Source organism: Balaenoptera borealis, assembly GCF_965194805.1.
Source record: "Balaenoptera borealis genome assembly, chromosome: 16".
NCBI classification, from domain to species: domain Eukaryota; kingdom Metazoa; phylum Chordata; class Mammalia; order Artiodactyla; family Balaenopteridae; genus Balaenoptera; species Balaenoptera borealis.
The window spans coordinates 61,905,567-62,193,924 of record NC_138872.1 but is presented as its reverse complement, the minus strand read 5'-3'; the positions used below and the strand labels follow the sequence as shown (position 1 = coordinate 62,193,924).

The following is a 288,358-nucleotide window of genomic DNA, read 5'->3' as shown; positions in this document are numbered from 1 at the left end:
ATAAATTTGGGGCTGCCCACCGTCGTTCAGTCACTCAACACGCACTCTTTCAGCAGCACATTTTTATTAAAACAAAACAAAACAAAACTGTGTCCATTGACCCCATTAACCTCACTCTAGGGAACCTCTCCTATAGAAACGAAGAGGTGGATGCAGGGGGGGGTCAGTGCAGCATGGCTGGCTGAGTGAAGCGCTGGAAACACCCTGAATAGCCATCGGTGGAGGGGGGAGGGGCAATAGCTTGCAACATCACCAACGAGAAATATTAGGAAGCTGCTAAAAAGAGCAGGATTGATTTCTATCGTACTGGCTGGGGAAAATATGAATGGAATTAGCTCATAGCTGCACAAATGAAAGAAATAAACCACACATAGGCAAATGGATGACTCTGCAAAGAAAGATTTGGAAGGAAAAATGCCCACTGTTACCTCCTCTAGGGACACGTGGGGTGTATGGAAGGGGCTTGTACGGTTAGACTAAAGGCACAGAAGGAGATCTGCCTTTTTCTTTGTTCACCTCTGCGGGTTGGGTTGTTTTAAGGAACATATATTGCCTCTGTAGCTTGGAAGGAAAATCCAATAAAACATATTTTTATAATTGTACCAAACTAGGTTCTCTGCTAGCAGCAGTAGTGGCTGCATTTACCTGGTGGGTTCTCTGCACCTGGGGCTGCACTCGGCACTCAGAGACCGTAATGAACACAATGGGGTGGGTGCATTTATCACCTTGATCTTTCGGATGAAGAAACTGAGGCTCAGGGAGGTCGAGTGACTTGCCCAAGGGGGCACAGCTGGCAAATATCAGAGTTGGTGCCTGGGGACAGAAGAGGGTCTTACGTCACATTATCCAGGTACCATGTTTGAGGGGCCACAGTGGGTTAGGAGGAACGAACAGAGTTGCCTATCTAGGGGTTGGGCGGGAGCACCTATATCTGCTGCAGAAAATGGTTCTGGATATCTGTGGTGTGAAGGGGGCTGGGTCGCATGTGAGAACCATGCCAACTTGCTCACCTCCAGATGGGGCAAAGTTAGAACCTAATTATGTCAAGAGTGGTTGGAAACATCTAGTTATAGTTAGAAACCATATGGGGAAATAAGGTATTTTGTCACTACTGTAAACAGTGACAACCAGCCCTCAACGAGTGACTGGAGAGATCTGGTGTATAAATACCCCAGTTCCCTCGCCTCTCAGATGGATCCATGCTAGGGCATATGTTCAACATCATCTCCCCCAGGTTCCTCAGTGGGAATGAGCACTGGCTACCCACAGAAGTAACGTGCTTTGTGACACACCCCCACTGTCTTCCTTTCCTGTCTCCCTTCCCCCTCCCTACTTAGGCTACCTCAGATCCCCTTGTACACAGATTACTTCTACTGCTCTAATCCTTGTCTCGGCATCTGCTTCTGGGAAGCTCAAGCTAACATCGGATACTTCTTTTCATGCCCAATGCAATCTCTAAGTCCTATCAAGTCTTTTTGCAGAACACATCTCAAATCTCTTCTTCAACTCCACAGCCACCGCCCCAGACAACATGTCTTCCTGGACAACTGCAGGGACATCTTTGTGAATGTCCCCCCTTCCATGACCTCCCTTCAGTCTGTCATCCACACAGTAGAGGTATCTATTGAAATCTAAATAAAATCATGTTCCTCTTCGGTCAAAACTTCCTATTGCTGTCCCATCACACTTAGAGAAAATTTCCAGTTGTTTCTCATAACTTCTGCTTTAGACTGAATGTTTGTGTCCCCTGAAAATTCATATGTTGAAACCAAATCCTCAGTGTGATGGTATTTGGAGGTGGGCCTTTGGGGAGGTGATTAGGCCATGAGGGTGAGCCCCCACCAGTGGGATTAGTGCCCTTATAAAAGCGACCCACAGAGTTCCTTTCCCTTTCTGCCATGTGAGGATACAGTAAAAACATGGCCATCTATGAACTAGAAGCAGGTCCTCAGCAGACACCAATTGGCCAGCACCTTGACCTTGGACTCCCAGCCTCCAGAACTGTGAGAAATAAATGTAATTGTTTATAAAGCACCCAGTCTGTGGTATTTTGGTTCTAGCAGCCCAAAGGGACTAAGACAGCCTCCAAGGCCGCATGATCTGGCCTGACCCACACTTCCTTCTTTGTCTTCAGCCACTCTCCTCCTCACCCACTCTGCTCCCACCTTAGTAGAAATTCCAGTTCTCCATCCTTCCTCAGGACCTTTGCTCATGCAGTTGCTTCAACTTGGATTATTTTTCCTGTAACTCTTTGCCTGTCTCTCTGCCATTCTGGTGGATTCAGCTTAAACATCACCTTCGTGGAGAAATCTTTCCTGATCACCGGATCTAAAGTTACTTCATTCCATTATTTTCTCTCCTCAAGGCCTCTTGGTTTCTTTCACATTTTTCACAACTTGTCATGGCTTGGTTACTGGTTTACTTTTGTCTGTCTTCTTCCCTAAATTTCGAGCTTCCTGAGATCAGAGATCTGTTGCTTGCTGCCACATACCCAGCACCTAGTATAGTGCCTGTCACCTGGTAGGTATGCAGCACTTGGTTGCTGTATAAGTGAAACACGTAAGTCAATGTCCCAGGAACCTACACCTTCCTTCACATGGATGACCCAGCAGGGTCTTTATTGGAGTGTGTGTTCCCCGAGGTCCCCACAGTCAGGGGTTACATCCTCTTCAGCTCTGTGGTCACAGTCTCTGCCTCTGAGAGGCCCAGATTCTAGAAATGGGAGACCTGGGTTAGAACTTTGGCTTCGCCTCTTACAACATGTCTTATTAGTTAGCCTTGGCTACGTGACAAACACCCCCCAAAACATAATGCATTAAAAACAACAATTTATTACTTTTCATGATTCTGTGATTAGCTTAGTGCCTCATCTGTCGGTTTTGACTGGGTTCCCTCAGCTGGAGAGTCAGCCAAGCTGGAAGGTCCAGATGGCCTCCCTCGCATGTGTGGCAGCTGGTGCTGGCTGTTGGCTGGGTGGCCTCAGTTGACCTCTCATCTTCCAGTGGGTGAGACCTGCTTCCTTTTGTGGAGGTTTCGGGTCAGCAAAGACAGAAGCTGCCAGGCTTCTTGAGGCCTGAGCTTGGGGCTCAAACAACACTATTTCTGGCACATTCTATTAGTCAAAGCAAGTCATGAGGCTAGCCTGGATTTAGGGGATTGGAGAAATAGAATCTGCCTCTTGGTGGGAGGAGCAACAGGGAATTTCTGGCCATATTTGATCTTCCATAGTAGGCTGTAAAGCCTTAGGCAAGTGACTTAACCTCTCTGGGCCTTACTTTCCCCCCTCTGTGAACTGGGTCTATTGGCATCTATTTTATAGAATTATTTGTGAGAATGAAACATGATGCACGCAAAGTGCTTAGCACACAGCCTCTCTCATTGAAAGTGCCCATTGAGTAGAAACTGTTATTATTGCTGTTAATGTTATTACAGTGTTTATAGTGGGAACTTAGCAAATGATGGATGGATGGATGGGTGGGTGGATGGGTGGGTGGATAGATGGATGGATGGGTGGATAGATGGATGGACAGATGGATGGTGGATAGATGGGTGGGTAGATGGACGGACGAATGGATGGAAGGATGGATGGATATGGGGGGGGGAGGTGGATGGATAGGTGGATGAACAGACAAATGGCTTTTGGTATTCAAACAGTACGTAACCCTGATGACTTATCTGGAGCTGAGAAGTCATCTCATTTCATGAAGTTCAGAATAAACAGCAGCTCTTTGCTGTTGAGTTCAAACACTGATTTCCAGAGAGACCTGCCCTCTTGCTCAGTTTACTTTTTTGTCATTTGTATTTGGGAAGAGGGGAAGATCAGGCAGTCCTACAGCAGGCTTCGTGCACACTCTCTCTTTCTGTCTCTCACACACACACACACCCACCTCCTCGGCCTTGGTTAAATGTAACCAAACACTAACACTTGTGACAAACACAGCCAAGCTTCCCACTGGACTGCTGTGCAACAAACCACATGTAGTTGCAGCCCAGGGGGGTTTGTTGACATACATTCCCCCAGGCGCTGGCCGGTGTGGGTGAGGCTGGGACGGGTGGCGGTGAGGGGCTCCCCAGCTGGCTGTCCCAGAGCAGAGCCTGCCTCCTTCTAGATCCTGCTTCAGGGACCTGGCACATGCCCCTGGAGCCAGAGCCTGTCCCCAGGGCTGCCACGGGCAAGGGTGCAGAAAATCTTCCTGGAAAAGATGGTCTTTAAGAACATTTTGCCTCTGGGATTGGCCAGGTGAATTGTGAGGGGGACCTGCTAGTGACATTTTTTCCTACACCAGCCCGACGCCGGGTGTGGGAGAGGTGGGAGGTGGGTGGGCAGGGAAGTGCGTGAACTTCCTCGGGCTGCCATGACGGATCACCACAAACCTGGTGGTACAAGACAACAGAAATTTACCCCCTCACAGAGGCGAGAAGTCTGAAATCAGGGTGTCAGGAGGGCCGTGCCCCCTCCAAGGGCTTTAGGGAAGAATCCTCCCTTGCCTCTTCCGGCTTCTGGTGGCTTCCCATAACCCTTGGTGTCTCTGGCTTGTGGCAGCATCCCTCCAGTCTCTGCCTCCAGCTTCACATGGCTTCTCCCTGTGTGTCCTCTCCTCTTCTAAGGATGTCAGTCACTGGGTTTAGGGCCCACCCTAATCTAGTATGACCTCATCTTGATGACATCTGCCAAGACCCTATTTCCAAACAAGGCCACATTCTGAGGTTCTGGGTGGACGTGAACTGGGGGGAGCGCCATGCAAGCCAGTACAGGAGGTAAGGCAGAGGCAGACAGGTAGGGATCGGGGAGGGTCAGGATGCAGGTAGCAAGGCTTCCACAGTGGAAACCGGAAGGCTGTGAGCAGAGCAGCACCGCCTTTAGACTCGGGCAAGTCTGGCCCTGTGACTTGGAGGGGCCCACCCTGGTCCTTCTCCAGCCAGGCCCCTTCCCACAAGGCAAGGAGCCATGGAGCCAAGGAGATGCGCCCACATGGTCCCCACGACTCCCCGCTTCTGGGCCAAGTCCTAGGTGTCCAGAACTCTGGAACTCCCTCCCTCAGCAGCACTGAACCATTTCCAAAGGCTGCTCAGGTGTCTCCCCTAGCTCTGCCCTGCTGAGGGCAGGCTGGCTTCCAGTGTGTGCACCCCTAAACCTAAGGGGGGGCTCAGGGGCAGGCATTTGTGGGGCTTAGGACAGAACTTGGACTTTTAGCCTGGGGTGTGTTCACAGGCCCCTCAAGGCAGAGTGGAGAGTGTGGGGAGAGAAGCGGGCGGTCTGTGGAACTCCAAGGAGTCTGGGAGAGTTCTGAGTTCAGATCTGGCCTTCCGGGTCGTGGTGAAGGTGTGTTCCTTAAAGAGGGAGGCTAGAACATATTTTACTTACACGGTTTCTTAGCTTAATATCTAACTTTAAATCTGTAGACATATAGTATACATGGGCTCTTGCTCTGGGCCCTGCACACATTACAGACTGTGAGTTGAGATGGAGGCGTCTGGGAGCCTCTGGACTCAGACTCCAAGAATTACCTTTGGTTCATCACTCCCTGAGTTATGTCGTGTGTGTGTGTGTGTGTGTAACATTTTGTTGGTCTCCCTTACTAGCATATAAGCTTCATGAAAACAGGGACCTTTTTCTTCTCATCTGTAAAGTGGGATTAATAATAGTCACTGTGGGACTTCCCTGGTGGCCCACTAGTTAAGAATCTGCCTGCCAGTGCAGGGGACACGGGTTTGATCCCTGGTCCGGGAAGATCCCACATGCCGCGGAGCAACTAAGCCTGTGCGCCACAACTACTGAGCCCACGTGCCACAACTACTGAAGCCTGCGCGCCTAGAGCCCGTGCTCCACCACAAGAGAAGCCACCACAGTGAGAAGCCCGCGCACCGCAACGAAGAGTAGCCCCCGCTCGCTGCAACTAGAGAAAGCCCGCGCGCAGCAACGAAGACCCAACGCGGCCAAACATAATAATAGTAATAGTCACTCCTTCATAGAGTTACCAGAGGAGCAAGAGAGCGTGTGGATGTGAAGCCCGGAGAGCAGGGCCCGGCCCTCAGCGAGCGCCCTGTGAGCTTTGCTCAGGCTGCTGTTGGTTGTCTCTGGAGCCCCAGCACAGGGGAGGGTGCCCGGGAGGTGCTTTGCAATGGTTTGTGGAATAAGTGACGGAGCGGCTGAGGATGCAGGGGACTGTGTCCTCCCCAGCTCTCGGCCTTGCTGACTTTGTGCCTGAAAGCCAGGTTGGACCAAGGGGTTGCATGATTCTCAAAACGTCCCCAGCGGCAAATGTGTGCCATCAGATCAATAAACGCAGGCTCTCCCGGCAACGCTTTATGACCAGATTGGCATTTTGAGCCAGTTCCTCTGGATGCCAAGGGGAGCCATATTGGAGGAGGGGGCACGAGTGTACGTAGGAGTGTATATAGGTGAACCATGTGGGAGGCGGCTCGAAGAGGCCGAGGTGTTGAGAAATGAGGACAGCTTGGCTAGGGGTGCAGAGGTGAACGGGGAAAGGAGTAAGCTGCTTCCTTCCAGGGCTGCCGAGCAGGTCGATGGACAGGACTTAGTGAGGCTTGGGTGAGGCTGGGAGGGGTCAGGGATGACACCTGGTTTCCGGTTAGCCTCACCAGACTGAAGGAGGTGCAATCCCTGAGGTGGGGGGCCCTGGGGGAAATCAGACTTGAGGGGAGGCTCTTAAATTCAGCTTTGGACAAGTTGAATTTGATAAGCCACCAAGACATCCATTAGACCGGGTTTGAATCCCTGAGCACATACTGGCCGTATTGTCTGCACCAGGCTCCCTCACTCCTCTGAGCCTTGGTTTTCCTATCTGCAAAACAGAATACCACACCAGGTGATTATAAGGACCCTCTGTGGGAATACATGCAAATTGCCCAACCCAGAGCCAGGCACCATGAGGAGCAAAGTATGTGTCAGTATTATTCACTCTGTCAGTTAGAAGCAACAGACACACAAGGCAAATTGGCTTAAACAGACAAATAATTTATTGTTCCTTTAACTAAAATCCAAGAAATAGATCTGAGATCCCCAGAGCTGCATGCAGAACTCAAGCATTGTCACAGGGGCTCCTTATCTCCCTCAGGCACCTTCCACGTGTGTTCACAGTGGTCACAAGCTCAGCAAATCCAGTGGCAAGAGCAGGGGCTCTTTTCCTATAGTTCTGGCAAAACAAAAAGGCACAAGGACGATTCTGATTGGCCCAACTTGGTTATGTGCCCATCCTAGAGCCAATCACTGTGGCCAGGCTTGGGTCACATGATTTCCCCTGTGGCACGGCTCCCCTGTTGGTGAAAGATAAAGCTGTGCAAGGAAAACCAGCAGACGTCCATCATGTTCTCTGTCTGTCCGGTGGGAGTTTCAGGATGGGAGGAGATGTGTGTGTAAAGTTTCTAGCACAATAGCCAAGACATGGCGGCAACTTAAATGTCCACTGACAGATGAATGGAGAAAGAAAGTGTGGTACATGCAATGGCATATTCAGCCTTAAAAAGAAGGAAATTCTGAACTATGTGAACACATGGATGGACCTTGAGGACATTAGGTTAAGTGAAATAAGCCAGACACAGGACAAACACTCCATGATACCACTTATATGAGAAATCTAAAATAGTCGAACTCAGAGAACCAGAGAATAGAATGGGGATTTCCAGGGGGTGGGAGGAGGGGGAAATGGGGAGATATTGGTCAAGGGGTACAAAGCTTCAGGTCTGCAAGATGACTAAGTTCTGGAGATCTAATGTACAGCACGATAATGATAGTTAACAGCACTGTATTGTACACTTAAAATTTCACCAAGAGGGTAGATCTTATGTTAAATGTTCCCATCACAAGAAAAAAGAATAGTAAAGAAGGTGGGAGGAAATTTTTGGACGTGATGGATATATTTATGGCATAGATTGTGATGGTAGTTTCACAGGTATATACTTATTTTTTATTTTTATTTTTAATTGAACTCTAGTTGATTGACAATGTTGTGTTCATTGCTGCTGTACAGCAAAGTGATTCAGTTATACATATGTATACATTCTTTTTTAAATATTCTTTTCCATTATGGTTTATCACAGGATATTGAATATAGTCCCCTGTGCTATACAGCAGGACCTTGTTGTTTATCCATTCTACATGTAGTAGTTTGCATCTGCTAATCCCAAACTCCCAATCCTTCCCTCCCACACCCCCCTCTCCCTTGGCAACCACAAGTCTGTTCTCTGTGTCTCACGGGTGTATACTTATCTCCAAACTCAACAAGTTGTATACATTAAATATAGATAGCTTTTTGTATGTCAATCATACCTCAGTAAAGTGGTTTAAAAAATAAAAATAAAGTTTCTGGCGCAAAGTAGGAGCTCAGTTCACGGTGGCTGCTTGCATCAGGATTCTGGAGGTGAAACACCAGAATGGCCCTCCACGGCGCCCTTACCGTCTACATGTTTTAAAGTCCTTTACAAATGCAGCCTCTCCACAACAACCCACATCCAATGGCACCTACTTTTCCTCAAACCCCTTCAGCCTTTCACCAAGCTTAAGAGATGGCACGGGAGAGGTCAGCCAGGGGAGGATTGAGGCATGTCCCAGCCCATGGCAGGGCACCATGCTGTCATCTTTGGTCAACCATGGACAGGCCATGGGCATTTCTGTCGCTGACCCCAACCTGGAGACCCAGGGACTCCCTATTCCTCCAGGACCAGTGGGAAATTCCAGGGCCTCTGGCATCCCCCCAACAGCCTGCACTCCAGAGAGAGGCAGACAAGATCAAGAGAACGGGTTCTGCACAGTTAGACAAAGACTTTGATGGTTCATAACATCAGGCAGAAAATTCCAATACCCCAGGGCAAGCTACAATGTGGATGTTCCTTTCAGCAACCTGCTTCTGATTGGAACTGCCCGGAGCCTCCTTGCCAATCAGCATGGGCGCTGAAAAATTGGAATTTTATAGCTTAGCAACGAGAAATCTGGAGGAACTCTGGAATTAATTTAAGGACACGGGGAGGAAAAAAAAAAAAACGAAGAAGGAAATTAGTAGCCAAATAATCAGACTGCCTGATTTTATTTACCTTTGTGGCCAAGGCAAGTCATGAACATTTTTGGCATTAATTACAAGCAGAGAGGGAACCAGCCAGCCATCTTGTCTCAAACTCTGCGATAATGTTTTGTTTTTGTTTTGCTTTCCTGCACTGGTGCTGGGGTGGGGATGTGAACAGAGCCAAGAAAGAACAGACAAAACAGGTACAATAATTAAAGAAAAACCACACCCAGTCTTGTCTGCCATAGCTCCCTCCAAGAGCCTCTTGGCCAGTCTTTCTCTGGAATCATCTTCTATCATGTGACATCATGGATACCAGCCTGTCTGAAATGGGAACTGAAGGTCACGGCAGCTATAGAGGGTTTCTGCAATTTCAGATGGAGGCCCAGTCAGAGGTGATGATAGTGTTGGTTGGTCCATTCGATCCCTGTTTATTGAGCGTCATTCATGGGTCACCGTTGAGTCACGGGCTGTAAAACAGAAGTGAATATCACAGACTGGTCCCTGCCCCCGTGGGTGGAGAGTCTAGCTGGGGCGGGGGGGGGCCTAGATATTAATAATCAGTTAATTATATAAGGCATGAAACCCCAGTACTTCTGTGGGGACTTGGTGCTGGTTCTCATGTCCTAGAAAACATCCATTTAGATGCCTCGCTGTGAGACAGCGTGATCAACTCATCCCAGTTGGCCCAGGACTTTCCTGATTTAAGCACCTAAAGTTCCCAGTCCTGGGAAACCCCAGGATGACTGGTCACCCCACCCTGGGATAGGATGAACTGGGGAAATAAGCCTCCCTTACCACGTGGGGCTTCCCTGTACCTTCTCCTCAAGCAGCCTGGACACAGGTTAAGCAGCCAGTTCAGCTTGTGGCTTGGAACAAGTTACTTGGCTTCTCTGGGCCACTGCTTCCTCACTTGCAAAATGGGGTTTGACCTGGAGAGCTTTTGGCCTCCTGGTAGTTCTGGTTTCCCAGCCCTGCTGCTGCATTTCAGAGCTTAATCGATGCGGAGGGCCGAGCAAAGAAGACAGGGCCATGCACCCACAGTGCAGCCGTGGGCAAGTTATCTCACCTCTAATGCCTAGTTTCCTCCTCCATAAAATCGTAGTGATAATAGTACTTACTTCATGGAAATATGAGCACTCAGTTAAGTGAAAATATTCTATAGGTCTGGCATAGCGGATAGTCAGTAGTTGGAAAGTGTGGATATCCTGGTTAATGAAAAGTATGATTTAGAGTTATGATATTTTCGTAAGTAGTGACTGCCAGTTTTCAAAAAAAATTTTTTTAAACATGTATTTTATCACAGTACATACTCTGAAGATTGCCTTTTACCTCCGGGTGTCTAGTTCCATAAGGTGGAGACTAGGTCCTTTTTGCCACTGTTCCCCCCATAATAAAGACTTGTTGAGATCGTTGAGGTCACATCATGCCCATTTTACAGGTGAGAAAATTGAGACTCAGGGAGGTTAAAGGTCCTGCCATTAAGTGGAGAAATCAAAAATTGAACTTGGATCTGATTCAGGGTCCTGTCTCTCCACTAATTGGTCTCTACTTCCTCAGGGGGTGCGTAGGGAGAGCACAAGTGACGGCAAAGGGGTGCAAGGAGGCAGATCTGGTGCAGGTGGGTGGGACTGTGAAGATCTGACTAGGAATTCTCCAAAGGGAGCAGCTATGGTGGGCCGAGCACAACGCCAGCAGCCTGGCCAGATCCTCATGTGGACAGGAACCTTTTGGATGCTGCTTTCTCACCTCAGTGGTTGCCATGGAGACAGAAGAGGGTGTGCACACATGCATGCGCTGAGATGTATCTCAAACCTGCTACCCAGGCTTGCCCAGAGATGCCAGCAGTGGTGGGCAGGTCAAACCAATACACAAGTACACACAGGAGTAGAGTACATGTTACCATAAACCCCAGCTATCCATCACCCGGCTTCAATAATCACCAACTCTCAGCCAACCTTGTTCCATCTATACCCCCTTCCCCTCCTCCCTCATCCCAGATACTCAGATACTAAGCAAATTCCAGACATCAACCATTTCTTCTGCAAATATTTTCGTTTATGACTCCAAAAAAAAAAAAAAGGATTTTTTTTTTTTACCACCATCACACCTACTAAAACTAACAGTAATGCTTTAATATCAGCAAATATCCAGTGTTCAGAATTTTCTGGTTGTCTCATAACTGTTTTCTTTACAGTTAAAATCAGGATTCATATAAGGTTCATACATTGTGACTGGTTGATACGCCTCTTACGCCTTTCTTAATCTGCGGGTTCTCCCTCCCTCCCTGTTTCTTCTCTTGCAATTTATTTGTTGAGGAAACTGGGTTGGTTGTTCTGTAGAGTGTTCTGGTCTGGATTTTGCTTATTGCATCCCCGTGCTGGTGTTATACGTGTTCCTCTCCCCACTCTGTTTCTTGTAAATCAGTAGTTAGATCTAGAAGTTCACTTAGATTCGTGTTTGGTTTTTTGTGTTTGTATGACTACTTCCTAGTGGCTGTTTTGTATTTCTATTTGAAGGCACATAACGTGTGGTTGTCTCTCTTCATGATGTTAGTAGCCATTGATGATCACTGTCTAGATCCATTAGAGGTTGAAAATGGTGGCTTACTAATTCTATCCTTCTGTCTTTGTTAGCTGGAATATGTCTATAAACTTCCCCTGATCAGCCATTTGGTTACTGTAAAGTATGGCTCATACCAGAAAGGATAAATGCTTGACTCTTTCCCCTGTATTTGACAGTTTTCAAAATAAGAAGTTCATCCCAGGGAGTTCCCTGGTGGCCTAGTGGTTAGGATTCCGGGCTTTCATTGCCATGGCCCGGGTTCAATCCCTGGTCTGGGAACTGAGATCCTGCAAGCCATGCAGTGTGGCCAAAAGGAAAGAAAAAAAAAAAAGTTGGTCCCAACATCCTCCAAAGATGACAAATGAGTTTATGTTTTTCTGTTTTTCTAAGTATCATTGTGAACTTACAGATTTGGACATACATAACACATTTCCATCCACTGCAGTTATTATTCTTATGGATGCTCAAAATGTCCCGTCTTTGGCCAGTGGGAGCCTCTTCATGTTGTCTTCCTGCCTCCTTTTTGATATGTCCCCATAATAGCTTCTGAGCTACTTGGATGATAAGGTGTTCCAGGCTCATTTTGCATATTTCCTGCCCCAGACCTCGAATCAGCCCTATCTCCACAGAACCTGCAGAGAGCACTTCTAGTTGGAAGTGGTGTTTAGAGACCACAACGTGGGTGCTGGGAGTGCTCACTGTTAGTGAATTGCCCATTATTTCTAACCTTTCCAGTGGACGGGGGTAGGAAACACGTGCTTTATTTTGTAAGGCAAAATACTGATGCTTCCCATTCAAACTGGGGACTCCAGGTTTTTCACTTCATCTCTGTGATCTTACATCCGCATCTCCTTTCTTCCACGACAGTGTGATAAAGCCTGTTTCTAAAAGCAGAGCTCCCCATTGCGTCTCCCACCAAGCAGGAAGCATATGAGAAAGCACTTAAGTCTTTCCCTCAGAAGGGAACCTGAGGTCTCTGATGAGGAGGCTTAGAAGTGGCTGTGAGAGAAGCCCATGTCAGGATCCACAAGGGACCACATTCTCATGGCAGACGAACCAGCTCCTTCCACCATCCTGTGTGTGGATCCTCTCATCTAACTGCTCTTAATCCTGGCTGCACACTTGAGTCACATGGGGAATTATAAAAACCCCTCTCAATCACAATTAAGTCAGAATCTCTGGGCCTGGGACCCTAACATCACTATTGTTTTTTAAGGCAGTCCAGGTAATTTTAATGTGCAGCCAGGGTTTAGAATCACTACTCTAGATCTTGCTTCTCAGCCAAAGGAAGAGAAGGAAATGAGGGGTATGGCAGATGCCGCCTTCAAAGCCCATTAGCTTGGGATTGAAATCTAGCACTGCCACTTTCTACCTGTGAAATATCTGGAATGGCACTGAGCAGTAGAACCTTCTGCAGTCATCAAAATGGTCTATATCTGCACCGTCCAATGTGCTAGCCACTAGCCCCATATGGTTATTAGTGCAACCTAGGAAGTGAATTTTTAGATTTTAAAAATTTTAACTAACTTACACAGAAATAGTCACAAGTGGCTAGTAGCTACCATCTTGGACAGCGCCACTCTGCAGAATTACTTAACATCTAGGAGCCTCATCTCTGTAAAATAAGGACAAATAAGAGTGACTTCCTTGGGCTGTTGTCAGGATTAGAGATAATGTATATTAAGTGCCTGGTGCACATAAGACATTCAATAAAATGCTGCTTATTTTCCTTATTAACATCAGCCTGTCACTCCTTAAAGAAAAAAAACAAAAAGCTTGCCTGGAATATGAGTGCTCAAAGGCACCCCACCACAGAGACTAAAAATTCTGAGCTGTTCCAGAGAAACTCTCAGAAAATACTCCTTAATTGTAGAAGTTCAATTACAGCAGGAGGTTATCAGTTGCAAGGGCTGTATTTCATTACAGATCTAGCCACAGCTCAATAAATTAAGCAATCACTCAAAATAACATGTTGCTTTAATCCCCTCTTGGAACAAATTCAAGTTGCTTGGTTTTATATTAGCACAGCTCTTGAAAGGCAACTCACATTGGCCTCATTTCTGTTTTCTCAATTCATCAGCCCCTCTCTGGATAAGTCTTTGCGTCTGCTGACTAGCAGGATGGAGGATTCCAAGCCGAGCAGACCTCCTTTTATCAAAACTGGAGTGTTTGCCATCCTCTGGCCTCGACACGTTCCATGTTTCATTCGCTGAAATTACTGGCAAGTTTATCTGCAGCAAAGACAGAAAGAGACCAAGAGGCAAGAGCCCAGCTCTGAAACACCTCTCACCAGCCCAGTTCGAATGTGCAAAGCAAACGGTGGCGACTTTTCCACCCTCATCTTCTCTCTAGTGGTTTATCCTCTCACAGTAGAATTTCATTTCCCCTAGAAGCTTGGCACTGGAGGTGTCAGCCCGGGAACATATTTGTTTGTGTAAATTAAAAGGAGAATATGTTTTGACCATATTTAAGTTCTGACCACACTAAAGAAATAAATACTGAGTTGCACAATGCATCCGCTGCAGGGTTCTGGCCCACCTCCCCAAACTCTGCCTTTGTTTATAAAACCCAGACGAGAACTGTGAATGGCTTAGCACCTCCGAAAGCCACAGGGACAACCTTGGAGGCCGTGTCCACCCTCGCCCAGGTCCACATGGAAAGTCCACTTACCTGAGTTTGAGATTTGCTTCCTCCTGACATGCTGCATCCTTGCCAAGGTGGGCGAGGGTGTTGCAAACAGACACCCTCACTTGTGCATTGTTGATGGGCGTGTGAATGATGCCACCTTGGTGAAGGGCACTGGGCAATAGCTGTAGAAATTTAAAAATGCACATATCCTCTGACCTAGAAATTCCACTTCTAGGAATGTATCTGATGAGGATACTGGGACACATGCCAGAGAGTATATATGTTACAACGGCAAAATCCTGGAGTTAACTGAAATGCTGGCCAGTGGGGGACAGGTTAAGTATGGTGCATTGCTAGAAGTCATTAGAAAGATTGTGGTGGGTCAGAGGGCTGTCATGTCTTCAGGATATATTATAACGCCCACCCCCTCCAATTCTCTTAATGTTAGGAGCCAAAAAAGTATATGCTCTCGAATATGGTTAGAAAATTTATGAAGATTATGTGGACTGCATACAGTGGTTACATTTAAAAAGTGAAACTGGGGGCTTCCCTGGTGGCACGGTGGTTGAGAATCTGCCTGCCAATGCAGGGGACGTGGGTTCGAGCCCTGGTCTGGGAAGATCCCACATGCTGCAGAGCAACTAGGCCTGTGAGCCACAACTACTGAGCCTGCACGTCTGGAGCCTGTGCTCCGCAACAAGAGAGGCCGCGATAGTGAGAGGCCTGCGCACCGCGATGAAGAGTGGCCCCCACTTGCCGCAACTAGAGAAAGCCCTCGCACAGAAACGAAGATCCAACACAGCTATAAATATAATAAATAAATAAATTAATTAATTAAAAAGTGAAACTGGAGTTAGAGAAAAAATGCAAAGGGGCTCCTTTATTTCCCCTATTTTCTCTGACCAGGGCAATGTAATACAACAATAATACTCTTTTTCATTACATATCTGTCAGGCCAGTGGAGTGGTGGTGGGAATCTTTGCTTTTCTGGTCTTTATGCCAATCATACAGTGGACTGAATGGTGACCCCCAGAGAGAGAAAAGCTATGTCCACTTCTCTCCCAGAACCTTCACAGGTTACCTTATATGGAAAAAGATGTGATTAAGTTAAGGGTCTTGAGAGGTGGAGTTTACCCTGGATTATTCGGATGGGCACTAAATGCAGTTACATGCATCCTTGTATGAGAGAAGCAGAGACAGACAGAGAGAACATAGGAAGATGAAAACAGAGATTAGAGTGATGCAGCCAGAAGTCAAGGAACACTGGAGCCACCAGAAGCTGGAAGAGGCAAGGCATAGATTTTCCCCTGGAGCACCTGGGAGGAGTGTAGCCCTGCCAGAGTTTGGACTTCTAGCCTCCAGAACTTTGAAATAATAGATTTCTATTGTTTTAAGCCACTCGGTTTGTAGTAATTTGTTATGGCTGCCCTAGGAACCTGATACATCACCTGACACCTGTAAAACACAGGAAGTGCATAGGGAGAAACAAATTTGGCAAGACTGTGGTTTTTGGTTCATTCATTCCACAGATATTTATTGAGCATCCACTAGGTGCTGAGGATACAGCAGGGAACAAATCAAAGATGGTTGCCCACCTGGAGCTGACATTTCAGTGAGAGAGAGAGGGAGAGAGAGAGGGAGAGAGAGAGGAGATAAAATAAATAGAACATGGAGAAAGACTGATGGTGGTGGAAGGGAACAAGAAAGAGAACAAGAAAGCATGGAAGAGGGGCAGGGGTCAAGAAGGGGACTGGGAGAATGCAGTTCCCAGGTGACATTGAAGTAGAGGCCTGAAGGGGTTGGGACCACGAGCTGTGTGTCCACCTGAGGGAAGAGTATCTGGCGGAGGAAACAAGTAAAGAACTTGACCCTCTGAGTGATCCATCTGTTGACCAGACTCAGTAGGAAAGAGTGACCTTTTCTCCCCTCCTCCTCCTTTCCCTCCCTCCCGCATTTGCTGCCCACCTGCTGTGTGCCAGCTGCTGGGGGTGCAAAGATGAGTGAGACGCGGGTCCCCAAGCTCAAGGTCATGGGGGGTAACAGTCATAAGTAAATCATTGCAAATATAATGTGGTGGGCATTGGAGCAGAGGCCAGGGCAAGCTGCAGGCTCCATCCTTGGTGGAGAGCAGGGTGGGGAGGGGAGGTGGGTGTATGTTGGGAATGAGGTCGGGGAGAAGCAAGCAAGCAGGAAGAGGGCAGGACTTGAAGTCCAAGAATAAGTGTTTAGCTCTGATTCAGTGGTAAATTAATTGGAGCGGGGGAGCATGGAGATGTGTCTGGGGAATCTCTCATTCCCAAGTACAGCAGGCAAACCTAGGGGAGAATGAGCTCTGAGGATAACCTACCCCTTTTAGATTCACACAATCCATGAAGAGGGAAAAACAGTTCCCAAGTCCTGAATTGGGATGCTTTGGACCATACAGAAACCAGAGTTGATATGACTGAGGAAGATGGGAGATTCATTACTCAGGTAGCTATGATGAAGAACAAAAGAGGCTGAGTTGCTCTTGGATCCAGGGACAGAACGCAGCGCCAGTCTCTCTCTCTGCCCCATACCCCCATCCCAATCCTCATTTCTCCCTTTCTCCATACTGGCCTCAGTCTTTGTGGTCACAGATAGCTCTGGATGCTGGAGACGGGGTGGGAAATGCAGCCTTCTCACCAGCTCTAGTCAGGGTAATCCTGGATTGGCCCTGCTTGTGTCACATGACCACACCTGGACCAATCACTGCAGCCCAGCTCAGAAGTGGGCTGCTGTGATTGGTCGTATTTGAGTTACGTGTCTGTGCCTGGACCAATTACTATAGCTGAGGCTTGGGTGCTGTAAGCGGCCATCTTTGGCCATATTCCCACTGGGCATCGTGTCTGTTAACAGAAGTGGGGGGAGGAAATGCTGGCAGTTAAAAAAACAAAAATAAAACCCTGAGCCGTCTACCTCCTCCGGAGCCTTCTCCTGGTTGTGCTGCTTCCACATTCACTCTGCTGAGAATTGCCAAAATCCTGAGTTGGGCTTTGCTTTAAGATCCACTGTCTATAAACCCCAAAGCTGCCAGCCGAATTTACTCAGACCTGTTGTGGGTTTTTTTGCCGTTGTTGTTATATTATTTTAATCCAATGTAAAATGTTTTCTTCCTCTTTGGTTTATGATTGCCTCTCCTGCCCCTAAGGGTAGGAACTGTGTCTGTCTTGTTGACTACTATATTGCTCATGCCCGGTATTCAGTCTCTTATGTATAAGTCCACAAATAATTGGACGAATGAATGAATGTTCACTCATTCATTGAACATGCCACAGAGAACAGGAGGCGCTGCAAGGTCCTTATCTGCTCTCTTCAGTGAGTCCCTCTCTTCCACTCTCTCCCTCCTTCTCAGTCGTGTTGCGTTCCCCTTCGTGGCAAGGTTCCGTTAGTGTAAGTGCATCCTTGCAGTGTCATCCCAACACAAACTGCAGGCTCTGAATCTCTAGGTGAATTCTTGGGTTGAAAGTCTAGATAAGCACGAGAAATAAGTTTCATTTGCTTGGTGGAGGCTATCCTTTGAGAAGGATAATGGAGCTCTGTCTGAGCTGGGAGGGATTGGGTGCCATGATGGTTGCCAGTGTCTGCCATGGCCACCTGCCTCTAATGGGCATCCCTGGTCCTGCTGCTGCTCTGGATTGTTAGCTCACCAGCAGACCTCTGTCCTGCAGCCCTGTCATTTGCCGTGATATCACGGTACACTCAAAGAGTGCAGGACAAAATGGTGTGGCCAAATAAAACAACCGCAGGTTCTTAGGGAAGAAGGCTTAAGACAAATGGCTATTTTTAAAAAGTACTTATAACCTACATGTCAGCTGGGGTCATCTTATTTTTGGAGATTCCAATGGAACGGACTTAAACGCTGTCCCACATGCCATGAGAGACCCAACTCTCCAGAGATTGGGGGTGAGGGATGCTTGTGTCTCTCCTAGGCACCCAAAGCTCGAAATTCCTGCAGCCAATGAATCAGTTCTCAGTTCTGCTTGGGCGCCCTTTTGCTGGCCTCACGGGCACATGACTTGTGCTGTTGTACAGGGTCTACGTTAAGTTTGACGTTCTACTGTTGTTATCTTGAACTTCTTAGTAATTTCTGAACAAAGGGCTCCACATTTTCATTTTGCAAATCCTGTAGCTAGACTTGCTTCACTCAGGAGCGTTCCTTTCCCACCCCACGCTGGCTCACTCTAGACTATGCTGCAATTCCTCCACTGTCCCCAAATTCCATCCACACGAGGATATGGGTATAGGAGACTTGGCCTGAAGGTTTGGGATGAAAGGAAATGTTGACCTCTCAGCCAAGTTAATGGCATAAAGTGCAGTGTATGAACTGGCTTCGAACTACTCAGTGGGAAACAACGGTGGAGGAGGGAAGGCAGGTGAAACAAGACTGGCAAAAGGTTGATTGTTGTTGAACCTGGATGATGGGTACAGGGTGCTTTCTCATTTTCAGTATGGTAGGAAACTTCCATAATACAAAGTTGAAAAAGGCACTATATGATGTGCCTCCGGCAGGTCCTCAAAATGTTAAAATGGAGTTGCCATATGACCCAGCAATTCTACTCTAGATATATTACTCCAAAGAAATGAAAACATACGTCCACACAAAAACACATGAATATTCATAGCTGAATTATGCATAACTGCCAAATGTCTATCAACTGACAACTGGATAAATAAAATATGGATGTTATTTGTCATAAAAAGGAATGAAGTTCTGATATGGGCTACAGCATGGATGAAACTTTTAAAAAAATTTTTTAAAAATTTATTTATTTTTGGCTGCGTTGGGTCTTTGTTGCTGAGCGTGGGCTTTCTCTAGTTGTGGCGAGCGGGGGCTACTCTTCCTCGCGGTGCCTTCTCTTGTTGCGGAGTACAGGCTCTAGGCGCGTGAGTTTCAGTAGTTGTGATGCGCAGGCTCAGTAGTTGTGGCTCGCTGGCTCGAGAGTGCAAGCTCAGTAGCTGTGGTGACAGGCTTAGTTGCTCCGCGGCACGTGGGATCTTCCCGGACCAGGGCTCGAACCCATGTCCCCTGCATTGTCAGGCAGATTCTTAACCACTGTGCCCAGGGAAGCCCAGCATGGATGAAGCTTGAGGACACAAATGCTGAGTGAAAGAAGCCAGTAACAAAGGATCACATACTGTATGATTCCATTGGTAGGAAATATGCACAACAGGCAAATCTACAGAGACAGAAAGTAGATTAGTGATTGTTTAGGGGTGGGGACTGGGGGAGGGACTGGAAGATTGGGGTGGGGGGGTGACTGTTAAAGGGTATGGGGGTTTCTTTCTGAGGGGATAGAAATGTTTTAAAATTGATTGTGATGATGGTCGCACAACTCTGTGAATATACTCAAAGCCATTGAGTTGTGGACTTGAAATGGGTGAATTACATGGTAAATGAATTATATCTCAATAAAACTGTTGGGGGAAAAAGTCATGTCCTCCCTCCGACCCCCTTCTCCTGCCAGGAATCCTTAGGCTCCAGCCTCCTGCCTTTGGGAAATCTCTCTCTCCTCCACCCTCTCTCTGCACATGTGTGCGTGCGCGCGCACACACACACACACACACACACACACACACACTTTCCATCTCCCCTTCTCGTTACCTTCTTCTGCCTTAAGACACTTTTCACTCTATTGCCATTCCCACCAACTACAGAGAAGTGCCTTCCCCAAAGAGAAGTTCCTTCCACAGCCAAAGTGCCCCATAGAGGTATTTTCCTAAACACTTTGCTCTTTAAAAGTTACTCACTTCCCTTTCGGTCCTTGCACGCAGGGGAGCAAGGTCGTGAGGAAAGGAGCACGATGTGTGCTGCCTCTACTTCTTCCGCCTTCGGTTTCTGCACCTTTCACAGGGCTTCCAACAGCGCTATGTTGGGACAAAGCATCCAGAGGTTCACAACCTCTGTGGTCTGTAGGAGCCACTGTGAGGAGGGTCCAGGGAAGAATTTACCATTTTCAGTGGAAAACAAGTGGTGGTCACTAGCTATGGTGACTTTGTACTTTGGGTCTGGATTTGCTGCACCTTTCTATATAGTAAGACACCAACTGCTTAAAAAATAATCCATGAGACAGATACGAAGAGGAGCATTTTAAGTGTGCAGTCTCTTTGAAAAAATGATCAAACTCTTGAACTCAGCATCCTAGATATGTTTGTAAATAAACTTATGGCATAAAAAAGTTACTCACTTGACAGCTATTAAAATTACGATTTTAAAGTCCCCGTGGTGACCTATCATGGCAGTCACTAACAAGTCCTAATAGTTGTAAATTCCAAGAGCTTCATAATCCCAAGGAAAGCGGGGCCAACTCAACTTCTCCCAAGCCCCACTGGTCTCTGTTCTGAAACGTAACTCAGTCACCTCACAGGTGGGGAGAGAGGGTGAGGAAGTTGGTTGCCAGGGCCAGGTTCTTGCAGGTTTTGGGGTCTGGAACAGGGTGGGCAAACTACAGCCTGTGGGCCAAAATCAGCCCACTTCCTGATTTTGTAAATAAAGTTTTATTGGAACACACAGCCACATCCATTCATTTACTTAATGTCTCTGGTTGGCTTCTTGTTACAACAGCAGAGTGGAGTAGCTGTGACAGGGACTGTATGGTCTGCAAAGTCTAAAAATATTTAGTATCTGGCCCTTTCCAGAAAAGGTTTGCTGACCCCTGACATGGAAGATCCAGGCTTGAACTCCAGCTCATCACATGCTGGGTGTGTGACCTTGGACAAGTCAGTTCCTCTCTTTAAGCTTGTTTCCTCATCAGAAAACCAGAGGCAGTAACAGTGCCTCCCTTATATGTTGCTTGTGCAATGAAAATGACTTCATACCTGTAAAGTGCTTACTTCGTATAAAACACTCAATATATGTTGGTGGTTACGATGTTATTTAGAAAATGAGGGCAGTAACTCCTACTTCGTATGGTAGTTAATGTGAAGCGATGGAGATCAAGCCTGTGAAAACAGTTGGCCAAAAACACATTTATTATTGTTATAAATATCTTAAAGGCTTTTGAGAGGATTCTTTGCTTCTTAGTAAAGCTAAGTAACTTTTTTGGGGGAGCAAATTTGGAACTGTGAGAGTGTAGAAAAACTCTAATTTCAGAGGAAAAGAGGACCCTTAACCCCCAAATCCAAACTCTCTCATTTAGCAGTCCAGGAAACTGTACCCCCTGATCCTCAGCTGGGACTTGAACCTGCCCAGAACTCAAGTACTCTTTTGCCTGAGCTCGGCATCTTCCCCAATAACAGGTGCTCAGGAATCCAGGCCTGCATGTCTTTAAACACTTGTGTTGCCTCTGAGGTCCCCACCAGAACCTGTTTAAACAGTAATCTGCTACGAGGTACTGGCATGCAGGTTTGCGGCCTGGGTTTGCAGCCAGGGGAGGGAAGAGACCTTTGTCTCCACACCCTTCAGGGGATTGTCCAGAAGCCAGCTGAGGATAGCCACCATTGATGACCTGCTTTCCTGGACGGTGTTATTTAAATCCGGTTTAGTTCGGGAGATACGGCAGCCTCCCATTCATTTGCTTTGTTTCACAGTGATTAACTGAGCAGCTAATACATGCCAGGCCCTAGGGATACAGCAATGAATGATTCACCCCCTGCCCTTGGCAACTGCCCCCCTTCCTTCTGACGGGGGCAACTGACAATCAAATAGGCATCTGGGCAATTTGGCCCCATAATAAGTCCTGTATTCTCCCCAGGATTTCAGTCCCACACTAAATACTGTACCAATGAATTGGAAAACCACTCTGGGCCAGCTGTATGATAGATGGATGGTAGGAGTTAAGAGTGCCAGCTCTGGAGTAAGTCAGATCTGGGCAGGACTGGCTCTGTAATTTGTTAAATGAAAACGTGGGCACCTTGTTCGAAAATTATTCAAAATTTCAGGATGACAACAGCAGAGCACGGAGCTATGCAGGGCGCACACTGTGAGGCTGGCCCTGCCCCTGGGGTCAAACTGCTTTCCAGCTGGGTACCACTGGACACATCTCTTCACCTGTCTGAGCCTCCATTTCCCCATGTGAACAAAGAGATGCTAAGGCCAATGTGAGGCCTGGTTGTGGCTAGTAAGTGAGATGAGGCAGGTACAGCGCTGAGCAGAGAGGGCAGGCTCAGCAATATCACTGCTGTTCTCAGCCTGCAGTGACGGCTGCATTTCATCCTATGAGAAGAGCGCGCATTTATGATTCTCAGATAACAGCTAAGACTTAGACAGCAGATGGTTGATGCCAGACACTGTCTTAAGTTCTTTACGGATGTTCATTTCATCCTCATTACAACCCTATCATGTAGAGATGGGGAAATTGAGGCCCAAAAAGGAGAGGGAACTTGCCTGTGATCTCACACCAGTCAGTGGAAAAATCCAGATTCAAACATGGGACATCTGGTCCCTGCGTCTGTGTTCTCAACCGACTACGTGTCCCAGGAGTCGACACATCCCTGACACGCACACTTGCATACACACGCATGTACACACGTACCTTCTCTGAGATGCTACCACGAAGCGTACAGTGTGGAATTGTCCCCATAAGACGGGATTCTTTCTCTCTCTTTTTAAAAAAATTAATTAATTAATTTATTTTTCGGCTGTGTTGGGTCTTTGTTGCGGCACGTGGGCTTTCTCTAGTTGCGGTGAGTGGGGGCTACTCTTCGTTGCGGTGCGCGGGCTTCTCTTTGTGGTGGCTTCTCTCGTTGCGGAGCACAGGCTCTAGGTGCACAGGCTTCAGTAGTTGTGGCGCATGGGCTTAGTAGTTGTGGCTCACAGGCTTAGTTGCTCCGCGGCATGTGGGATCTTCCCAGACCAGGGATTGAACCCCTGTCCCCTGCATTGGCAGGTGGATTCTTACCACTGTGCCACCAGGGAAGTCCCTTTTTCTCTCTTTACTTGCTTTTTTGTCTGTCCCCTGCGACTCAACTTGGAGCCCCATGAGGGCAGGCACGGTCTTGCTTCCTGCTGTACCTCTGGCACCTGACACTGTGCTGAGCACACAGTAGGCCCTCAATAGACATGTGCCAGTGAAGGCAGGTGGGAAGCAGGCATCCAGCCAGAGCGCTCTGATCCAGAATCAACAGACGCAGTTCCTAGAACCTCAAGACTGCGGCCTTAAGAACTTGTTTGGGGGCGATCTCGTGGCTAGAGGAACCATTTCATCCCCTCCTGGCTTTTCTCACTTGGGGTCCTCTCAGTGTGCAAGGCAAGGGGGTGAGAGGCATTTAAGGGGTGCCCTAGGGCCCAGCCCCCATCCTGGCAGGCTGCAGGGCGAGGGCATGGGTTGTGCTCTGGCAGCTGGGCCACAGCTGTCTGCCAGCCTCTCGGTGCCTGCCCCAGCTGGCCAGCTGGGCCCTGATGCCACCCCCCACCCCATGACACAGCAGAAAGTGAAACCAGAGCCCGCCCCTGCTGGCTGGGACCCAGTGCTTGCTGTTTCCCCATCCCAGGGGGTGGGTGGGGAGCTGATGCCCAGGCCTGGCAGCAGGTGGCCTGTCCAAGGAATACCCCTCCAGGCCAAGGGTGCCGCTGTGCCCCCTGCCCATCCCAGGGCCTCCGGTGCCCACTGCCTTCTGAGCCGTGCCCTGTTTGTGAACCATCATAGCTGCTCAGTTGAGTCCCATTAACCCCTGATCTTCACACTGCTCTGAGACAGGGGGTTAATTATTCTCCCCATTTCACTGAGAAAACTGAGGCTCAGAGAGGTGCCTCGGCCAGGAAGGAGGGTGCTGGGGCAGCAGGATCTTAAAATAAAAGACAAATCAGAGCTATGGGTGGGCATAGGGGCAGAGATCCAAGGGGTCTCAGTGGTGTTGGCGAGCAGGGCAGGAGTTGGGGTGGGGGGGAGAAGACACATGACCCCCAGGCTGTCACAGGTCGAGCTCCCTGCAGATTGGAATTGGCAACCTACCCCTCCCCACACCAACTCCATGGGTGCAGAAAATCCCTAAGACAAACAAGAATTCTTAAGAGATGGACTATGGGGAATTCCCTGGCTATCCAGTGGTTAGGACTCCGCGTCTCACTGCCGAGGGCTGGGTTCAGTCCCTGGTCGGGGAACTAAGATCCCAAAAGCCATGCCACGCGGCCAAAAAAATAAAAATAAAGAGGTAGACTTTGAAACTTTAGAAAGTATCATCTTGAGTTCTGCCCCATCCTCAGGCCACCCGTACTCTACTTAATATTTTTCTTTCAAGCAACTCACCCTCTTTATCTTACATAAATTGATGTAAAAAAGAGCCCTTCTACCCCTACCCTAAACTGAAAGCCAACTGCTTGCCATAAGTAGAAATCTGCTGTACAAAGAAATACCGGTTAGAATAATTTACGTCTCTAGCCAGGTACCACTTAAAATCATGTGCATATCAGACTTGGGAAACTTCTATTCCAAAACACAGGTTTCCTACGTGAGGAAATGGAGGCCCAGAGAGGTTGAGTCACTTGCCTGGGGGTGACACTGCGAAAGAGTCACAGGGCTGGGGCTGCCTGATTCCATGATTCTAGAGACCTGTGCTTACTGCTGGGCTGTAGTCTCTGCTCCCGTCCGAGCTGTCTTAGCATACGAAGTGTGTAATAGTAAGTATCAGCACTAACACCTTCCATGTTTCATGCTTTGGCATCCCCACTTTCAAAGCACCTTCTGAGCTTGTCTATCACTTGAACTCATGATAACGCTCTAGGTACAGGTGAGAACCCTTTCAAAACAGAGCATGGGGTGTTGCCCCTCCCTTGCCAGAGAAGGAAACCGAGGCAGAGAGTGGGGAAGTGGTCTGACTCAGGGAGCTGGTGAGCCAATCAGGACTGTCCAGAGCCCCTGCCAAGGTGAGGATCCCAGAGGCCCTGCTGGAAGGCCCAGGCTGAATGTGAATCGCCTCGTCAAACAGGTAACACTTGTTTCTTCCCCACTTTCCCCACCTCCCCCACCATGAACCCCCAGAGCAAACGCTGACAGCAGCCTCAGCTGCCCTGTTTCCCAAGCCTGATCTCCAACATTCGGCCCCTGGAGGGCAAAAAGCATGTTTCGGAACTGGTGTCTGCGGATGGCATCTTTTTATTTTTCATGGTGATCACCAGTTCTGAGCACGGTTGAGGGGAGCTCTACCAGGGACCAGAAGGGAAGGTTTGGGGGAACATCTTTGTCTCTTCTTTTAGTTGCTGGAGAAACTCAGCTGCCATGGCTGGCCCAGGGACCCCCGAGGAATACTGCAAGAGCAATAAGGATTTTTAGGGGCATTATGATAGCGGAATGGAAACACATCTGCCCCCAAAAGTCCCTCATTTTCCCTGCGGTAATGAACCAGCTGGGCAGGAAGTGGTGGCTCTCGGAACTCCAAGAGCCAAAACTAAAAGGGAAAAAATGTACAAAGTTAGAGCAAACTTTAAACAAGCCGACGCTTTCCTGGTGCACAGGCGGTGGCTCCACCCAGGCTCCCGAAAGGCTGATAATTGGCTAAATGTGTCTCCACACAGTGGCTTCAATATAGATGCGCCTCCTCTGTGCCCAGAAAACCAGGATCTGGAATCCCAGAGCAGGTGATGAGGATTAGTCCCTAAGGCCAGGTGACTCTCAAGGGCCAGTGCCATCTCCCCAAGACCCCGAATGATTATTCCAAACCCTTGTTAATAACCCAAGTGAATCACAGATCCTTCAATCCCTCCTTCCTCTGGAATGTGGGAAAGTTATCAACTTGGAAACCCAGATGAAAATATCTGGAAAGCAAGCAGCTGTTTCCAGGGCTGTATGAACAAGTGAAGGGCGAGAGCTTGGGTCGGGGAGCCTGGCGGTTATCATTGACGGGGCCAAAGCGGGAAAATCACAGCTAAGGTCCAGGGTGCCGACTCTCAGGTCCAGCCACTAACGACTGAGGATTAAGGAGTCAAGGGCAGGGGCTCCCCCGGGTGTGTGGCCTTCAAGGTCTCTGCAGACAAGACCCTCCCCCAAGCCAGCCAGCACCCTCCCGCCCGCCTTGAAAGGGTTAACACCTCCACCAATGCTGACACCCGAGGAGAAGGCTGCTCACTCAGCAAGCTGGCATATCACACTGGGCCATCGCGGAAGAGAGGGGCTGAAAACAGCCTCTGTGAGTTCTGTGAATGGAAGCGGCCTTATCGCCATCAGAGTGAAAAACGGGGCAAAAAGCCTTCCCAACACAGAACCCGCGACCTGGGCGCTCGCTGGCTCCTCGGCACCTGTCGCGTGGCCCCGAAGCTCTGGCAGGGACTCCGGGCATCTGTGGCAGTGAGCACCCGGCCACCTCGGCCAGACCTGCGAGGGAGCGATTCTACACTTGCCATGTGACAGCCGGCAACCGGGCCTAGATCTCGCCTTTCAAGCAGCACCTAAAATATTCTCTGGGTGAACCTGAGGCTAAATATGGCCTGGCCTACGAGTCCCTGGTCTGGACCTTTTAATGCCACTCGAAGATACAATCAGGAACCCATGGGGCCTTTTGGTGGCCTGGAGTCCAGTTACTGAGGCCAAACGGGAGGCCCGTGGGCTTGGCTGACTCTGGGCTGGGTGCAACTTCCCCCAGAGGATGCGTCCCGGTGCCAAGGCTGAGCAGGCTTCTTTCCTGCATGTTTTATTCCGGAATGCCCACACGGTTCTCTCTCTCTGCCGGCCCCCAGGGTGGCCTAGATGTAGGTCCCCTCATCCACCTCCCTGGCCTTCCCTCCAGGCCCTCTGATGGCCTGCCAAAGCCTTCTCCCCACTTCCAGGCTGCAGCCTTCCCCCCTGGCCCGGGTTTTCCTTGCACCCTGATTGAAAGAAGAGGGCTCAGCTCCCCAGGTGGACGGGAGGCCGCTGGCTGGAGAAGGCAGGCGAAAACACACACACACACACACACACACACACACACACACACACACCTGCAGGGGGTAGATTGCACGGTAGCTTAGATGTGTCCCTGCTCTGTGGCTGGCCCCGTGCCACACCCCCTCGCCCCACCCCAAATGGCAGGATAGCAGCCCTGTTGCTGGAGGGCGGAGAGAGCTTCAGCCCGGGCTGCAAAATCACAGCTCTGCTCTGGAACCTGCTAGCCTGGTCTTAGCAAAGTTGGGTTCTGCCCTCACCGGAGGCCACGTGGTAACCGGGACAGTCAAGAGTCTCTGGGGAGGCTGCTCTCAGGAGCCTAACAATCCCCCCGCCCCCCCACCCCCCACCCCCCCGCTCCCTGCTTTTAGCCAAGAAATGCTGTGGGCCCCGAGGTCCCCAGGAGGAAAGACCCCACCCCCCCAACCCCAGCACCTGTCTGGGGCTTGTTTGGGCTCTGGTGGTGGCTCCAAGGCCACGTTCAGGCCTGGGCTGGCAGCGGTCCAGGCTGTTTTGGGCAGAGATGCCAACAGACCCGGGCACTGATCTCACGCATGATTCCAACAAGAGAGCCTGGTTTTCTGCACGTCTCTCAGAAAACTTTCACACCACACTGCACAGCTACCTTAAGGCTCCTTTCCCCGCCTGGGCCAAATCCTCCAGCAAAGGCTAAATTTGCCTCCCTCTTTCCAGTCCCTTTTGACAATGGCTTTCTTGGGACACCAACATCAGTTTTCATTTTCTAGGTGTGTTTCCCTTTCATGCTAGTGGTGCAGCCTTTCCGGAGACACTGAGAAGGAGTTTGCTTTGTGGTTCCTTCAACTTGAATGTTTTATATAAGGAAGATGATGTAAAATCGGAGACTTGAAAGCTTTGTAAATATCTGCACACGCCCCCCCCCCCCCCCCGTACAATGGAGGACGCTGGGAAAGCAGCCTCTGAGAACTGGGTGCTTTGGAAAGAGACCCCGAGGAGGTGTGGGGGGCTTGGGGTGACAGGGACCCCGAAGTCCCCTCCTTCCAAACTCTAACATGTACCCTTTTGCCTGAAAAGCCTGCATGGCTACTAGGCCTAAAGTCTGTGATCGTTTTATATCACGTTCGCGTCGGTGTTTTTCTTCAGCGTTTACTTTCACCTGTTCCAAATATAAGAAGCAAAAAGGACTTTACATTTTCCCAAGTTTGGGATGCTGGGCAAGAAAGAAAATGGATTATTTTGTTTGGGTATGCCCTTTCTGGCAAGTGGTTCTAAGGACCAAGTTTGCCTTCACTTTCATCAGACCCATTTCTATCCTCATGCCTAAAATAGCCGTATTTACAATATCACAATTACAAGGGGCTGAGTTGCTCTACTATAAGGTAGCTGTAAGTTTATCTGGCAAGAATCGTCTTTCTGCTCTTAATATAAGTGGGTGGGAGGCTGGGAAGCAAGAAATAGAGGGAGTGCTCCCTTAGGGACTTTTCCAACTTTCATTGGTTTGGGTCAGAAACGCATGTTTTATTTTTAAGTAGGAGTTTCATTGCAGCCTCTCTTCTAAATATTTTACCCCCCCAGCTATTCCATATTCTTTCTGTTGAAACATTTTTTTCCCTGTGAGAGTCGGCTATGGCTTGTGTACTACTAAGACCGACATTCAAAGTTGCTTTTTTTTTTTCTTTAGAAATCCATCCACACTTCCTTGGAGGGAAAAGTAGCAACTGCTTCGTGAAATTTCACACAGAGAGGCAAAAGGAGAAAAGCCAAAATGTATTCAGCAGTTCCACAGCTGAGCTTTTTTTTTTTCTTATTGGTTAGGGTCTGGGTGGGGGGGAGGTGGGGGAGAGCAGTGGTCAGAATATGAAAAGAAGCTGTGATTCTTTGCTGAATTAGTGACCACTTCTCACTGCGAAGTACTGACTTACAATCTCTTCACCATACTACTTTGCCTGTTTTCCAGACTCAGGGGCAGGGGGAGTTTGCTAAATGTATTCATAATTACATGCACCCTTGCGGAGGGCCGAGTGTAAGCAGGGGCTGTGCTGTTTCGAATGCCTGAATTAAAGCAGCCCCCGGTTCACATTCAGCACTAAATTCTGATTTTCCACACTTGACAATTCAGTAATTTTAACATGCTGCTTCATCGCCACGATTATAGCTCAGTATCTTGGTGCGACATTTGGTGTTCCGGTCTCGTTAATTCACGTAAAACACCCTATTTGTAGAAGTATCATTAGAGGCTAATTTGGTGAGATGTCCTTATTTAGCAAAGCAAATAGGACCTGACAGTCAGCTCTCTGGCGCTACGATGGGGGTGACGATTCAGCAATTCACAACGTGACAATTTCCCAACACCCAGCCACGCTGGGATTGTGGACTCCTGAAAATTGTGCTGTTTCATCGTGTCCCATAACAAAGGGAAAGAACTCTGAAAAGTAAAGACCTGTTTTTTGCCAAGGCCCCAGGAACGTGAATGTCACCAGTGTGTCTATGTGCCATGTCTATTCAACACGAATCTTCTATCAGGGACTTGGTGTTCCAGAGTTTTTCAGGTACAGCTCACTTTTCTCTATGCCCTGCCGTGAACACTTGATTGACATCCAGGTTTGCAAATAAATAAACTTAAGGTATGTGGATGTCTATATAGGTTACAACTGGAGGGTAGGGGTGTGTGTGTGTGTGTGTGTAAATTAACAGAACTTAATAAGGTTAATGGGAGGGACATATGTACCCCCGCCACCCTTGCTTTAGAGAATTCCCTGACGACAGATTATCCAGCGTTTCTTATAAAATGACTAAGATCAGCGTAGCAAAGAATTGCAAAGAAATACTGCGATTCCACGTGGGAGCAAGCACGCAAATCTAATGTAACTGCAATTCACGATGTCAGTGATGTTTGGTTTTTGAGGGTGTCAAATGGTTTGACACGACCCATATGTCACTCATTCCCTTAAAATCCTGTTTAAAACATCTCATTAAACCACTGGGGGGGAAAAAAAAGTACTTTTGCCTTCTCATACCTTCTTGGCCTCCCAAAGAAAGGCCCTTGAAAACAGCAGGTTCAACAGACTGAGAACACATACACACACATATATAAGAATATCCCCCAGACGGCTTTTCAGTTTTACCAAAAGAAGCAAACCTCCCCCCTTTCCTCCGACCGACCTTCGGAGTGCAGCTAGCTCTCTGCCCCCTCCCTCCAGGGACTGCTGGGGCCTGAATCCCTCGCCGTTTATAATGACCCCAAAAGCGGGACTTTGTGGGCCAGTTGGATAAAACATAAACTCATCTCGCCCTCAAAACCCCGATTCTGGGACCACAGCCTCCAAAACCTCCTTTCTCCAGAAGGGTGTCCCCCTTCTCAGCTCACAGCACTGGGGCAGGCTGCCTTTGAGGCAGGATTTTGGAGAATCCTGGATAATTAAAGGAATCATTACTGGGTTTTCCTGCAGGAATGATGGGATGACAGTTCATCTCATCCAAAAGCCAGGGTTGCATGGTGGGGACGGAGGGCGTATTTGCCTGCCCCATGGGGGTATCTTTTCCCTCCCTTACCCCCAGACCCATAGCTGGGCCTGACATCGTCCCAGGGAAGACGCTGAGCGTCCAAAATGGCCCTTAGGGGAGCGCAAAAGGAGTGCCTGGGGGGACTCCTGCAGTGCCCCACCCCCACCGCTTCCCAAATCCAGCTAAAGTTTAGTTATTTGTGCACTTAATTGTCTTATTAAAGTCAAATTTGCAGCTTGCCCAGACTGGAGGAAGTGATTTCCATCTTAATAGCTCAATTAGCCTCTGGGTTCTGGAAAGGCCACCCCGATACACACACCTTTTCTCCCCATTTTAAACCCCCTCCCTTTTTCACAACTTCTCCTAAAAATAAATTATAAATATGGATGTGTCCTCAGAGGATCTGAGCGGCACATTCCAACGCTCCCCACGGTGGGGCTTGGAAGCAGGAGAAACCAGAAACGCCACTCCCCCCCCAGCCCCAAATCAAAAATGCCTTTTCCTTTTTTTCTCCTAACTTTTGCCAGAGCAACTTGGTGTGGTCTCGGGCCCTGACACCCCGATCCGCACCCCGGAACCTAGATTTTTTTTTTTTTTTTTTTTACTGCTGTCCAGCGAAAGCTACAGCCAACGTGCTATGGCCGCCTACTCCTCGGAGAGAGGGGGCAGCCAACTTTACTTCGGGGAGGTGGTAACTCTCTGGGGACTGTGCTCCCGGCTGTTCCGGACGTCCCCAGGGCCCGGCCCCCGGAGGCTGGCGCTGGCCCCCCTGCCCGTGCCAGCGCGGCCCCGGGCGCACGTGGAGTGACGACGAGGTGCGGCGGGCGCGGACGCGCGAGCAGGGCGGCCTGCTCTCCGCGCGGCACTGATATCGGGGTCACGCAGCGAGTCAGTTTCCCGAAACGGCTTTCCGGGGTGGGGGCGGGGTGGTAGGCTTTCAACCGGCCTCGTTAATTTCCAAGCCCCGGCATTAGGGAGGTGGGGGGCTGCCTCGCCCCCATCCCACCTCCACGCCTAACACGCCCCTCTCGGGAGCCAGGGAGGGGTGAGGGGGGGAAGGAGCCCAGCCCCGCTGCCTCGGGGGGCGGCAGCGGCGGCGGCTTCCCTCCCAGGCAAGCGTCTAGCGCCGGGTCCCGGGAGAGCCGCACGTTTCCCCCCCGCCGCCACCTCCCTCCCGGCTCGTGTCGCCACCCACCCCCCAGGCAGCCACCCCGCACCCCCTTCTGTCCCGGGGGCCTGGGCACCCACCTGCCGCAGCCCCCTGGCCCGGGGGAGGGGTGCCGTGCAGGAAAAAGGGGGAGACTCACCGCCGCTGCCTCCTCCGGGGGTGCAGGAGGCCCCCCGGGGCTGCGCCTTCCAGGGCTCCCGGGAGGCGTGCTCGGGGTGGGGGGCGCCCCGCGGGCCCTGCAGCCTCCTCCTCGATTGGAGCCCAGCCTCAAATCCTTCACCGTGGGTGGGGGGGTACTTCCAGAAAAAAATCCCCCCCTTACCCAGATCAGATCCAAGTGATGGGCAGGGGGCGTATAAAAGCCTTTTCTGCCGAGAGCGCGGAGCCGACGGGGCTGCACCCGGCCTCCACGGTCCGCTGCCGCCACAAAGCCGCGCCCCCGCTCCCCCCAACCCCGGCCCGGCCCCCACCCTCCCCCGCTCCCCACCCCCCCACGCCCTATGGCCGGCCCGGGGCGGGGGCTGGGCCGGCCCGGGGTTGGCCGCGCTGGGGAGGCGGCAGCGGCGGCTCAAGCGGCGGGGCGGCTCCTCCCCGGCCGGGGAGAGAGGGTGAGAGCCTGGAAGCCGAGCGCGCCCGCCTGCCCGGGGCGGGGGCTGCGGCGGGGCCAGGCGGGGCGGGGGGGGCTTCCTAGAAACCCTCGCCAAATATAGTCAGCGGATAGGGGCATTCCTAGAAATGCGGCGGCGACGTCAGCCTCGACCTATGGGGGCAGAGCCTGGGGTTCTCCAAACTCGGGGGGGGCGGCGGGGACGGGGAAGAGGGGAGATTCCCCACTTCCAATACCCCGGTGGCCCGGAGGAGGGAGCCTAGGCTGGGCCTCCCTCCTGGGGGGCGGACAGGATTCCTCCACATGCGCTCCAGGGATCCCTCAGCCGGGGGTGTCTGAATGGGGACGCATCTACTTAAGATTCCGACTCGCCCCCAGATCCGTCCCCCCCACTTTCGGAACACTCAGTGACAGTGCCAGCCGGCGCTTTTAGCCCTTCCTCCGATTTTTCTCACTCCTCCCTACCCCCTATGAACAAACAGTAGAAGTTGGAGCTGCACCAAGTCTGGCTTCCACACCTGGCCGCTCACCCCTTGGCGGCCCCTAACCTCCTCTGGGATGACTGGAGTCCCTCAGAAGCCCCGGGTCTGAAATTGGATGGACATGCTCTGTTCCCAAGAACTCCCCAAAATACCAACCCACCTTCAGGCCAAAACATAAAGTTGTGCTTCCCCTTCCCCATTCCAAAGTCCTTCTGTTGCTGCTTTCATGGCCCCAGGCTCTGGGAGATAGGCTGGAAATTGGGGGGTGGGGCATGAGGGTACCCTCTCCACCTGGCAAAGATCTGGCCTCTTGTGCTGACACCCGTTCCCCCCATAAGCTCCTCCCCCTCCATAAAGTACATGAGGTTCCAACAGTAAGGGGGAACCCCCTACAGCCCGCCCCCTTCCTGAAATCTGCCCCCCCCACCCCGCATCCCTTTCCCAGAACCCCACATCATCCCACAAGTGTCCCCTCTTGCCCAAAGAGGATCCACATAACTGAGACATGACTTGTCCCCTTCGACTGCCCAGGCTCTTTTCAAGTAAACGTGACTGGAATGAGCCTCCCAGGATCATAAAAAATGTATTTGCTGTCCTCTGTTGGCCGACGGGTGTCACACTCAGAAAACACATCACCCAACCCAGTGGGTGCTCCTGATGCCATCAGGGGGGGTCCCGGGGGCCCCAGTCAGAGGAAGTGAGCCACACAGCCCCCTCCTCTCCTCCTGCCTCAGCTGCAGTCCTACCCTGCCCCCACCTCCTGTGGGGGGAGGGGGAGGTCCTGGCTTGCAGCCACTGCCCTGGACTTTGACCCACTGGCCTTGTGGCTCATGTCCCTTCTCTCTCGTTGGATCCCCATTCCAGAAGTCTGGAGGGCTGTTCTCACGGGGAGGCAAGGAAGTCTGCTGTGGGGCCCTCTGGGCTCACTCTGGGCTGGGGGACCCCCAGGGGATGGTTTCTCCAATAGCAGCTTGGAGGGGCGGTGAGAAAAAGGGGGGCTAGGTCAGACCCCTCTTAAGGCAGAGGACTGATCACTGATAATCATCAATCCCCATTTCCTCCTGAGGACCTACTATGTGCCGAGCACATGGAATATACTGTCTTACCAAACTCACTGCATTACCTTACGGCAGTCAGACAAGAAGACTGAGGCTCAGAGGTCAGTTGTTCATTGAACTAATGCTTGCTTGCCCTCTGCTGATGCTGGGGCCACAGTGGCAAACAGAACAGGCGCTGCCCTCTGGAACTCATCATCTCAGGGAGAGACCCACGTCAGCAAGGGATTACCATGCTGCCCTCGTGGTCCAGGGCATGAGTGCTGGAGCCCAGCTGCCTGGGGTCAGGGCACCATGAGATACTGAGGCTGGGCCGGGACGTCCCTCCTGGGCCTCCCTACTGTCCCACTCAGTGCTGCCTCCATCAAGGCTGCGTTGTCCTCTGGGTCAGTCCCCTCTTGTGGGGTAGAGCCAGAGAGAGAGGCTTTGCGCCCCCTCCCACTTCTTGCCCCCTGCCAGGACTGGCTGCAAGTCCCTGCGCCTGGTTTAGCCTCTCTGGGTCTCAGTTTCCTCATCTGTAAAACAGGAGTTATAATACCCGCCTTATAGGATTTGTAGGGGGATTAAATGAGACAAAGTCCATGTAGGAGAATTTGGCGATCAAAAAATTTGTTTCTCTTGTAAATATTTTCTTTTTATTTTATGTTTAGAAGCTGCAGTTTTAAGTATATTGACAGAACATACATAACAAAAGCTTCCTAAGAAGTGGGAAAAAAATATTGCTGGAAAAATTGGCCTCATTAACATATTTAGACATTTACTTAATACATACTCCATTGGAAATTAGTGATATGACTTTTATTTATTTTTAAAATTTTTATTGGCATACGGTTGCTTTAATTGATAAGACTTTTATCCAAACACTAACATTTCCAAATCAGTCTAAGTAGGGGGGCGTTTCAGTTCTTTACCATCTATACCCAAAGTAGAAAATCCCTCAGTTTCTGAATGCAATCCTGACAAACATCAGAAATGGTCACTCTGAGATCCTGCTGACATACTGTTCTGTACCTTCGTCTAAAGATGTTTCTGTTGAGTAAGTGTCCCCATGCTTCTTTTTTCTCTTTGCTCTGATCTTCCTGCAGCTTCAGAGTTATATTTCAGATTTCTTCTCTTTTTGCTCTCATTTTTGTGGGAGGAAACCAGTTTGCCAAATTCATATGTAGTTCAAAATTGAGAACTGGATTTCTCTTAGAATCTTAACATTTGATCGAGAAGGGCCTCTGAGTACATTCACCAGACGGTTGGTTGTGCTCTGTGTTACTACCTGGAGGAGGGGATGTCTGCGCTGAGACTGGAAAGAGGAAAAAAACTGGGCCAGCAAGAGCGGTGGAGTCCAGGCCACAGGTGTAGCATGTGCAAAGCCGGCCCTTCTGGGGAGCTGAAGTAGCTCCCTGGAGCCACAGTAGCCTGGTTCAAGGTCCTGTAGGACGCCCCCACCCACTTCTGTGCGCTGAGCCCCAGGATTCTGGAAGCTCACCTTATCACCCCCAGTTCAGACCCTAAGAGCTGGATGCAGAAGGCAGGCCCATGGGCAAGGTCCCACCAAAGGCAGCGAGGGCCCTGCCTTTTTACCTTGCACTTTAAAAGATGCCCCCGATCCCTTTGAGGCCTGCCCTTGCCCATTCTGGCTCAGCTTCCCATGACTCAAGCTAGTGGCAGGCCTGAAATCCAGTTAAGTACCGGAAGCGCTGCCAGACTCCGGAAAACAACCCGCTCTTCGGCCGGAAGCCCCAGAGGCCCACTCTGGCCTTCTCCCAGGAAGGAGCCCCACCCGCACCCAGGTTTCTGGCCCAGGGAGGATGCCAAGGCCTAGGCCAGAAGTGCAGGGAGGCCACACCAGGAAGAGGGAGCCTCCCAGAAAGGCCTGGACTCCTGGCTCGCAGGCCCAGAGAGACAGAGAGAGAGAGCGCAGGCTTCACCCTGCCTCTCTGTAGGTTTTCCTCAGGGCGTACAGGAGGGAGACCAGAGGAGGATGCCAGCGCCCGGTCACTGCCATCTCCCAAGACTCCTGGAATATCAAAAATGAAAAACTTCCCAAGCAAGCATATAAAAATTATTGTGCAATGGGTTTTAAACATTTGCATCGAACAGATGTGGACTTAAAAAACAGGTACACACAAACAGGAATGCAATCATAGCAATGTAGTTATGCTAGATATGGGACAGAATCAGGATTTACGGAAAATAATTTCTTACGGGCGTCCACCGAGGTTCGTGGGACATGAGTCTGAAGTGGCGCGATGGTTGTGTTCCTCCCTCAACCCCATCAGGATGTGGCTGTGACCACCCTGGTGATATCTGCTGGAGATAATGTTCAGAATCTAGCCTAAAAAATCTTCCTGAACACCAGGACTTAGGCCCAGTGGTCCTTACAAGTTAGGTCCAAAGCTCCCTGAAAGCCAGAGGTCGCCCCACCCTCATCCTACCCTGGCCTCGGACCCTCGACAGCATGCTGAGTGGCAGGAGCAACTCCAGGGCCTTTCACCTGGCCCTGCCCACCTGCCGCAGTGGTACCTGTGCCCCATAGAGAACAACAGGAACTGGGAGCAAAAAGGATGAAAGGGAAAGCAGTTTCCATGGCCCTGCCCCTCAGGCTCTGTGATGTCAGGTGGAGACAGCCCCTGGCCTGCCTGGGTTTTCTTAAGGCCACCCAGAGCCACAGGTCCCTGTGGGCCTGGACCCTCGTGTTTTTTTACGAAACGGAAAAACACAGGGGCAACCTACTCGCTCAGGACCTGTAGCCTTGCTACCCTGCCTTGTCTGGCACATGGTTGGGCAAATTAAAGATTTTTTAGAAAATGAATAAGAAGGAAGGAAAAGTACTGGAAGAGAGGGGGTGAGCCTGGGATGTCATTTCCCAGGAGGCGAAGAACTCCAGGCACTGAGTAGACAGAAAGACAAACTGCCATTGGTGAGACCAAGGGGTCTGTGGTTCCTGGTGGGCTGGGAACAAGGTCCTCACCTGCTAAGGGGGTCATGACCCCGGAATCCTGAGTCCTCCTGAATCTGTTTCCTCATTGACAACAATGGGGATGTTAAAAGCATTAAATTTCATGATTTGCATGAAGTGCTTGTCTGGGTCTGGCACATAGCAAGTGCTCAATAAATTGTAGGGATTATCATTAGCTATTCATTGGGGGTCTTGAACCGGCCGTGCCTGGATTGTAGGAATAGATTTACAAGTGCGAGGGCTTCTCCTTTAAGATGTGGTTGGTGTCCCTAGCACCAGTTTCATCCTCACCCCTCAGCCCAGGGAAACCAAAGCGGAAGCAGCACCAGGGCCTGGGTGGGTGGGCCAGCTCAGCTGAGCTGGACCTGGTCACCCAGAAAGAGTGTCACCCAGAGTTGGCTTCTTGGAATTTCAACAGGGTGGCCAAATTGTGTCACGAAACTAGTAGAATGCTCCACATCCAGCCCAGGTGGAAATGAAAGAGTTGATCAACATCTCCATCAGCATAGAATTCTTCTCTGGAACCCACATGACTGTGGACCCATCACCACCTCTCAGACCAATACCAACTTTAAAATAAATGCTGTTGGATTTGGAGTTTTTTTTGATGAGAGGTTGCAACTGGCAATCCACAGGCTGAGCAGGGCCCACAGATGTGTTTCATTTGGCCTACAGAGCCTTTAAAATAATAAAAATAAATTTGATTTGGTGGCCAACATTTTTAAATCAGGAAATTTCATATTTAAATAATCCAGATTTCTGGTATTTCTTAAAAAAATCAGGTGATCAAAAGATCTGGCAGGGGGCAGAGTCAAGATGGTGGCACGGGAAGATGAGGAGTTCACATCTCCCCACAACTAGGGTGCCTGCCGGCTACTGGTGGGGGACCTCGATGCCCAAGGAGATGGGAGGAACCCCCAAGCGAGTCGCCGGGGGTCAGGCCAAAGCTCCTGCGGTGGGAGCTCTGAGTGCGAACCACTGGACTAACAGAGAACCTCAGACCCCAGGGAATACTCATCAGAGTGAGGTCTCCCAGAGGTCCTCATTTCAGCACCAAGACCCAGCTCTACCCAACAGCCTACAAACTCCAGTGTTGGAAGCCTCAGGCCAAACAACCAGTAAGACAGAAACACAATCCCACCCATCAAAAAAAAAAAAAGATTTGGCAGCCATGGGCCTGTCTTCCTGCAGAGCAACAGTTGGTTGGAGCAGAATAGTGGATAACAGGATATATTAGTCAGTGAAGGCTAGCTGCTGTAATGAACATCCCCAAGCTTTCAGTGGCTTACCACAATACAAGTTCATTTCTTGCTCATATTGTTACCAAGTCTAAGCTCGTACTGCTCACTGACAGGCCAGTAAATCGAAAGACGAGTCGTTGGGGCAAGAAATAGCGACTTCATTTGGAAAGCCGGCACAGCAAGAAGATGGCGGATTCATGTCCCAAAGAACCATCTTGCCTGAGTTAGGGTTCAGGCTTCTTTTATAGTAAAAGGGGAGGGAGTAAAGTCAAACATTTCCTGGTTCCAGTCAGCCTCTGGAGGGGATATGTTAATTTCTTCCTTCCCGTAGTCATTCACAGGTGGGCCTGGTCAGGATGTTTCATGTGAGCTAAACAAAGGTATTTTAGCTTAATGCTCGTTACCTGAGATGCAGGGTTCCCAGAGATGGGCCATTATGTATAATTTAAGCTTATAGACAACACCCCTTTAGTGATTAACTTGTAATAGAATACAAAGTTTCTTCCTTATTACAATATCACAGTCCAAGAAGTGGGGGGTGGGGGTGTCCACACATTATTTAGGGAAACAGATGTCATCCACTTCATGGCTCTGACATCTTCGAGGGATTCATTCTTTCTACACTGAGCTGGAGGATGGTGAAGGAGGTGGTGGGAAAGCAGACCAGCTTTTAACTGTATCAGCTGGGAAGTGTCCCACATTGGTGAGAACCAGTCATGAGGCCCAACAGGGACCCAAGGGGGCTGTGAAATGTGGTGCCTAGCTCAGGGCCCAGGAGGAAGAGGAGAACACAGAAGCTTATAAGCAGCAGCATCTCTGTTTCAAGTGGCTGCCCTACATGCTTTCTCCACTTGGTCATGGAAGTTCTGTTCTTCCCATTGTTCTTCCTCACCTCTCCCCAGCTCAGCCATTTGGCTCAGGGGAAACTTTCTGTCATTGGTTGGAGAATGGTCATGTGATACAATCCCAACCAATGAGACAAGATGGATTTGGATATGATGCCTGGAACAGCAGCAGCCATTTGGGGACCAGTCTTGTGGTGAAACCAACACAGTGATGGCAGAAAAGAGAGATGGAAGGAACCCGTGTCTCTGGTGGCCTGATGGAGCTGCTCAAACAACTAATCCAGAAACCTACCCTACTTCTAGACTTCCTGAGAAATGCATAATAAATTATCTTATTGTTTAAGCCAGTTTGAGCCAGGGAATTCCTGTTCCTTGTAGAATAAAGTATTCAAACTAAGATCGCTGCCTGGCTAGATTCACTAAGGTCACCTGCCTGGCCATGTATGTATTTGAGTTTTGGCCTCTTGACCTAAAATGCTTTCTTTTTCCAATCAGAGCTGAGGTCAATCAGCCAGCTGATCTTCACGGCCTTAAGCATCTACCACTTAAGGATGCAACATGCAATTATCAGTGCTTCGTGGGACAACGTGGGCCCATCCAGGGTCTTTGTCTCCACCCGCACCTCAGGGATGCAGCAATCCATGCGTGACACCGACCACAAGATGAGCAGCTATGGATTTGAGCCCGGGCTCCATCACTTCTTAGCTGGGTGAACTTAGACAAGCCAGTGAACCTCTCTGAGCTTCAGTTTCTGATTGCTGAAAGCATTGCTGGACGATTCGATGACTTGACATGTAAAGGCTCTTCTCCCAGGCTCAGCACCCAGAGGGTTCACAGTAGATGTTGGCTGGTGGTGTGGTCACTGCCCGGCTGCTGAGATCCACTGAATGATCAGATGGTTTGCTCCAACTATTGGCTCACTGGGGAGACGTAGCCCTAAAGTACAAGGCCCATATTGTAGAGCAAGGTTGATTTTAGATCCTCCGCGGAGGAGGCATTAGATAGCTCTGAATAACCTAGTAGAAATGTATTCCCCTTTCACTTTTCTTACACGCTTTCTGATCTTGTGAAGGAGAAAATCTCAGTTGGGTGCTGCTCCATGTTTAACACCTTCCTAACACTTACTAAGCCCCCTGGAAGGGGGCCCAGGCTTCTGGCTCAGAACATTTCATCGTAGCAGTATCGCTATGCAATGTACAAAGATCATTTTGTTTTCGTTGCATTTTAAAGTAATTATCCATTTATGGCAGATGGTGCTCTTTTTCCATTTGAGGAAGTGAGATAACATTTTTCTTTTGAGATAAAATTGTCCAGGTTATCCAGGTGAGTTAAGTTAAATAAAAATATTAGTGGAATACAATGCAGGAGGTACAAGGTATGGCGGAAATCAAGAAGGTGAAAGGCTGTGAAAGACTCGAGCTTGGGGGCTTATCAGGGAAAACCATGGGGGCTGGGGGTCCAGCAGGAGCAGGGCATTTCCGGGTGGTCAGAGGCTGGTGGTCATTCCTAACAGGAGTGACGAGAGCTGTGGCAGCCTGTGCCCAGGCCTCTTAAGAGAGTCCCTGAGATGACATTCTAACTGAATTCCTTTGGAAGGGAGGAAGGAGGGAAAGTAGGGAGACCCAGCATCCTGGTTTGCCCAGGACTGGGGGGTTTCCCGGGTCACTGGACTTTCAGTGATAAAACAGTAACAGTCCCAGGCGAATGGGGATGGTGGGTCCCCCTGGCTGTCCTGGACTGGGGATTTGGGAGGAGCAGAGAGTTGCTGGTTCAGGTCAATGAGAGTGGTCATCCTTGTGAAAAGAAAGAAAGTAGTATTTCTTCAATACCCACAGCCTCTCCCCAAAGACTCAGAAGAATTCTACCTTAGCCTTGGGAGCAAGGTTTCCTGGTATGTCCATCAGGATAATAGGTGAGGGGACGGGTCAAAAGGAACCTAGACAGGTTGGAGATACACTGGGAAGAGACAGAGTCTGAGGAAGAGAATAGATGGTGTGTGTGACAAGTGTGGAGCTGGTCAGACGGAAGGGAGTCAGCCCGGCTGGGTTGATGTAGAGTCTGGGGAGAGGCCAGAGGCAGCTTCCTACTGGGATGGGCGGGCTGTGGAGAAAGGCGGGGGTCTTTTCAAAGCCATCGAGCTGTGTTATTAGTGGAGCGCTCCCCACCCCCACCCCTCTGATGCCTTCCGGCAGCCCACAGTGAAGGTTGAAATGGCTGGTCATGGACTTCCCTGGTGGTCCAGTGGTTAGGACTCCGCGCTTCCACTGCTGGGGACAAGGGTTCCATTCCTGGTCGGGGAACTAAGATGCTGCATGCTGCCTAGTGCGGCCAAAACAGCTGGTCAGTTCCTTTCCGATACTGGACGGGTATTGCCTCTAAATGTCACATTCTGCAAAAATCAGAGTAAATCTGACCCAGGGAGGGCTGGTTCCAGGGGAGTCCTCGGAAGCTGCCCAGGGATGAACCACTCCTGCGTCTGCCCACGCTTCTCCAGCCCGGTACCCAACGCCAATAATTCCTCCGGGGCCTGGGGTGAGTACCTCCTCTCTCTTTCCCTCAATTACCCCATCTGTAAAGTGGAAGCAGTATTTCCCTCATCATCTCTGTGCCAGGCTCTGAGCTAGGTGGTGAGATGTGGGTTAGACCACACTTGACCCACTTTTATTTTGGTTTGTTTTTGTTTTTAATTATGAGCTATTTCAGGTCAACCGGAAAGGATGGGAAATAAGTTAACAAACACCCGTGTGCCTACCACCCAGCTGAATTAATACATAAATCACATCCAGATTCAACTAAGACCCTCGTGTGCCCTTTCTCTGTCTCAGCCCATCTTCTGACATCCCCACGGATGACACTGTCCTGAGTCTAGACTTCATCACTCTCGGGCATGTTTCTATGCTTTTACTACCTATGTAACCAGAAACAATAAACAGGGTATTGTTTGCGTAACGTTAATTCTGTATAAATGGTATCATGTTGTATCATCTTTCTATGCTTGCCTTTTTTGGCTCCTCTTTTTGTGAGTTTTATCTGCCTCGCGCAATGGAGTTACAGTTTATGCATTTGAACTGCTGAACTTGATTCTACCCTGTGGACCCACCATGGTTTATTCTTCCACTCCCCTTGATGGACACTTAGCTCTTCCCAGCAATGTTTTTCCGAGCAGCCTGGTGGATACAATGAGAATTTCCACACGGTTTACATCTCAGAGTAGGATTCCTGGGTCTCGTCTACATGGGACTTTTATTTATTTATTTATTGTCTGCATTGGGTCCTTGTTGCTGTGCGCAGGCTTTCTCTAGCTGCGGAGAGCAGGGGCCACTCTTCGTTGCGGTGCGAGGGCTTCTCATTGCAGTGACCTCTCCCCGTGTGGAGCCAGGCTCTAGATGCGCAGGCTTCAATAGTTGTGGCGCGCAGGCTTCAATAGTTGTGGCACGCGGGCTTCAGTAGTTGTGGCTCATGGGCTCTAGAACTCAGGCTCAGTAGTTGTGGCGCACGGGCCCAGCTGCTCCACGGCATGTGGGATCCTCCCGGACCAGGGCTCGAACCCGTGTCCCCTGCATTGGCAGGCGGACTCCCAACCACTGCGCCACCAGGGAAGCCCCTACATGGGATTTTTTGTGGTGGTCTTTCACCTGGCATGTCCTCTCAAGTTTTCCTCTGTCCCCACTAGTCCCTGTTTTCTTGTACCCAAGCAGCTTCAATGTTCACATGATCTGTCTGGCTCCTGTGAGCATTTGGGCTTTCAGCTTCTGGGCTCTTGGGAGATACATGGGCATGTGAGCAAGTAACTGTAACATCTTGTGATAGGTGCTATCAAAATGATACACCCAAGGTGCTGGTGGTACACAGAGGAAATAGCAACTAACTTCAACTAAGAGGTTGAGGAATGATTCAAAATCATAGTTAAGTTAGTAACAGTTAGGCAAGGTTTTGAGGCATGAGTAGGAGTTTTCCAAGATGGGGGTGGAGGAAGGGCATTGTAGGCCAAGGGAACAGCATATGCACAGGCACAAATCAAGCTGACTTGAAGGAATAACAAAGGCTGGTGTGGCAAGAGCAAGGGGGAGAACGGTAGGAGGGACGCTTGGGGCCCAGAATGGAGTTGGGATTTATCCTGATGGTGGTGGTGGGCCTCTCGTGAAGGACCAAAAGATGCGAGTGACATGTTCACTGCTGTGTTTGACAGAGGTCAGGTGACAGTGGGGGGAGATGGAAGAGGAATGAGGCTGAAAGCAAGGGGGACCAATTAGGGTCTACTGCAATAGTCCAGACCCCAGACATTAAAGGAGAAATGGGACAGGGAGGCAACACAGAGGAGGTGACAGTTTGGAGAGAGGTTTGGGCAGTGACCAATGACATGAGCAGATGGGGAGGAGGGGTGAGTCGCAGGTTGGGGTAGGCAGAATAATGGTCTTCCAAATATTGTCCACACCCGAATCCCTGGAACCTATGTATTATGTTTCATGGCAGAAGGGATTTTGCAGATGTAGTTAAGGTTTTTTGACTTAAATAGAGTGATGAGTCTGTATTATCCAGGTGGGCCCAATCTAAATCCACGAGCTCTAAAAGCAGAGAACTTTCTTTGGCTCACATGAGAACGATGCAGAAAGGGAAGTCAGAGAGGTTTGAAATATGAGAAGGATTTGGCCCAGGTGTAGGGACCCCATGTGCATTGACTGCAGAGAGGTCTGTAGAGCCAAGGAAACAGAGGACTCCATTCTACAAGTGCAAGAAAACTGAATTTGGCCAACAACCTGGATAAACCTGATAGTAGCCCATCCGGTCAACACCTTGATTTTGTGAAACCCCCAAGCAGAGTAACCAGCCAAGCTAACGTGAGCTCTGACCTACAGAAACTGTGCTCTTTTAAGCCGTTAAGGCTGTGGGAACTTGGCACAGCAGGAGGAGAAAACGAACACAAAGATGACTCCCAGGTTTCTTGCTGGGCTACTGTGTAGATGTCACCGTGAACTGCGTGGGGACTCCGACGATCAGATTTTGGTGTTCTCTATCGGACTCTTCCTGCATAATAGTATTACCACTAACTTAGCAGCTTACGACAACATACGTGCATAATCTCCCAGTTTTTGGGGTCAGAGTCCAGGCACGGCTTAGCTGGGTCCTCTGCAAGGCTGCAATTAAGGTGTTGGCCAGGGCTGAGTTCTCAATGCCCAGCCAGTGTCCTTGTTGGTTCAGTATTACAAAATACTACAAACTGGGAGGCTTAAACAACAAAGATTTATTTCTCACAATTCTGGAGTCTGGGGACTCCAAGGTCAAGGTGTTGGCAAATTTGGTATCTAGTGAGGGCTCTCGTCCCAGCTTGCAGACAGCTGCCTTCTCGCTGAGTCCTCACACAGCCCAGAGAGAGCTTCTGATAAGGGGTTAATTATTCCATGAGGGTCCCACCCTCATGACCTAATCTACCCCTAATCACCTCCCAAAGGCCTCACCTCCAAATTCCAATCACATTGGGGATTAGGGCTTCAATACATGAATTTGGGGGCGATGCAAACATTCAGTCCACAGCACCCAGGGACGGACTTGGCTTTCACATTCTTGTGGCTGTTGACTGAATTTAGTTCCTTGCAGCCTGTTGGACTGAGGGCTTTAGTTTTTTCCTGGTTTTGGCTAGATGATGCCCTCTGTTCCTTGTCACATGGGCCTCCCTAACACCACCACTTGTTTTATCACATCAGCAAGAAGAGAGTGTCTGCTAGCAAGATGGGTATTGCCATCTTATGTGACCATCAGAGATGTGACATCATGCCACCTCTACTGTATTCTGTTGGTTGGAAACAGGTCACAGCCCCACTCACACTTAAGAGGAAGGGATTACACAAGGGCATGAATCCTAGAAGGCAAGGGTAATGAGTTCCTTAGAGTCCATTCACCAACACTTCTCAAAGGGACATATGGGCTTTCTTATCAGGGCCTATTTCAAGAATTATTACAGATTTTTTCATCCAGTGGGGCCTCAGGTTCAGGGGTTCTTTTTGACCCCTCCGTAAGTAAAAATCAGCTCAGCTCACCTGAGTTAGAAGGGCAGGGCAGGGGCAGAAGGGAACACAGTCTCAGGAAATCTGCGTCACGCGCCAGCCTGGTGATTTGCTAAGCAAAACTCAAGTCGATGTGACATAAACAACGTCTGTTGCTTCCAGGGGCCTGCCACAATATTTTCTTTTAAGTGCTACTCACGCCTGAAATACGCTTCTGGTTTTGAAATGTGGTTCTCAGCTCATGCTCGGCTACAAACCACTCTCTCCTTTATGAAGCGTCCCATTTTTTATTCTTTAATGTAGGTTTACTAAGCGCATGATGTCAGCCCAGATGGGAGACGTGCCAGGGCAGTGGAGGGGAGGCTCCCCTTGGAGAGGGTCGGAGTGGAGGGCAAGAGCGAGCCTTTCCACTGGACGCTCGGCATCTCATGGATGTGGTGCCAGCTCTGTGTTAACACCTGTGCTGTCCAGAGTCCGCCATCTCTTTCCTCTTTACATTTTCTCTTTTTTCTGTTGTTAATAGTGAATCCAAAGGAACACAGTTTTTCTTTCCAATGCCACAATATTAGGAGAAAAGATTAGGAATTTTTCCTGCAATTCCTCTCCACCTCTTGCCCCACCTGGAGGTATTCATTGTCAGTAGCATGGCGTGGAGCGTTGTGCCTGGGGTATGGGCGTCCTTCACCCTCCAAAAAACAATATACACACCACTACGTGTATTGATAAATATGCTTATTTATTTATTGCATCTTATATATGTTTTAAAAAAGTTTTGTTGAAGTATAGTTAATTTACAATGTTGTGTTAACTTCAAGTGTACAGAAAAGTGATTCAGATATATATATGTGTATATATTCATACACATATATATATTCTTTTTCAGATTCTTTTCCATTATGGTTTATTACAAGATATCGAGTATAGTTCCCTGTGCTATACTGTAGGTCCTTGCTGTTTACCTATTTTATATACAGTAGTTATGCTTATTTATTTTTACAAAAACAGGACATCAGTTAGAGTGAGTTATACAAGATGAATGAGTACAACATAGTAAATCAATTATACTTCAATACAAAATAAATTTAAAAAATAAAAAGATAAAAAGATTAATAAGTTCTAGAGATGTCTTGTACAACATAGTGCCTATAGGTAATGGTACTGTACGGTATACTTACAAATTTGTTAAGAGGGTAGATCTCAGGTTAAATGTTCTTATCACATACACAAAAAAGCAAAGGGATGCGGGAAACTTGAAGGTGATGGATATATCTGTTACCTTGAATGTGGGGATGTATCCCAGGTGTATGCATATGTCCAAATTCATCAAGTTGGATATATATGTGCCATTTTTTGTTAATCAGTTATACCTCAATAAAGCTGTAAGACAAAATCCAAAAAACAGGATGTCAGCTTTTCTCAATTAGCTGTATCTCATTATCACCCCTTCAGATCAATAAATCAATCATTCCTTTCTCTTTTTTTTGATAATTTAATTAATTTATTTATTTGGCTTCGTTGGGTCTTTGTTGCTGTGCGCGGGCTTCCTCTAGTTGCGGTGAGCGGTGGCTACTCTTCATTGCGGTGCGCGGGCTTCTCATAGTGGCGGCTTCTCTTGTTGCAGAGCACAGACTCTAGGCGCTTGGGCTTCAGTAGTTGTGACGTGTGGGCTCAGTAGTTGTGGCTCACTGGCTCTAGAGCGCAGGCTCAGTAGTTGTGGTGCACGGGCTTAGTTGCTCCGCGGCACGTGGTATCTTCCCGGACCAGGGCTCGAACCCGTGTTCCCTGCATGGGCAGGCAGATTCTTAACCACTGCGCCACCAGGGAAGTCCCGATCATTTCTTTCAATGGCTGTCCATGATGGCATGAGGGATGGCTCTCCATTTACTGAACCATCCTGGCTGGTGGATGTTTACAATATTGTCATCAGACGAACTCCATGAGAGTGGAAGCCAGTGAATGTGTGTCACTCCAATTTTATGGAGAAACCAAGGCGCAAAGAGGTTATGTGGCCAGGCCATGTCTCCCACTGGTTCTCGTAGATGTGGGGCAGAGAAGTCATTCTAGTGCTGCTCTTGCTTCATGCTGCCACATGGTGTCACAGTTGAAGCTTTCTCCTGCGCAGCCTCTGTTGACAAACAGCCTTTCTTTGCTAACACTAGGATTGTAGCTCGCTCTTTGACTTCAAAAGTCCTGTTAGGGGCTTCCTGGTGGCGCAGTGGTTAAGAATCTGCCTGCCAATGCAGGGCACACAGGTTCGAGCCCTGGTCTGGGAAGATCCCACATGCCGCGGAGCAACTAAACCCACATGTTGCGGAGCAACTAAACCTGCGTGCCGCAACTACTGAAGCCAGTGCACCTAGAGCCCGTGCTCCACAACAAGATGAAGCCACAACAGTAAGAAGCCCACGCACTGCAACGAAGAGTAGCCCCCGCTCACCGCAACTAGAGAACCTGCGTGCAGCAATGAACACCCAACGCAGCCAAAAAAAAAAAAAAGTCCTATTAAACCTTTTTCTGCCACTGACTATCAAGATCTGTCCTACAGTTCTCTCTAACTTTGGATAGCAGGAAGGTGGGTTGGAAGAGTTTAATTTCTTCTTTCCCAGAAAGCCCTGGTCTCCTTATGCAAATCCACCTTCTCCCCAATGGTCAAGTTTGCACAGTGAGGTCTCAGAGGGTCCCTCTAGGCTCAGTGACACCCACCTCTCTTTCCTCCTAACCCCAGCATCAGGGGCCTTCTCTTCTCTTTACGTTTCTAAGGGAGACTAGGGTGTGATTATAGAACAAAGACCTCTGACTTCAAGGTGACTTTCAGACATGAAATTCATACAGAAGTTACAGAGATGCAAACACGGCTTTATATATTCATGAACACAAGCAGTTTAAATCAACACAAAACGTCTTACTTATTCAGACACACAATCAGCTTTACCCATTTAAGTGTAAACAGGACCTGAATTCAGCATTTTGCTCACTAGTTTCTGATCCTGCAGCCCGTGCCATGTTGGTCCTACAGCTCCGTGGCATCCCCAGATTTCAACCAGCAGTGATGGTTTTGAGATTCAAGTGTAATCTTCCAGGCTTAAAAACAAAAAACAAATAAAACAGCAATACATGAATATATACCCTTAGATATTTTATGCAATTTTTTTTGTGTGTGTAAATGGAAACCTACAGCACCTTATATAAATTTTCTAAAGTCCATTCTTCACCTGGGGCAGAGAGAGGAGCACCCTGTGTAGGGTGGGGTGGGATGTGGGCAGCGGTGGGGGTGGATGAGAATGGGCTCTTTCTTGGGATGGTGTCCCAGAGGAATGTTGCTTCATTTTCTGGAGGGAAGGACAGGAAAATCTGTGTGGACAGCTAACCAGCTCCACAGATACTGGCCCACCTGTCGGGGGCAGTGTGGTCTTTTTATTTTTATGGGGAGGACTATTTGGGGATTTTTTTTTTTTTTAAATTATTGGTTTTTTTAAAAAATTTTTATTTATTTATATTTATTTTTGGTGGTGTTGGGTGTTCGTTTCTGTGTGAGGGCTTTCTCTAGTTGTGGCAAGCGGGGGCCACTTTTCATCGCAGTGCGCGGGCCTCTCACTGTCGCGGCCTCTCTTGTTGCAGAGCACAAGCTCCGGACGCGCAGGCTCAGTAGTTGTGGCTCACGGGCCTAGTTGCTCCCGGCATGTGGGATCTTCCCAGACCAGGGCTCGAACCCGTGTCCCCCTACATTGGCAGGCAGATTCTCAACCGCTGCGCCACCAGGGAAGCCCTGGGGATATTTTTTAATAGGGAGGAACATAAGTGTACTTCTGTGTCACTTAAAAAAGAAACCATAAAACACTCCAGTGGAGAGCAGAGAACACTCAAGCATTTATATGACTTAATTCTGGATCGTTATAATTTGCCTGTGTTCTAATAGGTTCTCTTTGCCTTTGTGGGTTTTGGAGGTGATTCTGGGGGGAAAAAATTACACACGTAATACAATCATCTGGTAGAAAATCCAAACAATGTGAAAGTTCACAGGGTAAGAAGTGAAGGAATACTTTCAACAGCTACCCCATCCTACCTCCCTCCAGAGAGGCAACAACTGTTATTGTTAGCAACCCCAAGTTCATGTGACAGATGTACAGTGAGGCCAAACAAACAGAAACGTCAGGGTCTAGAGCAGAGAAAGGTTTATCACAGGGCCATGCAAGGAGACAGGTGGCTCGTGTCCCCCAAACCCCCAAACTCCCTGAAGGGTTTCAGCAAAGCGTTTTTAAAGGCCAAGTGAGGGAAAGGGGCCGCAGGGTACGGGACCAGCTCCTGTACGGGTCTGTGGTTGGTTGATGGTGAGGTAACAGGGCAGTGGCACAGGAGTTAACTTTATTAGTCCTTAGGCTCCAGGAGGCCTGGGGGCTACGTGCTCATGGTCATCAAGTAGTTAATATCTTCCATTTGGTGGGGGGTTTTCACATCTGTGAAACACTTTCACATCAAACACTTATCTAGGTACTTCAGAGAGGAGCTAAAGCAGAGGATGTGGGGGAAGGCTGCCCCGGGAAGGCCCCATAGGGTCCTGCTCCGTTACATTATTTTTGTGTGCATCCTTCTTCCCCCCCTCCCCCCACACTCAGAGAGGTGTGGGCGGCATCAGCATCACTAAAACACCAATTAGAAATGCAGATTTTCCGGCTCCACCTCAGACGCACAGTCAGACCTCAATTTTAACATGATCCTCAGGCTGAAGTGTGAGAAGCACTGGTGCTCACTGTTTTTATACGCATTAACTCACATGTTTGTGTACATGCATACACACGTGCTCCTGGGTTTAGAATGTGGCTTTAGGATATAGCTCTCTTTAGCGGAATGGTTCTCAGTGGGTGGTCCCGGAACTAACACCGTCAGCATCACCTGGGAGCTTGTTAGAAATGCAAATGTCAAGCCCCACCGCTAACTAACAGAATGCAGACGCTCTGCGGGGGATGGGGCCCAGCGCTCGGCATTTTAACTACGCCTCCAGGAGATGCTGATGAACTGCTCACAAGTGTGAGCGCTCTGCTGCAGAGGAGGACCTTTACCCCCCGCCGCTCCGATCCCCTTCGCATCCATCTCCCTCTCTCTCTGAGTGAACCCACCCTTGTTCACCGAGGTTGCCTCAGACTCCAGCTCCACTAGGCACACACCGAGAGTTCCATTAATGCTTTCTTCCAGTAGGAATCTCGCGCTGATACAGGTTTCCCCAATTTAGGTCAAGCTGGTTTCCAGATTATACAATATGCCAGCTCCTGGAGGTTGAGGTAATTGCATAACATCTTTAAATGCATTCGAGCAGCCCCGTGGTGATGCAAAGAAAACAGGTGCCATACGACGGTAGCTCCGTTTACTGAAGCCGCCTCTACAGCCAGTCTCTCGGCAGCTGCTTTACAAACGCCAGCGCTAACCAGAGATCCATTTTACTGGGGGGCAAACGGAGGCTCCGAGAGAGAGAGAGAGGAGAGAGCTTTAGATTTTCATGTCGGACCAGCTCCAAGTCTGGGCAGGATTTCCTCTCTAACGCAGTGCCTACAATGGATTTCCTTTTAAAAATAGCAAGCCAGACACCAGCTGACTCTGGGTGTGGGCTCAGTGTCAGGCAACGGCAGTTCTCTCATTAGTGTGGAAACAATTGGACTTTAATGTTCAGAAAAATGCTTAGTGGCTCTTGAACCAAGGGCCATCCGCTGTAAGTTTTTCTGCGCTAAAATCATTGCTCGGGCCACGGTTTTCACGTGACCTCCGGGGCCTTGGAGTTTAAGGCCCCCGCCCACTCGGAGCCCTCCTCCATCCCGCACAGGACGAGGCGTCCGGGGACTGCAGGGGGTACTGTCTGCAGGGAGCCAAACGCCCCGCGGGTCAAGTTGGCGGCACAGCAGTGCAGAGGCCGGACCACCCGGACTTTGACCTGCGCGGGCCGGAGACAGCCTGAATTTAAACTGAGTGAAAACAGTTGGCTCCGTCGGCACCCAGGGGCGAAGATCTATTGATCAATACGGGATCCAGGAAGGGTAGAACGTCGATAATTACTCTCGAAAAGTGGTCCCACCCCTAAAAAGTCGCCCCTTGGAGGGAAAGGAGAACACTAGGCACGGACGGGGTTCGAACCCGTGATCTTCGGTTTACGAGACCGACGCCTTACCACTTGGCCACCGCGCCTGCGTTACAATGGCGGCTCGGCGAGCCTCTATTCTGGCGCCACTCCCGTGCGCTCGCCCCACGGGCACGAGCGCGGGCCCCAGCGCACCCGCCCGGCCCCGCCCCTTCACAGCGGCCGGCGGGGCGGGGCTCAAGCGTGCGCGCGCCGGCCGCTCGACGCGGACTCAGGGAAGCAGAGTGGGCAGGGAGGTTCGTCCGCCCCTGCGTGTCCGAGTGCGGCTGGGGACCTCGTCTCCGGAGTCCCCAGAGTCCCCACAGGCTCGGCGGGAGGAACTCGTTTGGAGCTCGGGAGCGCTCAGGACGCTCGCAGGCATTTCAGAGCCTGGGGTTCGAATCCCAGCTCCACCAGAGAGACTCCGCGACTTTGGACAACCGGTCTCGGGGCCTCAGTTTCCCCTCTAGGGTGAGGCACCCAGGAGGCGGAGGAAAAGGTTGCGGTTCCTTTACTAGCCCGACCCCTCGGGCGGTCCACGGCTGCCCTGCATGGAGCTGACGCTCAACGAGGGTTGTTGAATGAATGTGTAAGTTTTCTGAAATAAAAAGCCCCAAAGCTCCTCTTCCCCCAGATTGCCACGGTTGAGCCCTGGGTGTGTGCCTGGCCCCGGGACCAGCAGTATCACTTGGGAGCTGGTTAGAAATGCAACTTCTCCGGCTCACCCCAGGCCTGCCCAATTAGACCTGCTGGGGGAGCCGGGCAATCTGGGCTTTAACAGGCTCTCCTCCAGGTGATGCCGCTGCGTGGGAAAGGCTGAGCCCCAATGCTCTAGACAATTGATACGCATATTCACATTTATGCATTCAAACGTGCCCTTTTATTTTTATTCAAATGGACTGACTTTAAAGTGCACTTTGATTCTCCATTAATTAATGTATGGATGTGCTAACTAATACAGTGGCTTGTAGTACTAAGTGATAGCATATATTATTTTAAAAATGAACAGTTTCTCTTATACATTAATGTGATGTGTACTATTACAATAATGCATCGTAAATTATATATACTGCATTATATACTATAATATAATGCATGGATGGGATACCTTATTCTCTTTAATAGCTGCACGGTTTCCCATCCAGTGGCTCTATCACAGTTGATTTAATCAATTTCTGGGAGTAAGGCCTTGGGTTGTCTGCAGCTTTTTAGCTGCACAAAACATTCTGCTACATGCACCTTTGCCGCCTGGTACCAGTGATGCTCGCAGAGTATAAGGAGACATAAATTAAGAATGTCCACAGCCCACTGTGCAAGTGTATAGGCAAATGGGAAACCTATACATGCCAGGAAGTTGTGTTCACCAAGTTGCTTTAAATGTCACGGTTTGGGCAGGTGACTGGAAAAGGCCCTGACATTTACCCTCAGACAGGAACTCTGAGATACTGCTCCCGGAGTGCTTGAGATCTATGTGCAAATCTCACTGCAGCTCTTTAATTTAAAAAAAAAAAAAAAAAATTGAACATTTTCAGAATTAAAATGTATTACTGAGCATTGCCTTTGAATGGTTGATGATAAAATTGGTTCCATTGTCCCGCTCCATTTTTTGGTGTTCACTGAGTTGTTGGAATTATTGTGCAGAAGTGATAGGGCTTATAAAAAGTGAAAAGAGATTAGCAAATGAGAGAACATCACATGTAAGCTGAGCCCAGAACTAACTGGCAGGTGGAATGGAAATGAGATTCAAAGCTTTTTTCAGCTTTGTCTTCTGAGGGGAGGGAGGGGATTGAATGATAGAGGTGCATCTGTATCTTGATGGGCAGGCGGGATGCCTGAGGTACGCAGGGTCTGGGGTGTCCTGAGGGAGGCTGGCCCTGTGACCTTCTGTGAGCCCTAAAGTAGAGAACACAGGTCTGATCCTACTTATCTCACAGGTGTAAGGAGCCCTGAGAAGCCACAAATCTTGGACACCTGGATGGAGGATCTGTCTTTCCTGGCCCCAGCATCTTAGAGAGGTATCTGCACAGGTAGGTCTTCAAAAAGTATTGTAGAGGAAATAAACATGCGATTCCTTTCAGTGTGGTCCTCCTTGTGGTTCTGGAGAACCTCCTTGGCCAGTGCCCTCCAGCTACGGTGTCAGCAGAGTCCTGGCGCTGAACTTCCTAGATAAGCCCTTCCCCGAGATTTTTAATCTGGTGCCCACTGCACTCAAGACTAAGAAATCTGTGAATTCACCAAAAGTGTATGTAAAATGTGTGTGTATGTGTGTGTTTCTGGGAAAGGGATGTCACAGTTTTTATCAGGTTTTCAGAAAGGCTTGCTGAGGGTCCTAGAAACCTTCAAGCCTTTTTACTCCCTCACTCCTCTGAAATGATTCACCCGAACCCCACTGAAATGCAGTGGGTCTAAAAGTGATTAACCACAGTTGAGGTTGCTTGAAAAAATGAAGGTGTCTTGGAGGCACTGTCTCCTTCCAGGCAGGACTCCTGCGGCCACCGGCTCCTCTGTCGGGGCCGCCCTCAACACCCTCACCCCTGCCTGCGGCCTGCCACCCCGCCTCCCCGCCCCTCCCCAGCAAGGGCTGCATCCATTTTAGCAGCACTTCACAGTGTGTGAAGGGCTTTCACCTGCGTTAGCTCCATGGAGCCTTGGTTGTGGCCTAGCACGCTCGGCACTTGAACCTGCCCATCTTGGGAAGATGCAGATGGACCCTGCGGCGGGGCTGAGGTTCTGCCTTTCTCACAACCTCCCAGGCTGTGCTGGTGTTGCTGGTCCGGGCCCTCGCTTTGAGAACCACTGCTTTAAAGTGTTGTTGCAGAAATTAATTTTCTTGCAGAGGAGGGAAGAAAAACCCCTCAGGCTTGGATATTTAGGTCGCCTGAGGTGACGACAGCAGGCTTTTCTCTGATAACCTAAATCAAGACTTTGCCTGAAGAAGGCTCACTTAGCTACTCACAGCATCCCTGCGACGGCACTGTCGGTGACGGACAGTTTAGAACCCAGGGCCAGAGCCAGAGGCCACAGCCCCCTGTCATTGCTTTATCTCATAAATTCAGGGTTTTAGAGCAGGCTTGATGGGGCCAGGCAGGTTATATGAACCTGTGAATTGAATGCGTGGAGGACACATGGAATAAGGGGCCGAGGACCAGGTGATGTGGTGCCATTGTACATTCCCGCCAGAAATACATGCGTTCCAGTTGGGTCACATCTTTCAATTCCTGTCTTTTATTTTTTTATTATTATTATTTTTATTGAAGTATAGTTGGTTTACAATGTTGTGTTAGTTTCAGATGTATAGCAAACTGATTAATTTTATATATATATATCTCTTTTTCAGATCCTCTTGCATTATAGGTTATTACAAGATACTGAATATAGTTCCCTGTGCTATACAATAGGTCCTTGTTGGTTATCTGTTTTATATATAGTAGTGTGTATCTGTTAACCCCAAAATCCTAGTTTACCCCTTCCCACCCCTTTCCCCTTTGATAACCATAAGTTTGTTTTCTATTTTCTGTTTTGTAAATAAGCTCATTTGTGTCATTTTTTTTAGAGTCCACATAAAAATGATATATAATATTTGTCTTTGTCTTACTTTGCTTAGTATGATAATCTCTGGGTCCATTTGTCTTTTTTATTTTAGCTACTCTAGTGGGTATGTGGTGGTACCTCATTTTAATTTGCATTTCCCTGATGACTAATGATGTTAAGCACTTTTTCATGCGCTCATTGGCCATTTGTTACATCGTCTTTTTTATTTATCTCTTTATTTTTGGCTGCATCGGGTCTTAGTTGCGACACGCAAGATCTTTCATTGTGGGATGTGGGCTCTCTAGTTGATGTGCGCGGGTCAGTAGTTGCAGTGCATGGGCTTAGTTGCCCTGCGGCGTGTGGGAATCTTAGTTCCCCGACCAGGGATCGAACCTGCGTCCCCTGCATTGAAAGGCAGATTCTTAACCACTGGACCACCAGGGAAGTCCCTGTTACATCTTTTGTGAAATGTCTGCTCAAATCTTTTGCCCATTTTTATAGCATGTTTGCCTTCCTATTTTTTTTTAAACCCAATCCTTTTTTTTTTTTTTAAATAAATTTATTTGTTTTATTTTTGGCTGTGTTGGGTCTTTGTTGCTGCCCGTGGGCTTTCTCTAATTGCGGCGAGCGGGGGCTACTCTTCATTGCCGTGCATAGGCTTCTCATTGCGGTGGCTTCTCTTGTTGTGGAGCATGGGCTCTAGGCGCGCGGGCTTCAACAGTTGTGGCACGCGGGCTCAGTAGTTGTGGCTCACGGGCTTAGTTGCTCCACGGCATGTGGCATCTTCCTGGAGTAGGGCTTGAACCCATGTCCCCTGCATTGGCAGGTGGATTATTGACCACTGCACCACCAGGGAAGCCCACCTTCCTATTTTTGAATCATCAGAGTTCGTTGTATGTTCTGGACACAAGTCTTTTTTCAGATATACGCATTGTTAGTATTTTCTTCTACTTGGTGGCTTGCCTTTGCATGTTCTCAGTGGGGTCTCTCAAAGTGCAGAAGTTTTTAATTTTGATGAAGTCCAATTTATCAATGTTTTTCTTTTAAGCTTTTTTGTGTCCTAAGAAAGCTTTGTCTACCTAGGTCACAAAGGTTTTCTCCAAGAATTTTTATCATTTTAACTTTTATGTTTAGGTCTAGGATCCATTTTGAGTTAATTTTTGTGTATGGTGTGAGGTTGGGCTTGATGTCCATTTTTTCCCATATCCAGCACCACTTGTTGAAATGATTATCCTCTCTCCATTCACCTGCCGTGGTACCTTTGTTAAAATTCACTTGACCGTGTACGTGTGTTCTGTTCCTGTGGTTTGTGTTCCATTGATCTGTATATCTATCTGTATGCCAATTACCACACCATCTTTGATTGTATTTTATGGAGAGTACTGAAATCACGTATTATAAATCCTCCACATTTGTTCTTCTTTTACAAAACTGTTTTGCCTATTCTAGTCCTTTGTTTCCGTATGACTTTCTGTATACTTTTTAGAATCAGCTCATCAGTTTCTACAAAATGCCTGCTCGGATTTTGATTGCGATTGTAGTGAAGCTATAATTGAATTTGGGGGAAATTAATGTCTTAACACTATTGAGTCCCCCCATCTATGAATATTTCAGTTGTTTGTTGCTGGTGCCTATAAGTCTTGGATTCTAAATTCATTTTGTTGGCATTTCATCATGTGAGATTTCTGTGATTTTCAGTGGAAGAGCAGCTAGAAAGTTCGTGGTACCTGTGTTTACCTTCTTTTGGCACTCCATCCAAGCAGGAATCCCTGCCACATAGAGGCAGTGTCTAGGCCCCTGCAGAACATAGCAAGGTGAGGACTGAAGCAGGATGTGTTGCCTGTGTAACCTCTGAAAAACTGAAGGTCTCCCAGCTTGGAAAGAGAGGCAGTAGTTTTTTCAACTCCCTTTCACAAATAATGCCAACCAGACAGAAAATGGTACAAAGATGAATTCTGCAGAAAAATTACAGCTGTATAGAATGCCCTGATATCACCTCATCAAGTCAATCTTAGAGCCTCTAACCCTGGAAAAATAAGTTTAAATTGGTTCATTCCAGAACCAGAATAAGATCAAGTTGGCAGCTGCGAACAATAAAAAGTTTTGTTCATTCTCTCCCCCCCCCCCTTTTTTTTTTTTCTTTCAGATACACTCTGAAAAGGTCAACCAGATTATCTGAGGCACAAACATTAGTGTGCAGAGTTGGTGACGGTTTTATGGATATAAAAAGCAGTCGACAGTAACAGGATAAATCGCTATTTCTCTTATTATTTGTCCTGCATTAGGTGGAGGACTCCCACCCTCTCAGCTCTCAATTCCCTCCTCTCTCTCCTCCTCCTTTTCGAGGTGACCACTCTTAGGAGTTTTTTTTGGATTTTCCCACATCTTTTTCTGTTGATATGTGTTTATACATAGGAAATGTAGTGTTTTGGGGGGGATGTTCTCCCCAACAAATGGTACATATTGTGCATATTTTGTAAACATGTCTTCTTTTTGATTTTAACTCTACAAAGCATCAGAGGTCTAACCATGTCATTCCCTATGGCTTTAGCTCATTCCTTTTAACTGCTGTGTTCTAGTCTGCTTGGGGGACTGTAGCACAGTTTTAATAAATCCCCTATTGCTGGCCACCTAGGTTGTTTCCAACTTTTCTTCATTACAAGCAGAGCTGCTCTTGCATCTTTGCACGTGGCTCCCAGTGCACCCATGTGGAAGGTTCTTTAGCATAGATGTCAGGGTCATTGCTTTCCTAAGATAACTTTCTGCCGTACTGTAGCAGCCTTAAGCAAACAGTGCTGCAAGCATCTGCTTGCCGGTGAGTGAGCCGGCCATCAGTGCTACTGGGCTACGGGAGTTGCATTTGCTCTTGCTTGAGGCTCTCATTTTCAACTTTGTGCGGAGTTGGTTTGGATGAGGTAGAAACAATCAGCCACACACTTTGTGTGATGTCTTGGCCGAGGTCCACCCAATGTGGTGGAGACGTGTTATGGGTGTGAGTGTGTTGGTATCAAACAGAACAAATTCCTTTGGTTTCCAGTATTATGAGCTTGTAAGTAACATTATGTGAATGTCCCAAATGGGTTCCTTCACATATGTTGCCACTTTGTATAAAGTAGTACCAGCATCTCACATGAATGATACATGGTGTGTGTTTATTAGTACCGCAAAGAATCATTTATTTTCCTTTAGGTTTATTCATAGTATATGATATTTCAAAAACTCAAACCTTTACTCATTAACCAGGAAGTCATTCTGATAGACAGACATACAGAGAGATAGATAGGATGGATGTTGACCTTTTCCTAGGCCTTGTATTTTAAGATCATTGTTACATAAGTGACACTTGATCTAATGGGTTTCAAAATTTTTTTTTAGCCGTTGCAAAGTTTTGGAGAATTTATGCTTGTTATTGGGGTATCTTCCAATATACACCCCTCCCCCCGCCTTTTAAAGCTAGGAGTTGAAGCAGTATATACATGGTTAAAGATGAAATATATGTTATGAAGTTAAAAGTAACTATTTAAAGATGTCATCTCCCGTCATCAGATGCCAATTATCCTATCCCCAGCTCTTGACGTAGGAGGTGATTATTCCCAGGGATGTTCTTGGCAACTTGAAAAGATAAATGGGTGGAAGGAAATGAGAGCAAATGTGATGATAAATTTACTTACAGAGCAGAACCTACCTTCTGCATTTTCCCCTCGTGGTTTCACTTTAGTGCTGTAAAACTGTACCTATACACGTAAAACTTAGGTAGAAGAATGTTGAACGTGAAAGACGACCTTTTCGCTTTTTCCTTGTTCCATTATGGACAAGTTAGAATTGCTTTTCTGGAAACATGAGTAAGATTTTATTGGAAACATTTTGCTGTTCTTCTCTCTCCTTTCATGGTTCTTAAAAAGCTGTCACTGTGTTTTCTTGTGATGCTTTCTGTCTCTGTAACTGCTCGCTGGACCAACTAGAGGCCCTGGAAGTGTGAACGGTTCCTCTGGCGTTTACCTCTGTTTGTTTGCCAGTTGTCACGGTATATTAGTGAGTGCTATTTAATCCCATGCTAGCTCTAAAAATAACACGATGGGAAATATTTAGAGAAAGTTTAAACACTACATCCAGATCTCAGCTTTATCTCAAATAAAAGCCACTAGTTCCATTCAGGTAAAAACACCTGTAGAAATCCAGGGTGGCTTTTTTCTTTTGAATTGGGGTTTTGGTTTTTGGTTTTTGGTTGTTTTTTCCTGTCATTTTGTAATCCGTCTCCCCCACCCTCCAACAACCATTCTGCTTTCTGTCACTATCTGTTAGTTTGCATATCCTAGAATTTTATATAAATGGACTCGAAACAGTGTGTATTCTTTTTCTTTTTTTAAAAAAATTGGGGACTTCCGTGGCAGTGCAGTGGTTGAGACGCCATGCTTCCAATGCAGGGGGGCACAGTTTGGATACCTAGTCGGAGAACTAAGATCCTACGTGCCGCGTGGTGCAGCCAAAACAATATATATGTAAAATTGAAGTATAGTTAATTTACAGTGTTGTGTTAATTACTGCTGTACAGCAAAGTGATTCAGTTTTATATATATATATATACACACACACATACATTCTTTTTAAAAAAATATTCTTTTCCATTGTGGTTTATCATAGGATATTGAATATAGTTCTCTGTGCTATATAGTAGGAACTTGTTGTTTTATGTATTCTTTTCCTGGCTTCTTTCATTCAGTGTAATTATTTCAAGACCCATCCATGTTGTACATTATTGTGAACCAAGAGTTCGTTCCTTGTTACTTATGAGTGGTATGGACATTTGAGTTGTTTGCAGTTTGGGGCTATTACAAATAAAGCTATTATGAACGTTTGTGTACCAACCTTTGAAAGGACATTAAAAAGCTTTCCTTCCTTTTGGGTGAATACATAGGAGTGGAATGCCTGGATCAGATGTTTATATTTTTAGGAAACTGACTGTTTTCCAGAGTGGTTGTGCCATTTTGCATCCCCGCTGGCAGTGTAGGAGAGTTCCAGTTCCTCCACAGCCTCATCAACACGTGGTATGGTTAGTCTTTTTAATTTAATTTAGCCATTCTAACAGGTGGGCAGTGCTATTTCATTGTTTTAGTTTGCATTTCTCTAATGACTAATGAAGTTGAGCATTTTTTCATGTGTTTATCTACTATTCATCTGTCTTCTTTGGAGAAGTGTTCATATGCCTTATGCATTTTTTATTGGGTTGTTTTTTGTTCTGTTTTTTTGGCCGTGACACGCGGCTTGTGGACTCTTAGTTCCCTGACCAGGGATCGAACCCATGCCCCCTGCAGTAGAAGTGCAGAGTCTTTTTTTTTTTAAATAAATTTATTTATGTATTTATTTTTGGCTGCGTTGGTCTTCGTTGCTGCATGTGGGCTTTCTCTAGTTGCAGCAAGTGGGGGCTACTCTTCGTTGTGGTGTGTGGGCTTCTCATTGTGGTGGCTTCTCTCTTTGTGGAGCACGGGCTCTAGGTGCGCGGGCTCAGTAGTTGTGGCACGCCGGCTCAGTAGTTGTGGCGCACAGGCTTAGTTGCTCCGCAGCATGTGGGATCTTCCTGGACGAGTGCTCCAACCCGTGTCCCCTGCATTGGTAGGCGGATTCTTAACCACTGCGCCACCAGGGAAGTCCCAAGGAAGTGCAGAGTCTTAACCACTGGACCGCCAGGGAAGCCCCCTCATTATTGAATTTTGAAAGTTCTTGATATATTCTGGATACAAATCCTTTATCAGATATATGATTTCCAAATATTTTCTCCCCTGTGTGGCTCTTTTCCTTCTCTTAACAGTGTTCTTTTAAGAACAGAAGTTTTAAATTTTTATAAAATCTGACATCTTTGGCTATAATTATGGATTTGTCTGTCCCTCCCTGAATTTCTGTTTATCTATTTGTTCTCCTTTGCATCATTCTTTTCTTGTTATATCTAAAAAAACTTTGCCTAACTCAAAGTAACAATGGTTTTTTCCTATGTTTTCCTCTAGAAGTTTTATAATTTGAGTTTTTACATTTAGGTCGATGACCCATTTATGGTTAAATTTGTATATATTGTGGGTTATGAATGGAAGTTCACTTTTTTGTATATAGATATCAAATTGTCCCAGTGTCTTTTGTTGAAAAGACCATCCTTTCTCCACTGAATTGCCTTTGCACCTTTGTTGAAAATAAATTGTCCACATATGTGTGGGTCTATTTCTGGGCTCTATTTTGTTCCATTGATCTATTTGTCTATTTTTACACCAGTTCCACACTATCTTAATTAATGCAGGTTTATAATAAGTCTTGAAATCAGGTAGTGTTAGTATTCCAACTTTGTCCTTCCTTTTGACTATTCTAGTTCCTTTATATTTCTATGTGAATTTTGGAATCTGGTAACAATTTATACAAGCAGCCTATTGGGATTGCATTAAATCTTTAGGTCAATTTGGAGAGAACTGGCGTATTGACACAACCGAGTCCTCCAGTCCCTGGACGTGATATATCTCTTGATTTATTTAGGTCTTCTTTAATTTCTCTCAGCAGTGTTTTTGTCATTCCCAGTGTACACACCTTTCACATATTTTGTCAGATTTATTTTTCATATTTTGGAGTATATTATAAATGATATTATTTTAAAATTTCAAGTCCTGATTGTTCATTACTGGTAGATGGAAATGCACTTGAATTTTTTATATTGGCCTGCTATTCTGCCACCTTGTTAAACTCACTTATTAGTAGTCTTTTGGTAGATTCCTTCAAATTTCTATATAGGCAATCGTGTAATCTGTGAATAGTGACAGTTTTACTTCTTCCTTTCCAATCTGAATCCTTTTTATTTATTTTTCTTGCCTTATTGTCTAGAACTTCCAGTATAATGTTGAGTAGAAGTGGTGAGAGAGGACATTCATAGTTTATTTCTGATCTTAAGGAGAAAGCATTCAGTCTTTCAATATTAGGCATGGTGTTCCCTGTGGGTTTGTCATAGATGGCCTTTATCAGGTTAGGAAGTTCCCTTTTATTCCTAATTGGTGAGGGATTTTTTTAAAAAGTCAGGAATGAATGTCAGCTTTTTTCAAATGCTTCTTCTGTGTCTATTAAGATGATCATGGTTTTACATTTTTTTAGTTTGTTAATATGGTAAATTACACTGATTGATTATTCAAACATTAAACCATCCTTACATTCCTTGGACAAACTCCACTTGGTTAGGATATATTATCCTTTTTATATATTGTTGGATTCAGTTTTCTAAAATTTGTTTAGAAATGTTCTATGTTCCTGAAGGATACTGGTCAGTAATTTACTTTTCTAGTAATGTCTTTGTCTGGCTTTGGTGTCAGGGTAATACTGGCATCATAGAATAAGTTGGGAGGTATTGCCTCCTTTTCAGTTTTCTAGAAGAGTTTGCATATAACTGGTATTGTTTATTCCTTAAATGATTGGTAGAATTCACCAGGAAAGCCATCTGGGCCTGTGGTTTCCCTTATGAAAAGGTTTTCCACTATTAATTTAACTTTTTTTTAATAGATATAGGGTTAATCAGGTTATTTATTTCTTAAGTGAACTTCATGGTTTGACTTTCAAGGAATTGTTTCATCTAAGTCATTGAATTTATTGACATAAAGTTTTTCATAATATTGCCTTATTATCCATTTCATATTTGTAGAATCTGTAGTGATGTCACCTCTCTCATTCCTGATATTGGTAATTTGTGTCCTCTTGCTTTGTTTTCCTGATTTGTCTGGTGGAGGTTTATCAATTTTACTGATCTCCAGGGACCAGTTTCTAGTTCTGTTGATTTTTCTGTATTGCTTTTCTCTTTATTTCATTGACTTCTGCTCTGGCCTTTATTATTTACTTTCTTCTATTTTAGGTTTAATTTGCTTTTCTTTTTCTAGTTTTTTTTTTTTTTTTTTTTTTAGGGCCATTGAGGCCATTGATTTGAGAACTTTTTTTTTTTTTCTAATAAAGGCATTTAGTGCTATAAAAGTTCTCTTCAGATACCGCTTTAGCAGGTTATCACACCACTTGATATATTGTGTTTTTATTTTCATTCAGCTCAAAATACTTATTTTCTCCTTTGGCTTATTTTTTTTGTCCCACAGGTTACACAAAAGTGTGTTATTTTCTAAATATTTGGAGATTTTCAAAAGGATCTTCCTTTTATTAATTCCTACTTTAACTTCACTGTGGTGGGGAACATGTGCTGTTGAAAAGAATGTGTATTCTGTTGTTGGGTGAAGTGTTGTATAAATGTCAATAAGGTCAAGTTGGCTGCCAGTATCATTTTTTTTTGTTTTTTTAAAAAATCCTTACTGATTTTCTGTTGACTTGTTCAATCAGTTACTGAGAGAGGGTATTGACATCTTTGGCTATAATTATGGATTTGTCTGTCCCTCCCTGAATTTCTGTAAGTTTTTTGTTTCATGTAGTTTGAATTTGTTGTTAGGTGCATAAACTTTTAGCATTCTTTTGACTTCTTAATGAATTTATCATTATGAAATGACCTTCTTTAGTAATATTCTTTGTCCTGAAATCTCTGAAATTTTGTCTTATATAAATATAGCCATTCCAATAATTGATTAGTATTAGCATGGTATACCTTTTTCTATGTGCTTCCTTTTAACCTATATCTGTGTTTTTATATTTAAGGCCTGTTTCTCATAGGCAGTATAGAGTTGAGTTTTGCTTTTATAGCCATTCTGAAAATCTCTGCCTTTTAATTAAATTATTTAGACCATTTACATTTAATGAGACAGTTGATATGAGTAAGTTTAAATTTATCATCTTGCTACTTGTTTTCTATTTGTCCCATCTGTTTTTCCTTCCCTTTTCTCTCTTTTTATACAGCTTTGATTCTGTTAGTTTTTATAGTTCCATTTATCACCTTGTTTGATTTATTAGCTCTCACTCTGTTTTTTGGTTTTTGTTTTTAATTTAGTGTTTGCTGTAGGATTCATAATATATATCTTTAACTTATCACTGTCTACCATTAAGTGATATTATACCACTTAACATGTAACGCAAACATTTTACAATAATATGCTCCCATTCTCTCTACCTGACCTTTATGTTTTTGTTTTCATATATTTTACTTTTACATATGTTATAAAGCCCATACAACATTTGTTGTTAATTTTGTTTAAATAGTTAACCTTTAGGAGATTTAAATACTAAAAAAAACTGTCATATACTTATTACATAGTTACCGTTTCTGGTGTTCTTCATTTCTTTGTGTATATCCAGACTTCCATCTGGCACTGTTTTCCTTCTGCCTGAAGTCTTCCTTTAACATTTCTTCTTAGAAGAATCTGAAGACAGTGAATTGTTGCAGCTTTTGTATGTCTGAGAAAGTCTTGCCTTCATTTTTTTTTTTATAAATTTATTTTTTATTTTTATTTATTTTTGGCTGTGTTGGGTCCTCGTTGCTGCGTGTGGGCTTTCTCTAGTTGCGGCGAGTGGGGGCTAGTCTTCGTTGTGGTGCACAGGCTTCTCATTGCGGTGGCTTCTCTTTGTTGCGGAGCACGGGCTCTAGGCACGCGGACTCAGTAGTTGTGGCACGTGGCTCTAGAGCGTAGGCTCAGTAGTTGTGGCGCACGGGCTTAGTTGCTCCATGGCATGTGGGATCTTCCCGGACCAGGGCTCAAACCCGTGTCCCCCGTATTGGCAGGCGGATTCTTAATCCCTGTGCCACTAAGAAAGCCCCTGCCTTCGTTTTTGAAAGATACTTTTGCATGTTATAGAACTCTAGGTTGACAGATTTCTTTCAGAATTTTAAAGATGGTACTCCACTACCCTGTATCATTTCCAACAAATCTGCCATCATCCTTATCTTTTCTCCATTATTCATAATGTGTCTTTTCCCTGTCTGCTTTTTAAAAACATATTTAATGGTGATAAAATACACATAACATAAATTTTACCATTGTAACCATTTTTAAGTGTACAATTCAGTGGCATTAAGAAATTCACATTGTGTAACCATCATCATTATTCATCTCCAGAACTATTTGCATCTTGCAAAACTGCAACTCTGTACTCACTAAACAGTAACTCTCTATTTTCCCCTACAGCAATCCCTGGTAACGACCATTCTACTGTCTCTGTGTGTATTTGATTACTCTAGGTATCTCATATGAGTGGAAGCATACAGTATTTTAAAAATACTTTTTAAAATTGAGGTATAGTTGATGTACAACATTATACAAGTTTCAAATGTACAACATAGTGATTCACAATTTTTAAAGGTTATACTCCATTTATAGTTATTATAAGATATTATATTCCCTGTGTCTTATCATATATCCTTATAGTTTATTTATTTTATACATAATAGTTTGTACCTCTGGTTCTCCTACCCATGTCTTGCCCCTTCCCTCTTCACTCTCCCCACTGGTAACCACTAGTTTGTTCTCTGTATCTGTGAGTCTGTTTCCTTTTTGTTATATATACTAGTTTGTTTTATTTTTCATATTCCATATGTAAATGATATCATACAGTATTTGTCTTTGTCTGACTTATTTCACTTAGTGCCTCCACGTCCATCCATGTTGTTACAAATGGCAAAATAGCATTCTTTTGTATGGCTAAGTAGTATTCCATTGTATACATACACCACATCTTTTTTTAAAATTAATTAATTAATTAATTTATGGCTGCGTTGGGTCTTTGTTGCTGCGCGTGGGCTTTCTCTAGTTGTGGTGAGCGGGGGCTATCTTCGTTGCAGTGTGTGGGCTTCTCATTGTGGTGGCTTCTCGTTGCAGAGCATGGGCTCTAGGAGTGTGGGCTTCAGTAGTTGTGGTACTTGGGCTCAGTAGCTGTGGCTCACAGGCTCTAGAGCATAGGCTCAGTAGTTGTGGCGCACGGGCTTAGTTGCTCTGTGGCATGTTTTTGGATATATACCCAGTAGTGGAATTGCTGGATCATATGGTAGTTCTGTTTTTAGTTTTTTGAGAAACTGCTATACGGTTTTACACAGTGGCTGCACCAATTTACATTCCCACCAACAGTACACAAGGGTTCCCTTTTCTCCACATCCTCGCCAACATTTATTATTTGTGGTCTTTTTAATGATAACCTTTCTGACAGGTGTGAAGTGATATCTCACTGTGGTTTTAATTTGCATTTCTCTGATGATTAACGATGTTGAGCATCTTTACCTGTGCCTGGGCCATCTGTATGTCTTCCTTGGAAAAATGTCTATTCAGGTCTTCTGCCCATTTTTTAATTGGGTTGTTTGTTTTTTTGATATTGAGTTGTATGAGCTGTTTATATATTACAGATATTAACCCCTTATTGGTCATAGCATTAGCAAATATTTTCTCCTATTCAATAGGTTGTCTTTTTATTTTGTCAATGGTTTTTTTTGCTGTGCAAAAGCTTTTAAGTCTCCTTAGGTCCCATTTGTTTATTTTTATTTCCTTTGCTTTAGGAGACAGATCCAAAAAAATATTGGTTTGATTTATGTTGAAGAGTTTTCTGCCTATGTTTTCTTCTAGGATTTTTATAGTTTCTGATCTTACATTTAGTTCTTTAATACATTTCAAATTTATTTTTGTATATGGTGTGAGGAAATGTTCTAATTTCATTCTTTTATGTGTAGCTGTCCAGTTTTCCCAGCACCACTTATTGAAGGGAATGTCTTTTCTCTATTGTATATTCTTGTCTCCCTTGTCATAGATTAATTGACCATAAGTGTGTGGGTTTATTTCTGGGCTCTCTATTCTATTCCATTGATCTATGTGTCTGTGATTGTGCCAGGACCATACTGTTTTGATTATTGTAGTTTTGTAGTATAGACTGAAGTCAGAGAGCATGATTCCTCCAGCTCTGTTCCTTTTTCTCAAGATTGTTTTGGCTATTTTGGGACTTCTGTTTCCATAAAAATGCCCTTGGTATTTTGATAGGGAATCTGTCAATTGCCTTGGGTAGTATGGTCATTTTAACAATCCTGATTTTTCCAATCCATGAACATAGTATGTCTTTTTTAAAAAACTACTTTTATTTTATTTTATTTTACTTATTTATTTGGTTGTGTTGGGTCTTAGTTGCAGCTCACGGGCTCCTTAGTTGTGGCATGCATGTGGGATCTAGTTCCCAGACCAGGGATTAAACTCGGGCCCCCTGCATTGGGAGCACAGAGTCTTAACCACTGCACCACCATGGAAGTCCCCATGGCATATCTTTTGATCTGTTTGTCATCTTCAGTTTCTTTCCTCAGTGTCTTATAATTCTCTGAGTTGAGGTCTTTTACCTCCTTAGGTAGGTTTATTCCTAGGTATTTTATTCTTTTTGATGCAATGGTAAGTGGGATTGTTTTCTTAATTTCTCTTTCTGATAGCTCATCGTTAGTATATAGAAGTGCAACAGATTTCTGTATATTAATTTTGTATCCTGCAACTTCATCAGATTCATTGATGAGTTCTAGTAGTTTTCTGGTGGTGTCTTTAGGATTTTCTATGTATAGTATCATATCATCTACAAACTTTGACAGTTTTACTTCTTTCCAATTTGGATTCGTTTTATTTCTTTTTCATCTGTGATTGCTGTGGCTAGGACTTCCAATACTATGTTGAATAAAAGTAGTGAGAGTGGGTATCCTTGTCTTGTTCCTGATCTTAGAGGAAATGCTTTCAACTTTTCATCACTGAGTATGATGTTAGCTGTGGGCTTGTCATATATCACCTCTATTATGTTGAGGTATGCGTCCTCTATGCCCACTTTCTGGAGAGATTTTATCATAAATGGATGTTGAATTTTGTCAGAAGCTTTTTCTGCATCTATTGAGATGATCATGTGATTTTTATTCTTCAATTTGTTATTGCGGTGTATCATATTGATTGATTTGTGGATATTGAAAAATCCTTGGCATCCCTGGGGTAAATCCCACTTGATCATAGTATATGATCCTTTTAATGTATTGCTGGATTTGGTTTGCTAACATTTTGTTGAGGATTTTGCATGTATGTTCATCAGTGATATTGGCCTTTAATTTTCTTTCTTTCTTTTTTTTATATCTTTGTCTGGTTTGGGTGTCAGGTTGATGCTGGCCTCATAGAATGAGTTTGGAAGTGTTCCTCTGCAGTATTTGGAGTAGTTTGAGAAGGATAGGTGTTAACTCTTCTTTAAATGTTTGGTAGCATTCACCTGGGAAGCCATCTGGTCCTGGACTTTTATTTGTTGGGAGTTTTAAAATTACTGATTCAATTTCATTACTGGTAATTGGTTTGTTCATCTTTTCTATTTCTTCCTCATTCAGTGTTGAGAGATTGTACATTTCCAGGAATCTGTCCATTTCTTCTAGGCTGTCCATTTTATTGGCATATAGTTGTTCATAGTAGTCTCTTATAATCTTTTGTATTTCTGTGATGTTGGTTGTAACTTCTCGTTTTTCATTTCTGATTTTATTGATTTGGGCCCTCTCTGTTTCTTGATGAGTCTGGCTAAAGGTTTATCAATTTTGTTTATCTTTTCAAAGAATCAATTCTTAGTTTCATTGATCTTTTCTATTGTTTCTTTAGTCTCTATGTATTTCTGCTCTGATCTTTATGATTTCTGTCCTTCTACTAACTTTGGGCTTTGTTCTTCTTTTTCTAGTTCCTTTAGGTGTAAGGTTAGGATGTGTATTTGATATTTTTCTTGTTTCCTGCGGTAAGCTTGTATCCCTTTGAACTTCCCTTTTAGAACTGCTTTTGCTGCATACCATAGATTTCGGATTGTTATGTTTTCGTTTTCATTTGTCTCCAGGTATTTTTAAATTTCCTGTTTGATTTCTTCAGTGATCCATTGGTTGTTTAGTAGCATATTGTTTAGCCTCCACGTGTTAGGGTTCTTTGCAGTTTTTTCTTGTAGTTGATTTCTAGTCTCATAGCATTGTGGTCGGAAAAGATGCTTAATATGATTTAAATTTTCTTAAATTTACCAAGGCTTGTTTTGTGTCCTAGCGTGTGATCTATCCTGGAGAATGTTTCATGTGCACTTGAAAAGAATGTGTTGGAATTATACAGTATGTATATTTTTGTGACTGACTTATTTCACTTAGCATAAGGTCCTCAATGTTCATCCATGTACAATGTGCTGGAATTTCCTTTTTAGTAGGGGCGAATAATATTCCATTGTATGTATATACCACATTTTGTTTATCCATTCATCAGTGGACACTTGGGTTGCTGCCACCTTTTGGCTATTGTGAATAATTCTGCTATGCACAGGAGTATATAAATATCTCTTCAAGACACTGCTTTCAATCCTTTTGGGTATATACCTGGAGTGGAATTGCTGGATCACATGGTAATTCTATGTTTAATTTTTTTTGAGGAACTGCCATATTGTTTTCCATAGCAGCTGTACCATTTTACACTCCCACCAATGATTGCACAAGGATCCCAATTTCTCCAAATCTTCACCAATACCTGTTATTTTGTTTTTTGAAAGAGTATCCATCCTAGTGGGTGTAAGATGATATCACATTTGATTTTGATTTGCATTTCCCTAATCATTAATGATGTTGAGCATCTTTTCATGTGCTTATTGACCATTAGTTTACCTTCTTTGGAGAAATGTCTGTTTAAGTTGTTTGTCCATCTTTAAATTGGGTTGTTTTTGTCTTTTGTTGTTGAGTTGCAGGAATTCTTGATATATTCTGTCAATGTTTGCTTTATATATTTAGGGTCTGGTGTTTGCATATGTTTGTAATTATATTCTTGGTGAATTGACCCTTTTATCATTATATAATATCCTTCTTTATCTCTTATAATAGTTTTTTAAATTTAAAGTCTATTTTGTCTGATATTAGCATAGCTACTCCTGTTCTCCTGTGGTTACTATTTGCACAGAATAACTTTTTCCATCCTTTTGCTTTAAATCTATGCAGGTTCTTAGCTCTAAAGTGAGTCTCTCATAGACAGCATCTAGTTGGATTCTCTTTTTTAATTCGTTCTGCCAATCTGTGTCTTTTAATTGGGGGAATTTAATCCTTTTACATTTAATTACTGACAGGGAATTGCCATTTTATTTGCTTTCTGTATGTCTTATAGCTTTTTTGTCCCTTCCTTCCATACTGCCTTCCTTTGTGTTTAGATGAATTTTTTTAGTAGTGACATGTTTCAATTCCCTTCTCATTTCCTTTTTCTTTTTTTTTAAATAAATAAATAAATTTATTTATTAAAAAAAATATGGGACAATAAGGAAAGTAGATTACCAACTTAATCTAATCTTTCAGATTGCTTCTATTTTTTTTTTGAATTTATTTTTTTATACAGCAGGTTCTTATTAGTTATTCATTTTATACATATTAGTGTATATATGTCAATCCCATTCTCGCAGTTCATCACACCACCACCACCCCCCCGCCACTTTCCCCCCTTGGTGTCTATACGTTTGTTCTCTGCATCTGTGTCTCAATTTCTGCCCTGCAAACCGGTTCATCTGTACCATTTTTCTAGGTTCCACATATATGTGTTAATATATGATATTTGTTTTTCTCTTTCTGACTTATTTCACTCTGTATGACAGTCTCTAGATCCATCCACGTCTCTACAAATTACCCAATTTCGTTCCTTTTTATGGCAGAGTAATATTCCATTGTATATATGTACCATATCTTCTTCATCCATTTATCTGTCGATGGGCATTTAAGTTGCTTCCATGTCCTGGCTATTGTAAATAGTGCTGCAGTGAACATTGGGGTGCATGTGTCTTTTTGAATTATGGTTTTTTCTGGGTATATGCCCAGTAGTGGGATTGCTGGGTCATATGGTAATTCTATTATTAGTTTTTTGAGGAACCTCCATACTGTTCTCCATAGTGGCTGTATCAATTTACATTCCCACCAACAGTGCAAGAGGGTTCCCTTTTCTCCACACCCTCTCCAGCATTTGTTGTTTGTAGATTTTCTGATGATGTCCCTTCTAACTGTTGTGAGGTGATACCTCATTGTAGTTTTGATTTGCATTTCTCTAATAATTAGTTATGTTGAGCAGCTTTTCATGTGCTTCTTGGCCATCTGTATGTCTTCTTTAGGGAAACGTCTCTTTAGGTCTTCTGCCCATTTTTGGATTGGGTTGTTTGTTTTTTAATATTGAGCTGCATGAGCTGTTTATATATTTTGGACATTAATCCTTTGTCTGTTGATTCGTTTGCAAATATTTTCTCCCATCCTGAGGGTTGTCTTTTCATTTTGTTTGTAGTTTCCTTTGCTGTACAAAAACTTTTAAGTTTCATTAGGTCCCATTTGTTTAATTTTGTTTTTATTTCCATTACTCTAGGAGGTGGATTTTAAAAGATCTTGCTGTGATTTATGTCAGAGAATGTTCTTCCTGTGTTTTCCTCTAAGAGTTTTATGGTGTCCGGTCTTACATTTAGGTTTCTAATCCATTTTGAGTTTATTTTTGTATATAGTGTCAGGGAGTGTTCTAATTTCATTCTTTTACATGTAGTTGTCCAGTTTTCCCAGCACCACTTATTGAAGAGACTGTCTTTTCTCCATTGTATATCCTTGCCTCCTTTGTCATAGATTAGTTGACCATAGGTGCGTGGGTTTATATCTGGGCTTTCTATCCTGTTCCATTGATCTGTATTTCTGTTTTTGTGCTAGTACCATATTGTCTTGATTACTCTAGCTTTGTAGTATAGTCTGAAGTCCGGGAGCTTGATTCCTTGAGCTCCGTTTTTTTCCCTCAAGATTGCTTTGGCTACTCGTGGTCTTTTGTGTCTCCATACAAATTTTAAGATTTTTTTGTTCTAGTTTTGTAAAAAATGCCATTGGTAATTTGATAGGGATTGCACTGAATCTGTAGATTGCTTTGGGTAGTATATTTATTTTCACAGTATTGATTCTTCCAATCCAAGAACATGGTATATCTCTCCATCTGTTTGTATCATTTAAAAAAAATTTTTATTTAGTTTTGGCTGCGTTGGTTCTTTGTTGCTGCACGCGGGCTTTCTCTAGTTGTGGCGAGTGGGGGCTACTCTTCGTTGCAGTGCACGGGCTTCTCATTGCGGTGGCTTCTCTTGTTGCAGAGCATGGGCTCTAGGCGTGCGGGCTTCAGTAGTTGTGGCACACGGGCTCAGTAGTTGTGGCTCGCAGGCTCTAGAGTGCAGGCTCAGTAGTTGTGGCGCACGGGCTTAGTTGCTCTGCGGCACATGGGATCTTCCTGGACCAGGGCTCGAACCCGTGTCCCCTGCACTGCCAGGCAGATTCTTAACCACTGTGCCACCAGGGAAGCCCCTTGTATCATCTTTAATTTCTTTCATCAGTGTCTTATAGTTTTCTGCATACAGGTCTTTTTTCTCTCTAGGTAGGTTTATTCCTAGGTATTTTATTCTTTTTGTTGCAATGGTAAATGGGAGTGTTTCCTTAATTTATCTTTCAGGTTTTTCATCATTAGTGTATAGGAATACAGGAGATTTCTGTGCATTAATTTTGTATCCTGCAGCTTTACCAAATTCATTGATTAGTTCCTAGTAGTTTTCTGGTGGCATCTTTAGGATTCTCTACGTATAGTATCATGTCATCTGCAAACAGTGTCAGCTTTACTTCTTTCCCGATTTGTATTCCTTTTATTTCTTTTTCTTCTCTGATTGCCGTGGCTAGGACTTCCAAAACTATGTTGAATAATAGTGTTGAGAGTGGACATCCTTGTCTTGTTCCTGATCTTAGAGGAAATGCTTTTAATTTTTCACCATTGAGAATGATGTTTGCTGTGGGTTTGTTGTATATGGTGTCTATTATGTTGAGGTAGGTTCCCTCTATGCCCACTTTCTGGAGAGTTTTTTTTATCATAAATGGGTGTTGAATTTTGTCAGAAGCTTTTTCTGCCTCTATTGAGATGATCATATGGTTTTTATTCTTCAATTTGTTAATATGGTGTATCACATTGATTGATTTGCTTATACTGAAGAATCCTTGCATCCCTGGTATAAATCCCACTTGATCATGGTGTATGATCCTTTCAATGTGTTGTTGGATTCTGTTTGCTAGTATATTGTTGAGGATTTTTGCATCTGTATTCATCAGTGATATTGGTCTGTAATTTTCTTTTCTTGTAGTATCTTTGTCTGGTTTTGGTATCAGGGTGATGGTGGCCTCATAGAATGAGTTTGGGAATGTTCCTTCCTCTTCAATTTTTTGGAAGAGTTTGAGAAAGATGGGTGTTAGCTCTCCTGTAAATGTTTGATAGAATTCACCTGTGGAGCCATCTGGTCCTGGACTTTTGTTTGTTGGAAGATTTTTAATCACAGTTTCAATTCCATTACTTGTGATTGGTCTGTTCATATTTTCTGTTTCTTCCTGGTTCAGTCTTGGAAGGTTACACCTTTCTAAGAATTTGTCCATTTCTTCCAGGTTGTCCATTTTATTGGCATAGAGTTGCTTCTAGTAGTCTCTTAGGATGCTTTGTATTTCTGTGGTGTCTGTTGTAACTTCTCCTTTTTCATGTCTGATTTTAATGATTTGAGTCCTCTCCCTCTTTTTCTTGATGAGTCTGGCTAATGGTTTATCAATTTTGTTTATCTTCTCAAAGAATCAGCTTTTAGTTTTATTGATCTTTGCTATTGTTTTCTTTGTTTCTATTTCATTTATTTCTGCTCTGATCTTTATGATTTCTTTCCTTCTACTAACTTTGGGTTTTGTTTGTTCTTGTTTCTCTAGTTCTTTTAGGTGTAAGGTTAGATTGTTTATTTGAGATGTTTGTTGTTTCTTGAGGTAGGATTGTATTGGTATAAATTTCCCTCTTAGAACTGCTTTTGCTGCATCCCATAGGTTTTGGATCATCGTGTTTTCATTGTCATTTGTCTCTAGGTATTTTTTGATTTCCTCTTTGATTTCTTCAGTGATCTCTTGGTTATTTAGTAACGTATTGTTTAGCGTCCATGTGTTTGTGTTTTTTACGTTTTTTTCCCTGTAATTTATATCTAATCTCATAGTGTTGTGGTCAGAAAAGATGCTTGATATGATTTCAATTTTCTTAAATTTACTGGGGCTTGATTTGTGACCCAAGATGTGATCTATCCTGGAGAATGTTCTGTGCGCACTTGAGAAGAAAGTGTAATCTGCTGTTTTTGGATGGAATGTCCTGTAAATATCAATTAAATCTATCTGGTCTATTGTGCCATTTAAAGCTTGTGTTTCCTTATTAACTTTCTGTTTGGATGATCTGTTCATTGGTGTAAGTGAGGTGTTAAAGTCCCCCACTATTATTGTGTTACTGTCAATTTCCTCTTTTATAGCTGTTAGCAGTTGCCTTACGTATTGAGGTGCTCCTATGTTGGGTGCATATATATTTATAATTGTTATATCTTCTTCTTGGATTGATCCCTGGATCATTATGTAGTGTCCTTCCTTGTCTCTTGTAACATTCTTTTTTTAAAGTCTATTTTATCTGATATGAGTATTGCTATTCCAGCTTTCTTTTGATTTCCATTTGCATGGAATTCTTTTTCCATCCCCTCACTTTCAGTCTGTATGTGTCCCTAGGTCTGAAATGGGTCTCTTGTAGGCAGCATATATATGGATTTTGTTTTTGTATCCATTCAGCGAGCCTGTTTCTTTTGGTTGGAGCATTTAATGCATTCACGTTTAAGGGAATTATCGATATGTATGTTCCTATTACCAGTTTGTTAAGTGTTTTGGGTTTGTTTTTGTAGGTCCTTTTCTTCTCTTGTGTTTCCCACTTAAAGAAGTTCCTTTAGCATTTGTTGTAGAGCTGGTTTGGTGGTGCTGAATTCTCTTAGCTTTTGCTTGTCTGTAAAGCTTTTGATTTCTCCATCGAATCTGAATGAGATCCTTGCCAGGTAGAGTAATCTTGGTTGTAGGTTGTTCCCTTTCATCACTTTAAAATGTCATGCCACTCCCTTCTGGCTTGTAGAGTTTCTGCTGAGAAATCAGCTGTTAACCTTATGGGAGTTCCCTAGTATGTCATTTGTCGTTTTTCCCTTGCTGCTTTCAATAATTTTTCTTTGTCTTTAATTTTTGCCAGTTTGATTACTATGTGTCTCGGTGTGTTTCTCCTTGGGTTTATCCTGTATGGGATTCTGCGCTTCCTGGACTTGGGTGGCTATTTCCTTTCCCATGTTAGGGAAGTTTTCGACTCTAATCTCTTCAAATATTTTCTCTGGTCCTTTCTCTCTCTCTTCTCCTTCTGGGACCCCTATAATGCAAATGTTGTTGCGTTTAATGTTGTCCCAGAGGTCTCTTAGGCTGTCTTCATTTCTTTTCATTCTCTTTTCTTTATTCTATTCCGCAGCAGTAAATTTCACCATTCTGTCTTCCAGGTCACTTATCCGTTCTTCTGCCTCAGTTACTCTGCTATTGATTCCTTCTAGTATATTTTTCATTTCACTTATTGTATTGTTCATCTCTGTTTGTTTGTTCTTTAATTCTTCTAGGTCTTTGTTAAACATTTCTTGCATCTTCTCGATCTTTGACTCCATTCTATTTCCGAGGTCCTGGATCATCTTCACTATCATTATTCTGAATTTTTTTCCTGGAAGGTTGCCTGTCTCCACTTCATTTAGTTGTTTTTCTGGGGTTTTATCTTGTTCCTTCATCTGGTACATAGCCCTCTGCCTTTTCATCTTGTCTCTCTTTCTGTGAATGTGATTTTTGTTCCACAGGCTGCAGGATTGTAGTTCTTCTTGCTTCTGCTGTCTGCCCTCTGGTGGATTAGGCTATCTTAAGAGGCTTGTACAAGTTTCCTGATGGGAGGCGCTGATGGTGGGTAGAGCTGGCTGTTGCTCTGGTGGGCAGAGCTCAGTAAAACTTTAATACATTTGTCTGCTGATGGGTGGGGCTGGGTTCCCTCCCTGTTGGTTGTTTGGCCTGAGGCGACCCAACACTGGAGCCTACCTGGGCTCGTTGGTGGGGCTAATGGCAGACTCTGGGAGGGCTCAGACCAAGGAGTACTTCCCAGAACTTCTGCTGCCTGTGTCCTTGTCCTCACAATGAGACACAGCCACCCCCGCCTCTGCAGGAGACCCTCCAACACTAGCTGGTAGGTCTGGTTCAGTCTCCTATGGGGTCACTGCTCCTTCCCCTGGGTCCCGACGCGCACACTACTTTGTGTGTGCCCTCCAAGAGTGGAGTCTCTGTTTCCCCCAGTCCTGTCGAAGTCCTGTAATCAAATCCCGCTAGCCTTCAAAGTCTGATTGTCTAGGAGTTCCTCCTCCTGTTGCCGGACCCCCAGGTTGGGAAGCCTGACGTGGGGCTCAGAACCTTCACTCCAGTGGGTGGACTTCTGTGGTATAAATGTTCTCCAGTTTGTGAGTCACCCACCCAGCAGTTATGGGATTTGATTTTATTGTGATTGCGCCCCTCCTACCATCTCATTGTGCCTTCTCCTTTGTCTTTGGATGTGGGGTATCTTTTCTGGTGAGTTCCAGTGTCTTCCTGTCGATGATTGTTCAGCAGTTAGTTGTGATTCTTGTGCTCTCGCAAGAGGGAGTGAGAGCACATCCTTCTCCTACTCCATCTTGAACCAATCTCCTCCCTTCTCATTTTCTTTTGTGTATATTCTCCATGTGTTTTGTTTGTAGTGGTTACATTTAACATCCTAAAGTTATAACAATCTATTTAAACTGATAACTGTTTAACTTTGCTCACATACAAAAATTCTACTTCTTTACAGCTCCTCTACACCCACCTTTGTTATTGATGTCACAAATTACGTCATTACATGTTATGTACCCACTAATGTAGATTTAGAATTATTTTTATGCTTTTCTCTTTTAAATCCTATGAAAGAATTAAAAGTGGAGTTAAGATCCAAAGTGACAATAATACAGGTTTTTACTTGTCCATATATTTACCTTTACCAGAGAACCTTATTTTTCATAGGACTTTGAGTTACTGTCTAGCATCCTTTCATTTCAACTTGAAGGAGTCCCTTTAGCATTTCTTGCAGGGCAGGTCTAGTGGTGATAACTCCTTTAGCTTTTATCTGGGAATGTATTAATTTCTTCCTCACTTTTGAAGGACACTTTGTTGTATATAGAATTTTTGGTTGACAGTTTTTTTCATTCAGCACTTTTTCATTTTTCCCCCCCAGCTTTATTGAGGTATAATCAACTGTATATATGTAAGGTATATTTTGATATACCTACACACTGTGAAAGGGTAACCATAGACAAGCTAATTATCACATCTATTACCTCACATAGTTACCAATTTTTTTTTGGTGTGTGATCAAAATACGATCTACTCTCTTAGCAAATTTCAATACAGTACAGTACAGTATTGTTAGCTGTTTTCACCATACTGTACATTAGGTCCCCAGAGGTTATTCATGTTATAACTGGAAGTTTGTTCCATTTGACCAATATCTCACCATTCCTTCCCCTACCCCTGCCCCTGATAGTCACCACTCTACTCTCTGTTTCTGCGAGTTTGGCCTTTTTAGAGTCCACATATAAGTGAGATCATGTACAGTATTTGTCTTTTCCTGTTTGACTTATTTCACTTAGTATAATGCTCTTGGGTTTTATCCATGTTGTCACAGATGGCAGGATTTCCTTCTTTTATAAGAGTGAATAATATTCTTGCATGTGTGTGTATCACATTTTCTTTATCGACTCATCTGTTGATGGACACTTAGGTTGTTTCTGTATCTTGGCTATTGTAAATAATGCTGCAATGAACATGGAAGTGAAGATATCTCTTTGAGATACTGATTTCATTTCCTCTGGATATGTACCCAGAAGTGGGATGGCCAGACCATATGGTAGTTCTATTTTTAATTTTTTGAGGAACCTCCATACTATTTTCCATAAAGGCTGTACTAATTTACATTTCCACCAACAGTACACAGTGGTTCCCTTTTCTCCAGATCCTCATCAACACTTGTTATCTCTTGTCTTTTTGATAAGAGCTATCCTAACAGGTGTGAGTTAATATCCCATTGTGGTTTTCATTTGCATTTCCCTGATGATTAGTGATGTTGAGCAGCTTTTCATATACCCATTGGCCATTTGTACAGGTATACCTTAAAGGTATTGCAGGTTCAGTTGCAGACCACTGCAAAGTAAGTAAAGCGAGTCACGTGAATGTTTTGGTTTCCCAGTGCATATAAAAGTTATGTTTACACTATACTGTAGTCTATTAAGTGTACAATAGCATTATGTACACTTAAAAACAATGTACATACCTTAAAAATACTTATTGCTAAAAATGCTAACCATTATCTCAACCTTCAGTGAGCTGTAGTAGTAAAGTCAAAGATTGCTGATCACAGAACACTGTAACAAATACAATAATAATGAAAAAGTTTGAAGTACTTTGAGAACTACCAAAATGTGACATACAGACATGAAATGAGCAAATGCTGTTGGAAAAATGGTACCCATAGATTTGCTTGACATAGGGTTGCCACAGATATTCAATTTGTAAAAAATGCAGTATCTGTGAAGTGCAACAAAGCAAAGCACAGTAAAACAAAGTATGCCTGTATGTCTTCTTTGGAAAAAATGTCTATTCATATCCTTTGCCCATTTTTAGATGGGTTATTTGTTTTTGGTTTTGCTATTGAGTTGTATGATTTGCATATTAACCCCTTATCAGATATATGGTTTGGAAATATTTTCTATTCTGTAGGTTGCCTCTTCATTTTTTTGATTGTTTCCTTTGCTGTGCAGAAGCTTTTTAGTTTGATTGAGTTCCACTTGTTTATTTTTGCTTTTGTTTCCTGTGCTTTTGGTATATCTAAAAAGTCATTGCCAAGACCCATGTCAAGGAGCTTTTCCTCTGTTTTCTTCTTGGCGTTTTATGGTTTCAGGACTTACATTTAAGGCTTTAATCCATTTTGAGTTAATTTTTGTGTGTGGTGCCAGATGAGGTGAGGGTCCAATTTCATTCTTTTGCATGTGGATATTGAGTTTTTCCAGTAACATTTATTGAAGACACTGTCTTTCCCCCCACTGTATATTCTTGGCTCTTTTGTCATAGATTAGTTGACCATATATGCGTGGGTTTATTTCTGGGCTTTCTGTTGTGTTCCATTGATCTGTGTGTCTGTGTTTTGTTGTTGTTGTTTTTTGGCTGTGTTGCACAGCTTGTGGGATCTCGGTTCCCTGACCGGGGATTGAACCAGGGCTGTGGCAGTGAAAGCCCATAATTCTAACCACTAGGCCACCAGGAACTCCCCTATGTATCTGTTTCTATGCCAATACCATACTGTTTGGATTACTATAGCTTTGGAGTATGGTTTGAAAACAGGAAATGTGATGTGCCTCCAGATTTGTTCTTCTCTCTCAAAATTGCTTTGGCTATTTGGAGGTCTTTTGTGGTTCCATACAAATTTGAGGATCATTTGTTCTATTTCCATGAAAAATGCCATTGGAATTTTGATCGGTATTGTACCTGTAGATTGCTTTGGGTAGTATGGACATTTTAACAATATTAATTCTTCAAGTCCGTGAGCACGAAATATCTTTCCATTTATTTGTGTCTTCAGTTTCTTTCATCAGTGTCTTATAGTTTTCAGTATGCATGTCTCTCACCTCCTTGGTTAAATTTATTTATTTTAAAAACTTTATTTATTTTTGGCTGCGTTGGGTCTTCGTTGCTGCGCATGGGCTTTCTCTAGTTGTGGCGAGCGTGGGCTACTCTTTGTTGCTGTGCGCGGGCTTCTCATTGTGGTGGCTTCTCTTGTTGCGGAGCATGGGCTTTAGGCACGTGGGCTTCAGTAGTTGCAGCGTGCAGGCTCAGTAGTTGTGGCTCACGGGCTTAGTTGCTCTGCGGCATGTGGGATCTTCCCGGACCAGGGATCAAACCTGTGTCCCCTGCATTGGCAGGTGTATTCTTAACCATTGTACCACCAGGGAAGTCCTCCTTGGTTAAATTTATTGCGAAGTATTAGGCTGGCCAGAAAGTTCGTTCAGGGTTTTCCGTAACACCTTATGGAACGAACTTTTTGGCCAACCCATTATTTTATTGTTTTTCATGAAATTCTAAACAGAATTATTTTCTTAATTCTCTTTCTCATAGTTCATTATTGGTGTATAGAAATGCAACATATTTTTGTATACTAATTTTATATCCTGCAACTTTACTGAATTTATTAGTTCTAACACTTTCTGGTGGACTCTTTAGGGTATTCTCTATATAATAACATGTCATCTGCAAATAGTGACAATTGTACTTCTTCCTTTCCAATTTAGATTACTTTTATTTCTTTTTCTTGCCTAATTTCTCTGGCTAGGACTTCCAATGCTATGTTGAATAAGTGGTAAGAGTGGGCATCCTTATCTTGTTCCTCATCTTAAAGGAAAAGCTTTCAGCTTTTCTTTCTTCTGGAGTCAATTTTTGGTAGTTTGTGTCTGTCTAGGAATTTGTGTATTTTATCTAAGTTAACTAATTTATTGGCATGCAGTTGTTCAATGTATTCCTGTGTAATTTTCTTTTTAAGGTTATCTTTTTTTTTTTTTTTGGCCACACCGTATGGCATGCAGGATCCTTGTTCCCTGACCAGGGTTTGAACCTGCGCCCCCTAGAGTGGAAGCACAGAGTCTTAACCAGTGGACTGCCAGGGAAGTCTTTTTTTTTTTTTCTTTTTTTCCAAATAGGAACTATTTCCAACTCACAGAAAAGAATAGGGAGAATAAAGAATCAACTGCCAGTAAACAAGTGTTAATATTTTGCTAGATGGCTATAGAATTACTAAAGAAATAAAATATAGAAAAAATAAATAAAATATTCAATATTAATTGAAGCCTACTTTACATTCTCTGCAATCTAGTTCCTTTTCTTTCCACAAGTATCTTGAATCTTGGTATTGACATGAGTCCTTACCACCCATATTTTTGTATTTTATATAAAAAAGTGAACAGCATTGTTGATTTAAAATGTTACTTGAATTATGTAGGCTTCATTCTGCACTTTTCTTTCCCTCAGCATTTTATTTTGAGATTGATTTACATTGGCACATTAGATTTAGTTCATTTGTGTAAATTGCTATGTTTAAATATTTGCAAAATGAAAGGCATACAGGTCGTTTTCAGTGTTTGCTTTGTAAACTATGCTTTTGTGTTAATTCTTGCACGTGATTGCTTGTGGGCATGTTTCTCAAGGATGAGTATCAAAAAAGTTGAGTTGCAGAGTTTGTATCTCCAACTTTACTAGATATTGTAAAATTGCTCTATGACTGCTGGGTTTTTGGGTGTGCTCAAGTGGCTCCAGGTACCCAGCCCAGGTAGGCAGTTTTGTGAGTCATTGTGTGTGGCCCCACCTGTGGGTTTCACTTAAGATGCCCCAGTCTTGTAACCCACGTTCTGGTTGGAGTTAACCTAGTACAAGCCGTACTGTGGATGCTGTTAGCTATCCATGTGAGTAGCTACTTTGTAAAATGTGTGAGATTGAGGAGACTTGAGCGACGCCCAGTTGGGGTGAACCTCATGATTGACATGAACTAAGTCTGCTATGATCAATTGGTTTAGTCATGTATCTGAACAAAGACGTTGGAGTGAATGTACCGAGTCTACAGAAATAATCTGGGTTCTGGGATGTCAGAAGCTTGGTCTCAAATCCACACTCTGCTTTCTTTGTAATTTCGGGCAAGACATTAACGTTCTCTGTCCTTAGTTGCCACATCTATTAAATGGGGATAGGAAGAGTTCCTTGCTCGTAGACTTATTAAACGAGGGTTTTATTCATAAAGTGTTTGGCACAGGGCCTGGGATTTAGCAGCATTTACTACATTTGCTGCTGTTTCTATTAACCTGTCTCCACTTGCATTCCTGCGCCTTGGCGCTGTGTACCAGGGACGTGGGGAGAAGGGTGAGTACACACTTTGGTTACCACCCACAGGGCCATGTCAGCAGCTTCCTCCTGGAATGATCTGTCACACGGTCATATCCACGAGGGGCAGTCAGACAGTTGATTAGTGGCCTCGTTTTTTGTCTAAGTATACATTGTGGGTTTAGTTTTAATAACTTGTCATAAAAATTAGCAGAAGAGATAGCCAGGATGTCCAAATAGGGTTTCTTTCTGAAAGTTAATATCCATCAGAAAGGGAAGCTAAGCTATTTGAGGGGCAAAGGAATGGTCGTTGGGTGACTTGGGAAATCTTCAAGAGGGTTATGTGGCACATAAAATTGTTGGTGACATGTAGTTTACATCTGTCCTGAAGCTGGTCTTTCCTAGGTATCATTCATTTCCAGCCATCACGAACTGTGTGGGTGTGTCTGTGTTTACAAGTGCTTTTGTAGTCCTGTCGATTCTAGAGCAAGTGTGCTGCAGAGGATTACAAAGGTGCTAAATGATGACTGTGTCCACTATCTAAAAGGCTTTCGAAGGCCTGTATTACCCAAAGAAAACAGAATCATCTCCAGAAGAGTCTTAAGCCCTTTGAGGTCTGGGATCCTTAAATGCTCCGCTGTCAACCCTTCCAGACTTTGTTTCCCAGCACTTCTTGGCCAGATTCTGTCCTTCAGCCCAACTCCGGCATCTAGCCCTCGGCCTGGCACAGAGCAGGGCCTCAGCCAAAATCTCTTCTTTACTCTGACCTCACTCAAGTGGTTTTCTCTGTTTGGAATGTCCTTTACACGTCCTAACACATCTCTTCCAGCACCTTCCCTAAAGCTCCCAGTTCTGTCCCTTGCTCATTCCTGGGACTGCCTGGGGCACTTTCTGTTCCCTCGGACATGATTTTCTCTCCCTGAGGGAAGGATCTTGGCTGGTAACATGTGATGTTACAAATGTCTTAGTCTGTTGGAAGCATCATCTACTTACTGGTCTGTTGAGGCTGCTCCCTTGGTCCCTAAAGGTAGCGGGTAATGCACATTTTGTTGTAGTTAGGTAACCAGTGATCTTTCTTTTCTCCCTCTCTGAGGGTGATACGATACCCACTTTCATAGTCAGATATTGATATGAAAGTTTTGGCTGTTAGTCAGGTTTACCCATTACCATTTTATGTCATCAAAACTCTATTTTAACCATGGGCTTCTGGGTTGAAAATCAAATGCCGTCTTACTAAAATAAACTGAATTCTAAAGACCATTTCTTTTGGTCTATAAAAGCACCTCATATAAATAGTTGCTTCTGAAATGTGGCTGAACTGAAGGATTACCCAGGTCTTTTGGGAATCTTGTTGGTGGCTCATTTATTACTGTCGAAGCGTGAGCCAGTTTTCCCCAGGCATGTGTGTACACACCCACCCCCGGGGGACCACGGCCTTCGCCACGTCTCTCATTCGGGGTTTCCTTATGATTGTGGGAGAATGCACACGGTTTTGGTGTCAAATCTCATCATGGTCAAGTTCAGCTAGTTACCTGTTTCTATTTTGTATCCCACGATCCTGGACCTGGGGAAGGGGATGTGTGCACTGGATGTGTGATTCACAAAACCTGCCTCAGCACGCCCGCTTGTTGTGTCTGGTGACTGCTGTAAGGCTTGCTCTGAAGGCAGTGTCTCCTCCCTGCCCGCCCCCCTCAGCTCTCCTGACCCATAGCATGTGGTCTTTCCTCTGCATAGCAAGAATCATAGTACATCAAAATGTTTTTATTTGAGACACAAAAATGCAAAATTGCTGAGATATCAAACATTTCCCGATCAGCTACAATACGGCCACTATGTACAAAAGATCTGATGATAAATGTGCACACATATAAAAATACAGTATGCATTACCTATGTACAGTACATGTGCAAAATGTATGGCATTCAAACATGATATGGAATTGATTTCAGGGGTGCAAACAGCAAATACAAAGGCATCATGGTTTTTCTTTTAAAAAACAACATAAAGGCAATACATGAATGGACCCCCGATTGCCATAATTTTTTGTTTATTAAACTAGTGCTTTGATAAGCAGGGCTCTGCAGATTGGTATCTTTCTCCTTTTTTTCATAAAGTGAGATGCTAAGACATAATGTGACAATGAAAATAAGAAGAGAAACACCTATCACATCGCATTTCTATTGCAAGCAAGAGAAGAAAACTAATTTGTAGAAAGGAAAAACTCTATTACTGCTAAATACGTTATTATTCTTAACCCAACAAAACAAATCTATACTATTTTACATGAAAACAATAGAGAAATATCTACATCTTTGTGAAAATTATAACCTTAAATGGATAATACCTTTTTGGGACTGATTTTTGAGATCTCATTAGTCTCAAATTTTAAATAAAAAGTGCCTCCTTTTGGCAAATACTTGGCAATGCCTTTGGTTCCACTGAAGCAAGTTTGCATTACTATTAGTTATTCGAGGTTAAGTGCTTTTGGTAGCAACTAAACCCTTTCCTAAATGCTTCCTCCTCCTCCTCCTAAGTCAGCAAGTTTCCTTACAGCATAATGTGGAGAGGTAATCGTTATGAGTCTCGGTGATTCTATGAACTTGGTTAAAGCTTTGTCTTAGTAGTTGGCACAAAGCTCTGTTGAACACGACAGCTATGTTGAGATCGCCAATGACATGTTTTATTTGATTCCAGACCAGCACCTTGCAGATCCGAGATTGCCATCCTCTTGTCACAGAATCGTGACATTTTCCAATGATTCACAGAGCAACGTGTTTGCATGGAGGGGAAGAGCTCTTTTGTAAACATGTGCAGCTTTTTGAATTACAGGCCTCAAATCAGAGATCTCAGGTAGAAACCCTTTGCAGTGACGCACTTCCTCAAATACTGCAAGAAAGGGTGAACGGGGACAAACACAGACCTGCTTATCGCCACGCAGTCACTTCACACGTAAAAACGTAGCTCAGAAACATCGCCGAATGAGCAAGTTATCAAAGGTTTGAACCAGGAAGAAGAATGACTACGTATTAATTGTTATTTTCCAGTTTTGACTGAAACCACTTAAAAGATGCGCTGAAATGCAGTTAGGATGCTCTCCAAATACACATTTCTGCACTTGTGAGCTGTGTTCCTTGATAACCCTGACCTTCCAGTTAGTGTTCTTTGAGAGTGTGGGCTAATTTTGTGGCCTCCAGGCAGGGGACACTTTGCCTGGTGTCCTGCTCCGGTGCCAGTGGTCGGGACTGATGTGGTGGTGACGGATGGCGACAGGCAGAGGGCTACTTGCGAACCTGCTGTGGAGCCCCGGGTGGCTCTGCTGCTGGACACTGACAGCTAGTCTCTTGGAAGTTCTTGGAACAGCCCCTGGCTGCCGCCCTCCACCTGGCTCATGGCAGGAGCCACCAGACGGGCCCCAGAAACAGCGTGAGGGTGTGGCGCAAACCCGGCCAAAGGCTGTTTGCGGACAGTAAAGGGACGGTCCCGGCACTGTTGTGGCTGGTTTCAGCTTGGGAATTCCGAAAGGACTCTGGAGAAAGCTGTGTGGCCTGGAATGATCTGGGGTAGAGGAAGCCTGAGTCAGCTCTGGTGACAAAATGGGTGACACTCCTGATCCTCCATCACTCGGGGTCCCCCGACTGCACAGCTTGTGACGGCGCCCTCTACGGGCGGCAGCTTAGGGGGCAACACCGCACTGCCTTTGCCACGATTCTGAAACGGCACTTCCATGGATCACACAACCGTGCAGTTTGTAAAAAGCAAATTTTAAGTAAGATCTCTTTAGTGCCATAAAAATATTCATACAAAACGAACACAAATAGTGTCTGAGCAAGAAGTTCCATGAATTCAGACTACATCTATGTACAAATATGTGGCAGATACTATACAGTAGATTGCACATTTCAGGAAAAACACTAGAACGTGAAGCACTCACACTGTCCTAAGAGGTTTCCTAGTACATGCTTTGCTGAAATGTACAAGATGACCACATATGCCTGAAGCTTCGGTGTAACTTTCTATTCATCCCACCCTTAATGACAAGACCTGATACCTTTATACACTAGCAGGGTAAGCTTGATACTACTGGGTTTCAGGAATATTTAGGAAATAAGACTGGATATGAGATAATGTTTCTAGGAGTTGGTTTTCTGCTTGGCAGTATGCTATTCTACAGGATGGTGTACAACAGCACCACTTCTAAACCACACACATGAACACTTGAAAATCCAACCAGCGCTTCTGCCCTCTGTTTAAAGGGCTGTGAAGCTCACCTCAAACCCAAAACCGTTCCTCTCTGGTAAACACACGCCTTTCCCATTACGCTTACCGTCACGTTCACTGAGTTAGGGCAGAGGGGCTGTGATCACAGAATGTCACCTTGGTCACGTTGCACGCTGCGCATGGTCTGTGTCCTCACGCTAACCTGGGACATTAGCTGAGACCCTGGTGAGCAGCAGTGGTGTCACAGAGGCCCAGCTGGCTGCTCAAGCCAGGACGGGAGGGCCGGGTGGAATGCTGCGAGTGGTTGGCTGGTAGGGTCAGTACTAGAGGCCCCTGGCCTGCCTTTAAAGGAAATGCTGGTACGTGAAGGTCTGAACACACATGTGAAGTGGGCACTTCAGCAATTTGTAGTCGAGAGAGCAGGCTCATGAGATGGCATTCTTTGCAATGCAGGGTGTATTTTTGGAGAGCAACCTTCCTGTGGCATGTTTCAAATCTATTTTAAAAAAGCAATAAGGGGAGCTGAGGGCTAGAGAACAATCTATGTACACAACTCGGGATGATGGAAACAGAAAGTTACTCAACAAGAGCCAGCACCACTAGCTGTTCAGATGCCTCCTGCTGACTCACTGATATTTGGTGCTAATTTAATAAGCCATTTAAATCTGAATGAAGACGATGCTTAGAGTCTAAGTGTGGACCATATAAGCCCCAGACAAAAACCCAGACTTCCCCTAAGAAAAGAACCTTCCCGGGTCAGTAGCCCTGCCCCTGGCCACAGGCCCTCTGAAAGGAACTGACTCGAGATGCACGTCGTGCCCAGGACGTTAAGTGTCCCACTGGGCTTGGTCAGATGGCGGCGCTCTGCTTAACGGTTCCTGGCTCCTACATGTTGGAATACCAATTGCTAAACACTCGAAGTACCTACTGCAGACCACACTGTGCGTGACTGCCTCTGCTTGAATCATCCAGAAGCACTTTCCAGTTGGGAGGGCTTTCAACTGAGGGCTCGAGGGCTGTGGGCAACTGAATACTGGGAAAATGGACTTTTCTTACATGTAGTAAAATTTACAAACTGAAATAAAAATATACAGTAAGATCAGTTCTTAGGCAAAACACAAACCCAGAAATGATTCACAGACTCTTTCCAAGTAGTGGGTCAGGTTCTCACAGTGACTTGCAAGAGGCAATTTTCACCATTTAACAACCCAGAGAAAAAACCTGACCACACGTAGGGTTTACACAGGTGAGGGGGAGAGCACAGTGATGTTATTTAATAAAAACCTCCGCACTTTGGGGTAGATTTCAGGTGGGGTTTTTTCAGGTATTTATATTTTATCATATACTTACTTAAATGACTAGCTTGATTGAAATAATCTTGGAAATCCTGTGATAGTTGGCATTGTAGAAAATTATGAAACTACTCAACAAATACAACTTTTTTCTATATAAAAAACTACTAATAAAACCTCCAGTTTTTCAATCTTCAGCTTGATGATATAGTGAGAGCTCAGGTATGACATCCAGTTACAAGCCTGTAAAACAGTAACCAGGGATAAGCGACAGAGAAGAGGACGGCCAGGGCTGGGTCCACTGGCCAACCTGGCGACACTGTCTCACCTGTAACCGTTGTAGGAATGTCCTAGGTTGATGACAGACTTCTCCCTTGCCTTCTCTTCGCAACTTACCAGCTCAGAAAGGTATTTTATGCTAAAGCCTTTTCTTGGTTCTTTGAGATGGGTCTGGTTACCTGAAAGTTAGTCAGCAATTCTTTAAATACGGAAATACATGTGGCTCAAGTACTCCAGAAATATTCGAGTTATTACAAGAAGTAGGACCACTGGGTACCTAATGCCTTACTCCAGTGTAGGCTGTACACATCACAATGTCAGAGCACACATACAGATGTCTAAGATACACATTAAAATCAACCTAATCAACCCAGAGGGCTGCGAGTAGAATTTTCAGTGTTATCAGTACACCTGACTTCTTACAGTGGATTGTTTATGACAGTATTTTGTAGACACTGTCTGGTTATGGTGGAAGATCTTCCATTTCAATTTAAATTTGGAGATCTAAAGTAAGATTCCCCAAAATCACAAAATAAACTATAACACACAAAAAAATTACATTGGTTTCTGAATGGAACCAACAAGTCTTCAGCGGGAAGCTGTCACTGAACTGGCTGGTGCTGACCACTGCCCTTGACCCCTGCTGCCTCTTGGGCTGGGCTCAGGCCATTTCTAGGAAATACCCTGTGCAGTGGTCTCTCACCTCCCTTCTTTTTGAGTGGAGCCGTTTGCCTTTTATTTAGGGTCTCAAAGTGACCACAGAGGTTTAAATGTAGCTGATGACCAGAGGCCCTGGTATCACCGCCCTGCACACATTACTCTGCTTCATGTTTTTATCTAAAGGTACCTTTCATTCTTTACTGAAGTCTGGAGAAATACATAAGTCTTCTTGGAGTAGTGTTTTTTCAGAAGGCTCTGTGCTATATTAAATCGTAGACATTCACTGCTGGATGCAATGAAATGTTTTCAAACTTGGTTTCCAGCCTCTGACCATCCCTCCATTCTTCCTGTGACAACATATTATAATTGCAATGATGCAACTATGGATCTGTCTCTAAAAACTGACCTTCTCCAATCATCTTCATCTTCTTGACCCTCATGGAATCTGGGATGAGAAATCTGTGCCGTTAGTCCCATGGCAGTGGCAGGTCCTGTGGGTCTAGGAAGTCGGCAGAGAACATGCTCGGAGCAGTGGCGCTGAGAGGAGTGAGTCCCGAGGACGTGCCGGGCATGGTAATGTCTAACCACTCCATGTTGTCCAGGTTCGAGTCAGAAAGGTCAAGGGACAGGCAGGGAGTACTCGCGGCAAACTGGGCCTCGGAAGTTTCCATGGGTGAGTGTGAGTGGTCCAGCACGCCTGAGTGACTCAGCAGGTCGTTCTGGAGATCCTCTATCAGGGAGAAGGGCTCCCTGTCCTCGCTGCTGCTTTGCAGTGGAGCAATTTCACTGGCTGAAGGCAAAGTTCCATCCAAGAAAGCTTCTAGTTGGTTTTCTAAGCTGGCGGATAAACTGCTCATAGGTTCTAAGGATATGGGTGGTGCCATTTGGACTTGGGGTGGTGGCCGGGACACCACTGTGCTGACTGGCATTGTGGTGATGCTGGCTGTCACTGGTCTCATTTTGGAAATAGGAGAAGGTTCTTCTTTTATAGGGAGGGAAATCTCTGCAAAATAATTGAAGTAATTAATAATGATTTAGTACTATTTAAACATTTTTTATTAATTACCAGGGCAATTATTTTGTATTTTTGTGATGACTTATACACAGTCCACCTTAGAGTTAGGAAGAGGATGCTGTTGGTCAGGTACAGTCCTGGGTAACCTTTAGGATGATGGATATTTTAGTTAAATAGATAAAACATTTAAGCTGATAACATTCTGATATACTTTCAATTCTTTTTAGTAAGAGTAAGCATTAAAAGCAGTCTCTACCGCCAGGTGGGAATCGATGGTTTTAGATTATTTGATCCTTGGGTTCTTATTCTCAGTCATTCCAGGCTGAAGACAGGTTCCTGTCTTACCCTCTACCTTGAATCTGCTGTTACAGTGGCACACCACCCTTACAGTGAATGTCAAAGTGGATACCCTGAGTTTGTGCAGGCATGAAGTACATCCTTAATATTATGAAAGCTCTAATTATATTCTTTTTTTTAATCATTATAGTTGAACTGTGTGCTGAATTTAGCCATTTACATTCTATATAAAGTCCTTAAAAGATACCATGTTCTCTTATGTCATTTCTGAGTTAAAGCTAACACATCTTTTCCAAGATGAGGTGGATTACCTTATTTTTCTTTTCTTTGTCTCATTTTCTGAGTTCATATAAAATCTTGAGGATTTGGTAAATGTCTTAATAAGCATTAATTACGTGTTATTCCTTGCCAGATCAAGTAGCAAATTAATGGACCATCTGCTATAGATACCAGTGTTCACTGAGCTACATATATTTGAATAAAGTATCTTTTTCACTTTCTTATGAGTATCTGACTGGTTTCATTTATATGCAGATACACTAGGAAACACGTATTTAATAATCGCTCTCACAATTCAGTGACTAGGATACATAAATAGGGGAGAGAAAGAGCCTGCAATCTGATTGCTGTACGTGAGCTGCAGGCTGTGCACGGCCTGTGTTTTAGGACAGTTACGCTGCTCTTCGTTATCTGCTGTCATCTCTTCTCTAGAATTGTTTTGAAAGCTGAAAGTGCAGTGTAAATAATTAGTTTTACAATCAACTATTTAAATTTCTGTTCTCATTATTACTGGTATTAGTATACAATAAGATAAAATAATATACTCATTGGATACTTTGCCATAAAAAAATCATCCCTTTTAGAAAATAACTCAATTGTTATTTTGTTACTATGACTTTGTCATATTTTAATTTCCAAGTTTAGGCTGTAAACATTATTCTTTTTAATCATTTCACAAAGTATTTTCACCAGATTTGGCAAAAAGCATTTTATTATTTTTTTAACCTTAAATTCAGGCCATGGTATATCTATTTCTTTAATTTCCATAGTTTAGATATACATCATGAGTTTAAATTATTTGCAAGGCCAACATAGTTCTTAGCGAGAAAATGCTCTTTGCACATGTAGATCTATAGTCAAATATGAAGAATTTTCTATGTTTGTCAAACATTACGACAAAATCATTAACCTCAAAATCAAATAGAACCTGCTATGAATGGAGAAATTTTGATCACTTTAAAAACCTGAATAAAACTCTTTCACCAAGGTAATTTGAGAATACTTTAAAAATATTCCAAAATAGCATTTGAAGTTTTGAAATACTGATTTTACACTTATTTTTGAAGATATGTAAGCTGAGGCAGAGAGATCCTTGATTTTTTTTTTTGTGGTTAATGTCCCTTATCCCTTTTTAAGATGACAAATTGTATAAATCTAAGATTTTCAATCATATGTAGAAAGTGCTTGCCTTTGAATTTTAATAAAGTTACTAGAGCCCAAGCTAGGTAACTAGGTTTTATGAAATTAATGCACAATGAATTTTTATCCCATCACAACAACATTTACGTGGAGCAAGTTTTGAAGTTTTTCAATGTGGACTTTAAATCTGGTTCTCCTGTGCTATCTGGCTCTCCTGTGCTATTTTGAGGTAGTCTATCTTTTTCAACATCTATTTCTAAATCTATTAAATTATTGTGTTATAGTGAAACAATGGCTTTTCCTTCATTTTAATCGCCTAAACTTAACAGATTTAAAAGAGTAAACTGAGGTAGAATTAGAAGAATATGTTTCTCACTACTCAGATACGCTGTGAGCTCTAGAGGAAAACTTTCATGAACTTGTGATAAGACCCCTACGGGGTCTGATGTGACTTTGACCCACCTCCGCTTTTAATGAGGATGTCAAAGAGGTCGTCCATCTGCTGACTGTGTGCATTGGAAATCTACAACAAAGGAGAACATACGTTAGCTTTCTTTCGTACAAACCTGGAAGCATTAGACAGCTGGGAGCACTACGGACCTTATGAGACCATCTAGCCTAATCTCTCATTTGATAATTTTGAAAACACTGAGGTCACCTGAGACATTACGCCATTTTCCCAATGTGTCACAGCTGGTAAGTTGACAGAGTGAGAATGGGGTGAAAAAATTGTAAAAATCTAAGATTTTTTTTTACCCAGCTCAGCCGACTTATACACTTATTTTCTATCACTGGTTGCATTTTGAGAGGCCTCTGACACTTTCTTTTAAAAATGTCTTTATTCATTTGCATTTATGTAAAAATACAAGGTATGTATAAAGGTGCTCATACTATATTTTTTCAGCTTTATTGAGAGTTACCTGACGTACAAAAAACTACACTTACATAAAGTATACAATTTGATAAGTTTTGACATATGTATACATCGACAAAACTATCAACACAATCAAGATAATGAACATATCCATTTCCCCTAAAGTTTCCTCATGCTCTTTTACAATGCTCCTTTCATCCCCAGGCAACCCAGTGATCTGCTTTCCTTGATTACAGATGAATTTACGTTTTCTAGAGTTTTATATAAATGGAGTCATACAGTATGTACTTTCTTTAGCAGGGGGAGGGTAGAGGAGGCTTCTTGCATTCAACGTAATAAATTTGAGATTTAACCATGTTGTAGAGTACAGCTGAAGGATAGTTCATTCCTTTTTATTGCTGAGAAGTATTCCATTGTATGGAAATATCAGTTTGTTTGGATTGTTGGCATTTTTTGGCTATTACAAATAAAGTTGCTGTGAACATTTGTGTACAAGTCTTTGTATAGACACACGCTTTCTTTTCTCTTGGGTAAATATTCAGGAGTGGGATGCCAGAATCATAGGGCAGGCATATGTTCAACTTTCTAAGAGATGGCTGTTTTCCAAAGTGATCATATTGTTTTATATTTCCGCAGCAATGGATATTTCCAGTTGTTCTCCATTCTCGTCAACACTTGGTATGGTCAGTCATTTTAATTTTAGACATCTAACAGGTGAGTAGTGGTATTGCATTGTGGTTTTAATGTGCATTTCCCTAACGACTAATGATGTTGAGCATCTTTTCATGTGCTTACTTGTCATCTGTGTATCTTCTTTGGTAAAATGTCTGTTCTAATCTTCTGCTTACTCCAGAAATTCTCATGCATACTGTTTGCATGGTATATCTTTTTCCAATCACTTACTTTCAACCTGTGTCTTTGTATTTAAAGTATGCCTCTTGTAGATGCATATATTAGTTACCTATTGCTGTATTACAAATTAGTCCAGAAAAACTTAGTGGCTTAAAACACTAAACAGATTTTCTCTCACAGTTTCTGAGGGTCAGGAATTTAGGAATGGTTTAGATGGGTAGTTCTGGCGTGGGGTCTTAAAGGATGTGGTAGTCAAGATGCTGGCTGGGCTATAGCCATCTCAAGGCTGGAGAACGTCCTTGTAAAGGTGACTCACTTCATGACTGACAAGGTGGTGGTGGTTGATGGGAGGCCTCAGTTCCTCTTCACACGGGCCTCTGCAGAGAGAGCGCTGCTGGACGGTCCACACAGCATGGTCCCCACAGCCAGCAGTCCAAGAGAGCGCAAGCGGGGTGGCTTTTATGACCTAGTTTCAGAAGCCACACACCATCTCTTCTGCCAATTCTATATGTTAGAAGCAAGTCACTAAGTCCAGCCCAGGGAGGGATGTCAAAGAATTTGCAGATGTATCTTAAAAGCACCTCACAGCATACAGTTGGGTCTATTTTTTTATCCATTCTGATAATTTCTGCATTTTAATTGTATTGTTTACTTCACTAGTATGTCTTGTATAATCACTGATATGGTTAAGTCTGGATTTACCATTTTATTATTTGTTTCTATTTGTCCTGTGTTTTGTTCCTCCTTTCTTGGCCTTTAAAAAGATTGATTTTTTTTTTTTTGGAATTCTAACTTAATTTTTCTATTTTTAAAAAGTGATACTTATTTAGTTATTACTGTAGGTATACAATATACACCCTAAATTTTTCATAGGCTACTTAAGGTACCATTCCATATAAAATATAAAACCCCGGTAAACATAAAGATCCATTTATTTCCTCCATCCTTTTATTAGTTATTTTAAGTATTATAGCTATAAATTTTATAAGCCCCTCAAGACAGTGTCATTTCTTATAATGCAGGTTTTCTAGTAATGAATTCTTAATTTTTCCTTACCTGAAATTCTCTCTAGTTCACGTTCATTTTTAAAGGATATTTTTACTTGATATAGAATTGTGGGTTGACAGTGGCCCCAGCCCCAGCCCCCCACAAGAACTTTAAAGATGTTGTTCCATTCTTTTCATGCTTCCATAGTTTCTGATGGAAAGTCAGCCATAAATCAAATACAGTTGACCCTTGAACAACATGAGGGTTAGGGACACTGCCCACCACCCTCGAGCAGTTGAAAATCCATGTATAACTTAATTTTTTTTAATTTATTTTTTAAAATTTATTTTTGGCTGCATTGGGTCTTCGTTGCTGTGCGTGGGCTTTCTCTAGTTGTGGCGAGCGGGGGCTACTCTTTGTTGCGGTGCGCGGGCTTCTCACTGCGGTGGCTTCTCTTTGCGGAGCGTGGGTTCTAGGTGCGCGGGCTTCAGCAGTTGTGGTACATGGGCTTCAGTAGTTGCAGCACACAGGCTCTAGAGCGCAGGCTCAGTAGTTGTGGTGCACAGGCTTAGTTGCTCCGTGGCATGTGGGATCTTCCCGGACCAGGGCTCAAACCTGTGTCCCCTGCATTGGCAGGAGGGAGGATTCTTAACCACTGTGCCACCAGGGAAGCCCCATGTGTAACTTTATAGTTGGCCCTCCATATCCATGGTTGGTTCCAGCCAACCATGGATTGTATAGTACTGTACTATGTATTTATTGAAACAAATCAGTGTATAATGGACCTGTGCAGTTTAAACCCGTGTTGCTCAAGGGTCAAAGGTGGTTGTTAAAGGGTCAGCAGTAGTTGTTACCCTGTGTGTATTGTACTGCTTTGCTGTTGATGCTTTCAAGATTTGGTCTTTAAATTTGGCTTCCAGCAATTTGACTGGGATATGATGAGGCCTTCTGTTTATCCCATTTGGTGTTCATTGAGCATCTCAAAGCTGTAAACTTGTCTTTCATCATATTTGTAAAAAATTTGACCAATATTTCTTAAAATATTTTACCTGCCTCATTCCTTTCTCTCCTCTCCTGGGACTCCTATCATACCCATGTTAGACTGTTTGATGTTAAATAACAGGTCTCTGAGGCTCTGTTCACCTTTTTTAACACATTATTGACCGGAGATGTATTAATACGTCTTTTGTTACCTGAACATTATTGACTAGAGACGTATTAATACATTTTTAGAGAGTGATACAATTAATATCACTGTGTGAAGTTGTTAGAGCTTAAAATTGATCAAGGGTTCATTATACAGCTTATGATTGTCCTTATCATTCACATTTCCTCAGTTAGGTTTTTGTTCCAACCTTGTGTCTATTATAAACGTAAATTTTCAAAAATGATGCATCGCGAAATTTTGAGTGAAGAATTTTTCAGTGAATTTTATGCAGATACTTTCTCTGATTGTCTGAGCGACATATATACTAGTGTCTCAGAAGTTCTGATAGTATTTCAGAATATAGTTCTGATTCAGATGATGTGACTATTAGACCAACAAAAAGACAAAAAACCTTAGTGATTGATACTGATATGGAAAGTGAAAATGAAACTCATGGTGCTGGAGAATGCTCCTTTGCTTCTACAGAAGAGTGGATTGAAGACAACATTTCATGAAAATTAGACTTTACAGGTGTGTCAGGTGTAAATACTGAATGTAATAACCCACAAAGTGTTAGTGAAATAACAGAATTAATTTTTGGCTGGCCAAAATAAAAATTGCCAGCCATAGGCATTAATTTCTGCAAAAATCCCATGGTCAATAATGAGTTAAAATCTTTTTTTTTTCCTCTGTTATTCAGATTGGATAAATTCTATTGATTTTTCTTCAAGTTCGCTTTTTTACCTCTGCCATCTCCATTCTGCTAAGATCATCTATAATTTTTTTCATTTCAGACACTGTAATTTTCAGTTTTAGAATTTCCATTCATTAAAAAAAAGCATTTCTATATCTGCTTACATTCTTTATCTTTTCCTTCATTACAGGTATATTTTCTTTTACATTATTGAGGATAGTTATAATAGTTTTAAAATCTTTGTGTGCGAATTCTAACATTCAAATCAGCTGGGGGTTGGTCTTAGCTGACTGCCTTTTTCCCTTGAGAAAGGGTCACATTTTCCTGATTCTTTGTATATTGCCGAGTTATGAATGGCTGTCATGGATATCAAATTGTAGAGACTGTATTGTCATTTTTCTCAGATGAATGGTTTCTTTTGTTTTAGTAGGCGGTTAACTTGGGTTGGACTTGAACCTCAAAATGTTTCTTGGGCAGAAGTTCCAATCTCAGGTCAGATCTTTTGTCTTTAGCTGATCTCCTATGACTCTACTCCATACCTATGTGGCTTAGGGGTCAGCCAGAGATGTGGGCAGACAGAATCTGGGCATCTCCTCTCTCAGTTGAGAGCAACCCAGAAGGGAAAGAACCAGTCCTCTGGTTTCCCAAGGCATAAAGGCTGCAGTTTTTCTACCAGTAACCTCACCACTTAGCTTGACCCCAGAGTAAAAGCAGCAAAAAGAGGGAACTCATGCCATCTAACTCCCTTCCTCTCAATGCAGACCCCTCATCAGAATATGACTCTTTCTAGTCACTCTTTTCTTAATTCGCCTGTGAAGCCATCTGGTCCTGGGCTTTTGTTTGTTGGAAGATTTTTTATTTATTTATGGCTGTATTGGGTCTTCGTTTCTGTGCGAGGGCTTTCTCTAGTTGTGGCAAGCGGGGGCCACTCTTCATCGCAGTGCGCGGGCCTCTCACTATCGTGGCCTCTCGTTGCGGAGCACAGGCTCCAGATGCGCAAGCTCAGTAGTTGTGGCTCACGGGCCCAGCTGCTCCGCGGCATGTGGGATCTTCCCAGACCAGGGATCGAACCCGTGTCCCCTGGGTTGGCAGGCGGATTCTCAACCACTGTGCCACCAGGGAAGCCCTCTAGTCACTCTTCAGTGACTTCATAGAATTGCTTTTTGTGTTATGACCAGGCTTTATAGCTGTTATCTGTGGGAAGACTGAACTGGTAGGGCCTTACTTATTAGCCAATAGTGGAATTGGAAGTCCGAGTAAATGTATTTTAAAAACCTCAGAATCCCTGGACTTTGATGCTCAGCTAGCTCCTCATCTGAACAGAACTTGACTCCCTCAGTCTATATGCATGAACCAGAGACAGACAAAGGGCCCAGATTCCCATCAATCATCAGCTCTCTTAGGTTTAAGGTGAGAGGATGATTCTTTGTTGTCGTCACACTGGTGAAGTAAATGGTACAGAGTAACCTATATGTGAGAGCCAGATTTGGAAGGATTTTCTTGAATATATGTTCCTTCTGGACGGACCAAGGAGAGCACAGCCTAGGCCAGCACCATTTGTTTCAATTCTTTTTGCAAATATCTAAACCTAGTTCTGAAATGTGGCTTTTCCTCACATATAGGGGCCCCGGCTGAGTCTGGAACTGAAGGAACATTTTACAATCAATCAATCAGTCACCTTCCTTCGGCAGTAAGTGGACGCGAAGAAGCACGTGGACACTGTCTGCTTCCTCGAGGAGGCTGTCTGCCCGGGCTCCCTGCGTGCCCCGTGTGAGTGTGCCAGGCCGGGCGCTCCGGCCGCCAGGGAGCAGCGTCTGCAGCTGCGCGCTGGGGCGACCACGTGGTCAAGGTGGCCACGGCACGGCTGCCGCTTGCGCAGGAAGTGCTGAGTCCTTGGCCCCGCACACCCCCCTGCATGAGGAGGCCCCAGGGAGTTGCATGGGGACTGTGGGAGCGAGGGAAGCAGCACGACTCTGCCGGTGCGCCTGTTGTGGCTGTGCGAGCAGGTCTGCCTCTGATCAGCACACCTCTCCCTCCACTGTCTGTCTGTCAGCACCCATGCGGTGGCGTCACGTTCACCCCCTGCATCCTCTTGTGAGGCCGGGGTTCTTTCTTGAAAGTGAGTTGAGTTTTAAGCTTTAAATAGGCAGCGAGCCCAGGAGGAGCATTCAGGGTAAGGTCTGACGAGGCTGTCGTTTCTCGGCGCCCACCGGAGGCCGGATGCTTTCACAAGCAGGAGCTCTACCTCGTTCCATCTCTGGAATAGGTGCGGCTCCTCCTATTTCATCAAAGCAACAAGGCAGGCTCAGAGGAGAGGGACGCACGGTTACCAGGCGGGAATCAGTACATGGCGGGGCCGGGAGGGCCTCAGTGTGTCCCTTCCGAAGTGCATCTGCTCAAAACACGAGCAGAGTGGCTTGCGCGAGGCTGCCTGCTGGAGCAGAGGCTGCTGGGCAGTCTGGAAGGCCATCGGGCAGGAGAGGGTCAGTTTGATGCTGGCCTGACAAATGGTGGCTTTAGAAAAGGGACCTGTATAAAATACGTGCCCTGGTCACACATACACACATCTATCCCTAACACAACCCGCCTCTGGCCCCCAGGAGAAGTTAAAGACAAACCAAACCAACACTGAAATTCTGAGTAAATAGGAACTGCAGGTTATACGGCTGCTGAAAACCGCTGGGAGTCTCCAAAGTGAATGATATTTTGATTTTAAATAGCATTTAAAAGGCAAGCAAGGCTCCTAGTCATGAAACTTGTCTCTCTCTTGAGGCAAGTCCATCTTAGACCAGGGCTTCAAGCTGAAGAGGACCCACCACATCAGAGCTGCGGCCTCCTTACCTCTGGAAGGGAAGACTGGGCACTGCGCGTCTGCTTGATGGCTTCCTCATAGCGGGGAGGGTCTTTCGTCTTGGGGACCGGGCTCCCAAACAGAGAGTGCTGGACCGCAAACTGCTGGGGCGGAGGGGGCGAGCCGGGCTGCGGCAGACAGAGGAGGAGAGTCAGCCCGGTGGCAGGCTGGCCTCCCGGGGATCCTGGGCGGTGAGGCTGAGGTGCCGGCGGGCCGGGCCACCCTCACTGTGCTGATGGCTAAGCTGCCCCGGAACAAGTACCATCCCGGGACTTTCGGCTGTTGTTTCCCCCCGTTAATGCTGACACTCGGCCGTCCAGGACCGAAGCCTGGGGCTCTGGGATGAACCTGCACCCTGTATGTGCTGGCACAGCTGCCCCGTGGGCTGGTTACCTTGTTGGGAGGGTTGGGGCCGTTCTGCAGGGACGGAAGTGGCGTGCTTCTGGGTTGAAGGATGCTGTTGTTTGTCTTGTTGATAAAGGGCTGCTGCACTGCTGGAGCGGGTGGTCTCTGATACGGAACAACTGTATTGGATACTGAATTTGTGAAAACCTGTAATGAATAAATATTTGCCCATCAATTTGTTCTTCTGCTCTTCCTAATAAAGAAAACCACATTTTAGAACAGGGGTTCGGGACTTCCCCGGTGGTGCAGTGGTTAAGAATCTGCCTGCCAATACAGGGGACACAGGTTCGAGCCCTGGTCCGGGAAGATCCTACATGCCGCGGAGCAACTAATTTAAGCCTGTGAGCCACAACTACTGAAGCCTGCACTCTAGAGCCCGTGAGCCACAACTACTGAAGCCTGCACTCTAGAGCCCAACTACTGAGCCCAAGTGCAGCCAAAAAAAAAAAAAAAAAAAAATAGAACAGGGGTTGGCAAATCTTTTCTGTGAAAGCCACGGAGCGTATAGTTTAGGGGTTGGGCGCTGTGCAGCACGTGCTGTAACTGCTTGCCCCTGCCCTGTGGCCCCGACACAGCCTGGATGAGAGTGAGCGTGGGTGGCTCAAGACAGCTCCACCTACAGACACGAGCGGGGCTGGGTGTGGCCCACAGGCCACGATTCCCCAGCGTCAGCGGTCTCTGTCTTGGACAGCAGCGGGGGCAGTGCGCTGTGGGAAAGCTCAGTATGATTCTCCTCATCTGCTCTCATGGCTCTTTAGCTCATAGCTGCCAAGCCCACCTCTCTCTTTCAGCCTTGCTCCCAAGTGCCAAAGCCACACTTATAACATTTACAAACATACATTTGGGACATCTCAAATTTAATATGTTCCAAATTAAACTTTCCCCTTTCTTCCCACTGCCCCCCAGCCTCGGGACCTGTGGTCTGCTGTCCTGATCCGGGTCCTCACTATCCGTCACTGGAAAACTGCCACTGCTGTCTACCTGCGCCTACCTGCCTGTCAACCCTCTGCCATGATGACAGTACACACACACACACACACACACACACACACACACACACACACACACACACACACACACACACACACACAGCTGCAATCGAGGCCCTCCTACACTCACTCACTGGCTCTTCTTTTTTTGGGGTAAAATCCTCATCTTTGGCTGGCATGTCAACCTTCTCACTACCTGGCCCCTTTTCCATCCTAACTGAAAGGCCACACGTGCTGTGGCCACACTCAATTTTCCACTGTTCTGAAAATTTCTCCAAATCCTTGCAAGGCCTCATTTAAAATCCGCCCCCTTCTGAGAAGCTGTTTTCTGCTTTGTCAGGCAGAGGTGAGAACTTCTTCCTGTGGAATTACGAAGTGTGTTGTTTAGCTCCCATCAAGAGCCAAAGGTTTTAGGGCCTGTTGCAAATGTATGGCCATAATGTTGATTTTGCAACTGTATTTCACAGAACTGGTTTGCTCATAAAAATTTTAATATACTTTATACTACTAGTATTCTGAAAGAGAAAAACTTAACCTATATATTTTTATTATAAATGTGTATAAGTATTCCTTAAGCATGAAAATATATGTGTATGTGTGTGTGTGTGTGTGTGTGTATCCCTCCAAACAGTACAACTTCTCTGGGTGATGAGTTCTATAACTATATTCTTCTTATTTATCCATCTATATATTGTTTTTCTCTCTCCTCCCTCAAAGAAAACTGTCTTACCATTTGAATATTCACTAAGTTTCTTACTGAACTGTTATTTTGGGGCCACCTCTAACTCCGTGCTCACTGTGCTCCTCAGAGGAGATTCCAAGACATGTGTGTTAACATGACTGTCGCTGTCCCAAGAGGTCATTTCCGTCTGTTCCTCAAGTTGTCTTAGCCCAGAGAGTTCACGCCAGCCTGGGGCATATCTACAGGTACACCTAGTTATCGAGGTTCTTTTACACTGAAGATTAAAACTCTGGGATTAATCATTCTCAAGGTTTAAAATAGTAAGACCTACTTTTGAGGCCTTAAGATTTTTCTGGCGAGGAGATGGGCACATAGCTCCACCTACTGGATAAGAGGGAGTCTGGATGACTTTTGGGGCTCTTCAGCAGAACTCTTAGTAGAAGTCCTGTAGAGGACACTGAGCCCTAGATCAGCACCATCATTTTAAAGATGGGGAAAATGACACTCAGACGGTACATGAATCCTGCATAAGGCATAACACAGAGGAAGTGGTGAGCCAGAATGACAGCCAGACCTAGGCCGCCGGGCTCTTAATCCCTGAGAAGGCAAACTCTTAAAAATATATAAAGATCTCACTCAAGATAAACATTTTAACAAGTGTCTTTTTCACCTTCAAATACCTTTTCCCAGGGCACTTTTTTTTCCCCCACAAAATGATTACTTTGAAAAGAAAATTTAAAACCTAGAAAATTCTATATATGAGGATTGAAAAAATAGTTTTGAAACTTTTCTTGGAAAAGGGGCTTAACTGTTAAGATGAGCCATCTTTTAGTAATAAAGAACTCTTTCTGCAGCCAAATGGCATCTGACCCAAAGCTCGCCCGGTGGGAGATGGATCACAGAAAAACAAACAGGAGCTTCCCACGGAGGAGGCTCCTATAAAGACGCTTGTTGAATGTTCAGCGGACGACAGTATAAAAATCAGCAACAGTTTGTCACTTATTAGCATTCACCAACCTTTCTGACTTGCTGAGGTTGACTGAGCACATGTGGCGTGAAAGTGTCTTGTTTCTGAGGTGCAGTCTGGGCCAGGCCTGAGGACAAGGTGGCAGCTGCTCTCTGAGGCTGAGTCTGGATGCCTGTTTGTGGTGGAGTCTAGGAGGGAAAAAAAAAAAAAATTCAAATGAATTGTCAAAATCAAGGGTAGAATGAAGAGGTTAGATGTGGAATAACTGGTCACTTGGGGATCACATCTGAAAAAAAAATAAGATAAAATGTTCATAGATACATACTTCAATTCACTGGCATATAAATTTGAACCTTCGTTTGAAACCAGAGAATTAAACACCAGACCAGTTATTTCCATGCTCTTACTGTTTCGTAAGTGGCTAAGATTTTCATTTGAAAATTTGGGGAAAATAGAAGACTGAAGTCAAAAGAACCTACAGCAGCTCTACACATAATAAATAGGTCAGGTGTTACAATAATAATTTTAATAGCAGTAAGGAAATTTGTGAGGCCTGACTGTGCAAATTCCTGCTTTTAAGCTGCAGTATGTGCTCCCTATGGGAGAGCCAGCCACGGGCTGGGTGCTCACAGGCCCAGAATAAAACGCAATTCCTGTCCCTCGAACATCAACTCTAATGGAAGAGCTGGACAGGAAAACAAATGTTTAGGAAAGCTGTATCACAGAGCAGACTTTCAGTTTCAGACACTCTAAAGATGAAACAGGGGAGTTAGGACTTCAGAACATGCCAAGGGCCCTTGGGTCATGCCTCCTAACCCCAGGGGTATAAGACTGCTCCCCTCTGGGTGGTCAAGGTACAGGAGCAGGACTCCAAATGGTTTCTGTGTACTGTGGCCCACATTTTGTTTAAAAAAACCTTCCAAAATCGAGTTGCACAGAAACGGCTGCAGGCAATGTTGGCATAAAAGTAAACTTCATGCTCACCAGTGTTTCATCGTTTCTCAATACCAGCCTCACTCCTGAATCTGTGGTCGCATTCTCCTTAGTTTAGGCATCTTCACCTCAGTGGTGGCTTTTAAGAACTACATTTAGGAGGCAGACCACAGGAGTGGGCGTGAGAGCAAGAGCTCTGCAGTCAGAGGCCTCGGCTTGAATGCCACCTCTGACCTTGGACAACTTATTAAACCTCTGAAGGCCTCGGTTTCCTTTCTAGATGGGGGCTTTCTCACTTGGGTCTTCTGGGAGAAGGGAGGATTAAATGAAGCATGCCATCTAAAGTATCTGATGCTGTGCCTAGAACACAAAAAGCACTCAGGACAGTGGCTGTCATCATTATGAGAATGCCATTGGTATTTTAAAACGTCTACACATAATAATACTGTGCTAAGGCTGAAAGGCAGCAGAAAGGGAAAAGCACCCCTTGTTTGTTTTTACTATATAAAAACAGTGCTAGCTGTTTGCGTTTGCGAATAACCCCCCAACACGTGCACACGTTTCCTGCAACCGTGAAGCCAGACTTGGCTGCACTCATGAAGCAGCTCAGGTCTGAAATCTCCATAAGCAATTTCTGGCCCATGCAAACTGTAAGGCAAAGGAGTTAGAAGACACACTTCACACCTGGAGTCTGAGGCTGCCTACTGGGAGCTGCACTGAGGTGACACCGGAGCCCTGGATGGACACGGGGAGCAGCAGCTGCGTGGTCAGTAAAGCCTGTGGCTGGGCCACCCCGGCGGGTGGCTGGCCCTGGGAACTCACGTAAAACTGCGGGACGAGGCTGGGCGGCTCGGCCGGGGCCACGGGGACCTCTTGCTTGATCACTATGGCCTTTTTGGCAACGAGGGTCTGGCTGGCCACGAGGCTGGGGCCGTCGGGGACCAGGGCCTCGTCCTTGGCGGCGGGAGCGGTGCCGCCCCGAGCCTGGTCTGACTTGGCGACCGGAGGGGCCGGGGTGCTGGGCGGGGGCTCCAGTGGCCGCTGCGGCTGCTGCTGCTGCTGCCCTCGTTTCTCCACCTCCAGCTGCATCTTCAGAACTTCCACGAGCTTCTGCTCTTGCTCCAGCTTCCGCTTCAGCTCCTCGATCTGCTTCTCCTTCTCCTGGAGCTTGCGGTCCTTCTCGGCCGCGTCGAGCTCCAGGGTGGACAGCGTGCTGCTGGCGGGGCTGAGGCTGTCCTCGGCGCTCGTGGCTCGCAGAGGCGACGAGCACAGGAACTGCGTCGGGGACATCATGGTCATGATCTCGGTGAACGTGTCCGCCACGCTCGCGTCCTCGGCGCCGAGACTGGACTGTTCAGAGGGAGCGGGCGAGATGGGCAGCGGGGAGGCAGCACTGTCCACGTGGGCTGTGTGGCCGGTTCCAGCGGATGGCAGCTCTCCCTTGAAAGTGGACCCTGAGCTGGTCACAGAGTTCTGCAGTGTTGTCACTGGCAGGGCCAGGGTAACTTCTGGGTTACTGGGGACGATGGCAGATGTCGACAGGGCCACGATGCCACCAGTAGCAGCACCACCGCTGTTCATTTCCTGGTAGGGTTTCAGGCGTTCAATGAGGTCCAGTTTGGTGCCTGACACTGGAAGACCCCGTAACTTCAGTTCTGTCTTCAGCTCCGACACCTGAAGTACAAACAAATAAGATCTCTTTTTTCATATTATGACCTTCTCACAAATCTTCAGTGCACTTTTGAGATGGAAAAGGTGACTCCATCTGTCAGACATCTCCGTATTACTACATATATGAAAGTGGGACAGTTCCTTTTTCTTTTTTTTTTTAACGCACAGAAACACACAGAGCTGTAGGCCTAAAGGACTTGAAAGGCCAGTGATAAAGCAAGGGTTATTAGAGGGTAATTCCTTTACTATATCAAAAGATTTATTACCAGACATGGTGATGCTAACAGTTACATTTATTGGGTAATTACCATGTGCCAGACACTGCCAGAAGTGCTTTATTCTTTCAGTTAATCTTCACATGAGGTGCAGGTATTATTATTCCCGTTTTACAGATGGGGAGAGGGTGCATCACTGGTGCAAGCTACCGCAGATAACAGCAGGCTGAGCGGGGGCAGAACCCAGGAAGGATGGCCCTGGAGATCATGTTCTCAACTGTTACATTTTCCTGCTTCTCCCAAACTTGGCAACGAATAGGGAAGAAAAAGATCTGCTTCTGGAGTTAGGAGTGGTGTGGTGCTTGCACACGGCATTTGCTCAATAGATGGAGATTTATTCCTGGTCATTTTAAAGGAAACTTAATGGACGTAAAAAGAAAGCACCTCTATAAAGGTTATCCTATTGGTGGTAAAGTTGAATATCTATTAGGAACTACCTACACCTGCTAGGCAAATCTGGCAAATCATTTACATTTTTGTGGTACTTATGGGTGAATAAACCCCACTTGCAATGATCACCTTTAAGTCATCCAAGCTAGAAGGCAGAGGCCCTGGCTTTCTCATAGGAGCAGATGTATTCTGTCTTGGTGTGTTAGATGTAGTGTTGTTCAAAGCTGGATTCCCACTGTTGTATTCTTGTCATTGAGTGGCCTTCAAAAGAAAAAGAAAGTTAGAGTTTCCAATAAAATAATTTCTGGGGTTGACATTGCTCCTGCTAACAATCTGTTAACTTACGAAGAGAAAAACACCTGGTCATGGATTGGCAGACTCAATATGGTAAAGACGTCAGTCAAATTAGACCCCAGTCAAACTCCCTGCAGGTTTTGTGTGTTGTTTGCTTGCTTGGTAGAAATTTAGAAGGTGATTCAAAGCTTTATATGGAAATGCAAAGGACCAAGAACGGCCATGACATCGTTGAAGTAAAAAAGCAAAGCTGGAAGCATCATACCACCAGATATCAAAATTTATGGTGATGCTGATGCAAGGACAGGACAATAGACAAATGGGAGAGATTAGAGAATCCAGAAACAGACCTCCCCAAGTACAAGGACCCTCAAGTCATCACAAAGGCGACACTGCAGTGTGGTGGAGAAAGGGTGGTTCTTCCCATAAATGGTACTAGGCTAAATTGGATATTCACACAGAGCAGAACAGGGCTTCTGATCAACCCCTACCCTCACACCATCCCAAAACCTAAATGTGAATTGGAAAACAAACTTTGAGAAGAAAACTTGGGATAATAGCTTCATAGCCTTTGATAAGCAAAGATTTCTTAGACAGGACACAAAAAGTACTCACTAAAAAAGATATCTTTCAGAGGGTGAAAAGTCAAGCCCCAGGAGAAGATTTTGTAATACGTATTTCTGACAAAAAACTCATCTAGAATACACACAGAAGTCTTGCAAATTAGTAAGAAAAAGAAAAGCCCAATGGGAAATTGGGAAAATCGTGAACAAGCATATCACAAGAAAGTATATCCAAATGGTCGATAAATATGTGAACAAGTGCTTAACCTCATTAGGTATGAATTACAGAATAGACAACAATAAAAATTAAGTGCCGCTGTCTGCATCAGGAAAGATACATCTCACAAACTCCATGTTGAGCAGAACTAATCTATGGGACAGAAGTCAGGATAGTCACTGAGGGGGGATGCAAGGTAACGGTAATGGAAATGACAGTGCTCCATTTCTTGATTTAGGTGGTTACAGGAGTGTGCTTACTTTGGCATCAATTTTCACTTATGATTTATGGACTTCTCTACCATGTACATTTTTAAAAGCTTATTTAAAAAATATTGGTGAATCTCTTGCACTAATTTCCCGAAACTCCTTTCCACGTCAAAGCCAGGTCCTCCCAACTCCTTCCGACTGTAATACTCCTGGCAACAATGGCATTTCCTTTTCTGGCTGGTTGATATTCATTAAAGAAAGGTGCACATGGTGGTTGATACTGTACAGCCAATTCCAGTGCAGCCTCAGGCTTTACTGTCAATATAAGCTTTGGTACTGAAGCCAAAGAGACCTGGAATTCCATGTTCTGAAATAGGGATCTAGGTCATGGTGCCTATGGGGCAAGGTCCACGGCTGGATGAGCTTTCTCAAATGGGTTTTAGGAAGCCTGTGTTTGAAGCCAGTTCTGGCCTTGTCAACAGCTAATTCTTGACATACATTTGAGTCTTTTTAAACCTGCCTGCATTTTGCTGAAATTAAATACTTGAAGTATTCGAAATGAAGTTTCTTGAAGTTTGGAGGAAATGACAAATATTTGAAAATGTATCACTATTCTTTCTAAAAATTCAACTTTTAAATCTTATTTTAGAATTACAAAAGCACTTTATTTTAATCATTCTCAGCCTTATATTCACTATTGTCCCCCCAAGGAGCCTTTTTAGACATTTTTTCCCTAATCACTCACCTATGAAATTTTAATACCATATATGTCCTGCATTTTTGTCCACGTACTATGTATGTGACAAAAATTGTCACACAAAAAATTTATTTTATTAAATAAAAAGTGTAAAATTCCCCCCAAGGAACTTTTGCTCCTTTGCGAATGATACGCTCTCCTTGAGAATGCATGATTTAAATTAATTATTCTGTTCATGCTGTCTTTTTGGTTGAGATTCTACAATACTCTACTTGTTACTATGATTAACCGTACAGTGTTGAATTCAGCTTTTAAAATAACTGAAATAAGTTGGTCTATTTTTTTCCCCAAATCAACCAGAGGGAGAAAAGGGGGATGGATGCCTGATGAATGTGGTCACTGTGTAGCTGAGGATCCTGAGGTCCAGGGACCCTCCAGGACCCTTCCTTTCCGTCAGCGTGTGGCCACTCCGGGACTAGAGCCCCATGTCTTCAGGCTCTTGCTTCTTCCAAGATACCAAAGGGCTGTGTTATCAGTAAAATTCCACCACTGCTGGCACTAGAGAACTGCCACATTCAGTTTCTTGTGTGGAATTTTGGTAAAAAGAAACAATGTGTCAGAAAATAACACCTCCATTTTTAGGACCTGGAAATTAAACAAAACTGGAGTCCCATCTTTGGCTGGTGCAATAAGACAAAAATGAGGGCTCCTTCTTCCTCCTAGTTCTTGGAGCTTTTTGGATGATGCCTTCCTGGGTCAGGAGGCTTGGTTACTTCAGTGGCAGGAATGTCTGAGGAGGAGAGGGGGACTGAAGCCTTCACGGAAAGACAAAGGACTTCAGAGTTCAGGTACCTCACACCTCAGATGTTTTCTTCCCATCGACAAAGCTGGCCGCACGCAGACAATTTCTTGCATTACAGAAAAGACTATTTCATGGACAGACACCACCTTTCATGGGATTTTCAGTTAAGTTTCCTCATCTGGGAACGGGGTCAGTAATAATATCATCTCCTCCGAGAGTCCCTGTGAGGAGGAGGATGCCGAGCACACGGTCAGGCACCGAGAGTGGCACCGACGTGTGAGCCATCGCCGCCGTTATCCTCACTGGTGCCCAGCGGTGGGGATGGTGGGGGCCGCCTCCCTGGGTCCTGGACGAAGCTGTAAAGCAGCGGTGGTTTGTCTTTGATACTCGTCCAGTTCTCTGGCCTTCCCTGGGTCCCTTCCAATGTCAACAGCTCTCTCAGGCCTGCTTGCTCTTAAAATAATAACATGCTACAAAAATTCTTTCTTCCTTCATCTCTGTGCCCTGATGTTTTCGATTTAAGTACTTCACAGGAAGGTCTGAATGACTAATAGGTCTAATCTTCCTCAAGATATTTGTATCTTAAAAGAAAAAAGTGAATTGATAATTATTAGCATATGAGGAGATATTTCTTAAAGAGAAGCTTTTTTAGTAAGTCTTAATCCTTTTCTACTTCTAGAAAATAGGGGCTCTCCATGGGGGAGTGCTCAGCCTACGTGTAGAAAACAGAAGTAAAGCTTCTACAGATCATGTAATCATAAACTGAGTGCATGGATCACAGAGTATCACTTTTCCCTGTCATGAGACTTTGGATCTTTAGTTTCTAGAGTTCCTTTTCTCGAGTTGACTGTAAATATTCCTTTTTCCTGAAAAGTGAATGAAATGAAGGACAAGTGTCCTTGCATTTTTATCTGTTTCCCAGAAAAGTGTACTGAGGATTTGTATCTAGAGATTTCCTCTAGTACATAATTAAAATTAGCTGTGCATGCCCTGCTATGAATTCAGTCTCAGAAGTCGTCAGAACTTACTCCCTTCTGTCCCTCCTGACTGGGGCTCAAACTTTGGAAACACGTTCCTTCTTCACAGTTATTGCTCACCAAGACCTTTTACTGTCTTTTGAAACATCTGTCACCTGTTCCTGCCTTCCCATCATCAGTGCCCTTTCAACTTCTTGCATCTACTTTATCGCAGAGTTTCTAACTGGTTTTCCTATGTCCAGGCTCCCCTCCAATACTGGTGTCAAACTGTTCTTTCATGCATTTTGATTTTACCATGTCACTGTGGCCCTCTGAAACATCCACTGTATCAGGATTAAAGTCGTCCCAACTTCATGTTCTTCTAGACATTGGCTCTACTCAAATCTGTCTTCCACTTTTCTTAAAAACTAACCACATTCTTTATTCAGGCCTTGTTTCCTCACCATGTAATAAACAGGCATTGTTTGCTCTAACTTCCTCTGTACTTGCACTCAGATCACTCCTCTTTGCTTGGAAGGCTCCTTCCCAAGTTTCAGGCCCTTTCCCATGTAAAGCTTTCCCTGACCACTGCAGCCTGCAGCTTTTGTGCTCATCCATCCTTTTTTTTTTTTAACTGTTTATACCAGGTTTACACTTTTTATGCTTTTCTCATAGCATCTCATACTATTCAGGTACAGAACAGGCAGATCTTTCCTGGATGAATAATTGTGAAAAATCATTTCTAACTTGAAAAGTTCAGAACCTGTTCTGGAGGACAAAAAATGGACTGGAAGGGAGGCTATTCTCACTGTGCTGACTTCAGACAGACACGGTGTGAGCTTTGATGGTAATAAAATGAAAAGAATCATGGAGCACCAGTAAATCACAGCATCCAACCTTTAGCACCTAATGGCCCCTCGTGACAACCACGCCCACCCCGCTTCACGGAGCCGCCCCGAGCCCAGCCCGTACTTGAGCGGCGCGGGCAGGATGGTCTGGTAGTTGTAGTGCTGCTGCTGCTGCTGGCTCAGGATCTGCAGCTGCAGGAAGAGCTGCTGCTGCTGGAGCAGCCGGGCGTAGTTGGAGTCCATGGGCGGCTCGCTCTTCTCCCCCTTCTGATCTGGCGGGATGTACTGGTGGTACTTCAGCTTCTTCACCCGGGGCTTCGGGTCCTTGCACTTTTTGCTACGGTGCTTGTCATTTGGATTCTTAGGATGGCTTTGCTATTTTCGAGAAAAAGACAGTAAGAAAATTCTAAGAGAATGCAATCCATTGTACTGTGTGCCTGACTGATTTGAAGAGAAAACGCAACGCACCTTGGAAATCGGTGTTGCTGCTCTGGAGAGCAATATACTAAATACATTTCAAGAGCTGTGAGAGCGTTCGTGCACTCCCTGTGACCAAAAACCTTGCTCCTAAGGACTTACTTCTCCTGATGCATTGGTCCCTTAGACTAAGGGCAAGATGCTCAGCTCAGCATTATCTATTCAAGTTCAACAAACATTTACTTTGGGTCTCCTGTGTAGATACTGCCTAGTACTTACATATACTATCTCCTAGTGAAAAACAGGTCTCACACTAAATATACAATAGGGAAAAGATTAAGTATACTTCACCATAACTATGTCATATTTTATGGTTATTAAAAAAAAATCTATGGTGAATATGTAAAAGCAGAAAAATGCTTCTAATGAGAATAAAGCAGAATATAAAGCCATGAATTTCTATGGCAAATATGCAGAAAAAAGAATACTGAGTAATGAGAATATGAATTTTTAAAAATTTTTCAAAAATATTACATTTTTATTTTGAAAATGGGGTGTGAGACCCTGTCTTATGATTAAGAATCAGATGACTTTTCTGAGTTCTTTTTACCTCCTCCATTTATAAGTTATCAGATCACTTTCTACTTTTTAGTATTCAAATTGTAAGATAACTTCATCTGAAAAAAAAGTCCACCAACAAAACAAGACAGCACAAAACAACAAGGTATAGAAAATTATTTCTAAGATGCTTTAGGTAAAATACTCAACTTAGTAAGAAGACTTTGAGAAGTACTAAATTAAATATAGCTATCAGTGTGATCATGTTATATAAGTTCACATTCAAAGAATTAGGAAATTGCAAAAAAACCCAAAAAACAGAAATAAAGAAGAAAAGAAAAGTCACCATATTCTGTATATCAGAAATCGTCACTATTAATATTTACGTTTTACTGCTTGGCCATCTCTCTTCAGTTGAACTGGCTTCCTTGTTCAGTGATGTTCAATTTTCTGCCCACAGATGTCCTCACAGCTACTCCCTCACCCCCTTTAGATCTCTGCCCAAATGTCATCTGCTTATTTGACCAGAGCACTCTATTTAAACCAGAAACGTCTCCCCTTGCCTCCATCCCCGATCTTGGCTTTATTCTTCACCACCCGGCACACTCTGTTTTACATCTGTTCACCTCCAGCTCCTAACCAAGGCGGAGGTACTGTGATGTTTTCGTCACTACTTTATCTACTCCTCGCACCCAGAACAGCACCTGGCTGGCACCTTCTGGTGCACACAGAAGGTGCTCGATAAATATCTGCTGAATTAATGAATGATAGATGTGTACGCTAATTAGAAACCACTTGAATTACAGGCACTTAAAATACACCACAATGTGAGAAAATATTCTTGTTGCTAAACAGCCTCCTGCTGCAATCTCACAATAGTAATCAATTCACTGTCATCTGCTTATTTTATCAATAATAAATTTTATTTCTAATCTTTTCAGACTGATCATAAAATGAATGGGGTGTGGGTTAAGAAGGGTTGACTATAATTGTTATGTAATAAAACAACGGACCCAGACACAGTCAGGAAGGGGACAGAAATATAATAACCAGCATTCCTCAGACTAAATCGGCTGTTACCTGTTAGCCTGCACATGTCTGTTCTCTTAGGACTGAGGATGGGAAATAGCTTTTCTCATGGAAAACCCCCAAAGAACTGTGGTCTGTTTCCTAATGTGTACCTATCCTTTCCTCTACTGGCAGAGTTCCCAGGGTAGTCTACTCAACCCCTCAGTCTCACATGCTTGAACAATGCCTTTTGCTCTAGAACTAAAGCCCTCCTTAAAGACAGACACTAGTGAGGAGCAGAAATTCAGAGACCAGGAGAGGCAGCGAACAAATTCTCAGTATCTGCAGGGAAAGACGGGTTGGCATTCGAACCCCCTTTGTGCTACTGGTGGGACATGCTGGGGGTCGTGGGAAGAGGAGGTAAGAGCTGATTTTATGGGCACAGTCACACTTGCCACCCTTTGGGATTTCTGGTGAAGACGGTGAAATACACTGGTATGTGCCCTGAAGGCATGGACACCTGGGCACACGGATGAACGAAAGCGCCTTCTCTCCAGGGAGGTCAGGACAAGCACAGGTCCTGGGGACGAGGGGAGTGAGGAACACGCCCCAGGCTAGCTGCCTTCCAGGAGTGCTGCAACGGCTAGCTGGGAAGGAAGGATGAAGGCCAGATTGGGATTCGGAGACGGGGTCCTTCTGGCCTCGTCACTTCCTCACTTCTTTGGGCCTCAGTCTCCTCATCTGAAAGGCGCTGAGAGGCTTAGCTAGCCCTCTGAGGTCCTTTTTTTAGTTCTAAAAGTTTGAGATCTGTGTTCTGCTAGTTTTGGCAAAAGTCACATCGGAAATGGTTAAACTATTCCTCAGTTTATAACCCCCCCCCTTTATTTACCAGTTCTAAATACACGTTAAAAAACTTTAAAAATGTGTTATATATTGAAAATTTTAATCTTCTTTGGAACTTCTAACTGAATTATTTTGACCAAGTAAAATGCATGGAACAGGGCCACAAATCTGCAGCTTATCTGAAGAACAAATCAAGCTGTATCAGGCCAAACTGCTAAATCAAAAAAATGTATTTGCTTCTCAAAAACCTTTAACCTGTCACATATCTGCAGTACCACTGAGTTTGACCTTGTGTATAAAGCCCAAAATCACGTTACCATTACAGGCATTTGCTTGTGAGATTCATGAATCCCAAGTGCTATAGACCCTCTCTCTCTGTCTCTCTCTCCCTGGTTTGTTTCATCTTAGTGGCCTGGGTGGAAGCAGAATTGGGAACTGCTGATAAAATGATTCCTAAAGTCTTTCTGCACTGCTGCAGTCATTTTATACAGACTGAATTTTGTGCTGTTCTTCTGTGACCATCGAACGAGAGGTCATTTGTTGAAGGTGGTGGTGGTTTCAGTTATGAAGGCCTGGGTGAGCAAGTCCTTCTGTGGTTTTGTTTTCAAGGCTTCAGGCTAAAAGGCAGGCCGGGCAATGTGGACACAGCCTTTGTCCTCTGTGCTCAGGGCTACACACCACAGTTGAAGGTAAAGACGCTCAAAGCGGCGTGCATGCAGGGTACCCACCTTCACCAGTGCTGGCCCAGGCTTTGCTGAGGACACGGTGTTGGTAGGGAGGACAGGTGCTGTGGACCGTGTTGGGGGCTGGTCTGCAGTAGGCGTTTTCAAGAATTCAGGAACTGCTGGGGACACTGAAGTAAACTGGTGGAAAAGGCAGAAAGGGGACAAGTCTGTGAAATCAATGACGGTGAAAAGAGAAAAACCAAAATTATAAGGGAATGACCTCATTTTTTAAAAAGTCCACTAGAAAAGAAACAAAAGAAAAATACAGTATTATGTCTGAGACCCAGATGGTGGAATAACATGCTTTACGTCCGTCGAGCCAATGATTTAGTCTTTGCCCCGATAGCAATGAAAAGCTAAAGCTAAATAAGGCTAGATTGACAAAACTCTAGTGTTTTCTCAGAAATATGGCCAGAACTGCCCTTTTTTGGCAGAAAAAAAGTCCAAGACTCCTGTAAAAATGATCAAAACAGTACATGGTACTTGAAAGGTTTTCTTGCCCTAAAGATCACACTAATCTGGGCTAATTCAGATATGATATTTAGTCTATGAATCCCCTCGACCACACCCCAGATCCACCGTCAGGAAGCCTCTGGTAAGAAAGCTTCCACTTCCCGGAGGCCCACTCCACGCATGTGTCCTTCAATGTGCTTTACAGCTTCTGTTCCCATCTCCAAACCTGACCAGCACTCTTGTCAACCATCCCATCGCCCTCCGCCCCTCCCATTTTTTGCAGCAGGAGAAAACCTGAAGAATATATTCTGATAGGATTGACGTGTGCATTGACAGTCCCCTCACACTTAAAACAAGAAGTGAATTCGTTGCCTAGGCCAAAATAAGCAATTACTGAATCTCAGTGTGGGGTCATATATTAATACAGGAAGCATCAACAACCCAACAGACTATTCCCACTAGCAATCTTCTTTAAGTAGATTTTAAGTATTCACTTACTGGAAAGAGATAGTACTATTGTAATAAATCAGTTAAACGTTGCACTGATTGCTACTTGGACCCAACAGCCTTATCTTAAAGGAGAATGGCTTTATCATTTCCGCTTCCCCGAACAACTGTCCAATTCATTATAATAATCAAAATCGGTTCTCTTGTTGAAGTATGTGGGTTTAAAAAATAGCAAACTGTATTTTCCCTCCTTAAAATAAATGACCTGAAAACTCAGAGGGCTATTAGCAGCAAGAAATATGATGCTTGGCACATACTAGTTACTCAATAAATATTTGTTTAATGGGTGAATGGAAATTCCTGGTGGCGTTACTCACGCTGGGTCACGCCCTCCAGCCCTGCTGAGCCTGGGAGATGTGTGTGGGTGCAGTTGACTGTCCATGCCCATGTCGCCTCTCTCCCTGAGCTTTGTTTTCATTGTGCCCCTGATTTCAGTTTTTAAGTAACTGTTAGTAAGTGTTGATGGTATAAAAGACTTTTTAAAGATGGCCACACTCAATTTCATTTTCAAACAGAAATGAAGGAGCTCCTCCACGAGTCTTGACACCTATGTTCCAAGGTGACTTCTGTCCCCAAACAGCCCCGAGACAGCCGGCTCCCCAGTGAACCTCTGAGATGTTCAGTGAACGATGATGGCCAGCTGATCCCTGCTTTAAGGGATATGGTTTTATGTTATTTGTTTTCCTTTCACTTTGTACTTTTTTTGGAAACGAGGATACTTATCTCTCGGTCAGTTTTCACGCAGGGGAAGAACATTCTTTGGCTATTAAATAGTTGGCATGTGAAGTAGAACCAGATATTTGAATTCTGAAACATATATATGTATATATTTCCTTGCAAATAAATTCTACTAACCTGGCAAGCTATTTTTACCAACCCAGCCCCTGCTGACTGATAATGATAGTAATGATTTATTGGAGAGCAGTCTTAATAATCTGAAAAATAACCCAGGTACGTGAATGTGGTATCAGTTGTAATATTTATGAAAACGTTTGGCCTATATTTCTAGACTTTGCCTAACTGACTTCATCCTTGATTACTAATACTCCCATCTCATTAGCTTCTTTGGTATTTTAGTGTGACTCTGCTACCCGGAAAACCACAGACTTCAGCATAATACAAGAATAGCTCAACTGAGATACACTGATTGTTAACCTTACCTAATCTGAAGATAAATTCTGGTTAAAAAGGGAGAAATATCTAAACGCTTCTTTACATGTTGCTGGTCTTTTTTATGTGCCTTAGAAAGGACCCGCCCCCTGCCCCCGCCCCAATCTTAGATCATATCTAAATGTTGGAATTCTAGTGGCTAGAATTACCCCCAAAGTCTAAATATTAATATTTTTGAAATGATAGTATTCCAAAAAGGACTGCAAGAATATCCAAGGCATAGAGGATACTACACTTATTTTGTTCCACAGTAAGGTGAGCAATACGTTAAAATCTTAAAAGAGTCCTTTAAATATGTTTACATTGACACCAAGATCTAAATTCACCTTATGGACTATCGAAATTTAATCTCAAAATGATCTCTTCTCCAAAGAAACAAAAAAGCTTCAAACTGTGCTTTGTTTTACTGGATCCGATACACTGTTCTCATCATAACTTCGTCTCATGACAACAGTTCTTTGTCATCATAACACCATAAAAGGAAATGTCAGGAAAACGTTGTTTACCAGTGGATATTTATGCTTTAAATAAAACTCAAAAGAAAGCACTTCAAATTTTAAAGACTGATCTTTCTCTTATTAGAAATTACTATGGAAAAGTTCTGCTACAAAAGAAAAAAGAGCAAATGTTTAAGCTGATTAGAGTTTTATAATATTTCAGGTATCTGCACTGGATCCTTCTGAAAAGATGATACATTTGCCAAAGACCAATCATTCTTCTCTGCTAAGTTCCTTTTTTATTAGAATTTCTTTATGCAGTCTAGAGGGATAGAAACTAGATATTTAAAAACAAAACGTTTTTGTACTGTAGATTTCAAATCTACAATAAATGTGTTTTTAATTTAGGATGTAGCAGAGATCTTAATTAAGATGGCAGTATGCAAATTAGAAATTCAAGATGCAGTTATTCTTTAAATATTTCCATATTCCAATCCTCAAATAAAATGAATGAGTTGAATACAAATCAAAAACATATGCTTTGTATATTTAGTGGATGGGTATTTTATGTAAAATTCTAGCTTTGTTAAAACATATCACCTAGCATTACCGCTTGTTTCTGTAATATACAGTTATAAGTTTAAGTGTTTCATTTATAGAACAAGTAGCTGAACATTAAAATCTACTGGCATGGACTTCCCTGTGGTCCAGTGGTTAAGACTCTGCGCTTCCCATCAACAGAGGAATGGATAAAAAAGATGTAGTATACATATACAATGGAATATTACTCAGCCATAAAAAAGGAATGAAATAATGCCATTTGCAGCAACATGGATGGACCTAGAGATTGTCATACTGGGTGAAGTAAGTCAGACAGAGAAAGACAAATACCATATGATATCACTTATATGGGGAATCTAAAAAGAAATGATACAAATGAACGCATTTACAAAAGAGAAATGGACTCACAAACTTAGAGAATGAACTTAAGGTTACCAGGGGGGAAGGGTGAAGGGAAGGGATAGTTAGGGAGTTTGGGATTGACATGTACACACTGCTATATTTAAAAAGGATAACCAACAAGGACCTACTGTATAGCACAAGGAACTCTGCTCAATGTTACGTGGCAGCCTGGATAGGAGGGGAGTCTGGGGGAGAATGTATACATGCATATGTATGGCTGAGTTGCTCTGCTATGCACCTGAAACTATCACAACATTGTTTATCGGCTATACTCCAATATAAGTTAAAAAGTTAAAAAAAAAAAAAAAGACTGCGCTTCCAATGCAGGGGGTACAGGTTCGATCCCTGGTCAGGGAAGTTCCACATGCCACGCAGCACCACTGGCACAATAGCTAGTGGACTTTTAGTTGGTACTTGAATACCTGATTAGTACTGAAGATCTTCATGTATCCCTCATTTAAAAAAATCGGTTATTTTTAAAAATTGTGGCAAAATGTACATAACATAAAATTTACCAATCAAACCATTTTAAAGTGTATAACTGTATGTCATTACGTACATCCACGTTGTTCTGCAACCATTACCACTATCCATTTCCAGAACTTCTTCATCACCCCAAACCGAAACTCTGTGCTCACTAAACAACAATATTCCATTCTCCCCTCCCTGCAGCCCCTGACAACCACTATCTACTTTCTGTATCTATGAATTTAACTACTCTAGGTACCTAATATAAGTGGAATCATATATTTTTCTTTCTGTAACTGGCTTATTTCACTTAGCATAATGTCCTCAAGGTTCATCCATGTTGTAGCTTGTGTCAGAATTCCCTTCTTTTTAAGGCTGAATAATACTCTGCTGCATGTGAACCACATTTTGTTTATCCATTCATTTGTCAATGGACACATGGGTTACTTCTACCTTTTGGCTATTAAATAATAGCCAAATAGTAAATAATGCTGCTATGAGCATGGGTGTACAGACTGCTGTTCAAGTCCCTGCTTTCAGTTCTTCTGGCCATAAACCCAGAAGTGGAATTGTTGGATCATATGGTAATTCTATTTTTAACTTTTTGAGGAACTACCATACCATTTTCTATAGTGGTTTGCACCATTTATTTCACAATTCCACCAACAGTGCACAGGGGTTCCAATTTTTCCAGAACCTTGCTGAGAACTTAATTTCTATTCTTTTTGATATTCTAACGGTATGAGGTGATATCTCATTGTGGCTTTGATTTGCATTTCTATAGTGATTGTTTCTGTAATTCTTCTGTAATTTCTGAGAAATCCACTGATATTCTTACTGGGAGATTTCCTCTTATATGTGATAAGTGACTTTCCTTGCTGCTTTCAAGATTCTCTCTGTCTTTGATTTTTGACAATTTGATTTTTATGTGTCTCAGTGTGGATCTCTTTGAGTTTATTCTCTTTGGCATTCATTGAGCTCCTTGGATTTGTATATCCATGTCCTGCCCCAAATTTGCAAAACTTTGGGTCATTATTTCTTCAATTAATTTCTCTGCCCTTTCTCTCTCTTCTCCTCTCGGACTCCCATAATGCCCATATTGATCTGCTTGATGGCATCCCATAAGTCTCTTAGGCTCTGTTCACTTTTCTTCATTCTTTGTGTCCTCAGACTCAATAATTTCAAATGACCTGTCTTCAAGTGTGCTGATATTTTTTGCTGTCTGAGTCTGCTGCTGAAGCCCTCTAATGGATTTTTCAATTCAATTAGTGTATTTTTCAGCTCCATAATTAAAAAAAAATAATTTCTGTTGATATTCTCATTTTGTTCATATATTGTTTCCCTGATTTCCTTTAGTTCATTGCTTGTGTTTTCCTTTAGCTTTTTGAGCATATTTAAGACAGTTAAAGTCTTTGTTTAGGAAGTCTGATGTGTGTGTCTCTTCAGGGATAGTTTCTGAAGATTATTTTGTTGCTTTGAATGGGCCATATTTCCCTGTTTTTTGTATGCCTTTTTGTTTTTTGGTGGTGGGGGGGCGTTGTATCTTTGGTTTAAAATTGGGCATGTGAAGAAACATCCACCTCTCCCAATCTTGGCAGACTGTTGTTGAAGACCTTCACTAATTTTATGGGCCTCTGGGCCTTGGGATTAACTCTGGGTGGAGGCTCAAGGTTTTGTCAAGTCTTTTCTGAGCATGTGTCCTGTCTGGGCCTAAGTGCATGTTTTTTTTGCTTGGTTCTGTTTATTAAATTTAAAAATTTCCCCTCATGCATGGCTGCTTTTAAATGTCTTAATTTCCCAGAGTCTCACCCTAGCTTCTTCTCAGGGCCTTAAAGAGTTCTGCTGCATTCTTTGGCCTGCTATCTACTGCCCTCAGGTGTCTGGGTCTGCAATTCCTCTACAATTTTCACATGATGTGGCTCCTGCCACTACCTTCTACAGCTTCTGCTAGCCTGAGATCCAAACTATTCACTTTCCCCCATCTGAGTTCTGAGTCAAACAAGTCAGAAATTAGTAGTCCCTTGGCCAGCCCACAACAGGCCAGAATACTGCAAACAAATTCTGCTCTACTCCTTCCATCCTGAGGGAGGGAACTGGGTATTGGGCCACTTCCTCTGACTATGCCATGCTGGGAAGGGTGTGGGCAAGGGTGAGTGAAAACACCATGACATTTTCTACATTTTTGAATGTGGCTTTTTCTTGATTGGGTGTTTGGTTGGTGTAGATATCTGACTGGTTTTCAGAGCTCTTATAAAGTTATTTTAGTCAGTCTGTAGTTTATTTAATGCTTCTGTGAGAGAATGAGGGCCTGGACCTTCCTATTCTGCTGTATTGTTGATGTGCAGTATCTTTTATAGTGAGACAGTGTCAAGTATGCAAATACATGCACAAAAATCTCAATGTGAGCCTATTTATTTAGTACTTCTAATTTTTAGTAGTTCAATTATAACCAATACTACAACTATTAAAATAATTCCACACAGCAGAAGGGTGATTAGTCAGAGTATCACCAACTAATCATTAATGAATTTGTTACTTTTGGTGGTAACTTCATAACATAAAAATTTCATTAATACTTTAGGATCAACTTTGGAAAACCTAGAGCCAATGTCCACCTTATTTAAATACAGTCCTCTTTATAAAGTTGTCACATATTATTTATTATATTCTCCAGAATCATGTAGAATGTCTATTACAACCTTTGTATAACCATGTTGGTGATTCACAAGTTAGTTAAAGTGACCATTAGGGGCCAGAATGTGGAAGCATAATAAATATTAAAATTACTGTTATTCATTTTTGGTAAGTGAATGATGTTACTTGAGTAGACTATATAGTAGAGAAAAAAATGGTATGTATGTTATTTCTTGGGTAATACAAATACCAGTTGTCACTATGAGTCATAACAGGATGAAACAGGATGATGTGCTGGAAAATAGCCTTAAGAAGAATCTCGGGAGATTAACCAAGATGGCGGAGTAGAAGGACGTGCTCTCACTCCCTCTTGCGAGAGCACCAGAATCACAACTGGCTGCTGGACAATCACTGACAGGAAGACCCTGGACTTCACCAAGGAGGATACCCCACGTCCAAGGACAGAGGAGAAGCCACAGTGAGACGGTAGGAGGGGCGCAATCAGAGTAAAATCAAACCCCGTAACTGCTGGGTGGGTGACTCACAGACTGGCGAACACTTATATCACAGAAGTCCACCCACTGGAGTAAAGGTTCTGAGCCCCACGTCAGGCTTCCCAACCTGGGGGTCAGGCAACGGGAGGAGGAATTCCTAGAGAATCAGACTTTGAAGCCTAGTGGGAATTGGATTGCAGGACTTTGACGGGACTGGGGGAAACAGAGACCCCACTCTTGGAGGGCACACACAAAGTAATGTGTGCATCGGGACCCAGGGGAAGGAGCAGTGAGCCTGGGGGAGACTGAACCAGACCTACCTGCTGGTGTTGGGGGGTCTCCTGCAGAGGCGAGTGGTGGCTCTGTTTCACCGTGGGGATAAGGACACTGGCAGCAGAGGTTCTGGGAAGTTCTCCTTGGCGTGAGCCCTCCCAGAGTCTGCCATTAACCCCACCAAAGAGCACGGGTAGGCTCCAGTGTTGGGTTGCCTCAGGCAAAACAGCCAACAGGGAGGGAACCCAGCCCCACCCATCAACAGTCAAGTGGATTAAGGTTTTACTGAGCTCTGACCACCACAGCAACAGGGAGGGAACCCAACCCCACCCATCAACAGTCAAGTGGATTAAGGTTTTACTGAGCTCTGACCGCCACAGCAACAGTCAGCTCTACCCACCACCAGAGCCTCCCATCAAGCCTCTTAGATAGCCTCAACCACCAGAGGGCAGACAACAGAAGCAAGAAAAACTATAATCCTGCAGCCTGTGGACCAAAAACCACAGTTACAGAAAGATAGAGAAGATGAAAAGGCAGAGGGCTATGTACCAGATGAAGGAACAAGAAAAAAACCCCAGAAAAACAACTAAATGAAGTGGAGATAGGCAACCTTCCAGAAAAAGAATTCAGAATAATGATAGTGAAGATGATCCAGGACCTTGGAATAAGAATGGAGGCAAAGATTGAGAAGATGCAAGAAATGATTAACAAAGACCTAGAAGAATTAAAGAACAAACAAACAGAGATGACCAATACAATAACTGAAATGAAAACTACACTAGAAGGAATCAATAGCAGAATAACTGAGGCAGAAGAACGGATAAGTGACCTGGAAGACAGAATGATGGAATTCACTGCTGCGGAACAGACTAAAGAAAAAAGAATGAAAAGAAATGAAGACAGCCTAAGAGACCTCTGGGACAACATTAAACGCAACAACATTCGCATTATAGGGGTCCCAGAAGGAGAAGAGAGAGAGAAAGGACCAGAGAAAATATTTGAAGAGATTATAGTCGAAAACTTCCCTAACATGGGAAAGGAAATAGCCACCCAAGTCCAGGAAGCACAGAGAGTCCCATACAGGATAAACCCAAGGAGAAACACGCCGAGACACATAGTAATCAAAGTGGCAAAAATTAAAGACAAAGAAAAATTATTGAAAGCAGCAAGGGAAAAACGACAAATAACATACAAGGGAACTCCCATAAGGTTAACAGCTGATTTCTCAGCAGAAACTCTGCAAGCCAGAAGGGAGTGGCATGATATACTTAAAGTGATGAAAGGGAAGAACCTACAACCAAGATTACTCTACCCGGCAAGGATCTCATTTAGATTTGATGGAGAAATCAAAAGCTTTACAGACAAGCAAAAGCTAAGAGAATTCAGCACCACCAAACCAGCTCTACAACAAATGCTAAAGGAACTTCTCTAAGTGGGAAACACAAGAGAAGAAAAGGACCTACAAAAACAAACCCAAAACAATTAAGAAAATGGTCATAGGAACATACATATCGATTATTACCTTAAACGTGAATGGATTAAATGCCCCAACCAAAAGACATAGACTGGCTGAATGGATACAAAAACAAGACCCATATATATGCTGTCTACAAGAGACCCACTTTAGACCTAGGGACACATACAGACTGAAAGTGAGGGGATGGAAAAAGATATTCCATGCAAATGGAAATCAAAAGAAAGCTGGAGTAGCTATACTCATATCAGATAAAATAGACTTTAAAATAAAGAATGTTACAAGAGACAAGGAAGGACACTACATAATGATCCAGGGATCAATCCAAGAAGAAGATATAACAATTATAAATATATATGCACCCAACATAGGAGCACCTCAATACATAAGGCAACTGCTAACAGCTATAAAAGAGGAAATCGACAGTAACACAATAATAGTGGGGGACTTTAACACCTCACTTACACCAATGGACAGATCATCCAAAATGAAAATAAATAAGGAAACAGAAGCTTTAAATGACACAATAGACCAGATAGCTTTAATTGATATATATCGGACATTCCATCCAAAAACAGCAGATTACACGTTCTTCTCAAGTGCGCATGGAACATTCTCCAAGATAGATCACATCTTGGGTCACAAATCAAGCCTCAGTAAATTTAAGAAAATTGAAATCATATCAAGCATCTTTTCTGACCACAACGCTATGAGATTAGAAATGAATTACAGGGAAAAAAACGTAAAAAGGACAAACACATGGAGGCTAAACAATACGTTACTAAATAACCAAGAGATCACTGAAGAAATCAAAGAGGAAATCAAAAAATACCTAGAGACAAATGACAATGAAAACACGACGACCCAAAACCTATGGGATGCAGCAAAAGCAGTTCTAAGAGGGAAGTTTATAGCTATACAAGCCTACCTAAAGAAACGAGAAAAAGCTCAAGTAAACAATCTAACCTTACACCTAAAGAAACTAGAGAAAGAAGAACAAACAAAACCCAAAGTTAGCAGAAGGAAAGAAATCATAAAGATCAGAGCAGAAATAAATGAAATAGAAACAAAGAAAACAATAGCAAAGATCAATAAAACTAAAAGTTGGTTCTTTGAGAAGATAAACAAAATTGATAAGCCATTAGCCAGACTCATCAAGAAAAAGAGGGAGAGGACTCAAATCAATAAAATCAGAAATGAAAAAGGAGAAGTTACAATAGACACTGCAGAAATACAAAGCATCCTAAGAGACTACTACAAGCAACTTTATGCCAATAAAATGGACAACCTGGAAGAAATGGACAAATTCTTAGAAAGGTATAACCTTCCAAGACTGAACCAGGAAGAAATAGAAAATATGAACAGACCAATCACAAGTAATGAAATTGAAACTGTGATTAAAAATCTTCCAACAAACAAAAGTCCAGGACCAGATGGCTTCACAGGTGAATTCTATCAAACATTTAGAGAAGAGCTAACACCCATCCTTCTCAAACTCTTCCAAAAAATTGCAGAGGAAGGAACACTCCCAAACTCATTCTATGAGGCCACCATCACCCTGATACCAAAACCAGACAAAGACACTACAAAAAAAGAAAATTACAGACCAATATCACTGATGAATATAGATGCAAAAATCCTCAACAAAATACTAGCAAACAGAATCCAACAACACATTAAAAGGATCATACACCACGATCAAGTGGGATTTATCCCAGGGATGCAACGATTCTTCAATATACGCAAATCAATCAATGTGATACACCATATTAACAAATTGAAGAATAAAAACCATATGATCATCTCAATAGATGCAGAAAAAGCTTTTGACAAAATTCAACACCCATTTCTGATAAAAACTCTCCAGAAAGTGGGCATAGAGGGAACCTACCTCAACATAATAAAGGCCATATATGACAAACCCACAGCAAACATCATTCTCAATGGTGAAAAACTGAAAGCATTTCCTCTAAGATCAGGAACGAGACAAGGATGTCCACTCTCACCACTATTATTCAACATAGTTTTGGAAGTCCTAGCCACGGCAATCAGAGAAGAAAAAGAAATAAAAGGAATACAAATTGGAAAAGAAGAAGTAAAACTGTCACTGTTTGCGGATGACATGATACTATACATAGAGAATCCTAAAACTGCCACCAGAAAACTGCTAGAGCTAATTAATGAATATGGTAAAGTTGCAGGATACAAAATTAATGCACAGAAATCTCTTGCATTCCTATACACTAATGATGAAAAATCTGAAAGAGAAATTAAGGAAACACTCCCATTTACCATTGCAACAAAAAGAATAAAATACCTAGGAATAAACCTACCTAGGGAGACAAAAGACCTGTATGCACAAAACTATAAGACACTGATGAAAGAAATTAAAGATAATACCAACAGATGGAGAGATATACCATGTTCTTGGATTGGAAGAATCAACATTGTGAAAATGAGTATACTACCCAAAGCAATCTACAGATTCAATGCAATCCCTATCAAATTACCAATGGCATTTTTTACGGAGCTAGAACAAATCATCTTAAAATTGGTATGGAGACACAAAAGATCCCGAATAGCCAAAGCAGTCTTGAGGCAAAAAAATGGAGCTGGAGGAATCAGACTCCCTGACTTCAGACTATACTACAAAGCTACAGTAATCAAGACAATATGGTACTGGCACAAAAACAGAAACATAGATCAATGGAACAAGATAGAAAGCCCAGAGATTAACCCACGCACCTATGGTCAACTAATCTATGACAAAGGAGGCAAAGATATACAATGGAGAAAAGACAGTCTCTTCAATAAGTGGTGCTGGGAAAACTGGACAGCTACATGTAAAAGAATGAAATTAGAATACTCCCTAACACCATACACAAAAATAAACTCAAAATGGATTAGAGACCTAAATATAAGACTGGACACTATAAAACTCTTAGAGGAAAACATAGGAAGAACACTCTTTGACATAAATCACAGCAAGATCTTTTTTGATCCACCTCCTAGAGTAATGGAAATAAAAACAAAAATAAACAAGTGGGACCTAATGAAACTTCAAAGCTTTTGCACAGCAAAGGAAACCATAAACAAGACGAAAAGACAACCCTCAGAATGGGAGAAAATATTTGCAAACGAATCAACGGACAAAGGATTAATCTCCAAAATATATAAACAGCTCATTCAGCTCAATATCAAAGAAACAAACACCCCAATCCAAAAATGGTCAGAAGACCTAAATAGACATTTCTCCAAAGAAGACATACAGACGGCCACGAAGCACATGAAAAGATGCTCAACATCACTAATTATTAGAGAAATGCAAATCAAAACTACAATGAGGTATCACCTCACTCCTGTTAGAATGGGCATCATCAGAAAATCTACAAACAACAAATGCTGGAGAGGGTGTGGTGAAAAGGGAACCCTCTTGCACTGTTGGTGGGAATGTAAATTGATACAGCCACTATGGAGAACAATATGGAGGTTCCTTAAAAAACTAAAAATAGAATTACCATATGACCCAGCAATCCCACTACTGGGCATATACCCAGAGAAAACCGTAATTCAAAAAGACACATGCACCCGAATGTTCATTGCAGCACTATTTACAATAGCCAGGTCATGGAAGCAACCTAAATGCCCATCAACAGACGAATGGATAAAGAAGATGTGGTACATATATACAATGGAATATTACTCAGCCATAAAAAGGAACGAAATTGAGTCATTTGTTGAGACGTGGATGGATCTAGAGACTGTCATACAGAGTGAAGTAAGTCAGAAAGAGAAAAACAAATATCGTATATTAATGCATGTATGCGGAACCTAGAAAAATGGTACAGATGAGCCAGTTTGCAGGGCAGAAGTTGAGACACAGATGTAGACAATGGACATATGGACACCAAGGGGGGAAAACTGCGGTGGGGTGGGGATGGTGGTGTGCTGAATTGGGCGATTGGGATTGACATGTATACACTGATGTGTATAAAACTGATGCCTAATAAGAACCTGCAGTATAAAAAAACAAACAAAACAACTAATACTAAACTTTCATTGGGTTATTTGTATGGAAATATGTTAATATAAATGTTTCAGACATTACATGAAATTTCTAAAAATCTTATATTTGTACTTGTATGGAAATATGTATGGAAATATGTTAATATAAATGTTTCAGACATTACATGAAATTTCTAAAAATCTTATATTTGTACTTGTATGGAAATATGTATGGAAATATGTTAATATAAATGTTTCAGACATTACATGAAATTTCTAAAAATCTTATATTTGTACTTGTATGGAAATATGTATGGAAATATGTTAATATAAATGTTTCAGACATTACATGAAATTTCTAAAAATCTTATATTTGTACTTGTATGGAAATATGTATGGAAATATGTTAATATAAATGTTTCAGACATTACATGAAATTTCTAAAAATCTTATATTTGTACTTGTATGGAAATATGTATGGAAATATGTTAATATAAATGTTTCAGACATTACATGAAATTTCTAAAAATCTTATATTTGTACTTGTATGGAAATATGTATGGAAATATGTTAATATAAATGTTTCAGACATTACATGAAATTTCTAAAAATCTTATATTTGTACTTGTATGGAAATATGTATGGAAATATGTTAATATAAATGTTTCAGACATTACATGAAATTTCTAAAAAAAAAAAAAAAAAAAAAAAAAAAAAGAAGAATCTCACACTGTTGGCCTAATAAGAACAAAGTCATTAGTTCAAATCCCCTGCAGGCCAGAGAGATGCTTTTTCATGATATCTAATCCCCTGCAGGCCAGAGAGATGCTTTTTCATGATATCTGCCCCCAGATGATACATATAAAGTAAGTCGTCCAATGCCTGAACAACACTGAATTAAGTGTAATGGCCAGCAGATGTTGGCCATTATTTACCATCATCTCAGTTATATTCAATAAAGATTTATTTATTAATAAATAAATAGGAAAGGCCTATTCTGCATAATGCACCATTTTAGGCACTTTTCTGTTGGTCACAGGAGAACTGAGTTAAGAATTGGGATGGAACACAGCTTCACAGTTAATGTTGAAAACCAGCTCAAAAATCTATTAATAGTGGCAGACTCCTCTTGATATATAAGTTATAAAAAGCATAACTGAAGGGGTAATCATAGGAATTACAGTCAATATCTTTGATGTCCTATTCAGGCCTTTACTGATAAGTGTTTGCAATAAAAGTCTTATTTTGATTATTTAGTATATATGTACACGGCTTACATACTAGACCTTGCTCATTCTCTTTGTTAGCTTAAACCTAAAATTTCTCTATTATTTGGCAAAAGGTCATCTACCTGTAAGTTACTTGAAACAATGGTAAAAAATAGTTTGCCAAATTCTCCTAAGCTTGTCTTCCTGAAAATACACAGAGTAAGTGTCCAAGAAGGTTCCTTTCAGTACTACTTTGAATTTGAAAATGAACATAGATCCTGTCAGATCATACTTACAGTTAAACATCTGGGTGTTTACAATAAATGATTAATTAAATGACTTAAGAAATCATTGAGAGAAAAAAATTCCTCAGATTAAAAGGACCAGTGTCACAGCTTGTGGTACCCATGTGTGACTTGCTGGTCTTAATTTTCTACAGCTTTCCATTGTTCAAGAGTTGCTTCAGCATAAAAATAAATTGAGCTCCAATATGTGATGTGTGTTTCATTAATATTTTGGCAAATTCCTTTCCAGCTGTACTTTGATCAGAATTGAAAAGACAAGAGGAAAGTCCAAGGAAAAGCAGTTTTAGTCTCTTACAGACCACAAAGAAATAATAGATATTTCAAAGAATTTACATTTTGAAGGAAGATCGTGGTTGTGTATTACACTGTTCACATTGTGAGGTCATTAGCTTTTTAGCACTGGGATTGTAAAACAAGTGCCTGAAAAATCTGTTTTTTGCCTAGATATTATGTGTTAAAATTTTTATTTTTGGTAGGGAATGTTTCTTTTATTTGAACACTTTTCTGTAGGACTTAAACTTCTGGTATCTATCCGTGTGTTCTGAAAAAGAATTAAGGAGACTATATGTCATAAGACATTTTGGAATAAAGCAAGGCATATGGAAATCTTGAGCCTAATTTTCTCCCAACTAATTATCTGTAAGTATAACTTTTAAAGAACCTAGAAGAAATTCCCTGAATTGGTCTTGAACATTACAGTAGGCCAAGTATGAAAATAATTGAACAGGAAAATTAGAAAAATGTGTTTAAGCCATAGGATTAAATGTGCAGCATAAAATGATGATTAATCACCATATGAAAAAACTTGGTTCAGGTAAACAAGAAGCAAAGTGAAATTTATGTCAGAGCCACTCAAAAGTGTGGTCTGTGGACCTTTGTTACCTGCCAGTGACAAGGACAGGAAGTCTTAGGAAAGTTGATGTCATCCCACTACTTTTATTTTATTTTACAAGAGGATCAGTCCACAATGCATTGGAAATTAAACTATATAAAAAACAAACATATTGGGACTTCCCTGGTGGCACAGTGGTTAAGAATCCGCCTGCCAATGCAGGGGACACGAGTTCTATCCCTGGTCTGGGAAGATCCCACAGGCCGCAGAGCAACTAAGCCCGTGCGCCACAACTACTGAGCCTGAGCTCTAGAGCCCGCGAGCCACCAACTACTGAGCCCGTGCCCCACAACTACTGAAGCCCTTGTGCCTAGAGCCTGTGCTCCGCAACAAGAGAAGCCACCGCAATGAGAAGCCCGTGCACCGCAATGAAGAGTAGACCCCGCTCGCCGCAACTAGAGAAAGCCTGCATGCAGCAACAAAGACCCAACACAGCCAAAAATAAATAAAATAAATTAAAAAAAAAAGAAAATGATTTAAGAATATGATTAACATACAGCCAAGTTCACGATATGTTAAGAATACAGTTTAGTAGTGTTTAGAGCAGAACTTCAAATTGTAAAAATAAAATATAAAAGGAATATATGTATACTTAGGAAAGTTTGTAAGAGGAGTTACGGGTGATTTAAACAAAACAAAACAAAACAAACATATTATTCCTTCACTACAGGCAGTTTGAGGACCACTGGTCTACAGTAACTAAATTCACCATCAAACTCATATACTGAGTTTCCATTTGAAAGATTAAAAACTAAGAATATCAAAGAACACCCAAAACACAAGATGTTTATGTTGCTCTTTTAAAATAAGGGGCTGTCCCTTCCCTCTGTAATCTTGATGTCCAATGAGAAGGAATGTTTTCAGGTACTTTCCCTTAAACTCCATATGTGAAAGTAATTATATTTAGGGAGATAAATATATTTTACATATATATCAAGTGAGGTGCCTGGACAAACACTAGATAACAGTGAATATAATTAAAGTATAAAATTTGCCAAAACAAAACCTAATTATCACTTCTAGACACAAAAATCCCAAAGACTTTACAGGCATCATAAAGTTGGCCTCTGCAGTTGATTCAGAAAACAGAAACAAAACAAATACCTACAACATAACTTGCGATCTGACATCAATATAGCACAGTTAACATGGAGATGCTTTTTTAATTGCACAAATAAAAGTATAATATTAAGAATCTTTGTCAGAGTCCTTACTTATAAATACTAAAACACAATCGAAAGGAATTTTATAAAGGACACAATTTAAGAAGGTTTCAAGATATATGGTGCAGGAAATGTGTAATGGGTAAAGGTGCAGTAAGCCAGCCCTGATTCTAGGTTCTTTCACCTGAACGTGTAAGTAGGGAGTGCACCATTCTCTAAAGTGGGTCTTTTCCCAAAGGCACTATTGACAGATAAAAAGCAGACTATTAATGGTCTGTGTGTAACAGGCAGAAGTGGCATTGCAGCAACACTAAAGAGTGTTATAAAAACTAATGTTTAAGTTCATGGATGACCTGAGGCTTAGTGTGTGCTGCACTGGCAATAAATAGGCTGTATTTATTCTTCAAGAAACACTGCTATTCCTTTTTTCCTTCAAGGAATTCTGGAATGTCAGCCCACTGACATTGGGTGGGACATGAGGTGGGACAGCCTCCGGTTAAAGTTTCTCACTTATAAACTCAGCTGGAGACCAAGTTTCAAGACCAAAGCTAAGAAGCTAATAGTACAAGCAATGCAGGGAAAAGGAGAATGATAGTCTCTTATACAGGTGGAACTGTCATGAAGCCATTACCAGGTAGATGGCTGAGGTGACAAAAATTCTCTATTACTAAAAAGCTAATAAGGCCATGCTAATAGCTGTCTGATGTCCTGACCTACTCAGACAGAAACAGAACAAACAACCCAAATGGATAAGTAGAACTGTTTTCTAATGGTATGTACTTACATATTTGACATTCTTTTTAGCCCTATTTTTAAAGCTCAAAACCAGGGTGCAGCAAATACGGTGAGAACAGTAGGGGCTGGTCTCCCTTCTCTCCGTTCCTGCCTGCTTAGACCTCAGACCATGGGCTGGTCGCTGACCCTCATCGTTCCTCCAGGCCAGGTTCCAGCGAAGCCGAGGGGCCAGTCACACTTGCCCTGTAAACTCTGACAGGAGAATATGAAGTGTAGCTACCCACACTACCTCTCGTGACTCCAAGAGGGAGAGGCTCTACTCGCAAATGAGAGAACACAAACACTGCTGCTACGAGCCGGCGTCAGTGCTCATGGTGCTGAATGCAATTCAACATTTATTGAGCACTCTTTCTGTACCCGGCCCTGTGCTAGGTGTTAAAGATAACCCCCCCTCCCCCGCCCCCCTATTTCAGATCATGGTGGTAAGTGCAATGAAGAAGATAATGCTGAAAGACACAGTCCCTAACAAATAGATATTCATGAATGAGAAGAAATGCCATAAGAAAATGTGCAAACATTTTTAATCCCCAAACTTCCATATTTCTCTGAACCCAGGCCTTCCCCCGTGAAAGGGTTAAGGCAGGTAATTGCTAAATTCCTTTCCAATTCAAAAATTCTATGATGCTGGGCTTTAACAAGAACATTTTCTACTGAACTTGACCAATCCCGTTAAGTAGTTCAATAGTTTTGACTTTAATATAACTAAATACTATTAAAATTTCGGTAAGGTAAAAACACCATAAAGAGAGAGAAAAAACAACAGATTACGTGCAGCACAGAGTTCTTATAAAACCAAAAGAAACACTAACACTCAGTGAAAAATAAGAAATGTAAATTTCCAATACAATTATCAAAAAATATTAAATCTTTTGCATGCACTAGATTCTAAGTTTCTGACACATAATAAGTGCTTGATAAATATTTGTTGAATAAATGAATTCAATCTAACCAAAATCAAGGGGCCAATTAAAACATTCAAATCTCCAGTGTGCAAGGTTTAAAGTAATAATATTACCTACTTGTGATAAAGACATAGTGATGGTGCAATAAAGACTGTATTACTTTCCTGGAAGGCAGTTGAGTGCCTACCTTTTGCTTAACAAAAGACTGAAATCCATTTCATTATCTAGTAATTATTTAAAGAAATAATTAGACAAATGCCCAACAATGTATGTATTAAAAAACCAGCATGTAGCAAGAATGTGAGAACATAACAGGGGCAACTTGTGTGTGTAAGAATGAAAAACAGGAAACAACTCTAGGTAACCAATAACAGGTAATTGGTTAAAAGAGATACAGTGTATCGGTTCAATTAAATACTGAGGTATAAAAGCAAGGAACACATACAGTTACCGTATGACACAGCAATTCCACTCCAAGGTATATACCCAAGAGAAGTGAAAACATATGTCCACATAAAAACTTCTCCACAAGTGTTCATAGCACCATTATTCATAATAGCAAATGTTCACTAGCTGATGAATAAACAAAATGTGGTATATCAACACAATGGAATATTACTCAGCCATAACAAGGGATGATGTACTGATACATGCTACAACATGGATGAACCTTAAAAGCATTACACTAAGTGAAAGAAGCCAGTCACAAAAGGCCGGATATTGTATGATTCCATTTATATAAAATATCCAGAATAGGTAAATCCAGAGACAGAAAGTGGACTCCTGGTTACTTAGGGCTGAGCGGAGGAGATAACAGGGAGTGACTGCTGAGGGGTATGGGCTTCTTTTGGGGAAGATGAAAGTGTTCTGGAATCAGATAATGGTGAGAGTTGCACAAGTCTGTGAATATACTAGTAAGCAATGAATTATACACTTTAAAAGGGTGAATTTTCCCAGTGCCATTTTTTTTTTTTTTACAGAAATAGAAAAATCCATCTTAACATTAATATGGAATCTCAAGGGACCCCAAGTAGCCAAAACAGTCTTGAAAAAGAAGAACAAAAGTTGGAGATCTCACACTTCCTGATTTCAAAATTTACTATGAAGCTACAGTAATCAAAACAGTGGTACTGACATAAAGACAGAGATATAGGCCAATGCAATAGAATAGAAAGCCCATAAATAAATTCCTTTGTATATGACCAGATGATCTTTGACAAGAGTGCCAAGACCATTCAGTGGGGGAAAGGACAGTCTTTTCAACAAATGGTTTTGGGAAAACTGGATATACACATGCAAAAGAATGAAGTTGAATCTTTAGCTTATACCATATTACAAAAATTAAAACCAATTAAAGACCTAAATATAAAACCCCAATCCATGAAAATCCTAGAAGAACACAGGATTCAATCAATCCAAAACAATCCAATTCATGACACTGGATTTGGCAGTGATTTCTTAGTATGACACCAAAAGCACAGGCAACAAAACCAAAAATACACAAGTGGGAGTAGATCAAACTTAAAAACTTCTGTTCATTAAAGGTTACTATCAACAGAGTGAAAAGGTGACAATGGAATGGGAGAAAGTATTTTCAAATTATATATCTGATAAGGGGTTAATATCTAGAACATATAAAGAACTCCTACAACTCAACAGAAAAACAAATGACCTGATTTTAAAGAGGGCAAAAGATCTGAATAGACATTTCTCCAAAGATGATATACAAATGGCCAACAAGCAAATGAAAAGATGCTCAACATCACTAATGATTACAGAAATGCAAATCAAAACCACAGGTGAACATACTCAATATCTTGTAATACTACAATGGAAAAGAATCTAAAAAAAATATATAAGTATATATACACACATATATATTTATATGTATAACTGAATCATTTTGCTGTGCACTTGAAACTAACACAACATTGTAAATTAACTATACTTCAATTAAAAAAGAAACACAGTGAGATCACTTCACACCACTAGAATAGCTACTATCAAAAGAATAGAAATTAACAAGTTTTGGTGAAGATGTGGAGAAATAGGAACACTTGTGCACTGTTGGTGGGAGGGTGAAATGTTGCAATCAGTATGGAGGTTCCTTACAAATTAAAAATAGAACTACCATATGATCCAACAATCCCATTTCTGGATATATGCCCAAAAGCACTAAAAGCAGGGTCTCAAAGAGATATTTCCACATTCATGTACTCATCATTATTCACAATAGCCAAGAGATGGAAGCAACCCAATGTCCACTGATGAATGGATAAATAAAATGTGGAATATCCATAAAATGGAATATTATTCAATCTTAAAACTGAAAGAAATCCTGTCACATGCTACAACATGAATGAACCTTGAGGACATTGTTAAATGATATAAGCCAGTCACAAAGACAAATACTGTATGATTCCATTTATATGAGACATTCAAAGTAGTCAAATTCATCGAGACAGAAATAGAATGGTGGTTAGCAGGCCTGGGGGAATGGGGAGTTGTTGTTTAATGGGTTTAAGTTTCAGTTTTGTAAGACGAAAAAGTTCTGGAGATCTGTTGCACAACAATGTGAATATATGTACCACTACAGAACTGTACACTTGAAGTGGTTAAGATGGTTAGAAAAAGGGTGGATTTTATGATATGTGAGTTACATCTCAAAAAAAAGTTATATGAAAATATTTTAAAGTGAGTTATAAAACTGTAAAATAAAAATATGTATATAGAACAGAAATAATGTAAGAATCTATTGAAAATGTTAGTAGTTGGATTACACGTGACAAACCTATATTTATCTTCACTTTCAGACTTTTCCTCTGGTGAAAACGTATTATGTTGATACGTAAAAAACAAGGCACTTTCTCTGTTGAGGGGTAAAAACAAGAAAGGTGATACCTGGGCTGGAGTGTTTGTAGTCACAGGAGATGGCGATTCACTAACTTTTGGCTCACTTGGGGACGCGGCTGACCCCTGCGACTCCTGGCTGGCTGGCTGGTCTGGAGACAAAGCATCACTGCTGTCTTCATCAAATGAGAAATCGCCCTGAGTTTGGGGATAGTCCTCCTTCCCAACACCTAAAGAAAGAAATGATTCTTAATTTATCTTGGCCTTGGAATACCAAGGTTAAAATGAAAAAGGAGACATATTATTCATTATAAGGACTTAAGAAGCTGGTTAAAAACAAAACTGAACATAATGTACTTCCCCATGGAAGAACACACCACTATCTAAGATGAATAATTGGGGGAAAAAACCCAACCTGAATCAGATCAAGTCTTTGGATCCAAATACTAGTTATAGGAAGTACAGGAGACAAGAAAGTTTTTAATGACACCTAGGGATGCAAATGCATTCAGAAAAATCTAGTAATGTGGAAATGCTAGAGGATAAAAGCCTGTTCATCAACAAATAAAAAGTAAGGAAAGAAAGGAGGAGCAAGACCCACCCAGGAGATTGACTTAAGAGATACATCAGCTAAAGGCAATGTGTGGACCTTGTTTGGATCCAACTTGGATCCAACATTTGGAATCCAACTGTTAAAAAACACTATAAGGCAAAATGGGGCTCTGACTGGGTATCTGTTGATAAGTCCCACTTCACAGAGCAGCCCTGCTGTACTGACATCTTACCTTTTGGGGCCCATTTCTTCGGAATTGAATGGAATCATAGTGAATTGTACTACTTAGAATTACTGACTATAGACTACCTAAGATTTAAATTCATACTAATGCAAAATATGAAGTCCCCCTGAGTAATGGAAACTATAATAGTCTTTTAAGTAGGATATTAACTTTTCAAAATTGCTTGCTGAAAAAGTGGCATTATTCTGGAAACTATTTTTTTTCTGCTGAAGTTTATGCCAGAAAAAAACAGTAAACATTAGTAACTAAGTATGATAAGACTAGGATAAAATGGGCAGATTCTACCATTCTTAATGAATACATCTATACGCATCTGCTATCCACCTTGCTGAACTAAGACTGAACAAACTATTTTTATCTTTCCTACAAGTAAACTGAACTAAAATAATGAAAAATCTGTAAAAATCTTAAAACAACAGAAACTAAACATAATACAATAAGTTTAACTTAGAAAACATGGTAACAAAATCAGAACTTAAAGACTTAAACATTGTAAAGCAACTATACCCTAATTAAAAAAAAAAAGACAGACAGACTTAAACCTCAGATGTAACAAGAGGAATCTCTGTGTTAACTGGTAAGAGATGCTTGTCTTGTAATACATACTATAATAACACTAACAGTAATAATGGGAATCAGTGCAAATGTTAATCAATTTCTAATTTACCCAGAAAACAATAGTCATGATTAGTGCTGGCTTTTTAAATTAAATTTTTCTTATCTAAAACTTCCAAGTTTCTTTTACTCCCAGAAAACAGTAAAATTTTAGAGTCTTGCCTATAATTGCTTCCTTAACACTGGAGTCTACAGGAAGGATGTTTTTCTCTACCAGCTCCATAGGACCAGGTCTTTGAGCAATCTTTTCATTCAGATCATCAGCTAGTCGAGCTCTTTTCAACTTCATCTGAGTAGCCTGCAGGGATGGCTCTGCAAATGTTTCTAAAACAGGAAACACAGTTTTAACCATTACTTGAAATACTGTTTCTATTCCATAATGTTATTTCAGGCCAACTAATTTAAACTCGTATAAACAGACTTATGTGTTCCTAACATATTTATGGAGAGACAATGACTGTTTAAGAATGCTCCTGTATACAATTTACATTTTTAGTCCTAGATAGCTTTATACCGTCTATACAATGTGGATGTCCTCAGACTCAAATTAATATGAACTCAAGCCAAAAATGGGGTCCTGCTATTGCTCATTTATGGCAGGAGAGTCAAATTCATATTTATTAGGCATTGGGGATACAGAGGGTGAACAAGAGAGATGTGGTTCATGGCTCAAGAAGTTTGCAGTTTTAGATTTGGCTTCATTGGAAAGTCAATTCGTAGAAGGGGAGAAACTGTTATCTCAGGATATAAGCTTCTCTGCAGCAGTCAGTGGGAAGAGCTACAAATCATATCCTTAGATCGATCCATGTGCCTCTCAGTCCTTCATCATAATTAAGAATTTGGGTTTACTTCTGAATACATAACCTTGGGACATTCAATTACACAGTAATTAATAGTCATATAGAAGCATCAACTCATCTACCCACATATGCATAAAGTTGTATAACAGATGTGAAAGTACTATAAATATCATAACTCATTCATTAGCATAATTCTGTCAATTACTTGTGTTTCTGGTAACTCTCATTATTTTATTACATTGTTCTAAATAATGTTTATGATTGATTAAAGATAACGATGAGGTGTTAACCCAGTACTGAGTTGAAAGTCGCTTGCCCCTTAAATTATTCAGTATAGGTCTTTTAATGAAATTCCCTGTAAGTAACCTCAGGATTATCTGATGTCCTTCATTCTGTAGATTAGATGGCCTGGCTGAGGCCCAAAGAGCACTGAGACCCCAGGGCCAATAAACTACCCTCCAGCACAGCTGATCACTTGTCTTTCTACCGGTTAAGTTATGGGCTTACCAAGTATCAATCTTGATTGTCTACAAAATAGCTCACCACTATTGTGACGCTATTGTCAATACATAATTTAACCAGATGTTATGGGGAAATCATAAACTTCAAAAATAAAATGATTATTTCTTGGAAACCTGAGTTAAATGCTTTGGAATGACTTGATAAAGGTAAGCCATTAAAAAAAAAATCACTGTCACATTACTTAGGGCAACTAACAATGGTAAAAGATTTGGGGAAAAATGATAAAATCTAGGATTTTTAAACTCAGATTGCTTTTCAAGCGTCTTTGAGTTTTGTTCCACCATGAATGGAAATTGTAGATGATGTACAATGGCTACGCTTTATACAAGAAAGATGTGAGCTCCATTCGTTAAAGCCTTCCCCACACGTGAAGGTCCTACCCCTAAGTTGGAATACTGGCAAATAAATTCATGTTTCTATAAGTTAAAATAACATGTATGCCCATCTCATTTTTATAATTTTCCTGTATAAACAACTCTGGCCCCAATCTTATTAGACAGAACCCTTCTAGCCACACAGGAAGATGATAGGTGGGGGGAAGTAGATCGTGCAAATCACTTTTAGGTTGATGTTTAAAAGCTTTTAAGATCTAGGCAGGAGAGTCTTCTGCCTTTTCCTCTCTTCCACTGACATTATCCAAGTGATATCAGGACTGTTTGGGAAGAAAACATTCCAAAAGTAAATAATTAGAGGCTGGCATTTTGGTATGCTTCTGTTCCTGGTCTGATTGCTTCATCACCTCCGTGAGGCTGAGGCTGGGTTTCGGCTGCTGAACTTCAGGAAATAATTTAGACTTTTGCCTGCCAAACATCCAATTCAATCAAAATTGGGATAATGTTATAATAAGTTGGGGGTGGTTTTAAGGTATTTTTGAAATTATAGATGAGACATTCTTTCTTACTTCAAAAGTCTCTACTTTAGAAGAGATGTCCTAAAAACATCACTTATGGTTCATTCATATACATAGTTAGGTTTTTAAATGCTGAGTAGTCTCTTTTTGGAAAAAGCAGATATGATTCCTTTTGATAGTTAAATGTATTTGCCTTAGTTTTAATTATATTAATAAAGCCTGTTACAGTTAGAAGGCAAGTTGAAACAGACACCATCGTTCCTACAAAAATGTTCCTTATAGGTCAAGATACTTTGAGGCACAGAAGGAGCCATTTACTAAGTTACTTACCAGCAAATATGCTTTTCTGAAGATTCACTTATCCCTGACAGCTGGTAGCTGCTCCTACCCTACCACTGGAGTTCTGGAAAAGCTTTTTTAGTCCAGGAGACTTCTGAGAAGTTCACAACCCAAAGTAGAGACAGGAACAGACCTCTCACCTCCCATCCCAGACATGAAGATGGTTACATAATCATAGATTATTTGGATTAGAAGAGACCCTACTTGGGGTTATAGAGGCCAACTTGATAGTTGGAACTTCTTTACAACATCCTTAATGTAGTTTCAGCCTGTGTTTATTCCCTATCACAGCAGCCTGTTTATTCCCTATAGAGCACTTTTCACAATCTGTAATTTATTTGTTTTGCCTGTGTATTATCTGTCTGTGCCATTAGAATGTAAGCTCCATGAAGGTGGGCATCCATCTGGCTCACTTGGGTCTCTGGTGTCTAGCTTGCGGGCCAGTGGACTAACAGCTCTAATAATGGCAACCGTATCACTTCTTGAAGATTTTATTTTGGACATATCTGACCGACCTTTATGCTGAGCTATAATCTAATACTCTGTAATATCAACCTAATTCTAATACTAACTCTATCATTAGGCCAGAGAAAACAAATCTAATTCTTCCTCCTACCTAATAACTGTCTCTAAATGTTTGAGAAGTTTCTGTTTCTGCTCCAGGTTTAACCCTCTCAAGATTATCACAGGGTCAAGCTCCCAGTCTTGCTCCACAAATTAGTCAGTAAAGCAAAACAATGAAAGAAAATGTAACTCAGGAATTTACAGTGGAGATACCAGAGTTCGAGAATGCTCTGTTTTTTTTAGAATTATCGATTATTGAGTGCCTACTATGTGTCAAGCACATAGTAGGTACTTTACAGAAATTATTTAATGCTCACAATAATTTTTCCCCTTTATTTATTTATTTATTTATTTATTTATTTATTTATTTATTTATTTATTTATTTATTTATTTATATTTTTGGCTGTGTTGGGTCTTCGTTTCTATGTGAGGGCTTTCTCTAGTTGTGGCAAGTGGGGGCCACTCTTCATCGCGGTGCACGGGCCTTTCACTATCGCGGCCTCTCTTGTTGCGGGGCACAGGCTCCAGATGCGCAGGCTCAGTAGTTGTGGCTCACGGGCCTAGTTGCTCCGTGGCATGTGGGATCTTCCCAGACCAGGGCTCGAACCCGTGTCCCCTGCATTGGCAGGCAGACTCTCAACCACTGCGCCACCAGGGAAGCCCCCTGCTCTGTTTTTAGAGAGAAAAACATCACGGCCTGAGCCACATGTCTCACCAAAGATGGAGTGGAACTGTCCTTACTAGCTTCATAAGAGATGAGGCTCAGTCATCGAGAAAATCTGGTGGGTCAGGTGGAGCTAGTTTGTGATAATGGTCAGATCAAGCTGGATTGTTGTGGGTTAAGTAGCAACAAAGAGAAAATGTCAGGTATGGGCCTTGCCCCAGGTAGACATAACAGGGTCCAAGTCGTTGAAAATCTAGGGTTAGACTTGTGGCTGTCATACCCCTTATGACTTAATGAGCAGGCGCACATCCCTCACTGATGAAGAAATTCTCTGGACCGAAAATGTTTTTCCAGAACAGTATGGTAGAGATACCTATAGCACCCCCAGCTGGCGGGAAAGAGTCAGTCCATCAACTGGCTATTTGGAGAATCAAACCTTCCCCATGTATCTAACATAACATTTTTAGCTTTGGGTCTTCATGTTGCTATCCAGTTTGGAGGATGTCAGCCTGTGGGGTAAAAAGTTATTAAAATGGGAATAAACAGAAATGGTGGAATTCTCACTTCTTTTCTTGAGAAAATGTAGCAGAAGAAGCAGAAGTAGAATTTTTACCTTCTAAAATGTGCATCCTGACAAGTTCAGAACGATCTGGTCGACTCCGAATCTTATGCTTCAAAAAGTTTTCGGTCTTTAAAAAAGAGAGAGAGAGAAAAATTCTTACCATAAATTGTTTATGATTTATTGTAGTTTTACATTTTTTCCTCAAGGTACTCTATTTAAATAAATTGTATACTCTTTTGATCATGATTTTGAGAGGAAGAGTAGAAATTAGTACTTTGAAAAACTATTATCCAATACATGATTTAAATTGCAGCCTTCAAAGTTGTACAGGGATTTGAAGTGTATGCTGGTATAAAGTAAGCACTTTATAAACTTTTATTTTAAAACTTGGAAAAGGCAAAGGCTCATAATTTTGAAGATGACTTTTGAACAGAGGATTTGAACATTTAAATATCTAAAATCAATAAAATCTACACTTCAGGTCAAGTAAAAATCCATCTAAGATAACACATTTCCTAAAAATCCTAATGTACTTTCTGTGATGAATTCCTATCTTTAATCATACTTTCTTATTCAGAACTGTACTCAATTGTAAACAATAAGGCTTTAAAATGGGTTTTGTATTTTATAAGACTCTAAGAGATCATTATTGCATCCTGGGAAAATTCTTAAGGAATATTTGGAACGTGCTTATTTTCATATTGCATGATAGAAGTTTCCTCTAAAACAAAAATAATGGCACTTTTAAAGAAAAATAATAAACACCAATTTAGTGTGCAACTATGATGGAGTCATTTCAAAGAATAAAACAGAGCTGAATACGGCAATATTCCTCATTCAGCCAAATTCTCCCACCCTTGGTCAAATGTACTGCTAACATAGACCCAGGAGGGAAACGAAGGAAGGATCCGGTGTCAGTACATCACTTGGGCTATCCGTCTGCAGAGGTAACAAATGGCAGAATTACTCCATCATTATTCTAAAAACTGTTGTTATGCTCCAAAAGTAAGAAAAAAGTGTGATTTGTCCTTTATGTACAACAGTAGTTTACTAGTTTTAAAAGAACAAAAGTTGAATGTCCTGTATTTCCTATAAACCTCCAAGATAAAACTACCCCAGGATACATTACTCTATATGCCATGTATCCTGAAAATACACTATATTTTCTCTATTGATATACGTAGGAGTAAGATTGTTACTTGTCCACAGGTACTTTAATACAAAAGAGAGAAGCAGAATATTTTAAACTGAAATTTCTTACTCTGGCTCGTTCCAAGCTTTTTATCTGCTCGTGGAATGCCGCTGGGCTCTTCAGGGCTGTGAGAGGAAAAGAAATCATTTCCGTGGTATAAATAGAGGAGTTAATACTTCAGTCAAATGTTACAGCATATCATGGTGATGTTTCCTCTTAATCTGATTAGTGTGCCTCTACAGTTCCATTTATTTCCTAGTTCCTTTAGGAGATCTGCAAAATTGAAACCTTAAATGTTTCAGAATTAAAATTACGTGTTTCACAAGTAAAACAAGTGAACATTCACAACAGAGTTGTATACATGATGACAATGCATGTATCAGGTCAGACTAGTTCCAGCCCATAGTTGGGGCAAGTTACCATTACCAAGGGAACTGTTTGATGGTTCCTTAACAGGTCTTTGCTCTTATGGCCCTACAAGTTACTGGGAAAAAAGCCCACATGTCCTCAGGGCATTTAACGTTGGAGTGATCTAGCCTTGAACTTGAGGACACTCTGCAGTTCATGTCTAAGAGATCAGAGTTACCACCTACTGAGAACCCACAACACACTGAGCCCCGTGCTCTGTGGCCCATCGCAGTTATATTGCTGCTCATCAGCACAACAGCCTTGTGACATAGGTATCAGCCCCAGTACAGATGAAAGGCTCAAAGAGGTTAAATGAATTCTTGAAGTTATACAGCTAGATGGTGGTCAAAGTGGGATTTACATCTCGAATTCTGAATTTGGCAGGTTCATGCTCTTTCTACCATACCACAATGCAACTCACTCTAAAGACACAGTGATTCCTTAATATGTTAACTGCTAGTACCTTATTCCAAAGTCCCAGAGAGAGAGAGAGGCAGTGTTTATTAAAACATCACATACTACAGTATTTCTATCAATTATCTTTGCAAAATCTTCTGTGTGTATGTCCACTGCTGTCTGATTACACCCTGCACTTATCACTATGGGCAGTCAGAGAATGTGGATGGAGTGCAGGACTAGGCTTAACCTGGGCTATCACCTCCCAATATTGGCCAATCAACTCTTGGTAACATTCTTTTCAATTCTGGTACTTAAAGCATTGCAAAGACCCACAGAAGCCCAGCCCAAACAGGTCTGGCCAGGGACCAGCTCCTAAAAGCAGACTACAGCTGGCTTCACAGTGGTATTTAAAGCACCACACTTTGATCCTGTTTGATTGGTTCATATCAGGAATATAGTGGTGGAGAAATCTGGCAGATTATCAAACCAGCTTCTGATAACTGGTTTTATCACAATGCTAGATTTAAAATATGTAGATACTCAATTAATAGTAGTTCAGAAAAAAAAGTTTTCACAGGGAAAAACATCTCCTTATCACAGAGAAAAATCGTTCCTTATCACAAACCAAAAAAAGGCAATAGCAGTGACTGTGAAGACTGGGAAGCATAAGTGTATTTTGTAATTTCTTTCTAGTTTTGTAAGCCAAATAAGTTACTTCTTAGAGAAATCAATTTTTAGACAAAAATCCCCAAATAATGCTAACAGCCTATACAAAACCACCACTCTTCTCCTCTAAAATATAAAATCACCTCCGAATTTGGTGATTAAAGGTAAAGACAACTTGGACAAATATTCTAAAATTAATAGACTCTCAAAAATGAAGGAATGAAGCCTAGAGCTACTTGGGAAAATATCTGTACTTGGGCAAGAAAGATTTTATTAATTATAAATAGAATGTTTATTAGTCCTGTAATTGAGATACATAATTATACAGACTATACTATAGCATCAAAGATAATTAATTTGAATTAAATTAAAGTAGAACCAGGTTTTGAATTAACTTATCATGTTACTTTTGCCAGTATCATTGGATTCATTATCTAGAGTGATTATTTCACTTATTTTAAAACTAAAACTAATGCTGAAGTTTGAAGTGAGAACTGATGTTAGCCTAATTACAGAGCTTTAAAGGTACTCTTTGATAATATAAAATTCATGTCTATCTTTTAAGTTGCATCTGGTTTCCAAAATGTACTTTAAATGATTCTGTTAGGTTAGCAATGTGGATGCCTGGTTTTTCCTTATAAATTGTATATGGATTAAATGGATACCACTGAAAGTAGAGTGTGAAACAGCTTCTTCTTAGACATGCATGCCCATTTTGTTACATCACATTAGAAATGACAGTGACACTTCAATCTTACGTGGCATGATGCCCTGGTCCACTAGTTGTTCTCTCGTTCTCCTTTGTTGCAGCCTCAGCTGGAGCACTGTGAAAAGGAAATAATCACCATTGGAGTTTACAGGCAACTGTAGGGTCCAACTTACAAAGTTCCAGAGGAGATACAATTAAGCTTACTTAAAAAGCTTATATTTCATAATTGAATAAGGATACTACCTGGCACCATTCAACCTGTCCAAAAAAAAAAAAAAAAAATCAGTTTGTGATTTCTGCCTTTTGGGTGAACTCTGAAATTCTCTCAGCTTATCTTTTGTTTAGTCAGTTAATAATCTTAAGTTGATGATTAAAGCTAAGTATTTGTTGTTTAAATACAATCACATCGTACTCAGCAAATAAAAATAGTTGGCTTATATATTCTTATTAATAAAAATAGAAATGTGAGACACCTTGACATTCCTTAGTTTTTTAAAAAACAAGTTAATAGCAAAAATGTATTTTAAGGAAAGATTAATGTATTTGGAGGAACTCACTCCATCTGGAACAAATTTTAAATAGCTTTAATGAAAGCCAACTTCATAATAAAAATTAGACCTATGAGATATTACTAATGACCCAAAGGAAAATTTCTGAATTAAGACTTCGAAGTTTAATGATCTTTGCAAAACATAACACTGCATCTCATTCCAGAAGTTCTAAGAAAGCCACAAATCAATTGATACCTAATTATTTTAATTAAAAGAGTAAATAAATCATTAAACTTGTAGAAAACAAGGTATACATCACAAAACGTGGAAATCCCGCTTGCCAAATTTAATAAAATATATTTTTTCCCCTAGATTTCTCAAGCAGATTCCTTTCATAGCATCTCTATGTTTTTGTCTGGAAAGTGAGCTGATTTCAAAAAAGAGTAATATATGAAGTAACTTTGAAAAATATTTTCCTTGGTTTGCCTTACGTTCAATTTTAAGTTTCCATTTTTAATTTTTCTTTCAAACCATGGATGAAAACCAAGGTTAGGATTATGAAGGGTCCGCCTAAGGGTTGTCAAGATGAAGAAAAGAAAAAAAATTAGCTATGTGTATTTCTGAAATGGTAGGGAAGGAAGACAATTTTTTAGCAAGGGCGTGATGAGGCTGGCTTGGACCAGGCTCAAATGCAAGGCACATAACGGCTCCGACTTGCAGTTAACCCCAAGACCTGAAGATGCAGGGCCTGTGGCCCTCATATCCTTGCTTCCTGCTTGCCCTTGTGCTAACTGCAGAGCAGAGCCCAATCTTAGATATATTTTAAGTATATTTCCATATTCATTGCTAGATATGAATGTTATCCTTATTTAATACCGAAAAAAATTTTTATCTGCTTCTTTTGGGGGCCACAAAGCTTCACTGACATCCCATGTAGAACTGAAGCAATTGACATAAGATTCTATTACACACAGCAAAAGAAGAACTTAGAGTCAAAAAAATATATGCACGTTTCTCACATTAAAATGTTTTGGGGTTCTCTGAATCAATTATGCTCTAACACAAAGATCTTTTCCCTGATAACTTACAGTTTATCGAGAATAGTGTGTTCCCACTGTACTTTACTAGGAACAAAAATAACCAAGGAGATGACCTGTGGATCTGATAGCACCCAAATGCCTGCATACTCCGACATTCTTCTATGAATGCCGAAGTTAATTCTTGTCTGAAATCAAGGTGGTCATATTCAAGAGGCAGAATACCAAGAAAAGGAATACTGAGAGGAGAAAAGGGTCAAAACAATCTCTAGTTCAAAGGCTGACACTTCTGGAACACGGTGGTCCATGTCTGTTGCAGAATCTCTAGCAGTAGTATTTTTCCTTTCTCCCACGGGAGTCTTCAAAGAAACGAGTAAAATAGAAAGGGTAATGAAAATATCAACAGCCTCTTTTTTGGTTTAAAACAAACAAAGCACCATACTAGTGAGACAGATGTGTCAAACACAATACACATTTCTAGGCGAATGGCATCTTGGAATGAGAGATACATTCGCAACAACAGGATGACAACAGCTTGTTAGTCTTGAAGCATCTCCTGACTGTACGCTGGTCAGCTGCCCTCATGCGCCTTCATAGCAGTCCTGTCAGCTGTATTATCTTTCACCAGAAATTGCATTTTCATGCTGTTGTGTGAAGGTATCTGTTGCCATGAGGGTAACACACAAAATGAATCCATGTCACCAACCACCAATTGTTAAAATAAAACAAAACCATTGTGTTTTCCATCCAGTTTTCTTCACGACAAAACAATCAATCCTATTTATTTCATACTGCTCGAAGGTAAGAGAATAATCTTCCCAATCAATGCTCTCATTGCCTATTAACTTTCCCAAGCAGCAATATCCTCACACTACAAATATTACTCAAAGCAGGTGTGGCAGGCAGCCTTCCCCAGGCATGTTCATTCATTAAGAGCCTATTTAATAGGTGTCTGTTAGTGACTGCAGGGTGCATGCATGGGATACGTGGGAAAGAACAGCAGCAGCTGTGAATAGAAGGTCTGTTTTTAAGCAAAGACATTAGGAAGAACATGAATGGAAGAGGAGGCAAATAACTAGCCACGTTGTTAAGACTGCAGATTACCCAGCTTGATTTAGTTTTCATCTATACCAAAAGGTGGGCAGCACGGGACACATTATGTTGAATATAAGGCACTATGCCCTGTCGAGAGACTTGGGTACACTGCCACTTTTGGTCAATGTTAAAACACAATTATAGTATTCGTTCATATCAAATACAACCAATCACTCGCAACCTGATGGAGGCTCTTCTGAGAACTAAGGTTATAAAAAGTACCTATCAGATAGGTACAGGCTCATAATTTTGGACAACAGCAAACTTCCTTTTACTCTTTTCCACTCATCAAATGAGTGGGAAAAAAAAAAGTTAACACAATAAATGACAAGCGATACCTGTCCCTTAAAGGCAGACCACCCAGGCTGGGAAGAACAAGGCTTGAATGATGTAGACAGCTTAACTGTCCTGCAACACTAGAAAGCTAGAGCTGCCCAGAGCTGGGCAGAGCTTATCCAGACCGTGAAGGGGAAAGAGACCCTGAATAGAGAGGGCCTGACTCTTTTTTTTTTTTAAATAAATTTATTTATTTTATTTATTTATTTTTGTCTGTGTTGGGTCTTTGTTGCTGCGCAAGGGCTTTCTCTAATTGCGACGAGCGGGGGCTACTCTTCGTTGTGGTGTGTGGCCTTCTCATTGCGGTGGCTTCTCTTGTTGCGGAGCATGGGCTCTAGGTGCGTGGGCTTCAGTAGTTGCGGCACGCAGGCTCAGTAGTTGTGGCTCGCGGGCTCCCGAGCGCAGGTTCAATAGTTGTGACGGCACGGGCTTAGTTGCTCCGCAGCATGTGGGATCTTCCCGGACCAGGGCTCGAACCCATGTCCCCTGCATTGGCAGGCGGATTCTTAACCACTGCGCCACCAGGGAAGCCCGAGGGCCTGACTCTTAACGATCATAGAGGCGTTCACCGTTGTGGGCATGTGAGCATCTCAAGATGCTTTATCAAGTTAACCTTGGAGACCATCTTCCTCCCTTTGCAGCCTCCAAACTCACGTCTGTGTGGAGGGCAGGAAAGCCCAGATCACTGAATGCCACTGGGCCTGTTGCACAGTTGCAGTTCTTAAGACCAATGGATAACCCAGTAGGCTGGCTGATCTCTGGAAACCTAACATACTCTGCACACGTTCACGAGACTGCACTCCTGTAGCCACAGACAGAAGACCAGACGCTGGTCCAGCACTGCTTTCCTGTGGCAACAGTGGGTGGTGGTGGTGTATGGCTGCCTAAGAAGCCAACCTCTGGGCAATGGCCTTGTGTCTGAAAACAGACCTGAGAGCATTCGCTCCCGATGCCTTGCTGAATTGATACTGTGCTACTGGGCTGACATCATAGCTTCCAACACATTAGGAAACTGACTAAAATTCAGCAACTCCATGGCCATCTTACAAATAATTACATGCCAGAAAAGAAAACATGTAAATCTACAGAATTCTGGAAGGAAAAAAAAGAGTTCAAAACACTCAGTGAGTGAGCAGCTACATCCTTTCGGAAAACAAAGGACACAGTAATAATGGCACTGAAATAGAATTCATGTTACGACTGCTCACATTTGAACATTTTCAAAGAATGTCTTTAGCTTTGAAACATGTAGAAATGAAAATAATCCGATATATGGACCTAAGAAGTTCTTACGTTTAAAATGGGTGGGGTTAAATCTGTTTCATTTTCTCAAAAAGGTGGGTGGGGGTGGCGCCACACAGGTGTTAACAGCATATCTCATTATACAGCTAGCACTGTATTCTCTGTGCAAAAACCGTTACCACAGGCTGAGAAGTCTATGACAGCCCTGTGTTTCCTGATGACAAAACTCACAAGAGGTACACAAAGGACTCCCATTAACAGAAGGAGATGAGGTTACAGAGTCATTTGCTTACCCTTTGTGTCACATCTTTCTTAACTAGCCTGAGTCCAAGGTTTTTATTTTTCATTAAAAAAAAAAATCTCTTTACTTATTAAAAGAGTGATATATGTTCATTATAGAAAATAAGGAAATTTTAAAAAGGAGGAGGAAGAAACCAAAAAAGAAAATCACCAATAATATCATCAACCAGAGAGACATACAACTACTGTTACCATACTGGTGTATTCCTCTGTCTCTTAGCTAAGCATAATTTTTGATTCTCTGCTTCTACATACTATGATCGCACTGTACAATGATAAACATTCTTGTTATTTCAATGGCTATGTAAAATACTCTGTTGGGTGGACATTCATAGTTTACTAAATATATCCCTATTATTTATCACTTAGGTTGTTTCCAATTTTTGCAACTACTATAACTAATGCTATGGTGAGGTTTTTTGTGTACAAAGTTTATTCCTTATTTTTAGTTATTTCCTTAATTCCTAAAAGGAGGAATATCCCTATGTGGTCCATATAAGGCATGGCCATAAAGTAACGGGACTAATTTGTATGCAAACCATCATCTTTGAAATTATAGTAGACGTGTGAAAACATGGATACAGACTACTTTATATCTGTTGCATTTAGAGAAAACATTTTAATTAATTTTTGAATTTTTCCAAGATAATGTGTGTTATTATTTCTTAGGGCTAACATTCATGGTTTCTGATTACATTTCAACAAAGAGAAAAATGCATATAATTTTGAAAATTCTACTTAAGTGTTATGCCTTGTTACAAAAGACAGAAACAATATTATGTCAACATAAATGTTTTCAACTTGCTCTTTTTTTAATACAAGAAAAGTAAAAACTTAATTTTAACCACCATTCCGAAAAATGAAAGGTAGCTCATCTAATGGCAAAGAGGAAATATCATTCTTATTCATCATCAGAAATAGTTTAGAATTAAAAAGTATCGTCTCTTAGTTCCTTTCCCCTGAATCTTAAATGGAATAAAGTGCTTTTAGAGCAAAATTTTAGGATTAGTTTCCAATATTAAAAAAAAAAATCTCAAAATAGAATAATGTCTTTCACATAATATTTACACCCCCTTCAAAATTTTTAGCTGCTTTTTGAACCAAGATATGTCTTTTCTCTTTTGTTTCTATAAGTAGAATGTTTGAAATGTTTCCATAATATGACATAAAGTGCCTTTTTACTCTAAAGAAAAAAACCCACATTATGCAGCATTTTAATAACATATAGCAATTTAGCATGAGTTGAACAAGCCAAAACAAAGCACAGTTATGGGCCAGGGGATTTGCAAGGGGACATCTGAGGAACGTATATAACAAAAACAAGGCAGAAATGACACTTTCTGGGAAGCAGTATGGCAGGCAGCCATGGTCTTAGAAATTCTTTATAAATAGCTAGTTTCAGTTATGGGGTATGAAAGAGGGTGGGATGAGTGGGGATGGGGCGTGGGGGTGGGGATGAGCAGCTGCCTGCAAGTCAAAGAGAAGATCCAATGTATATTATTTAATTACAGGACACTGGACAGAATAAACTGCAGAATCATGAGGGCAGGAAAAAACACCCCAAAACCTTGAGCCAGTCAAGTAAAGGCTGGGTAAACGAGTGGCAAAAGCAAAGATGGGAAACTGAAAAATACTCTAGAATTGACTATGTATTGACTCTGAAGATAATATTAGGCAAAAAACAGACCCTGGTTTCAGTTTTTAAAAATTTGTTTAAAGATGTTTGAGTAGTTAAGAGAATGAAGTAGTTGTACTTTGGCAAAAATTTATTATGCATTGTTAAAAGAGTGCTAATTTAGGGTCCTGGTCCTATAAAAACAAGACAATTTAGAAAAGCCAACATCTTCATATTATCTTTTGAACTTAGATACAGGAGGGATTAACTGGCCCCTAAGTAATACCTTAGAACAGTTACATTTGGGGGCCCCATTCAACCCTGATTTCAGTGTTCTATCAAGCAGCAGTTCAGCAGTAAAGTTTACAACTGCATCTGTTCAATCAGGTAGGGGCAAATGACATCTTGAAAAAAATCTGTATCAAAAGAGCAAAAGACCGATGGACTACTTTTCCTGTTCCTCAAAAGTAAATGTTTAAAAAGCTAGTGGTGGTTATTATTATTGTTACTACTACTACTTTAGATAATTGGTGAAGATAACCACTTTTTTTCCCAAACATAATACCATAAGGATAAAAAAAAAAAACCTTTTTTAGAGCAGTTTTAGGTTTACAACCAAATCAAGAGGGAGGTACAGAGATTTCCCATACACCCCCTACCATCAAACATACTGAGCCTCCCCATCATCAACAGGGTTAAAAAAATTTAACTCCATCAAGATTCCCATATTTTTAGTTCTTTGCTGTGAATGGGTATTTTGTAGTCACAGGGTAAGCAGTCACATCCTGAAGGCTTTCCTTCTAAGCCTGGGATTCAGAAATATACAGTATATGTACCACTAACACCTATATTTAAAAATCCATGTTTTGGGCTTCCTCGGTGGCATAGCGGTTAAGAATCCACCTGCCAAGGCAGGGGACACGGGTTCGAGGCGGGAAGATCCCACATGCCATGGAGCAACTAAGCCTGTGGGCCACAACTACTGAGCCCACGTGCCACAACTACTGAAGCCTGCACGTCTAGAGCCCGTGCTCCGTAACAAGAGAAGCCACCACAGTGAGAAGCCTGCGCACCACAAAGAAGAGTAGCCCCGGCTCGGTGCAACTAAAGAAAGCCCGCGTGCAGCAACAAAGACCCAACACAGACAAAAAAAAAAAAAAAAAAAAAGTTAAAAAAAATCCATATTTTATAAAATTTTTTCAATTTATTTGTTAAAATAAAAGTGACACATGCACATAAAAAAGGACATTAAAAAAAAAGTGAAAGATATTTTCTTAGATCAGTCTCCCTAGGCAAAAGAAACAAAAGCAAAAATAAACACATGGGACCTAATCAAACTTAAAAGCTTTTGCACAGCAAAGGAAATGATCAACACAATGAAAACACAACCTACGGACTGGGAGAAAATATTTGCAAATGATGTGACCAACAATATCCATAATACACAAACAGCTCATAAAACTCAATATCAAAAAAAATCAAACAACCCAATCAGGAAATGGGCAGAAGACCTAAATAGACATTTCTCCAAAGAAGACATACAGATAGACAACAGGCACATGAAAAGATGTTCAACATCGCTAATTATTAGAGAAATGCAAATTAAAACCACAATGACCTCACACTGGTCAGAATGGCTATCATCAGCAAGTCTACAGGGAATTCCCTGGCGGTCCAGTAGTTGGGACTCTGTGCTTTCACTGCCGAGGGTTCAATCCCTGGTCAGGGAACTAAGATCCCACAAGCTGCACGTTGTGGCCAATAACAACAACAACAACAACAAGTCTACAAATAATAAATTGTAGAGGGTATGGAGAGAAGAGAACCCTTGTACAATGTTGGTAGGAATGTAAATTGGTACAGTTGCTATGGAAAACATTATGGAGGTTCCTTAAAAAAACTAAAAACAGAGTAACCATGTGATTCAGCAATTCCACTCCTGCATATGTATCTGGAAAAAATGAAAACACTATTCCAAAAAGATACATGCACCCCAAAGCCAAGATACGGAAACAACCCAAGTGACAATCAAGATGACTGATTTAACAAGATGTGGTATATACAGGATTAACAGATACAAACTACTATAAAAAAAGATAAGCAACAGGATTTACTGTATAGCACAGGGAACTATATTCAGTATCTTATAATAACCTATAATGGAAAATAATCTGAAAAAATATATGACTGAATCACTTTGCTATACATCTGAAACTAACACAATATTGCAAATCAACTATACTTCAATAAAAAAAAAGTGAAAGTCAGTCCATCCCACCAGAGACCTCCAGCCCTCCTGCATAAAGGTAACCACTATTAAATTTCTATGGCTCTGGAGAATGTTTCGTGAATATTCTGGCAATGTTAAGTATAAAACATGCAAAGGAAATACATGGGGAGGGATCATACCATTCACATAGTTCGATAATTTGCTTAAAAAAAAAAAACCACCCATGAAATCCAGCTCATTCTTCTTTCTGGCTATCTTAGTGGCTGTATCTAACATATGGATGTATCAATCATATACACTTAAGTTTCTAGATTTCCTGCTATTATTGTTATTATTAACAATGTTGCAGTGATTATCTTCATTTTGTGTCATCATGTGTGTGTATGTTTGTGTGTGTGTGTATATATATAAACACTTAAAGATATATATATATATATATACACACACACTTAAAATACACACACACACACGTGCACACACACTGAAAATTTTGATAGGGACACTTTGCAATCCAAGTGGTTGTACCAATCTATATCCCCACTTACAAGGCAAGAGAGGACCTTTTTGCTCATCCCTTCCCCATAATATACATCATCATGCTTTAAGGTAATTTTAAATTCAGAAACAAAGATCACTTACTCTTACCTAAGGCTATCAGCAATATTATGCCAAAGTAATAGTAAAGTTTGAAATAACTATTAAGCAGTAAGGGACCAATAGATATCAAAAGAATCAGTGAGAGTGATGGGGCTGGGTTTTTGACTGAATGCAGAGATATTTACAGTGGTTGTCAGAAGCTCAGGTTAAGCTTTCTCTTGTAAACCACATATTTATTTATAAATTCGGTAGAATTTTTCTCATGTTCCAGGACAGAAACCTAATAAGACTTCTCATTCTTTTTTCTTCAATTCCAGCACAGCTGAGAGATGTAATAGACAGATTTGAGAAATACTCAGAACAAAATCAACACTATGTGCTGAGGGACTGGATGTTGTGTTTGAAGGAGAAAAGATAAAGATGGTGCCTGGGTTTCTGGCTTAAGCACGTGGGTGGACCACTGACTGAATAAAGAATACATCATGGCCGTTTAGGGAGTTCAGTCTTGGACATGTCTGAATTAGAAGCCGAGATGTCAAAGTGACAACTGGCTCTATGGGTCCAGATTTCAGAAGGTAGCTCTTGGCAGGAGACTAAAATTTGGAAGTTGTCACTTATGTAGTATTTGAAGCTATGGGAGTTTGCCAAGGTAGAGAATATAGAAAGAGGAGGCAAGAAGCAGCACAGGACCAAGTTCCTAGGAAATCCAACAATTAAAAGCCCATTTTTATAGGTCAGATAGGGGATGAAGGTCCAAAAAAGGAAGTGAGAGGAAGCTGCCTAAGGAGGAGGAGGAGCCTGGAGAGTGTGTATAAAAGTGTTTCTAGAAAGGGGTCATGACCAACTGGATCCAATGCTGCTGTTGTAATACATGAAGGAGCTGCTTTTTGGAGTGATGGATGGAAATCAGGCTGGAAGAGGTTAGGGAGGGGTAAGAGTAAGAATGATAGTAATGGAAGCAATGCTTTCAAGATGTTGCCCAGTAAGGGTAGGAGAGAGGCGAAAGCTTGAGGGGTGTGGAACTTCAGGCTGGAACATACTTGAATAGGTTTACAAGCGATGAAGACAAGACAGAAAAGGGGAGGGGAGAGGAGGGAGAGAATGGGAATGAATGAATATGAATGAGAATAAAGGAGAGAATAAGAGGTAGCAGATCCCTTGAAGGGGAGGGGATTCAGAGCAAACAAGAACAACCTTGTTAAGAGCCACTTCCTCTATCATGACAGGAAGGCAATGAGGATTGGATACAGCTGCAGATAGGTTTATAGATGTGGTCTGGGACGTCCAGAGAGTTCCCAGATGATGGCTTTTATTTTCTCAGAGAAGGAGGAAGAAAGGTCATCTGTTCAAAGTGAGATGAATGAAGGAAACGTCAGTTTTGAGGCTAGTGAAGGAGGTTTGAAATAATCATTGCAGACTGTGAAGAACAAGTTGAAAAGAGAAACATGGTTATTTTTTCTTGACATGCTCCAACTAATAATGGCAACAGCTTGGGGGAGAGAAGTCAGTTAGGAAACGGCAAGTTACTCACTGGCTGTGAACGATATCATTTTCATCAGAGAAAAAGACCACAAGATACAAAATTAGAACATTTGGCAGTTCTTTCTCAAGCTCATTATATAAAATTTTAGTTAAGAACAGTTGCAGCCCAGCAATTCCACTTCTAGGTGAACTGCAAAGAAGTTAAAACAGGTACTCAAACACACACATGTACACCCATGTTCACAGCGGCACTATTCACAACAGCCAAAAGGTGGGAACAGTCCAAATGTCATCAACAGATGAATAAACAAATCCTGGTCCATCCATACCGTGGAATATTATTCATCCATAAAAAGAAATAAAGTACTATATAAGCCACAACATGGATGAATTTGAAAAACATTACGCTAAGTGAAAGAAGCCAGATGGCAAAAGGTCATATACATTATATGATTCCATAGAAGTGAAATATCCAGAATTGGTAAATACACAGAGACAGAGCTCAGATTAGTGGCTACCTGGAACTGGGGGGAAGTCACTGCTTAATGGCTCAGGGTTTTTTCTTGGGCTGATGAAAATGTCTTGGAACTAGATAGAGGTGTACTTGCACAACACTGTGAATACATTAAATGCCCCTGAATCGTTCACTTAAAATGGTTAATTTTATGTTGTGTAAATTTTACCTCAATGGAAAAAACGGAACAGTTGGCAGAGCAATTGACTTTAAGAAATGAATTACTCAATAATCAAATTTCTTATTTCCCACCCATCGCTAGCTAGCCCCCCTCACCATCATAATTCCATTAACCACCAACGGTGACTTCATCTTTTAAGGATTTGATAACTACAATAACAGCTATATATTATATCATATTCCCTGTCACACCAAATTTTAGGTTTTGTTGGTTTTTTGGGGGCCTCTAATTCCCCTTCTAGATCTCATCCTTATATTCTAGCACCTTCTACAATGCTCACCATATAGAAGTTTTAATAAACATGTTTTACTTAATTTTGCACGGTATACTTACAAGTATATAACTGAGTTACTATTTTCTAAGGAAAAAGAATTCTAGCCAAATTTAAGAATAAATCACCAAGAGGATTTTGTATGGGCAAGTGATTAGCATGGGACAGAACCAACACTTGTCTTGCTTAGTTGTATGAATTTGAGGCTTCAGATATTTCTGAATTGATGTTGGTGGCAGAACAGAAGACAGAATCTATTTATATTGTTTTGAAGGGTAAAAGAATACTGAAAAAGGGAACACTAAGCGCAAAGGAGTAAAGAAGAGCATGAAAAACTGGTAGACAGTAATTTCTTTTCATCTCCATTCATAGTTAATGTGAAATTTAGGCTGCATTAGAGAAGCGTACAAGCACTTAAGCACTCTCATAGATGACAAAAAGTAGCAACCGAAGATTACAGACTTTGGGTTGTATTTTCAGGGGTCTAATTTGCCAATTATAAAATAAGGTTCTTCTTCAAGTAATTTAAAATAATGAAATGCAAAGAGGCCAAAAATAAAATGGTGGTTTGTCCTATAAGAGCCATGCTATCTGCACTGATTAAGCAAACTCCCGTCAACACTCCTGTCTGAAGCCAAAGCAGAGTTAACACAGTATGCACATAAATCTAAACCTCTGACACTACCGAGCGCAAACAGCATTCTGATCAGGAATTTTTATATTATGATTATTTTCCATTTAGGAAAAGGAGAGACAATATTAAGTTAATTTAAAAAAAACTGCGCAAATCAGTGTTTGAAAGTTAGGCCTTAGACTACCTAGGAAATACTGCCTTCCATCCAATATCAGAAAGTCTACTGCATCCTTTGAAGTCCACTGGGGTGAGGGGTGGCGGGGAAGAGGTAGGTGATACAAACTGTGGAATTCTAAACCACTGTCCCTTGCTGGTAGGGAGGTCACAGTCAAGAATGCAACATTTACCCTCTATTAGGAATTAAAGAGCAAAAATGAAGTAAAAACTAAAAATGCTAGCAGTCCAGGCTAATGCACTGTAGGTTTCCTGCATTAATCTGCACCATGAGGTCAGGAAGACAATGTTTTCAACACTCAGCCTTGGAAATTTACAGGTACTCTGATAACTCTGTGGTTGGCTGCTGCTTCTGTTTCCATGGAAACAGGCTGCTAAAAATGGGGCATGTTTCTTTAAACTGATCATACCTTCACACAAATTCCCCTCTCCTTTTTGTCAAAAGTTGGAATGAATTAAGTATGCTTCTCATGGTATGACAACGTGATGTCAAGCCAGGGGACCTGGTACAGAATAGCAGGGACAACGTTAGCCTGCGGCAGACATACAGAAAGATATTATACATACCTATGTGCATCTAAACAAATCTCACTTGGTTAAAAAGTAGTGGAAATAAATTACACAGTGGAATAAATGGAAGTATAACACAAATAATAGGCATTGCAAAAGTAAAATCATCCACTTAATTGCCTGATCACCAGCAATGTAAAGAGCTTTAAAAAAAACTTGATTTGTTTTTTCAGACAATTAATTTTTAATCTGTAGGACCATGCTGGTTCTATACCTGAATGTCTAGATTTCTTAACCCTCCATGTTTCCAAAAGAAGATAATGTTTATTTTTCTTATTTTGGGGGTAATCAAAAAGTCTACATTTTATTGCTGCATTAGAATTTCAGTGTGCAGCTATAGGCAGAGGTGCTGACAGCTTTTTTTTTTTTAATCTTTATTGGCGTATAATTGCTTTACAGTGTCGTGTTAAGTTTCTGTTGTACAACAAAGTGAATCGGCTATAAGTATACATATATCCCCATATCCCCTCCCTCTGTGTCTCCCTCCCACGCTCCCTATCCCACCCCTCTAGGTGGTCACAAAGCACCGAGCTGATCTCCCTGTGCTATGTGGCTGCTTCCTTCTAGCTATTTTACATTTGGTAGCGTATATATGTCAATGCCACTCTCTCACTTTGTCCCAGCTTCCCCTTCCCCCCTGTGTCCTCAAGTCTGTTCTCTACGTCTGTGTCTTTATTCCTGCCCTGTCACTAGGTTCATCAGTACCGTTCTTTTTAGATTCCATATATTGCGTTGTGCTGACAGCTTAAAGCTCTTTCCTAATCCCTCTAAATTGGGAAAATGTATGTTGTATAAAAGATTCTGAAATGCCTTAGTGTAAATTCCTAAGGCAGTTTCTCTGAATAAAAAGACAATTAACAATGAAACAGGAAAACAGTGGAATATTATTTACCTCCAGTTTTTCCCAGAATAGTAAGCACATGCTACTCTCTTGAGGTCATTTGATCCTGGTTCAATATCTTGGGGTTTTTCTTCCCATTTTGTGGATTCAGGAATGGGACATACATACACACACGCACACACACACACAGAGTTGACCCTTGAACAACATGGCTTTGAACTGCACAGGTCCACTTACATGTGGACTTTTTCAATAAATATAGTACCTGTATTTTCATTTTACAGATCTTTAACTAAGCGAGGCGGGGGGCGGGGGGGAAGTTTGTGTTTGATTAGAGATCACAATATGTGTAATCATAAGAATTAGGGTCTGAGTCCTGATTCTACCCAAACTGTTTTGGTTTCCTGCCCTTGGTTGAGTCATTTGTCAATTCCTTTGTTTCTGAGGCAGAGATAGCAGTACTCGGATTTGTGACTGCGCATGGCAGGGGGTGGGGCGGGGGTGGGAGGCCGGCGCCCTTAACTCCCACGTTGTTCAACGTTATATATGTATACCTACACACACATGTGCCAATTTGCCCACAAAACATAAGGAGAACAGAGAACTTGTGACACAACTTGTGTGCGATCCTAATGTCAGAGCAACTGTGCATGATGATGCAGATCAAAGGATGAGCTGCAGTTGTTCGGGCCAATGGGGTGGGGATGGGGTGGGGACGGGTGGGCAGGGAGAGGCCTTCTGGGAGAGAACAGCTGCGGAGGGAGAGAGAAGTGGTGCAGAGGCAGGGCCTCACTTGCTGAAGGCGGCCAGAGTGTGGGCGGAGATCAGCTGGGCAGCTCTATCTCTACTTGAGTCAAGACTCCTGTTGAGATTCTATTTGAGGAAGGGGACCTGGATAAGGGTGGGGCTGTGGTGAAACAGTGCTGTTGAGAAATGAAATATTTTTGGGGTAGAATTGACAGATTCGATAACCAGATTTGGTGACAGGCTATGAGGAGAAGGTCAAGGAAGGTGTCAGGGATCACTCCCATTTTGGGTTCCTGCCGTGAGCTAATGGGGGGAGGAGGTGCCACTGACCGAAAGACAGGAAACCCTGGAGGAATGTGCTTCATGGGAAGAAGTAAGGGGCCTACTGGAGCCGTCAGGGATGCAGATGACTGTGCAGGCCTGAAGCACAAGAGAGGCGCCTGGCGCTCACAGTCGGTGATCCTCACTCATTTGGACCAGAGCACACAGAGGTTTCTTCTGCTATCTCTTTTATGTGTGTGTGTATTTTAACGTCTATATTATCATTCAGTTTCCCACTTTCCAGGCTGTGAGCTCCTTGAATGCCACTGCTTATAGAGGTTTACAACTTCTAGCATGATGCAGTGGAGAAGCACTCAAATTTCTGCCAAATAAAATGATTTCCAATAAAAAGTTAAATTATCTAATTTCATCTCAAAGGCAGCATATACCCATTTTTAAAAGACACTGAATTACATCTGGGAAAAAGAATCGTCTACTTTTTCCTTCATACCTGTATGTTATTTGAATTTATTTTAAGGACCGTATCTTACACTTCAAATTTATTTTTTAAAAACCCATTAATTTAGCAATACCTCACTTGTACAACACTTTCAATTATGTAGAACACTGGCAGAAAACAAAGAAAGAAGAAATTCCCAAAGAAATAAAAATAGATGTTGCAAAGTTCACGTGCTTTACTTATAGAAGAAGGCTGGGTAGCATTCTCTATTTTAACTGCTTATTTCTCTGCTTCTCCCACTATGACTCAATAAATTTTAGTTGAATCAACAACAGAATCAGGATTCCACTATTACATTTTGTTTATTTGTTGCTTACTTTGAAGATTAGAAGCAGCAAGTCAGAAAAGGGAAAAGCAGCCGAACGTGGCAGATGACAAAAATCAAATAATAAACAATGATTCTAGTAATCTAGTAATGATCTAGGGATCATTCTGTGCATGGGCAAACGGTTTTATACACCTCAACAATGACTTAAGGCACCAATACATTACATACATTTCAGGTTAGCCATTAATTTATAATTGAATTTTAAATCATATCTGAAGGTAATAGTTCAAACTACATTGTTTAAGAAGGCAGAGAGGGGTATAATATTCTTCAAATACTTATTGCATAATAGTAATGTATCTTTGAGATGCAGGACACTGGGAGTGAGGTATAAAAATCATCCAAACAATGACACTATCTCCAAGAAATATTATGGTCTAATAGTGAAGATAGTACAGACACATACCACAGTAGCAAAAGGTAACATGCCATAAAAAGATGCAGAGCAAGTTACTGGGAGTATATGATAGAGAAGAAATTATTTTTAGCTGATAGGATCAGGTGACTTTCTTTAGGAAATGGCACAGGGATTGGGTTTTAAGAGACTCTGGACCTGCAAAGCTGGGGTGAGCAGCTTTCCAAGAGAACATCCAGCAGTGATGGAAATGGTTCATAATCTGCATGGCTCTATACAGAAGCCACCAACCAGGTGTGGCGTCTTGAGTAACTGAAATGTGGAGAATGTGGCTGAGGAGGTAAAATTTTAAAAAATTTACTTCATTTTTAATGATTTTAAATGTAAATCTGAACAGCCATATGAGGCTAATGGACAGTGCAGGTAGAGTATGTATGAGATAATTTCTGTCACTTAGAAAAGTTTTGGTGCTTTAATAAAGGTATTTATTTAGTCTATTTTCCCTAGGTTGAACTGCTCAGAATATCTCAGACAAATGTGCATTTTTTCCATACATAGATCTCCTATAGCCATGTCCCACCGCACCACATTAATCCACTCCGCTGTCTATGATGCAGTCTGCCACAAACTTTCACATGCTTTATCGCAACTGTTACTACCCAGTCTATGACAGAATTGGGAATGTGGTTCCCCAAAGCAGTAGCTTTTCTCCCCACCAGCCATGGCTGAGCCACACAATAAAAGGAGCCCAGATCCCCGAGTCATTTCTTAGAGGACGGCTGACTAGGATAGCTGCCCAACCCACCTGGGACTATGTTTTGAGCAAGAAATGCGCTTTGATTGGTTAAAACACTGAGTTTGCGGGTCGTTTGTTAGAGCAGGTAGTTTAGTCAAAGTCATTAATACACAAGCCAGTTTTCTTTCTTTGGTGTTTCATTTTCACCATTAGAGAGCTCCGTATATTGAACATCAATTTTTCCTCTTTAAATTGATTTGCTACATTTTGTCTTTGATAAATACGGGATATAACTAGCTGGTAGCACTGGCATTATGATTCATCATCTCAATAACGCTTCATATTAAACCATTTATCTGAATTAAACATCTCAATTTATTTGATTTTTCCCTCAAGTTTCATGATTATTAATTTGTAAGTTTTCAAGTCAGTGATTTGTAATATCCTTTAGTTGTTAGAACCAGAAATTAAATTTAAATCTCATCTGTGATGAGCGCTATTAAAAAACGTTCTAAACCTTTTGTGGATAAGTCAAAAGTTGAGATTCCCTACTGCTGCTTTGACAAAAGAAACTAGTCTAAGGAAAATGTCCTATTTTGAAGTTGATCAGAATTCATGCCATTTATTGCTATTTCTCACCTGAAGCAGAAAATAATTAAATTCTCCAACTATATATGTGGGTTGGTATTTATCAAAAAGTTTATATAAGCATTAACAAAACTGTGAGGAGATATACTTTATTATCCAAAGAATTCTCTGGTATGTAGTGACAACTATTCATAGGCGATTGACACTTGGAACATTTTTCCCTTAAATTATCAATAGGTATTACTAAATTTTCTTGTTAAGGTGTCACATAAACTTTGAAACCTATGATTATCTGCTTACAAAATCTGTTTTTCCCCCTAATAATAATTTCAGCTAATTAGCACTGTCAACAATAACAGGAATTCTAAAATGTCCCCAAATAAGCAAGAACTAGAGCAACTACTTGAGAAGCAGAGGAGACCTCCCACCCCTCGCAGCAGACACCATCACAAACGCCAGAGACCCGGCTGTGTTGCTACGATTAGAATGGAATGGACCAAAATCTATCCTTCCTTCATTACCTGAAAACTTGTGATTCAGACACTGCCACAAATGAGTGGAACACCAAATATTATTCATGTGAAAGACAGTATTTTAAATTAGTATCCCTTAACACGAGGCATAAACCATAGACATGACTAAATAGTCAGAAATTTGTCTTTTGACAAGACAGCATAGGATCTAATTAGACTCTGGGGCATTTTAGCGTTTGAACATTGCTGCCATATCAATAAGCTTTCACAGATTAATAAAACTGACATATGACCCAGGACCTAGCAGCAGAAGGAGCTCAGCAGTGGCCTGCCCCAAGAGTCTGATAAGGTCACCGCTGGTGCTCATCTGCAGGCAGTGACTGTGACACACTGAATTCCAGGAGTTCAACCCTGCAAAGGAACGTAGTCATTTTCAGAGGACGCCAAGGAAAAAAAGTAGCTTTCTGCAAAATTTCTCCTATTTTTTCTGTTCTAATTAAACTCTGGTCTAATCCTCTTTCGGTGTCACTACCTTTGAGGTAACAGATCACCTTTGATGTCTCTATTTTTTTTTTCCCCCCTCAGCCCTATCGCTAGCAAAAATAAGTAGAAATACAGTCTTTTGAGATAGAAAGCGAAGCCTAGTTCAATGCAACTGTGGTGAGGTAGATGAATTTTATCATCCAGTCATTTCTGTGGAGTGTTTAAAAATATGAAAGTTCTCTCCCTGTACACCTCTTTATACTGATGAATTTACATGACAGTAAGATATATAAACACTTGTCTACTTTGTCAATATACACGAGATTTTAAAAATTAAATTTTAAATAGAAGGAAAAAGTAAAGGGTTAAAAAAATAAGAAGAGGGATGGCAAACTGGCATGAAACTGGGTATCTCATAAAGACACTACGAAGTAGGTATTGTTTACCTTCATTGTACAAAGGAGGAAATTAAGGCTTAGAGCAGTGAACTTGTCTAGGGTCACAGAGCTAGAAAATGGGATTTGATCCCAAGTATATATCACTTCAGAGAGTCCATGCTCTTGCTTTGTGACATTATACTACAGCACATGTATAAATTCAAAGCATGGTCACAACTGTTCGGGAAAGAATCGATACATTATGTAATCATCTCAAGGCAGTTTTGCCGTTCCTGTTGATAATTCTCCTATCCTGTTTTTATATTTTTAATTCTTGCTCTCTATACACCTTATCATACTGTTGTTATAACATCTTTTTATTTCTCCAATTGCATTTTCTTCCACTTTTCCCAGTTTTTCAAGTAGCGTAAAAATTGTTAAAAATTTATGTTAATAGGAGCTTAACACTAGAACTTGACTTAAATGATATATAGATAATCCCCTTTTTAAGTTAATGATTTAAAAAAATTAAGTTCCCCTCAGTGAGTCTCTAGAACATGCCCTAGAAGCTCTACCGGTGTTGATTTTACGAGAGTCTACAAGATCTGCAGCGCACAAGCGGGGGCGACCCCGCCGTCTGGTTCCTGGCAATAGCTATTGATACTTCATTGTGTGTCCTTTGTTTCCATCTACATGTTTTTTTCAACCAGTACCCAAAAGAAGTTCAACTCCAATAAGAAAACAACTATTGTTCCTTCTTCTTATTGTTTAAATATGCAACAATCTGTCATCACATTCTCCTTTTCTAAATGTATGAAAAAGAAAAGAAGGAATATCATTTTGGAAGAAGCTCAAACTGCTGCTTGGGCAGATAACTGTATTTACTGTCTGGGTCTCCAGAAGATGAGGAAGAGCCAGTGGAGAGGTGAGGGGGCAGCTGATGGTTACTGTGGGGGGTTTTCCTCCCAAAGAACACTAGAAAATCAAATTTCAAATTAAACTAGCATTGAGAGGGGTGACTTTCATATCTCAAATTCAGAAAAAACTTATTCTCTGAAGATTCTGAATTTCTTACTCCATGGCCCCTGGTCTCCTGCTGCTGTAGTAAAGCACGCTGGGCACTGGTCTTGCCACACTTCAGTGTACCAGGACACAGGACAGCAGTGCCCAGAACTTTGGACATTTTCTTAAATCAGTCAGGGAGGTACCTGCGTGGTGGCCACTAACAATCACTGACAGCATTCTTAAGCTTACTCTTTGCTTTGTTAAAAAACCACAAAACTACGCAACGTGCCTAAAAAACAAAACAAAATGATGGTGCAATGTGCACTATAACCAATTAAACCAATCGTTTAAAGATACAATTAAGAAAGAGCTAGCTACCTTCCTGCTTTTAAACAATAAAAACCATAAACATGTTAATTGGAAAAAAAAAATCATTTCCCTGGAACTACGTGTTCGTCAATGTAAAAGAAGCAGGGTTCTGCATAACACTGGAAAGGAAATGGCCTCTCCTAAAGTTGGGTGGGGGGAAGCAAAAAAATTAGAGGACATGAGAAAATCGACAAAACGAACCTGGCAGGATTTCACCGAAATGAGGACTGGCTTCCTAAGTCCCCTTACTCTAGCAATTACTGCCACCTCCCTGGAGTCCTATCAGTTAGTGAGTCTTCAGAAAGAGCTACCAAGAACAGCCTTAAGCTTTCATTTCAAAGAACTGAGAGCGTGTAAGGTACGTGAGTGGACAGAGAGCAGACACACGGCATGGGAAGCAGACACACACGCTCAGCCTGGTGGACGAGAGCATGAATTTGGCAGTTCTGCCCCTGTCCACAGACAGACTGACCTTCCTTGAGACTTTTCTGGTTGCTCCCTTCAAGGCATTCCTTTTCTTTTAGTGGCTCGAAATCGCCAGCAGCTAAGATCTCCGGGAAGCCCTGTTGCTGCTTCTTGGAGCTATCGATCATGGTGAGAGGCTTCTGGAGACAGGCAGCATCAAGCAAGAGAAAAGCTCAATCTGCCAAACAGCAGAGGCCAGCGCTCGGAATCCTCTGGTCCCTGGGTCCTGGGTGCCTCCTCACAATACCCCGATCAGCGGGCAATTATGTCTTTAAGCAGCTGAAGGAGCTGTTACCCTTTAGTTGCCAGCTGGACCTGCAAATCGACTCCTGCTGCTGCAAGCCCGAAACTCTCTCCCACGTTGGGAGGCAGAGCCACGGAAGCACGATGATGCTGAAATCCCACCCCTTTTCCCAGCCAGCCCAGCTTCCCCCGCACTGGGGACTTCAATCTGCAGTTTGATGGTCCGCGTCATCTGACAAACACTGACTCAAGCAGTTAAAAATAAATCCTCTAGTTGTTAGAAGAGAAGACTTTGCTGATACCTTAGAAGACAAATTGCTGCCTGTGGTCTCTCTTTGGCTCTCTATAAACACAGCCACAGGCTGTGGAAATACTTTCTATCAGCCAGCCAAGCACATCCATTACTCATTAAGTTCTCCAGCTAAACAAACGGCGGTCTAGGGCACCCGAAGGAAGAGGGTCTTATCTCAGCAGAGGCACCACACTGAATAAACATGTTACTAGCATATCTGGATAAAAACAGAAGCATGTCACCACCACACTGCTTTCGTGGTGTGCTTTTTGCCGTTCCCGGCTCTCCCAGGCACAGCCGGTTCTCTCTGTCACAGGGAATGCCCGTAACTGCAGCTTTCTGCCTTCGCCAATGCAGACCCGGGCGGCAGTTTTCCTTTGTGCCGCTAGTCGGCCGAGAGAGTTAACATCGCCATGATTGTGCTAAGGAAGAAAATCTCCTCCCCTGTATTAAAGGCAGACACTGAGAGCTTCTAGTTCATAACAGGTTCCACCAGCAAGCAGCCAAGTTTAATTTCACGTGAGCTATCAACAACAGGCACCGTTTCCCCAGGTCACTGGCTGCCGCCCACTAGGCACAGGGACGCTGCCTGAAGGAAATCTGCAGGTAAGGCAACTCCAGGCAAAGTGGAAATGCCTGCTTTCATACACACCAAACATCTGTCTGTCTATAGCTGTAGCCAAAAGAATCTGATTTGCATGGTTTGAAGTATGCTCCTTTGCAAAGAGGTCCCATAAAACCCATTAGAGGTTGTAAGAGCAGGAGACTGAATCCTCCTCCATGAGAGATCTGCTTTTGCTTTGTTCACTTTTTAAATAATCAACATCTAACAGAGTGCCTGGAATATTAGGGAGTTCTCAACAAATACTTGTTGCATGACTAAGTGAATGAATGAAAGCAGAAGATAATACTCAGAGCTCTTCTTTTGATAATACTCAGAGTTCTAAAGAAGTCCTAGGTCAGTGACCAAGAGTCACTAATTTTTAGATGAACAGCTACGTGTTCTTTAAAGGAAGCACATTTTCTCTTTAAAAGAAAATACACACATACACTTTGAATGTGCATGTGACATGATCCTTTTGTGGGATAAAGAAAGGCTTACATTTTTACAGCCAGAAAAATCAATATTCTCTTCATCATATAACAGAGATGGGGACTGGGTGAAGAGTCTTTCCTTTGTCCCTGGTTCCAAGGCTGGTGTGCACTAAATCTGTGCTGTTCTAGAAAGATAGTTATCTATCCTTCTCCAGCGTCTCTCAAGAATGGGATTACACAACACATGACATGCTTCTTGTCAACTGAAATTCCTTCTGAGGCAATTTAAGTCCATCGTTGGTAGTCTAAACCCCTGCAGGAACAAACTGCGACGACCTTAACACACTTCTCAAAAAATGCCCTCAAATGCTCTGCTACTATTTCTGATCCTAAGGCCTCCATTCTTCTAAATTAACTGTTCCTACACCTTTAAAGGAGTAAGGAAAAAACCCATCATTTTCTGCGGACATTCTTTGGGTCGGTCTGCAGAAAGTTTTGCCAAGTTTATCTCATTTAACCCCTAATAGCCCTTTGTGATCACTATGATTATTTGTACATTCTAGACATTTTACAGACCAAGACCAAAGTCACAGAGCTTGTAAGCAGCAGATCTGGAATTCAACCAACATCTTAGTTCTCCAAAGCCCACATCTTTTTTCTATGGCATTGCAATGCCTGCTGTCTTCTAAAACATGCTCCATTTCCAGGCTTTAGTTTGATCTTGGGACAGGTTTAAGAGCAGAGACCATTACTTTCATTGCCTTCAGGTAATTCTACTCCTGGTGAGGGAGAAGGAAGGCAACATAATCATACTAGAGTGCTTTTATGAAAGCAATTTAACTTTTCCTGAAATAATAACAACAGCAGCCAACCTTGTTTAGTGCTCTATACAAAGTTGTAGTGCACAGCACAGTCTAAGTGCTCTTCATATATTATCTCATTTATTCTGTTGACAGACCTGTGAGTTCAATGTTGTTATCCTAATTTACAGATGAGAAAACTGAGGCACAGGAAAATCAAATATTTTGTCAGAGATCACATACCTCATAAGTGGTGGCCAGGATTCCAAACAGGCAGCTTGGTTCCAGAGTCTACATTTTTAATTGCTTTGCAAAAAGAACAACAAAAACAATAAACCCCAACATTCTCCTTTTCAGGATGTTGTTTATAAAATTGTACCCAATTTTTTGGCCACAAGTTTAGAAACCTGAGTAGATACAGAGCTACACCATCCATTTAAAAATTCTTTATTGGCCATGTGTATGTGTGTGTGTGTTTAGTATGTTAAAAAGTAATACAATTCTCTTTTAAGGATCCTCTGTAGTCTTATTATTTTTGTTTCTGATAAATATAAAAGATCTCAATAAGGAAACATTTTCTGGCTGTAGATTTATATTAAAAGTCTTGCCTCTGTAGTTTTGAAAGGCAATAATAATTTCTCTAGTGGTGAATATGCTTAAAAGAACATTTATTTTGCTATTTTAAAAAATTCTGAAATAATTTCAAATTCAAAAAGCCTTTTTCCCCTGAACCATCTGTGAGAAGGCTCTGACACGATACCTCTTTACCCTAAGTGCTCTGGTTTATAATTCCTACAAACAAGGCTATTCTCCCACATAACCGCAATATGACCATCAATATCATGAAATTAACCCTGATATATCACTGCCACCTAATCCACAGACTCCATTCAAGTTCTACCAGTTGTCCCGACAACATCCTTTATAGCAGAAGGACCCAAACCAGAATCACATATGGCATCGAGTTTTCAAGTCTCTTTAGTTTTCTTCCATCTTGAACAGTTAGTTCCTCAGTCTTTCTTGATATTACTTTCTTTGACTTTTGAAGATTACAGGCTGGTTACTCGGTAGAGTTACTCTCAGTTTGAGTTCGTTTGATGTGTCTTCATGATTACATAGCAGTCGTGGCGGGAATATTTTTGGCAGGAATACCACAGAAGCAATGTAATGTGTTCTTTGCATCCCATCAGGTGGTGTACAAATTCAATTTGTCTCATGGCTGATGATGTTTATTTTAATTTATTAAAATGGTATTGGCCAGGTTTCTTCACTGCAAAGTTAATTTTTCTCTCTGTAATTAATTATTTCATGGGGCTGAGTTATTTATTACTAGAATGACTCCAAATGATGATTTTGAAAATTCTATCATTCCTTCTACATTTATTAGTGGCACATCCTACTGTAAGAAAAAAATTCTCTTTATTCAGTTTATGTTATCTATTTATATCAGCATGGACTCAGCGACTCCTTCTTTCAATGGGTTATAACATGTTCCTATCATTATTTATTTTGATGCTCAAATAATTCAAATCATTCCAGATTTGGGAATTCCAGTGGGAATCCCTTTGAGCTGGCTTCAGCGTCTTATTGTTCTGAGCACTTTGAGCACTTTCTTACTTTTTGGCATAAGATGTTCCAGGCTCACCTTTTACTTTTCCTGCTCTGTTGAGAAACCAAGCTAGGTGTGCTCAATGCTATTTGGGTGTCACTGTTCCCAGGCCTTTTCTGTAGTCAGAGGTAGGAAATATGTGTGAGTTTATGTCTCTGTGTGTGTAAACACAAACATATTTACATCTCTCACTATTAACAGATGTAAATACAGACCTATATTTAAGTATGTACATCTATATTTATATATATTGAAAACCATGAGTTTACCCCAATGCCTCCAATTCCAGTCCAACCCCACAGGGTCATTCTCAGTTTCTTTCTTTTCTATATTTGTAAATTCCTCCTCCTATAGTGAGAATCTTGTCCCATGGTCTCTGCCACCCCACTCATGGATACCCCGTTCACCTCATTACTGTCACTGCTGTGGTCAAACCTAAGGCAGATGTCTGCTCACCCACCGGCTCTGAAGCGTGGCACTGGACTGCTGCCCCCACTCCCATGGGGCAGCTGCCTTGCTCAGCCCCACATAATGTCTCTTGGATTGAATTAGGGCTGGAGGGAGGAAGGAGACCTGCCTTCTCTCCTGGTAGGAGAAGCCCACAGTTATCATGTGAACTGCTTTCCAGTAGGTCTGCCTTTGTTCCTTACTAAATGTGCTACATCATCTTCAGTGGCACTTGGCTCTATTGTCACGAGTGGCATTTAACTTCAAATGATAGGTGATTAAATTCACTTTGGCTATGATAAATATGCTTCCACAGTGTTTGTGTCTACACTCAAAAGAGCTGTTTTAGTATGAAAGAGAGTACCATAAATCAAGTCAATTTTCCCACTACCCCAAGCATAGATATTTAATAAGCGTGAGAAAAACTGTATGGCTTGGAGACTAGGAACAATCCAAGAAAGGCCTCAGGGAATCAGAACAGAAACAAACATGGCTCAAGGGACCTACACAAAAACCTGGCAGAGTCAACATACGTTTACAAAACTGCTGACGAGAAAGACTGTCATTGTGATGATGCTGTGCTTCAATAAGGAAAAACCTGAGGATGTTACCAACTGGGCAATGTTCCGCCAACGTAAAAATACTCAAAAGTAATGAATAAAATAATTAGTAACAGAATGCAAAGAGACTGCTAAATACTAAGTACTGTTTGTACTTCTCCTGCAGCATTCCGGACCTCGGGATTGAGGAAGATGCCCTTTTCTTTTTGCCTTCCACCTCTTGGTGCTTTGGAACAGGTCCTCAGGTGACCATTCACTCAAGAAAATGCCGGCACTTTGGGGCTTCCTTCACACAGTCTGAGCATAGTATTACAACACTTATGGAGTCGTAGTCAGTCAGATTGGACGCATTTAGGGAGAAAAATTTCAGTCCAGGTTACACCTACATTTTTTTCCTAAGGGTGTCATATTTTCAGTAAAATACATATTTGATCCTTAATTTTCTCCTTTTTAACATTACAAATGCCACTATAAAATATATCTTTAGACAAACTAAATGGAATGGTAAATTCCAATAATTTCATAATTATTAAGCCCAATTTGATAATACTGATAATTTTAAATATTTTTTGTAAACAAGGACAAGTACAGAGTGCTATCTGTGAAATCAGACAGCATATCTTAAAAGTCCTTCATTTTTACCACTGTTTAAATACATGGATATTGAATAGTACTGCAGATATAAAGAGATTATGGAAACGACTGTTTCATGAGGAGGGATACATTTTTCTAACACTTCTAAGATAAGATTTTGAAAGAATATCAATGATTTGAGCAACTAAGTATTGTAGCATAACTGAACACTACAACAGGGCCAAACAGCCTGATAGTTTCGTTTGTAATCTGTGCTTATCATAATCTTTCATCCTAGAATGCAGCCATGACCGGCACGGAGGCACTTCCCTCCTGTGTTTGCCTCATCCTCTCTGAAGATGTGAACGGCAACCCTGGCAAGGTTTTTCAGGACTGAATTTGGACCATTAACCTCTTTGCTGATTGACCTCTGCTTACACTGAGGGGAGAGAACTTCCTTTGGGGCGGGGCAACCAGTGGGGGAGGCAGAGGACATGTTTCCTAGCTCTTCCTCAGGCGGGTCCTCACGTGACAGTGGCACCACTCAATCGCAGCATTCTGACAGCATCTCAGTTACTGGTGTCCTTTGTCTTCTCCCCCCCACCCCAGATCTTTAGTACGGATAATCAAGAGACGAGAGGATATACTTTATCAGCTTTGAGAAAGTCATCCAAATCCTTTCTCTACTTCTAAGCCTGAGAGTTACTTATAAATGTATAAATACAGACAACTGGCTGGAAGATTTACAACCAAGAGCCTTCCTTAGATTATATTTCTTCAAAGCAGACTTCCTTGAATTCTGAGTTATGGACTATAAGGGAGAATGAAATGACTACAGCTTTGAGGGTTTAGCACAGATGGGAGGAGTGACAAGTTAAGAGGATCGAGTCCTAGCGAAGACCGGAAGGCACATCATCCAGTTACGACCAGTTTGATGCTGAGGTCAGCGCCTGTAGCAAGGAAACTGACTACCATAGTGTTTCTCGACCTTTTTTACATCATAGCTCCTGACCCTTTTTAATATAATTTTTAAAATCACTTTCCATGAAATTTTAGTATCACAGATTTACTGTATGTATTTATGTACTCTATGTGTATCTGTACATTATACATTAAAAAGATTTCTTTGCCTATACCCCAAAAGCCAATTTTCATTCCTGTTGAGAACGCTTAATTTACAAGAGGGAAAGCCAGTATTTCCTATTTTGTTGAGGAAAAAAATAATAAGAATGAACTGTATGTAGGAAACCCTCAATGAGAAAATAACACATGTTCACCATCTGTGATAATGGTTTTTAGATCACAAGTAAATTTAGCAGGATCTTGAGGATCTTTCTGACCCTCAGCAGCTCTGAGGGAAACACGTATCGTTATTTGTTTTGTTAAAAAAGAAAGTGCAGCTCAGCTACGAAATGATGTGTTTTCAAGTCGCTCTGCTGGTGAACACATATCCTTAATCTTGGTTTTCTCACTCCAACATTCTTTTCACCAAAAGAAAAAGCCTGTGGGTTTTTTTTTTTCCTGTTTACTAAACTGACATGTGATTTTCAGAGGCATGTATTTAAGAAAAATTGGTAATTTAATTTCAGGGGGATATAAGATCACAGATGGATTTTATGAAGGTTAGAGCCAGGATGGTTTTGTGGAAGGAACACAACTTCAGGGTTAAACATAATTCGGTTGTGAGATCTATGAGGTCTTGGAAAAGTGGCAACATCTTTGTGCCGCGGCTGCCTCATCTATAGCAGTGCATTAACGATAACAATAGCAGTAGCTGTTTTCTGTGATTATAAAAATCAGGAAAAAATGCATATAAAATTCCTAGGACAGGCACAACTGGCACTCCCCAAACGGTGGAGTCTGTCGGGGCTCATTTCTGGAATGATCTCCTTTGTCTGTTTCCCCATGGCTGCTTGTCTGCTAGGCTTGCGGTTTCTTCGGCAAGACATACACACACAGACATAAGTGCAGACCACCACGCTAACCACCACACCACACACATTCTGTTTTCCAACCCCACCCTCTGAGGCTGCAGCGGGGTGCAGGTAAAGTTCATCATTTTTTGGTTTGGCACTTAACACCTTCTGGTGTCTTTCTACTACTTGAGACTTCATGTATTAGATTAAATTTGAAATTTTTATACTCGCAGAGAACCCTGCTGATAGTTTTTCACTTAACTGGAATAATGAAATAGAAAAACCGCCCCAGGTGACTAATCACAGCCAAGTAGTCAGCCATGGGCTCTGAGAACTGGGTAGAACAAACCCGAGGACATACTTTCAGGAATCCAAGGATGTCTTCTTGGATGAGTTCTTTGTGGAAAATTTTAAAATTTCGTGTTTTCATTTTGTTAACCTTGAAAAAAGAATCAAGTGTTGCCATATAAGAATGCAAAGTAAAGAGAGCTGGACCTTGTGGTGATGACATATTCAGGCCTAGAGAAGGCAAAGTGATAGCAGCCTGCAGCGGTCTGAACAGAGAAGGGGGTGGGAGAAGCGAGGCACCGTGGCAGGGGGCAGCACAGGCTTGAGCCTAGGCGAGAGCAGTGAGCACCACGGTCAGGTGTCCAGCAGTCACATTTATGCAGAAATGCAGGAGTCACAGGAAATTAACACCGATTTGAATTTCATTAGCTTTGTAGATTTCTGTAAGTAACATACAAAAGTGTTCTTGTTTTGTAGTTGTGTAAGTGCTACTAAGCACAAGGAGTTTATACTTCTTTTACAGTTGTACCTAATTCCGCAACATTACACTAATAAACATTAAGTCATCTCCTACCTGTTCTTAAAGGGTCAGTACATTTCTTAAGTTTGTGAACCACTGCTTTACCGTATAACTCAAATGGGGAGAGGGGACCCGTTTACTCTGCTGCTCACCTTCCACAACATTTTCCTGAGGTGAGAATTAAGCATTTGCCTTTGTTTACCTAATCTGACTGGGGATCGTATTTTGCCATCTTGGGAGTCATGACAAAAGGTGGAGATAACACCAAGCATGGCTTGAGAAATTAAGGAGGCAAGAGGACTATGCAATTTCAATATAAAATCATGTCATGCCCTCACCCCTGCTCCAAAATGTTTCCTTTATCTCTTATTGACTCTACTTTGAATTACCTGCGCCACTGTTCCAAAGCATCTCCATTTTCCTCAAGGCCACGCTACATAACCACCCTTATACCTTTCTCAGCAAGTAACTTGGGATACTAAGATTTATGAATATTGAGGTCTTCAGACATAAACTCCACTCCACCTTCCCACTCCCATCCCACCTCCTGTCTTTGAGGAAAAAGCAATCTTTTTTCTTGCAGAGTGGAATCCAGACAGGACTGTAGTTCCCTCCCACCTACTTACAAAATTGTGATCAATGAATGAACCTTCTCCGCGAGGATCCTTGTGCCCACTGAGATTGCACTGGCATCAACTGTCAACCCTAAACCCACCACTGCACACAGAAACACACGTGCCCTACTTTGGATTCAGGAGCTTCTTGCTTTCTAAACAGCAATTCCTAAATGAGTTTTCCTTCTGCAGTTAAAATACCCTTGATGTTAAGATTATATGCTCTACTCAGGACGAAATCATCTCTAATTTTGTAAGTTAGGCTTTGCTGGGAAAACAAAGATTTTTGTTTGTTTGTTTGCTTGTTTTAAAGGGAAGCAATGGGCTTAGCCTAGACCTCAGGTAGGTCCAGCTCCAGACAATGCACTTAAAAACCAAAGCTGTCTCACTCATCCTCACACTCTCAGTGCCTGGGACACTGCCTGCTCAATTAATGGTGCCTGGATAAATAAAAGAATGTCACTCAACTGACCCACATTCATCCAGGCCTCTCCCTACCAATGTAATTCTGCCCACATTTCTTATCTTGGCATTCAAAGCCACTGATGCTTTGTCTCCCACTTTCCGGAGGAGCGTTATTAACCCCCGACATGTTCCCTATGCTTCAGCTAAATCAAGCTTCTTTTACCTCCTGATACACTCTGAGTTTTCCTTATCTTTGCTCAAGTTTTTTCTTCTGCCTGAAATTCTCTATTTCTGCCCATGGAAACTGTACCCAAGCAAGAACTAGCTCCAGTATCAATCTCTTTCAGAAGCTTTTCAGGATGTCTCTCAACACCCCCAAAGAGTCAGATCGAACCCTCATGATACCTGTCATGGGAGGACTCAGCCTTCTGTGAATAATAATGAAGATGATGACGACGCTGGTACTAACGTTTATGTGTCACTTACTGTGTACTGAAGTGCTTTATTTATACATGATGCTAAGCACTTCACATATACCCACTCAGTTTACTCTTCTCAATAACTCTATCTACTACTCTCTCCTTTTTATACTGGGGTACTGAGAGGTTAAGTAACTTTCCAGCTACACAGCTTTTAAGGAGTAGAAGATGGATTTGTAACCTAGGCAGTATGGATGCAGACTACTAGCTTTTCTCAGTGGGTTCTGTGAGAGAATTAAGCCCTAATATCCAAAGGTATCCACTGTATAAAATGAATTAACTTCTCTCCTATGTGTCTAGAATGGTACTAGCTATGTCATCCTTGGGATAATTAAGAGAATAGTCACTCTAATCACACGTATAGGGATTAATTTTCTCACAGAACCCTGGTTGAAAAAGAAGTTGTTTTAGCAATTTTTTTTTTCAATTAGAAAAGTAAAAAATATTGCATAGGTCTTAATCCTTGACAATCAAGTGTATTTACGAACAGCAAGTATCTTCATGTAAACAGTTCTGGTTGGAAGACCCAGAGGGCACTCCTCTGGGGGAGGGGATGCTTTTCACTGCTTCACTATGCTTTCTTTCAATGTGTCTGGATGCTCTTCGTATTCCTGACATCCCTTCCTCATCTCAGTAAACCTTACAATCTTCAAAAGCTGCAACTGCATCTCATTCATCTTTGTCTCCTATGAGAGCCATCCCAGTGTTTAAATCATGTTCACATGGTCATGTTTCTCTTTAATTAAGTAAATTCTTACATTCAGTAGTCCAGGCTAGTTGATGAGCACCTTCCTTACAGGAAACTAACAACTAACACTACCTGTTATATTTTTTTGGTTGTATCTGACAGGCATTTAAAAATCAAGATTACTGAGGTATAAAGACAATGAGATACACCCATTTAAAGTGTATAATTTGGTGAGTTTTGATGGAGGTATACACCTGTGAAACCATGGTCCCATGTGAGGTACAGAACATTTTCATCATTCCCAAAAGTTTCTTCTTGCCCCTTTGCAGTACATACTTCTGCTACACCCAGCTTCAGGTAATCACTGATCTGCTCTCTATCATTATGGAATAGTTTGCCTTTTCCAGAATTGCAAGTAAATGAAATCATACAGTATGCAGTCTTTTGCGCTTGAGTTCTTTCACTAAGCATAATGATTCTGAGAGCCATCCATGTTGTTGCATACATCAGTAGTCAGTTCCTTTCTGTTACTGAGCAATAATTCATTGTTGTATGGAGAGACCATATTTTGATTATCCATTCACCTGTTGATGGACATTTGGGTACTTTTCAGTTCTGAGCTACTATGAATAATTCTGTCATGAACATTTTTGCGTAAATCTTTGTGTATATAATTATACTCCTTTCTTTTGAATAAAGGCTTGGTCATATAGTAGGTATATGCTTAGCTTTTGAAACTATGGTTTCTTCAATAGAACTTTATTGGCAACTTTATTTGTAATAGCCAGAAACTGCAAATAACCATCCATACATAGGTAAATGAATAAATAAATTTTGGTGTATCCATACAATAGAATACTAATCATCAAAAAAGAATAATAAACAACAATATGGATAAATCTCAAAATAATTAGGCTGAAGGAATGAAGCCAGACAAAAAAAAGAGCACATGATTCCATTTATAAAAAATTCTAGAAAATGCAAACTATAATCTATAGTGACAGAAAGCAAATCAGTGGTTGCTTGGAGACTGTGGTGGAAAGAAGAATGATTACAAAGGGGCATGAGGAAATTTTTAAGGGTGATGAAAATGTTCTTGATTATGGTGATATCAAAATTCCTCAAGTTGAATACTTTAAATATGTGCAATTTATTGTATGTCAATTATACTTCAGTAAATTTGTTTCTCTTAAGACAATGGCACTTGTGGAAACAGACAAATTCCCTGATGAGATATGATAACTTTGAAACAGTCTCTACTATTTACAAACTTTAATGCAGTAGAAGATTATTTTCCTAGGTGTCTGAACTCTGAAAACAACTGAGCAGCAGAATTGCTCTAAAGAATCTTAAGACAAAAACAAAAAAACAACAACCTATTAAAGTAAGTAAAATAAAATAAAATAAGTCCCATGTGTAATAACTGCGTTACTTCTCATGTGCATGCTAGTGGTGTGACCTGGAGCATTGCGACTGATAGGCCTGCATGATTTGGGTGGACTGATGTGTGTTACAGGTTAGGATGGTGAAGGGGTAGTGATCCTGAACATAGAAAACATAAAATTCAAGTGAAAAACATTTTACATGACAAAGGACATCTTTTAATGCTAAAAGCCAGATTGAACAATGAGGCTATAACAGCTGTGACTATGTACAAAACAACATAACTACTGTTATAAAACAAAAAGGACAGGAGATGCAATGTGACATAGACAAAAACACACAAATAACAGGAGACTTTAATCTCCCAAGCTCAGTACAAGACAGATGAAGTAGACAAAAAATAAGTAAGGATATACAAGGCCAAAACAGCATAATCAATAAGGAGATCTTATTGCTATATAGTGAACTTCACACCCTGATGACAGAGAAGACACCTTCTCAAAAAATATGGACTATTCAAAAAACAATCATATATTAGGTCACAAAGAAAACTCCAGTGAATTCCATAAAACAAAAAATATTATAAACAACACTCTGATGTCAATGTAATAACACTAAAAATTATTAATAAAATAAAAAACTAAAAAGTTTTGTCTACCTGGAAATTAATAACATCTTCTATTAACTCACAGCAAAGAGGAAAAATACAAACTGAAAAGAAAGAATTTTTTTTAAAAAAGATAGTTTTGGGGGGTATAATCAGAATCTATGGCAAATATTTAAAGCAGTGAGCAGAGAAAAATTCAAATCCATAAACCATTATATCAGTACAAATGAAAGAATGAAAATAAACTATGTGCCTCAGAGAAAAAAGATTAAAAAAACAAAGAATAGAGTCCTAGAGACCCTTGGGATGATATCATAAGGTCATGCGCAGCTGGCGTTCCAGGAGGGCAGAGAGAGAATGAGGCAGAAAACATAACTGCAAATATAATGCCTGAAAACTCCCCAAATTTGATGAAATACATAAAGTTACAGATTCAAGAAACCTGGCAAACTTTCAAGTAGGATAAATTCAAGCACATACAGAAATCAATAGGCTTCAGATACACAAGCAAGCCGTTACAGAGCATAATAGTAGAGAAAACTCCATTAATAATAGCAAAAAGACAAAAACTCAGGAGTAAACTTAACAAGAAATGCACAAAACTCCTTAAAAACACAAAAGTAAGCTTGAACACATAGATAATCCTTGTTCATGAATAGGATAAAATACCACATTATTAAAATGTTGGTTGTCTCTAAGTTAATTTACACATTTAATGCAATTTCAATAAAAATAGCAACAGGCTTTTTAATTGAGCTAGACAAGGTGATTCTTAAGTTCATATGGAAAAAATAAAAACACCCAAGGCAAACCAGGAAAACACAGAAAAAAAAAAGTGTCACATAGGGGAGGAATAAAGAGTCTGATTAGATAAAAATAAACTTGAAGTAGATCAGGGATGAAAATGTTAAAATTTAAAAAAATCAAACCATGAGTACTGTAAGTAAATACTGATGGGATCCTTGGACATAGGGGAAAGTTTTCTATGACCCCATATCCAAATGCAATAAAAAGAAAAGACTGATAAATTCTGGCCACTTTAAAAACAGAACAAAAACACTGAAGAGGAAGGGCTAATCTCCTTAATACATAAATAACTCTGTAAAAATGAAAGTTTAAAAACCTGACAGAGAAATGAACAGATAATTCACACTCTTCTCCGAAAAAAGATTCTGAAATGGCCCTTACGCATATGAAAAGATGTTCGACCTTACTCATAATTAGAGAAGTGCAATTAAAGTTACATCAGAACATCAGATGGCAAAAAAGTATGACAACACATTCTGTAGGTGTGGCTGTGGGGGAAATGTTTATTTCTCACACATTGCTGATTGGGGTGCAAACTGGTACATCCCCTCGAAAGAGGAATTTAGCAATATCTAACAAAACTACAAATGCATTTACCTTTTGACTCAGCAATTCCACATCTAGGAAGTTACCTGAGGGATACACCTCCAACATTATAAAATGGGATATGCCAAAAGTTATTTACTATAGCAATTTGTTTGTTACTGCAAAATACTGGAAACAACTTAAATGCCCACACACAGGAGAATGGTTGAATAAACTATGGTACGTCCACACCACAGAATACTACACAGCTGTAAAAAGGACTAAGGAAGATCTCCAAGAACTGATACCAGGAGACCTGCAGAATATGTTAAGTGGAAAAAAAAAAAAAAAAGCAAACTACAAAACAGTATCAATGTTACTTCTTGCATAAGAGAGAAGGGAGAACAATAAAATGTATACTTATAGCTGCTTCAGGAGGAAAAATATGAAAGGAAGGGTAAACTAGAAACTAATGAGATTAATCCCCTTCCTTGGGTGGGGAAACAGGGTGGAAGAATTAGGGGATGGAAATGGGATGGGAGGGAGAAGTAGGCAGCAACACTTTTCTGAGAACATCATTTTTGGTACAGTTTTGACTTTCAGAACCTTGTGAATATATCACACACTCAAAAAATAAATTAATGAAATCTACAAGGATGAAGGAATATCCAAATTGGGCCAGCACTAGCCCTGGGCCCAGGACTGCCCACAAGCAGATGACACCACCTCCAGGATGCCTAGGCCCTGCAGCCAGCCACCCTGTGACCCAAGCCTGCCCACCAGCACCAGAACTCCGCGGGCTGTGCATCCAGCATGCCAGGACCCAGCCCCACTCATCAGTGCCTGGCAGCCTCCATACAAGGCAGGGCCAGGCAAGCAACTGGGTCAGGGGCCAATCACCCCTACCATCATGCCCATAGTTGTTCAACCCGGCACAACAGAAGGGCCCATGGAGCCCACTTAGAGGCCATCCCTAGAGCATATAGCCACAAAGGATGTCTCTTACATAAGGACACTTTTCCAAGATCAGAAAATGTAACCAATCTACCAAATACACAGAAATAAATACAGAATTAGGCAAAAAGAGGCAACAGAGGAATGTGCTACAAATGAAGGAATGAGACAAAACTCCAGAAGAACTAAGCAAGATGGAGACAAACAACCTATTTGATAAAGAGTTCAGGGTAACGTTCATAAAGATGTTCAGGGGCTTCCCTGGTGGCACAGTGGTTGAGAGTCTGCCTGCCAGTGCAGGGGACGCGGGTTCGAGCCCTGGTCTGGGAAGATCCCACATGCCGCGGAGCAGCTGGGCCCGTGAGCCACAATTGCTGAGCCTGCGTGTCTGGAGCCTATGCTCCGCAACAGGAGAGGCCGTGATAGTGAGAGGCCCGTGCACCATGATGAAGAGTGGCCCCCGCTTGCCACAACTAGAGAAAGCCCTTGCACAGAAACGAAGACCCAACACAGCCATGGATAAATTAATTAATTAATTAAAAAAAAAAGATATTCAAAGAACTCGAGAGAAGAATGGATGAACACAATGAGAAGTTTAATGAAGAGTTAGAAAATATAAAGAACCAAACAGAGCTGAAGAACACAATAACTGAAATAAAAAATACACTAGAAGGAATCAACAGATTAGATGACACAGAGGAAAAGATCAACAAGCTAGAAGACAGAGTAGTAGAAATCATGCAAACTGAACAGAGAAGAGGAAAAAAAAATGAGAACAGTTTAAGAGAACTCTGGGGCATAGCAAATGTACTAACATTCACATTATAGGAGTCCCAGAAAGAGAAAATAGGGAGAAAGGGGAAGAGAATGTACTTGAAGACCTAACAGCTGAAAACTTCCTTAACCTGGGAAAAGAAACAGACATCCAGGTCCAGGAAACACAGACAATCCCAAATAAGATCAACCTAAAGAAGTCAATTCAAAGACACATTGTAATTAAAATGGCAAAAATTAAATATGAAGAGAGAATATTAAAAGCAGAAAGGGAAAAGCCATTAGTTACATACAAGAGAACTCCCAGAAGGCTAACAGCTGACTTCTCAGCAGAAACTCTATAGGCAAGGAGGGAGCAGCATGATATATTTAAAGTGATGAAAGGGAAAAACCTACAACCAGGAATACTCCACTTGGCATGGCTATCATTCAGATTTGAAGGAGAGATCAAGAGTTTTACAGACAAGCAAAGCAAAGCCATGAAACTGGCTTTGCAAGAAAGGGACTTCTCTAAGCAGAAAAGGCCACAACTAGAAATATGAAAATTACAAAAGGAAAAATCTCATTGGTAAAGACAAATATAAAGGTAGAAGATTAGCCACTTAATAAAGCTAGCTGGAAGGTTAAAAGACATAAGTAGTAAAATCACCTATATCCTCAGTAAGTAGTTAAGAGACATACAAAACAAAAAGATGTAAAATATGAGGTCAAAAACATTAAATGTGGGTGGTGATGGGGGGAATAAAAATGCAGGGTTGTTAAAATGAGTTTGAACTTTAAAGAACAGCAACTTAAAATAATTATGTGTGTGTGTATATACATATATATAAAGCTCATGGTAACCACAAACAAAAATCTATAATAGATACACACACCAAAGAGAAAAGAATCTGAACATAACACTAAATGTCATCAAATCACAAGGGAAGAGAACAAAATAAGAAAGGAACACAGAAGAACTACAAAAAAGAATACAAACCCCAAACAATTTTAAAAAATGGCAAAAAGTACATACATCAATAATTATTTTAAATGTAAACGGGTTAAATGTTCCCATCAAAAGACACAGAATGGCTGAATGGATACAAAAACAAGACGCATACATATATATATACATACATATGTATGTGTGTGTGTGTGTGTGTGTGTGTGTATATATATATATATATATATATATATATATATATGCTGCTTACAAGAGACTTCAGATCTAAAGACACACAGAGATTGATAGTGAGGGGATGGGAAATGGTATTCCATGTAAATGAAAATGAAGAGATAGTTGGGGTAGCAATACCTATATCAGAAAAAACAGACTTTGAAACAAAGACTGTAAAAGGAGACAGAAAAGGACATTACATAATGATCAAGGGATCAATCCAAGAAGAATAGATAACAATTGTAAAAATATATGCACCCAAAATAGGAGCACCTAAATATATAAGACAAATATTAACAGACATAAAGGGAGAAAGTAACAGTAACGCAATTAATAGTAGGGGACTTTAACATCCCACTTACATCAATGAACAGATCATAAAGACAGAATATCAATAAGGAAACACTAGCCTAAGAAACACATTAGACCAAATGCACTTAATAGCTATAGGTACAGAACATTCCATCCAAAAGTGACAGAATACGCATTCTTTTCATGTGCACATGGAACATTTTCCAGGTTAGCTCATATGTTAAGCCACAAAACAAGCCTTCGTAATTTAAGAAAACTGAAATCATATTAAGCATCTTTTCCGACCACAAACACATGAGACTAGAAATCAACTACAAGAAAAAACTGCAAAAAACCACTAACATATGCAGACTAAAAAATATGCTACTAAACAATCAATGGATCACTGAAGAAATCAAAGAGGAAATTTAAAAATAGCTGAAGACAAATGAAAATGAAAACATAACAATCCAAAATCTATGGGATGAGCAAAAGCAGTTCTAAGAGGGAAGCTTATAGCAATACAAACCTACCTCAGGAAACAAGAAACATCTCAAATACACATCCTAAACTTACACCTAAAGGAACTAGAAAAAGAACAAACAAAACCCAAAGTTAGCAGAAGAAAAGAAATCATAAAGATCAGAGCAGAAATAAATGAAAAAGACAAAAAAAAAAAAAAAAAGGAAAAGATCAATGAAACTAAAAGCTGGTTCTTTGAAAAGATAAACAAAATTGATAAACCTTTATCCAGTCTCATAAAGAAAAAAAGAGAGATGGCCCAAATCAATAAAATCAGAATGAAAAAGGAAAAATTATAACCAACACCACAGATATACAAAGGATCATAAGAGACTACTGTGAGCAATTACATGCCAATAAAATGTACATCCTAGAAGGAATGTATGTACAAATTCCTAGAAATATACCATCTCCCAAGACTGAAGAAAAAAAAAAATATGAATAGGCCGATTACCAGAAATGAAAATGAATCAGTAATAATAAAAACTCCCAACAAATAAAAGTCCAGGACAGATGGCTTCACAGGTGAATTCCACCGAACATTTAAAGAAGAGTTAACACCTACTGTCCTCAAACTATTCCAAAAAAATTGCAGAGGATTGCTTCTGAACTCTGTACCAATTTGTACCAGATTGCTTCTATACCAGGCCAGAATCACCTCAATACCAAAACCAGATGAAGCTAACACACACACACACACACACACACACACACACACACACACACACAATTACAGGCCAATATCACTGATGAACACAAATGCAAAAATCCTCAACAAAATATAAGTAAACTGAATTTAACAATACATTAAAAGGATCACACAACATGATCAAGTGGGATTTATTCCAGGGATGCAAGGATAGTTCAATATTCACAAATCAATGTGATACACCACATTAAAAAACTGAAGAATAAAAATCATATGATCATCTCACCAGATGCAGAAAAAGCTTCTGACAAAATTCAACATCCATTCATGATAAAAGCTCTCAACAAAGTGGGTATAGAGGGAACATACATCAACATCATAAAGGCCATATTTGACAAGCCCACAGCTAATCTCATATTCAAGGGTGAGATGCTGAAAGCATTTCCTCTAAGATCAGGAATAAGACAAGGATGCCCACTCTCACTGCTTTTATGGAACACAGTATTCAAAGTCCTAGCCACAGCAATCAGATAAGGAAAAGAAATAAAAGGAATCCAAATTGGAAAGGAAGAAGTAAAACCATCACTGTTTGCAGATGACATGATACTATATACAGAAAATCCTAGAAATGCCATCAAAAAACTACTAGGGCTCATCAATGAATTTGATAAAGTTGCAGGATACAAAATTCATACAAGGAAATCGGCCACATTTCTATATACTAACAACAAGCTATCAGAAAGAGAAATTAAGAAAACCATCCCATTTACAATCGTATCAAAAAGAATAAAATACCTAGGAATAAATCTAACTAAGGAGGTAAAAGACCTGTACTCAGAAAATTATAAAGAAATTGAAATTGAAAGAAATCGAAGATGACACAAATGGATGGAAAGATATACTGTGCTCATGAATTAAAAAAAATAATACTGTTAAAATGACCATACTACCCAAGGCAATCTACAGATTCCATGCAATCCCTATCAAAATACCAATGGCATTTTTCACAGAACTAGGACAAATAATTCTAAAATTTGTATGGAAACGCAAAAGACCCTGAATAGCCAAAGCAATCTTAAGAAAGAAGAACAAAACTGGAGGTGTCACGCTCCCTATTTCAAACTGTACTACAAAGCTACAGTCATCAAAACATTATGGTACTGGCACAAAAACAAACACACAGATCAATGGAACAGAATAGAGAGCCCAGAAATGAACTCACATTTATATGGTCAATTAAGCTACCACAAAGGAGGCAAGAATGTAGAATGGGGAAAAGACAGCCTCTTCAATAAATGATGTTGGGGAAACTGGACAGGTACATGCAAAAGAATCAAACTGGACCACTTTCTTACACCATATACAAAAATTAACTCAAAATGGACAAAAGACTTAAATGTTAAGACCCAAAACCATAAAACTAGAAGAAAACATAGGCAGTCTGCTCTTTGACATGGGTCTTAGCAATATTTTTGGACATGTCTCCTCAGGCAAGGGCAACAAGAGCAAAAGTAAACAAGTAGGATTACATCAAACTAAAAAGCTTTTACACAACAAAGGGAACTTTCAACAAAATGAAAAGGCTGCCTATGGAATGGGAGAAGATACTTGCAAATGATATATCTAATAAGGGGTTAATATCCAAAATATACAAATAATTCATACAATTCAACATCAAAACAAACAACCCAAGTAAAACATGGGCAGAGGATCTGAGTAGACATTTTGCCAAAGAACATATATAGTAGCCAATAGACACATGGAAAGATATTCAACACCACTGATCATGAGGGAAATGCAAATCAAAACCACAATGAGATATCACCTCTCATCTGTCCAGAATGGCTATTATCAAAAAGACAACAAATAACAAGTGTTGGTTAGGATGTGGAGAAAAGGGAACTCTAGTACTGTACACTGTTGGTGGGAATGTAAACTGGTGCAACTACTGCAGAAAAACAGTATGGCAGTTCCTCAAAAAATTAAAAATAGAACTACCATATGATCCAGCAATCCCACTCCTGTGTATTTACCCAAAGAAAATGAAAACACTCATTCAAAAAGATATATGTACCCCTAAGTTCATTACAGTATTATCTACAATAACAAAGATGTGGAAGCAACTTAAGTGCCCATCAATAGATGACTGTATAAACGAGATGTGGCGCACACACACACACACAGGAATATTATTCAGCCATAAGAAAGAATGAAATATTGCCATTTGTGACAACATTGATAGACCTACAGGATATTATGCTAAGTGAAATAAGTCAGAGAAAGACAAATACTATATGATTTCATTATATGTGGAATCTAAAAATCAAAACAAATGAACAAACCACAACAAAACAGAAACACAGTCACAGATACAGAGAACAAACAGGTGGTTGCCAGAGGCGTAAGTGGTGGGGGATGAGGGAAATAGGTAAGGGAGATTAAGAGGTACAAACTTCCCATTACAAAATAAATGAGTCACAGGTATGAAATGTAGAGTGTAGGGAATGGAGTCAATAATTATGTAATATCTTTGTATGGTGACAGATGGTTGTTAGACTTATTGTGGTGATCATTTTGAAATGTATAGAAATACTGAATCACTATATTGTGCACCAGGAACTAACATAGTTTTGTAGGTCAACTGTACTTCAAAAACAAACTCACAGAAAAAGAGATCAGATTTGTGGTTACCAGAGGTGGGAGTGGGGGAGGGGGAATTGGATGAAAGGCGTCTAAAGGTACAAACTTCGACTTATAAGATACATAAGTACTAGGGATGTAATGCACAACATGATACATATAATTAACACTGCTCTATGTTATATAGGACAGTTGTGGACTTCCCTGGTGGCACAGTGGTTAAGAATCCGCCTGCCAATGCACGGGACACGGCTTCGAGCCCTGGTCTGGGAAGATCCCACATGCCGCAGAGCAACTAAGCCTGTGCACCACACCTACTGAGCCTGCACTCTAGAGCCCGCGCGCCACAACTACTGAAGCCCACATGCCTAGAGTCCGTGCTTTGCAACAAGAGAAGCCACCGCAATGAGAAGCCCATGCACCGCAGCAAAGAGTAGCCCCCACTCGCCGCAACTAGAGAAAGCCCACGCGCAGCAACGAAGACCCAATGCAACCATAAATATATAAATTAATTTTTAAAAAAAGTTGTTAAGAGAGTAAATCCTAAGAGTTCTCATCAAGAGGAAAGAATTTTTTTTCTATTTCTTTTATTTTGTATCTATATGAGATGACAGATGTTCACTAAACTTACTGTGGTCATCATTTCATGATGTATATAAGTCAAATCATTATGGTGAACACCTTAAACTTACACTGTGAATTTATTTTCCACAGTGGTATGGGTTAGTAATTCTGAAACTACTTTATGTGGATTCAAGAATTAAACACATAAGAAAATATATTGTGGATGGTGGGACGAGGGGTTCTTCACTGTCAGAGAAGAGCATTAAAAACATGCAAAGGGGGAAGGGTAGAATGAACCCTGTGATGCTGGGCTGAAACTGGAGATATCAGTAAGGATGCCTAATTTTTAATATATACAGTGACAAAGACAGACAGGAATAGATATAGATGTATGTGTGTAAATGTGAATACACACATGTATTTCCTATTTCTGCCTACTGAGAGGATCTAGAAGCAATGAACAAACAGAACAAACAGTAGCAATGAATACAGCTCGCTCCCAGATCTTGGTTTATAAATACTGCACTAAAATGAACTAGACTTCCCAGGAGAAAGGGCTGATTCCAGGGCTAGGGCAAAGTACAAGCTGAGACTGGAACATCTTTCTGTGCCAGAAAGCAAATAAGTTCTCAAAGAATGAAGGGAACCTGTCAAAAGGACATAGATACAGCAGAATCTAACACACCACTGTAAAGCAATTATACTCCAATAAAGATGTTAAAAAAAAAAAAAAAAGGACATAGAAGCCAGCTTGAAGGAATTCCCACTGGCCAAATCTAAGACAATCTGAGCAATAAAATAAATGATAGTAAGAGAACTGCTCTTAATACATACTATTATTTACTAATAATTAGAATAAAATAAGATTCCATGATTCCACAATGATATAAATTAACAGATAAAAGCGGCAGAAAAGAAAGCTTGTCTTTAAAGTAGAACGTTGTCTAATAAATGTAAGGAATGATGAAATTAGAAAATCACCACTTAGCAATTACCAGCATAATAATTGTTTTAGGCAACAATTACCAATGGATACTAAAACTATTTAGTATAGGTGAGAGTTGGATGAGGAGTTTACATAATGTAAAAATATTTCCTTATAACATACTTATTTATTACAAAATTACAAAGGGAAAGCTGAGAAGCCACAGCATCACTTCTGTGGTCTTCCTGCCAAAGGGGAACGACCCGATCTAATCACAAGAAGCCAAGAGATGAACCCAAATTGAATGTCATTCCACATAATAATTGATCTATACTCTTCAAAAACATAAAAGACAAAAAACTGAAAAAGTGTAAGATTACAGAAAAGATTCTATTTTAAAGGAGACTGAGAGACCAGACAATTAAATGCAACATGTGATCCTGGACTGGATTGTGAAACGGGGAAAACATATTTTATTTCTTTTGCTACAAAGGATACTATTGGCGTGATTTGAATAAGGTCTGGGATTGGTTAATAATGCTGTATCAACGTTAATTTCTGATTTAAATAATTGTACTGTGGTTAAATAAGAGAATATCTTTATTTTTAGGAAACAGGCACTTAAGTGTTTACAGGTAAAAAAGCAACATGTCTGCAACTTACTCTCAAATGTTCAGGGAAAAAACATTGTGTATAGATATGGAAAGAGCATGATGAAGCAAATTGAATTAAGACATGAACATCTGAGGAATCTGGATGGAGGATATACAGGAATTCTTTGTATTATTTTTTGTAACTTTCCTTAAGTCAGAAGTTACTTCAAAATAAAGTTTTAAAAAACTCATCCCGCTGTACATATTAGAGCTGTGCATTTCAGTGTATGCAAAACATAACTTCAACTTTAAAAAATTTTAATGACAAACATTTTTCAAATAGATAAGAATGCTGTGAATACTGTCAAACACTGCCAATAAAAGTATAAATTGGTATCATGTTTCTAGAAAGCTCCTGGAAATATGTTAAAGAACCCAGAAAGAGGTCTAAACTCTTTGACCCTGTAATTCAATATCTATGACTTTATTTTAAAGAAATATTCTGGAATATATATAGAAATAAAATGACTTATGTGCAATGCTATTCATCTTAGCATTAACCACAGCAGCGAAGTCCAGGACATGATCTTAAATGCTAATCAATAAAGGGTGATTAAATTATAGCAAATATATAATGATATATTGTACAGCCACTGAAATAATGGCTTCAAAATAAAAAAATAATTATTGGATGTTTACAGCGAGACAAAGAAGTAAAAAATGATTTCATTTTCAGAGGAATATTTAATAACATGGAAAAATGTGCACTATGAGGTTGAGGGGAGAAAAGGAGGCCACAAAAATGGACGCTCATTATGGTCCCCATTTTCTTTTTCTAAAACTTATATGAATGAAAAAAAAGATTAGGACAAAATACTCTGAGTGGTAGGACTTACAGTTTACTTACATGCTCTGCTTTGTATCCTTCAAATTTTAAAAATGGTCTAAAATGATTATGCACTATATTTATGATGGAAAAACTAAACCTTAACAAGATATTTCTTATATTAAAATATCTTGAATTGGTAATCCAAACTGTTTCCTCATAGTAACAGCCTGTATGTAATTCACTTCAACAAATCTTAAGGTATTGTAATTCTAGATAAGCAAATATAGACTTTTATAAAAAGAAGCAAGACAACTATTGAGAAAATACTTATTACAATTTTAAAGCATTTCTATAGATTTAAAATTGAAAAGAAATGAGTATTTTATTTCATCAGACCTGTCAGCAAATCATTATATTCTGACTCTTTGCAAAATAGGTATTTCCTTACCTCATATGATTCTGATATTGTTCTAGGAAATGACTCATATATTACACACTATCGTCATTCTCTATGATTTTTGGCAAATAAGTTATGCCTGACATTTCTTTTAAAACATTAAGAATGAGGCCACTTGAAAAGAATTAACAAGATTAAATTTTTAAAAAGTTTCTACATTATCGAGGATTGCACCCAGTTTGAGCGTCTGAGGGAGAGTCAGATGACATACTACCAACCCCAAAGCCACAATTCAATAAAGCAGTCTAGTAATGCTCACTAGAGAAAAACATTTTAATGAAGAGTCTATAAGAACAACAAGCACTCCAGAATTTTGAGCTACAAAATTAATTTACAACAAGAGGACTTTTACCACCTCACAAATTGAAATTCTGTTTACCATGTAAACATATTTTGATGAACCACTCAAATAGAGCAGATGACATTCTAGGCATAATATATAAATGAGACTAAATTTCACTGTAACTCCTTTATTCCTATAAAATAGAAACAATTAAATAATAGTAATTATTAGAGACATTTATTGAGAACTAACTGTATATAAGACACTATGCTAGGGGGCTTCCCTGCTGGCGCAGTGGATAAGAATCCACCTGCCAATGCAGGGGACGGGACACGGGCTCAAGCCCTGGTCCGGGAAGATCCCACATGCCGCGGAGCAACTAAGCCCGTGCACCACAACTACTGAGCCTGCACTCTAGAGCCTGCGAGCCACAACTGCTGAAGTCCACGCGCCTAGAGCCCATGCTCCGTAAAAAGAGAAGCCACCGCAATGAGAAACCCGTGCACCACAACAAAGAGTAGCCCCCGCTCACCGCAACTAGAGAAAGCCGGGTGCGCAGCAACGAAGACCCAATGCAGCCAAAAATAAATAAGTAAATAAATAAACAAGAATTTTTTAAAAATTAAAAAAAAAAGACTATGCTAAGAACTTTGTTTTATTTCCTCAACAACCCTAACAGATAAGGACGTTTATTTTACTTTCATCCCAATTTACAGATAACGAAACCAAAACAGTGGTAAGGTAACTGGCTGGGATTCTTAACCTCAAAGCTGTCTGTGCCCAAATTCCCTGGTCTTAGCCAGGATACATCTGAAGACTTTACATGAGCTAATAAGGTATACCTTAACAAATGGAATTAAAATGTATTTTAACAATTTCAAAAGTGGTAGTGTATTTATCGTATACAAAGATTTTAACCTATGGCAAAAAAAGCAAAAACAAAAACAATTTAAGTGTCCAAGAGTGAGGATCTGGTTAACTGAACTACTATCTGATGCACTTACTTGAGTGGATATGAAATGATTAAACTGATGCTTATAAAACAAAATATTAAAAATTACCAAAAACAGTATGTGAAATTGAAAATGAACAAACAAACCCAGGAAACAAATTTATATAAATGACATTTTAAAACCAAAATAGCCTACACAGAAAAGATTAAGGAGATACTAAAAAATTTAAGTGTTATCTGAGTAGTGGGAATAGGTATTAACTTTTTTGTTTCTCCTCTTCTTTCTCACAAATTTACCATAAGTATATACCACTGCCATTTTGAGAACGAATAATCAAACTATTTTCAAAAGAGCTAAGTAGCTCAGCAGCGCACATGCACACACACACACACACACACACACACACACACACACACACACGCGCGCAAACCAAAGAAAATGCAAAACCAAGAATGAGAAGTACAAACAATGACTGACAATGAAAACACTTAAAAACTGATATCAGCTTTTTAGTTATGGATGATCACAATGGTTTCTTTTCCAGTATTATGTTTGTTGTGGTTCAAATTTTCCCCCTATATACTATTTTTGGAAACATGAATTTTTTTTTAACCTTAGAGAACACTACTTACATGCTAACCTAAGAGTTATGAAGTTTCAAAGAGAAGGGTAAGAACTTCTAACAAGGAAAAGATAAACAGGAAAGAAAATAGGAAATAGCAGGGCAAAGCACTGTCAAGGAGAATCATTTTCTTAGTCACAGTGTTAGATACTATTTATACACAGAATACAAATATAACCAAAAAATTTAAGAGAAAAATGAGAAGTGGGATACTAGATGTATTATGAACATTTTATATATACGTATACGTAAATTTATTTAATAAGGAAAGACAAGAAACCTTGGGAAATACCATGACAAAGTACATCTCTACTGTTTTTATTAAAGTACATACAATTTTCAAATGAACCAAGAAAACAAAGAATGGGAAACCAGAATATTCTAGAAATAATCTTAAAATAACAGGGCAAATTCTTGAACATGGAGATCTGTAAAGCACTAAATTGTGTATAATTAAATACATATAGCTCAGAATGATATTAATGTTCCCAGCAATCAACAATTCTTTTCAAAATGAGGCTCATTACCACTTCAGAACACTCATAATACCATATAACTTCATGAGCATCACACAACCTGAATATATTCTAGGGCCCAAGCAGGGACTTTTCATTTCCAGAGTGTGGTGCTAGTTCTGTGAGCCAGACCAGGAAAAAAACATAGATTTCCTAAAGCATGTGCTAGCTCAGTGACAGGAATTTTCAGTCACAAATGGCAATATATATACTTAAGCAATGAAACAAACAGTATACTGTTCAGCAATAACACAGAAGCCCTCTTTTTAACAGATAAGGAATATTTTCAAAAATATATGACGAAAATTAAACCAACTTTCTTGGGTTTCTTTGTATCTGGTTGATCTGTTTCCATAGCAAACAAACCCCAATAACACTTACCAATGGCTGTGGAATGAACTAAACTGTTGGATTGTTCCTTGAGAGGAGAGATTGTAGTTTTCCCCCTTTGCAGCCCTGGCATTTAGCACAAAGTCCAACACTTAATAAATATCTGCTATGTCAATAAACAATAATCATAAAACCAGTAAGGTCAAAATGCACCCACCGACAGCTATCTAGTATTGTTTTTTTTAAAATATCCATTACCTACACACACTTAAGTGACCATAACATTCAGGCACCAATAAACTCACTCTTTTTAGAGGTTTCTAGCAGTTTCGGCAAAATAAATCCTAATCTGAATTGATGCAGAATGAAATGTCTTTCAAAGGGGTTTTCAACTTATGCTTCAACAGAAACGTAAATTAATATGTAACTTCCCACCTCAATAACAATTAGTTAAGGGTTATTAGAAGTCTAGAAAATCATCAGCAAAGCAAAACAGAAAGCAGTGTTTAGGTCATAAAGTCAGAGCATCTAAAATGAAATGTGAGAAACCATTTCACTGGCAACATTGTTAAAAATAAATTTATGTATAAGACCTCTACACTAAAAACTAGACATCTTTGCTGCGAGAAATGAAGGAAGGCCTATATAAATGGAGAGCTATCATATTGATGGACTGGAATTAACCTCAAATTAATCTATAGGCTCAACACAATCTCAATCATATTCCTGCTAGGTATTTTTTTCTTTTAAAACAAGCTGATTCTAAAATAGAAATGGAAATGCAAAGGAACTAGAATATCCAGAGCAATACTGTAAAAGAAGAACAAAGCTGGAAGACTTACCCTACCTGATTTCACGACTGACTGTAAAGCTATAGTAATCAGGACAGTGTTTCTGGCATAAGGATTAAGAAATAGATCAATGGCACAGAATGGAGAGCCCACAAACAGATCCACACTTAAATGATCACTGGATTTTAAACAAAGGTGCCAAAGCATCCCAATGGGAAAAGGGAGACTTCTTAACAAATGTTGTTGAAACAACCAGAAATCCATTGGAAAAAGATGAGCCTTGACCCCTACTTCATACCAGACACAAAAGTCAATTTGAAGTGCATCATGGACATAAATGTAAAATCAAAAATGATAAAGCCTTTAAAAGGGCATAAAGGAGAATACTTCCATGGCTTGGGGATAGGCAAAGGTTTCTCAGGACGCAGAAAGCAATCATCAAAAAACGGATAAATTAGACTTTTTCAAAAATTAAAACTTTTGCTCATCAAAACACACTTTAAGAAAATGAAAAAGTAAGCCACGGACGGGGAGAACATATTTGCAAAACACATTATTTGACAAGTATAAAGCATATATGAAGAACTCCAACAACCTCATAATAAAAAGACAAACCACCCAGTTTAAAAATGAACAGACGTGCTTCAGGCACTACTATTGTGTTTTAAGTAATATTCAGAATCAGGCCTGAGGTGGACTGATTATCATCTCATAGCACATCTGGGCAGGGAGGGTAGGCAATAGATTGAGGTGAAGGAAAATGGGACAGAGAAACATGGATAATTTGTTCTCAAAATAAGGGCATTTAAAATAAATATTGAGCTCTACATTAATGATATATATATGCTGATGTCTTTAGGGAGACAGGTACAGATGCCTGCAATTTATTTTGAAACATGTATAAAAAAAAGGTAAGACTGACTGATGGCTGGAGGGAGACACATGAGTACACATGAGATAAAACAAGCATGGTGAACTATTAATGGTAGAACCCGAGTGGTGTATACTTGAGTGCTCACTGTACAATTCTTGGAAAAATGCACAAAAGCTTTGGAAAAAATCTTTCACACATACAGCCAATAAGCACATTAAAAAGTGCTCAGTATCATTAGATATTATAAAAATGCAAATTAAAACTACGATGAGACACCACTGCATACCCACCAGAATGGTTAAAATAAAAAAGACTAACTTTGCCAAACGTTGGTGAGGATGTGGCCCAGCCAGAACTCTCATACATTTTGGGGGGTGCAAAATGTACAGCCACTTTTGAAAAAGGTCTGCAGCTTTTTAGAAAATGAAACAAACATCCAGCAATTATCTTCCCACATCTATAGCTACAGAAATAAATATCTGTACAAGAATATTCACAGCAGCTTTACTCATAATAGCCCAAAACTGGAAAACAGCTCAGGTGTCCTTTAAAAGGAAAATGGATAAACAAATTTCGTGGCACACAATGGAATACTACTAAGCAATAAAAAAGAATGAAGTATTGATACATACCATGAACCCCAAGTGCAAGAAACCTTACACAAAAGAGTATATATTGTATGATTCCATTTATATACAACTCCCCAAAAGACAAACCTCACCTGTGGTGAACAAAACCAGAACAGTGGTTGTCTCCAAGGGGCTGGGGTGAAGACTGATTGGGAAGGGGCATGAAGAAACTTTTTGGGGTGATGGCAATGTTCTGTATCCTGACTGACATGGGTTTGGGGTACATATGCATATGCAAAAACTCATCTAATGGTGTACTTTAGATTTGTGCATTTCATTACACCTACATATGATATGTATTTTGCCTTAGAAAATGTAAATCACTTTTGAACTTTTGATGCTCATTCTGAAGTGTTTAGAGTTAAAGTGTACTAATAACAACCACAACTTTTTTTGAAGTACACGAAAAATTTGATGGATTGGTAAATGAATAGAGGTGGTACAGAAAAAATGTTAATTACAGAATCTAGGTATTTATTAGATGGGTATTTTGTGTATAATTCTTTCAACTTTTCAGTATGGCTGAATTTTTTCAAAATAAAATGTTGGCCGAAAAATAAATTAAAAACCCAGGATATCTTTTAATTTCTGTAATTAGAGAATAATATGTCATCCTATTCTTGTTAATTTTTCTTGTTAATGATAAGATTGACACGCACACTTGGGAAGAGCCACTCTGTTTTGCACAGATAGCAAATATCACAATTTCTTCCTTCAAAGTTATTACGCTCTACTTCTTACTTTCAACGATGGGGGAAGGAGAAATAGAAAGAAAGTTGCAGAAAAACTGTGCCTCCTGTCATTTAAAGTAAAACACTCAGAGAAGGTTAAATTACAAAATAGTACCTAAAAAACAGGGAACACTAAATATTTTATAAAGCAAAGTATACCAGAACTGAGAAGACACCCAAATTCAGGTTTAACACTCAAGGCAAAGACTGTTGACCGGTTTCACTGCACAGAATGACTAACAGCAGTTGACTCTGAATCATCTAGTTGGATGAAAGCCGTTCTATGGTGCAGGGCAAGAAGTAGGAGTGTTGGAAGATGGTGCAACACGAATAAGGTGCGGGTGAGAGGGGCAGAACATGTGTAAGAGGCAGACAGAACAACATGTACAAAAATATAGAGTCCCAAGAGTGAATAATGCACGGGAAAGAGCTAGAGGTTCAGCAGGGCTGGAATGCAGCGTGCAGAACGGCACAAGAAAAGATCAGATAGCTAGGCAAGGTTTGGGCCATAAAAGGACTTAAAAGTCCATAAGGTGTCTGTACTGTATCCTAAAGGCAATGTGGAGTCACTCCGCAGTGAGCAAGGGTGTCACACCTAAATATATGAAGCAGAAAGATGGTCTGGCAGCTGTGTGGTTGGGATGAGGAACAGAGCAGCTTATTGGAATTTTCCAAGGCAGCAAAGATGGAGGAGGAGGAACAGAAGTCACTTTCCTATGGCTTCTCAGATAATCCTTCTATTAACCATGGGATCTATCCTCAACTGGTAGTGCTGACTAGATTTCAGAGCAATATAACAAGCAATTAAATTATCTAAACTTTCAACCTACTAATACTATATACATCCTTATCTTAAAGGAAACTCAGTATTAGGACAAAAAGATCAGTAATTATCAAGAAAACTATATTTCAAGTCAAGAGAGCAAGCAACAGTTTGATCTTTTTTAGCTTGGAAAGAAGTGCTAAAATCTCAATCCTGAAACTTGAAAAGAAAGGAAGACACAATTCGAAATATTGTTTTTCTTTGTCTTCAGTTTTTTTCTTTTTCATACAGAGCCAATCCTAAATCTCAATTAAAAATGATTTGACTCTAAGAACACGAAAGATGCTCATAACTGAGCATCTGCATTGGAATCATAAAGATCTGGATTCAGACAAATCCCAACCTGCCATTTCCAGCCATGTAACTTTGGGTAAGTTTCCAAATAATAAGGTAATGGTAAGGTAAGTTCCCTATTTGTAAAACAGGAAAGATAACTCTTACTTATCTTGCACAATTGCAGGGAGGATTAAATGAGGTAATGCAAGTAAAAGCACCCAGAGCAGTGTCTACACTATAAGAAGCCGTCAACAAACATGGGTGCCCGTTCCATTCTTCTTCATACCTACAGTTTCCAGTGAAAATAACTAAGAGAAAGAGAATAAAGGTTTGCTTTTTCAAGTACAACATAAACATGTGTGAACTATTTGTAAAATGGTTTTCACATGGGCTTTCTCTCTCAACACCCTCATTAAATTAAAATGTACCTTGGGCTTAGATCTCAAATAAATTGATAGATAATACTAAAATATAGGGAAATGTAGACAGAAGTCAAGGCTATAATGACTATTGATTTCCCTGCAAATTAAAATATTTCTCTTCCTTGGGAAGTTGAACCCCCTCTTTAAAAAGTCTCTTCAAAATGGTCATGCCTGACTTGCTCCCAACTGAGTCCCAAGAAAATCTATCCAAATGATATAAAAATATAAAAAATGGTACACTATGAAATCTATTACCTATTTCAACAACAATAAATAATAATGTGGGGCTTCCCTGGTGGCGCAGTGGTTGAGAATCTGCCTGCCAATGCAGGGGACACGGGTTTGAGCCCTGGTCTGGGAAGATCCCACATGCCGCGGAGCAACTGGGCCCGTGAGCCACAATTACTGAGCATGCGCGTCTGGAGCCTGTGCTCTGCAACGAGAGGCTGCGATAGTGAGAGGCCCGCGCACCGTGATGAAGAGTGGCCCCTGCTTGCCACAACTAGAGAAAGCCCTCGCACAGAAACGAAGACCCAACACAGCCATAAATAAATAAATAAATAAATAAATAAATAAAAATTAAAAACTCATTTAAAAAAATAATAATAATAATGTGCAAGGAATAATAATGAAAAAAAAGCAAAAGGATAAGTGTGAGTGGGGGAGAAGAACAGAAGGGAACGAGTCTTTTCTGAGTACCCTTTTTACTTAATTCTTTGGATCATGGTAATTTTTTACATATTTTAAAAAATGAAATTAAATCAATAAGGATTGGGAACAAATTAAAAATGAATACAAGCAGAAACAAATGAACCTAATTATATATCAAACTGATAATATCACAAAAGAAAGAAAAGAATCCAAGAAACTTTTAAACACAGTCATGATTGTCCACCCTCAATGGGATACAGTCTAAGGACAAAAACAAACTACAAAGAAATTTTGAATTTCATGGGTTTGTTGCCAGTAGTAGTATTGGAGTGTAATCCTGAAATCAGTTTGTATATTGTAGGACTGAGCTAATGAGTAAATAGATTGATGTTTTGGGAATCAAGGTTTTCATTTTGGAGAAAAGATATACAAATAAGAAATGGAGGAAAGAAAGGAAAAAGCCAATGGTGTTAGACTGAAATTAGACTTAGGATTCTTATTTTTTAGCTTTTAATTTTAATGTAATATCCATACAAAAAAGTGCACATAAGTGTACAATTTGCTGAGTGTTTACAAACTGAACACACCCATGCAACCAGCATTAGGAAACCAAATATTTCTCGTACCCTAAGAGCTCCTGATTTCTGCTTCCCTTCTATTCTCTTCTCCTGCGATAAGGATAACTACTACTCTGATTTCTAACATCACAGACTAGTTTTGCCTGTTTTCGTACTTTATACAATGGAATCATATAGCATGTCCTCTTTTGTGACTAGCTGCCTTTGCTCAATGTTATTTTTGTGAGATTCATGCATGTTCTTACATGTAGCTGTAGTCTGCTCATTCTCGTGGCTATATTCCACTGTGTGACATATCACTATTATAACATTCTACTGTAGATGGGTATTTGGGGAGTTTCCAGTCTTTCCCTATAACAAGTAGTGCTGCTATGAGTATTCCAGTAGATTGAACCATGTGAAATTGCTAATAGTACCTACAAAAAATGGCATTTCATATAATTCAAATTAATACATCATCTTCTGATGAACATATGTATATATTTCTGTTGAGTAAAATCTAGAAGTGAAATTGCTGATATTTAGAATTACACAAAACCGTTTTCTAAAATGGTTTTATACCAGTTTACATATCCACCAATTGCTCTATATCCTTGATGAACTGGTGTTTTCTTTCTTGTTGCAGCCATTCTAGTTGCTATGCATAATACGTCACTGTGGTTTTCATTTGCACGGCTCTGATGACTAATGAATATATATCCATATCCATGCACACCATCTGGATTTCTCTTTTGTGAAGTTTGTGTCAAGGCTTTTGTCCATGTATTTATACTGGTTTGTAGGAGACCTTTATATACTCTGGACAAGAATCTTTTGTTAAACATATGTGTTACGAATTATCTCTTCCCACTCTGTGGGTTGCCTTTTCTCTCTCAGTGATGTCTTTAGGTGCACAAGAGTAATTCATTTAAATATAGCACAATCAAGACTTCTCTGGCGGCACAGTGGTTAAGAATCCGCCTGCCAATGCTGGGCACACGGGTTCGATCTGTGGTCTGGGAAGATCCCACATGCTGTGGAGTAACTAAGCCCGTGCGCCACAACTACTGAGCCCACGCACCGTAACTACTGAAACCTGGGCGCTCTAGGGCCTGCTTGCCGCAACTACTGAGCTCATGTGCCTAGAGCCCATACTCTGCAATAAGAGAAGCCACCGCAATGAGAAGCTGGTGCATCGCAACGACGAATAGCCCCTGCTCACCACAACTAGAGAGAAAGCCCGCGCGCAGTAATGAAGACCAAACGCAGCCAACAATTAAAAAAAAAAAAAGTTTAAAATAAAGAAATATAGCACAATCTATCACACTTCTCTTTTATGAACAGTGCTATTTGTGTTCTATTTAAGAACTTTTTGTTCACCCCAAGGTTATGGAGATGTTTTCCCCCAAAAGCTTTCTTTACCTTTCAGAGTTGATTTTTTTCTGTTTATGGTATAAATTGCAGGTAAATTTCTTTCCACTGGGTATTTAACTAACCCAGAAGCATTTATTTAAAAAGACCATCTTTTCCTCACTGCCTGTACAGGTCACCTTTGTAATGAATCAGGTGACAGAATATTGTCTGATTTCTCTATTCTGTTCTATTGGTCAGGCTGTTTATCTGTCTCAACTGTTATACTATAGTGTTATAGTAGGCCTTGATATTTGGTAATATAAATCCTCTGGTTTTATTCATCTTTTTCAAGACTATATGGCTATTCCTGGCTGGATTCATAATTTTAAAAAAATTTCCTAGCTCTGTCTATTGAAAAGGGCTAGAAGCAATGACAGCCAAGTTAACAAGAAGTATGCCTAGCTCTCAGATCTTGATTTCCTCACTAAAAGGAACCAGGGATCTTAGAAAAAGGGCTCATTTCAGGCAATGAAAAGTATAAGGAGATCCTGAAATATCCTGGGCCAGAAAGTAGGTAAGTGCTCAAAAATTAAGGGGGATAAGTCAAAGAGATACAAAAGCCAGGCTCTTTTTTAGCCAAATTTGGGCAATTTGTGTATCAAAAATGATGATAGTAGTGGATTGTACCTTTCCAATTTCAAAAAATAAATCTATAAGTCCATAGAGATACTTCCCTTAAAAAAGGTTCGTATTTCCAGAAAAATGCCAGCTAATAGAAAGAAGGAATGTTAGAGAAACATCCATTTCAAGTATCTTTATAATAACTTAGGCAAGAATGATCATCAAAACCATGGATGGAAGACGGCTGGGAAACAGAATAGTCAGATAGTCTCAAAATACTATCTCACACATTACTTTATAATTAATTCTTAATTACAAAGAGGACAGGGTATATTTACATAGAAATAGGAGTTGAAGGGGAACACTACCTTAACCAAGTGATCAAACTGAATATCACCAATAATGGAACTGTCATGTACGTCCTGATGGGATCCAACAAGTACACAATGTCACCTGTGTAATATTCCCACCAAAATGTTTAACCTGGACTGAGCACAAGGACCCAAACAGACAAATCCAAACTGAGGGTCATTTTGCAAAATAACTGGCCTGGACTCCCCAAAAATGTCAAACGAAAGATTTAAAAAAAAAAAAAAAAAAAAGAAAGTGGTTGTGAATACAAAATGGTGCAGCCACTTCGGAAGATAGTTTCTTACAAAACGAAACATACTCTTACCATACAATCCAGCGATCACGCTCCTTGGTATTTACCCAGAGGAGCTGAAAACTTATGTCTATACAAAAACCTACACACAAATGTTTATAGCAGCTTTCTCCATAACTGCCAAAACTTGGAAGCAACCGAGATGTCCTTCACTAGGTGACTGGATAAAGAAACTGTGGTACATTCAGACAATGGAATATTATTCAGTGCTAAAAAGAAATGGCTATCAAGCCATGAAAAGACATGGAGAAAATTTAAATGCATATTACCAAGTGAAAGAAGCCAGTGTGAAATATTGTATGATTCCAATCACATGGCATTCTGGAAAAGACAAAACTATAGAGACTATGTTCGGGGAGGGGGGACAGAGAAAGAAGAGATGAACAGGCACAGTACAGAGGACTTTTAGGGCAGTGAAACTATATGATACTATAATGATGGATACGTGTCATCATATATTTGTCTAAACACACAGAATATACAACACCAACAGTGAACCCCAAGGTTAACTATGGACTTCGGGTGACTCTGATGTCAGCATACGTTAAACCTTCGTAAAAATGTACCACTCTGGGTACACTTAGGGGAGGCTATGCATGTGGCGGGGTTATGGGTATACGGGAAATCTCTGCACCTTCCTCTCAATTGTTACAAATGTGAAACTGCTTTGAAAAAAATAAAGTCTTTTTTAAAAAAAAGTAGGGGAACTATTTTAGATTAGAGGAGATTAAAGGGAGATGACAACTAAATGCAATAAATGATACTTGATTAGATCCTGTTTTTTAAAAAAACAATGAAGAACATTATTGGGGAAAGTGGGGAAGTATGAACATGGGCTATATAGTAAATATACTTTTGTACCAATGTTAATTTTTGTGAGGGTGATAACTGCATTTTGGCAAAGTGAGAATGTATTTATTCTTAGAAGATGCATGCTGCCGTATTTAAATACGCCTACAACTTACTAGTAAATGGTTCTTAAATAAAAAGTTAATAAACTGCTCTAAGTCCAGGAGTTAAAAAGAACACATAAAAAGATTGCTACCCTATTTAGGAAACTAGAAGAGAAAAAATGTCCATTTATATTTTTCCATAGAAAAGATACAAGTGATTTATAGCAAGTAGATCTTTCTTTTAATCTTTTAATGTCAAATACTTTAATATGAAATGAATTGCCATTAACAGGATGATCTATTATTAGGTTCTCAATTTTACTAGCAAATCCGAAAATATATTTAAAAGATTAAAAAGGACAAAATGACTACGTGGATATCTTCCACTAGAGGAATTTTTAAATTTTCCTTATTCATTTAGCTGAGTACCTTCAAAGGTACTAGGCTAGAATGTAGAGAGACACAAAATTGACTAGAGTTCTCTGTTCTAAACTATCAAGGTGCGTGTTGCTAAAGTCATTCTTCCTCACGTGGCAATGTCTGAGACGGGTATAAAGTGAAATATGACGTGAGAGGGAAATACTGAACATGCCTGAGTTTTTCTTTATTTGTATGAACGTCCACATGAAGAAACTTTCTACAGCACCCATTATACATGCTGGTTGAGTTGAAACAGGAGGTGATCCTGACAGATTCAATGAGATTGATGGTGACTGTAGAATGTCTTAATCTTCAACAAGTTTTTTAGGTAAAACTATCCTGTTCAAGTAAAATCTTAAACATTTAAAATTTTAGCTTTATATGTGGTTACATGCATACCTTTTGTAACTATTTTCTTTATATGAAAGTTAAAAGCAATAGTTTACCTTAAAAATACTTCTGTCTTTCTTCCAAATAAAACTTATCTTTCCTATTGTAATAGTGGTCTTTATAACCCTAGGCCTTAGAGCCAACTCCATCTTTACAATTTTACTCCTTTTCAGCTGCGTATCTTTGCATTATTTAATCCCTCTGACCCTCAGTTTACAGGTTCTGTAAGATGGGAACAATTAAAACCTACCTCATAAAGTAAAATGTCTTTACCTATTCAGGGAAGAAAACCTCTCTTCACTGGCAGAATTTAGTACTTTAACTTGGCTATTTACCAATTTGGGTTCCAGGCCCACTGTGTGAGCAAGGGGGAAGAATGAAGAGAAGTGCAGAAACACATGGAAGAACACATACAGTGCCCTGGGTGTAGGTGGATTAAAAAACTATGCGCTGATTGGTTATATCATAAAAGGGAGTGAGAAAAAAAGTGTTTTGTTTTCCTGAGAAGACACAGGGTACTAAGAAGGTCAGATTATAAGTGTTAGGTATTTAATCTACATGATTATATTTCTTAAAAAAGCAAAGGTAGGGAACAGCACTTTATATAAAGTGTACAGCTTAAAAATAAAAATTCTATTGGAAAAAGTTCTGTGTTAGTATGTTTAAACCACTTAACACATTAATTCAAATAATTACGTTTTCAAACATTTGGGACAAGAAAATGGAATTGCATATATGAAACATTTGATAAAAAACCAAATATAGTATATTCTAAAGTATACCATATGAGTATATATTGATGATTCTAATTTTCAAAAAAATAATCAGTCTTTTTACTTTTCAGTTATTCAGTAGTATCTTATTTATTTGGTTTCTATCTGTTATAATCAACAGGTCACCTGGACCAAGTAAGAGTGAGAACCAACCCTGACAGCTCTTCAATGGGGCTGCACACCTGCTCCAGGCCTTGTCCTTCTGGGTCTCTGGGGCCAGCTTTGACACTTCAGCCTCATTCACTCCACCCACTACCAGCGACTCCCATCTGTTCTCTGTCTCCTAACCCACTCAGGCTTCCCAGTGACTGAGACAGTCACACAAGGGCACAGACGGGCAGCGAGGGTGGCCCTGTGAACCGAGGTGGGAGCCTTCAGCCACTGAGCCCAAGGGTAAAGGAGCAAGTATGGACTACGGGAAGCAGGACTACAGAGAGTTTCATCAAATTGCGTTTCTATGATTCCCAGATGACCTCAGTGATAGTCTACTTTATTTCTATTACACCATTTACCACCATGATAAAACTCTTTATCAACATCAAGTCTCATTTGAAGCTCTGTTCGTCAACAAAGGATGAGGATCTGTGACGTGTTGTGAAGATTCAACTTGACATTTGCTCGGCTCTAAGTAGAACCCCTCCAATATCTATATAATCGTGAGCCATCAAATCACTATGATATTCCCCATTATATAGCATTTTGCCAAGTTGGATAAAATTCAAATACCGAGGAGAAGAGAATTTTTCTTAATTTCAATATTATAAAGAGAAAATAATATGAAGAATGAATTCTGCCAACCAATGAAAACTTTTCTCCTTGAGGCTCCAAGTTTTTTTAATAACTCTTTTTTTAAATTGAGGTACAGTTGATTTACAACATTATATTAGTTTTCAGGTGTATAACACAGTGATTCAAAATTTTTATAGATTATACTCCATTTATAGTTTTCATAAAATATTGGCTATATCCCTGTGCTGTCCAGTATATCCTTGTAGCTTATTTATTTTACACGTAGTAGTCTGTAACTTACTCTCCTACCCCTATCTTGCCCCTCCCCACTTTCTTCTCCCCACTGATAACCACTAGTTTGTTCTCTCTATCTGTGAGTCTGTTTCTTTTTGTTATATTCACTAGTTTATCTGTTAGATTCCACATATAAGTGATAACATACAGTCTTTGTCTTTCTCTGTCTGACTTATCTCACTCAGCATAATACCCTCCAGGTCCATCCATGTTTGTACAAATGGCAAAACTTCATTCTTTTTTGTGGCTGAGTAGTATTTCATTGTGTGTGTGTGTGTGTGTGTGTGTGTGTGTGTGTGTGTGTATACATCTTCTTTACCCATTCATCTGTTGATGGACACTTAGGTCGCTTTCATATCTTTGCTATTGTAAATAATGCTGCTATGAACCCTGGGGTGCATGTAAAAAGATAAGTTTTTGAACCAAATGAATAACTAACTATGTCACTGGCTCCAAGTGATCTAAGGTCTAACATGTTATCTTTTATGACAATCTTGCTGACCATTCTGTGCCAAGAGCAGAAGCTGGAAAGCTACTTGCCACGAGAACCAACCATAACTATCAGCCTTAGTCTTTAACCAAAAATTTGGTTTCATTCATTCACTGATCAAATAGCCAGGAGCACCTTGGTGTGCCCAGCAAGGTCTGAATATTTAGGTGGATCCCAAAGTTAAAATGACACTGCTGCTGTAGTCTAGTCAGAAAGCTAAGTCACCTGTATACAGAGAGGAAGCATGCTTCAGGGGAAAAGCACAGGCCTTGTGTTAAAATCCCAATCCCAACTCCCGTTTTCAGCTGTTATGGAATAACAGGACTGCTCTTAACCTGTCACTATAAGAAACTGGAAAACTGGACAAAATACACGAAACAATTGCTTTCCTACATTGGGAAGCAGGCAACACAGGACTGTGACCCTTAAGAGCAGGGAAACAGGGACGGGGAAGGGTAAGCTGGGACGAAGTGAGAGAGTGGCATGGACACATACACACTACCAAATGTAAAACAGATAGCTAGTGGGAAGCAGCCGCATAGCACAGGGAGATAAGCTCAGTGCTTTGTGACCACCTAGAGGGGTGGGATAGGGAAGGTGGGAGGGAGGCGCAAGAAGGAGGAGATATAGGGATATATGCGTATGTATAGCTGATTCACTTTGTTATAAAGCAGAAACTAACACACCACTGTAAAGAAATTATACTCTAATAAAGATGTTTTAAAAAAAAAAAAAAGTAGGGAAACAAATGAGATGAGCCTTACAACCGCCCTAGCTTTCTGTCTGGAGGCAATATCTAGACTGTAACTCAAACAGACTCACTGAATTGAGACAGAGATGAGAGCTTAGGGAGGCTACGGCAGCTAGAAGTTGAGTGTAGAAAAGGAGCTCCAGCAGTCTGCATAAGGGTGCCTCTGAGTCTTTGCTGAGCACTAAGCTATAAGTCTACAAAGTAAAATTTCATAAGGCTGGGCAAGAAACGACCAGGAAACTGTACTGAACGATTCCCAAAGTGCACACAAGGTTTGGGAATGTTTGCGCTCCAATCAGCCATAGTGAAAAGTCCTCCCTGAGCACCTAGTAGGGCATTCAGTAAGATTCCAAAGGGGTTCAAGCCCTAGTAGTTAAGGTACCATCTGTGCAATGAATGCGACCCTAGATTTTTCCTAACAAAGCTTTAAAAAGGCCTTGTGGGTGATCCAAAAGTCCAGCACTCTTACCAAACCAAAGCCTAACACTTAGGAAGACAACAAAGACAAAATCCAGCCACTCAGCAATGTAACATTCATAATGTTATCTCCAACAAAAAAAATATGAGACTACTTGTCAAGAGGCAGGAAAATGTCTTTAATAGTAGAAACATTTTGTCAATAAAAACAGACCCAGGAATGACAGAAAAAAAGGAACTATTAACACCTATTATAACTATGTGCAAGTATTTAAAGGAAAACATAAATATAATGAAAAGAGAAATGGACAATGTAAAAAGAGCTAGAGATAAAAATATCTAAGATAAACATTTTATTGGATTGCATTAGCAGCATATTACACTTGCATTAGAAAAGATCAGTAAACACCAGAAAAAAAAGAAGCATAGCTAATGAGATGTAAAAACAATAATGAAATACTAAAAAAAAAGAAAAAACAAAAAAACAAAACAGGCAAGAAGAGAGAAATAAAGGAACAGAGAACAGAATGGACAAACATGACATACAACAAAATGATAGATTTAAACTCAACTGTGGTAGGTAGCCTCTAAGACATTCCCCAGTGATCCCAGCCTTCTGATGCTTATGGCCTTGAATAATCCTCTCCCCTTGAGCAATTTGCTTCTAATCAATAGAATAGGACAATGTTAAGGAAATGTTGCAAAAATTTTGTCTTGCTAGCATTGTTCTCTCTTACTGCCTTTGATAAAGTAAGCTGCCATGTTGGAGAGGCCCACATGGCAAGGAACTGAGCACAGCCTCCAGCCAACAGCCAGCAAGTAACTGAGGCCCTCAGTCCAACAGCCCTCAAAGTACTGAATCTTGCCAAGAACAATTTAACTAAGGTTAGAAATGGAACATTCCTCAGTTGAACCTTCAAATGAAACCTGAGCCTTGCAGGCTTGTGAGGCAGAGGTACCAAGTTAAGTTGCTCCTGAATTCCTGATCCACAGAAACTGTCAGATGATAAATGCATCCTGTGTTAAGCTGCTAAGGTATGAAGTAGTTTGTTACACAGCAATAGGTAACTAATATACCAGACATATCAATAATTACCTTAAATGTAAATGATCTAAACATCGCAACTGAAAGACAGAGATTGTCAGACTAGAGTAAAACAAGAAAAATCCAGCTCTATGCTGTCCATGAGAAATGTACTTTTAATATAAAGGTACAGATGGGTTAAAGGTAAAAGCTGGGGAAGACTATATCATGCAATGCTAAACATAAGAAACTTAGAGGGGCTACATTAATATCAACAAAGTAGACTTTAGGAGTGGGTCATTACCAAGAATGGAAGGACATTTCACAATGTAAAGGGATCAATTCATCAAGAACACATAAGAGAGGCTCAAAATACATGAAGCAAAAACAATACTGAAAGGAGAAACAAACAAATCCACAACAGGAGATATCTCTCTGAGTAGTTGATAAAACAGGTAAAAAAAAAAAAAACCAGTAAGGGTTATACAAGACTTGAACAACCTTATAAACCAACTGGACCTAATTGAATTTACATAACATTCCACTATCAATGGTATATAAAATTTCACGGTCATTTAAGAAATGTAATACATTTTTATGAGAGAGTATACTTTAAATAGTTTCAGTGTAACAGGTGATAAAAACAAAAACCAAAGTATTGTCTAAAGCCCCTGGACTCTGAAATTCAGAGTTTAGGACTAAGTTCTTGGATTTCTTTAAATTTCAATTTTTTCAATCCTAATTTGATCTGATGGGAGTAAATTTAAATTCCTTTCTTTGGAAAATCCTCCAAATTAAAATACTTGGGTGTCCAAATAAAATCTTCAAATTTTTGAAGGTGTATGCATTTGTTTCAGTTGGGGGTGGAGAAAGCAGTCAAGCAAGCAGCTTCTCCACTTCTATGCACAAATAAACAAAACAAGCACACAATTACACAACTAGAGATTTCACTACTTTATTAGCAAGTTATTTAACCAAATTCCCTTTCTTTGAAAAAGAGACTATTTCACAGAAATAGTGAGCGATAGAAAAATCTACGTTTGAAAAACGTATTAGAAAAGTACTACGTTCTCCTAAAAGCATATGTATCTTTTTCATCATATATATTTTATACCTCAAGAGCCACAAAATTCTTTAGTACATTCAATAACTATTCATGATCAATTACTAACCAACTTTCTATTTCATTTTCATTTCCATTTTACTAAGAAGACCTCTTTTTTTTTTTTTTTGCCACCCCATGTGGCTTGCGGGATCTTAGTTCCCCAACCAGGGATCGAACCTGGGCCCCCAGCAGTGGAAGCGCAGAGTCCTAACCACTGGACCATCAGGGAATTCCCACTAAGGAGACCTCTTAAACATCCTGGGTTTGTGACAGGTTACTAAAATGTAATAAAATAAGTTTTCTTTTTACTACTAATTTTAAGAGGCTTGGTTGAGATCATATATTAATTTACTTCCTGTGTTTCTTTTTAAAATTTGTTCAGGGCTTCCCTGGTGGCGCAGTGGTTGAGAATCTGCCTGCCAATGCTGGGGACATGGGTTCGAGCCCTGGTCCGGGAAGATCCCACATGCCGCGGAGCAACTGGGCCTGTGCGCCACAACTACTGAGCCTGCGCGTCTGGAGCCTGTGCTCCCAACAAGAGAGGCCGCGATAGTGAGAGGCCCGCACACCGCGATGAAGAGTGGCCCCCGCTTGCTGCAACTAGAGAAAGCCCTCGCACAGAAACGAAGACCCAACACAGCCAAAAATAAATAAATAAATTAAAAAATTAAAAATCTGTTCAAAACGTATTACAATCCTATGACAGAATCAGATATCAAATCATAAGAAATTTTTGACTGTGTACAATTCTTTTATTTAATAGTTAAAACTTTGTACATTCATCCAAAGGATTAACTCACTGAAAAGAAACATGCACAGAAGGAAACAAACCATACAAAATCCCCCAATAAACCTGATCCTTCAAATGTGGAATGCTGCTCATCCCTGGAATTTCATACATGCCACTCAGACTTCAGACTGGGATAACCATGAGGCTATACAGCATTTAAGGCCAACTATAAACCAAATAACCCTAATTACCCATTTCCTTAAGTTGTCCAGCCTTCAAATCTCCTGGGTTCTGCCCTTCTCATTTATTTTTAACATTATATTCTTTTTTAAAGAAATGTATAATAATATACAAAATATTTTGAGAATTCAGATTAATTGAAAATCAATTTATAGATCTGCCCCCCCACCCCATGACCTTAAAGCATCATATGAACAACTGTCATCACAGCAAGATATCACAGAATATTCTACAACACTAGATCTGTTTCTGTTTTCACACATTCCAAAGGTCACTGTGAAACAAGTCATCATATACATGTACATATTTTAATATGTATATTTGTTTTTTAAAAGGTCGTTTCTGATTTTAATGAATTTGTTAAATAATTGGGTTCATAAATGAAAGAATTTTAGTTTAGAGATGTGATTATGGCATAGATTTCCTGGAATCAAAACAAAAAAGAAAAAAATTTAAAAGACGACTCAGAGCAAGAAGTCTCTTTAAACATAACAAATAACTGTTTTATTACTTCAAAATACCAGAAGTCTTCTGTATAGTACTTATCATATACATCAGATGCCTTAAAAGAGTCTCAGCAACCATATCTACTATCTTAATCTCTTCAGAACAAGTACATAAGGAGAAAAATCTATAAATCAGTCCTTGATGACAGAGGGTTTGTTTAGGAGTTTACCAAATGGAATGACCCTGCTGGAATTCCTTCAAGCGGCCTGTGAAAATGTCAGAACAGAGTCTGTTTTGGAGGTCATAGTCCCTAGAGAGCTCTGAGTTTTGGCCTGTTTGTCTTTTCACATGCTTTAATATTTGAAAATCATTCCTTGTAGACACTGACTGATGCCCAGGGAATGCTAGGATTGTGGGAACTGGCAGTACCAACAAGAGAGACAAACTTCATGGGAAATCCGTGCCTACTACATTTGCCCTCTCAGCTCCCATAGGGTAAGTGCTCTTCAAATGTTATGTAGGTCCATGGCGAGACATTAAAAAACTGCATGTCATTTTGACGTTTTTAAAAAGAAATACTTGTGGAAATGGGGGCAAAAATTACTGGGACTATTGAAAGAAACATTAAGGTATAAAACACCACGATGGAACCCTGAAAAACTATATTCGCTAAGTATTAATTTAAATATTGAATTCTCAAAATATATATAACAAATAATTATAAACTGCTAATTATATGCCCTCATTGTTCTAAATACTTGATTTATATGAACTCATTTAATCTTCACAACAACCCCCATGAAGCAGGTACTATATGATCCACGTTTTGCAGAGGAGGAAACTGAGGCAGAGAGGACGACTAATTTGTCTAAGTTCACATAACTAGTAATGGTAGAGCCAGATGGGACGGCTCCAGAGTTGGTGTCCTTAACCACTGTGCATACTTAACCACTGCCTATTTCATGGTATTTTACATCAAGCATGCAGGGCTGGGTGCCTATGGCATCCACTGAGTACTTACGCTGTGTCATGTACATGTAGTTACCATCAGCGCTTTATTTCATTTAAGCCTCCCAATAACCTAGGAGGTACATCTAGCGTGACCCCTATTTACAGATGACAGACACAGGCTTGTGTGGCCTCACACCACACGTCTAGTGCCACGGAGCAGGTTCTAGGCTTGTCTCTGCACTCACTTTCTTTACAATTAGGTTCTTCTTCCTCCCAGTTATCTGGGAGAACCATCTCTAAATTAATTTTCTTTAGTTGAGAGAATTACTTTCAAAGATCTATGCATCCAACAATTTTATGAGAATATCTTACATTTTGAACTGCCAACACTGTACTAGAGGTATAAGATCTAAGAATTAGTTAGGGTAAGAGACACAATGATCATTCAGTAAATGTTTTCTAATAATAAAAAGTAAACCCATTTCCACTCTTGAAATACTGATTTCTTTTAAAACTTTGGGAAAGCTGAGCATTCTGATATGGTAAACTTTTCTTTTACATAGTACATGATGGCTGTCTGATCAAGTACTCTAATCGATATATTTCTTAACTTCTATGTCGGGAACAGGGATTGTCAAAGAGCATCTCCTATTTTGTAGCTATGAATCTGAAATCTGCAGAGAGTGCTGACAAATTCTAACGTTTGTCAGTTTTTAAACTTAACCTACAAGAACCAAAGGCAAGTTGTGAATCAGACTTTTTGCTTTTCTTGTTCTATCTTTACTAAACATAGAGGTCACACATCAAAAATTTAAGTTGGTGAAACAGATACCCAACTATTAGCATTTTCTTAATGAAAACAACATAAACAACCAGAAAAGGACATGAATAATTTAGGATTAAAAAAAAAAAGTTAAAATAGTGTCTTTTAACTGAGTCTGATCCTGTTATAAAAGTTAACACATACCTGCCAACCCTTGAAAACCACGAACAGAAAGATATTGCGTATTCTAAGTTAGATATATTTTTTTGAGGATAACACAAATTGAGTCAATTTCTTTTTACTTTTAAATATGGGGGGGAAATTCTGACTAATTGAGAGAGCTGGCATGTATGTTTAATAATACATCTGTGAGGAACGTATTAAACAGCGACATTAATTCATATCTATGGAAAATTCCATCCGTTAACTGAGATGGAAGTTATCTTCCATTCTTTCTGTTTCTGCTGCCCAATGAATAGTACAAGGCAAAAGTGATAATGAGCTATAAGAACACATGATGTAATGAGAAAGGGCAGCCAGAGAAAGACACATGGGCTGAAAGCTACCATACGTATATTACAATGGGCATAACCGTGACACAGAGAGCTCGAGACTTACCCATGCTCACAGACTGAGTCAGCAGAGGAGACTGGAGTCCTGACTCCCAAAAGACTATACTTCCTGTTAATAATAGTGAGGGCAGCAGGTGAGGGTAGCCAGCAGTATGGATTAATTTAAAGGAGTTAGAAAAACATTGGGTATGATATTTGTTAATTAATTTGGGTGATTATTAACTATAAACCAAAGAGAAAATTCCAGTTCATTTGTAACTCCAACATATTTGTCCTTTTGCTTTCTGTCACAGTAGTACTTTATCACTGATGTCTTAAAATAACAAAGAAAAAATCATGGGTCACTTTTTTTTCAGTACACTCTGTGTATTTATCAGGTTTTTATAGAGTTATGGTAGAGAGCAGGTGTCCCATATCAACCCTTTCTCTTCCTTTGTAGCTAGAAGAGGTCACCGTAGTTGGGTTAGAGGCAGACATAAGTAAGAAGAGCCCTGACTTAATTTTACAAAGTATCCTGGCCCAGGACAAGGTCTGATTATAAACTAACTATTCAATTCCAAATAGCCTTGAAGGGCCTAAGTAGCTAAGGGGTTATAGTTGAGTAATATTTACTAACTAAGCATTTATATCACATATGTTATTTTAAAAATTGCTTGCTGAGGAACAGGAAAGACTGTTTCTTAATAAATTAGTTTCAGTTTATTCACTGGTCCAGTGCCAAATATACATCACATGGTGGTCTCTAGTTTTATGAAAACTACATCAATCTATACAAAAAAAAGTATTTCTATGACTCTAGTAACTCTAAAAAAGTCTTGTAAAAATTTTAGGTAAACATTTTTGTAAGTTTAATATGATGAGGTCTCATGCTGGATTAAACTGCTAATTACCATTATGTTCTAAATCTTACTTTAAATAAATGTTAATTGCTGACGCTCCAAGGGCATTTTTGCAAGAGGACACAATTTAAAGACTGGATAAATAACTCAAAATGAGGCTTCAAGGGTGCTATAACTGGGGCCTATGGTCTTGCTGATGCACTTCTGAAACTGTTATAAGCTTCACGCACCCCCTCAGCAAAAGTTAAAGCACTCCTAAGTCAGTGTTCTGACACTGCCGGCTACAAATGGGAGAGGCTGTGAGTTCATGCCCAGCCCCCGCCTTCCCTCTGTCCACATACACACTGCCTGGGTGTGTCCAGCAATGCACTGAAGCAAATGAAATTCTCAGTAACAGCAAAACTATCGAAATAAGAAACCGATAGTAGAAAAAAGAACGTGGACAGGGTTACAGGTGCTTATTTACACTGTGAAACAAAACATGCTATTTAATAGGAGACTTTATAAAGACCACTGTGAAAGAGAGTACCTCACCCTTAAGCTACTTACATGGCTTCCTTTTCATTTTGAAGGGTTAAAGAAGCTGTCACAAACAAAAAGTATGAGAGCTGGCACAATTAATCAAGAAATTCATTTGCAGCTGCCAGGAAATTCATAGCTAACTTTAAACGTTTAATTGTGTTTAGTATAAGTCCTAAAGCCTTATTTAAAAAATGTATTAGAAACTAAGGAAAATTACAGTCAAGGAGTATATATTTCTCTTCTCAGTCTAAGTACTCCTCAGTAACTCCTGAGAGCAGGAAAAGAAACTGTCTAAATGTATCAGAATGTTTATTAATATCCTTGAGAATTATTTTAAATATTCAAGAACCTAAATACGTTAATAATAAAGCCAATGACAAGACAATTTTACATAAAAGTATTCATTTCTATTACGTTCAGTTACAGAAAGGGAAAGCAAGAATCCCACAGTTCCACGTCTTGGCTATTTAGCATCTATTTATTTCCTTCCCATTTATGACACTATGAGAATTTCATGTCTGGCTGTTTGCTCCAGAGAAAAATAGAACTATCCTCTCTTTCCCTCACCAACCTCTATTAGTCCATATTAGCGCATGTACATTCTAAGGAACAGGGTTTTACTCAAGACAAATGCTCAACACCATTGTACTATTCCCAACACCTAGACTGACAGTAAGTCTAACAGGTTAATGAGGTGTGGGTAAATGTTTTCAAAGTAAAACCCCAAAAAAAGACCAGCTGCAAACACATACAATTTATTTACTATGGTACAAGGCGAGCAGTTTCCTTTGGCTGGGCTCCATGGCCAGGCAAAGTTCATCTGACTGTTTGCCAATATATTAATACCTGTACTGAATCCAATGCAAAGAGCCGCCTTGATTCCCTTGTGTGCAACAAACTTTGGAATACATTATTTTCTCTCTAGTAAGTGGTCACCTGGAACAGAACAAGAGAAGTCTAAAACTGTTCAGTGACCCATTTAACAGATGGAAAATCTTTAAAAAAGTTTTCAAGATGGGACTATAAGCTCAAAAACCTAACAAGTGCAGTAACCAATGATACCGAAGTTTAAAATATGAATAACAAGTCTCTCCTCTTTATGGAGGCCTAAAACACACTATTTCATAATACATATAGCTTCAAAAAGCCTGCTAATACAGGAAGAGAAAGGTGGCAGATACTCATTTTCCACCTACATGATACTACTAACAGCTAGCCTGTGGTATGTCCGTGGCCATGTTAATATGACGAGCCTCATCTTCAGAGATGTGCAAAAAAGTATTAAAATACCGAACTGTTTCATAAAGAGAGAATCTATGTCAACTTATTGGCTTACTCTGTGATAATGCTGGCAATGACCTAAAAGCTTAAGTTCGCCAACCAGCATACTTAATTATCAGTCTTGCAAATGACCTCATGAATGAAAAGTTTCTTCCTCATGGTCTCATCTAAGTATGGGCACAAAGAGCTGTAGCTCTTTCAGGTATGTTGTTTCCATCTACTTTGCCTTTCCCTACTTTTATAAAGTTATATTCACCTTATAGCACCTGAGCTTTTCCTTTTTAAACAATAAAAGGACTAACTCTCCCTTTGACTGATTTCCCTTTTATTCCCAGTGTTAATACTGAAAATGTTAATGCTGAAACATGAAAATGGATCTATTCCGTGCATAAAATGTCAAAACAAAGCTCAATTTTCCTGTGTATGCGTTGTTTTAGTAAAGGTACATTATTTAGTAAAAGTACACCCACTTTCCTTTATGAAGGACTATCTTGTTGGGAAGAGTCCATTGCCTAAATGGTTGCCTTACTACTGAGGTGCCACTAACTATAGAAATATTTTGGCCACGTTCAGGGGTAAAAGGAAAGCCCTAGCTTATCTTTACTAAACATCTTTCTTATTTACTCCAGTAGTGGGAATATTCTGTCACTCCACTACCACTGCCAATAGAAGTATTAACCAAAAATAAGGGAAGATCCTAGAATTGTTACTGTACTTAAATATCAACTTCATTTTCCTTGTGAAGTTTAATTATAAACTATTTGGTGATATAATCCTTCTATACACCAATCCCAAATTGAAATATCTTCATTTCCTTCCCAAAAGAAAGTAATTCTAACAAGTGAAATTCAAAGGCTTAGCAACAACAATAAAACACAATCACCAAGAAACTATCTATGTTCAATTATTTCATAATATCTAAACAGTACTTTGTGCTAATTAATTTTGAGGCTAACATCTACTTCTTGTACACGATATGATTTAAACATGGCATTAAGAAGACCTGGAAAGATGAAGAATAAACATTAAAAAATCACTAAGGTAAGAAAGTTATGGTTCTTCCATCTATAGATGGCTTGATGTGGTTCTTTCTACTCTGCTCACATTCCTGTATCAAAAACCTAGATTTCTGATAGCTGTACAATTCCATTTACGCCTTGGATTGTATACGCAAATTAGGCTAACATATCATAAGCCTGAAATTAAAGTGTAATATGCCTGAATATAAGGTAAGGTTTTTAACTTCCTGAAGTCACTAATTAGAAAAGAGGAGATTGTCTCATATTTGAGTCCTTACACAGTAACTCGTATCATGAGATGCTCTTTCGTTTACTTAATATTGAACAAAAAAGTACTTGAGGAAAATGCATTAGCTTAAAAATCAACCTCACTCGAAGCTAGTTTTAGGATGTTTATAGAAACGTCTTAATAGAAACAAGGGGGAGAAAAAAAAGGAAGAAAAGAACCAACACATTAATTATTCCCAGATGGTAACCTTAAAATTAAAAGCATTGGATGTTGTTACAAAGAAGATTTTGAAACACTGCTTTTAAAAAAGTAGTCAAGAGGGCAGATAGCAGAAGCAAGAAGAACTACAATTCTGCAGCCTATGGAAGGAAAACCACTTCACAGAAAGACAGACAAAATGAAAAGGCAGAGGACTTTGCACCAGATGAAGGAACAAGATAAAACCCCAGAAAAACAACTAAATGAAGTGGAGATAGGCAACCTTCCAGAAAAAGAATTCAGAACAATGATAGTGAAGATGATCCAGGACCTCGGGAATAGAATGGAGGCAAAGATGGAGAAGATGCAAGAAATGTTTAACAAAGACCTAGAAGAATTAAAGAACAAACACCTAGAAGAATTAAAGAACAAACAAACAGGGATGAACAATACAATAAGTGAAATGAAAAGTACACTAGAAGGAATCAATAGCAGAATAACTGAGGCAGAAGAATGGATAAGTGACCTGGAAGACAGAATGGTGGAATTCACTGCTGCGGAACAGAATAAAGAAAGAAGAATGAAAAGAAATGAAGACAGCCTAAGAGACCTCTGGGACAACATTAAACGCAACAACATTTGCATTATAGGGGTCCCAGAAGGAGAAGAGAGAGAGAAAGGACCCGAGAAAATATTTGAAGAGATTAGAGTCGAAAACTTCCCTAACGTGGGAAAGAAAACAGCCACCCAAGTCCAGGAAGCGCAGAGAGTCCCATACAGGATAAACCCAAGGAGAAACACGCCGGGACACGTAGTAATCAAAGTGGCAAAAATTAAAGACAAAGAAAAATTATTGAAAGCAACAAGGGAAAAACGACAAATAACATAAAAGGGAACTCCCATAAGGTTAACAGTATAGAATTTCCTTAAAAAACTAAAAATAGAATTACCATATGACCCAGCAAACCTACTACTGGGCATATAACCAGAGAAAACCATAATTCAAAAAGACACATTCACCCCAATGTTCATTGCAGCACTATTTACAATAGCCAGGTCATGGAAGCAACCTAAATGCCCATCGACAGATGAATGGATAAAGAAGATGTGGTACATATATACAATGGAATATTACTCAGCCATAAAAAGGAACGAAATTGGGTCATTTGTAGAGACGTGGATGGATCTAGAGACTGTCGTACAGAGTGAAGCAAGTCAGAAAGAGAAAAATAAATATCATATATTAACGCATATATATGGAACCTAGAAAAATGGTACAGATGAACCGGTTTGCAGGTCAGAAATAGAGACACAGATGTAGAGAACTAACGTATGGACACCAAGGGGGGAAGTGGAGGGGGGATGGTGGTGGTGGGATGAATTGGGAGAGTGGGATTGACATATATACACTAATATGTATAAAACAGATAACTAATAAGAACCTGCTGCATAAAAAAATAAATTAAATAAAATTCAAAAAACAAATTAAACTAAAAAAGTAGTCAAATACTGTTCTCTCAGAAAGGACACAAGTAAGAGTAGTTAATTCTGGAGAAGTAACTGGGTAGCTGAGGGACAAGACTGGGAGGGTGACCTACTTTTCACTATGTACCCATTAGTACCCTCTACATTTCAAGCCAGATAAATGTATTACCTATTCAAAAAAAAAAAAAGGTGATTAAATTCTATAACAGAAATTACAGCCTCATAAAATGTTATGACCAATCACAAATCAAACATGAGTGATTATGACTACCACACTGTAAGACACACAAAAAACCAAAAACAGCCCCACTGTTTTGTGAATGGTACTTGTGGTTTAGACATAAAATCTTCAGTGTCAGATCGTGCATGCATCTAAAAACTGCTGTAACTCAAACAATAGAGACAGAAATGAAGATACACCCTGGATTTTAGTGCTAGATGGATGATGCAGAGGTTTTCTACTGCTGATAAAAACACCACACAGATACACAGGCAGAGTTTGGGCAAGATAATTTTATGAAATATGAGTGTGGATAAAGCAATCCTTTTATTTTATTGCACTGCTTCATAATATGTGGTTTTAATTACGTACACGTAACTAAATTAATAAATTCTAATTTTTACCATTCATCTACCTCCCTCTAAAAGTTTATAAGGGGAAGACTACCTCATATTTGGGCTTACCTTATGTTCAGGCATACATATTCAAAAGAACATTCTTGCAAGAGAATGTGGCAAGCTATATCAAGTAAAATCCCCACAAAGCATAAGCTTTCCCCTTACACGTCCCTCCTCTGCTACGTATGACCATTTTCTTGAGCAACTGTATATTATTGCAATTTTATACCAGTTCAACTCTTATTTTGGTCTTTTTTTTTTGAGGGAAATAATTTGAATATTATACTGGTCCAAGTATACTGTGTACATCTGACCAATTTAGTCATGTTTCGGTTAATGTGGTTATACTCTCTCAGCCACTGCCTAAGATGAAGCTAGGCTCCTAACTGACGGAAAGTTCTAAAGCCATCACCAGCCAACCACAGCCTCCTGAAGGCTTTGACAGCTCCGAGCAAGATGTTGCTTTATACCAATTGCACTGCACAAGGGTTGTGCCCAACAAGCATCAGACACAAGTATCAGATATCTTGTTGGAAGGGAGAACAAGTACACCCCAAAGACATGCACTGAAGAACTGAGAATAGCAGCATAAGTCTTCAATCCATTTTCCTGAATAAGATAAGGCCATTATTTGAAAAGGATCAGGAAACACTTAGAACCCAGAATATAAGTAACAAGATACGTAAGGAAGTGCTCTATAGGGAGAGTTTTATTTCTTCTGGCTTTTAAAACTGAAATTAAAAAAAACACATTTGGGATTGTAAGACTCATCAGAACTGTGGAAAGCATGGCAAATCCAGCTGAAATTCTTAATTCTTTCCCTGTAATATGTATGCTTGGTGTGTTTGTAAATTTTAATACTTTGTTTTTATGTTTTAAGTATTAAAAATAGACGTATATCGTCTATCTCTACTCATTTTTGTTAAAAACTGACAGTACTGTGTTTTCTGGAGACTCTGGGATGCTTCTGATTAATCAGGAGAATTTCCTCAATAGATAACAAATGAACAGAAGATATTCATTTTGTATACAAGTATGAGCCAGCCGAAGATTGAGAATATGGCCATATCCTATACTCATTAATACAAAAAATACTCAAACAAGAAATTCTTGCTTTCTTAGTGATCATTAAGATAGTTCAAATTCTGCCAATTCTGAAATTAAGGTGCAACACATTGGAGATGGGGAACATGGCAGGAGAATCTAGTCAAATCCACCATCTATTTTCCCTGGAGTCAACATAGGAAGCTGCTTTCCAGTACCATGCTAGCGTGAAATCTTCTGCTCGTGCTAAAATGGTTGAACCTAAAGCTTATTTCCAAAGATAACTTTGCTACCAGAGATACTTACTGGGGAAATAATGAAAGAATTGGATAGAAAGTGAAACTCTGCCTGTTCCTCAAAACCAGCCAGCACCCCCTGAGGTTCTCTCCTTCGTGACAGGCTGCCCAATGGAACGGACCAAAAAATTACTACCAAAGAGGGATACGTTTAGCTCACAAAGAGGTAAGCTCCCACCACACACGCTGAACTCACCATTCTTCCTTTCGTTCAGAGGGGGCAGGTGCTGACTGGACTGCAAGGAGAGTTCCTGGAATTCGTGGGCAACGGCTTCACTTTGAGGACTTGGAGCAAGATGGGCTAAAGGTCCCAACTCATCCTCGGTGTCCAGTGCCCCTGTGTGATCCATTGTGTCCCAGCCACCGGCAGCAGAGGGTACGAGACGCCTCTTAAATGTGGCCTGTTGAAGAGACTGTCAAAATAAAGAATGTGTAAATAGATGGTACTTTTATTTTTCTCTGATCTGCACAACAGTATTAAAATGGGAACCCTGGGTTCTAGTTCAGTTTCACTGCTATGTGGCAACTGCCATTCGTTTACCCTCTCTGCATTCAGGTTCCTTGTCTAACACACAGGAATATACCTCCCGTCTAAAAAAGTGCTTACTAGATAAATAAAAGTTGAAAGGTATTTTGTATAATTTTTTATACTGTGGATCAAAGAAAGTTATAGTTATCGGTGTCGCTACTTAAAGATTTTAATGCATCCTAAAATGAGACAAAAGTCAACTAATGCTGATGAAAATAAAAAAGCAGTCTGGTTTGAAAAATCTATCTCAACTCCTACAAATCAAACAACTTTACACGAAGTCAACATTCCCAGCAACAGCAATGTTTCAGATAATGAATCCTCTGTCAGCCTCGGTCTCAGAGTGAGAACAGAGAACAAAACTTTCAGCCAACCCACAATGGACATACAGTTCACAACAAAGAGACAAAAGTTTATTTTAAGCCACTGAGATTTGGGGTTGTTTACTATCACAGCATAACCTGGCCCATTCTGACTGATATAGAAATTGGTAACAGAAGTACCAAAGACACAATAAAAACCCTAAATACGTGACATTGGCTTATGTGGGGATGAGCAGTGGGCAGTAAGAAAACTGTTATGGGAAGCCAAAAGCTAGAAGGATGGTGGTCCGTGTTATGCGACGGCAAAGCACCTGACAGGCTACCTGCTTAGCAGCATCCCGCATCACAGTGCGTTTATCCATTCACCTACTGATGGACATTTGAGTTGTTTTCCGCTTTTGACTATTACAAATAAAGATGCTATGAACATTCTTGTATGAGTATTTATATGTATATATGCTTCCACTTCTCTTGGGTAAATACTTAGGAGTGAAGTGGTTGGATTGTTTGGCAGCTGCATGCATTAATTTTAAAGAAACTAACAAACTATCCTCTAAAATGGCTGCGCCCTTGTGCTTTCCTACCAGCAGTGAATGAGAATTCTACTTGTTCTACATCCTTGCCAACACTTGATTATGGTCAATTTTTAAAATTTTAGTTATTTTAATGGGTGTGTAGTGATATCTCATGGTTTTATGTATGTATGTATGTATGTATTTATTTTGGGCTGCGTTGGGTCCTCGTTGCTAGGCACAGGCTTTCTCTAGTTGTGGCGAGTGGGAGCTACTCCTCGTTGTGGTGCGCTGGCCTCTCATCGCAGTGGCTTCTCTTTGTTGCGGAGCATGGGCTCTAGGAGCGCAGGCTCAGTAGTTGTGGCGCACGGGCTTAGCTGCTCTGCAGCATGTGGGATCTTCCCGGACCAGGGCTCGAACCCGTGTCCCCTGCAATGGCAGGCGGATTCCCAACCACTGCGCCACCAGGGAAGTCCCGATATCTCGTGGTTTTAATGTGCATTTCCCTAACAATGTTGAGCATGTTTTAATGTGCTTATTTGCCATTTGTGTATCTTCTTTGGTTAATATCTGATCAAATACTTTGTTGATTTTTTAAAATAGGTGGTTTATTTTCTTATTATTGTTTCGAGAGTTCCTTACATATTCTGGACAAAAGTTCTTTATCAGATATGTGATTTGTAAACATAGGCATACCTTGTTTTATTGTGCTTCACTTTATTGCACTTCGCAGATACTGCATTTTTTAAAAATTGAAGGTTTGTGGCAACCCTGCATTGTTCAAGGCTATTGGCACCATTTTTCCAATAGCATATGCTCATTTCTTGGCTCTGCATAATTCTTGAAACATTTCAAACTTTTTCATCATTATTAAATTTGTTATGGTGATCTATGATCAGTGATCTTTGATGTTACTGCTGTAACTGTCTGGGGGTGCCATAAACCATGCCCATATAAGATAACCAACTTCATTGATAAATGTTGCGTGTTCTGACTGCTCCACCAACCGGCCATTGCCTGTCTCCTCCTTCTCCTTGGGCCTCCCTATTCCCTAGGACAGAACAATATTGAAATTAGGCCAATTAATAACCTTACGATGGCTCCTAACCCTACAAGTGAAAGGAAGAGTCACATGTCTCTCACTTTAAATCAAAAGCTAGATATGATCAAGCTTAGTGAGGAAGGCCGAAAGCCGAGACAGGCTGAAAGTGAGGCCTCTTAGCCAAAGTTAGCTTAGTTGTGACAGCAAAGGAAAAGCTCTTGAAGGAAATTAAAAATGCTACTCCAGTGAGCACATGAATGATAAGAAAGCAAAACAGCCTTATTGCTGATATGGAAAAAGTTTTAGTGGTCTGGACAGAAGATCAAACCAGTCACAACATTTCTTTAAGCCAAAGACTAAGCCAGAGCAAGGCCCTAACTTTCTTCAATTCTATGAAGGCTACGAGAGGTAAGGAAGCTGCGGAAGAAAAGTCTGATGCTAGCAGAGGTTGGTTCATGAGATTTACGGAAAGAAGCCATCTCCACAACATAAAAGTACAAGGTGAAGTAGCAAGTGCTGATGTAGAAGCTGTAGCAAGTTATCCAGAAGATCTAGCTGAGATAATTAATGAAAGTGGCTACAATGAATAACAGATTTTCAGTGTAGACAAAACAGCCTTATATTGGGAGGATACTTTCATAGCTAGAGACTTTCATAGCCAGAGAGAATAAGTCAAACTCCTGGCTTCAAAGCTTCAAAGGACAGGCTGACTCTCTTGTTAGGGACTAACGCAGCTGGTGACTTTAAGTTGAAGCCAGTGCTCATTCACTACTCTGAAAATCCTAGGGCCCTTAAGAATGATGCTAAATCTACTCTGCCTGTGCCCTATAAATGGAACAAAAAGGTCTAGATGATAGTAATCTATTTACAACACGGTTTATTGAATATTTTAAGCCCACTATTGAGACCTACTGCTCAGAAAAAAATTCCTTTCAAAATATTACTGCTCATTGACAGGGCACCTGGGTCACCTCAGAGCTCTCATGGAGATTTACAATAAGATTCATGTTGTTTTCATGCCTGCTAACACAACATCCATTCTGCAGCCCATGGATCAAGAAGTAATTTCAACTTTCAAGTCTTACTATTTAAGAAATAACATTTTGTAAGGCTATAGCTGCCATACATACTGATTCTTTCAATGGATCTGGACAAAAAATAAATCGAAAACCTCCTGGAAAGGATTCACCATTCTAGATGCCATTAAGAACATTTGCGATTCATGAGAAGAAGTCAAAGTATCAACATTAAAAGGAATGTGGGAGAAGTTGATCCCAACACTCATAGATGACTTTGAGGGGTTCAAGACTTCAGCAGAAGAAGTAACTGCAGATGTGGTGCAAAGAGCAAGAGAACTAGAATTGGAAGTGGAGCCTGAAGATGTGACTGAACTGCTGCCATCTCATGATAAAGGAGTTGCTTCTTTTGAATGGTTTCTTGAGATGGAATTTAATCCTGGTGATGATGTTGTGAAAACTGTTGAAATGACAACAAAAAATTTACTTTATTTACATAAACTTAGTTGGTAAAGCAGTGGCAGGATTTGAGAGGACTGAAACCAATTTTGACAGTTTTCCTGAGTAAAATGTTATCAAACAGCAATGTGTGCTATAGAGAAATTGTTCATGAAAGGAAGAGTCATTCGATGCAGCAAACATCATTGTTGTCTTATTTTAAGAAATTGCCATAGCCACCCCCATCCTGATCAGTCAGCAGCCATGAACACTGAGGCAAGGCCCTCCACCAGCAAAAAGATCACAACTCACTGAAGACTCAGATGACGGTTAGCATTTTTTAGCAGTATTTTTAATTAAGATACATAAATTGTTTTTTAGGCATAATGCTACTGCACACGTAATGGACTACAGTATGGTGTAAACATCACTTTTATATGCCGTGGGAAACCCCAAAATTTGTGTGACTTGCTTTACTGTGAAATTTGCTTTACTGCAGTGGTCTGGAACCAAACCTGCAATTATCTGTGAGGTATGCCTGGATTTTCTCCCGGTCTATGGCTTACCTTTTTGTGTTCTTAATAGTGTTTTGTAAAGAGCAGATGTTTTTAATTTGAGGAAGTCCAATTTACCAATTTTTTCTTTTATGGATCATGCTTTTAGTGCTGTAGCTAAGAAATCTTTGATTAACCTAAGGTCACAGAGATGATCTCCTATGGTTTTTTTTAGATATTTTATAGTTTAATATTTTACATTTAAGTCTATGATCCACTTTGAGTTAATTTTTATATCTGCTGTGAGATATGAATCAAAGTTTTCTGTTTTTTGCATAAAGATATCTGATTGTTCCAGCACCATTTGTTGAAAAGGTTATCTTTTCTCCACTAAATTGTCTTTGCGCCTCTGTTGCAAGCCAGCTGACCATGTATATGTGGATCTATTTATTGACTCTATATATAGTTCCCAGAAAGGAGAGAACCACAAAGGAGGAGACTCTAAATTCTGTGTATAAACTCTGCCCAAGTCTCTGGCTGACCCCTAAACTATGCACATGCAGGACAAGTTCCCAACTCCTTTTACTAAAGCATAAATAACAGAACTGAGACCTCAGCTGCTGCTCACCATTGGAAAGACAGAGTTTGCAAAGGTGAGTTCAGCAAAGTTAACTGCCTGCTAAAATAAAATAATACTCTAACTTACAGAGTCCAGAATCTCCACAACTGTCCGTCCAGAATTCCATATCCAACAAAAATACCCTTTAATAATGAAGGCAAAATAGTCACCAGCAGACACACACTACAAGAAATGCCAAAAGAATTTCTTCAGGCTGAAGGAAAGTAATGCCACATATTACTTGGGTCTCAGTAATGAAAAGCATCAGAAATGGTAAACATGTAGATAAATACCAAAGACTAGTTTTTCCTGTTGATTTCTTTAACATTACCATTCCAAGTAAAAATTATAGCACCGTGTTATGGGGTTTATAATGTATGCAGATGTAATATATATGATAATTATAGCATAAAAGATGGGGGAGGGTAACCATATTACAACATTGTTATAAATACTTCTATACATTATAAGGAAGTTGTACCATTTTAACTTGAAGTAGACTGAGAAATTAAGGTTGTACATTGTAATTCCTAGAACAACCATTTAAAAAAACACATAGTTTTAGCTAAAAAGCCAATAGGGGTATTAAAAAGGAATTCTAAAAATACTCATTCAACTTAAAAAGAAGGAATAGAGAAACAAAAAAGAGATGGGACAAACAAAAGCAAATAGTAAAATAGTAGACCTAAATCCAACCTTATCAATAATGATATCAAATGTAAATGGACTAAACATTATGATTAAAAGAAAGATTGGGGCTTCTCTGGTGGCGCAGTGGTTGAGAATCTGCCTGCCAATGCAGGGGACACGGGTTCGAGCCCTGGTCTGGGAGGATCCCACATGCCACGGAGCAACTGGGTCCGTGAGCCACAACTACTGAGCATGCGCGTCTGGAGCCTGTGCTCCGCAACAAGAGAGGCCGCGATAGTGAGAGGCCCGCGCACCGCGATGAAGAGTGGCCCCCGCTCGCCGCAACTGGAGAAAGCCCTCGCACAGAAACAAAGAACACAGCCAAAAATAATAAATAAATAAATAAAATTAAAAAAAAAAAAATTGACAGATGGATTTTTCAAAGTCTAAAAATGTATGTCTATAAGTGACATGCTTTAAATATGAAGACATAAATAGGATGGAAGTAAATAGATAGAAAAAGACGGGTCACACAACAAGATGCCCACCAAGGCTGGAATGACTACATTAACATCAATCAAAGTAGACCTCAAAAGGATGTGTTAGGTAGGTGAATTTGCATGTAAAATGGCTTATTTTGCTATGAAATATTAAAATATGACTCTTAGATTTTTTCAAAATTATGAATTTTCATTTCAAATTATTTATTCATATAAAATAAAATCTGTTAATAGCAAATTAATTCTAAGATACAAGTACCATAATGCCCTTTTAATGGCAAGATGTACAAACTCTGAACATTAGCGCTAATGATTTGGAAGATCCTTTAGGCATACAATTTAAAAATATTTTCATGCACTATTATCTGCACTTCATATCGAAGAATTTTTTTCAACCTATTATTCCTTGACATTATGCTCACCTCAAACTCCCACACATCCCTCCAAATTAAGAACATTATAAGCTAAGAAAATCTTTACAAAATGTAGCAAAAGAAAAAGTGTTCAAAATTTTTAACTTAATATTCATGAACATTTTTAACAGAGTACAGACTCTTTCTATTCTGAAATTCTACTACCAAATTTGCAAGCTGTCATCTAATATCTACTTAAATGCTTGATAATTTTGTTTTGAAATTGAAATTCAACATCAAACATAAAGAAACACTCTCTGTCCAACAGTCTCTAATTGAGATGTTAAAGAAATGGCACTAGAATGAATTTTTTCATTGGGTCATAATCTAGTTATGAAAGTAAGGCAATCATTCAGCTTTAATAATACAAACTGTGATAAAATATTAATTTGTCTAGAACTGACAGAATGAATGACTATGGAGTTAATATCTGACACGTCCCAATAATATAACTTCATTCCAAAATGAAACTAATCCAACATTTATCCAATGCTAGGTCAAAGCACAGCACAACACTAGTATAAGATCAACCTGGGATATGGCTTCTGCTCTCAAAAAACAAACCACTTCATTGTCAGATACTACACCAGAGACAGAGAAAATAACACAGGAAAAAACAAGAGGCATCACACTTTCATTTGTCCATCTATTGATTCACTCGTATCTTTTTTTCTCAATGGAGTCAAGATAACACCAATAATGATCTTATATTTAAAAAGATGCTGGGCTAAGGTAGTTCCCAAATCAGTGCTAACGTTTGTTTTGAACCAAGTGAAGTCCAAAGCCAAATCTCTTTCCACTGTACCTTACTGCTCATAATGACTAATTCGTGTGAAATATTAATAAGTAGTATATAATCATTGTTATATAAAAGAAATGCTAAATAATAAAGGAGTTCAAAGAATATCAATATCAAACTTAAGAAGTTTAATATATAATCAGCCAAATGCAGACAGGTAGAATATCCAAATACACTCAACAAGAAATGTTTTAGCAACAGCAAAACTGTTGTCCCTGCCCTTAAAGCTCCCCTGAATTACAAATATTAGGGAAACACCTGGCTAACAGCCCGCAAAAATTTATTTACATTCAAACAAGATAAAACTTGGATCAAGAAGTTCAAAGACAAAGCTGACCACACACAAAAAGTAATTTCTGCATTAGAAGAGTATTTACTATTAAGTCCCATGATCAAACAAATTGAAAATTTCACATCAAATGCACTTTTGAGAAGCAGAATTTTTTGTCATTGGGTTGGGTAAATTAGTGATATCAACCTTAATTGATTATTTTATTCTATCAATTCTCCCTTCAAAGCTCCTGGTGGCAATTTGTTAAACATATAATGTTAGAGCTCAAAATTTATTTATGAATATAAGAACAAAACTCCTGTCAACTGTATATGCAAAGATATTTTCTAAATATTATACAGCTGTTTCTGTATTGTGCTCTAAATAAAATTTCTTAATGGTATCAGGAATTCAGGATCAAGTCTGTTTACATTTTTGTATAAGTAACATTCTCCTCCCAGTTTTATAACTGGGGAAAAAAAAAAACAATCACAAAAAGGAACACTTCATCCAATTTGTCCATATTCACTCTTAACAATTAGGATGGAACCAGAAAATCAGAGTTCTAAAAGCACATGTTTCTACACAAATATTATTTTACTACATACTGTTTTCATTAACTATTATTATTATGAAAAGTATTTTTGTTCCCCTATTTTTTCTAATTTAATTCCTGTTTTGATTACTTGAATGCACTTATATTTTCAAAGACTATGGAAGTTCATAGAATAACAGAACATTTTAGCTGAAAGGTATCTTAGAATCTATGCCTAGTAGGTGCTTCTCACCCCTCCTCACAATATGATAATCATTTGAAGAACTTTAAAAAAAAAAAATTCCTAATGGGTAGGGGTAAAGGAGAGTCTCTCCATAGATTTTGATACAGTTACTTGAAAAGAGTGATTCTAATGTGTAGCCAGTGCTGAGAATCACTGACCTAGTGGAACCCCCTTATTTTATGTAGAGGATAAATCATTTGCCAATGAGTGAGAAGAGAGGTCAGAACCAAATTATTATAGCATGTGTGAAAACAACAGAATATAAGTAGGTACAAAGTGCTGTGGAAACCAAAAGAATTAAATGTCTAATTGTATTTGGGTAAGTTAGGAAAGTCTCCCAGGATGAAAAGGACTTTGCAGACACAGAAGTTTTTCTCATTAGTAAAAGTACAGTGGCATGAACAGCTATCATCCAATAGCAAAAAGTCTGATGGGGCCAGTGTAGAAAGAGCATAGCATGGAGAAGCAGAAGACAAGGCTGGTGCAGTGAGTTAAAGCACAATTGTGAAGAAGTGTTAAGAAACAGTGATATGATCAGATTTGTATTTTAGAAAGATCATTCTGGTAGAGGTATGTTACTGATAAAAATCTCATGCTGAATAACCAATGTTGGCAAGGATGTGGAGAAAAGGGAACCCTCCTACACTGTTGGTGGGAATGTAAATTGGTGCAGCCACTATGGAAAACAGTATGGAGGTTCCTCAAAAAACTAAAAACAGAGCTAGCATATGATCCAGCAATCCCACTCCTGGGTATATATCTGAAGAAAACAAAAACACTTACTTGAAAAGATACATGCACCCCAATGTTCACAGCGGCACTATTTACAATAGCCACGGTACAGAAGCAACCTAAGGGTCCATCAACAGACAAATGGATAAAGATGCAGTATATATACACAATGGAATACTACTCAGCCACAAAAAAGAATGAAATAATGCCATTTGCAATAACATGGATGGACCTGGAGGGTATTATGCTTAGTGAAATAAGTCAGACAGAGAAAGACAAATACTGTATGTTATCACTTATATGTGGAATCTAAAAAATAAAACAAACAAGTGAATACAACAAAACTGAAATAGACTCACAGATACAGGTTACAAGCAGGGAGAAGGAAGAGGGGGAGGGACAAAGATAGGAGTAGGGGATTAAAAGGTACAAACTACTCTGTATAAAATAAATTAGAAGGACATATTGTACAGCACAGGGAATATAGCCAATATTTTATAATAACTATAAATGGAGTACAATCTATAAATATTTTGAATCACTATGTTGTACACCTGAAACTAATATTGTAAATCAACTATATCTCAATAAAAAAGTTAATAAATAAAATATGGTTACTGATTAGTCCAAGATGTTATTGGGTTGGCTAAAAAGTTCCTTTGGTTTTTAAGTAAAAATAAAAGACACATTTTTCACTTTCACCAAGAACTTTATTGAACAACGTATTCACTGTTTTGTTCCACTACCTTCGGCCATTTTTCAGGCAACTTCGTAATTCCATCTTCCCAAAACTTTTTATCTTTTTGAGCAAAGAACTGTTCCAGGTGCCTTTTACAGTCTTCCAGGGAATTGCAATTTTTTCCATTAAGAGAATTATGTAAAGACCGAAATAAATGGAAGTCCGAAGGTGCAGTGTCTGGTGAATACGGTGGATGAATCAGAACTTCCCAGCCAAGCTGTAACAGTTTTTGCCTGGTCATCAAAGAAACATGCGGTCTCGCATTATCCTGATGGAAGATTATGCGTTTTCTGTTGACTAATTCCAGATGCTTTTTGTCGAGTGCTGCTTTCAGTTGGTCTAAGTGGGAGCAGTACTTGTTGGAATTAATCGTTTGGTTTTCCGGAAGGAGCTCATAATAGAGGGCTCCCTTCCAACCCCACTATACACAACATCACCTTCTTTGGATGAAGACCAACCTTTGGTGTGGTTGGTGGTGGTTCATTTCGCTTGCCCCACGATCTCTTCCGTTCCAAATTGTTGTACAGTATCCACTTTTCATCGCCCGTCACAATTTGTTTTAAAAACGGAACGTTTTCATTACGTTTCAGCAGAGAATTGCATGCCAAAATACAGTAAAGGTTTTTTTCGCTTAACTTATGTGGAACCCAAACATCAAAGCGATTCACATAACCAAGCTGGTGCAAATGATTTTCAATGCTTGATTTGGGTATTTTGAGTATGTCGGCTATCTCCCACGTGGTATAACATTGATTGTTCTCAGTTAATGACTCAATTTGATCGCTATCAACTTCAACTGGTCTACTCGACCACGGAGCATTGTCCAGCGAGAAATCTCCAGCACAAAACTTCGCAAACCACTTTTGACACGTTCGGTCAGTCACAGTACCTTCCCCATACACTGCACAAATCTTTTTTTGCGTTTCAGCTGCGTTTTTACCCTTCTTGAAATAATAAAGCATAATATGCTGAAACCACTGTTTTTCTTCCATCTTCAATATTAAAATGGCTACACAAAAACTCACCAATTTTGATAAGTTTTTTTTAAATGCACGCTGATATGACAGCTGTCACATACAATCTAACAAAATTGTTTCAAATGAAGTTAAAGACAACTAAGCGCTACTAGAGCCATCTTAACGGAAAAAGAAACCGAACGAGCTTTTTGGCCAACCCCATTTTTAAAAATCTCATGCTGAAAAGCTGACAGACTAAGTTAAGATAGTGGAAATGCAGAAAGGGGAATAAATTCAAAAAATATTTCAGAGACAACATTTCAAGGCTGAATGACTGGCTCATTTGAAAGGTAAAGGAGAATAAAGAATTGAAGGTGGCTGACCTAGGCAGCTGGAAAAGCTGGCAGGCAGGTATGTAGTGGGGAAGGTGCGTGTTCACTGTGAGAGACTACAGGCCCCTCAGAGGGAGCTCTGAGAAAGGCTGTGGCTGACGGGACAGCTATTTGGTTTGAAGCAAATCACTTAACCTCTCAGGGATCTGGTTTCCTAATTCAAAACAATGGAAATGACAAATGAAAAGAAGAAAAGGGAAGAATATTTACTACATTTCTATGTACTCAGTTTGGCACTAAGTTTACTCTATGCTTTCCTTAACTTTGCCCTAATGACCTCCCTGTGGGCAGGTATTACTCTCATTTTACAGATGAGAAAACCAAGGCTTGGAAAGATTAAACGAAAGTGAGAGATTACCGCAAAAGCTGGGATTCTGACTTCAGAGCCCGTAGTCCTCCTAAAACAATATATTTATGTGCCAAAGCTCAAATGAGTTGGAGCAAATAACTGGGAGAGACAGATGTTACTGGGGTAGGAGGCAGTGGTGCGGAGGGGAGAGGCGGCTGTGGAAGGCTCCGTGGGCACGATCCTTCACACACGCACTGAAGGCCCAGGGTGGGCTCATTCACGCCTCCGTGCAGACCCTGTCGATCAGGCAGTTACGGCGACCAGGGCTGAACAGGAGCAGCAGCACCACCCCACCCCAGCTTCGCTTCGGGGCACGTGAAGAAAACACTCTGCTCTTCCTGTGCCCCTCGAGCAAACACTCAAGGTGCAGCTGGAATTACACTCCAGACTGGTAGAAGATGAAATCTAAAATTGTAGATGTACTGCACATAAACAGGACACGTTTTTGACATCAGGTTATAATTCTTTCAAAAAAACAACTTCTAAGCAGGGTTTCTATTTGTAGCGGTTGGATTTTTATGTGTAGCCATTAAATACATAGCCGAAATGTACTATAAATATACAGAACACTGACAATACACTACATAGAAGTTATATAACTGCTCTTCTGTGCCTGAAGTGGCTGTTATAGCTCTAAACATGCCAATGTGATGATTTATTTTTTTTTAACTTGTTTACTGCAGACATGTTTCAAACGAACGTAACATGGAGCAAAATGCATACCTAACACTCTCCACAGTGAGACATTCTGAGGTACTGTAACATTTACGTAAAGAATGTTTCTGAAATACTCATTGTAATCCATCTATAAATAAAAATTTGAATTAGCAAAAGTTTAAAACACATGTGGCTTTTAAATTACTATCTAAAAAGACACAAAGAACTAGAAAATTTTATTTGTTCCCCAAGTAAAACACCCAAAACCCCAGTCTTTTTAGCTTGAACAATTGCATTTTCCAAGTTTATTCAAAATGAGTGATTCTCAGAGAATAAGAATTGATTGGAGGATTAATTTTAAGCTGAGATGATTTTCATATTTATCAAATACTGGGTTAAAAACAAACTCTAGTTTTGTTGAACCATAAATTAGCCTTTGATCTAAATGCTAAGAAGTAAATATTTATAAACAGATTAAACAAATGTTTTACTTAACAGATAAAAAATATACTGCACTCCTACTTCTGAGTTCTCTAAGGCAGGGAGAGGAGGTGGAAGGGAAAAGGAAGAAGGGAAGAAGGAAAGAGAAAAACAGAGAAAGAAAGGGGAAGAGAAAGGGCCACTAAAAGGAGGGCAGTCTCTTCTTGCTGTTTTCTAGCTCTTTACACTTCTTGATATTAGAAATCAGTAAATCTGAATTTAAATTTAAACAAAGATATTAAACAAAGTATTCTAAAATACATGAAGAAAGATGAAGTTTAATTTACTTGTCCAAGCTATCTTGACTAGTTAAGTAGCAGAGCTGGGACTATGAGTCCTCCTGGGTACGAGTCCCCTTAACTTATAATCTAGTTCTTTGGTTCCTAATTAATCAGAAGAGAAACCCTCTTGTCTGAGACAACCACGCCAGATAGTAAGTTGGTAAACTGAAAAACTCAGTTAATAGAGGAGTCATTACAACTGATACACATAAATCTTAAGACATTTTCTTTTAAGTTAGAATGCAGAAATGTCCATGTGTTTGCCAGTATTCCAACACAGGGTCAAGGCCATCTCTTTGCAGATGTGTCAGCTCTCTGGCATAAACCACCACTATCTATGACTCCTAGTTTCCATTTCTTTAAAGTAGAACAAAAATTTAAAGGATTTTGAGCACAGCATGTGTCTATATTTTTACAATTCTGAACCCAATTTATTTAGTTTCTCGCCCACACCCGATTCAATAGTATTAAGTAACATGGCTTTGTGGTCCCAGACACGTAACATTTTTGCATTCACAGTTCATCAGTTTACATAATATTTAGTTAACCTGCATAATTATGATTACTACTACTACTGGCATAAACATATTTAGGAATAAACACAGCTGACTTCTGGTTAGCACATAACTTCATTAGTGAGAGCAGAAATGCATCACCAGACTTCAGTGTCACCTCCTCATCACGCCCATTCAGTGTGTCCTGGGACAAAGGGGTTGGAGAAGGCTGGTAATCCCGTAAGCTGAACAAGTTTAGGATGGATAAGACAGGTCCCACTCCGAAACATTTTAAAATTGATGTTGATGCCAAGGGCACTTCAAATTGGAAACAATCTTTTTAAGTTTTCTGGAGTCTGTTAATGCAAATTACTTCATAGATATTATTTCATTACTGTCTAACTTCATGCAAAATATGTTAATATTGTACTCTGAGACAACAGTTCAGAGTACATACCAAATAAATGTTAATATTCAGAGTTTTATAACAGTACTCTAGCAGATAGTACAATTATACATAAGTTTCTAATGCCGTTAGTTAAATACGAAATAATCTATTCTCAGTGTATCACAGTCCTTTCAAAATACTTGTGAATTCTTCTCTCCATTAAACACACTTTGGTATACATCATAAAACAGCAATTTCAATCAGCTGTGAAACAACAGTTGTGGATAAGTGTTTTTGGTTGTTGTTGTTAATTGAGATATAATTCACATACCATAAAATTCACCATTTTAATGTGTACAATTCAGTGATTTTTAGTACAGTCACAAGGTATGTAACCATCACTACCTAATTCCAGAACATTTCATCATATCTAAAAGAAATCCCACCCCCATTAGTAGTCACTTCCCAGCCAGGAAGTTACTACCCCCTCCCAGCCCTTGGTACCACTAACCTACTTTCTTGTCTCTATGTATTTGCCTATTCTAGACATTTCATTTAAATAGTTTTACTTCCTTTCTAATCTGGATGACTTTTATTTCTCTTCTTGCATTATTTCCCTGGCTAGACACTCTGTACAATGTTGAATAGAAGTGGCAAGAGTGGATATCCTTTCTTGTTTCTAATCCAAGTGGGAAAGCTTTCAGTCTTTCACCATTAGTATGATGCTAGCTGTAGGTGTTTCACAGATGCCCTTTATCAGGCTGGGAAAGTTCTCTTTTATTCCTAATGTTTTGGGTGTTTTTATCATAAAAGGGTGTTGGATTTTGTCAAATGCTTTTTCTGTATTCATTGAGATAATCGTGGGTTTCCCCCCTCTTTATTCTGCTATATAGTGTATTACATTAATTGGTTTTTAGATGTTAAATCAATTTTGCATTCTTGTGATGAATCCCACTTGGCCATGGTATATAACCCTTTTTATAAGCTGCTGGATTTGGGTTGCTAGTGTTTTGTTGAAGATTTTTACATTGTATGTACAAGGGATATAGTCTAATTTTCTTTTCATGTGCTGTCTTTAACTGGTTTTGGTATCAATGTAATACTGGCCTCAAAGAATGAGTTAAATGTTTCCTTGTCTTCAATTTTTTGGAGGAGTTTACAAAGAATTGGAGTTAATTCTTCTTTAAATTGGTGGAGCCATCTGGTTCTGGGCTTTTCTCTTTGGGAAGTTGTATGATTACTCATTCAATTTCTTTGCTATAGGTCTATTTCAGATTTTCTGTTTCTTCTTGAGTCAGTTTTGGTAGCTTGCATCTTTCTAGAAGTTGGTCCATTTCATCTGGGTTGTCTAATTTGTTGACATGCAGCTGTTCATAGTATCCCCTTATAATTCTTTTTATTTCTGTAACATTAGGAGTAATGTCCCCATTTTCATTCCTGATTTTGGTAATTAGAATCTTTTCTCTTTTTTTCTTAGTCTAACTAAAGCTTTGTCCCCTTTTTTTGATCTATTCAAAAACCTACTTTTGGTTTCATTGATTTTCTCTGTTTTCTTTAATTTTTAGTTCTGCTCCAATATTCTTTATTTCCTTCCTTCTGCTTGCCTTGGGTTTAGTTTGTTCTTCTTTTCTAGTTTTGTTAAGGTGGCAAGTTAGGTTACTGATTTCAGTTTTTTGGAAAAGATATTCTTAAAGTTCCAGACTTTTCACAAAGTGATATAATATACATCTTAATGCACAGTATCCACATTATCCTTACAACGTGTGGTATTCATAAATTTCAAAAAGCACTTATTATTATGTTCAAACTAGTTAAGCTTAAACGTTCCCAGAAGCATTTCTACAACACTGGAGTATAAGAGGACGAAAATCGCTTCAGATATCAGAACCACCATACCCTGTGCACACCTCACCACCTTCTGAACATACCCAATGATGAAAATGTCTCATTCCTCCACAGGCAGTCCTTTTCATCTCAGAGAATTCTACCACAATGCCCTTCCCCACACTGAAAGGAAACCATCGCTGCAGTAGGTTGTAGTTTCAAAAAGAAGACACGACACTGTCTTCAACCCTACATATTCTTCTTACAATGTGACTTCGGCATTCTTCTCATCAAAAGGTGGGGACTAAGCTGCCTCTGCTTGAATTTGTGCTACTCTGTGCTACAGGGTAAGGGATGTTACATGACTTACAAGATTAGGTCATAATAGGTCTGCCTAGGTCTCTTGGAATATTCATTTTTAGAGCTGCTGAGATGCCACGTAAGCCATCTGACTGCCCTGAGGCTGCTATACGGTGAGGAAACCAAAACTAGCCCATGACTAAGCTGAAGTGAAGAGACAGACAAAGATGCCCAGCCAATCACCAGCTACTTCAGCCACCTTCCCTTGCTGTTGCAGTTTCAGCCACTGTCTGACTGCAACCAAAACAGAGACCAAGCCAGAACTGCCCAGTTGAACCCTCCTCAAATCGCTGATCCACAGAGGTCATAGAAGATAAGTAACTGTTGTGAGTTTCAGCCACTAAGTTTTGGGGTGATGTGCTACACAACAATAGTAACTGGAATATTCACTCTAGGCGACATGTACTCCTTAATCCCAGAGTCTGCACCTGGCATCATGAAGACTAAGTCCGATTAATTTTTCAATACTGGAAATACTAAAAAAAAATCATAGTTGATTCTCAGTCTTCTGTGAGCTTATTAAATCATTTGACAATTTTATTTTAAATCATGGTTTCACTTTTCACAATTCTGGTCATATTAGTCTGAATTAGTTAAAAGACAGTTTATCTACATTTTCTTAATTATGAGACCCAGAACTATATCCAGTCCTCCAATGACGGTATACATGAACTGTTGAGAAATGCAGGAAGACTATGTCACTCACTGGTGAGGCTTTTATTAATTTGGTGTGAGTTCATATGTATAAACTTTGAATAAAATCCTTTTCCACAGGGAATGGTATAGTACAGGATATCAGTTCAGAGTTAAGGTTTTGGAGTTAGACAAATATGGTGACAAAATTCAGCACTATCACTAAGAAGCTATATGACCTTCAGTAAAGTGTATAACCTCAATAAAGCTTAATTCTTCATTTATAAATTGGGGTCACAGTACCCAACTCATGGGATTATGACGAAGGTTAAACGTAAGCACACAAGTAGCTACTGTTATAATGGTTTCTCCAATCACAATGTTCCTCATCCTCTTCCTGTTGAACTGATTTTTTGTTTGTTTTGATCCAAGGTCAGGGCCTCACATTTACCTCTATTAAAGTAGCTCTTATTATATACAGCCCATTGCTTCACTCACTTATGATCTTTTACACAAATAACCGTTTTTAGAAGATGTAGTGGAAGAAAAAACCCCATTAACAATAGCAACAAAAAGATAAAATATCTAGAAATAAATGTAACTGGGAATGTACAAAATCTTTATAAGGAAAATGTTAAAACATGACTGAAGAACTCCAGAGAAGACTTGAAGAACTAGAGTGTATTATATTATTGGATAGGAAGACTCAGCATCATAAAGATGTCTATTCTGCCTAATTCAACTTATAAAATTTAAATGATTGAAATAAAAATACAAAAAAGATTATTTTTCCTTTGGAAGTGGGGTGGGGAACCTAGACAAGTTAATTCTAAAGCCCTTATGGAAAAGAAGAAAACAAAACAAAACAAGCAGAAGTTGTCTGGAAAACCAATGAAAAAGAGGAGAGAGTGCTACTAGACCTAGCATATATTAAAATATATTACAAACCCTCAATGATTAAAACAGTATGATATTAGTATACGAAGTGAGAGACAGGAAAACAAATGATACAGAAGAGAATGTCTAAAAATTAGATACATATATGCATAGAAATTTAGTATATAATAAAGTTGGAATTGCAAATTAGAGTTAAAAACATGGACTTTTTGAAGAAAGGTACTGGGATAACTGAGTAGCCATTTGGGGGGAAAAAAAGTTAGAACCAAACCTAACATAGTTCAGCAGGATAAATGGCTCATGAATCAGAGGTTTAAAGGTTAAAATATGAGACGAAAAAGGTTATAGAAGAAAATACGGGAAGTCCTCCATAGCCTTGGAGTGGGGAAAACCTTTCCATCACTCCAACTCCTGAAGCCATAAAAAAAGATGGATAAATTATATAATTATATATGCATATGTATTTATATGTATATTCATATAAGCTTCTACATGCCAAGAAAACCATAAACAAGATGAAAAGTGACTTACCAGGAAGTCTGTATTTGCAACTTACAATACACAGAAATAAGCTCCTACAAACAGAAAAGGAAAAGATCGATAATCGAGATTTTTAAATGAGCAAAGGATATGAATAAAGCTCAGAGAAAAGGAATGTTCTTTTAAAATATGACAAGATGCCCAACCCTCCTCACGAAGAAAGAAATGTTAAAACTACCACGAGAAACCGATTTCATTTAGATTGGCAAAATTCTGAAAGTTTAATAACACAGATAGGCAAGACTGGGCCTTACCTCGTAAATTAGAGGAATATAAAATGGTACAACCTTTATGGATAAAAATTTGTCAACATCTATTAAAATTACAAATGCACTAACTCTTTGACCTAGCAATTTATCGTCTGGGAATTTACATGTTCAAAATGAAACTGTAGGTGGGACTTCTAGAATGGCAGAGAAAAGAGCTCAGCAAATCCTGTCTCTAATGGCAATGATAAAACAAGACAAAATTGCCAAAAACAACCTTTTCAAAACCTTTTCAAAACAACCTTTTCCAGAAATTGACGAAAGGCATATACCAAACGGAGAAACATTTATTCAATAAAAAAACTACTGAACCTTCATTTAAAAAAAAATATTCTGTGGCATTTTGCAAATCACATCTACCTGGTAAGGAACTGATTGCATCCAGAATATAAAGGATTTAACATTCAAAATAAAAGACAAAAAAAATTCCAATTTAAAAATGGGCAAAATATTTGAATAAGCATTTCACAAAAGATATACAAATGCCTGATAAACACATGAAAAGATGCTCAGTATCATCAGTCACTAGGGAAAATGCAATTAAAACCACAATGAGATACCACTTGACACTAGAATGGCTACAGTAAAAAAGACAGACAATAAAAAATGATGGCAAGGATGTGGATGGAGAAACAGGAACCTTCACACAGTGCTGGTGAGAATGTAAAATGATACAGCTACTTTGGAAAACCATTTCATTTGGTATTTCCTTAAAGTGTTAAATATAATTTTACCATGATCCAGCAATTCCACTCCTCGTTATCTACCCAAGAGAAACGAAAACATAAAATCCACACAAAGATTTGTAAACAAACGTTTGTAGCAGCATTATTCATAATAGCTCAAAACTATAAACAACTTAAATGTCCATTAATTAGTGAATGGATTAACAAAATGTGGTATATCCCAATGGAATATTATTCGGCCACCAAAAAAAAGGGAAGAAAACTGATATAACACAAACAAAACCAAAAAACATTATGCTAAGTGAAAGAAGCCAGATGTCAAAGAACACATGTTGTATGATTCCATTTATATGAAATTTCCAGAAAAAACAAATCTGTAGAGGCAGAAAATAGATTAGTGGTTTTCCAGGGTTGGAGATGGGAACAGGGATTAACTGTAAATGGTCAAAGATTTCTTTTTGGTGTGATGAAATGTAAAATCAGATTGTAGTGATGGTTGCCCAACTCTGTAAATTTACCAAAAACCATTGAAGTTTACACTTTTAAATGAGTGAATCTTATGGTATGTAAATGATACCTCAATAAGGCTGCTTTCAAAAAGTATTGTAATCTGTGTGTGAATGCTTATAGGAGCTTTATTTATAATTGCCAAAAACTGGAAACAACCCAAACATCCTTCAATTTGAATGGAATAAAACACTGTGGTGCATGTGTATCACAGAACACCACTGAGCAGTAACAGGGATGAGCCACTGACAACTGCAACAATTAAGGCAGAATCTCAGATGCGTTATGCTAAGTCAAAGAAGCCACCCTCAGAGGGCTTCAGTACAGGGACGCTGCAAGAAAGCCAAAGCTACCGGTACAGAGAACGGATCCCTGGCTGCCAGGAGTGGGGCTGATACCAAAGAGGAAGCCAAGGGAGCTTCAGGAGGATGGAACTGTTCTGTATCTTGACTGTGGGTGTGGTTACACGACCCTATATATTTGTCAAAAATCAGAACTGTACATCAGAAACATTGACATATGTGTATATTAAAAATAAATTTAGTGATGTTGTATAAGATTATTCATTGCAGCATGATTTTTAATAGCAACCAATCAGAAACAACTCCAGTCATGATCAACAGGAAACGGGTTAAATAAATTATTGTACATCCATACAATATAATATGACACAGTTGTAAGAAAGAATGAGAAGCTCTCCGGGTAATACTGATATGGAAAGATATCTGATTTATTGGTAAGTGAAACAGTGAATTAGAAAAAGAGAAAAAGAAGAATATAAGCATATTCATTCTTGCTAAAAAGAAACTCTGAATGAAGACACAAGAAAGCAGTAGAGCCATTTTCAACTATGTGAGTGAGTGTGAATGGGGTGTGCAATGCGGTAGCTGCTGCCAGAGGTGAGAGTGATTTTTAGTATTGTTTTATTATTATCTTTGAACATGTGAATGTAAAAAGGAAACAAATCAAAACAGAAAGAATTTTTTGAATATTGTTCCATCCTCCAATATATACATACTCTCAACGCTGTGTCATCTGAAATTTGTTCGCCTTTTGTATATTCTTCTTAGTCAGTGATTAAAATATTGAAGAGAACTAGGGAAGTCCTTGCAATAAACTAATAAAAATCTTTCTTAAATTAATATTAATCCATTACCTCACACTATCCCGACTTCATGAGTTGCATGAAGCTCAACTGTGGGCGAGTTATTTAACTTCCCTAAACTTCTTTGTAAAATGGGTGTAAATGATATCTCCCTTGCGGGGTGCAAATTAAATGGGGCAATATATGTCAAGTGCTTGGAATCATGCTTGGCACTGAGCAGGCATTCAATAATTGCTCACTGCCTTCGTTTTTAGTTATGGTTGCTTCCTGGCTGATGCATTCATCTAACCGTCACAGCATTCAGCCCATATTTCATGAGAGACCTTGTCATAAAAGACCTGTGGTGGTGAAAGCTTTCTTCTGTTTGCTGGGCTGCCTGGGTTCAAATTCCAGCTCTGAAATTTTCTAGCTGGTGGGCAAACCACTTAAACTTCCAAAGCCACAGGATCTTTAGTTTAAAATGGGGGTAGCAACGGTACTTATTTCACAGGATTAAAGGGAGAATTGAACGGAGTTGAGGTGCGGAGCAGAGCTTTGAGCACATAGTAAGTAGTCAATAAATATTAGCAATTGGTACTATTATTTTGTCTACCACATTCCTGGTTCCCTACTATGTGAAATAACGTAAGAAGTATTGCAATTATTATCTGAATTTCGTAAAAACTTCATGCTAAATCTCATTTCTAGCTTCTCTTGACTTTTTAATTATACTTCAAACTTCCAAATAAAAAAAGTTTATTCCTACCAACTGTTCTGACACACATACACACACAAACATTCTGATGAATAAATGATAATAGGGTTTTTAGATTTCCCTAACACAGGCATAATACAGCTAGCTCTAAAAGTAACAGAGGTTGAAATCAATATTCATACTTTGTATTGTTTTCTCTAACATTTGAGATTTACCAGGCTTTGGATTTCTAGATACTTGGCAATATAACATGGCTATATATATATATATATATACACCAATTTTTTTCTGAAAGAAAAAACAAAACAAAACTAGGTACCCAAACTAATCTTGGTGATTACGAGAATTTCCCAGAGTTTTTTTTTTTTAAGTACCATCAGTAAAATAAAAGCTGTCTATGTACTTTTATTCCTTATAACACTGTTATCTCTTTAGCTGTTTCCTAAAGTAGCCAGAAAAGTTCAGGATTTAGAATTTAGTCCTTGAAAGTAATTGTTTAGGGTTACAATTTCTGTACTGGAAATGACTAAACCAATGCAGGGGAAGGAGCTTGGGTTTCTGTGTTCCGCAAGCCCTTTGTTTTTCAAGCAGCATTATTTTAATTATTTCCTATAAATATATCACTGTCCTTAAGAAAAATATTTTTCAGATAAAGATTAAAAATTTTTAATCATCACTTGGAACATCACTTGGAAATGACCTCAGCACATTACAAACCTTCTAAAACAGATTTAGTGCATGAAAACCCATTTGCCAAACAAGAAAAGCAACTGTTAAACGGAATTTCATTAATCAAATTGCTTTAAGAAGAAAAAGACTTAAGAGTTTTTATCAGATGAGCGGCAACAGAGTATTTTCAGAAAATTCTGGGAGATATGGTAAACAAACAAAACAACAACAACAAAAAACCTGCCATCTGGAGAGAACTGAGGTGTTAGCCAGAGACGGATTCTGCTTACCCTCACCCACCCCTACTGCTGCCCTCTACTCCTCTGAGGTTCCCCCTCCAAGCTGCCCCTGTTGGCTGACATAACCATTCTTTCTTCGCCAGGCCAGGATTTCCATTAAACCTTGGGTAGGAATTAAGATTTCCTTTCGAATCCAAGAGAGACCTGGAACCCCAAGTATTTATCCCCAATGGAATTCTGACCATGAAGCAAAGATGGCCTTTCTGGAAGGGCCAGGCAGAGGGTGTGCCAGGTACAGCTGTTACATACACCTGCCCCCAGGTAAGGTAGAGGCAGCTGCCCTCGCCGACTTATCTGAGGTAGACAGCAGTGAGCAGACACCCCTGTTAGCACGACATACAGTCTCTTTCTCCTTAGCACGCTGCATGGTTAAAGACTGTCAACCTTAAATGGTCCTTGAGGCTGCAGGTAAGTGATTCTAGAGAGGTCTTTATCTGAACTGCTAAGGGGATTCCAGTAAGTACCAAAATACAAAACAAAAGGCAGATTTCTCAGTTTTGAACAACTCAAGCCCATGCACACCAGCAAAGTACTCAAAGAACACACGGGGGGGGAAAAAAAAACGGGGAAAAGTGTAGTTATTTTTAAAATATTTATAGAGAAAAACTGAAAATAATCTATTGCCCATCAGTAGGTTAAATAAATATTGGTACATTCATTTCACTGAAATTATGCTATAACTGAAAATAAAAACCACATAGAGCTATACGAACTGAAAAGGGAAAATGTCTATGATATATATATATAATTAAGTAGAAAAACGTGGCTACTGAACAGAATGGATTATGTGTACAGATAACACATACACAGAGCAGTCAAGAGAAAGAATGGGGCAGGTAAGGAGAGTGGCATGTAGGCTGCAGCCAAGGGCAGGCAGGGAGAGTGTGTGTAAGGCAGGCGGAATGCCAAAGAAACAGAGAAGGTGAGAGGAGAAGAGATGGGGCAGGAGACAGAGAAAGAGAAGAAATGGGCAGGAGGCAAAGAGAGACCAAGTGATGCACAGGGACAGACATGGAAGTATACATTCAAAATGGCTATTGCTCTGAGTGTCCCATACAGTAGCCACTAGCCACATGTGTCTATTGAAATTTAAAATCGTTAAAATTCAATGAAATTAAAAATTCAGTTCTGCAGTCACACCAGTCACATTTCAGGTGCTCAGCAGCCACATGTGAGTCATGGCTACGGTACTGGCAGCACAGGACAGAACGTTCCCGTCACTGCACAAAGCTCTACTGGGTAGCGCTGTTCTATACGCTCTGGTGTTGTGTAAATTTTTTTATAGTGAGTGTGTTGTACTTTTCTAGTCTGCGAAGAAAATAAAGATATTTCCACTTTGGGGAAAAAAACAGGTTTGGGGTTTTTTTCCTCATTCTGTATCTCTTTTAATAGTTATTTTTCAAACACCACAGAAGCACCAGAGGTTTCATAAGGGCTTAATGACCTTTATTCTGCCAATTTTCTCCAAGTTATTTGATTCTTACTAATTCAGTTCTACTTAACAAGAGTTCAGATGCCACCAAAAGAAGGAAGACAACGACATATATTTGGAACATCGTGACATTGCTCTCGTTCTCTAAAATCTAAAAAAGGTTACGTCACTCATTCTTAGTAGAAGCAAGCACAGTTGACAGAAACCCTCTGCAGTTTAGACAAACATTTTAAATTGAAGGTTTTCTTCAAAAGAATAATAGCACTTAAAAATAGAATTCATTTTTTTTTCTGATGCAATTCAGTACAAAGTAGAGAAGAAAAAAAAAAAAACAGCCTAAAGCTTAAAAAAAAAAAAAAAAAGTGCCACTTTAACTGAAAAAGAGAATGGCAATGCTAAGAACCAGTTTTCAACTGAAGGCTGTAACATCCAAGTGGTGAATGTTCATAATAACCCGTTCCTCAGGGCTTTCTCATGTAATAGAAGTTTGAAGCATCTGGTGAGGTTTTAAGCAGGTAACATTTTAAAGAAAAGTTAATAGAAAGGTCTCCAGAAAAAAACATAAGGCACATATACAAGTTTGTGGGGAATGCACAGGTAATACCATTTAGAGACCCTGAGTCTCCTCTGAAAACCCACTGACTGCTGCTGGAAGATCGCAGCCTCAGTCCCTGCTGGGATCCCCGTCAGCATCCAGTAGCCCACAGGGTCCCACGGCAGATCTAATCTGTACCCTGAAAGTTCTCCTCAAAACCCTCCACAGATCACATCCACCTACTTTCCTAATGCAACCACCCACTAGTCTCTCACCAGACCTTAAATTCCAATCATAACCATCTATTCAAGGTTCTTACCACAGGGTCATGCATAATATATAAAGATATAAAGCCACAGTAATTAAGACAGTGCAGAAGTGACACATGGATACACTATGGACCAGTGGAGCAGAGCCCGTGCATAGTAGCAATCTGGATACAAAAGACAAAGTGGCATAACAAACCAGTGGGGGAGAAGACGGACTCTGCAATCAGAGATGCTGGCCCGTGCAACTAGTTTATATTCACATGGAAAATTGTTCCCTATCTCATACCCACACACAAATAAATTCCATGTGGATTAGACTTATGCTGAAGAGCAGAACTCTTCTTTTGGAAGAAAATATGGTAGGATCTCTTTATGACCCCAAAGTACTCAGAGTACAGAGGAATTTATTAAACATGGTATAAAAAGTACCAACCATAAATGAACAGACTAATAAGTATGACTTGATTAAAATGTAAAACTTGTACACAACAAAGCACACCATAAAGAAAGTGGAAAGATAAGCCACTGGGAGAACATATTTGAAACGCAAAATATCAACTAAGATAAATAGCCAGAATATATAAAGTACTAAAGATATACAAGGGGGAAAAAAAAGCAAACCAATAAAAAAATATACAAGTCACAAAAGAGAAAAAAAGAAACACACAAAGTCACAAAAGAGGCAACTGAAACAGCCAAATAAACATAAGAAATGATGCTCAAACACACCAGAAATCAAGGAAACGCACTATTTCAAATTAGCAAAAATGTGAAAGTCTGGCAACACCAAGGCTTGGCAAGGATACAGAGCAACAGGAACTCTCAGACAGTGCTGTTAGGGGCTGAAATTTGTACAACTACACTGGGGCATATCTGGCAACATCTAGTGAAGTCAAGGATGCACATGCCCTATGCACCAGCAATTCTACCTCTAGGTACAAACGCTAGAGAAGGTCTTAAATATGCTCAAGAAGACATGCTCACAGTAACACTGTTTAATAGCAAAGCATGAAAATAACCAAAACTTCCACTGACAGAGAAGGAATAAACTATAGTATAATCCTGGAATACCACAGAGCAAAAAGGAAGAATTACTGCTACACACTTCTACACAGATATATCTCATACATAATGTTAAATGAAAACTCAAGTTGCGGAAATATATACACAAGATCCACAAACTACATACACTGTTTATTAATACATATGCATGTAATGTAAGTAGAAAGCCAAGCATGGGAATGACACACACCCATTTCAGGATGATGGTTCTCTGCATAAGGAAGATGGGGAAATGTCAGCTGGGAGGGTACACAGGAAGCATCACATACGATACATGTGCAATATTTTATTTTATATCATCCTAAGCTTTTAATGTAAAGCAAAGGTAGCAAAATGTTAAAATTTGACTAAGCTGTTTAAAGATTATATTATTCTCTACACTGAATACACTGTTCTGTATTCATGAAATATTTCAAAAGCATGAAGTAACTTGTATTTTAAAGAAAGACAAAAAGAAGCAGAGGCTGAAATTTATCAAAATGGTTGTCTTCTGATACTGAGCCTCTGGCTATGGATAACTTTTCTTCTTTCCTTCTTAGTTTTCCGTATTTTCTAATTTTCTTCCCATGAAGTCAACCAGATACTTCTAGTCCAATTTATTCTCCCATCTTACTCCCAAAACCAACACTGTACTTTCTTGCTCCTTTGGTACAGAACTTGGTATTGCAGTATGCACTGTCTCCTACACTGGAACATGGGTTCTTGGAGGGCCCATCACATGCATTCTCATTTTTACAAAAATTATGTACTGAATGCCTACAGTGCACCAGATACCATGCCAGGAGCTACGGAAAGATAAATGAACAAAACATACGATGTTCCTTCCTCCATAGAGTTTATAGTCTCAAAGAATAGAAACAGTAAACATAGAAAAAAACTACTGATATATAATTAAAACTGTGAGGAATACTATGAAGGAAAAGAATAGGTGCCATGGGACCACATAATAGAAAGGCCTAATATAATTTACATTGCATAGGAGAAATAGCAATATGCCAGGAAGGGAGGGGTGGAAGGGCCTCCAGACAGAGACAAAACCCACTAGTGTCTTTCCCACTAGCCTGAAGCAATGATGGCAGGGGTTGCTTCTGACCCATAGCTGTGCCCACTACTTTCATGGTGCTTTAACAAACGCTTCTTGGTTGGTTCTAAGAAGCCTCTGAGCAATCAGGAGATTCTGTGCCTATAGCTCTAACGCAAGAAAGAAGTACTTGCGGGATGGCCCAAAAGGCAAAAGAAGTAGTCGTTCAAAGAGGCAGAACAGAGTCTGAGCCCACTGTGTGGTAGCTCAGTTCCTCAAAAAGCACTTGCCATATATTCTCTCATCCTCCTATCCTGAAAGAGCTAACCTTTCTCTTCAATCTTCCATCCATCCATCCCCTTCCCTGCCCAGTACCTTCATCCCCTAGTTACTCAATTCAATACATTTAAGTGGACCTACGTGTGCCAAGCTAGGTTTATGAAGATCCACACAAGCATAGCCTCTGCCTCAAAGAGCTTTCCTTCTAGACCAGTGGATCAACTGGGGGTGACCATGTCCCCCGGGGGACATTTAACAATGCCTGGAGACATTTCTGGTGGTCACGTGGGGCGAAGGGAGGGGGGTGCTACTGGAATCCAGGGGGTAGAGTCCAGGGATGCTGCTAAACAGCCTATATGATGCTCGATGACAGTCCCTACACAACAAAGAATTATCTGGCCCAAATGTCAGTAATGCCAAGGTAGAGAGACCTGGTACAGGTTACTTAGAACCACGTCTATAAGTTGACTGCTAAAGCAGGGCAAATGTCAGAGGACGATGGCCAGAGGCCAAGCAGGTCGAGTGTCAGAGGCCTAGGAGAATATAAAACACCAGGTGTAAAAAAAAAAAAAAAGTCAATAGTGCCAAGGTTAGACAGGCGTATTTTTAAAAAAATGTCAATAGTGTTGAGGTTGAGAATCCTGCTCCAGAGAATTAGCAGCATTATTACATCACAATGCAACAGGAGTACAAGGTGTTCCATACGAAGGTGAGGAGGTATCTAGTATAGAACCAAGGGTAAGAAAGATTTCCTTGAAAGTGACATCTAATTCAAAACCTGAAAAACAGATGAGTTAAGTATGGGATGAAAGGACAGAAGCAGGATAAAGCAGCTTCCAGACAGAAGGTACAGCCAGTAGGCAAGGGACTATGGAATAGAAGAAAAATGTTCGTTCGATGGGAACATGGGGAGTGGCTATGGAAGGGCTGAGGAGATAAACGGGCCCAGATCATACTGAGCTTGCATGACGGGTTAAGAAATGCAGACATTATCTTTAGGGCAATAAGAAGCCACCGAAAGGATTTACACAGAGGAGGGATATGGACAAAACTTGTTTTAGGACAACCGCCCCAGAGAATGAACTGCTAGGAAACTGAGTAGGAGGGGCTCCTGTGGTGCAGGTGACAGAGGCGTGGCTTGACCCGCATGGTGGTTCTGAGGGGCGGAGGGAGGCACTCAGGGATGCTCAGACACAGGCTGTGATGTGTACCTATCACGGTTCTGGAACTAGCCATTCCAGAGCCCTCAAATTCCAAAGCTAAGCTTTCTGCAATTCATCTGTGGCCCAACCTAACCAGAATTATGTGGCAGCAAAACCAGAACCTGAACTGACTTGAAGCTATTTATAGTACATTTATCCTATTTAATGTGAATGTTTCAAGGCAGAGGATTAATGTTTGACTGCAGGATGCTGCCCTGGACCTCACTGGGTAGCATATTCACTTTTTAAAATTCAAAGAAGTCTGTATTCCAAAATGCAGCTGGACCCACGGGTTTAAGATAAGGGATTGTGGACCTCTATACAAGGTGCTGAATAAACTTTTGTCAAACTACATGAAATTAGGCAAAGTAAGTTACTGAATTATTATTTGTTCAAAGTATTTTTCTAAAAACAGTATGAAACTTCCAGATACCACATACATACATACACATACGTTTTATGGAACTTTGCCTTTAAAAAACCTAGAAATTTGGCATGTGATCCTAGCAGACTCACAGCAGTGGGATTTGGGGAAAGAACTTAAAAAAATTATTTCACAAAAACTTATTTATTTCACAATTCCTCCTCCTGGGATTGCCGCACAGAAGGAAGAGTAGGTATAATCAGTAGCAAGAACCAGATCTCCCTTTTAGTAGAATAATTCCAAGTAAAGCCAGTTGGAAGTTAAAAGAGACTTGAGGTCGCCTTCCCAATCGCTGTTAGCACAGCCGCAAACACATCAGTAACTTGCCTGACGCTTGCTTGATAAAGGAGACCTGGCTGCTTTGTACTTGGGCTGAGTACTGCAAATATGAATAGCTGTGTCAAGTGGTCACAGGCCACAGCTGCAGGGGCAAGGAGGCACTCACTCTTGTTCATTCATTCCTTCATTCAACACACATCTGCGAAGAGGTGTCTGTGTGCCCGGCACTGTTTGTTCTAGATGCTGGGGACACAGCGTTCATGAGGCCCCTCAGAGGTTATGGATTCTACAGGGGCACACGGACATGAAGCAAACAATTACAATCAGGTGTAAAAAGTTATGATGGGAAAGCATGATGACAACATACAGCAGAGGGACCAAATGTAGTAGGAAGAAAAGAATCTAGAAAGACCTCTCTGAGCAAGTGATATTGAAGCTAAGACCTAAAGGATAATTAAAAATTATCTAAAGGGATCTAAAGAGACTAGAAAGAGAGTAAGAAACTGAACTGAAGCAAACCAGAAAATTGGAGAAAACCAGAGAATAGAAGAAAATAATGGCTGAACTCAGAGACTGCAGCCTCAAGTGTAGGCTCGAAAGAAGCTATTACCCTGAAGAAATCCTACTGGAAATTGGACTACATTTTCTGATGTTCTGGAAGGCACTTTGCACTTAAAGATAGAATAAATGTGGGAAGTGGGGTTTAAAATACTTAAACATTTATTTTATGCTTATTTAGACTAAAGGAAAACAACCTTTCTATGTAATAAAATGCACTTCCAACAGATAAATTGAGTAGTTGTATATTGAAACATTTAAAACACTTACAATGAGTTTGAATAATAAATTAGGTCATCAGCAATATGCTGCCAACTTTGTAAAGCACTATGGTCTGGCAGGGTATTTTAAAATAATAAATTTACCAGAAACATAATTGAGATATTCAGATGTCAATTGAGAAGACTCTGGCAACATTAAAGGTTCCAACCACAAATACTTAAGTCATATGTTATATTTTGAACCTATGACAGTTTGAAAAGCAACTGCTTGTATTCTACCCTAAAGACCCGAAGGAACTAGCCATCCATAGTAGCTATTTTTATTGACAGACTCATTACTCCATGCCAGAGTACCAGAGGTTTAAAAACGAGTGTTAGCACATTTTCGTTCTATCTGTGTAATACTTTTTATCCTAAAAAAAATTCAAGAGATTTACTAAACCAAAGGCACTCCCATTTGACTAAATACACCTGGGAGAATTTGGGGAAAAAAATCAAGCTTGATATAAGAGGAGGCAATAATACCTCACAACTGTTACTCAGTATCTTTGTGGGTATCTTTTTTTTTAAAACCCTCTCCTCCCCAATTTCCGTTAGGGTCATCCACTGACCGCCCAGACACTCCTAAATTCCTTGGTGACTGGGCCTGATTTGTATTTTTTCTTTCTATGTAATCTCTGCCATCATGCTAGAGGAGTTGGAATTCCCTCTAATTATCCACTGTCCCAGTAATTCAATTTCCTCAACAACAGGAACCTTCCCATTCTCTCCAACCTCCCACAAGAACAATCACATCCTAGACCCATCTTAGAACCTGAATTCTGGAACAACCTCCTGTGAATACACTGTTTCCTCGTGCCTCCTGTACCTGTCCCATCACCCCTCCTTTCATCCATCCATCCATCCATTCATTCATTCTACATTCAACTACTATTCACTAAATAGCTGCCTTTTGCCAAGTTCTGTTCTAGGTACAGGGGGAAAAGCAGTATTAAAAATTAAAATATAATAACCCATATAGAAATCTTTGCCATTATGGAATATACAAATAAGTAAATAATATGTACTGTCAAGTAGTGATAAATGCTGTAGAGGAAAACAGAAAGGCAGGGAAGGGGGTGTGAGGGCTTGGCAAGAGGACACCGTGTCAAACAGGGTGGTCAGAGATGCCCCAAGAAGGAGACAGCTGAATGACCTAGCCCTGAAGGAGGTGAGGGTCAAGCTACAAAGGGTGCCCTGAGTAAGATGGGGATGAGAACACCGGCTTCTACTGTAAAACCACAGCTCTGAGAGCAGACCCGGGAGGAGGGGGAGGAGAAGCAGGAGGCCTGGCTCTCACCTGGCTTCGTCGCGGCTCTTTCACGTGGTGCCGGTTGTCCCTCCCACAGCCCTGGCGCTACTGGGCTGGAGGCAAGGTGGCATCACCCTGGTCATCCCTGTGGTTTCCAAACCATTCTCTCCCTCCTCCCTAAGTCTCTCGGCTTTGAATGTCCTATCATGAGACTCTGTCGCGACTACCGTGGCTGCTGTCCAACAACTCATCTTTCCTGGGCCACCTGTCCCCACGATCATTTGCCAAACCAGGACTTAGCCTCTGGCATCACAATTCCTGGCACCTACCCTCTGACCACCACCTCTCAGATTCCCAGCTCACTTTCTTTCAAATTCTGGATCCAACAATCCATTCACCTCTTGGGGTCTCCGCGCCACTGACCCCACCACCTTTATACTGCCCCTCGTACCTTGATGGTCTCTCCCCTCCTCTACGTCACGGTCGGGCACTCAGCTCCACTGCTTCTTTGTGCCCGCTCGGCAGACCCTCAGGGCTGCTTAAACCCATGCCACCCCCACTCCACACTTGCCCCTGAACAGGGAAAAAGCGATGGGCGGGAGGGAAGCCGAAAGCCAGTGGAGCAGCGCCCTTGGGCAGGTGAGAGGATGGCATCCTGCACAGAAGGAATGCCTTCGACGTGAGTGGAGAACTGCACGCACGGTGAGTGGGGGAAGGCTGGGTGCGGGGCACACATCTGACGGGTGCAGGTTCGGCAGGAAAAGGTTGAGGACCTTCTCTTCTGGCTGCTTCTCAGTGAATGGGAGCGAGGCCATGAAGTGATTGTGAGGCAAGGAGAGAGGTGTTAGAGGACTGAGAAAAGGAGAAACTAGCAGAGTGAGAGAACGAGCACACGTGGCACATCCCTGAGGCTGCAGCTCCTCCCTCTGCTAAGTTAACCAGCCCCTCTGCCCTCACTTGCCTCTGCATCCAGCCTAGAACTGGGTGGAGGGCAGCAGAGGGACAGAGCCACTTCAACAATTATAATATCCAAGTCAGGGTTTCCCCATGTAGATCCCTAAAACCAAGCACTGCTGAACAAATTCAGAAAACTGAAATGAGTCCATCACAAACTCACGATGATTCATTTCAACTGGATTCTTAATGTCAGTAAATACTTTATTCACCTCTGGTAAGGCCCATCCCAAAGCCCAAGGCAGGTGGTGTTTTTCTACTTTCTTCAAGTCCCTAGCATCACTCCCCCCACCCCTGTCCCCATCACTCAGCAGATGAACTTGGCTTCTACTTTACTGAAGGCAAAGGCCACTTGATGTATGTGAGCTTCTTTAAAATTTCCTTTCTCGAGGACTGAAAATCTGTGCATGTTTAAGCTCTACCTGTCCTTCCCCCTGGCTCCTGAATGTTCTTTCCTTCATGCTATGGCTAACCCACCTCTCTCTCTACCACTCCCATCTCCAAGCTACTGAGCCTTATTCAGTTACCCTACCTTTCTTGCATCTTGAATTTGTTAAATGTATAGGTTATGACAAGAAAAAAGTATTCCAGATGAAAGAAACAAAATAAACAAGTTATACAGGCAAGAAAGAGTATGGAATGCTTATGCAAACAGTGTTAAAACCAGTCTTATTACATAGTGGGGTGTGTTGGAAAGTGGTAGAAAACAAAGTTAGATGGATAGGGTGGGACAAGATTACAGAGTATCTTACCACAGAGTGTCAGGCTGATGATTTCTAAACAAGAAAATGCTCATGATGAAAGTAGGATTTAAGGGAGATAAGACCCACGCATGGGATGGGATGGGATGGGATGGGATGGGATGGGATGGGATGGGATGGGATGGTTTGGGATGGTCTGGGATGGGAAAGGAGGGATTTACACTTGGACCAGAAATAGGATGGGGGTTGGAGGAAAGGAGGGCGAAAGGCAAGAGGGTGAGGCAACCATCCTGACGAGCATGGTGAGAGCCTAGTCAAATGTGGAGGTAGTGAGAAGGAAGAAAGGAAAAGAAAAAAGACATTTCTCAAAGAGAAATGAACAGAACCTGGTGACTGACTGCGTACTGTGGAACAATTTCAACCCAAATTCCAGGAGAGGGGCTGTGTAACTGTCACAAGATGGAAGACAGGGTGCTACACTGGTGAAGTTCTTAGAATGACAGCATTTGGAGGCTGGTTTGGAGGCTGGGAGGGGCCAGGACCTCTGAGATCATGGGATTCAGCTCCCTCACTTTACACATGAGGAAGCAGAGGCCCAAGGAAGTGAAGTGATTTGTCTGAAGTCACAAAACTAGTCAGTCGCTGACAGAGTTGGGACTGGACCCGTCTCCTGTCTGCCTTCAGAGCTCCTTCCACGACAGACCTTTCTATCTGCCCACTGAGACCCTTGGTGCCACACTTCACTGACAAAAACTACACGATGCAACTAGCCACCTGGCTCTGGCCTCTGCAAATATCCAACGAGAGCTTCAAAGCTGCTGGACTGACTCCATCCAGGACCTTCCTGAAGATAAGCCTGCCTTGTCCTTTCCTGGGGAGCCCAGCTCAGGCACTGTTTTTAAGTTTCTAGTAAATCTCAGGGCAACAGAGTAACTAAGACACAAGCCCTACCCTAAGGGTCATTAAAATGATTTCAAGAGTAAAGGGCAAACCATACTGACCCTTATTGTTTCCTTCTTCCCCTCCTATTCTGATTCAGTAACAGAATTTCAGACGCTGTCTGCCTCATCTGTGATGGAAATCTTGTATGATTCCTTTTAGCAAAGACCAGAATTTGTGTTTGTTATTCCTCATACTGTCAGTGCATAGAACTCTGCTGATAACAAAATGTAGCCATAATATTTCTAGCAAGGCTTCTACATATTTTCCCAGACAATTAGTAAAATAGGAGTTTCTAGGTAATTTGCTAGTGAACTTTGAGCCTCGACAGAAGTTAACATGAATAGAGCTTCCAGTGTTTTATGTAAACCAAGCACAATTACTAAAAAAATATAGGCAAGTTGGCTATCTCATTTCTTCTATCGGTGTCAAGAAGAACTTTAGCAAGCTACCACGGACTTCAGCAAGCAGATACTTGTCCATACTAAAGCAGAGGGGACTGCCTGAACTAACTGAAGTCAACAGATAAAGCTCAGTAATTTTACAGCAGAATTATTTAGTATTGTTTATTTTTCTCCTCTTGCTATTGCACAGAGTGCAACGAAAAAATTTTTAAAAAGAAATTTAAAAAACTATAAAATACGCCAAATCCTTCTTTGGGAAAATAGTGACAATTCTGTGTTTTCAAGGACAGATTTTCAAAGTACTAGTCCCTGCGGTGATGACAGTATTGGGATTAAAATGTACACAATTCAGGTATCAAACTTGACCCCTTGGTTTGTTTATGCTTTCTTCTGACTTTATTTCCTCACACTATTCATTTTGGAATTTATTTTTTTACCACATGCTTTGAGCATCTCAAAAGCTTAAACTGAGTACATCTGTTTGCTTCGCAGCTTCAAGACATGCCCTTTGTGACTAAGCGGCAGGTGCTGTTCAGTTTATTTTCATGCACGTAAACTAAGCCCTTGAACTTGGAGTGAGGAAAAGCACTCAGCTTAAAGTTTAGAAAGGAAGGAACTACAGAACAGCTTCCTTTAGAACAGCCTGCTTTTTCAGCTTCCTGTATGAAAATAGTATTGTATTTTTATAGAAATTGCAAAGAAACAATGAAGAAATTATATTTAAGCCTTTAGACAGTTAAGCTGCAAATCCTTTAAACAATTTCTTCCCATAATTTTGATATTTAAATCAAGCCAGGAACAGAAAAAGAGACTAATAAAATAGAAATGTGGTACATATTTCTATAATCCATTAAAATGGATTATACATATTTCAGATTACTATAAGGACTTCACATTTTCTTATAGTAAATAACAGACATTAAGACTCTTGGCTTTAAAAGTCCCAGATATCAAGCTACTGTAGTACTTGGTAGAGATGATGGGATGAAGCTTTTCTTTATTGGTGTAGTTGCTGCTATTGTTGTTATGAAACTTTTGACTGAAACACATTAGCACACATACACACACTAAGTTTATTATTAAACACAGCTTTTCAGACTCTAACTGAATGAGAGATAATTGAGTATTCTCTTTAAAAATAAAAATAAATGTATTCAAAATCTTGAATCTCAGGGGAGACAGAAGTAACCCCTTCAGGGTACAGGCCTTAAATGTTGTCTCCCAAACTTCTATGAAGTGGCCAAGTCACCCACGGTGCCTTGCTTCCGTGGCCATCTCTCTCACATGGATTTCAACAGTCAACGTACACAGCCAGAAAGCCACTTACGCAGTCCATCAGCTCTAAGTTCCCTCTGTGCGTAATTCAGTATGTTACTACTATGCATTTAGGAATTTTTACCAAGGGCTGTTAAATGAACTCAAGCTTATAATGAAATTCAACCTCCCATTCTCACAATATTCTTTTCTGAATATTAACCTTTCATCATATTCAAATATTCAAGATTCAAGTGTGTTAAGAGAATTCCAAACACCTGGACTATGTACGAAAGAGCAATACAGACATGCGACGCTATAGATACTATGGTTCCCTGGATATCCTTTAACCTGCCCCAGTCCTACCCCTTCATAACACCCAACATCAGGGTCAGCAGCTATTTCAAATCCAGGGCTCAGAGAAGCATATGGCCCTCGTCAAGGGGACTGAAGCCAGTAGACAGCAGCTGGACTCACTGTAAGCTCCCACTCGGGAAGCACTGCAGTTCACTGCTGTGCCCTGGACCCCCTGAAGTAAAGGGGTGCCTGGAGGAGAGGCAGTGGTGGCAGATGTTTGGAATGAGAGCTCAGGGCATCCTGTCTCTGCCTGGAATCAGACACCTGGAGAGGACAACAAAGGAAAGTGTGTCTTGTAGAGTTCCCAAAGTCCCCTGCTATGCCCTCTCCTTGGTGTACTTCGCCACTAACCTTTCTGCACCTTCCTCTCCAGTAACTGCACCCCATGTGCACTACACTTAACCTGTTTACCTTTGTCTTTTCACCTGCCCATAAGATTCTAAGGTCACTGAGGTGAGGCGCTCTCATCTTTTCATCTCTGTGTTTATCCCTTGTTTCTAGCAGAGCAGATGGTGCAAGGCAGTTTGTCCTTGAACTTTTTGTTGGGGAGTTGTTAGAGACCAAAACCAAGTCTGACTTCTGGCATGTTCACCCCCCTCCTCAACTGCACCCACCTCCTATTCTATACTTAGCATTCATTCCTATATCTGATCAAAAACTACTATCAGCAAAGGATACAATAAATCATTTCATTCTAAAAGAAAGATGACAGATATGTGGTTGACCTCTTAAGTGGCCCTGCAAAATGAGGGAATTTCAATTACCCAGATGTGAATGGGAGAGAGGATCTAGGCGGCAGCTCTGGAATCACACCATGGGGGCAACTGCTTCCCTCTTACATCCAGCAGGTCCACCACACAGAAAAGTTTTTCCGTTTTTTCTTTTTTTCTGAGTCATCGGTAACTTTGGTTCTGCCGAACTACTATCTCTACCCTCTGTGCTCTCTCTGATAACTATGCCTATACCCCCTTGAAGAGTAACTGGGCCACGTAAGCAACTACACAAGCAGACCTCGGAGATACTGCAGGTTCAGTTCCAGACTACCATGGTAAAGCGAATATCGCCAGAAAGCGAGCCTCACGAATCTTTTGGTTCCCCAGTATATATAAAATGTATGTTTATACTATACTATAGTCTATTAAGTACATACTAACATTATGTCTAAAAAACCGTACACACCTTAATTAAAAAACATTTTATTGCTAAAAAATGCTAACCATCATCTCAGCCTTCAGCGAGTCATAATAACATCAAAGATGATTGATCACAGACCACTGTAACAAATATAATAACAATGAAAAATTGTGAAATATTATGAGAATTACCAAAATGCGACACAGACACTAAGTAAGCAAATGCTGTTGGAAAAACTGCACCAATAGACTTGTTCGATGCAGGGTGGCCACAAACCTTCGGTTTGTAAAAAAAAAATGCAATATCTGCAAAGTGCAATGAAGTGAAGCGTGGTAAAACAAGAGATGCCTGTACTTTAATTAATATACTGAACATGTGCACAGACAGCCATATAGTACAGTTCAGTGTGCACTCGCTTTTTGTCAGATTTTCCCATTTTCATTCTCAGCTTAGTTGGACACTGCCTGAGGATAGGAGCTATGCACACTTCCCCACGTGGAGTCCCAGCCCAGTGCTGAGCACTCGGTCACTACTCAACGGGACACTACGGACAAGCAAGCATAGACACAGAACCCTCAGTAACAAAAAGCATTCAAAACTGCCAGAAGGCTAGAATGAACATTGATAATGTTGATGCTGTTAAACAGCAATTCACATTTACCTAGCGCTTACTAAATGTCAGACTTTGAACTATGCCCTTCACAAACAGTCTCTCGTTTCATCCTCACAAGGTCTAGAGAGGTTAAATACCTTGGAGTTGCACAGTCAAGTGGGGCAACTGGCAGGCTGACTCCAGAGTCTACATTCAACTGGCTCATGAATTCAAAAATTTAAGATTCCCCGAATATTTCCTAACAGTATGGCTAAGAAGACGTGTAGTGACTAAAAACAAACAAACAACTCTTCGCCTCTTAGCCCCTATCCAGGCAGTTCCTCTGTGGGAGCACAACCCTCATCACACCTCCCTGTCTACCAGGAAATTCCACGCATCCTTGAAGTTACCTCAGGTATTCCCTTCAGCAACCCTCCCATTGCACCCTGCACACACCAACATTCTATCAATGGTCCTACTCTGGTCCATGTGGCTGTTTACTATTTCCCTACAAGAATCTGAGCTTCTCAAGGCTGAGAACCTTGTCTTTCCAGCTGTGCACCCGGGGCTCCCACACAGTACCTTCCACACAGCAAGCGTGTGGTCAATATTTGTTCTTGAAATAGTTGTAGGAGTAGCATTAAGATTCTTAGTTTGCCACATCTATCTTTCACAGCAGATCTGTACAGAGATCTACATCATAAATTTCAACTCAATAATTTAAATGTGATTCCACAGCAACTAGGCAAAGTACTTCTTACAATACTGGGAAAGGCAAGTTCTAACTTGAGGCTCAACTCACTGAAATACTTCACAGTCATCTGCTTTTGTTCTTAGTATGAAGAGAGAGAATGACAGCATTTAACTTTCTGTAACTTCCTCTCTCTTTAAGAACACTCTAGCTTTACTACTAACAATAAATCAAAACAATTTTTCAAACATAACTAGACTATAATTTCCATAAACAAAAGGACAGAATCTTATTACTTCATAAATCTAAAATATCTATTCGAGAACAGTACACCTAATCAGGCCATAGCTGTATTTCAGACTCCCATAGACCAAAAGATACGAATTGTGACATTTTATTTTTAAAGTAACAAATGCCACTCCTTTCTGACAACGGACATTTTATAAAATATGTCATGGACAATTCTATATATAAGAAAGAGATTATGGAGAGACCTCTATGGGCTAATTTAAAACATGGCCTAAAAGAGGCAATGGGGTATGGTGGCAGTGGAATAAGACAACCTCTGAAGGCCTCTACCAGCTCAGTCATTTTAACTCAAAGGAAAGGAAAAATGGGTTCAATTTTTCATTCTTAATTAGGCTGCTTACTTTCTGAAAGTTTGCTGATTTCCATAATATTAAATTTCAACGTCTGGGCATTCATTCACATCTTATTTTTTCTTTTATAAAAAAAAATACAAGGCCTCCTTCCTCCTAGCCACTACCTCCACCCCTAATTATCTGACCAACAAAAAGCACTGCTGCTACCTTGACAGCCCTAAGTCCTTAAAAGGATAACAATGTAGAAATGTAAATACACCTCAGCTCAAAGGTGGGCTAACTATACTCAGCTATAATTTCTGCAGCATGGAAGCCACAAAACATAGTGATCACCTACCCTAACTAGGAAAGCTGTCCAGTGAATGGGACAGCTACCCAGGGAAAATGGACTGTGGTGCCTAAGTCCATGAGTTAATTAAATCTTAAAGGAAAAGCTCTCATCTGAAATTTACTAAGTCTCTCAAAGCTTACATTTAAAACCCTGTCTTTTTCAAACTTCACCACTGGAAATAATTGTGTGTTAACAAAAACAATTTTCATTTTTTTGGTTTTGATTCTTTTTGACAAATGGGATGCTCTTTGGTTTGTAAGGTGAAAGCCCAACAATTTAGTTAATGAAGACTTCATGTAACACTGATACATTTAAGAGCTAAGATTCAGCTAGATGAATAGACTAACAAAACTTCACTATGTTGTCCTGCTGAGTGAAAAATATAGAGACATCCATCTACCCCATGAGCTTCATTCATCACGTTCACTTGTCAGGTTGCTGCTGCATCTGATGAACATGAATTTCAGGAATAAGTTAGGAGACTGTGTCATGTAGCTCTGTGAAGTCTCTATCAGAATCTCTAAGAAATGGTGAAAAGGGAAGAATGAGAAAATATGCTCAGCCCAGATAATTCAAACAAATTAGGCCTTTACAGGTTCCTCCTGATCTGAATAAACAGACATTGTTCAGTACCCATCAACAGATGAATGGATAAAGAAGATGGGGGTGTGTACACACACACACACACACACACACACACACACACAATGGACTACTACTCAGCCATAAAAAAGAATGAAATTCTGCCATTTGCAGCAATATGGATGGATTTGGAGGGCATTATGCTAAGTGAAATAAGTCAGAGAGAGAGACAAGTATCATATAATATCACTTATATGGGGAATCTAAAAAATACAACAAACTGGTAAATAAAACAAAAAAGAAGCAGACTCACTGATATAGAGAACAAACTGTGGTTACCAGTGGGGAGAGGGAAGGGGGGAGGGGCAGCATAGTGGTAGGGGGTTAAAAAAAGGGTTATTATGGGATTATATGAAATCATGTGTGTGAAACTTTTGAAAATTGTAAAGCACTACAGAATTTAAAGAATTTTTCATTCAATAAAATAAAAAATAGACTAAAAAAACCAACCAAATAAACAAAAACAGACAATCTTTAGTCTTTCTGGCTAAACTTTGGTTCAGGACCTCGCTGTTCTATACCATGTCAAAATTCATTTGTAATCTGTTCTGTTTTTCTCCCCCATTCTGGTTCGAGAACACCTTTTGAAAAGAAATTGTCATCCATTAACTAGGTAGATTATAAATTAAATAATACATATGTCACGTCATCATGTGATTTCATTGTTTTTTCTTCCAATAATAATCATGGTTTCTATGCCTCAGCATCCAGAAACTAGACAGAACAGAAGTTCTGAAGGGAAGTTAAGTATCACCTGATTGACAGCAGCAGTACTTTAATCCTCTTTACTATTCCATAGTACGGAAAAGGGGAGCAGGGACCAGTGCCTCGTTAAAATTGCTACTCTTTCAATCTCAATTTCAATTTCAGCACCTAAGTCACTGCAGCTTTGCTGGATTGGCTTTGTGAAGGTATTATAAGCAGACTGCAGCTGCAGCCAGCTGGCCTATGTATGTGCCTAATGCAAAAGTATAGTTTTTTGCTATTACTGTAAGATTCCGTTCTCTTAACTGAAGCAGTGGAAATGGGAATTCATGGATGTATCCCAGGGTTCCGCTAAAGTCCCTGGATCTAAAAAGCACAGAGCAATAGGGTGTCAGTAATACTAAGGGTGTTGATGACACTAAGAAAACCCCTGAGCTCATTCTTGTAGCTCAAATGTTTCCTTAGTAAAAACAAAGAACAAAAACAAATAAATGAGATGAGGCTTGAATATGGAAGAAGAAATACCTTTGTTAGATAAATAGTGTATTCTTATCATTCTCTGAATGTAATGCACCAAACTCAAGGCTTCCTTCCAAACACAATTTCCCTGAGCACCTTTAATCAGGCTTTTGCTGGGTGCTGGGATATGGACATGATCAATTCCCTGACTTTAGAGTTTGTTAGGAAGACAGACAAGAAAACAGAACAATCACAACATGGTGTGGTAAAGAACATTAGATGAGACGAGGTGTGGTGGGAGCATGGGAGGGAGGCGTTTTAACACAACTGGGCAAGAGGATCAGCAAAGGGATCCCAGAGGAAATAAGGAATGGAGCTAAATCCTAACAAGTAAGACAGGGGAAGGACAGGAAGGTGAGGAAGGAGGGCCACTCCACGCAAAGGGAGATGATTTGCAAATGATCTCTCTACACCAAGACTTCTTACCACTCAACGGGAAGTCCTCAGTTAGAGGAAAACGCACATTCCAAAGTACCTATCATGAGAGGGAGAAAGGCGAGCACCCTCCCCCCGCCCCCACACACACAATGTTATATAAACTTCAAGACTTGTAGAGAGAAAGAGAGCGCGTGCGCCAACACTTGTTTTAGAACATACTGTTTGCTGGTCACATCATTACAAAGTCTGAGGTCAAACAAAACTGAAGAGCTAATCTTTGATGGGTTTTTTTTTTTTTTTTTTCTTTGATGGTTTTAAAGCGATTATCAATGCATGGACATTCAGTTACGTTTGTTCAATTAGAAAAAAATTATAATTCTAAAAGTAGATTAAAAAAAGAACAAAATAATGCCATTTGCAGCAACACGGATGCAACTAGAATTATCATACCAAGTGAAGAAAGTCAGGAAGAGAAAGACAAATACCATATGACATCACTTATATTTGGAATCTAAAATGTGGCCCAGGACTTCCCTGGTGGTGCAGTGGTTAAGAATCCGTCTGCCAATGCAGGGGACATGGGTTCAAGCCCTGGTCCGGGAAGATTCCACATGCCATGGAACAACTAAGCCCGTGTGCCACAACTACTGAGCCTGCGCTCTAGAGCCCGCGAGCCACAACTACTGAGCCCACGAGCCAAAACTACTGAAGCCCACGCGCCTAGAGCCCGTGCTCCGCAACAAGAGAAGCCACTGCAATGAGAAGCCCGTGCACCGCAACAAAGAGTAGCCCCCACTCTCTGCAACTAGAGAGAGAAAGCCCTCACGCAGCAAAGAAGACCCAACTCAGCCCAAAATAAATAAATTTATAAAAAAATAAAATAAAATATGGTCCAAATGAACCTATCTACGTAACAGAAACAGACTCACTGACACAGAGATCAGACTTGTAGTTGCCAAGGGGGAGGGTGGGTAGGGGAGGAAAGGACTGGGAGTCTGAGGTTAGTAGATGCAAACTATTACATATAGAATAGATAAACAACAAGGTCCTACTGGGAACTATACTCAATATCGTGGGATAAACCATGATGGAAAAGAAGATAAAAAAGAATGTACCTATGTGTATGACGGAGTCACTTTGCTGCACAGCAGAAATTAACACATTTTAAATCAACTATACTTCGATAAAAAAATTAATAAAAAATAAATAAAAGTAGATAGAGTGCATGAGGTGGAATCACTTTAGGAAACAAAAACTCTAAGTAGCTTCTTATTTTCATATTACTCTTAATTATTTCCTCTAGTCCTTGAGAAGAGGAAAATGGGTCCCCTACCCAAAATAGTATTAAACGTCTGAGTGATAACTCATGCATTTTCTCATTTAAACCACACCAGAAGAAAAGTACCATTAAGCTAAACTCGTGGTTACACAGAGACCAAAGGAAGGAGGCTGCGTTAGAACTCAGGTTTTCTGACCCAGGAGTCTGGGTTCTGGTCTTGACACCATCACAACTCACTGCTTATTTTCTCCTCTACAGTCTTAAAGGATGGAAAATTTGATAATTTTGAGAAGCAAACAGTTAAAGGAGTAGCTTGCTCTCTCAACCATAATTTTTTTTTAAAAAGGCTCAGGTTCACATTGCTTTCTTTTTTTTTTAAGAAAAAATAAAATAATACGCGTAATTCTTGGCCCTCATGGCCATTTGAAAGTAACTCCTCTACTTTTTTCCCTTTTGTTTCTTCCCTACAATTGACCACCAGCCCTACTAGTGCCTCCCAGCAAACATCTGTTATGTATTATTCAAAATCCCTAAATATAGTACCTTGATTCAGATTGGAGGGGAACTCAACCTTGTAATATGGACCCTGAGATGTTACCACATCATGTTGGTTTCACTCTATTTATAAAATAATTATAGAATTAAGGCTGTTTAATGATAAAAGTACTTTTTAAAAAAGTTATAATGTGTTAAACAAGGAATAGTTTGTTAGAGAAATATTCATTACTAAGTGAGACTAAGTTTGCAGTGAGATACTGATGTAAATCTTTATAACAATCCCCCCACATTCCACCCCCAGATTTTCCTCCTATTCAACATACTCTTGTCAGCAAAACCTGCCACCACTGTTACAGCTAGAGTTACCACGACCACCGCAAACAGTCTTAATAGGAATAAAAAGCAGATCTGTCAATTAAACCCAAGGGAACATTAGGTGTATGCAGAGTTAACTCCTGGAATATTCTAACTCATTTTTCAGAATACAGCAACCAAGAGAGTGATCTGCAACCAATGTAAAATAAACTAATACTCTGGATTTGGTCTCATAGATTTATCCTAGACCTCAACAAAATAAGATCCCTTAGACATCCAATTCTCCAAAGAGGTCCTGTTATGCACTCTTCACAGTCTCACCCCCTTCTTATGTGGTCCCGTTGCACTTTTACTTGCCTCTATCACAGCATTTATGACACTAAGAAAATGGATATAAGGCTATGAATTTTAACTGTTGTCTCAACTTCTCTGAGCCTCAATATCCTCATTTACCTTGGGGAGGAAACAATTTAAATCAAGATCTTTAAAGAACCATATTGTATAAAATTAGAAAAATTTAGCAAAAAGAAAAATAATTAAAATTACACACATGCATAGAGTAAGGAGAAGAAAGGAAATAATGAGGATCAGAGCAGAAAACCAAATTTTTAAAGAGAGAAACAAAGGAAACACAAGCTGGTTCTTTGAGAAGGTAAATAAATTTGATAAACCTCCAAATGGACTAATCAGGAACAAAGAAAGACACAAATTACAAACCAATATAAGGAATGACAGAGGTGATATTACTATACACCCTACAGATATGAAAAAGATAATAAGGGACTGTAATGAAAAACTTTATGGCAATAAATTCAACAACTTAGATGAAATGGACAAAATCTTTGAAAAATACAAAATACTGGGACTTCCCTGGTGGCACAGTGGTTAAGAATCCACCTGCCAATGCAGGGGACACGGGTTCGAGCCCTGGTCCGGGAAGATCCCACATGCCGCGGAGCAACTAAGCTTGTGCGCCACAACTACTGAGCCTGTACTCTAGAACCTGCGAGCCGCAACTACTGAGCCCACGAGCCACAACTACTGAAGCCCACGTGCCCTAGAGCCCATACTCTGCAACAAGAGAAGCCACCGCAATGAGAAGCCAGCGCACCGCAATGAAGAGTAGCCCCCACTCGCTGCAACAGAGAAAGCCCACATGCGGCAATGAAGACCCAACGCAGCCAAAAATAAATGAATTTATTAAAAAAAAAAGAAAAATACAAAATACTGAAACCCACTCAAAAAGAAATAGATAACCTGAATAGCCCTAGACCTATTTTTTTTTTTGCCCTACATCTATCTTAAAAATTGAATTTGTAGTTTAAAAATCCTCCCGCAAAGAAAACTCTGGATCCAGATGGCCTTGTTAGTGAATTCTAACAAACATTTAAAGAAAAAAATATTACCAATTCTTTCAGAAAATTGAACAGGAAGAAATATTCCCAATTTATTCTATGAAGCCAGCATTAACCAGATACTGAAGTTAGGCAGACATTACAAGAAGCTATTATGTCCCTCATGAACACAGATGCAAAAATTTCAAACAAAATTTTAGCAAATCAAACCCAACAATATATAAAAAGGATAATATATCATGACCAAGTGGGGTTTATCCCAGGAATGCAAGGCTGGTTTACCATTTGAAATATATTCAATGTACTTTACCATACTAACAAACAAACAAAAACTATACAATTATCCCAATAAATGCAAAAACATATCTAGCAAAATCCATTCCTGAAAAAGCTCTTAGCAAACTAAATATAGGAGAGAATTTCCTCAATCTGATAAAGGGAATCCACAAAAAAAATCTACAGCTAACATCACACTTAATGGTGAACGACTGAATGATTTCCCTCTAAGATGAGGAATGACATAATTATTTACATAGAAAATGCAACAGACTCTACAAAAAAGCTACTGGAATAAGTGAGTTTAGCAAAGTTGGAGGATATAAGGTCTATATACAAAACTGAATTGTATTTCTATAAATTGTATTGTACTTCTGAATTGCAATGAACAATTTTTTATTGAAATTTAAAAAAATACCACTGATAATAAGGCCAAAAAATATGAAACAGGCTAAATCTGGCAAAAGATGTGCAGGATCTGTACTTTAAAACATTGCTGAGAGAAATTAAAAACATAAATAAAGGAGAGAAATAACATGCTCATGGGTTGGAAGACTCAACACTGTTTTAAGAAGTCAATTCTCTCCAAATTGACATATAGATTCAATATAATCCCCAACAAAATCTCAGCAGGCTGTTTTGTATAAATTGATAAGCTGATTCTAAACTTCATATGGATATGTGAAGGACCTGGAATAGCCAAAACAACTGAAAAAAAAAAGAACAAAGTTGGAGGACTAACACTACCAAATTTTAAGACTTAGTATAATATAAGGCTACAGTAGTGATTAAGACAGTGTGATAGTAGCATAAAGACAGACAAACAATGAATGGAACAAAACAGACTCCAAAATAGACCCACAAGTGATTTTTGACTAAGGTGCAAAGGCAATTCAGTGAAGAGAGAATGGTCTTTTCAACAAACGGTGCTGGAAAACTAGATATCCATATGCAAAAAATATGAACTCTGATCACACCATGTATCATATGCAAAAATCAAGTCAGAATGGATCATATGCCTACATGTAAAGCCTCAAACTGTGAAACTTCTACAAGAAAACAGGAGATAATCTCTATGATCTAGGATTAGGTAAAGATTTCTTAAACATGATACCAAAAGCATAACCCTTAAAAGGACAAATTGATAAACTGAACATCAAACTTAAGAATTTCTGCTCTTTGAAAGACACTGTTAAGAGAATTAAAAGTCAAGTCGGTTTGGGAGAAAATATTTGCAGATCATTTATCTGATAAAGAATCTATATCCAGAATATATAAAGAACTCTCAGAACTCAATAATAAGAAAACAAAAGATACAATAAATACATGGATAACAGATCTGATATTTCACAGAGAAATGGCAAATAAGCACATGAAAATTTGCTCAACACATTAGTTGTTAGGAAAATGCAAATTAAAAGCACAATGAGATGATACCAAGACACACTTATTAGAATGGCTAGAATTAAAAAGACTGACCATACCAACTGCTGACAGAGATGTGGAGCAACTGGAACTCTCATACACCGTTGGTGAGAAATGTAAGAGGACACAACAACTTGAAAAATAATTTGGCAGTTTTTAAAAAGTTAAACATACACCTACCATACGATCCAGCCATCCCACTCCTAGGTATCTGCCTAAGAGAGAAGAAAGCATATGTCCATACAAAGACTTGTATATAAACTTTCAGATCAGTGTTAAAATAGTCAGTACTGGAAACACCCAAATGGCCATCAACAATGAACAGATATATACACAAATTGTGGAATACCCATATTTCTCAGGAATAAAAAGGGAAAAACTATTGATACACTCAACAACATGGATGAATCTCAAAATAGTTATGCTGAGTGAAAGAAGCCAGGCAAAAAAGAGTACAGAGTACATGAATCCACTTATATAAAACCCTAGAGCAGGCAAACTAATCTAAGCAACAGAAAGTAGATCAGTGGCTGCATGGAGGTGGGGGCAGAGAGGCGTGAGGGTAGGATTACCAAGGGGTACAAAGAAACTTTTGCAGGTGATGTATATTTTCATTACCCTTACTGTGGTGATGGTTTCAAGGGTGTATATGTGTGTCAGAATAGATTAAATTGTACACTTTAAACACATGCCATTTATTGCAGGTCAATTATGCCTCAATAAAGCTGGGGGAAAAATAACTGCTTATATTTTACAATATCCATTTTAAACTGTCCTTTTTTCATTAGCACACTGAAAATCTTTCACTGTAGCGAAGCAATTGAGATAACTGCGTCAAACACCTTTTCTTTTGACCTTTACTTTATATAAACACAACTGTAAAAGTAAATTACTATTGGATGGAAAAGTGAACAGACTGGTCTCCCTGGATTACACAGCAGTCTGTTTATTGGCTTCAAACAAAGCCCGAATGTTTAGCTAAATTACCAGTATTGAATGCTTGGTCACTTAATTCTAAAAATATTATAACCACAACCCACCCTAGAGCAATTCATTAATTCAAATAAACATTTATTGCACATGTACTCTGTCTGGCATTGCTGTACATGGTAGATTTCAGGCAGCACGGTCAGTACCAAATTACAAAGCCATTCTGCATCTAGCCTGGGAATATTCTGTAAGGTTTTAGTCATTGCATTTAAATAATACAACTAAAGAATATCAATGGAAATAGGATGACTCTTCTAATACGGTCAAAGTTAAAATAATAAATGCCAGTGATAAGATGATTAAAGAATTGTACGCTGACAGCTTAAAATTACAAAACAAAGGTATATCTTGAAACCTAAGTGAATTCAGGACAAATACTAAAAAAAGTACTTCCATACACAGCCAGAGTGGAGCTTGTCATCTTCAAGAGCTCCTGCCAGCTTGGAAGTATAAAAAGATGTGAAAAACAGGTAGACAGACCCATAATTAATTAATTAATTAATTAATTAACTAACTAACTAACTATATATAACAACTAGGCAACTTTAAGTAAATTTCCTGTTAGTAGCAGAGATGACATTCTACCACAGCACATTCTCTATTGTTTAGAGTTTAGAGAATTCCATGCCTATTGGACCAAGGATGGTAATTACATCTGATGGAAGATATAAGCTTATTTAATCATCATAAATAAAACTCAGTAAGTCCACGTCTCTTGCCACTAATATATAGGAAAATTTTAGTTTATCAAGGGTATCCATTTGAAAACCTATACCGTCTTTTTTCCCCTCCAGTGGTACTTCTCTTTTAGGATTTTTTAATAAAAGAATCCAATGAACTCATGCAATGGACAAAAAAATCAATAATTATCCCTTGTTAGAGAAAACTGTTGATGCATTGTGCTTCAGATTCCCTTAGACATTGTTATTCCTTTCCTAAAACTTTCAGGCTGCCTTTGAACTATCATGTTTTCTGTTCTCAAAGGAACAATTTTACCAAACGATAAGCTTTTAGTGAATTTTGACTGACACAATGATTCCCTGTCACATGTTCTAAACACATCATACCCAAATTCATACCCACATTAAACACTGCTAATCTCCTAAATATTCGGTAACCACGGCATTCCAGACCACAGGTTCTGTGAGCATAGTTTGTGAATATTCTCATTCCCATAGAGAAGCAATAACCATTAAAACAAAAGATGAAAAACAAACCAGAGTATTCAGTCATTTTAACTTCTGGTTTTTGTTTTACAGATTTGTAAAAATGAAAATGATTTTGTTTTAGGTAAAATGGTAGGAAATATGTCCAAAAAGTAGAGACATTCAACAGCTGTTAACATAAACTTCCCATTATGGAACTTTTCCATCTCTCCTCCAATATTTACTTTAATTAAAATGGTGAAATGACACCTGTTGCAGTTGGAGTTCCACTCAAGCTGAGAACCAAATCTGTGTTTCTTCACAACACCTCCACTGTCCATTACTGCCCTGTTACAGTCCCTTTTGGAGGAAAGTATTGTTCCGTCACCTAACATCTACCGACAATTTATAACGTGCCAGGCACTGTGCTAACCACTTCAGAGGCAGCATTTCCACGAGCCCACACAACAATTCTGTGATGGAGCATTTCACAGCTTGGTAGAGTGTTAATGACCTGAAGAACCTGCCCAAGGTCACAGAGCTATTTCCCTTGACAAACAGCACAGATGAAATCCTGAACTCCTCGGCAGTGAGTCTCCCAAGCCAGGCCCCAAGCGGGAGCACACCTGTCTGAGAGCGTGGACTGCTGGAACCGTGAGCACTTGGTGTTTGTTTTTTCTCAGTGTGGTTATTATTCTCTCATTCACTTTAATCGGACTGTAAGTTTTAACACGGAAGAGAAACAACGTCGTGACAGGACTACGTGTATGTGACAATTTCTCTCCCACGCTTTGTTATCGTAATCTTGTCGTCAGGCAAGGTCTCTTTTCTAAGACGACAAGACTGCCGTAGAGCTATGGGGTAGAGTAGCTAGAAGTGTGATTATTACTTCTGACCACGTGTAAAGTGGTGCTGAACATTTAAAACAACTCTGATTTAAAAGCGTATCCGTGTTTTTCATATAAGTAAATAATACAGCATAAAGTTATAAATAGGATACAGGAAGGAGTACTTTATCCTTCATTCCTCCCCAGGCTTGACCTTTGATTCACGACAGCCTGAACAGCGCTTGCAAGTGGTGCTCCTGGAGCCCCTTTGGGGCACCAGTCCAGCCTTCCGCTGCCCTCTGAAGACGAGCTGTTCTCTGTACGAGAGTCTCATGGACAACATGCTTGTAAAGAAGTTTACAAACCACGCGCTTCCACCCTTACAGCATTTCTGCACACTGTTTGGCTATCTCTGAGACGAAGAATATAACTGACTTAAATCCAAGCGTTACGAACACAGGAGCAAGAACTGGTTGAAGACCTTCTGCATTCTCTGTCTAATAAGAAAGACTATTCAGTGAGAGCATAATCAAGATCTGTCACTACTTAAACTACAGAAACCACAGCTGAAGTACATTAGAAATGTCTGTTTACATACAGAATACGTATTTATTACTTAGAATCACTTACCAGATTCTTTACAACTGCTAGGCAACACGTTAGCCTAAATTCCACACACACTTAATCAGAGGTGCGTTTCAATTGTACATACTTTCCATAACTCAGACAAATTTTTCCCTAATTAGACTAAATCTGAGTAGCAATAAAATATTCGGATTCCAACCCCCCCGTAATTTAATGCTCCTTTTTGAACTGTATTTATCAGTCATCAAAAAATCCAAAAATTAATGGAAGGAAATAGTACATATGTGAAAGCGATCTTGTTGTTTTAGGTGGTGCAGTAGAAGAGTGACCCTGACAAACCCCGAGCCCAGCTGCATAAAGGATTCAGGCCTCTTTCTTCAGGGCCGCTGTTCACCAACATCTGTAAGGGCCGCTGACTCCTTCTCTGACAGCTAGGCTGTGAACTTTTCTAGTTTGAATGATGTTACCTCTGAAGAATTAATTAGTAAACAATGAAGCTAAGTACCTCTTAATAAAAATCATTTCAGAATACAGAATAAGCTAAACTCTATCTGAGGCATATTAACTATTTTTTTCCCAGGAGCTGATAAGGGGTACCTCCAAAAATCAACATTCTTTAATTTCAGCTCTGTAACTGATTTCAACAGGGATACAGTTTGCTGGGGTCTGGGGTCTCAGCACAGAGATTTTTCCGTGTATTATTTCACTAATTTATGCAGGAGTCAAATCCATAATTTTGATCATTAAAATCTGAAATGTATTCTCTTTCCCAGTCTTTGAGCAGTTTTGGTAAAATTCAGAATGCACAAAGTCTTAGTCTATTAGATATGTGTTGAAACTCCATTTGAAAGAATAAGCATTAATCTATAAACCAAAAGAAAATTATCTGTGTTATATTTTAAATATATACCTTACAGTAATTTAAAAAGCTGGGATACTATAATCTACTCAATTTGAGTTTTTAGAAATGCTCCTTTAGATTAACTTGCTAAAAGACACTTGCCTGCATTGGGAGTCAGGCAAATTTAGTGAAAGTTCTTCGGTGAAAATTTAAATAAATAAATAAATATGGCTCACCCCTACTGCAGGGGGGAAAGAAAGGAATCTACGCAGTAAACAAAGACACTTAAAATATACGCAATTTACTAGAATATCTTGTCATATGGCAAGGTAGTAGGACAAGAGTGTTTAGCCCACAAAAGTAATACAATTGTATTTACACCTTAAAATGAAAACAAAAAGCACAAAAACCAAAAAACCATCGTTCCCAAGTGTCAACATAATATTACTACTTTAGATAAACAAGGCCCTATTTTTCTAATATTTAAATAATAAAAATTATGCCATATCCAAGCTACCAGTGATTTGGATTTCTTGAATATAGAGGGAAGACAAAGCTGGAAGCACACTCACCTCAAAATTAAAGGGTAAAAAACCAAAGTCAAATTCCATTTCTACACTAGTGTTCCAACGGCTATTAAGAGATAGGAATCAGGAGTCAGATTTCAAGATGCCAAGATCTGAAATCTGCAATTCATCTTATTTTTATATAAAAGATGAAACTAAATTAACATCTGCTATTCAGAATACAAAATGTAAGTCTTGACGTGAACTGAGTTCTTACTTTTAAGGTGAACTTCCAGTCTTTTCCATTCACAAATAGGACTTGATTTATTAAGTTCCCTGCTTTGTATCTCCAGAGTTGATCAAAGCACATTTTCTTAGTACAATCTGTATTGTTCCAAGTGTTTTATAAACATCTTTTGTGAGAGTTTACAGGAGTGATCTGAAATCATATCCAAGGTTTCATCCTATGAGTCAGTTATTCTTAAAAGGAAATAGAATCTGTCTTTATCATCTTTATTTCCCTATCTATCACAAATCTAATTCTAATCACAAAATTTTAAAAAATAATTAGCAGACCTGTCAGTAGATAATTACTGACATTAAATACTCGGCAGGACAAAGAAAAAAAAAAAAAAAGGAAAAGGCATAAGTTCATTACCTGGACATGAAAATTACAGGTCTGTACAATATCTGAGCTTTTATAACAGTCCTTTAGCCACTAGGTAAGCTTGTCCACTATGTAGCCCTGTACTGATAACTCCCAAATCCATATTTCCTGTCCTCACCTGAGATCCAGACTGTCCGTCCAGCTGCCTGCTGAACCTGTTCTCCTGAATTCATTCACAAAGATATTTACTGAACACCTATTATGTGCCAAGTATAGCATGCTGGGCTCTGAAGGTTCAGAGCGAAGAAAACAAGACAGTCCCTGTCTTCAAGGGGCTTCCAACTGTGAAGAAAGCCAGACCAGTCTAATAATCATAAAAATATGTAACATACAAACTGTGATTAGTTCTATGTTCCAGTCTAAGTTGGTCTAAAACTGAACTCAGTTTACCCACTGCACTCCGGTCTGCCTGCTCCCTGAACTCATTCTCGGATGGAAATGTGCCATCACAGGTTACCAAAGTCACAAATGTGGGAGGCATGCTTGGCCCTCCCTTCCTCCTCAGATCTTCTTAATCTCAGTATTTCCAGAGTAGATGTACATGGTTGGCTCTGCCCAGAACAACCTTCTTCCACTTCTTCTGGGAACTCCCAATGAGATGGTGGTAGACAGCTTCCAAAGATCCCAGTGCCAGGTGAAAGCACAAAACCCAAGGCCAAGAGAGCCCCTGGGATTTTAAAAACTAAAGTTGTGAAAGAGGAGCTCTTGCCTCCTCTTGGTTGGAGAGTATGACAATGGCCCCTGCCATATGCAGACGCCCGAGGGAGCAGAGATGGGAGAAAGAATCTCTGTGTTGATGAGACACTCAGTTCCAATCCACAGGGTCTCTGGGTTTTCCTGGTTTCTGCAGCATTTCATACCTTTTACAACCTTCTCCAGGAACCTTCCAATTAATCCCTCTTTTAACTTGATAGTTTGAGGAGGGTTTCTGTTACTTGTAGCCAGGATTCTTGACTAATAGCTCCTAAACACTTCCAGCCTGTGTCTTATCCAACTCTGCCACGAATACCTTAGTTCAGGTCCTCATCACCTCTTACTGGACTAGTTCAACAGCCTAATGGGTCTCCTGTCCCCAGTCCTGCCCTTGCATCTAGCATCCATAATACAGCAGCCAGAGGGACCACATCACTCTCCCCCTGCTGGAGAGTGGCTCCAGCATCAATACGGGCAAAATCTAACTTCCTTAACAGGACACACCCAGCTCTCTACAGTCAATCTTCCTCTCCAGGCAAGCAACATTTCATGCTCTGACTATATGGAAATACTTGGGCTATGGCTTAGACACACACACACACACACACACACACACACCACACACACACACACACACATCAATGCTGAACTGATTGGTAAGCAGGATATTTTCCTTTCTGAAAACGTGGAAAACCTGAAGAAATTAAAGAAAAGTGGTTTTCTTTAGGCTCACTTCTAGGCATCAAAGTCATCACACCTATGCCTACATTTGCCTACATTTTATTACACTAAGAATGCTAAATACAGCTACTATAAGATATCTGGTCCCAGACATATTGTATACACAGTAGCAAGAAACTGAAGGAGAGAATCAATGACTCTAACTAAAAGTTCTGATTGTTACCCACCTTTGTGAATTGAGCACAACACTTTGAATATACTAAAATCCACTGAGTGGTATGCTTTAAATGGGTGAACTTCATGGTATGTGAATTATATCTCAAGAGAGCTGCTGTAAGTGTTCACTCTTCAGTGAGGCATTCTCACCCAGATACAGGAGACTACTCCTTCCTGCCTTCTGTGGACGTCCACTGTCCTCTGTGGATGCTTCTAGCTTGGCATGTGAGCTCTTGTTCACATGAGGATAGGGCCATGTCTCACTCACCTCTGGATCCCCAAGCCCAATCAAGTGCTCAGTACATACAAAACACTTAAAAATGTTCACAGAATGACGCATGAATTCTGAGCTAGGCAGAACACTGAAAGACATTTTTCTAATTTAGAAAAAGGCACATTCGGTATTAGGTTAGGAAACTTGGTCTTCTCACTTTGAATTAGATGAGAATATTTGAAAAACACGAAAGATATTTAAAACCTCTAACCCACGGTATAGTTAACAGCTGACCATTTAATTTTGCACCAGTTTTTAAAATGAGAGATGTGTAGAAATAAGGTGTGATTTTTTTAACTTACAGAAAATTTCAAACAGAGACAAGACTACATAAGCAACCAAAGAGAAATAGATAAGCTGGTGTTCATGAAAATTAAAAACTTCTTCAAAGAACATTAAAAAAAAAGTGAAAAGACAATTCACAGAATGGGAGGAAATTTTTACAATTCATGTATCTGATAAGGACATATGCGGTGGGAAGGGTGCATCTAGAATATACAAGGAAATCCTATAACTCAACAATAAAAAGACAACCCAATTTTAAAAGCGGGAAAAGAATCTGAATAGGTATTTCTCTAAAAAAGATACACAATTGGACAAGAAGCACATGAAAAGATGTCGACCTCATCAGCCATCAGGGAAACGCAAATCAAAGCTACGAGACGCCACTTCACACCCGCCGGAATGGCTACTATGAAAAACAAAACAAAACAAAAAACAACAAGTGCTGGCAAGGATGTGAAGAAACTGGAATCCTCTAACATTGCTGATCAGAACGTAAAATAGTACAGCCGCTTTGGAAAACAGTTTGGCAGTCCCTCAAAAAGTTAAATATAGAATTACCATGAGACCCAGCAATCCTACTCCTAGGTATAAATCCATGAGAAACGACAGCAGATGTCCACCCAAAAAACTTGTACACGAATGTTCACAGCAGCATTATTCATAATAGCCGAAACATGGAAACCACCTAAGTGGCCATCAAGGGATGAATAAACAAAATGTATATATCCGTGCCATAGAGTATTATTTAGCAACAAAAAAGAATGAGTTCTGATACATGCTACAACACAGATGAACCTCAAAAACATGCTAAGTGAAAGAAGCCAGACACAAAAGGTCACACATATTTTATGATTCCATTTATATGACATACTCTAAATAAGCAAATCCACAGACACAGAAAGTAGAACGGTGGCTGCCACGGGCTAACGAGAGGGAAGAATGGAAAGTGACTGCTACTGGGCCTGGGTTTCTTTTTGGGGTGATGAAAGTGTTCTGGAATTAGACAGTGGGAATCCGTGCACAACTCTGTGAATATACTAAAATCCACCGAATTCTATGCTTTAAACGGGTGAACTTTATGGTATGTGAATTACATCTCAATAGAGCTGTTACAAAAAAAAAATTACTGCACAAAATCATATAGTGACACCTTGTGTAGGGGTCTGATTGAATCACTTTGTCTGCTACAGGATAACCTGTCATAAAAAAAACCAAAAAAACACACAATCTGTTCAAATGAGGAAATGATTTATTTTCCTACCACCAAATCCCTACAATGACCAACCATAATATCAAATCCAAAGTAAAAAGAGGAAAGAATGAAAGAGCACACTGCAATTCTCTGGCAGGTATGAAATGGAATTAACCAAAGACTGCACAAAGAAAAATGTTTATCAGAACCACTCACTTCCCTTTGATTACACAGATTTAAACAAGTCCAAGTCCTTTTTAACTCATGAGAAAATGTGCCAGCTTCTTTATTAGCACAGAGCAAGGAAAAACAAGCATTCTCTCCTATAACAAAATTAACATCCCACAGAAGGTCTGTTTGTACTTGGCCGTCATGAACCTTTCATCTCAGAGCACTGCTAAATTAAACAAGCCTATGTTGTATTGAACACAATGAGCCAGATACCCTGGCAGGCTCCTAAACTTTACCAGTTAATGTTGAAGAACATTAGAAATAAAAAGGACGGTAAGAATGATGGTGATGGTGGTAATAAAGCAGCTGTGTCTTCATTCCACGCAACGTTTCACTAATCTACAATAATGGAAACATTCTAACAACTGTGAGACCCTTTTCTCTGTTGGTGTACACAAGAAGAGCCAGAGAGATCTGGATTCAAGTCATTGCTTTGTTTTTGTTTTTTGTTTTAAGCACACTAGCCGAGTGCCCAAGGACAAATCTCATAACCAAGGCCTTCTATTCTCTAAAACTGGAGTGACTGTATCTAGCCTCAGAGAGTCATTAGAGAACAAAACGAGAGAACACACACAAGAGGTAGAGCCCAATGCTCTATGTGTACATCCCCACCATAAAAATCCTCACTGCTCTCAACTCTTCAATGCAAATACTGATTCTGGAGCTTGTATCACAGTGTAAGTAATTGACATCAACCTTTCTTTTCTACCCCAAGGACATCTAAGCAACTGAAATATCCTATGAAAATTCCATATTGAATAAATTATTCCCCCTCCCATATAACTGAAAGTAAGAAAGCCATCCATAAAGTCTGTTTTAAATGTATTAAATCAGGGCATGACACAAAGCATTCATTCACCTAAGAGGTATTTAAAAGCAATGAACTGAGAGAGACACACCAAGAGAAACACTTACTATGAGAGACAAATGCCTATTTTCCAGTGCAATAATTGGTAACCTTTCCATAAAGATTGATGCAATCTGATTATAATTCCCAAGTGTCAGTAATCAGTTCTTAAGGTAAAAGAAAAAGGAAGTGGGATGGTTTCAAGTGCTCCAGAAAAGATGTAGGAGGATATCCCTTCCCACTGACAGCAATTAACGTTTGAGTGATGGCTGCTAGAACATTCAGACTGAAAAACTTTGTTACATTAGAATAGACTGAAATCTACTTAAAACAAAACTTACTGGGTTTAGCAGACACAAACATAACCCTCACCATGAACTAGGTGTCCTCTCTGAACAAACTGGAACGAAGGTAAAGCTTGTATGGACTTCCCATATTTGTCATCACAGTGCTAGGATATGCCATCCTCCCATGCTGGAAGTCTACTTAAAGAGAGCATCTAGACTCTGCAGCGGTAGACGGTCAGACTCCCTCCGCCCAGCTCCAGACAATGTTCCATCACACCACAACACCAGGAAAAGTTTCTAGGGTTAGCAAGGAGGGAAATGTCTCAAGGGCAATGGGACATTCGGAGGCTGGAGACAGCTATTCCTGGAGAGTTTCACTAAGCACCACGTTCATTATGGAACTTGTGGCCCAAAGCTATTGTTCTCTACCCCTCTTTCCAAAACTCTCCCCTTAAGACTCAGAGTTTAATAAAACCTCTCTGGGGGGCTTCCCTGGTGGCACAGTGGTTAAGAATCCACCTGTCAATGCAGGGGACGCGGGTTCAAGCCCTGGTCCGGGAAGATCCCACATGCCGCAGAGCAACTAAGCCCGTGCGCCACAACTACTGAGCCCACGTGCCATAACTACTGAAGCCCGTGCGCCTAGAGCCCGTGCTCCACAACAAAAGAAGCCACCTCAACGAGAAGCCTGTGCACCGCCACGAAGAGCAGCCCCCGCTCACCGCAACTAGAGAGAGCCCACGCCCAGCAATGAAGACCCAATGCAGCCAAAAATAAAATATAAATAAAATAAATAAAAAATAAAACATTGATCTCACAAGTGAAAAATAATACAGTCCTTTAAAAAAAACAAAAAAACAAAACAAAAAAAACCCCAAAACAAACAACAACAACAAAAACCTCTGTGAGAGACCAACTCATTACAGATACTACAGGAGTAAGGCCAGAGTGCTGGCTTTGCTAGGGAGCTGTTATCCATATCGCATATAAGCACTTAACAAGTTTTTTGCCCTCCTACTGCAGTTCAGTACTCTCACCCTGACCATGAAACAGTTTCATCTAAATATTCTACCACCACAAATCCTGTATATGAAGACAGAACTTCTCCTCTTTCTAACTTTCCAATCAAATAACCACTTACACTGCCAGTCTAAGCTTTAAGCTTTATGCCTAAAATAGGAAGAAACTTGCAAATGCACAGAATCCAACCCATTAAATACTTAAGAATGTCTTGAAATCTGTTTAAATACAGTATAAAAATTTTTACAAATGCAGCTAAAAGGAGAAATAAATGATAAAGTCTTAAGTTTAATTAAGACTCCAGTTTTACTACTACTAGTAATGTCTCACTTTCCAGGAGTATTTTTAGAATTGGGGTTTTAAAGCATGCAATTAAAGAAATTAACTCATCAGTGAAATGAAAGCTACGATATAAGCAAATCCCTATACCACTGCAAAAAAGAGATATAAGAACCCAGAACTTTGGTTATTTTAGAAAACGAATACAGGATCATACCGTTAGCCACAATATGATATCAGAGGGTAAAGTCCAGGAAATCTAATTAATTTAGACCCTACTAATGAAGACTCAATAATTTCCTTTCAAGTCTGCCTAGATTTAACTTTAGACTATTTATTAAGGAAGGAGTTGCTAAGAAAATTAAAGTACAAATAAAAATTGCTAGGGGATTATTTAATAAGTTAAATTTTTTTACATGCAATAACTGCTGCTAAAATACTGATTAAAACTAGCACAAGCATTCTTTAGAATCCCATACTCCAGTGGAAACAAAATGTATGAAACAAGAGTCCTCAACATTGCTTTAATCTATTAGATAATTGTTCCATTCTCTCTGTTTATTTTGGCTGTGAAAAGCTGGTTATGAGTCAGAAAAGCTTAATAGGCAGGATACTTAACAAAGATTTACACATTCTTCTTAATGGCTAGCAATCTATTTATCTACTTTTATTTTTAATAAATGCTGAACCCCAATTAAAATATAACTCAATTTCTCTCCATTATAACTTAAAATATATTTGGGGGCATTTACTTTATCCTTGTCTTCAAATAACATAACTGAAAGATATTCCCATGTCTGTAATATGAAACACAAATGGGTTCTTTAATAAGATCTAGTACCTGACCTACTTCACTTACTTTGCCTTTAACAGCAACAACAAAAAACAGACAAAAAAGCAGATTTAAAACACAGTAGTATATGTGATTCTGCAAAGAAACGGGACAGAATCCAAATCAACAGTCCAAACAAAACATCACAAAATGTTACAGTAGCAAGTGTCACTACAATTATGCATGTCTAGATTCAGATGCATTTAAAAATCACAGATGCTAGTTTTATTATCCAAGAAATTAAATTTCTTAATTAAAATTTAAGGCACTTCTCATTTACATCTTAATTCTAACTTAACAATGATGATATTCACCAATCATTAATTCCTTCAAAAATGACCTAAGTGTCTGCCATGTACATGCCAGATATCACATTAGTTGCTGGATGTAAGATGGTGAATAAAACACACTTGGTCCCAGCCTCAACAATGTTAACTTGGAGTGAAAAGTAAAGCACCCACATGAAAGGCATTCTATAAGATGCATTTTATGTCAAGGAAAAAGAGATGAATTTTAACTGGCTTTTTATTAAGTCAAAGAACAAACAGTAGGTCAATAACACAGTTGGTATCTGTTTCATGTGAGACCTTCCTTAGGTAACCCTTATTTGATTGAAATAAAATCTAAAACAAACATAAAATTAGATCTCACATACATATCAGAAACTGGCAAAATCCTTTGGACAGATGAGACTCAACATCAATATTCATAGGTTTACACGTGAATACATATTCACATAACTCAGTAATATTCTGTTATCACGCAGATTTGTAAATCACATTCTGTATGCTATTCTACAATTGGTATCCATTTTTGAAAGATGTTAAGAAGTTAGTTTTTAAAGCTTCTTTAAGCTCCACTGTAAGTGAAGAAAAAACAAAGGTATTACTCTCTATAAAGGAAAACTTTCAGTATCCAAGACAATTAGTTAGTTGCCAATAATTTTAAAATATTTATAATGAGTTAATCAGGGCAATAGACCTAAACACAAAGAACTCAACATATTTTAACATTTTCATCACATTTAAAGTCCAAGAGAGTGTCTCAATTACACATGAGAATCACAGGTATGTTCTCGATGAGGAAATTCTTTATGCAAGACTATCAAATGAAAGAGGTCTTTAAAACATAAAAGGTTTACTCCAGTCAAAAACCCTGCTATCTCAAAAAAGATACTGGGGCTTCCCTGGTGATGCAGTGGTTAAGAATCCACCTGCCAATGCAGGGGACACGGGTTCGATCCCTGGTCTGGGAAGATCTCACATGCCACGGAACAACTAAGCCCGTGCGCCACAACTACTGAGCCCGCATGCCACAACTACTGAAGCCCGCATGCCCAGAGCCCATGCTCTGCAACAAGAAAAGCCACCACAATGAGAAGCCCGGGCATCGCAATGAAGAGTAGCCCCTGATCGCTGCAACTAGAGAAAGCCCGTGCGCAGCAACGAAGACCCAATGCAGCCAAAAATAAATAAAGGAATAAAATTAAAAAGAAAAAAAGATACCATTTTTTTCTCCTATTGGACTGGCAAGGATTAAAAAGATGAACAAAACTCAGTGTGGGTAGTTATACTTCTAAGAAGATAAATGAACATGTATACAATGATATAAGTACAGGGTTAATCAACACACTATTATCCACTAGAAACAATCTAAATGGTCATCAAAGGAATGATTCAATAAAGTATGGTGCCTCTAAAACAATGGAATAGTACATGGTCAGTAAAATGATCATTTATGATTATGCATGTCTTTTACAATTCATGTGTAGAGATATATAAAAATATTGTTGCATTTAAAAATGACCAGGGGCTTCCCTGGTGGCGCAGTGGTTGAGAATCTGCCTGCTAATGCAGGGGACACAGGTTCGAGCCCTGGTCTGGGAGGATCCCACATGCCGCGGAGAGACTGGGCCCGTGGGCCACAACTGCTGAGCCTGCGCGTCTGGAGCCTGTGCTCCACAACAAGAGAGGCCACGATAGTGAGAGGCCCGCGCACCATGATGAAGAGTGGCCCCCACTTGCCGCAACTGGAGAAAGCCCTCGCACAGAAGCAAAGACCCAACACAGCAATCAATCAATCAATCAATAAATAAATAAATAAATGACCACCATATAGAGTGTAAACCAATTCATTTAAAGATTTGTATATAAATACTTCTATATTCATAGATAAGTTTCTAAAAGGATTTTCACCAAAATATTAATATTAATGGCAGCCATTTCTGGGTGGCAGGAATTAGGTGTCATTGAGGGAGGTTTTTTCTCACTATTATAATAAGAAAATAAACAACACATTTTCGTTTAAGAAAATGAAGTGTTGCAATCTCACCAAGTGGCTTCAAATCCCTTCAACTCCCTACTTTAAAATCAAAGTTTTCACGGAATGTTGCAAGTGTATATAATCACCAAACAGCTTATGGATTTCCACCTGTGGGACCTCCTTCTCAGCACCACGCTTTAAAACAATGAGATGATGGAAATTTAAAGATTCAAGTCAAAGAAGTAAGGAAGCCAAATGACCTTATTCAAACAGCCCACATTTCCTGGCATCTACCTTAAGAACCTCAGGTTTTATGAACTTAAACACTCCTAAAACAATCTCCCTCTTACATCTTAAGAAAGCAGGCTATGGAGAGGAATTTTTAAAAAATAAGAGACATTTCCTTTAAAAAAATTAAATCATAAAAAACTTACCTCAGTAAAAATATTTAATTATTTTCCTGTCTTACATTCTCTTTCTTAGCACCTTTACTGTGAACCTAGGGGGGAAAAAAGTTAAAATTACTTTTAATTGAACATCTACTCATGCCAGGCAGGGTGGTCAGAGAAAGCCTCCTGGAGAACATGAAGTCTGAGAGGAATCGGAAAGAATAAAATACAAGTTACTAAAATGGCATGACTGGGAAGGAAAATGAGCAGGTGCAAGTGGAGTAAATAACTTTTCCTAAATGGTTGGAGGACCTACACATGACTGTATTCAACCTTGCAGCAGGTGAAAAGCTGGGTTGCTAGACTCAGAACACCTGCATCTGAGTCTCAGCTCTACCACTTCCTAGCTTGTCTGATCTTGAGCAAGTCCATAAACCCATGTGCTTCGGTTTCCCCACGTGCATAATAACAGGATCCAACTCACAGGACTGCTGAGGGTTATGTGAGATAATCCACATCAGGGACTTTAAAACAGTTCCTGTAACATAATAAATGTTCAATGAACATCAATTTTCGCTTTTATTATTACATGTTCTTACATAAAATAAATCCATTTGCCTCTCACCACCTCCACCACCACCATTATTATTACTGTTACTATTATTATTGAGAAATGGCATAAGCCTTATCTTCAAGGGGTTTACAATGTACTGGGTGACAGATGAATTACCCAGACACATAATATGAGGCAAAAGAAAGATCAAAGTTAATTATTCATTTACTTATTTTAAAATATCTGAGTGTCTGTTCTTTGCCAGGTATTTTGCATTCTTTGGTGGACATGAGGGACATAGTTTCCCTCCTCACAGTTTCCAGTCTATCAAGGCCCAGCTATAGAACCGACAAGCTACACGTGGAGACAGATCGTGTTTTTTACTGGGTGCAGGGCAGCACATATCTGAACTGGTAGAATTAGGCAGCAGAACATTCTGGGTGGAAGGGATGGCGTTAGAGGAAACACGGGGCCTTTGGGGAAAGCTAAGCAGCCTCTGGTCAGGGTGCATCGGAGAGGGCAAGCAGCAGCAAGGCTAGAAAGGCAGGCAGGAGGGGCCTCAAACACGGGGCTGGCTGAGTTGGTTCTCTTCTCAGTATACTGATTATCCTGCTCGGAATGAATCACAACTTACTTTTAACTTCAAGTCTAGCATCGTTTTATTATTTTTCTTCTTTTCTTTTTTTCTCTTTTAAAGGGGAGAGGGGAAAGAGGAAGAAGAAAAAGAGCACAGCAACCTCAACCCATGTTGCCGCTGGCAGTGATGGTGGTGGAAGTGGCACTAAGTGATGAGTCCCAAGCTCTATTTAATTCTCCCAACATTCTTACCAAGCCAGAAATGTTCCTTTTACTGATTAGGAAACTGAGGCTCAGAGTAGTCAAATAGATCCCCAGATGTCCACAGAGCTCATAAATGCAGCCACAGAATTTAACTGTAAGCCTGACTCCCAAGGCTTTCTTTTCTCTTAGGCAAAAACGTATAAAGGATTCTGCAGAATTTAACGTCTGTTAAAAACTACTTAAAACTTCAGGGTATACAAACTTCTGTACTTACACAGAAATAGACAGCCTTCATACAAACAATCAAAACCACTTAGAAAAGATAAAGGAAGAGAAGATCTCACAAAAACAATATATATATATACACACATGTATATGTATATATATACACACACACACAATAAATTTAATAAGAAATGGGCAAAACCTATATGAGAAAAACTTGAAAATGCTCCAGAAGGATTCAGGAGTAAAACCAAACAAATGAAAAAATACACAATGTTCTTGGATAGGAAAATTCAATATCCGAAAGATATCAATTCTCCCTATGTTTATAAATTTAACACGATCTCAATTTGCTTTTTTTTTTCTGGAACTGACAAATGATTCTAAAGTTCACATGGAAAAATAAACAAGCAAGAATTGCCAGGAAAACGAAGGGCAACAGGCGAAACTAGTTTTACAAGGCATTAAGACATTTTATAAAACCAATAATGTGTACTTGTGCAGGAATAGAAAGACTTAATGGAATAGAACAGAAAGTCCAGAGATGCACCCCAATACATCTGGAAATTCAGAATATAATGAAGGTGTATTGTATTCTGAAACAAATGGGTAAAGATAACTGGTAGCCATATGGAAAAAATTGAATCTATATATCACTCCTGAACACCAGAATAAATTCTAAATGGATAAAAAGTTTAAGTGTAAAAATGAAACCATAAAAGAAAAAAACACTGAAAGAAAAAAAATGGGCCAAATCCAAATTCTTGGAGGCCTTTCCGTGACTCAAAATCCAGACACCATAAAATATTAACTACTTAAAATTTAAAGAAAAAACTTTAAAGCCTTCTCTATACCAAAATACATGACAGTAAATTTTTTTAAAATGACAAGCTTGAGGAAATTGCAACTCACATCACAAAGGGCTAATCTCTCTAATTTATAAATTCCTAGAAACTGATAAGAAGCGATCCAAAAGAAAAACGCGCAAAGGGCATGAACAGATAGTTCATAAAAAAGGAAAGAGAAACAGCCTTTAAGCATATGAAAAGATGCTCAGCCTCATTCATAATCAAAGTAATGCACATTAAAACCACGAGTAACTTTTCACCTATCAGACTGATACAAATCCAAAGGTTGGTAAACACTCTATTGGGAGAGGCTATGGAGACAGGTACTCTAAAGCATTACTTGCAGGAGTTCAAAATTGTACAACCCTGAAAGAGGGCAGCATTTATCAAAATTATAAATGCATTGCTCACTGACCCAGCAATCCCACTTCTGGAAAGATATCCCACAGATACACCTCACATATACGAAGTGATATGTGCACAAGGTTATTCACCACAGGCTGTGACTGCAAGAGACTGGAAAACACTCAAGTATCCATCAATGGGGGCTACTTCAATAAACTCTGGCACAGGCCACACAATGGTATATTCTGCATCTGTTAAATAAATGTTTTCTATATACTAATGTAGAAAGATACTAAAGGTATACTAACCGAAAAAAAAAAAACCAGGGTCAGAATAATTTACATTTTATATAAAAAGGAGGGGATATATAGAGTATACTGGTATCTGCTTGTATCTACACAAAGAAACCGTAGACATCTATAGGAAACAAATAGAAAAAATTATCTGTGGCCGAAGGGAGCATATTAGAGCAAGAGAGAGTTGGAAATTAGACTCCTCAAAATACGCCATTTTAGTTTTTGAACCACAGGAACATTTTATATACATAAAAAGAGTTTTAAAGTGTTAAAAGTATAACTCACAGGACGAAGAGAAAGAGAACTACTTATCACCTAGAGTCAAAATCCAACATGCATTAAAAGAGAATTTTTTTCCTAAATAGGAGTTTGGGATTAACAGATACACACTACTATATATAAAAAAGATAAACAACAAGGACCTACTGTATAGCACAGGGAACCATATTCAATACCTTGTATAACCTATAATGGAAAAGAATCCGAAAAAGAATATATATATGTGTGTATATATGTATGTATGTATAACTGAATTACTTTGCTGCGCACCTGAAAGTAACACAACACTGTAAATCAACTATACTTCAACTAAAAAAGTAATAGTAAATAAATAAAAATAAAAGAATTTTTCTCTGAAATTAGATATTAACAAGCAAGATTAGTGTGGCCATCACAAAATCATACAAGACAATCTGATTTTTTTTCTTTAATCAAGCTAAAGCACATGATGATAATAATCTATAAAAGTGCTATTTGGGGGGCAAGGAATCAGAAGAGAGAATAGGAAAGTGCAACAAGGACGCTTTAGCCTAATGGTTCTCAAAGTATGGTCCCTGGATCAGCATTACCTGAGAACCTGTTAAATGCAAATTCTCAAGCCCCAGCCCAGACCTACTGAACCAGAAACTCCGGGAGTGGTAGGGAGCAATTCTGGTAATACATACTCAAGGTTGAGAGCCAGTGATCTGGTCCAATGCTTCTTACACATCCTCATGCATCACCTGGAGGAGGATATTGTTAAAAAGCAGATTCTGGTTCAGTAAGTCTGGGGTGAGTCCCTGAGTCAGCATTTCAAACAAGCTCCAGGAAGCTGCTGATGTGCTGCAGGTTCGGGGAGTGCACTTGAGAAGAAAAGCTCAAATCCACCTGGGGAAGAAGGTATGCAAACAGTCTTCACGTGGCTGAGTTTCCTATGAAATTTGCCCTCAGTAGCAGAGCCCATACACAGATTTCTAGGCTGGGAGACATCATGTAGCCTCCCATATAAATTCTGTCTTTAACATGGAATAAATACACTTTCAAGCATATGTCTTATTAAAATAACAGTGAATTGTTGAAATTCAATTTAAGGATGTCTCATTTGAGACAACTTTCATTTATAAGTGGACCTATGAACCTTCCAGAAAGGGGAAAAAAAACCCAAGAAGGCATATTCATACATCTGCCTGGTGATACTGTCTGATTAACTTTATTTCAAACACATTAACCATACCATCTGCTCTCCATGAAAAATCACCAGTTTGTTTCCTTCTAAACATTTTGAAAATGGTTCTTATATTTACAAACACTGATTCTCCATTTGTTTTACATGGGGGGAAAATCTTTAAAGGCATCTTCCAAGTAAAGAATTCTAGTTGAGATGGAAGGACCTGGAACTGTTATGTATCTTTATTTTGCAAGTCATCCTTTGTATAAAGTTTTTGGTGTTAAACATTAATCAATGTGCTGAAATTTCTACATATCCCTATCTTACTGCATCTATCGATAAGATGCCATCATTTCCAGACACACTATTATTTTATGTACCACTAAGAAAGAACAAAAGTTGCCAATTAAACCATGACTTGTCAATTTTAAGATACTAGTCCATCTCAGGTATGCATCTTAAAAAAAAATCAATGAAATAGCTTAATTATAAATCTCAGAGATATGCATATAATAAATTATGCATTTTCATCCACAGAGGCATGGATTTTTGTCCATACAACAATTTGTCCCACGCCTAAACACTGGAACGGTTTCAACTTCCACGCAATATTATTTGGTTCATTTTTGTACATATGAGTATTTTTTTAAAAGGTAGTGATTAAAAAAGAGTGACCTCTTTTTACCCTGGAACATGATACTGCTCGCACAAAGTAATACAAATTAATCACTCAATTTGGATAATTTTCCAATCTAAAAGTATTCAATGTAGCTATCTCTAGGCTATTTATTTATTTTCCCCCACAATAAGTGTTTAATGAGTTAGTAAATAATGTCCACCTGAAAAGGCCCCCACCCCAATTAAAGGCCAACTGCAGTAACACTTCAGGGTTGAAACCCTGCTTCCTTCCTGCTAGGAGGTGCCATGTCATTTATTGAAACAAAACAAAAACAAAACAAAACAGGGCAAACACATTTCTTAATAAGTGCAGTTTGTTAAAGTCCTGTTAAAACATATGGGTCAAGGGAAAGTAAAAATAATCAGAGGATCACTGTAGGAAAAACCTTTAGGTCTGGCACCTGGGAGACCTCTGGAGAGGAGGCAGTGGGAGAAACTTCATGTTCTGAAAGGAAGGAGGCCCCCAACTCCCTTCTTCCCTCTCACCCGATTAATCCCACCAGAAACTACCAAGCCCCGATAAAAGGTTTCAAGTTCAACAGCCATACTCTCTCCAAATACAAAAAGCAGGTACAAAATATATCCTTCTTTTCTGACAAAAGCCTTTACTTACATGCTTGTTTCCACAGCACCTTTCAAAAGTAACAAGCAATGAACAATAAACAAACATCTTATAGCAAAGAAGCAATTTATCTATCCAAGGAAAAGGAAAAATAAACTTCCTTTGTAGATTTAACAAAAGTTGAAGAAATTCATCATGTTACACTGTAGCTATATAATAGTCGGAGATGAACTTTCTTAACTCAATTTGCATTTTCCCCATAGCAGCAAGACTAATAGAGTTTCAAATGAAAAGAATTTCTAATGAATCATATTAGGAGGACTGAGGACAATGTGATTATAGGTCATTTTAGTTTTCACCCTTGTACAATATGCATTGACCAAATTCTCTCATATGGATATTAGTAAGTAGAAAGAAAGAACAGGGAAAAACTGTTCCCAATAAAAACTGTTTGAGTGTCAGTTAAATTCGGCCCCCCTCCCTGTTATAACTGACTAGACAACGACGACTATAGAGTGGATCTCAAGGGAGCTAGTACGGTCCTCTAAGAGACATGTTTAGTTGACAAGTGACTGGGGCACACCACTGGCATTTAGTGTCTGGAAGCCAGGATGCTTGAACTTCTCACAATGCATGGGACAGATCTACATAATGAAGATTTATCCTGGTCCTGAGAATCTTTTCAATGACCAGCCAGATTTATCACCATAACTGGCATTACTTTAGAACACAATACTGAACAGTTTTTACAAGAAACTATGGAAAAACCCCAGTAATTCAGGGGAAGGTAGCTAACGTGAGAGAAGTTGAGATTGAATAATAACTCGTGTCTGAAAATTAGTGACCATTTCCTCACACCATGCATTAACTCAACATATAATTGCAGTGTCACAATACTGAGCATACCTACACTACTAAGTAACGTACTGGCACCGAATCAAAAACAAAGCAAAACAAACAAACAAACAAAAACCCTTCAATCTAGCTAATATTTTATTCATTATTATCAGTGATAAGCGGTAGGAATCCAGCATGGTGCCTCGAAGCAGCAGTACCTCCAAGCTTGTGGCACAAAAACTGCCCTACAATGTCGTTTGAAAATGTGGCGTGCATGGAGGGGTTATATTAATATTATTTGCATGTTGATTGAGAGAGTCTGTACTTTATCTTGGCATGTTATTCCTAATTCAACCTGGACTCGTTTCTCTCTTCATTATCATAAAAAGTTTATCCCAACACTTAGGCGTCCCCTACCCCTGTGTCTATCTCTCTGATCTTTCCTCTTCTTGTATGAGATAGCTCCTGATATTTTTACCTCTCTTCAAGCCAAGCTTATTCACTAGAAGCAGGTACAGCACAGCAGTATGTGCTAGATGTGATGTGGCAATGCATGTCATATATTGTTCTCCTTTTACTTCTCCCTTACATTTAAATCGGAGCATCACACTGATTTTCAATTATGTATGTAGGTAGGTTACATTACTGACGAAGTTCATTTCAGAGCTGTAATGGGGGCTTTACAAACTCTTGCTGCAAAGGGGAGGAGCCTTGGTCTGACAAAGTTGAGCACCACTGCTCCAAAGAATGGAATCACGTGCTTAACCAAAAACAAACTTGAAAAGTTTCCTTTGCTTAAAGCAAGCCCTGGGCTCCAATATTCCACTTCCATTCGATCTGACGCCCTACCCCCGGCACACACCGCTGCTTTTAAGCCCACTTCTGCCCTCACACAGGGCCAAACAAAAGTTATTGACCATTTCGGGAGCAGGGACCCTTTTGGGAAATCGACAAAAGCCAAGGACTCTCACTCAATAAACTCATATGCCATGCTGCATTCAAGTAGGGGGCGGGGGGTCCCCAGACACACCCTCTGCAGCCCAATCGGGACCGGAGGAGTAGAACTCGAGCCCTAAAACCCAGCGAGTGGGGGTGGGGAGAAGGATGGGAGGCAAGTACGGGGCGGGGCGCTGGACTCGCTGTGCCTGGGCTTAAACCCCGATTCCACCGTGTCCCAGCAGCGTGACCCTGGGCAGGGCGCTTCACCTCTCCGTGCAGCCCAGCAGTGGAACCGCGTAAGCGCGGGCAGACGGTTAAGGCTCAATAAATGGTGTTGCCGCGGGCAGCAGCGCCGCGTCCACGGCACCAACCCGCCGCCGGGGGAAACTGAGGCGCGCCTCGCGGTCGCACCCGCGTGCGGGGACTGGCTGCGAGGGGACTGGCCCTGCGGTCCCGCGGCCCTGGCCCGGCAGCCCCGCCCCGCCCGCGCGGGTCCCGGGACGGCGCGGACCCGGCGGCTCCGCTGCAGACGCAGGGCCGGCTGGGGAGGCCGCCCAGGACGCGGGCCGCCCGCCCGGCCGGCTCCCCCGTCCGGCCCTCGGTCTCCGCCGCTCTCACCCGCTCCTCAGCCCCAACGGCAGCCGCCGCAGCCGCTGCCGCCTCCCGCAGCTCACCTCCCGGACCGCCGCCGCCGCCGCTACAGCCGCCGCGTGATCTCGCGAGACTTCGCTCCTCTCCGCGCTTCCCCGCCCCCTCCGCGGCGCGCGCGGACCCCGGCCTGTAGGCGCGCTCCCAAAGAGCCGACCCCTCGCCCTGGGGTTAGGTCTAGCCGGGCTCGCGACCCCGCGTCCCGGTCTCTGCATCCGTTCCGCCCACCTCCGCTCCGTGAAGGTGAAGGGTTAAAAGCCAGGTGCGGGACGGCAGCCTCCCTCTCACCTGGCTGACCGGGTGCGCGTGCGCATGCGCGCGCCCGGGGCCCCGGACCTTGGAGACTTTGCAAAGGCTTTGACCACCGTGACAACAATAATCCTAGCAGCCAGTCTTGGAATGCTTCCTGGGTGCCGAGTACTTTTACAACTCCTCCTGGGTCCTCACAAGAGCCCCCAGGAAGTGGGTATTACCATCCTATCCGTTCCAGAGAGGATAAAATGGAGGCTTGGCCAGGTTAACAACTGCTACCTCTAGGTCACACAGCTAGGAGTGGGCATCCGGGGTTGTCTGACGCTCAAGCCAAAGCCCAGTTTTCCCGCCTCCATGACAATCCCCAGACCCTGTCCCTGTTCCTTCCGCTGAGGGCGCTAAATCTCAGCCCTTTTTTACTTCCCTCCCAAGGTTCACCAAGGTGAGAGGAGGCGCTCCTAGGAGGGCAGTTGCTACCGTCCCTCTGGTTTTATGGAGCTGCTGTCAGGAAAATCCTTCCCCCCATTACACGAACTTCCTAAACCTCCCTGTGCCAGTCCCTGTACAGGGCACTGAAAACTATTTATATTCGATTGTCTCCTCTTTAGACTGGTGGCGTTTTGACGGTAGAGAGCACAGTAGAATGGGACACAGGACACAGAACCAGAATGTACATGGATGTCAGGGGGTGCAGAGAAAGGTGTGACTTCTTCCTAGGGGTAAAATCTTAACCTTATACATATAATTGTTTCTAAAAAAGAGGGGCTAACATTTATTGAGGGCATTTCAAGGTCACTACCAATATTCTTCCAAGTCAAGTCATAGGAAAATGGAGACTCAGAGAGATGAAGAAATTGGCCTAAGGCTCCACAGTAAGACAGGGTGTGAACCTGGGTCTGAATCCAGAACCCAGTACTGCCTTGCACTAAAGTCCCATGAGCTAGCATGTCTGGGCCAACAAGTTGCTGTAAAATCAAAAGCCTTGGAGGTTCTAGCTATTCCTTTACCTTGCATCAGGGTCTGCAGGGGCTTGCCCAGGCCACCTGACACTCACATCCATCTCAGCAAACTCTGGCCTGCCCACCCGGCAAGCCTGCTCACTCCCTCCGGAAATAATGCCACTTCCTGCAGGCCAGAGGTAATAGGTGCCCTCCAGGTGTGAACAGCACCCAACCCACCTGATGGAGGAAGTGAGAGAGGAAGGGAAATCACATCTGATGGGCAGCTACAGGGTACCAAGCACTGCTCCAGGTGCTGTCCATTCATTAGCTAATTTAGTCCTCCCAATAATCCCATCGGGAGGGAGGTATCGTTGTCCCCATTTTGCGGGTGAGGAAACCAAGGGCCTAAGAGGAGAGAGAAGTTGCCCAGCCCAAAGATACACACAGGTGGTAAGTGGGAAGGCTGGAGTTCCACCAGGTCAGGCTGTCCCCAGACCTGCAAACTTTGGCCTCAGGGACCAACAAGTTTCTCCCTACCCCAAAAGCCTTCATAAAGCTGAAAAGCTAGAAGTCCCCTGAGGTCAGGACTCCAATCTAAGGTACCATACGTATCTGGGTGGACTGTGCCTTGATATTCTCATCTAAAACAGGGGTCCCCAACCCCCGGGCTGCATTCGCGGCCTGTTAGGAACCGGGCCACACGGCAGGAGGTGAGCGGCAGGTGAGCGAGTGAAGCTTCATCTGCCCCTCCCCATCGCTCCCCGTCGCTCGCATCACCGCCTGAACCATCGCTCCCCTCCCCCTGCACCCCGTCCGTGGAAAAATTGTCTTCCATGAAACCAGTCTCTGGTGCCAAAAAGGTTGAGGACTGCTGATCTAAAATAAAGATATAAATAGGTTGCTGCGAAGAGGACCCAGTTAATGTACGTGAAGCATGTAGAAAAGTGCCTTGCACAGATTAAGCACTCAGTAAATTATAGCTATTATTACATGTCTGAGTTATTTTATTCTCTCCCCATCTCCCAATATAAATTCCAAATCAATTTGGAGGGTGTGACCTTATATGCTCAGATATGGAAATAAAATTAGTTTCTAGCACACTGGAAACAATCCACTGCTCTTTATCGGACAGAATTAACCCCGCCCTTCCTCCTGATGGTGGAAAGAGACCAGGCTCTCCTGAAGCTCTGATGCGCTCTCTCTTCCCTGTTTCCTGGGAGACTGGCAGCCTGTTTTACAAAAGGTTCCCCTTACATAGGAAAAGCCACCCAAATATTTTTAAGTTGTTGGCAAAAACAAAAAGAAACTTGTTAAGAGAATTTTCGTCAGGTTG

General features: G+C 40.7%; 1 protein-coding gene, 2 long non-coding RNA genes and 1 pseudogene across 6 annotated transcripts; 2 read left to right on the top strand and 2 right to left on the bottom strand.

Annotated features, from left to right (window-relative positions):
- Positions 1-9,027: 9,027 nt before the first annotated feature.
- LOC309612944 lies at positions 9,028-32,128 on the bottom strand. Of its 3 annotated transcripts, none has more exons than XR_014235427.1 (6): positions 31,816-32,128; positions 21,051-21,173; positions 17,151-19,411; positions 14,256-14,395; positions 13,633-13,816; positions 9,028-9,490 (listed from the first exon to the last, which is right to left on the bottom strand). It is a non-coding gene; the product is annotated as an uncharacterized lncRNA (long non-coding RNA). The 3 variants fall into 3 exon arrangements; XR_014235428.1 differs by having other exon boundaries at positions 17,151-19,334; XR_014235429.1 differs by lacking the exon at positions 21,051-21,173.
- LOC309612943 (cytochrome c oxidase subunit 7C, mitochondrial pseudogene) lies at positions 19,983-21,044 on the top strand (annotated as a pseudogene). Its single transcript has one exon. The product of its transcript is annotated as a cytochrome c oxidase subunit 7C, mitochondrial pseudogene (transcript).
- Positions 32,129-49,406: 17,278 nt separating the features above from the next.
- Positions 49,407-97,783, top strand: LOC309612945. Its single transcript, XR_014235430.1, has 4 exons — positions 49,407-51,553; positions 52,899-52,991; positions 91,905-91,982; positions 96,571-97,783. It is a non-coding gene; the product is annotated as an uncharacterized lncRNA (long non-coding RNA).
- Positions 82,961-285,876, bottom strand: MRTFB (myocardin related transcription factor B). The gene is given in 17 exon segments (XM_082359257.1): positions 82,961-88,666; positions 90,857-90,917; positions 97,790-97,927; positions 98,193-98,351; positions 100,893-101,030; positions 102,460-103,449; positions 104,241-104,353; positions 104,356-104,372; positions 108,822-109,072; positions 112,252-112,386; positions 133,293-133,471; positions 134,816-134,977; positions 139,007-139,082; positions 140,217-140,272; positions 142,379-142,444; positions 216,606-216,822; positions 285,803-285,876. Coding segments are annotated over 16 exon segments (3,231 nt in total). The 5' UTR covers positions 216,760-216,822; positions 285,803-285,876; the 3' UTR covers positions 82,961-88,130.
- Between the last annotated feature and the right edge of the window lie 2,482 nt (positions 285,877-288,358).